General features: G+C 40.8%; 4 protein-coding genes across 10 annotated transcripts in view; 2 read left to right on the forward strand and 2 right to left on the reverse strand.

Moving 5' to 3' along the window:
* Positions 1 to 29,638: 29,638 nt before the first annotated feature.
* Positions 29,639 to 82,941, forward strand: TGM2 (transglutaminase 2). Its single transcript, XM_027867104.1, has 13 exons — positions 29,639 to 29,854; positions 35,679 to 35,858; positions 48,919 to 49,161; positions 51,822 to 51,940; positions 59,160 to 59,288; positions 60,204 to 60,381; positions 63,387 to 63,522; positions 65,464 to 65,567; positions 67,427 to 67,669; positions 70,406 to 70,690; positions 76,898 to 77,058; positions 78,449 to 78,585; positions 79,763 to 82,941. The coding sequence occupies exons 1-13, from the start codon at positions 29,845 to 29,847 to the stop codon at positions 79,908 to 79,910; spliced, it is 2,073 nt and encodes a 690-aa protein (XP_027722905.1). The 5' UTR covers positions 29,639 to 29,844; the 3' UTR covers positions 79,911 to 82,941.
* Positions 82,942 to 100,672: 17,731 nt separating this feature from the next.
* RPRD1B (regulation of nuclear pre-mRNA domain containing 1B) lies at positions 100,673 to 188,521 on the reverse strand. Of its 4 annotated transcripts, none has more exons than XR_003569547.1 (10): positions 188,200 to 188,521; positions 183,925 to 184,054; positions 169,596 to 169,729; positions 152,311 to 152,423; positions 145,535 to 145,661; positions 144,337 to 144,512; positions 121,370 to 121,469; positions 108,735 to 108,807; positions 106,855 to 108,397; positions 100,673 to 103,588 (listed from the first exon to the last, which is right to left on the reverse strand). XR_003569547.1 is itself a non-coding variant. In XM_027867318.1 (10 exons), exons 1-9 carry the CDS (start codon positions 188,348 to 188,350, stop codon positions 108,322 to 108,324), a joined length of 1,080 nt encoding a protein of 359 aa, XP_027723119.1. In that variant the 5' UTR covers positions 188,351 to 188,521; the 3' UTR covers positions 100,673 to 106,941; positions 108,319 to 108,321. The 4 variants fall into 4 exon arrangements, 3 of the variants coding, with proteins under 3 accessions (XP_027723119.1, XP_027723118.1, XP_027723120.1); XM_027867318.1 differs by having other exon boundaries at positions 100,673 to 106,941; positions 108,319 to 108,397; XM_027867317.1 differs by having other exon boundaries at positions 100,673 to 108,397.
* Positions 188,522 to 188,581: 60 nt separating this feature from the next.
* Positions 188,582 to 231,526, forward strand: TTI1 (TELO2 interacting protein 1). Of its 4 annotated transcripts, none has more exons than XM_027867314.1 (8): positions 188,582 to 188,942; positions 199,824 to 202,169; positions 206,080 to 206,286; positions 208,166 to 208,314; positions 209,245 to 209,385; positions 212,598 to 212,802; positions 213,108 to 213,195; positions 230,384 to 231,526. In XM_027867314.1, exons 2-8 carry the CDS (start codon positions 199,862 to 199,864, stop codon positions 230,568 to 230,570), a joined length of 3,285 nt encoding a protein of 1,094 aa, XP_027723115.1. In that variant the 5' UTR covers positions 188,582 to 188,942; positions 199,824 to 199,861; the 3' UTR covers positions 230,571 to 231,526. The 4 variants fall into 4 exon arrangements, with proteins under 4 accessions (XP_027723115.1, XP_027723116.1, XP_027723114.1 ...); XM_027867315.1 differs by lacking the exons at positions 188,582 to 188,942; positions 199,824 to 202,169 and adding exons at positions 189,018 to 189,040; positions 199,259 to 199,351 and having other exon boundaries at positions 230,384 to 231,520; XM_027867313.1 differs by lacking the exon at positions 188,582 to 188,942 and adding an exon at positions 199,263 to 199,351.
* A 31,016-nt stretch (positions 231,527 to 262,542) lies between these two features.
* The window catches only part of VSTM2L (V-set and transmembrane domain containing 2 like), an 83,131-nt gene continuing 57,315 nt past the window's right edge, over positions 262,543 to 288,358 (reverse strand). The window contains exons 3-4 of the mRNA XM_027867208.1: positions 283,499 to 283,549; positions 262,543 to 264,672 (exon numbers count right to left, since the gene is read on the reverse strand). Coding sequence (XP_027723009.1) covers positions 264,355 to 264,672; positions 283,499 to 283,549 — 369 coding nt within the window. The 3' untranslated portion in view covers positions 262,543 to 264,354. The remainder of the gene's footprint in view (positions 264,673 to 283,498; positions 283,550 to 288,358) is intronic.

Genomic DNA, 288,358 nt, shown 5'->3' on the forward strand with positions numbered 1-288,358 from the left:
TCTTCCTTGTGACTGACCACCTGTGGTCCTCTTTGCCCTGAAACTGCAACCCAGAACTGTGTATGGGCAATAGAGTTGCCAATCAGCACCAGCTGTACCCAGTACCAGCAAAAGTCCCCTGAAATCTCTTTCTGACCAGTTGTCTGACTCCCTTTACTGTCTCTGAGCTGAGATCTCCCAAAGCTACTGCTGCTACTATGGCCACTGTTGCCACTACTGTGTGTGTGAACTCAGGACAGACCTTCATCTTGGTGACAGAGAGCTTTCCTCCTGACCTCTTAAGTCTTCCTAGGCTGGAAAAATGTCTCACCTTGACCTTTTCTTGGCTCTGCTGCTCCAAAATTTGATTTGAGGCATTATTTTAAAGTTGTTTGGAGGTAAATGTTAGGAAGGTTCAGCTGGGTGGCTGTCCCTAATCTGACATCTTGGCTCCTTTGACAAATTCATTTTTTTAATAATGGAAGCCAAATAACATTAGGAAGGAAAATTTTCATTCATTTAACAAACTATTGGTTGAATGCTTACTTTTTATAAGGCCTCAATGCTAGACCAATTGCAGACATTTTGAAATTTAATTTGGGGATTGTCTAGGCTCCCCTGCAGTTAGGCAGATAATTGAGAAGTAACTATATTTTGGCCTGTCTCCCCATAAATCCTTTCTAAAGGCGATTGGGTGGAGCAAAGGTATGAGGGAGCCTTTTGTAAAGCAGGCATCATGGATGGAGGGTTAGTCCCAGCCTCATAGGCTCACTAGTTCATGGAAGGATTTTTCTTAGGATTTATAGAATCATAGAGCAGGAAAGAATCTTAGAGATCACCTGATTGAATACTTTTATTTTAGAGAGAAAGAAACTGAGATCCAGAGAAAGGAAGTCACTAGTCCAAGATCTCACAGCTGATAAATAGCAAAGTCAGGTTTTCAAATCCAGGTCTTCTGAGGCTGAATTGAAGTCTGCCATCCCTTCCCAGGTAGAGTTTAGTATGATCCACACTCTTACTATACTCATTACTGCATTATAATTCCCCTTTCATAGGTGGAAAGACTTGAGGCTCAGGGATAAGCACAGACAATCAGCAAAGGACTCTATTTCCTAAATCTAGGCCAGAGATTGTTCCATTCAGCAACCCTTAGCACAGTACTTGATGTAGATACTTAATAAGTGCTTATTGACTGACCCTGCTTCAGACTATAGCCTTAGTGTCATAAGGTTAGACTGATAGGACTGATCCAACAAATTATAGGCTACATTATGCAATCTGAGGGGATATCAGATTCATTCTACTTACCTCAAATTTTAATTCATTCACCATTCATTCATTCATTCATTGCTTTGTTATGGGAATTTTTTATTTTCTTTTATTATTCAAGACTCAGGGTCATTCCTCCTACAAATTTTGGTTAATTAAAAGCCTATCTTCTGTTGATATTAACCTCACCTGACTAAAACCTGACTCATGGAATAATAGTGTTAAGGGAAGGTCTGGGCCATTTCTCCTAGCTGAAGGTTATTGAGCAAAACCTGTCCCATGGGATGTGAAAATGTACTTAAAGCTTTAAATTTTCTTTAGATAAGAAGCCAGAAGAAGAATCTCAGCTGTCCTTGAATCCATGGCAACATGTAAGTCTTCCTCCTCAATGAGCCTATTTGTGAACCCTCTAAGTTTAACTTAATCTATAACCTGACTTAGCTTATCTATAGCTTGTTTGACAAAGTTTGTTTCCTTAGGGGATGTATGAGGTTATGACTCTGTTTAACTAAGTTGTTCAACTTTTATGACATTGAAGAAAGCATAGGGTTATGAATCTGTCTTTTCTTTAATTTTTGTGGCCTAAGAGGAATGTGCAAGATTTTTTCTTTTTTAAAAATTTATTTATTTTTAGTTTTCAACAGTCACTTCCATAAGATTTTGAGTTTTAAATTTTCTCTCCCTCCCTAAAATGGTGTTCAATCTGATATAGGCTGTACATATACATTCCTATTAAACATATTTGCACATTAGTCATGTTGTAAAGAAAAATTTGAATCAATAGGAGGAACCATAAGAAAGAAGAAACAAAACAAAACAGAAGGGAAAAAAAGAGCAAATAGTATGCTCCAATTTGCATTCTAACTCCACAGTTCTTTCTCAGGATGTGGATAGCATTTTCCATCATAAGACTTTTGGAGATGTCTTAGATCCTTGCATTGCTGAGAAGAGCTAAGTCTATCAAAGTTAGTCATTGAACAACATGGTGGTTACTGCATACGACATTCTCTTAGTTCTGCTCACTTCACTCAGCAACAGTCCATGCAAGTCTTTACAGGTTTTTCTGAAGTCTGCCTGTTCATCATTTCTTATAGTACAATAGTATTCCATTACATTCATATACCACAATTTATTCGGCCATTCCCCAATTGATGGGTATCCTCTCAATTTTTAATTCTTTGCCGCCACAAAAAGAGCTTCTATAAATATTTTTGTACATGAAGGTCCTTTTCCCTTTTTTATGATCTCTTTGGGATATAGCCCTAGAAGTAGTATTACTGGGTCAAAGGTTATGCACATTTTTATAGCCCTTTGGGCATAGTTCCAAATTGCTCCCCAAAATGGTTGGCTCAATTCACAACTCCACCAACAATGCATTAATGTTCCAATTTTCCCACATCTTCTCCATCATTTATCATTTTCCTGTTTTGTCATGTTAGCCAATCTGATAGGTGTGATATTGTACCTCAGAGTTGTTTTGATTTGCATTTCTCTAATCAATAGTGATTTAGAGCATTTTTCCATATGACTATAGATAGCTTTAATTTCTTCATCTGAAAACTGCCTGTTCATAACCTTTGACCATTTATCAATTGGGGAATAACTTGTTTTCTTATAAATTTATATATTCTTATAAATCTAAATTATATATTAAATTATATATATAAATCTAAATTATATATTCTTATAAATCTATATATTTTAGAAATGAGGCCCTTATCAGAGATACTAGTTGTAAAAACTCTTTTCCAGTTTTCTGCTTCCCTCCTAATCTTGGATGCATTGGCTTTGTTTGTGCAAAAACTTTTCAATTTAATGTAATCAAAATTATCCATTTTGCATTTCATAATGTTTTCTGACTCTTGTTTAGTCATAAATTCTTCCCTTCTCCATAGATCTGACAGGTAAACTATTCCTTGCTCTCCCAGTTTGCTTATAATTTCACCCTTTATATCTAAATCATGGATCCATTTTGACCTTATCTTGGTATACAGTATAAGATGTTGGTCTCTGCCTAGTTTCTTCCATACTGCTTTCTAGTTTTCCCAGAAGTTTTAACCAAGTAGTGAGTTCTTATCCCAGAAGCTAGAGTCTTTGGGTTTATCAAACAGTAAATTACTATAGTCATTGACTACTGTGTCTTGTGTACCTACCCTATTCTACTGATCCATCACCCTATTTCTTAGCCAGTACCAAGTAGTTTTGATGATTGCTGCTTTATAATACAATTTGAGATCTAGTATGGCTAGGCTACCTTCCCTAGCATTTCTTTTCATTAGTTCCCTTGATATTCTAGACCTTTTGTTCTTCCAAATGAATCTTGTTGTTATTTTTTCTAGCTCTATAAAATAATTTTTTGGTAGTTTGATTGATATTGCACTGAATAAGTAAATTAGCTTAGGTAGAATTGTCATTTTTATTATATTAGCTTGGCCTACCCATGAGCAACTGATGTTTTTCCAATTATTTAGATCTGACTTTATTTGTGTGAAAATTGTTTTGTAATTGTGTTCATAGAGTTCTTGGGTTTGTTTTGGCAGGTAGACTCCTAAATATTTTATAATGTCTACAGTAACTTTAAATGGAATTTTTCTTTCTATCTCTTGCTGTTGGGTTTTGTTGGTAATATATAGAAATGCTGATGATTTATGTGGATTTATTTTATATCCTGCAACTTTGCTAAAGTTGTTTATTATTTCAAGTAGTTTTTTACTTGATTCTCTAGGATTCTCTAAGTATATCATCATATCATCTGCAAGCTTTGTTTCTTCTTTGCTTATTCTGATACCTTCAACTTCTTTTTCTTCTCTTATTGCTAAAGCTAGCATTTCTAGTACCATATTGAACAGCAGTGGTGATAATGGACATCCTTGTTGCACCCCTGATCTTACTGGAAATGTTTCTAGCTTATCCTCATTACATATAATGCTTGCTGAAGGTTTTAGGTAGATGCTACTTATCATTTTAAGGAAGACACCATTTAAGAAATGTACAAGATTGCAATATGTAAAGAAATTATTTCTCTGTCACTCTGACATAATTTTGCCTACAAGAAGCCTTGTTAGAGTCCTAATTGGAATTCAGGTTTTCTATGAAGCCTGAACCCATGCTTGAGCATAATAATAAAACCTAGCCTTTACCTTTATAATTTCTGTTGTGGCAAATATATTTTGGTAAGAATTACCTACCACATGAACTCAGAAATGACATCATCTATAACATCTTCAACAAACATTAATTAAGTACCGCACCTACTGTGTGGGGAGATACAAAAAAGTTAGCTAAGACAGTCTCTTCCCATAATGAGCGTGCAGTTTATTAGAGAGGTAAGATACAAACATTGATAGCTATTATACATAATATTTAATGGCAAGAACACTAGACAGATTCAACACAAAGTGCTATAGTATATTAAGTCTGAAGGGGGGCTTCTTTCCTGACTGGAGAAATCAAAGAAAGCTTCCTGGAAGATACAGGATTTAAATTGGGCTTTGAAAAGTGAATAAGAATTCAGTAAAAGAAAGAGGAGAAAGGAAGACATTCTAGAGGCATAGAGAATGAAAAGTATGAAGACAGAAAAACACCATGTTTAGAGGAAACAAAATAATAAAGTTTGACTAGAGCATAGTATTAGTAAAGAGGAGTAACATGAGATATGACTAGAAAGATAGAATGGCACTAGACTGAAGAACGTCTTCAAAGCAGAAGAGTTTGAACTTTACTTAGAAGTCAATAGAGCTAAATTTTTGAGGAGAGAAGTGACATGACCAGATTTCTTCACAAGATAAGTATGAGAAAATAGGATGGAAGGAAATAAACAGTTGACAATCATAACTGTGAATCTGAATGGGATAGACTCACTCATAAAACATAAGAGGATAGCAGAATGGATTAGAAACCAGAATCTAACAATATGTTGTTTACAAGAAACACATTTGAAACAGAAAGATACACATAGAGGTTTAAAAAAAAAGGCAGGAGTGGCAATCATGACCTCAGACAAAGCAAGAGCAAAAATAGACCTAATTAAAAGAGGTAAATAGGGAAACTACATTTTGCTGAAAGGTACCATAGACAATGAATTAATAGAAATATTGAACTCTTAAAGGAATTCCAAATCCACCAAATTCTTAAAGGAAAATTTAAATGAATTATAGGGTGAAATGGACAGTAAAAATATACTAATGGGGGACCTCAATTTACCCCCTCTCACACCTAGATAAATCTAACCATAAAATAAGCAAGAAAGAAGTTAAGGAGATAGATTTTTTTCAAAAAATTAGACATGATTGATCTCTGGAGAATACTGAATGGGAATAAAAAGGAGCATACCCATGTATGGCACCTTCATAAACATTGACCATGTAATTAGGGCATTAAAAACCCCACAAGCAAATGAAGAAAAGTAGAACTATTAAATATACCTTTTAATGACTACAATTCAATAAAAATATATTCAATATAAGGTCTTTGAGGCACAGATTAAAAGTGAGTTTGGAACTAAATAACCAAATCCTAAAACATGACTGGGTCAAAGAACAAATCATAGAAACAATCAATAATTTCATTAAAGATAATGACAACAATGAGACAACATAACAAAATTCATGGTACAGAGCCAAAGAAGTACTTAGGGGAAAAATTATATCTCTAAATGCTCACACCAATAAAAGAAAGAAAGACCAGATCAACAAACTGGGCATGTAACTAAAAATAAAAACTAAAATACAATAAATTGGAAGCATCCAACTAAATACCAAAATTGAAATCCAGAAAATCAAAGGAATAAAAAACAAAACTGACAGTTAAAAAAAAAAAAACACTGAAACCAATAAATAAAACCAATAAAGGATCTTTAAAAAAAATAAAAAGCAGGGGCAGCTAGGTGGCACAGTGGATAGAGCTTTGGCCTTGGAGTCAGGAGGACCTGAGTTCAAATCTGGCCTCCGACACTTGACACTTACTAGCTATGTGACCCTGGGCAAGTTACTTAACCCTGATTGCCTCACCAAAAGACAATAAAACCATTTTCTAATTTAATTTTTTAAAAAGAAAGAAAAAAAATCAAATCATCAGTATCAAAAAATGTATAAGTTTGATTCACAACTTATGAAGAAGAAATAAAAGCAGTTATTAGTAGCTATTTTGCCCAACTACATGCTAATAAAATCAATGACCTAAATTAAATTTATTAATATTTATAAAAATATAAACTGCCCAGATTAATGGAACAAGAAATAGAATATTTAGATTGCCATATCTTAGAAAAAGAAATTAATCTAGCCATAAATGAGCTCCATAAGAAAAAAATCCCAGGACCAGAAGGATTTATAAGTGAATTCTACCAAATATTTAAAGAACAATTCATTTCAATACCACATAAGTAAAGATATGTAGATAAAGAATAGGTAAAGGAGTCCTACCAAATTCCACCTATGACATAAATATTGTCTTGATACCTAAACCAAGGAGAATCAAAACAGAAGGAAAAAGCTATAGACCAATTTCCCTAATGAATATTGGTGCAAAAAAAAATACTTGCAAGGAAACTACAGCAATATATCACAAAGATCATACACTATAGCCAGTCTGCATTTACACCAGGAATGCAGAGTTGGTTCAATTGCAGGAAAACTATAAGCATAACTGACCACATCAATTATAAAAACAAACAAACAAACAATAAAAATCACATGATTATTTCAACAGATGCAGGAATAATTTTTTCTAAAATATAATAGCCATTCCTATTTTTAAAAAAACACTAAAAACACAGAAATAAATGAATCTTTCCTGAAAAATAACAAGTAATATCTCTCTAAAACCAAGGGCAGACACTATCTATTATAATTATACATAATTATAATACTGTCTAACTATATAGTTATATTTCTAGTTATACATAGGTACTATAATTATAATACTATCTAAATTAACTTACTTATTCAGTGCCATACCAAACAAACTACCAAAGAATTACTTTGTAGAGCTAAAAAAAAAAAAAAGTAATAACAAAATTCATCTGGAAGGAAAAAAGGTCAAGAATAACAAGGGAATCAAAGGGGGAAAAATTGGAAGGAAGAAGGCCTAGCAATACCAAATCTCAAATTATACTACAAAACTGTAATCATAAAAACAATTTGGTACTGGGTAAGAAATAGAGAAGCTGATCACTGGAACAAATACACAACATACAGAGGCAAATGAATATAGTAACTTTGTTTGATAAACCCAAAGATCCTAGCTGTTGGGACAAGAACTCACTATTCAACAAAAACTGTTGGGAAAACTGGAAAATAGTCTGGCAGAAACTAGGCACAGACCAACATCTCACACCATATAACAAGATACGATCAAAATAGATACATGATTTGACATACCTCTGACAGAAATAGGGAATTCAAAGAAAGATTCAAAGGGGAAAAGATAATGAGTCAGGTTTTGGACATGTTGAGTTTGAGGTTCCAGTGGTATATCTAGGTAGAGATGGCCTGTTGATGTTTGGAGTTGGGGGGCAAGACATTCAGAAAAGAAGACAGGACCAGGGATATGGATCTGTGAGTTATCTATATGGAAGTGGTGACTACAGCTGAGAAAATAAAAGGGAATTGATAAAGGAGAAAATGGAGAGGAAGAGAAGGGAAGGGAAAAGGAAGAGGAAAGAAAGGGGAAGGTAGGAGAGGGAGGAAAAAGGTGAAGAGGAGAGGGAGGAGTGTAAGGAATGGGGAGTGCCCATATTAAGGGAAGAGAACCAGAAGCCAGTGAAGAAAACAGAGAAGGAAGAGTAAGAGAAATATGAAGAGCACTAGGAAAGTAGTTCTGAAGCCAAGGGAAAATTGAGTTTCCAGTAAGTGGGCATGGTCAACAGCATCAAATCTGTATAGAGGTCAAGAAAAATCATGACTAGGGAAAAAAGAAGCCATTAGATTTGGCAACTAGAAAGTAACCTTTTTATTCCACAAACATTTATAAAAATCTGCTATGCACAAGGTGCTATGCTAGTCAAAGGGGATATAGCAGTCCCAGCTCTTAAGAAGTTTGTGTCATACTGGGGAGCATGTAACACGTACAAAGACAAGTAAATGCAAGTATACACAAAGACACTCAGAATAATTTCAGGGAAGGTGAAACAATTGGGCAGATCAGAAAAGGACTCAGTAGAACCACGGAGGAGACACCAGATTGCAAGAGTGGGCAGTAGGGAAATCAAAGTCTTTGGTTTAAATACTAATTTTTGTAAAAATTGTTGGACGTGAAGGGGAAGAAAGATAAGGTCACTAACTGAATGGGATGAAAGGGCCAGGGAAGAGCTTTTATGGATTTGAGGAAACAAACGTGTTTGCACATGGATGGGAAGGAGACCATCTAGTGGAAAGGAAGAGATAGGAGGTACGTAGAAAAGAGATGACTGCTGGAGCAAGATACTGGAGGAGGCAACTGGGGATGAGATCAAGGATGTAGGACTGGAGCAGAGAAGAATGGGGATAATACAGAGAAATGTTGAGCGCATGAGGAAGCTCAAGTCAAAGGGCTTCAATCTTCTCAGTAACACATTCATCTAAGTCATCTGTCATAAGTGTGGAGGATGTTAGTGCAGTAAGAGGTTTGAGGGGAGAGGGAAAAGTTTTAGAAAATCTGATATGGGGAATGGGATAAGGAGTCAAATGTAGAACTTCAGAAAGGGAGTATTGAGCTGAGAGTATTCATAAAATATTTATCTTGTATGAATTCAGTTAAAAACTTTATGACTTTCTCCAGTGATCATCAGGGGCCCTAGAAGAGGAATTGAAAAATTATATTGTGGAGGTTACTCAGGGTGAAGATATGCAAGCCAAGAATGGCAGAAGGTCATGGGTATAAAAGATTCTAGGATAACTAATCAGACAGTAAAGTGTCTAGCCATCCATTAACTTATTCAATTGATCAAGTCATCAGTAAGCATTTATTGACTATGATCAGGATCTTGGAGATGAGATGGTACAATTTCAAAAGATGGTAAGGACTAAAATGTGATCATGTCAGGATGTGGCTAAAATGGAGTGAAGAGGGAGGTTGGTGGGGCTGAGGAAACTGAGAAATTGTATAGTTGTTGAACCTTTAACATGAATATTGATGTCCCTATGAATGATGGCAGAGGATTGGGTGAAAAGGAAGATTGTGAGCCAAATGCTATTGTCATTTTAAAGTTGGGAGAATGAAAGGCACAAAGGAGTTCAGAAGAGAGATCATGGCCAGCAGCTGTCTCTCATTCCACCACTAGAGTCCCTTCCCATTGAGTCTTGAAGCCATTCTTCGAGGGTACCCTATTAAAATGCAGCTACCCTTGGGAGAGGTCACTGACCAACCAGAAAACTCCTTAGTTAGCAGCTAACATCTTAATTCTCAATTAACACCTGGGTAGGGATTAACAGATAGTCAAGAATGGACAAATGCTGGGTGGGAATGATGGAGCAAGAACAGTTCTGGAAAAAGGAGCCACAGTAAGAAAATAGTTTATCAATTGTAAAATTGCATCACTCATGCCTATAAATGGTGGAAACAGGAGGCTCCAGAAGATAGAATTGTGGGGCAGCTAAGTGGCACAGTGGATAGAGCTCCAGCCTTGGGGTCAGGAGGACCTGAATTCAAATTTGACCTCAGACACTTGACACTTCCTAGCTATGTGACCCTGGGCAAGTCACTTAACCCTGATTGCCTCACCAAAAAAAAAAAAAAAAAAAGAAAGAAAAGAAAGAAATGCAACACAGAAGATAGAATTGGTTATTGGGCAATTTAGTCAAATGTCAGAAAAGTCAGTGGGAAGGTAGACCTTTGTCTATCTACTTGTATTAAGGACAGATTGTTAAATATGTATTTGTGTGTTTTCCTCTGCTGAAAGTATCACAGATAAAATGACAAAAGTAGGTTTCCGTCTCCTTCATTTCAATCTGTAAGTGGGATGGGAAGCCCCAAACATTGGCAAATCACAAAGTCCTGCCTACTAGCCAAACAGGAAGGAAAGAGGGAAGGGAAAGGATAGCCTGATACCATGGGCTAGCAGACATCAGAGAAAAGAACCAACAAGGACTGGGGACAATAGATTCCTGATTGGTAGGAACAGGGAGGGATAGTGGGCCCAGTCATTAGACAGCACTGCAATGGGAGTGATGGGCCAGGACAGCTACCAAGGTGTGCTTAGGATATCAGGGCCGTTTTTAGTCTTCACCTGTCCTTGCCTGGGTGTTTGAATCCCTCCCCCTTTGAGACCCCTAAGTCTCCGGCCTGTCTACTGGCCTGTAGGATTAATGAAGGCTGGTAGCTGGCAGACAGGTCCATCTGGTCCCCTGCTGGAGTGGAGCTCTTATGAGACTGAGGATTTATGACCAAGCCAGAGTCTACCCTCTCCATCCCAGTCTCCCATAAGGAGAGTAATGGATGGTCTGTCTGCGAGCAGACAAAATGGAGGGGGGGGGGGTTGCAGTGGAAAGTGTGGGGAGAACACCAGGGGTGCTGAGCTTAGTTTGTTCATCTCCTCCAGTGCCCAAGGAAAGCTATACTCTCTACAGAGCTGGTTGCTCTCTGATACCCAAGGAGGAGCTAGGGTAATAGACTACAGGCAGAAAAGTTGTGGTTTTTTTTAATTGGCTGTGGTTTTTCTCTTGCACCTCTCTAAAGAAGACTGGGTGAAAACCAGCAAGCCAGCCTTCAGGCACCACCAGCTTAGGATTTAGAGCCAGAATGAACCTTTGAATCCCACTAGTCCAAGCCCCCTCTTTTTACACAGGAGGGAAGAGACCTTCTCAGAGAAAAGAGAACACATAACAAGTGACACAATCCAGAAGCAAACCCGGTTTTCTTGGCTTCACATACTCCATTCTCTCCACCACCCCACCCTGCTTCTCAGCTCACCATTAATGGAGACAGAATCATGCAGTGGCTCAGGAGATCTGCATTTTTAGTAAAAAAAAAAAAATCAACAAGCCTTTCTTAAGTGCCCTCTATATACCAGGCACTGTTAAATGCTTGGGATATAAAAATAAAAATTAAAATCCTTACCCTCAAAAAATAATATGACATAATATCATAATATGATATAACATAACATAATATAATATTCTATATTTGTATCATTAAGTATAAACAGTTCTCGTTTTACATAAGTGGACCTTTCTGCAAACCTCTGCCTAAAGCAATTTTTATTTAATGTGAACTGCCCAGGAATGGATGTGGAGAAGGGAAGAAGAGAGACAGGGAAGGGGCCTCTTTGTGTGAAGGGAGGGGATGGGCACACAGTTCAAGGACACTGGGGGGCCAGAGACAGAGAAGCGAAAGCAGGAGGCAAAATACTCCAGCCTGGGGCCAGCCACATTGGCCCCTGATTGGAAGGAGAGGAAGAAAGGGGAGCGGGGGCAGCACAGACTCCTGGTACCCAAGAGCTCTGAAGTCAGACATGGGCTGGACAAGCAAGTGGGTGGGTGGAGCAGGCCAAAAGTCCCCTCTCCAGGTTCTGGAGGTCTCGAGCCACGTCCACATCCAGCAGTGGCTGTCTTTACACATCGGTTCTTCTGCTTTCAAGTGGAGGGATTTTTTTTTTTTTAATTTAGGGGGTTTTTGCTTGTTTGTTTGTTTTTGGTGGGAAAGTGGGAGGTTGCAGAGCCCATAGAGGCAGAAGTGGAGAGAGAGCCCAGTAAAGTTAACAGGTGTTTTTTTTTTAAATGCAGATTTCTTTCAGAATTCTTTGCTTAATCAATTTTGTGTACTTCTACATAAAGCAAGGAGGGTCTATATTTGCTAGTGTGCACTTATGAGTCTTTAATTTCTTCTGTGATGATGGAAATAAATGGTTGTCCCATTTTTTTATGAAGCTATTTTTCTAGGTATCTGGCTCTTTCTTCAGGACTCATATTTAGAGTTTCTTCCAAGAACTTTTTTAGTGTTGATCCAGATTCAAAATTCATTTTGTATTTGTTGTTAGTGATGGAGTGCATAGTCAAATTGTTTCATAGGCATTACTGATGACTTGCTTCATGAAATAATATGCTGATTCTGTGACATCTTGTCTTTTGGTTTTACTTCTTCTTCCTCTTTTATTCTGAATACTCCCTTCTGCTCTGTAATTGGATGTGGCACCATGCTAAGGAGTTCAGGAAATAAATAGCTATCCTAAAACAAAATGGGGAAAAAAACTTCAATTGATGTCATGTAGTCCTGCCTATACCAAGTGATCTTGGACCAGTCATTTCCCTTTTCTGAACCTCAACTTCCTCATCTACAAATGAAGATGTTGATAAACTTTGATGATCAAAGGTAATAAAAAAATGTTGCAAGTCACATAGGAATAGATGGACAACAGACAGCTCAGCTGCCTTCAGACCTGGATCCCACTAGATCATGACTGGTAAATGAAAAGGACAGGATGGTGGGGAGAGTTCAAAGCTCTGTTGTTTGGGGCAGAAATGGAAACGGAATATAAGACCGTACATTCTGCTCTTTAGTGAGTCGATACTCAAATTAGGTTAAGCAACAGAGGGTCCAAATGATGAATGAGTGAATGAATTCTCCTTTTACAAAAGAGTAAACTAATGCCCAGAAGAAAGAAATTACTTACATTGAGTTTATACATTGGGTGGCAGATCTCTTGGCTGCAATGAGGGGAATGGATATTGACTATAGTAAGGCTGGTACTCTTCCCACTATACTGTGTGAATGAAAAAGACAGGAAGATCTTTCCTGGTGTTTCCATCTTTCTTGATATGTCACATACATCAAATTACCATCTCTGTGACTTCTCAGACCAAAAGTCCCTTCCCTCATCACCATTTCCCTAATAGATATTGAGGCAGCTAGGTGGTTAAACGGATAGACCATCAGGCTTAGAATCAGGAAGACTCAAACTGAAATCTGGCCTCAGACACTAGGTGTGCGACTGGTCACTTAACTTCTGTTTGCCTCAGTTTTCTCATCTGTAAAATGAGGACAATAATAGAATTTACTTCCCAGGGTTATTTAGAGGACCAAATGAGATGATAATCATGAAACACTTAGCATAATGCCTGGTAAGAGCTATATAAATGTTGGCTATTTATTATTAAATATAAGCTCCTTGAGGACAGGGACTGTCTCTCTTTTTATATTTGTATCCTCAGTGATTAGAATAGTGTTTTATACATAGTAGGCACTTTTTCGTTCATTCATTTCCTGTTCTGGTTCAGATGGAAACTATCAAAGGCCAGGGCTCAGCACTGTTTCACAAGGGTCTGTTTCACGATCACAGGATCTCAGAGCTAGATCGAGACCTATGGGGACGTATCCAGGCTCCCACTGAAAGTCTTTGGTGAAGGGGAAACTACTGTCTCCCAAGGCAGCCTGTTCCTTTTATACACAGCTCTGATTTGTTCCTGACATCAAACTAAAATCTGCTTTAGCAAGTACCACTCACTGTTCTTAATTCTGTTCTCTGGGGTCAAGTTGGCCAGCCCAAGCCCTCTTGTGCATGATGGCTCTTCAAGGTCTTAAAGACAGTGATCATGTGTACCCTCAGTCTATAAATGGATTGGGGTCCACTAGTTCCCTCATCAGGGCCAGATGCAAGCAGGCATCAAGAGTAGAGCTTGTGTGCTACCCTCAGCTCCTCTCTCTGCAGTTCCCCTCCTCCCAGTAGCATCTCCTGCTCTGGCCTTCTCCAGATGCCCAATGACCTCATGCGGCTTCCTTGGGACATACGAGTCTCTGGATGGGCTATTGCTCTAACCAAATGCAGCCTTTCTGTTGTGGGGGAAAATTTTAGAAAATCATCCAAATCTCTTTCCTAACCCCATCACTTACCGTAATGACAACAACAATAATACCCATACCTTGGCAAGGCACAGAGACTGCCTTGGGAGGATGGCTGTTCGTGATCTGCTTCCCACCTATTATCCCACTGGATCTGCCTAACAGTTCTGGGAAGGAGGCTCCCCATTTTACAGGTAGGTACACTAAGGATCCTAGAGGAAAAGATCAGACAGTTAATAAATAGCCAAGATGGAACTCAAACCCAATTGTTCTGCACATACCCAAGAGAGGAGAAATAATTTGCTAAGAAAGAGTCTGGTCTATACTGCACAAAACCACCTTGGATAGAGACAGGACATCAAACCTGACTGTTCTCAGGCCACTGTGCAGGTGTGGTGGGCAGATAGGGCCATAATAACAACCCTGGGGACCAGGATCTTGAGGGCAGATGGCAAGAACTGAGAGCCAGAGCAATGACAGCACATATTAAGCACCTTTGGTATATAGATTTTTTTATGTTTGGAGCTTAGAAAGGGTTTAGATTAAGGAGAATTCCAGTCCCCAGACCTTGCCTTTTATTAGTCCTGTGAACTGTGTGGACTATGCAGGTTTCCCAGAAGCAAGATTTCTATTGACCTTCAATTCTTTCCCCTTCTGGTGGGCCAGGCTAGTACTATGAAACAGAGTACAGGACCTTGGGAAGGGAAGGGTTCTCCAAAGGAAGATTAGCCTGGATTTCCCTTCCAGGGGGCAGAGAGTCGTGTCATGGGATTCAACCAAGTTCATTGATTTACAGCTGGAAAGGACCTTTGAGGTTATCACATTCAACCCTTTCATTTCACAGTTGAGGAAACTGAAGCCCAGAGAAGTTATGGGACTTACCCGGAATCACTTGGCTAAGTGAGTATCTGAGGTGGGATTTGAACCCAGGTCTGAAGACTACAATATATATGTCCATGCAAAGAACCCATGAACCTGAGTACTTACCTCTTGTGGGAGGCCTCAACCCTACCCTGGTTCCAGGGTACATAGAAAGATAGAGCTAGAGAGAGCAAGAAAGTTGTATTGGCTGTTTATGTATTCAAGTATGAGTCCTTTGTGTTTATACCATATTTTGTCAGGTGGAAATCTAGGTGTAAAACCTAGGTGTCAGGCACTGTTGAGGGTCTCAGGAGCTACACTGAAAAGGAGAACCTTGGGAAAGGGGCCACAAGTGGTCTTTGACATGACTTCTTCCCCCTTACTCAGCCCGTCTTCAGCCCCTTCATGGTATAGGGTCACAGAGAAGGTAGGGTGATACAATGGAAAGCCCAATGGGCTTGGAATCAGTAATCCTGATTTCCAGTCCCAACTCTGCTACTGAACCTTGGGAAAATCTCTTCCTCTCTCTGAGCCTCATTTTCCTCCTATGTAAATAAAGAGGGTTTGACTAGACAGTCTTTAAAGTTCAGCACTAATGCTCAATGTTCTAAAGACCCATTCAGCTGAGAGGGCCCCTGTCTTGACGGAATTGGCAGATAGGAGGAGAACTTGGAGACATCAATCCTAAAAATAAAAAAATTAAATCACATTTACTACGAAGATGTAGGAGAGAAGTTATAAAGATGTAAGATGAGAAGTTACAGAACATGTCCCCTTTGGCATGGCCAATGGACAGGGTCACTCTCTTGCTTGTAGGATCCAGTATGTTGCCAGAAGAAGGGTGGGGTCAATCCACTGCTGGGCTAGACCTCATGGTTGTGTTGGTGGATTTGGCTAGCCATGGGCTCAAGCTCATAGATCTCTGGCAGCTCATCATTACAACCTTTCAAAGTTCACAAGGTCATAACCACTCTCAAAGTTCCTTTAGCTAAGGCAAGAAAACATAGGCACAACATAGAAGCAACAGTAGGGTGTTGATGCCACAGAGTAACAGCCACACAGGTTAGGAGAGGCTTATTTTGGTGGATTCCTTTTGAATACAACCCAATTCCAACTGAGAAGCCAAATAAAAGTCCCTTTCTTCATTCACCATATGGTTACCAGAACAGAATCAGTTACCAAATGAGACATCAATATTTTATGATGTATGAATGGGGTTCTTTCAAGTGCTGAGGAAGGTCAGTGATAGGCATTTTCTGGAGAAGGAGAACTTAACCTCAAACCAAAACACACCCATCTACTCTGGCCTATTTATAAGACTAGAACCAAAACCAGGATCGTAGGACCATAGACTTAGAACTGAAAGGGACCTTTGAAGTCATTTAGACCAATCTCTTCATTTTATAGATGAGGAAAATGATGTCCAGAGAGGTTAAGTCATTTGCCCAAGGTCATATAGGCAGTAAATAGCCAAAAAAAAAAAAAAAAAAAAAAAAGACAACCCACCATAGAGGAGGGTGGTTGTTGAGTTCACTATTTCCTCATACTTTCAATGTTCCCTGGAAGAGAGAGCAAACTCATAAGCAGGGGGTAGTGTATACTTGGACTTTGGGAGCAGATTAGAATATTGATCAAGAAAACTGGGCGAGGTCAAGGACAAGGTACCTAATGGACAGATCAAATAAGAAACAAGCCACTCCCCTTCTCCTTGGCTCAGTTTCCCTACCTATTAAATGCAAATGATAATTCCTGCTCAATCTTCTTCACACGGCTATTATGAAGATCATGAAAATAATGTGTTACGGTTGCTTTGGAAATATTTATGTATTTATATTTTATGTATGAGGAATTATTATAATTATTATAAGTGAAAGATCACTTAGAAATTTTTGGCTCTGACCCTAGCTTACTATTTGACTTGAGCCTCAGTTTTCCTATCAATAAAATGGGCATAATAACCCTTGCCTTTCCCATCTCTCAGGGTTATGATAAGGAAAGTGCCTTATAAACTTTAAAGTATTATAGAAATGACACATAATTATCCTTCTCCTCTTCTTCCTCCCCACCTAGTCCAATTTCCTTATTCCATGACTTCCTTCAGATACAGCCTTGGCCAGATTTTTTTTCTCTATAAAGTCCAACAGCGAGTTGATATACCTCTTTTGAAGAAAGAATGTCTAAAATTAAATTTATCATTTCCTTTCCTGAAACCAGCTCATCTTCATGACTTCCCTATTTCTATCAATGGGGCTTTGTAGTCATAAAATATGCTCTTAAATGTAGATTAATGCTGGGGAGCTTTGACTCCTTTCTCTTCCTCTTTCTCATGCTACACATCAAAGTTGGGTCAATTCTATCTATATGTTACTTGAACTCATGTCCTCTGATCCCATAGCAGCTCCCTCACAAAGGTCCTTATCACCTCTCCCTTAACTCTGGTAATAAGCAGCCTCCTTGCTGGTCTCTCTGACTCCAGGAGTTCATCTAGCCAAGTCATCTTGCATATGCTGCCCCAGTCATCTTCCTGGAGCCAAACTTGGATCACTTGTAGCATTTCACGGCATCTAGGTGATCCTGGAGTCAGGAAGACTTGAGTTCAAATACAGCTTAAGATACTTCTTTGAAGTCATTTAACCTCTGCCTGCCTCAGTTTCCTCAAATGTAAAACGATAATAATCATAATAGCACCTACTTCACAGGGTTGTTGGGAGGTTCAAATGAGATGTTTGTAAAGTACTTAGCATAGAGCCTGGCACCCAATGGGTACTTAATAAATACTTATTTCCTTCCTCCTTGTAGTACACTGAAAAAAGTGCTGATTTTGGAATCAAAGGAATTTCGGGTTTTGGGGGGTTAGTATCTTCATAACCGTGTTTCAGCATAATTGGCTCCCTTTGTAATTCCACTTATTTTATTCTATGCATTTAAAAACATGATTCTGAGAAGAGGTCCATAGGCTTCACCAGACTTCCAAAGGGGCCTGTGACACAAAAAAGGGTTGAGAACTCCTGATTTACAAAGAAAGAAAAAAAGGATGCAAATAAACACAAATAGTTTTAGCAGCTTTTGTGTGGTAGCAAAGAACTGGAACCTGAAGGATTATCAATAGGGGGATAGCTGAACAAATTATGGTAAATGAATGTGGAACGCTATTGTACTGTAAGAACTGATGAAGGGAATGGTTTCAGAGAAATTTGGGATGAACTTATGTAGAATGAAGTGTGAAAAACCAGGAGAACAATTTATATAATAGGAATAGCATCGTAAAGACTCTGATCAATGCAATGACTAATCACAATGCCAGAGGACCATGATAAAATGTCTACCCACCTCCTGACAGACAAGTGATGGACTCAAGGTACATATTGAGACATTTTGGGGAGACATGACCAATGAATGAATTAGTTTTGCTTGACTATGACTATTTGTTACAAGGGATGACATGTTTTTTTTTCTTTTTCTCTGTCCAACAGAGGAAGGCAAAAGGGAGGAAAAAACAGATTTTTGTTCATTGAAAAAATTTAAATTTTAAATAAAAAGAAAATATATGAAAAAACTTCTGCTCTAGTCCAAATCCCTCATTTTACAAATTAGGAAACTGAGGCTTATGTTAAGGAGTTGCCCAAGGTCACACAGCTAGAAAGAGCTAGGATTCAAACCCAGGTTTCCTGACTCAAAGGCCAGTGCTCTCTTCAGAGGCACTTCCCACTGCACTGTTCTGACTTTCAGTTTCTATAATCTAACAGAGGAAATAAGACATGTATGCAAATAACTATAGCACAAGAAAGAATGTAAGGTGTGCATAGGAGAATAAATCATTCTGAGAGTTAAGAGAAAGAATACTTTATTCTGGCTGGGGGAAATTGGGAAGGCTTAATGGAAAAGGTGGTTCTCAAACTGTGCTTTGAAGAACTGAGAGGATTTTCACCAGTGGTTATAGAGTATTCCAAGCAGAAATATTGACATAAGCAAAAGCAAGGGGATAGAAAAGTGGAGAAGGACTTAAGAAGAGAGTAAGGAATTCAGTGTAGCCCAAGTATAGGTGGTGTGAAGGGCCACAAGGTTGAAAACAGACAGCAGAAGTAGTGTGTGGAGAGCCTCAAAAGCCAGGCTAAGGAATTGTGTGTGTCTCTACTCTAGGTTGCTAAAACAGACTGGTAAGTCCTAATATGTGTAGAACATGGCACAGAACTGAGGGGTTCATCTACTCCTGGTCTTCAGTCCACAAAAGGGCAGCCTTGGCTCTTGAAAGATGGCAGGTGAAAGATGAAAGTGAGAAGAACCAGGTTGGATGGAATGGAAATACTGCCCACTCCCAAGCCATCCTCCTCAAAATACCTGCCTAAGCAATACCTCACTGGAACCTCTTGATTTGTCAGGAAGGGAGGCAAGACAGGAAGCTCTATACACATTTTACAGATGAGGAAATGGGGCCCATGACATCTGGGGCTGTGTTCCATTCTAGCTGACATTGACAAACTGGTATACATTCACCTTAAGTTCTTAGAAATTGCACAAGACAGTTCGCTTCATGTCTGCTTCAGGTCCTATTACCCAAGTCTTTGACTCAGTCCCAAACATACAAGTATTGACTCTTCTGTGGAATTTAGCAAAATTCTTTGTAAATAGTGTGTTTTCTTAATTTTGCCAGCTCTGAACTGCAGTCTGGGGATAAGGATGCAGAGATAATGGGGAATGGGAAGAATTAGGGAAGTGAAATGAAATGAAAATTAAAGCCATTATTAGTATCAGAATCTTCCTTGAACCTAACACTTTCCAAGGTTAAGAACATCATTGCAGTGATGTGTTTCTCTCTCTGCCCTTCTTCAGCCCTAGGCCCCCTACCATGGGGGCACTAAGGGATAATAATGAATTAGCAAGTGTTTATTAAGCACCTACTAAATGCCACGAACTGTTAGGCACTGGGAATCCAAAGACAAAAATGAAATGGACCCCACCCTCCAAGAGCTAATATTCCATATGAAGAGACAACATGTGCACCTATTTTGCTGTTAGTCATTTCAGTTGTGTTCAACTCTTTGTGACTCCATTTGGGGTTTTCTTGGCACAGATACTGAAGTGGTTTACCATTTCCTTCTCCAGCTCATTTTACAGATGAGGAAACTGAGGCAACAGGGTTAAGTGACTTGCCCAGGGTCACACAGCTAGTATATGGGGTAAAATTTGAATTAGGGTCTTCCTGACTATAGGCTCAGTGTTCTATCCACCGTACCACCTGGCTGCCCATGTACATCTATAAATATAAATATATGCAAAATAACACAATATAATTTTGGGGGAAGGAAAAACCTAGAGACTGGAACAGAAAAGATATCACATAGGTGGTGGTATTTGAGCTAAGCTTTGAAGAAAACTGGGGATTCTGAAGTGAGATAATAAGCATGTGAGTCAGACTGTGCAAAGACAAGAAGGGAGCTGAGATTGTGTATGTATGTGTGTGTCTGTGTGTATGTATGTGTGTGTCTGTGTATATTTATGTGTGTGTCTGTGTGTCTGTGTGTATGTACTGTGTGAATATGTATTTGTATGTATGTTGTATGTATGTGTGTGCATGTGTGCACGTGTGCATGTGTGTGTGTGTGAGTAAAATCAAGAAGGCCAATTTGGCTAGCTTAAAGGTCAGTAAGGTATAATAAAACCGGAAAGGTAAATTGGATAAAGCTTTTTTCCTTTCCATCATCTAATTTGATCCTCACAACTGTCCCTATAAGGGAATCAGGACATTTATCTCCATTTGACAGAGAAGGAAATTGAGGCTCAAAGAAGGAAGTGAATTGTCTAGATCAAAGGGTATGTACAGGTGAGTAACTTTGAGGACATAACTCCAAGTTGCTTTCCCAAACTAGACCAATTCATAGCTCTACCAAGAGTGCATTAGTATACTTGTTTTCCTCCAGCCCTTCTAACATTTGTCATTTTTTTTGTCAGTTTTGCTAAGCTGATAGGTGTGAAATGGAACCTCAGAGTTGTTTTAATTTGCATTTCTCTAATTAATAGTGATTTGGAACATTGTTTCATATGGCAGTTGATAGCTTGGATTTCTTCCTCTGAAAACTGCCTATCCATATCCTTGAACCATTTATTAGTTGGGGAATGGCTCTTATTCTTGAATTGAATATTTGAATCAGTTCCTTATATATCTGGTGTTCTTTTCACTATGCAACACTTCCTCATGTTTGGACTACTGACTTTTTTTATGAAAAAAGTGTTTTAAAGTATGATAGACATATGAGCTATTATAATAATTGTTAATTATTATATATAAAAAAATATAATTATTTTACATGGAATATATTATTATTATTCTAATTTTCATTATAATTTCAATTTGATTATTATAAGTCACATTCTAGAATTATTTCAAGCTTACCAAGCTTTACTTTCCTCACATCAAGCCAGGGAGGTAGGCAGTGTATCAGAATCACATCATCTCAGTGTTGGGGGAGACCTTAGAGGTCAAGCTATCACTAGATCTGAACAGGAATCCCTTCTTACAGCATGCCTGATAATGGTGCTGGATCCAGCCTCTGCTTGAAGACTTCAAGTGATGAGGAACTCACTACCTTATGAGGCATCCTCTAGCTCCCCTTCTCCCAGTGTCTTTCACCTCAGCAGCCACCTACCTTGCCCACCCACTAGTTCCAACTCTGGTTTAATCCATCGACAAGTCTTGTCAATTCTACCTTCACAATATTTCTCATATACATCCCCTTCTCTCCACTCACACAGCTGCGACCCTGGTGCAGACTCTTATTATCTCATGTGTATACTACTGCAGTCAACTGCTGGATGGTCTCCCTGCCTCATCTCTCCCCACTCTAATTCATCTTCCACTCAACTGCCAAAGAAGTTTCCTTAAAATGCTGAAATGATGATGTCACAGCTCCTCTATCCTCCTCCCCCCAACTCAATAAACTCCAGTGGCTCCCTATTACCTCCAAGACCAAATATTAAATCCTTTGTTTGGCATTCAAAGCCCCTTACAACTTGGCCCCATCCTACCTTTTCAGTCTTCTTACACTTTTCTCCCTTCTATGTATTCTATGATCTGGCTATACTGGCTTCCTTGTTGTTTCTCACACACTCCGTTTCCCATATCCTTGGCTTTTCATTGGTTGTCCTCCATGCCTGGAATGCCTTCCTTCCACACTTTTGGCTCCTGGTTTCACTGGCTTTTGTCAAGACTCATGTCAAGACCACCTTTCTGCTGAAGGAAGCTTTTCCTGGTCTCCCCTTTCTCTGCCCCCTCCCACACTGCTACCGTCCTGTCTATGGAACCTTCTATATAATTATTTGCACATTGTCTCACCCATTAGAATGGGAGCTACTTGAGGGAATTGACTGTGTTTTTATATTTCTTCATATCCCCAGGCCTTAGCGGAGTGCCTGGCACATAGAAAATGTTCGATAAATGCTTGATGACTGAGTGTTGAGAGGCAGCTAGGTGATACAGTGGATACAGAGCTGGACCTAGAGTCAGGAAGATCTGAGCTCAAATCTAGCGTCAAGTACTTATTAGCTGTGTGACCTTGGCAAGTTATTTAACCTCTGCCTGCCTCAGTTTCCTCATCAGCATCTACTTCTAGGGACTGTTGCAAGGACCGAGTGAGATAATATTTGTAGAGAGCTTTGCAAATGTTAAAGTGCTGTATACTAGTTATTATTAATTTTAAAAAAGCACTAGATTTGAAGTCAGAGGATCTGGGTTTTAATCCCTGCACTGCTACTTAGGATCTATGTGACCATTGGCAAATCTTTTTCTGTCTGCGAACCTCAATTTATTCATCTGTAGCTGGACTCAATGATCTTTAAGGTTTTGTGTTGCTATGGTTTTTCAGTCGTGTCTGACTCTTCGTGACCCCATTTGGGGTTTTCTTGGCAAAGATACTAGAGTAGTTTGCCATTTCATTCTCCAGCTCATTTTACAGATGATGATACTAAGGTAAACAGGGTGAAGTGACTTGCTCAGGGTCACACAGCTAGTAAGTGTCTGAGGCCAGATTTGGACTCAGGAACATAAGTCTTCTGAACTCCAGGTCCTACGCTCTATTCACTGTGCTACCTACCTGTACTTTAAGGTTCTCCTAAATCTATGATCCCATGGCCCCTTTTCAGCATAATAGCTTTTTAAATATATGAAGATGGTAATTATTATAACCTTATTTCACAGATGAGAAAACTGAGTAAGTTCCAGGGAGATACGACTTCCTCATTGTTACACAGACAGTAACTGTTGGAGCCAAGAATAAAACCCAATTTTCCTGACATCAAATCTGGTTCCCTTTCCACTACTCAGTGAGTCAGTGGGTAGAGCAAGGATTCCCACCTGGGTTGTGTCTGGGTCCATGTACTACTTGCTCAAAATCACATAAGAAAGCAGCGGCAAAACCCAAAGGAAAATCCAAATCTCCTGTCTTCCAGGTCCGTGATTTGCTCCACCCCTACTCCTACCCCCTCAACAAACAGGTGGCTTGAGGATGGAAGAGGGAGGCCTGAACAATCAGGGAACGCAGCTGAATACACTTGTTTCGGACAAACACTAACGGTCTACAGTTTTATGAGCCCTCTCTATTCTGAGCCCATAGACGCTGTGGCTACTTTATGAGAAGTTCAGAATGTGCCAGGGGAGGGATGTGGTTTGGCTCTCTCCCTCTGGAGGTAAATCCATTGGCCAGGATCCATATTCATACACGTGGGGTTCACCCGAGACGGATCTCCCATTATGTCATATCCGGGATCTGGAGTTTATTTGTGTCAAAATCTGGAACTTTTTTCTTAATGAATTTCAGAGACGCAGGCCAGAATTTCCCCAGGGGATGAGTGGCTTTGTGATATACCCGCACAGAGACCTTCACTAATATCAAGAAAAGAAAATGAAAGTTTCCAAAGCTCTTGCCCAAGGAAGGAGAACTGAGCCTTGACAAAGGTCCTTTTCCTTGCTTCCTGTGTGACCTTAGGCAAATCACTTAACCTCTCTGGACCTCAGTTCCCCAATCTGTAAAGTGAGTAGGATAGGTTAGATGTCTACAATCTCTTCCAGCTCTGAATCCTATGATCCTACAAATAGATCTTGTCAAAACGTGTCCTAATTTTTAATTGGGAAAATATGGTTCCTATAGGCAGCTAGATAGTACACTGGATAGAACACTGGGCTTGGAATTTGAAAGACTCATCTTCATGAGTTCAAATCTGGCCTCAGACACTTACTAGTTGTGTGCCCTGGGCAAATTAGTTAACCTCATTTGCCTCAGTTTCCTCATCTGTAAAATGAGTTGGAGAAGGAAATGACAACCCACTCTGGTATCTTTGCCAAGAAAACCCCAAACGAGACCATAAAGAGCTGGACGCAACTGAAACAACTAAACAAATGGTGCCTATAGTTGCTTGCCTTTCCCTCTCCCCTGCCTAAAGTCTCAGGAGTAGTAAGTCACTGAGGAAGGACTGATAAGATATGCCCCAGTTGGGCATGGTGTAGATCTGGACCTGAGGCAGTCCTCCAAGTACCCACAGCTCCCAGCAGAGCTAGTCCCTGGCAAAATCAGTCGCTCTGGGTTTGAGTCTCAGCTCTGTAATCCATTAGCTATGAGATCTTGCAAGTAATGACCTTTCTGGGTCTCAGTTTCCTCATATGTAAAATGAAGGGGTTGGATTATTAAGGATCCTTCCATCTCTAATTTTCTACGTTCTATGCTCTAATGTTCATATCCCTTTCAGCCCAAACATTCTATGTTCTAATGTTCCTTCTGGTTCTGATATTCTAAGGGCCCTTCTAGCTCTGACATTCTATGTTCCAAGGACCCTTCTAGTTCTGTTGTCTCATTTTTGTTCTGAGGCATTGCAGTTCTACTATCTGATTAAGTTATAAACATAAAAAAAGGCATCATCTCACATCTCAATCAGTGTTACCTGGAATGGGAGAATGATTAGAATGGGGTCTTCCTCCCCATTCTAATCATTCTCCCATTCCAGGTAACTCTCTACTCTGTGTCATATCTTTTTATTCCTGTCTTAGTATTAATTGAAAACTAAGCAATCTGAGTTCAGATCCACAACTCTGACACTCACTAACTATGTAGCCCTGGTAGTCACTTTACCTTCATGAGCCTCAGTTTCCTCTTCTATAGAAATATGAATGAATGAATGAATGAATGAATGAAAAGGCAAAGAAGAAACATAAGGGATCAACATAATTATTATGTCAGTTGATATCTAAGGTGATAGCTGAGAAATAGTGTTAGGTGATAGCTGAGAAAATTACCATGATTACCTAAGTTGTTGGCCTGAAATGCCAACATGTCAGGCATGACAACCCTCCCTTTCCCAGCTCTCCCTCATATATATTTTATTATGGGACTCTATCTTGAGGTCACAAGATGTAGCGCTGGAAAGAACCTCGGGGATCATCTACCCTAACCCCCTCATTCTACAAGTAAGGAAACAGGAGTCCAGGTATTTCGTCCAAGGTCATATAAGTAGTGCGTAGTGAAGCCTAGATTACCGCTATACCACACTGCTTCTTACTCTCATCCTAGTCAAAAAAAAACTCTTCCAAAATGGAAGCAATGCATGGTGGAGTAACAGGTAACAACAGTCAACAGGCTGTTGTTTGGAAGCAAAAGGAGGCAACCACTCTAACCCCTTATGCTGATCTTCTACCCCATCAAATATCATACCAAACCACTGGACCCTAGAGATATTAATTTACTCCCTCAAGTCACCCCAAAGATGGAGCCTTCTTACATAGGTTACAGACCAATGTGCAGTATTCATGGATATTAAACTACGTAAGTCCTGAGTACCTACTATGCCCTACCCCATGCTAAGCCATACAAGGACCAAAACCCCATACAAAGGCTGCTGCTCCAAAATTATTTAGCCCCATTTCCCCTGCCTCTTGTGTTGCTGGGAGCTAGTTGGCCCAGCATCCTGAAGACCTAATGCCATAATGAGAAGAACACTAAGTTTGGGGTCAGAGGACCTAGGTTCAAATTCCAGCTCTGCTACCCACTCCCCATGTGACCTTGACCAAATTCCTTACCTTTTATGGGCCTCACTTTCCTCATCTATAAAATGAGAAGTCAGACTAAATCAGGGCTCTTCACTTTTTTCTGTATCACAGATTCTTGTGGCAGTCTGGCAAAACCTATTAACCCCTTTTCAGAATGATGTTTTTTAAATGAGCAAAATAAAGCACGCAGGTTTAAAAAAGAAACCAATTATATAGAAAACTAGTTCACAGAACCCAGGATAAATATCACTTGATTAAATGATCTCTGAAGTCCATTCTGTGATCCTTCTTTCTTTCAGCTGGGCCTTTGGGAGAAGGATTAGCCCTAACTACATTTTTACATTTGGGTAGGAGGCATTAGGGTACATTGGAAAGAGTTCTGGTTCTGGAGTCAGAACACCTGGGTTCCTGATCCAGTCTCTGATACTTAGAGCCTGTATGACCTTTTGCCTCAGTTTCCTCCTCTGTAAAATGAAGGGGTTGGACTCAGGGGTAGGGAACCTGTGGCCTCAAGGCCACATGGTGGCCTTCTAGGTCCTTGGTGTGGCCTTTTGACTGAGTCCAACTTTTACAGAACAAAACCTTTTACTTTTTTTTTTTTTTTGCTTTTTTTGGTGAGGCAATTGGAGTTAAGTGACTTGTCCAGGGTCACACACCTAGTAAGTGTCAAGTGTCTGAGGTCAGATTTGAACTCAGGTCCTCCTAACTCCAAGGCCAGAGCTTTATCTACCATGCCCCAGCAAAACCTTTTATTAAGGGGATTTGTTCTGTGAAGTCTGGATTCAGTCAAACAGTCACACTTGGGACCTAGACGGCCACATGTGGCCTCAAGGCTGAAGGTCCCCACCCCACCCCACCGTGCCCCAGAAACAGTCTCTGACGTCCTTTTCAGCTCTAGATCCAAAATCTGGTGACCTTGGTACCGATACTTCACCACTACCCCCAACTTTCACCCAGTTCCCTCTGAACTCTTCCCTTTACCCCATCACACCCTATTCTGATCAAACTCATCGTTCTCAGTGCATGTTTCCCCTGCCCAGGGTCTGTGTTCCAGCAGCCTGTTCTCTGATTTAGAGTGGGGGATGGTGAAGGAGAGGCAATGAAGGACTCTGACTCCTGGTAGAAGAATTGCTATTATCAAGCCAAGGTGGCTGCCTTTTACTACAATTCCAAATAAAATGTGATGAGATTATGAAAGGTTTCAAAGCGATATGCAAGGTCAGAGGATGGAAAACTCCTCTCCAAAGATTCTAATTACAGGGGAAATGGGCTGGGGTGGGGAGATGATTCTGATGACCTGAGTGAATTCTTTCCTTTTTGCAGAGAGAGCTTCTCCAGAATCTTGGGTAAATGCTTTCAGTTTTCCCTTCTGAGCTATTACCACTGATGATGAGGTGAAATAAAAATAAAATTCATTCATTTAGAAAATATTTACTAAGCACTTGTTGTACGCATGACCCTGAGTTAGACAAAGAGGAAGACGCCAAGATGAAACCAGACACAGTCCTTGGTCTCAAAGAACTCAGGGGAGTCCAGAAGGAAGAATGAGACATGAGTACAAGTAGCAATAATACAAATTAGATAATAAGCATCTTCTACTGATGTACTTCTCTGAAGCGTCAATGAAAGGTGGAGGTGATGCTGCACTTTGCAAAGCTATTACAGGAAAATGAAAGTTCTCAGAGCTCCTACCAAGCTGCAAAGGCATGAAGTATGGACCTTCCATAAACTGTATCTGTCACTGGTATGCAGGTGTAGTTAAGTGCTGAAAAACTCATCACCAAGTTGTTTGCAGGGTGATCAATACTTCTGGACATGGAAGGTACCATCTATTAAGTGGCAGAAGGATTATAGTCTATATTAGTGGAGGAAATAGCCACATGGATAAAGTGCTAGAAAAGCCTCCAGGAAGAAGAGATTCCTTCCAGTTTGAGGTAGTGGAGAATATCAGGGAAAGCTCCTTAGAGGAAGTGGTACATGTTCATTGTGCGGAGGACGCAATGATGAATCAGAAGCAATCCCAGCCCTCATGAATTTATGGATTCATGAGAACTGGGGTGGAGGAAATGGGACATGGATATACAGAAGCATAGATTTAGTGCTGGAAGTGACCCTAGAGATCATGTAGACTAACCCCTTCCTTTTACAGATAAAAGAAACTGAGGCCCAGAGAGTAATTGCCCAATGTAATTAATGTCAGAGCCAAGATTGCAGCCCGAGTCCTCTGACTCTAAATCCAGAGTTGTTTTTTTTTTCCCACTGCACTAAAATACAAATTATGGTCCTTTACTGCTCTAAATCTCATGACCCCAAAATAGTCCCATAATAAAATAATACAAATTAAAATAGGTTACGTGTTAAGTGAGACATATGAGCAAAGAGCTTTGAAAGTTCTGAGTCAAGAGAAATTCATATGGGGGATGAGGAAGGGGCACTGAATTTGGAAGAGAACCTGAGTTTGAATCCTAGATATGCTACTTACTAGCTCTATGACCTTGAGCATACTGAGCCTCAGTTTCTTTCTCTGTAAAACAAAAGGGTCCCTATTATTAAAGGCAGCTGGGGCTCTGTGGGCTGACTTCACAATGTGCTTGTAGCTGGCCCTGGAGGGTATGCTGCAACTTGGCAGAGTGCTCAACTTATTCCTTGAGAAAGCATTTTTGCAAGCTTTCAACCATTATCAAAATGTCAGCTACCATTATTTCCACTACACCCTGAGGATTCTCCAATTTTCATTCCTCCTTACAGAACCTGTGAGAAAGTTATGTTATGCCCATTTTACAGATGGGAGAACTGAAGTGCAGAACAGGGACATGTCACAGTCAGTTGGTGACAGTGCCAGGCTGATCCAAGGTCTCCTAATTCCTAGTCCAGCAGCTTCTCCACTCACTCTACGGCCCCAAGTGAGCTGCATGGACCTGGGCTCACCCACCATCCCTGTGACTTCAAATACATTCAGTCATAGGAGTAGGTAAGACCAGCAATCCACATGTTTTTAGAGTCCGAAAAGAAGAACTGACTTGTCGCTAAATCAGCTGACTTCATGGAATAGCTCAAAGCCTCGAGCTAGGGGCATAGTCACATTATGGGGGCTCTATTTCTAAACGCAGGGAGGCGCAATGTTCATGTATTGATGACCTGCCCACAGCATTCTACCTTGAGAGCTTCCTGACAAGGGGTTAAATGAAGTCAGAGCCCCAGCTCTTTGAGAGGGAGGAAGTGGAGTCCTCCGGAGAGGTCAAGCATACTTTCCTTATTCCCTCCCTCCAGGTTTCACCCTTTCCCTAATCCGTTAGCCCCCATCCCCAAGCTGTAGGGGCGATCCAGAGCGAGCACCCTATGGAGAGCACCCACGCTTTGTATGAGTGTTTGGCCATTCCACTGAATCATAAGTTCACAGCTAAAAGGAATTTTAGAAGCCATCTAGTTCAACCCCTTCATTCTACAGATTGGGAAACAGACTTAGAGAGATATAGTCATTTGCCTAAGGTTGAACAGCGAACGGGATTCAAATTCAAGTCTATAGGCTCCAAATCTCAGGCTTTTGCCTTTACAGTATGCTGCAGGAAACTAGGGAGGGGACGAAGGCGGGGGTCGGTCTGTGACCATCTCGGGTCTGACTGGGGAAGTAACGGGAGTAAGAACGCCCGGAAAGGGGCCCTCGGCCTCCACTTGGCCTTGGTGAAGTGGGTGTGGTTTCTGCTCTGTCCCACTCCCTCTCCGACTTGGGCTTTTACCCAGGCAGCCTTACGTCCCACCTCAGGCGGATGTTGGGGGAGGGAAGGTTGGTCTCCCGCCAGCCCACCGTGGGTATAAATGTGCTGTACGGGACAGCTCAAACAGCCGCTGGCTTCTTCTGACCGCTGCTGCTAGTGCCGCCCGTGGGTGCATCTTGAAGCGCGTGTTAGCTCTGTCCCAGACGAATCCCTAAGGAGCTCCGAAGAACCAAGAATATGACCAAAGGTGAGCGTCCTTGGGTGCCAACCGGTTGTCCCTGCATACACGAGAAGGTGGGAGCCCCAGGGGAGCTGGACAGTTCCCGTTCTCCCAACAGCCCCTGATCATCTCGCCTCTGCCCCCCTCCAGGACAGTAGCAAAGACTCAGGAAGCTGGAGACCTAGGCATTGTGCGGAAAACCAGACGGGTAGTGGGTGGCGGTGTGTGGGCTCAAAGTTTTAAACTCTTCCTCTTCCTCTTTGCAAAGAAAAAAAAAATCTTAGTCTGTAACTTAGCTCTAAATCCTTTCTAGTCCAGCTCGTTCATTTTCCTGCGGAGGATGGAAAGGGTACGATCACACCTATTGTAAATGTCAGAGCAAAGATTCCGAGGGGGTACTCCAGCCCCAAACTAGTACTCTCAGGGTTGGGAGGATCAAACGGTAATAAGGTATAAAGCATTTTGTGAACTTTCAAGATTATAGAAATGTCAGCCACTATTATTTCCACTACACTCTGAGGATTCCCTCGTTCCCATTCCTCCCAAAAACTTGTGAGGAAGTTATGTTATGCCCCTTTTACAGATGGGGAAACCGAGGTGCAAATAAGGGACACGACTTGCCCAAAGTCACAGTCAGTTGGTGATAGAGCCAGGATGATTCAAGGTCTCCTAATTCCTAGTCCAGTACCATCTCCATTCACCCTGTGGTCCCAAGCAACCAGATTACAAGAATACAACAGTACTAACAGAATTGGGGGAAAGCCCTACTCAGTGTCAGCAGGTCAGGGTTCTGACCCTGGCTTTGCTACCAATTAGCTGGGTAACCCCCAGGTAAATCCGATCCCCCTTCTATGGGCTTCAGTTTCCCAGTTAGTAAAACGGGAAAACTAATATCTGCCCTGCTGCCTCCCAGGGCTGCTCTGAAGCTAAATGAAGGAACAGAAGCACAGGGTACTACTAGCTTTTGACCTGAGAAGTCATTTAGAATCCCCCCCCATTTTATAGATGAGGAAAATGAGGCCCTGACCCTGGGAGGTTAGGTGAGCTGCCCAGGGTCACACAGGTAGTAAGAATGGCAGAAGTGGGATGTAAAGGCACTGTACTGGCGGAAACAGTATCTTCTCACCACCTCCTGTGTGTCCTGCCCCATTCTAACTAGTTCTCTAGGGTTCAAACAAGATCTCTCATGTACCCTGCAGTGGAAAGAGCACTGCATTTGTGGTAAGAAGGACTGGATTCAAATCCTACTTCTTCCACCTGTGTGACCCTGGGCAAATCACTTCTCTTAACTTGGATCTCAGTTTCATCATCCATAAAATTAGGGACATTGGCCTAGCTGCTCTTTAAGGCCTCTTCCAGTTTTAAACACTGCGAAATAATCATCTGAGGTCTAGTGATGTCCTAGAGCGATTTCAGCCATTCCCTGTGCCCAAGAGACAGCATCCTCTTACATCACTCCTGGCCCTAATTTATTGCCAATCCGGGGTTAAATTAGCCCTCCCAGAGCATCTGTCATCCGCTCCAGGACTGCAGATGATCATGGGGTGAGAAGTAGGAACCCAAGACTTCCCCTGGGCTTCAGCTCCTTCCTGTTAGTGACCAGGCAGAGCTGAACAGGCAAAGGGGAATTCCCAGCAGCACCAAGTCCTTCAGAGATAAGGATGGGGCTGAAGAGTATGCCCCCTCTACGGAGGGCTTTGGGAGAAAGAAATGCTGATGTAATCAAATGGCATGTAAACATGGGATCATAGATTTAGAACTCAAAGGGGTTTGAGAGAACATTTATTCCAACCCCCTTATTATACAGATGAGGAAACCAAGGCTCAGAGAAGTACTTCAGGCCAGAAAGAACAATATCAACCCATGAATAAATAATATGCATTTCTGCAGTGACTTTTATTCCCCAAGGGTTTTTGCATTATATATCAACTAATCACTAAACATTTACTACACACCAACTATGTGCCAAACACTGTACTAAGAGCTGGGGACAGATAAAGAGGCAAAACAATCCCTGCTCTAAAGGATCTTACAATCTAATGGGGGAGAGTATCATTCTATCCCTACAAGAACCCTATGAATGACACAGAGCCTCCATTATACAGATGAGGAAACTGAGGACCAAAGAGGGAAAGTGGCTTATCCAAAGTCACACAGCTGGGACTAGCACCTAAGGCTCCTGACTCCCAGTCAAGTACTCTATCTAGCCTCCACCACATTGCTTTGTGGTCCAGAGGAAAGATCACTGGGTTTAGAATCAGGTGGTCTGAGTTCAATCTTACTTCTGCTATTTTCAGCATATGAGCTTTTGGCCAAGTCCCTTAATTTCTCTGGGTTTCCTCAGATGCAAATTGAGGGGTTGTATTAGGTGATCTCTAAGGTCCCTTCCAACTCTAAACCAACAAACATCTCCAGACACAGAGAAATATGTATGTTAATCAGAAGCAGCTAGTTGCAGAGTGGATTGAGCACTGGGTCTAGAACCAGGAAGACCAGAGTTCAAATCCAGGCTCAGACACTTATACTAGCAATGTAACCTTGGCCAAGTAATTTAACCTATTTGTCTTAGTTTCCTCAACTGCAAAATGGACATAATAATAAGACCTATTTCTCAGAATTGCTATGAGGATCAAAATGAGATATTTGTAAAAAATCTCTTCACACAGTGCCTGGTATATAGTAAGTGATACATAAATGTTTATTCTCTCCTCTTAATAATGTTAACATAATAGCTAATACAACTAACTATTGAACATAGGTTAATAATTGTTAGACTGTGAGCTTCTTGAGAGTAGAGACTTCATTTGCCTTTCTTTATATTCTTGATCCTTAACACAGTGCCCAGCATATAGTAGGAGCTTAATAAATCCCTGCCAACTTGTTATTATAGTAGGAAGAACACTGGAATGGAAGCCAGGAGACCTGAATTTGAATCCTACCTCTGATAATTTGCTGGCTGAATTACCTTAGACTCAGAGTCTCAGTTTCCCCATCTGGTAGAGTAATTACATTTGCCCCACTTGTCTCACAGGGTCATTGTGGGAAAAGCATTTTGTATATAGGAAAGCTCCATATAACTGTGAGGAGCACTAATGATCCTAAGATCACAGATTTAGAATTGGAAGGCCATAGGGGGTCATATGGACCAACTTTTTCATTTTACATGTAAGGAACCTAAGACCAAGAGACATAGTGACTTGCCCAAAGTCACACAGCTGTTAACCAGCAGATCCAGGATTCAAACTCAGACCCTCTGGCTCCAAATTCAGGTGCTCTTTTTAGTACTGATGTGGACTTAGCTAGAAGCTTCTTCTTAAGCACAATACCTACATTACTTCATTCCTTATCATATTTTTGCATGAGCATTGTTTTTGTACAGGAAATAAGACCCAGAGAGGTTAAGAAACTGTCCCCGCCTCCACCTGAATAGCATAAACCAGCAGTGGAGTTAAGATTAGAACAGAACTCCCTTGGCTGCTGGTTGAACACTTTCTATTGCACCGTTCAACCTCAAAGGTTTTTGTCAGTCAACGACAGCCCTCCAGATTCAGGATCTCTCTCCCCACCCAAAGAAGACAAGTGGCCCCATTATCTGCTTCCCAGCCAAAGCAGCGATAAGTCTTTCATCAGGAGGGCCAAAAATAGCCCCTGATGGGAGCCACAGCCCCCAAACACCCTCACAGCTTTTTCCAGGGAGAGAAACCTAGCTGGGTGTGGTTTGGACTGTTCAGCTCAGCTACTACAAACCCCACTTCTCTGGTCCTCCCTAGACCCTCTCATGACCAGGTTGCAATTAATTGCCCACACAGATGTGGTCTCCTCAGACTGAAATCTGGGAACAGGGAATGACCTCCTTGGTTAGGAAAAGCTGGATCCTTACAGAGGACCGGCTAAATCTTCTCTTATCCCTGGCTCTTTGCCCTAGCCACAAAGTTTCTTATGTATACAGTATTCATAACAATGAGGGCTCAGAACTCTTCAGTACTTTTTTGTTTACTTAAACACTCTCTCCACAAAACTCCTAGGAGGTACCAGAGAGTGAAAAGTTAAGCAAACTTCCACATCTAGTAAGGAGCTTGGAATAGTGAGAAGAGGGGCAGCTAAGTGATATGGTGGATAGAAATCTGGGCCTGGAATGAATAACACCTCAGTTCAAATCTGGCCTCAGACACTTCTCAACTGTGTGACCCTGAGTAAGCCACTTAACCCTATTTGCCTCAGGGGATAATAATAGCTGGAGAAGGAAATCTCCTTGGTAGTGTGTCTGCCATTTGTAACCAAATGGGGTTACAAAGAGTCAGATGGAACTGAAACAACTCAACAACAACAAAAAAAAGCTTCCTAACATTAGAAATGTAATTGGCCTGTCTTGGGAAATAGTGAGTTTCCTATCATTGAAGGTCTTCAAATGTACAGTCCTTCGGTGAGGATATTACAGAGGGCATTCTGAGTCAAAGAATTAGGTTGAACTCAGTGGCCTCTGATTTTTTTTCCTCAGAGACTGAAATTTTGTGATTCTGTAACTTCTTCATAGCATTCACAGCTCGCACTACCTAATTAAAGACTTAGTTATGACTCCACTTGTACTACTTGCCGATTGCTTCCTCTGAGTCTTGCCCTCCTAGCTATATTGTGAGCACCACATGGAGGCAGCAGTGCTAGATAGCTAGGCCTGGAGTCAGGAAAACCTGAGTTCAAATCTAGCCTCAAATGCTATATGACCCTTTCGCCTCTGTATGCCTCAGTTTCTTCAACTGTAAGGTGGAGAATCCTGACTGCCTCACTGGGTTGTTGTAAGAATTAAATGAGATATTTGTAAAGCACCTAGCACAATGTTGGACATGTATTAGATGTTTAATAAATGCTTATTCCCCTCCCACTTCCTCATGGCCATGGGACTTATCTGCTACTTTCTCTGTAGCAATTCCTAGTACGGGGTCCACACCTCAGACAGTTCTTAGTAGTGACTGAAGATTATCATACATCCCACAAAATATATAGTATTTTAAGGTTTACAAAGAATTTCCTTTCCACAAAGTCCTGTGAGACAAGTAGAGCAAACACCGTTTGACAGATAGGGGAAACCGAAGCCCCTAGAGGCCACTGGTTAGTTGATTGGTAATAATAGAGCCTATATGTATAGGTTAAGCAGTGCCCCAATTCCCATTCCTCTTCATTCCTAATTTAATCCTCACAACACACCCCCAAGACGTCTACTCGGTAAATGTCATTTATCTCTACTTTACTCTCCTAAAGAAACTTAGGTTCAGAAAGGAAGGAACATGACTTTCCTACCATTATCTAGCAAGGTGGTGGTTGAAGATAAAACTCAAGCTGAGAGAGACAGAGACAGAGACAGAGACACAGAGAGAGGTCAGAAGGGAGACAGAGGTACAGTATGGAAAGAGTACTGCATCTTGAGACTGGAGACCTAGGATCAAAGCCTTGTGACCCTAAGCAAGTCACTTAACCTCTGCCTCAGTCTCCTCATCTATAAAATGGGAATAATAATAGCACCTACCTCTATGGGTTGTTGGGAGATTTGAATGACATTTTTTAAAAGAGCTTAGCACAGTGCCTAGCACACGGTAAGTGCTATATAAATGTTGTTATTGTTGTTACTTCAGTATCTCTTAGAGTATTCATTTGCCCATTTGAGAAAAATGGAAATCATCTTCCTTTTGCTACTCACTTGCCAGGACTGTGGTGAGGAAGGTGCTTTGTGAACCTTATAGCACTAGAGAAATTCGAACTGCTACGACTTTGGCTCTTAGCCTAGAGTTCATCCAACTGCCCTGCTCCTGGTCCCCAAATGCACTGCTCACTTCTTGCCCTTTTGTTGTTTCTGTAGAACTTGTAGTAGAAAAAAGTGACCAGGAGTATGAGAAGAATGGCAAAAATCACTGGACTTCTAGCATGTGCCAGGACCGACTGGTGGTCAGAAGGGGCCAGCTATTCAACATCTCCATATATTTCCAAGGCAGGGGCTTTGAGGCATCTGTGGACAAAATCTACTTCATCGTAGAGACAGGTAAGTTCCACCCACTTAATTTTCTCTTCCTCTGGCCACCTTGGACAACAAGGCTCATCTTACCCCCATGTAGCTCACAGCTGGTCCTGCCCAGAGATGGAGACGTGAATAGCATGGGTATTTGTTGGCTGGATCTTGTTGGGTAATGTCCACTTCTCACCCTTCAGCTGAGGACCATCAGCCTCAGACGCTCTCCTCATGTACTTGGCCTTTTGTGTTGTGGGGAGTCATTCTTGCCCTTCCTCTGCTCTTCCCTCTAACAATGCATGCCCTACCTTATCAGTTAATGATGGTGGTCCCTTATCTCCAGATGTAGGTGGAACACTTCCTGTCTGCTGTTTTCTACATCAGAAAAATGTTCCCAACACCAAGCTCTGCCCTACCTGCTCCTTCCCCCAAATTCCTCTTTGGCAGCAAGTTAATCTGTCACAAAATAAGCATGGAGCCAAGGGGAAAAGGAAATGATAGAACAGCGCATCTGAAACCAAACAAAAGATTAAGTCTCCTGAAAAAGGGTAGAAGGAAAAGAGTTTGTCTCTATGTGGTTTAGTTTCTAGTTCAGTAGTAGGTTTCCTAGTTTTGGTTTCTACCTGGTGTCATGAGTTACTTTCCCATTCCAAGCCTTATTTTTTCCATATGCAAAATAAGTGAATTGGTTAGACCAACTGTTCCCTAAAGTCCCTTCCAACTCTGAAATCCTATGTTCTAATGTTCCCTGCAGTTATCACATTCTATGTTCTGATGTTCCTTGCAGCTCTCACATCCCAGAATGAAAATAAGTAGGGTGTGAGTCAAGGTGGATGAAATAGAGACCCAGACAAAGCGCTCTTAAAAAAATTTGGGAAAGACAGAAAGGATCAGGGAGTGCTGCACCTGAGCTGGACCTTAAAGGGAGAGGATTTTGCTAAGTGGAGATAAGGAGGGAATGCATTCCAGGCGCAGGGAGCCTATACATAGTAGAAGCACAGTAAAGACTGATTCCTAGATCCAACTGAGGATGCTGAGGCCCATTCTATCTTTGGCAGCATGAAAGGAGGATGGAGAATGTGTGTGTGTGGGAGCGAGGATAGAATGTTCTCAGGCTACTGGAATATGGCGTTTGGACATCTTTAGAAAGAACCTTTTGTAGGAGTTAGCAGTTTACAGTATTCCACAGCCTTGTGCTTGGAGAGTTAAGGCTGCCATTTCAAGGATAGAAGGCTGTGCAGTAACTGAAAGAGTCAGGCTTAATGAGGGAGGTGAAGACCCTAAGTTCCTTCTTTAAGAACCAAGGCCCTACTCAATGATGTGGGCCAGACCACATCACAATTGTCCTGGAAACCTCCTTTCCCTCATATTCTTCAAGGTGAACTACCAGTTAAACATATACTAATAGACACTAGAACAGAGAACATAGACTAGTAGAACTAGAAGCATTCCCTGATCCTTTCTGTCCTTCCCAGATTTTCTTAAGAGCGCTGTGGACTGTCTTCAGTGCCAGGCTTAGGAGTTTGTATTTTACCTTACGGAGCCCCTGAAGGTTTTAAGCAGAAGAGTAATGGGGATTTTTTTCAGAGGGCTTTCATATTGTCGTTGACCTGACAACAGTCCTGTGAAGAAAATAGGCTACATGTTTTACAGATGAGGAAACTGGGGTACAGAGAGGCTGTAAGACTTGTCAAAGGTCCCACAGTGAGTTAGTAACAAAGGTCCCCTGACTTTTTACTAAATCCCTATGTTCTTTCCTAGGCAGGCAACAATGAGGCCTAAGTCCTAAGACACTCTGCTGAGTGGCCAAGCATCCATTAAAATCAACAAACATTACTCTGTATAAGGCAATGATTGGCTTTCTGGCATCAGCCCCAGCCAAGCCCAGCTGGCCTGGAGATGCCACCTCACCCTGACCAGAGGTGATGCAGGCCAATCCTTTGTTCTTTAAGTCCCTTAAAACCATTGATTTGGGCCAGAGGGCCAGGACTAGGGCTTTCTCTCACTGGAGCCACCATCCTGCCCCTTTCCCTTCCTTCTTCCCAGGCTATTTCTTGACCTCTCCTTTTCCATCCCTCTCCCAGTATATCCCAAAGATTGTACTAGACTATGGAGAGAACTCTGTGGTTAGGGCTAGTTCCTTTCATCCCACCTCATAGCCCTGATAAGCCAACCCAGGAGTGGCTGATCAGTGTCCACATCATCTGGTAACCCTAGAGACTCACCCAGCCTCTCAAATATACCCCAGAAGCTTCTGATCCTATCAACTTTCCTACTTCTCTTTCATCAGTTGTCTCCCTCCCTCCCAATCCCAACTATTCAAAACTGAAGCAATCTTATGACATCAGGTGCCACCCTCCTCTTCAAAGGGTTGGGGACAAGTAATGAGAAGAACATCATGAAGATATTATAGTTACACACACACAAACACCCCAGAGGGCTCACAGATCACCCATGTTGCCCCAAGGTCATATTGCTAGGCTCATTGGTTATTTGGGTCTAACCCCAAAATCTTCCCTCTACCTATAAATCCAAGAAACAATCAATTTGAGGACATTGGCAAAGTGAAGCTTATCCTGAGAAAGATAATCAGCACAGATGCACTTGGTAAGAATGGGACATTGGCATACAAACTTTCATTTAAGGAACTGGGGATGTTTAGCCCAGAAAACAAACATGTTTTCTAGAGGACCTGTTTATTGTCTTAATATATTTGAAGGCCTTTTCATGCCTGGCACAAGAGGGTAGAACTAAAAGCAACAAATGGAAGTTTCAAAGACATTGATTTAGGATTAAATATAAAGGAAAATAGCCTAAAAATTAGAACTTTCAAAAAGTGAAATGGGCTATTTTAGAAGGTAATAAGCTCCCCATCACAGAAGGTTTTACTACAGTGGTTGGATAACTGGCCATTTATTAAGATCATTATAGAAGCAATTTTTACTCAGATAAGAGTTGGACTAGATATCCTCTGGAGTTCCTTCCAGCTTAGATCTGCCTTTGTGAATTCTGAATACAGGAAGAGAGAAGTATTCTGTGTATGTTCCCTCGGCCAGGCCTATGAATCTTGCTCCCGTGACTTATCAAAGACAAGAAAGCTAACCCCAAGTTCACGCAGATGTCCCGAGTCTCTCAGTTCTCATCCCAGTCAAGCCCTTTAACCTCTCTCACCCTCACTGACTCATTTTTCAAAGGATTTCTCACTTGTTTTTTCTCATGCTGATGATTAGAGCAAAGTTCCTCTCTGCTGGACAGCTTCTAAAATTTGTAAGGCCTCTTACTGTCCTGCCACCCAACAATCAAAGAACAGCAAGGTATATCCCACCCATCAGCCACTGGACAAAGGTACACAGATAAGACTATGATAGGAGAAGAAAGCTTATTTTGTATGTGGTTATGAAAGTGAACTGGGGTTTCTGGAAAGACAAACATCCTTCTGGTCCAAGATTCTATTCCTTTAACTACTTCTTTATCCAAGGCCACACAAAGCAAACAGTTGTGCTAGATTGCTTTTGTGAGCAAAAGGGAGCCCAGCTCTGAAGGGAAGTAAGTTGACAGAGCTCCATAGAGGCTGAATGTTTCTGAATTTCCAGATGTAGGTGAGACTATGAGAAACAGAATATAGAATGTCAGAGCTAGGAGAGACCTTAGAACATGGACTGTTGGAGATGCACATGACCTTAGAATATAGAACATAGAATGCTGGGATCTTACGATATAGGCTTCTTGAGATGGAAGTACTTTAGAACATAGAACATGGATTATTAGAGCTAGGAGGGACTTTAGATCAATGAGTATTAGAATTGGAAGGATCCTTGGAAATTATCCCCTTATTTTACACATGCCCAACCCTCTTGTTTTAGCGACATAGTAATTGAAGTCCAGAATTGGGGGAAGGGATAATGACTTTGTCGTACACAGTACTTTACATTTTTTGAAAAAGTACTTCCCTACCTTTGATCACATGTGGTCATCACAAAATTTTTGTGAGGGAGGCAGGGCAGAGATTCTATTCTCCATCTGACAGACAAGGAAACTGAAGCCCTAAGAGGTGACATCACAGGATATCATAGGCATATCATAGGATTTGAAGCTAGAATTGACCTTAAACAGTATCTCAATCAACCCATTCATTGTGCATTTGGGAAAACTGAGGGTCAGATGAAGGGAAATGACTTAACCAAGGTCATGTAGTGGGTTGGTAATTGAGCTAGGGACTGGGACACAGGTATCCTGATTGTTGGTCTTTTTCCATGGCACTGCTCAGGAATGTGTAGATGCTCTCACACATCTATGTCAGCCTTTCTGGATGTCAACTGGGCAGGACAAACTAGATCCCAGCAAGCTGCTTTTCTAGGTCATTCTAAAAAAGAGGAATAATTTGAACTTTGGCACTCAATTCAATTAAACATTTATTTGAGGTTCCTAGGTTTGGACTTTAGATTCAGCTTTGCTACTATCTAACCTGGGGCAAATAATTTCTCCTCTGCGGCCCTCCATTCTTTCCTCTATAAAATATAGGGCCAGACTAGACTCTTAGGGCCTTCCAAGCTCTTTACATTCTAAGATTTCACACAACAGAAATATACACAGTGACAAATAGAGTTGTTAGACAGTGGGACTGACTAGGTAGGGCGAGGCATGGGAAGAAGTGAAGTCAGCCTGAGTTGGTGACAAGACCTCCTCAGTCTAATAGAATTGAACCGGGTTTCAGGCACAAACAGTTTCTTCCCATCTCTTGGATGGGCTCTCCTCCTTCCCATCCCCCTCCCATGTTGTTGGTCTAGGACAGAAGCCAATGCTTCCCTTCTCCCCCACCCCCTGCATCCTGCCTACTCCCATTCCACCAAGGGTATTTTAGAACTGAACCTACACTCCTGCCCTGGAACATAAAACAGAGTATGTCAACATAGCTTGGGACCTCTCTGTGGGCAGTTCATTTTCATCCCACACCACCCCTCTGCACTCAGCTCTTTGGAAAGGGAAGAATTCTAAACTGTTCATCCTAAGATTAAAGAGAGGGCAAAGTGAATTTTTCCTATTTCTACCCCTAAGGGTTTCTTAGACCCTGAATATCATACAGCCTAGTGACAACCATAGAACTTAGTGATGGAAGGCACTGCCGACCTGAGACCAGGAAAAAATAAAAAAAAAATGAAAGGGAGAATTTGGAGACATGGGGAATTATGGGTATGGAACAACACCTATACTGTCAAATTCAGGCTGGCCCCTCTGGGAATGGGAGGGGGCAGAGAGCTGTATTTGGAAATAAAGACAATATAAAAACTCAAGATAATCAATAAAAGCAAATGTTTGTGATAGAGCTGGGCCTGGAACCTCTATTCACCATCACTGCATAGAGCTCTCTTTCCTCTGCCACAATGTCCCCATTATGTTAGCATTTTGAGTAGTGTACTACCAAAGATGGTGCATGGGCCTTCCTGCTATCTCTCACATCGCTCTCCATAGATCACCAACGAGTATGTCTCCTGATAGGGATGTCCTTTGACACCAATATACTGTCCTTGCCCAAGTGCCCAAGGAAGTAGGTCTGAGTCATGGACAAGGGACAAGAATAGGCAGAAGCAGTAACAGAGAAGGCTTAATTGTTTGGTTGAAGTGAGGCTTATTTTTATTTATTTATTTTAGTTATTATTTTATATATTTGTATTTTAGTTATTTTAACCCTTCCAAGGCTTAACTTTCCCTCCTGAGGAAGGCTCCCCCAGCTAAAATGATGAGCACTTTTTATTTAAAGGAACTTTGCCATACTAGGCACCCTGTGACCATTCTCCCTAGCCCCGCCCAAGTGGCCCCATACCAAAAATAAACATGAACTAACAGGAGTGATGTAGGCTTTCTCTGTGTCTTGTCTGGATGCCAGGGGCCTGAGAGGAAGCAGTTGGCAAGAGTTTTATAGAAAGGCCTTTAAATGTACACTTAGGGAGGCACCAAGCTATATTTTCCCTCCTGCATACTTCTCCCCAGGGCTGACCCCATTTAGACCCAATATAGGAGAACAGAGTCCCATTCATGAGAACTATACATGTAAGACACAGCACAGTAGGGGGCCACTGGGCCAGGAGTGAAGATACCTATTCCAGCCCCTCAAATAATTTACTGCAACCTAAGGCAAATCCCTTCTTTTCTCAGGCCCTCAGTTTCCTTATCTATAGAATGAGACGTTTGACCTAGCCCTAGATGATCTTTAAGGGTCCCTTCCATCTCTAATAAAAAAAATATCTCTTGCTATCTTCATTAAGATTTCAAAATCATTTTTCTCACAACTCTGTAAGTTGGTGGTACAGGTAGCTTTATGCCCATTTTATAGAAGAGGAAACTGAGGCTCAGAAAAGTGAAGCAAGAAACCCTTAGGAGTCAAAATAGGAAAACTCCACTTTACCCTCTCTTTAATCTTATGAGGAACAGTTCTGAATTCTTCTGTTTTCAAAGAACTGAGTATAGAGGGTGGGATGAAAATGAATCTCCCACAGAAGGGTCCCAAGCAGTTGACATACTCTGCTCTCTGTCCCACAGCAGGATTGTTTGTTGTCAAGTTTACCCATGCTCTCTATACCATGCATATTCATCATTTTTACACTGAAGAAATATTCCGTTTCATTCCTGCGCTATGATTTGTTTGACTGTTCCCCAATCAATAAGCACCTGCTCTAGCAGGACTCTGTACTTCTGGTACAATCAATAGCACAATGGGCATCCTCCTGAAGGCCACTAGCCTTGGGTCAGAAACTTCTCAAAGACGAGGACTATCCTTCATCATTTTCCCATATCCTTCCCAGGACTGGGCATGTAGTTCTCAAGTGTATGTTGAACTCTGTCTCTGACTAGGTATCTGTCTTGAGCCATCTTCTCTTTTCTCTCTATCTTGTTTCACTTGGTGATCTCCTCAGCTCCCATGGGTCCTCTCCTTCTATCTTATTTCACTTGGTGATCTCTTCAGCTCCCATGGATCCTCTCCTTCTATCCTAGTTCACTTGGTGATCTCCTTAGCTCCCATGGATCTTCTCCTTCTATCCTATTTCACTTGGTGATCTCTTCAGCTCCCATGGATCTTCTCCTTCTATCCTATTTCACTTGGTGATCTCCTCAGCTCCCAAGGATTAAGTTTCGTCTCTATGTCAATCACTTTCAGATCTACTTATCCAGCCCTAACTTCTCTGCTTGACCTCCAGGCTCACATCTCCAACAGCCTTTCAGACATTCCCAAATGGATATCTGATAGACATCTCAAACTTAACATGTCCAAAACTGAACTCATTATCTTTCCTCCTAAACCCTCCATCCTTCCAAATTTCCTTATTACTGTGGAGGGTACCCATCTTCCACTCCTCATTCTCTTACCACCACCCACACCCCACTCTAGTCCATCCTCCATTCAACTGCCAAAGTGATCTTCCTGATCTGACCATGTCAAACCCCTAGTCAGTAACCTCTAGTGGCTCCAGGATCAACTCCACAATCAAGTATAAAATCCTCTGTTTGTTATCCAAAGCCTTTCATAACCTAGGACTCTTGCCCCCTGCCCCTCCCCAAATCACCCTTCCATTCTTCTTTTACCTTATACTCTCCATATAGTCTTGGATTCAGTCTCACTGGGTTCCTTGCTGTTCCTCAAACAAGATACTCCATCTCTGAACTCCATGTGTTTTCTCCGGCTTAGAATGTTTTCCTTCCTCATCTTGACCTCCTGGCTTCCCTCAAGTCCCAGCTATAGAAGTCTTTTCCAATTCCCCCTTAATTCTAATGTTTTCCCTCTATATATAGCTTGTTTGTAAATAGTTATTCGCATGTTGTCACCTTCACTAGACTGTCAACTCCTGGAGACTAGGGGCAGTCTTTTGTCTCTTTTTATATCTCCAGTGATTAGCTTAGTGGCTGGCATATAGTAGGTGCTTAATGAATGCTTATTGACTGACTGCCTCAAACTCACTTGAGGAAGGCACTTTCCACCTCTGGACTTGAGTATCCTCAACTAAACAAGGATATTAGACTAGATCAATGGTTCTCAAAGTAGGGATCCCCCTGGGGAGACCTCAAGACATTTTCATAACAATACCAAGACATTTTAATTTCTAATGAAGTAAATATCTGTAAATATAACCCATATAAACAAATGATCTTCAGGTAGAGCCCCAAGGGTGTTGCAAGTTTCAAATAAGATAATGGATGTAAAACATTTTTCTAGTCTTAAAGCACTATATAAAAGCCAGTCATCATCATCATCATCATCCCATAGTCACTAGGCCTCTAAGTCTACTGATGACATCATTCCCTGAGCCTTCTACCACACTCTTGGTGAACTGAAGCAATGTTTATAATGCAATACTGGAGTGTGTTGGTAAATGTTTAACAATCAGGCTCTCCTGGAGGGGAAATGTGTATACACACACTTTTTAAGTTTAATCTGCATTATTAACACTTGCTTAAGTCTAGACAATCAACAAAGTAATCAATTTCTGAAGTGTAAATGACCACACTGAAAATTTAAGGATTGGCTATCTATAAGGAGCACACCCCTTTGGGGTCCTCATTCATTTTTAGAAGTGAAAAGGGGTCCTGAGACCAACAAGTTTAAGAACCGTCTGGACCAGACAATCTCAGAAGTCTCTTCTTGCCCTGACAGTCTATTTAAGGACCCTTACAGCTCTGATGTTCAGTGGTCTTCCCTCTGGGGTGTTGAAGGTTTTGCAGACTTCTAAAAGCCCCTGTTTTTAAATGCTGCCACCAGTGGGAGGGGTAGCACCTTCAGCTCTTATCCCCTGACGCCTTCACTACAAAATAACAATGATAACTGGCATTTATCTAAAGCATTGAGGTTTACATAGAACTTTATATCCATTATCTCATTTGATCTTCCCAGAAACCCTCTAAGGTAGGTAGGACAAGTATTTGCAAACCCCAAAGCTTTATAGGAAATGTGAATTCATATTAGCTGAAGTTAAATTCATCTGCAGAGTAAGAGTGAATGGCTGAGTTCAGGGCCTTGCCTGGATTTGGCTAGAAAGGGAGAAGGAGGAGGAGGGAGCTTAGTGGGCAAGGGGAGGAGACCTCCACCTGGCAGGAGACAAACTTGAAGTCATAAGGATGGAGATGGGAAGTGAGGAGGAAAGAGGGAAAGGGAAGAGGAGGCAAAAAGTTGCAAAGGGGCATGAGAGAAAGAGTAGGAAGCACTCCTTTGGAAGATGGGCAGGAAGGCAAAGGACAGATTTATTAGGGAAAATCAGAGTCACCTGGAGGTCAATCTCAGCTTGACTTTGTGTGATGCTGCTCAGGGTTATTGGGGATGGAGAAGGTTCAGCCTCTCCCTTTTCCATGTAACCAGGGCCATGACCAGTGGTGGAGTTTGGAAAGGAGCCAGTTATGAGGTTTGCTAGAAACAAAGCAAGGATATGCGGAGGTGACACACAGATGACAGGATTCGAGACAAACAAGGGCCTAGAACAAGAAGAGAAGAGGGATCCCAGAGCCCAATAAGGAGACTTGTCCAAAGCATAGGTTTTTGGTAAGGAGCAGGTAAGGACCACACTTTGTTCAGACAGTCCAGAATTTTCACAATTATAATTCCCCTTCCCATAATGCTTTAAGGCAGCAGTTGTCAAACTTTTTTGGTTTTAGGACCCTTTTATACTCAGCTAGGTGGCACAAGGGATAGAGCACTGGGTCTGGAGCGAGGAAGATTTGAGTTCAAATACGGATGACCTCAGACACTTACTAGCTGTGTAACCCTAGGCAAGTCATTTAACCACTGTCTGCCTCAGTTTCCTCATCTGTAAAATGGGAATCATAATAGCACCTACCTCACAGAGTTCTTGTGAGGATCAAATGAGATAATAATTGTATAGCATTTAGCACAGTTGTATCCGACTCTTCATGACATTTGGGGTTTTTTTGGCAAAGATACTGGAGTGCTTTGCCATTTTCTTCTCCAGCTCATTTTACAGATGAGGAAACTGAGACAAAGAGAGTTAAGTGACTTGGCCAGGGTCACACAACTAGTCAGCATCTGAGGCTAGATTGAAATCAGGAAGATGAGTCTTCCTGACTCCAGGCCCAGCATTCCAATTACTGTACAACCCAGCTGCCCCACAACAACACCACTTAGCACAGTACCTGGCACACAGTAAGCACTATATAAACATTAGCTATTATTATTATTATGTTACACTTTAAAATAATTGAGGAACTTCTAAAGAGTTTTTGTTTATGTGGCTATAGCTATTGATATTTATCACTTTAGAGATTGAAAACATCTTAGTATTATTATGAAATAGTTTTGACCTCACGGACACTCTGAAAGGGTCTCAGAGACCCCCATGACTCCCTGGACCACAGTTTTGAAAACTGCTGTTTTAAAATTTACAAAAGTTTACAAAAAAAGTGATTTCCTCACAACAATCCTGTAAGGTAGGAAATAATCAATCAATTAATCAGTATTTATTAAGCACCTACTATGTGCCAGGCATTATGCTGAGCACTGGGGATAAAGCAAAAAACAGTCCTGACCTCAAGGAGCTTACAATTTAAGGAGAGAAATAATTTGCAAACAAACACATACAAAGCTTGCTATCTACAGGATAAATAGGAAATAATTAACAGAGTGAAGGCACTGGATTTGAGAGATGTTGAGGAAAGCTTCTTGTAGAAGGTGGGATTTTGGTTTGAACTTAAAGGAAGATAGGGAGGTCAATATTCAGGGTAGAGGAGGGAGATCATTCCATCCGTGGGGGACTGCCAGAAAGGATGCCTAGAGCCAAGAGATGGAGTGTCTTGTTCATGGAACAACCAGGAGTAATAATAACATCTGACATTTACATAGCACTATCTATATCTATGTCTATATCTAATCTATATATTTATAACTATTTATATCTATAGCTAATCTATAGCTATTTATATCTATGTCTAGTCTATATCTATGGGCAGCTAGGTGGTGCAGTGGATAGAGAGCCAACCCTAAAGTCAAGAAAACTCATCTGCATGAGTTCAAATCTGGCCCCAGACACTTATTAGCCATGTGACCCTGGGCAAGTCACTTAATTCTGTTTGTCTCAGTTCCTCATCTGAAAAATGAGCTGGAGAAGAAAATGGCAAAGCACTCCAGTATCTTTGCCACGAAAACCCCAAATGGGGTCACAAAGAGTCAGACACGACTGAAATGATTCAACCACAAAAACAATAATCTATATCTAATCTATATATTCATCTATCTCTATATTATCTCACTTGAACCCTATGAAAGAAACCTTTTTTGAGGGGAAAGTGGTCTGTGTCTGTGATTTCATCAGTATGAGAGGAATCTCCTGGTGTTTGCATTTTCTTCCCAGATAGAGATTTACTACTTGTCTGTAGCTTACACTACAGGCTTAGAAAGTTTCCTAAGTTTGTCTTGAAGAGTTTCTTGGAGCACTGAGGGTGACTTTTCCAAGGTCGCACAGTTAATTTGTGTCAGAGGCAGAGAACAGGAATTCAATTCTTCCTGATTCCCAAGGCTAACGTTCTGTCCCTTTCATCATACTTCCTCTCTTTCGAGTAATATAGAAGATGTTAGGATCCTTGTGTTAAAGATGAGGAAACTGAAACTCAGGCAAAGTGACTTGTTCCTGTTTACCAGCGTGTAATTGTCAGAGCCAGGACTTGAACCTGGTTCTTCTGACTCCATAACCAGTGATGTTTCCATTAAAAATAATAATGATAATAATGACAAAATTTATATAGCCCTGACTGTGTGCCAGGCACTGTGCTAAATGACTTACAATCATTATTTTATTTAATCCTCACTACTCTGTAGACTGTCAGAGATCAGAGGGAAGAACTTCAGCCACCTAATCAAATCTTCTCATTTTACAGACAGGGAAACTGGGGCCCAGAGAAAGGGAATGATTTGCCTAGGAACACATAGCCAATTAGCGGAATAGCTAGAACTGGACCTTCAATCTCTCAATCCTCAGTTCAGGGCTCTTTGCTTAAAAAAAAAAAAGAAAGAGAGAAAGAGAAAGAAAAAGAAAGAAGAGAAAGAAAAGAAAGAAAAAGAAAAGAAAGTATTGTAGTTTTTTTGGGGTTTTTTTTTTTTTTGCATAACTGCCACTTCCTCTTTGCAGCTTTGCCCTTCTTAATCATTTATTCAATCTTGTTGTGGGCCAGGGTTGGCTTGAGGTAATCCCTACAGTCTCCTACAAAGAAGTTAGGAAGCCACTCTGGGGCAGTTTGAATTAACTTTGTCTCTGGTGGGTTGATCTGAGACCCCCAGAAGGAGTGCCTTTTGGACAGGAGGTCCAAAAGACACCAGCAGAGAACTCTTAAGCCCCCAAGAACTTTGTTACTAATGAGTTTTTCCCTTCTTTCTTGTGGTTTTTAACTTGTAGTAAATTGCTTCATAAGAACCTTGGAAACTGTTTTTAATTGAGGGTACTTGAATATCTTTTTACCAAAAGGATTGATTATTTGAACTCTCAGACTCTGCGTAACCCTTTGTACTAGACATGTGACCATGGCTGGACAAGTCTAGAGCTCTTTTCAGCTCTTTGCTGGAGTGCATATATGAGAGTGGGGCTATCTTAACCGGGAGTCCATAAACTCACTTCCCAATGGAATTCTCCCTTATAACCAAGAGAAGCAGCTAAGCAAAACAAATGGACCATCTGCCATGTCTGACAGTGTATGTAGTATTCTGTATCCATAGCCCACTACCTCTCTGTTGAAAGGAGGAAAGTAGGTTTCATCCTCAGTCATCTAGAATTAAGCCTATTCCTCATCTTGATCTGAATTCTGATGTCTTTAATGTTCTTTTCCTTCCCATTAGCACAGTCATCGTGCCTTTTAGTCTCTTGGTTCTGTTTTCTTTCTTCTTCTATTCTCTATTCTATTCTTCATTTTTTAGTTCACATAAGCCTTTTCCACCATTCCATGCAGGGACTCGTATCAAGCCACAGTTATTCCTGATCCCCTGGGGAGAACAGGTAAGGGGGTACCCCCGGCTGGTGACCATATAGCCTCGATTCAGGGGATCTGTGGAGGATGAAGGAGTAAGCATGTTCAGGGAGCAGTCACTCACCAGAGGCTTTTGGCTTTGCAGGACCCTATCCCAGTGAAGCTGCAGGCACCAAGGCCAAATTCGCCCTCTCTGACAGTATCCAAGAGGGGGACTGGGCAGCTTCTGTAGTTGGCCAAGAAGGAAATAAGCTACAACTGACGATCTCCTCCCCACCCCATGCTCCCATTGGCTTCTACAAACTCTCCATGGAGGTCATCACAGGATCCCATGGTAATAACTTCCCCATCACCAGCTTTGTACTCATCTTCAATCCCTGGTGCCAAGGTAAGAATGCAGTAATAATAGTAGTAGAGAAATAACTACTCACATTTCTGTAGCGCTTTCAGGATTACAAAGCATTTTGCTCACAATAACTTGATGAAGTAGGTAATACAAGTCTTATTATTATCCCCATTTTATAGATGAAGAAACTGAGGCTCATTTGTTCCTACAAATATGATCGAGTGATCGGGGTAGGATTCAAACCCAGGTCTCCTTACTCCAAATCCAATACTTTTTCCAAAACACCAGAGTGTTTCTCAGGATGGGACCACTAGGGCAAAGGCACCTCTCTCTGCATCTTGGGATTGGGGGAGAGGTGGGGAGAGGCCTGCTTAAGATCTGTTGACAGGTTCCATAGTCAGATATTACTAATAATAGATGCCTTCTGAGAATTCACTGCTTTATTTGTCCCTAAGCACTTTCTCATCTATTTTCTTATAGGTCCTGCACACAAAGCCCTGGGAGATTAGTAGATATAAGGGTTATTATTAACATTTTATAGATTGTGAAATTGAAGCCCAGAGAAGGGAAAAGGTCAGTCATTGAGTTTCAGAGCTGGGACCCAGATATGTTGACTCCTAGGCCAGGGTTCTCTTCTTCTCAATGGGGAAGATGTGCAGTCAAAAATTAAATCCTAAAACTTTGATTCAAACTCTGAAAATAGTACTCTTTAGCTGGATACTCCCATGCTTCCTTTGCTGTACCCCTCAGTCCCAGAGATGATCTTAAACAGAGTGCCTATGCTGATGGCAGAGGTCTTAGAAAAGCTAGGAGGATACTGTGGTGAGTAATAATAACAAAAATAATAACATCAATAGCTAGTATTTTTAAAATGTGCATACCCTTTGACCCAACAATACCACTTCTAGAGTTGTATCCCAAAGACATCATAAAAATGGGGAGAAGGACCCACATGTACAAAAAGATTTATAGCAGCTCTTTTTGTGGTGGCCAAGAATTAGAAATTGAGGGAATCTCCATCAGTCGGGGAATGGTTGAACAAGTTATGGTATATGAATGTAATGGAATACTATTGTGCTATAGGAAATGATGAGCAGGCAGACTTCAGAAAAATCTGGAAAGACTTGTATGGTTTGATGCTGAGTGAAGTGAGCAGAACCAGGAGAATGTTGTAAACAGTAACAGCTACATTGTGTGATAACTGACTTTGATAGACTTAGGTCTTCTCAGCAATACAAGGATCTAAGACATCTCCAAAAGACTAAAGATGAAAATGCTATCCACATCCAGAAAAAGAACCATGGAATCTCAATGCAGATCGAAGAATACTATTTGCTCTTTTTTTTCCTTCTGTTTTGTTTTGTTTCTTCTTTCTCCTATTTCCTCCCATTGGTTCTAATTCTTCTTCACAACATGACTAATGTGAAAATACATTTAATAGGAATGTGCATGTAGAGCCTATATCAGATTGCATGCCATCTTGGGGAGGGAGAAGAAGAAGGAAGGAGAGAAAATTTAAAACTCAAAAGCTTATGGAAGTGAATGTTGAAAACTAAAAAAAAAATTAAATTAAAAAAAACTAGTATTTATATGGAATCTACTATGAGTCAGACACAGTACCAAATGCTTTACAAATATTATTTCATTGAGCCTCCTCACAACAACTGTGGAAGGAAGGTGCTATTATCCCCATTTTATAGTTGAGGAAACTGAGGCAAATAAAAGTTAAATGACTTGCCCAAGGTCACACAGCTAATAAGTATTTGAGGCTGGATTTGAACCCAGATTTTCCTGTGGGCCAAAGCTCTATCCATTTTGCCACTTAGGTGCCTCCACTAGACCTTGTTGCCCATGGGAAGTAGATTGTAACCACACTACTCTATGCTTAGAAATTACAGAATATTAGAGCAAGAAGAAACCTTAGTGATATCCAACCCCTTCATTTTACAGATGAAGACGAGAGAATTAAAGTGACTTTCCCAAGGTCACACAGCTAGTATCACACCTTCTACCCCCTTCTCATCTGTTCAATTGAAGCCAGAGCACCTAGCTTTTTGCTCCTCCCTGGATGAGCCTAACTATTCTCTAGCATCACAGGATACTCTTGTCTTCCTGAGTCAGGGGAAAGGGAAATGTTTTCCTCTCAGCAGCCCTATGAAATTAGTATGATTGTTCCTATTTTACAGAGGAAGAAACTGAGGCCCAGAGCAGTTAATTAAATTGCTCAGAATAACACAGCTTTTAAATGACAGGGCTAACATTAGAACTCAGGTCCAGCACAATTTTTTACTATCCCACACAATCTCCCTCTACAGTGCCTCCAGCTGTCGTGTGTTATATCTGTATGAATTTTTTATTTGTTTTACTTTTTTTGGTTGTTGTTTTTTTTTTTGCTTGTTTTTTGTTTATTTGATTTCATTGTGTGGAAGGGACTCTCCTAGGTACCTTATCTATAAGTATAGGTGTAAGGAGCACTGAGAGGATCAGTGACTTGCCCAAGGTGAAACTGCCAGTACCTATCAGAAGGCAGAACTTCCTAACTCCAAGATTGTGTGATTATTATTATCATGCTCACTTTTCTGATACAACAGTGATACATGTTAGACACCAGCCACCATGACCAATGTCAGGCACTGTACGAGGAGTCAGAGTTAAATTATGCAAGTCTTAGGCCAAGTGTAACTGTTTGCTTTCCTCTTCAGCGGATTCAGTCTATATGGACAAAGATGACTACCGGAAGGAATATGTCCTGAATCAGTATGGCACCATCTTTCAGGGGTCCTGTGCATACGTTAACATGATCCCATGGAACTTTGGACAGGTGGGTGTCTCCCTGCCCTGCGCCCCACCCTCATCCAGTTTCCAGGAATCAGATGGTGCCCTGGCTGCCCATTGCCTACTTCAATCAATCAAGTCACTATCAAGAACCAAAAGGATGCTCACCCTCAATCAGCTGTGTTGTGGAGGAGGCAAATATGGCTGAGGCATGAGCCCTACCCTCTGGAAGCCTTCAGTCTAACTGGGGAAAGCAAACTCACATCCATGAAATAACCTAAAGATGGTCAAGCTCCACATTATGTGTTCTCAGCCCTGAAGGCAATAGAAGATGAGGCCAGGAGAAGGCCAGTGTAAGCTGAAATCGTCAGAAAGCATTCTAAAGGAAGTAGATCTTGAAATCTCTCAAGAAGAATGGGAAAAAGTAGAGAAAAGAAGGGTAAAAGGGGAGACCTGTGCCTGCCAGGTATTTCCATAAAATCTATGGTACTTTCAGGTCTCTCAATTACTCTCCCCATAAACAGCTCTGTACAGTAGGTAGTAAAGATATTATTTTCTCCCTTTCACCCATAACATAACTGAGCCTCAGAGAGATAAGCCTTTCTTACCCCAAACAGCAGGCTTTGGGAGGGCAAGAAGCTACAACAGACTTGCCCCAAATCCAACAGCTAGTAAATGTTAAAAGCAGGATTTGAAACCAGGCCTACTGCCTCCAGGTCTCTTTCCAAGACACCATTCAAAGATTTATGATTTCATCAATGTGGCTGTTCCCTCACAACCCTTTTCAGAAACATTTTAATGGGTTGCCATTGCCCCAAATCCTCATCCACTGGTAATTAGCCTTCTGGGCATGAGCCTTGCCACATTTTGCTAGACTGGTTTCCAGGTATAAGGCACAGAATACATAACTAAACCCAGACAGAAAGCCTTTTTGGCATAGTAGGGCCTATCATGGTTTGTGTCCTGCTAACATAGCCTTTGAGAACTGAGGGCCGCTGCCATGCCAAGAGGTCCTTAGTGAAGGACTTTGTACATAGTGAGTAGTTAATAAATGGTAAATGAATGAAATGTATACATTCCAGGCTGGATTGGATGGCCTCTGAAGTCTTCCAGGTTTAGAATGCTATAATTCAATAGATAGGAAAGGCAATTGTTAATCCCCACTTTTCAGATGAGGAAACTGAGGCCTGGAAAGGGAAAAGCAAGCTACCCAGGGACACTCAGGAGTGCCCAGCTATGAGTTGTTCTCCTAGTGGAAGGGATAGGCTTGCATGGAGACATCCACATTTCTCACAGAATAGCTCTAAAAACAGTTAGCAAGTGAGTGGATGAGCCTATTATGAGGCCATTGGGTATTTTCTTGGTATCAACCTGGATTTTTTTTTAAAGCCTTTTCAGAGGCAGAGTGGATTGGGGTGGGGGTGGGTCACAGCAATGCCTGTGACTAATCCTGTTTCCTAGAAATATCAGACAAGACTCAGAAAGCCCATCTCTTGGTCCCCCACTTCTCTAGAGTCAAGGGTTCATCAACTTTTTAATAATAGCTCACAGTTAATAAAAGCTCACATAGTGCTTTCTTCACAAGCCTGACAATATAGTAGGTAGTGCCAAAGTATTAATATCATTACAGAGTAGTAAAATGAGACTTAAAGAGAAGTGGTTGGTCTAAGGCTAATCATCCAATTGGCAGAGTTAATACCCAAACCCAGGCCCCCTGATATTAGCTCCAGTCATCTTTCCTCTACTTATCTAAGGACCTATGTTCCTCTACAGTTTTTGCCCTTTCATAGCTAAAAATCTCATTTCATTCGCTGGCCCTGAGAAGTCAGCAGAGCTCTTATTTTTAATCTCTGTTTTGAAGACGAGAAACATGAGGTCCAGAGAGGGGAGGAGTCTCCCAAGGTTACAGAGAGAGTGAAAGCAGAGCCAGGACTCTAAACCAAATCTCCTGACTCCAGTCAACAGCTGAAATATATTCTCCCTTATGTGGTGCTAAAACGAATGAAGGAACAGGGCTTTTAAGGAATTGCAGAAATCGTTTGTCTTAGTGAAGGCTGTGTGACCTTATATGAGTTATTTAACCCCTCTGGGCCTCAAGAAACCCTTGGGATCTGGGCAGTCAAGGGCTATAAACAAGCAAGCCACTTCTACAAAAAGGCAAGAGAGAGCTCATAAAACTGAGTGCTAAGGGTGGGATGAAGAGGAGGAGCTCTATAATCTTAACTGAACCATCCTGCCAGGGAGTTAGGGGTGGCTCCCAGTCAGATAAAATACAGCAGAATCCTTTAGACTTGGCAGGCAGGCAGGAAGGATGCTGTTAGACTGGGAGAAAGGAAAGATAATAGCAACATGCTGTTCTGCCATGCTGGCCTCCTCCTTGCAGTTAGAATGTTACTGACCCACTCTGGGTAACATGTGAGCTGGAAATTTTGTTTGGGCTTGGTTTTTAGTAGTGGAGATAGTCTCCACTGAGGCATCTCAACAACGTTTATTCAGTCTCCTTCCACCCCAATCTATGCTGTAGCCCAAAAACACAGCTATGGCTGAGGAAGAGCTCATGAAGGGTAGGAGAGGGCAGGACTCTGTTTGGGACCAGGGTCAGGGCCCAGTGTATGTCTAGGGCCAAAGTTCAATCTGTAGTTGGCATCAGAGCTCAATCCATGGCCAGGGTCATGGGCTGATGGTGTTAGGGAAATAACATAGCTATTAATAATTCCTCATATTCATGACACAGTTTTTGAAATGCTGCTTTCTTTTACTTCTTTGACAACAGACTCTACTTGCAAGAGTCTCTTTCCTGGGGTTGCCTGAACCTCATTCCGAAGGTATCAGGAGCTTCTTAAGCCAAAGCCTTCCACTGAAGAGTCCAGGAAAGGTCCCTTAAACTACCTTCAATGCAGCACAGTTGGGTCAAAGGACTTCTTTTATTAGATTGTTGAGACCCACATATCAGGGCAACAAATAGCGTCAAATAAAATAAACAAATGCAGTAAAGCAAGACCCCCAGGTCTCAGGCCGTCAGTATTGGCAGATATCTCAGAATCCTTGGCTACCCTCTCCATGGTTCTTCCCTTTTTTCTCTTTTGTCCCTGTTCTTGACTTTCCTTCACAGAGCCAGCCCTCTATCCACACACTAATGGCTTGTTTCCCAGCCACCATACTTCCCTTTTCATCAAAACCACAGAATTTTGTTGAGTTTTGATACCCTAAAATCCTCTTAGCTACCCTTAAAATCCTCTTAGCTCTCCCAGTTTCTACAGTGCAGAAGGGGGACGAGAGGTAAATGGAGTCATAACCCAGGTACAACAAACTATTAATGTCCAGGTTATAAAGGAAGACAGAGAAAAAAATCAACTTCCTTCTGGGCTTCCCCTGTACTTGATCCTTTGTTCCATCTAGTTGTATGGGGGGGGGGGGGGGAGGAAAGGGAGGAAGAAGGCTGAGTAAGGATTATTGTTACCCAGTTAGAGATAAGGAAAACAAAGCCTAGCCAGTGAAACTCCAGGGCCTGAGGCCAGGGGCTGGTTGGCTGGAGGTTGAGTTGGGACTAGAAGCCCAGATCTCCTAATTCCCAGGTCATGGCTTTGTCCAGTGCCCCAGTGTGTCAACAAAAAGCAACCAACTGGAGGAAAAAAGCCATTAACTTCCTCCTACCTGCAACAGTTCTCTCATTCATTCATTTATAAGGACATTTATCAAGAACCAAGGACATGTAGAGACCTGTGCTCAGTGTGAAAGGGAAGACACAATGTTTCAAGAACACAGTCATTGCCTTTGGGAAACAGTCTGGTATGGGGATATGAAATACAGAGAAGTGTAATATATATTTCATAAGTACATAACAGTGATACAAAGCAATGTAGATTTTTTGTCACAAATTATTGGGGGTTTTTCTGTTTGTTTTTTAAGATGAGAAGGGGCACAGCAAGGGATGTCTATTGTCTTTGTGTCCCCAATAGTACTATGTGATCTCTAATCCTGGCTCTGCCCCTCCTAGAGCCTGATGCATGGTCTGAGAATTATCAGAAACTCGAGGGCTTAAAGGCCTGAACTAGCTGAACTGGGGAAAGTCATTTGTACTCCCAGAGAAGCTGAGGGACAGGGTAGACTGTTAGACCTGGAAGGGATTTTATGAGATAGAACACAGAATGTTGGTTGGAAGAGTCTTTTAAACACAGAACTTAGACTGTGAGAGCTGGAAGGGGCATGAGGACCACAGAACATAGAACAGAGGGCTGGAGGGGACCTGTTTTTGTTATGATTTCATTGGTTTGTGGGAGCTCCCGGTACAGAAACTCCCTGAGGTTGTTCAGATCACAAATATTGTGCATCTTATGGTCTTAGAGAATTGCTAGAAGGGGCAAAGTGATTTGCCAAGGATATCACAGATGTTCTGACTCTTAAATCCAGGTCTTCCTGATTCCAAGGTTACCCAATATACCTTTTATCCTAGTAGGCTCCTAATTAAGAATGCTTATTGAACTGGACTGAATTATTGGAGCCTCACCTGGAGTCTCAGAGATAGGATGTAGCAAGTCCTGGGCTGATGGAGAAATTACTGAGCCATCGGTGGCAGGATCTAGCCTCCATAAACAATGGAGGAGACCAGGAATGGGTGGACTGACATCAATCCCAGCCCTAGGGCTCAGGGCATGCTTTGGGCTTCCCTTCCTCTTCTCCTCCTGGGTGATGATCATGCTGGAGCATCTTAAGAATCCTAACTGGGACCACAGCAAAAATAACAGTTCCCCTCAAAGCTTTAAGGTTTCCAAAGTGCTTTTGTCACCCCAGCCTGTGAGGTGGGGAGTGCAAGTCACTTATTAGCCCCAGGATCAGAGCCTCTCCTAAGTTAGCTCTGAAGACAGAATGGTATTCTGGAAAGAGCCCTGTACTGGGCAGTCACAAGGCCTAGGTTCTTTTCTTAGCTTTACCACTTAGACACCTTGAGCAAGTTCTCTGTCCTCTTTGGGCCTTCATTTCCCTCTCAAAAACGTTTGGGGTTGCACTGGATGACCCATGTGCCCCCTTCATCTCCCCCAAGGTTCTTTGCAATTCTAAATCCCACTGTACTATGAACCCCCGAGCCTCAATTTCCCTAACTGTAAAATGAAGGGGTGAGACCTTTAGATTCCTTCTAGCTCGGACATCCTAGGATTCCTTTGTCATTCTCAGGCATTGTAGGTGTCGACGCTGGCCAGTGGTGGCAGCTCTTTCACAACAAAGAAGGCCCATTGGCTGGTGAGGGACTGCAGTCAAGGGGGAGGAGACAGCAGCCCCAGAGTGGTCCTTTCATTGGCTTCCTTTTGGGGGAGGAAAAAAGAGGGGAAGCAGCTTGAATCATCTGTGGCCACTGTTCAGAGAACCCCCAGGTAGCCTGTGGGTATTAATATTCATAGGGTGGCAGCAGGAGGTTTATAAATATTTATAAGTTGGTTCTGCTTCCGCTCATTAGATTAAGCCATAAAAAATTGCTATAAATCACCATGAAGAAGTTGAGGCCTGAGAGAAGCCAGAGGAGGAGAACTGGAGTAGATAAATACCAAAGGATTAGAAGCTTCAGCTGATTTCTCTCTGACTTTAACCAGATAGGGAAATTTGTTGTTCAGTTGTTTTCAGTTGTGTCCGACTCTTTGTGACCCCATTTGGGGTTTTCTTGGCAAAGATACTGGAGTGGTTTGCCATTTCCTTCAGTTCATTTTACAGATGAAGAAACTGAGGCAAATGAGGTTAAGTGATTTGGCCAGGGTCACACAGCTAGTAAGTATCTGAAGCCAGATTTGAACTCAGGAAGATGAGCCTTCCTGACTCTAGGCCCAGTGCTTTATCCAGTACTAGGAGTGAGGAAACTTTGTTTCTAGTCCCAGATCTGTCACTCTCTTGCTATATAATCTTCCCCTTTCTGAGCCTGTATCCTTATTTCTTGAATTAAAAAAATGGAATAGAGGTTTCTAAGGTTCCTACATCCTTTGATTCCATGATCTAGTCCAACTCTTCCCATCTGTAACCTCCACAAAGGCAGGAACATGTGTCTTCTGTCAGCATGGATCACAGTTGCTCTGAGCCAAGTGGGTAGTTATTTGTTGACTCATCTCCAGATTTAATCAGTGAGAAAGTTGAGTCCCAGAGAAATAAACTAACCTGTCCAAGTTCACTAAGCAAGTTAAGAGTTTATCCATTCCATGAACATTTGGACACCACTTGAGTAGCATTATTCGCTAAACATTGAGGAGTGAAGGTAGACAAGACACAAAAAGACTTTGCAGAATTTAGTTTTGTTATACTGACAGAGTTTATGCATATGGGATATTTGGAAAGCAATACCAGCCAGTATAAAATTGAGACAACATATACACATGGAAATTGGGATTGTAAAAAAAAAAAAGTGAGAGATGTCTTTCAGGTACAACTAAGTCCTGATTAGTGTGACTAATGAATCCTCTGAAGTGGTCACATGTATTTGGATTCACACTATTCGAAGTTATAATTATGTAAAATATAGTAATTGACGGCAGCTCAATGGAGACATAGAGTACAAATTTGAATAATGCAGCCACTTCAGGAGATCCGTTATTCACATTAATTGGGACCTAGGTGTATGAGAAGGGCCCTTGTGGGGAAGACTGGTTCTTCACCTGAAACAGCAGAAAGAGGAGCAATTGTTAGAAAGTGTAAAGAGGCAGATTTTGGCTCAGTATAAGTAAAAACTTCCAAACAATTTAGAGCTATTCCAAAGTGGAATGTGCTGCTTTGGGAGGTAGTGAGCTCTGTCACCAGAGGTTTTCCAATAGACTGAGAAACAGCTTGCCAGGAACATCATAGAGAGAATTACTGCTTCGTGTATGGGCTGAACTAGATGCCCTCTGTGGCATCTGCCCTTTCCAACTGCAAGAGTCTATGATTCTATGCACTAAGTGGTATGGTACATCAGCTATGTGCTATGGGAGTTCACATGATTAGGCCAAGTGATCCAGGAAAATTTGTCTGGACAGGTGAAATCTTGAAGTATAGAATTTGGGTCAGCAGAGGGGAAGCATGAGGAAGCATGGAGAAAATCAGGAACAATATTGTGAAGCTGGAACTCTGTGTGTGTGTGTGTGTGTGTGTGTGTGTGTGTGTGTGTGTGTAGATAGGGTTAAGCATGGCATGAATGGGGGACCACAAGGGATTAAGGTATTCACACCCCTTGTGGGCAGAGCTAAACAGTGAATTTCCCTTTTCCCTAAGACATTACCACTGATCTCTCATTTTCTCTCTCTCTGGCACAGTTTGAAGATGGGGTCATAGACATCTGCATTAAACTCCTGGACACGAACCCCAAATTCATTAAGGATCCCAGTCGCGACTGCTCCCGGCGCAGCAGCCCAATCTACGTTAGTCGGGTCATCAGTGCCATGGTAAGGAGGAAAGATATCCCAAATAGTCCCCTCATCTATTCCCCTTCCCAGGCCAAGGCCAGAGATGGGGCATCCTCAAGCACCATCCATATATCTCAGTTATTCATTTTTCAGACACTTACCCAAATCACACACAGAGCTCTGTACCTGTTTATGTTATAGATGAGACAGAGGTCCCAGGAGTGTTTGCTGTGCCTTTAGTGCTTTAGAGGATACTTCTGGATGGAATTAGGTGGAATCATTGTCCATTTCCTCATTGTCCCTCCCAAACTGTGAGCCCCTTCTCACAATATTATTTTGCTCTTGCTCCTGTGCAACTCATTCTTCTTGCACTTAAAATTGTCAGTTACCAGGTTCAGTTTTCATTGTGAGACTTGTAATAATTGGCCACCATCCAGGCAGCACAGGACTGTAAGAGGAACCAGAAATGGAAGCGATCAAGAGGGTCGGTATTCTAATTCTGTGTGACTTTGGGCAGGTCCCTTCTTCTCTCTGGGCCTCAGTTTCCTACTCTGTAAAATGAAGGGGATGATCAAGATGGCCTCTCTGGTCATGATATTTTATAATCTAAGGTCCCTTCTAGCACTGACATTTTTAGAGTGCTTTAAAGTTTGCAAAATGCTTTACATACATTATGTCATCTGATCTTCCTCTATGAGGTAGGTGGCATTATTAATCCCATTTACAGATGAGGGAACTGAGACTCAGAGAAGTAATAAAGCTAATAATTATGAGGCAGGCTACTAGCCCAACTATCCTGGATTCCAAGGCCAGCATTCTATTTGCTGGGCCATGCTGTTTCTAAGCTCTGTACTAAGCTCTCTAGAATTCATTCCGAGATTAGGTGGTTGAGAGACGGCAAGTCTAGCTGGTGTGTTCTCTTTTCTGGGTCCTTGACAACTGGTGCTGTTTCAGGTCAATTGTAATGATGACAATGGAATCTTACTTGGGCGCTGGGATAACAACTACAAGGATGGAGTCAGCCCCATGGCCTGGATAGGGAGCGTGGACATCCTGAAGAAATGGAAGGAGAGTGGGTGTTGTGCAGTTAAATATGGCCAGTGCTGGGTTTTTGCTGCTGTGGCTTGCACAGGTGAGCTCCGAGGTGTTGCCATATATAGTGGTCTTCCATAGCATAAGGAGGGTGGGGAAGGCACTAATTCTGGATTCAAAGAACCCTTCCTAGTCTAAAAGTTGACTTTTACTACTCTTCAACTACAGAGAACTGTCTAGATATAATATAAAACAATGATACAATTAAAAAATAATTTTATTAAGTGCCTACAATACGTAGAGTGCCATACTGGGCAGTGGGGAAGACATAAATTTCAATAATAGGCCCAATCTTCATGGAACTTCTAGTCTAATAGGGTAATAAGGTGAATATATAAATAACTATAATTCATTCAACAAACATTCATTAAGCACCTACTGTATACAGAGCACTGTGCTGGTACTGGAGAAGATGCAAAGGTTAAATAAGACATGATTCCTGACCTTATGGCACTTATAGTATAGTTGGAAGGTAGACCAATATAAAAACTATAATATACAACTTTATATAATATGTGTCTTAGAAGTACAGAAAGAACTTACTAGTTAAGTGAGGCCTTTGAGGAAGGTCATTATCAATGGTGGAGAGCAAGAAAGGAAGTCAGGGAAATTTCCTGGAGGAGGTAGCTTTTACACCAGACTTTAAAAAATGACAGAAAAAGTTTAGTCCAAGCATAGAGGATGGTGTGAGTCAAAGGTATGAGAACGCTATTTGTATTCAAGAGATAGTGAATTGACCAGTTTGGCAGAACTATTTATTGTGTGCAAGAAAGTTATACACAATTAGGTTGGGATGTCAGAAAAGAACCAGTTTATTGAAGGGCTTTGAATGCCAAGCAAAGGAGTATGGACATAGGCTATATCCATGAGGCAGGGTGGAGATCAATGTTGCGGGAAATAGTTCCCATTGAATTCTGATCACCCTTACATTTCAGGAACCTTTCTAGCAGGACTTAATCATTCCTCCCCCTTCCATGTTATATATAATATAATGGATCTGAAGCCAAGGCTACCTTGGTTCATGTTTCACATCTGACATTTCCTGGATATAGCAAGCACTTATCTGAACCTTAGTCTCTTCATCTGAAAAATGGGAATAACAATTCTTGCCTCACAAGATTCTTGTAAAAGAAACCACCTTGTAAAACCTAAATCACTGCAGAAAAGTGAGCCTTTATCATCCACATATTCTTTTTTTTTTTTTTGGCTAGGCAATGGGGTTAAGTGACTTGCCCAGGGTCACACACAGCTAGTAAGGGTCAATGTCTGAAGTCAGATTTGAACTCAGATCCTCCTGACTCCAGGACAAGTGCTCTATCCTGCGCAACCTAGCTGTCCCTATCATTCATATTCTTGTTGGTTCATCTTCATGGATGATATTAGTACATATGAGTAGAACAGGAGCTCTGGGGCTGGATTCCAAAGGTAGTAGCTCTCACCGGGTTAATGCTTATGCACAGTACATTCTTTATTCTCCAACCTTCTGTCTAGACAGATGTTCTGGTTACTACATTGCCTCTGTATCTGAGCAGAAACCTTAGAGCCCCATAAAAAAAATCTGTCATGCCTAGGAAGTGGTTATTTTCAACATTTTTTTTTTAACCTTTAAAGCTGTCCATTCACTCCACACAATCAATCCTAGTGGCTTCCTTGTGCTAATTATGTCCTTGTTGTTATTTCCTGTTAGCTTGTTTGTACACATTTGTTTGCTGGCTATCTCCCCCATTAGATTGTGAGCTTCTCAAGGGTGAAGTCTGTCTTTTACCTTCCTTTGGATCCCCATCCATTTAGCACGGTACCTGGCATATAACAAGAGCTTAATAAATGCTTATCAAGGGGTAGCTAGATGACGCAGAGGATAGAACACTGGCTCCTGGATTCAGGAAGACCTGAGTTGAAATCCGGCCTCAGACACTTGACCCTTACTAGCTATGTGACCCTGGGCAAGTCACTTAACCCCATTGCCTAGCCCCCACCCCAAAATCTTTAAAACAGATAAATATTACCAATTAACTGACTAGTCACCCATGTTGCAGCATCTTTGCATGAATTTCCTTCCTCTTCTCCTAACATTTCTCAATATTCTCTCCTCTCCTGTATCCCATACTTCCTTAGAGAATGCAGCCTCAGTTAGAAGGAATAGTCCCAGATCTCCTAGCTAAGACTAGCTAAGAAGCAATACTAACATGTACTCTGGTTCTAGTGCTCAGCACAGTGCCTGGTGCTTAATAAATGTTTATTGATTGATTGATTGGTTCTGGCCCTGCCTCCTCATGGAGTCTGAGATAGGACTGGATGGAGTGTCAGAAGTCCTGAATTAGGTGAAATGGCGGAAAGTTTTGTTTTGCTTTAAGGAGAACTTGAAGGCTTTCAAGAATGTTAGATCTTGGTTTGTTTGTTTGTTTTTTTTTTTTGTGAGGCAATCAGGGTTAAGTGACTTGTCCAGGGTCACACAGCTAGTAAGTGTTATGTGTCTGAGACCACATTTGAACTCAGGTCCTCCTGACTCCAAGGCCAGAGCTCTATCTACTGTGCCACCTAGCTGCCCCAAGAATATTAGATCTTGAAGGGACTTTACAATATAGAACACAAAATGTCCGCTGGAAGAGTTCGACCCCAGAACCTAGACTGTTAGAGCAGGAGGGACCTGAGAATAGTAGAACATGGAATCATAGAGGGGGATGGGACCTTAGCATATAAAGCATAGGACATCAAAACTAGATGCATCTGAACGTAAAACACAGGATGTCAGAGCTGAAAAGAACCCTGGGACAGAGAATAACACAGCTAGAAATAGACCTTAGAAGTCATTCAGCTCAGTCACCTTGTTGTTACCCTATTGCAGGTAGAGTTTCATTCGTTGTATTTGTATCTCCATTGAGTAGCACAGTGCCTGACACATAGTAGGCACTTTGTACTTATTGAATGGTTGTTTGATTACAGATGATGAAACAAACTGAGAGGGGAAATAATTTGCCCAAGCTCCCATTTTGAATTAGCAGAATGAACCCTTCTGTACTCATCTGTTTCTGGCTTTTCCTTCAGTGATGCGGTGCCTAGGAATACCAAGCAGGGTCATAACCAATTACAACTCAGCCCATGATTTAAACGCTAACCTGGTCATTGACTTGTACAGAGACGAGAAAGGCGAGTTGTTAAAGAACATGAGTGAAATGATATGGTGAGTCCGGGTCGGCACGGGAGGGTTGGAATGGATAAGGGTGAGGGTTTCCTCTGCACTAAGAAGATGGAAATCACCCCTTGGTTATTGGGGATAGGGAGCAACAACGATAAGCTAGAAGTCTTAGAGTCACAGTGTCAGAACTAGAAGGGCCCGTGTGTTCCCAGATTAGTGCTCTTTGGAGGCGGACAACTTCCCTTTTCTAGGGTCTGGGGCTGAGCAAGGAACTGCCTCGAGGTTGTACTTTGAGAGAATGCCCAGAAGGTATCCCACCCATGCCTTACATTCCACCATTAGCATTTTATTCCTTTAGATTGAGTCTTTTCCTCTGCAGGTTCCTATTTCAAAATGCAAATTATACAAGAATGGGAAGAGCTTTAAGTACCTAATTAAATAGAGTGAATTTGTTTACCAGATTGCAGGAGAAAGGATAGCGAGAAATATGAGAGTAGAAAGAACACTGAATTTAGAGTCAGAGCACGTGGTTTGGAACACAAGCTCTCCTATAATACTAGCTACATGACCTTGGGCAAGTCACCTAACACTTCCCAGCCTGTTTCTTCCTTTGTAAAATGAGGGTGTCAGAATAAACTATCTTAGATCCCTTTTAGCTCTAAATTCTATGGTACTCAGCCCTAAATAATTGGAAAAGGTTAATTGAGGATTGAAAAAGAACTAACTTGTGGATAACCGATACCAACCTGCCCAGGGTCAATTTTGTAAACCAACTCTGATCATCCTTCAGCCCCCGTATCTCAGTTCTATCTAGACTCTTGACTCCACCATTCATTCATTCACTCGTTTGCCACCCTCCCTCAAGGGGACATTCACGTAAAATTTTATCTTCAGCTGCAGGGAAGGGTTTCAGGACTTCATGCACACTCTCTATTATTTCCACTTATGACCAGTGGCACACTTTGGGAACTGTCTCCTTAGGGTTAGGGGTTTATTCTGGGGGCCTAGATTGCCATTAACTGTTCTCTATAAGGAAACCTTTCAACCTGGGCCTTGATAACACTAGACCTACGGGGCAATTGGATTGTAGTGTGCTTCATCTCTATAAGTCCTTCCTTCTACCAATACAGATCACAACCCCTCTGTGCCAGAGTACTGGATTTGGATTCAGAGGACCTGGGTTCAAATTCTGGCTCTGTCTTCCTAGCTGTCTGACAACGAACAAATAATTTCACTTCTCTGGACTTCAGTGTTTTTCATCTATAAAATGAGGGTGTTGGACTAGGTGATCTCTAAAGTACCTTTCAGGGCTAATTCTTTGATTCTATAAGCCTCGTCATCATGAAATTCTGTGGCAAGAAAAATGCCATCCCTTGATGGACAGTTTTGTATTGACAAATGTCTCTTCTCTTAGCTAGGGGAGTCCTCAGGGGATAGACACATAGATAGTTCCGTGTGCTCTGGGTCCATCGTCAAAGCATTCTCAGCTCAATACAACCTGCCAGAGATTGCACTGTGCTACTTTAGACTTTGAGGACTCAGGGTTACTTCTTTTCCACAGTGAGGCAGAGAAGAGATACTTTCATATAGTGAATTACTTGCTGTCATATAGGGAATTATTTTACTTGGCCCCTAACGGAAGAACTAGAACCAACGGGTAGAAGTTGTAAGGAAGCATATTTTGGTACAATGTAAGAAAAAGCTTCCTAACAATTAGCTCATTCTACTTTTGGATGGGAGACAGTGAGTTCCTCAGCACTAGAGGCATGCAAATGGAGGTTGGATGACTCAACTGGGAGATCAGTTGTTGGAAATATTATAGAAGGACTCTCTCTTGGGGGGGCAGGGAGGAGGTTTAGAGGGGTTGGATTAGATGACTTTCGAGATTCCTTCCAACTCAGATTGTGTGATTCTGTAAGCCCCCAGATGTTAGTAACTTTCCCTGGGGTTTGGTCAACTTTCTCTCTCTCTCTCTGTTTTTTAAAGGAATTACCACTGTTGGGTTGAAGCCTGGATGACCCGTCCTGATCTAAAGCCAGGGTTCAATGGTTGGCAAGCTATTGATCCAACTCCCCAGGAAAAAAGTGAAGGTAGGTAGGTCAGATCTCTTGAATAGGCCTCTATGTCTCTTCCCACTGAAAAAATTACAGATTCCTCTTGCAAAAGATACAACAGAATGTAATGGAACAGAGCCCTAGATTTGGAGTCAGGGAATCACTAGCTAGGTGACCATGAGCAAATCACCCAACCTCTCTCTGGACCTCAGTTTCTTCATCTGTGAAATGAGGAAATTGGATTAGATAATCCCTTAGATCCCTTCTGGTTCTAAATACTATGATCCTATGGCCCATTCCCATCATTGGTTCTATGTCAGGCCCAAGCAGATGATGTTAGGGCCTACAAATGTTGGAATCTCCCCTAGGGCACTCCATCTTTTGGTGCTTGGCAATTCTCAAATGTTGCCCCAGTGTGGTGCATTGGGAAAAGCCCTGGGTTTGGATTCAAAGGACCTGGATTCTGATCCCAGCCCTGCCACCTGTGTGGCCTTGGGAAAGTCCTTTCAGCTTACTGGTCCTCCAACTCTTTGTCTATAAAATTAGCTTGGACTATACAAAGATACCTTTGGGATTTAAATCTATGATTCTCTGATCCATCTCATCAGCCAATCATGGACCCTGAAGGATTGGGAGCCTTTCATATCACCTATGCCAAGTATGCCTCCCCTAAAGTCACTGAGCTGAGGACAGGTTCACTGCAGGTCTAGATTAGGTCCAGAAAAAACTAGTACCAGAAGTGACATTGGGTTGTTAAAAGAGAACTAGATTTAGAGTAAGATGATCTGGGATCAAAATCCTGGCTCTATTACTTACTAGCTATCTGGCCCTGGGAAAATTATGTCATCTCTTTTGAACTTTATTTTCTCATCTGTGACATGTTTGTTGGGTGTGGCAGTGGATTAGATCAGTGGTGTCAAAATTCAAACAGAAACAGATCCCTGTGGGTAGCATCTTGACTTAGAAAACCACAAACTAACATTGTCTGTGATGTGGTGTATTTTATTTATTTTTAAATGTTTTACAATTACATTTTAATGTGACTTGGGTACCACTCAGAAGTTTTGTGGGCTGCATACAGGTGCAGTTAGATAATCTCTAAATTCCCTATCAGCTCTAAATTTTATGATCATGTTACCCTAGGGGGTAAAAGATGACCTCCCTATGCACTGGTTATATCTGAGCCAGTGTGCCTCTAGGCAGACAGTTCTATTCTGAGGGTCTGGTCCAAAGTGTGAGAGTCTCTATTCATCCCAAATCAGAAAAGAAGTCATGTGGAGAATCAGACAGTTTGTTAGAAATATAAGGTACCTTAAGAATCATCTAGTCGCAAGGCAGCTAGGTGGTGCAGTGGATAGAGCACTGGCCCTGTAGTTGGGAGGAACTGAGTTCAAATTTGACCTCAGACAAAATACTTGACACTTATTAGCTGTGTGACCCTAGGTAAGTCACTTAATCCCAATTACCTAAAAAAAAAAGTAATGAAGAATCATCTAGTCTAATATGCTAATTTTACAAATAGGGAAACTGAAGTTCAGAGAAAGGAAGTGACCTGCCCAGGGGCATAGAGTAAGCTTATGACAGAACTGGATCTAGAACTTGGTTCTCTTAATTAGCAGTTCTTTGCTCCTTCCAAAAGACCTACTGACTCCCTTGATAACAGATTGTATTTTCCCCCTTCTCAGACTGAACAATTAATTTGGGGTAAATGTCAAGAGATTTATATTTGAGTAGGAATCAAAGCATTAAGCTTTAAGTATGAAACTCTAATGGGGGCACTTTAGGCATGAGCAAGTTGGCTCAGAAGGGAAAGGCATTGTGATTCTATTATGAAAAACCAGTCCCACTTTGTAGGAACCTCTTCTTTAGCACTCATGGTTTTTCTAATTCTTTAGGGATATACTGTTGTGGCCCAGCTTCAGTCAAAGCCATCAAGAATGGTGACGTGAATACCAAGTATGATGCTCCCTTCGTCTTTGCCGAAATCAATGCAGATGTGGTGGAATGGATCAAGAAAAATAATGGGAATACTGAAAGGCTTCGTACCAAAACTACAACAATAGGCATGATGATCAGTACAAAGGCTATAGGCAAGGATGAGAGAGAAGACATCACTCACCAGTACAAGTACCCAGAAGGTAAGACATTGGGGGATGGTATTTACCTTTAGGAATCAGAGAGTTAGGCTCCATGATCCTTTAGGTCCCTTCTAGCTCTGAGAATCTGTAAGTCTAAGAGTATGAGTCCAAGATACTGAAGTTCTATGATCTAAAATTCTATGATTCTAATAATTTCACTTCTCTGATCTGTTCTTTGGCTCAAACTTTTTTTTAAAAAAAAAAGTATATAAATAATTATAAAAAATTACCAGCTCTTGCCTGGGTGGTGTTGTTGTTTCAGCCGTGCCCAATTCTTCATGCCTCTATTTTGGGTTTTCTTGGCAAAAGATATTAGAGTAGTTTGCCATTTGCTTCTCCAGCTCATTTTACAGATAAGGAAACTGAGGAAAATAAGGTTAAGTGACTTGCCCAGGGTCACACAGCTAGTAAGTGTCTGAAGTCGTATTTGAACTCAGGTCTCCCTGACTCTAAGCTAGGTATTCTATTCACTGCACTACCTAGCTGCCCTCAGTAGCCTGGGTAATACTCTTTTTTTTTTCTTGGTGAAAGAGTCTTGGTGTTTGGTTTGTTTGTTTTTCATTTGTTCATTTGTTCAAAACGAACATTTTAGACCTCTTCCAGTCTGTCCTCATCAGTCAGTCAGGATAAATATAAGGCAATCAACAGGAAGAAGGCACTAGTTAGCATTGAGAGGAACAGGAAAAGGGTTTCTACGAAAGGTAGAATTTTAGCTGGGAATTGATAGAAGTCAGGCAAGGCAAGAGAAGGAGGTAAGGAGTGGAGGATTGGAAGGAGAATTCCAGGCATGGTGAACACCTAGTCAGAATGACCAGAATTAGGAGATGAAATGTCTTGTTTAAGAAATAGCAAAGAGACCAGTATCACTAGGTCATGCAGTATGCTGAGGGAGTGGGGGTGAGGAGGTATGGAATAAGGTATGAGAAGACTGGAAAGGTAGGAGGGGACCAAGTTTTGAAGGGCTCTGAATGCCAAACAAAGGATTTTATATTTGATGCTAGAGGTGATAGTTACAGAAGTTTACTGAAGGTGGCAGGGATTGGGAGGGGTGGTGGTGGTGGTGGCAGTAACATGGTCAGACCTGTGCTCCAGGAAGATTAGCTTGACAGTCAAGCCGAGAATAGACTGGAGTGGGGAGAGACTTGGGGCAGGCAGAACAACCAGCAGGCTTTTGCAATTGTCCAGGTGTGAGGGGATAAGGACCTGCACTTGGCAGTCCCAGAGGAGAAAAGGAGTTGTAAACATGTAATGAAGGTAAAACTGATAGGACTTGACAACAGATTAAATATGGAGGGTGAGAGTGAGGAGTTGGGAATAACTAGTTTTGAATCCAGGGGACTAGGAAAATGATGGTGCCCTCAACAGTAATAGGATGTTTGAAATTGGTGAGAGTTTAGGAGAAAAGATAATAAGTTTAGTTTTAGACAGTTAGACAGCTTGAGATGTGAGTCTGGAGGTTAAGAGAGAGATTAGGGTTGGAAAAGTAGGTCTGAGAAACATCAGCATAGAGATGATCTTTAATTCATAAGAGCTGATATCATCAAGTGAAACAGTATAGAGGGAGAAGGGAAAAAGGGCCCAGGACAGAGTCCTGGTAGATACTCACCTCTACTGAGCAAGGCCTCATTGAAGATCCAGCAAAGGAGAATGAGAAGGAGCAGTCAGGCAGAGAGAAGGAGAACCAGGATAGAGCAGTGTCATGGAAACCTAGAAAGTACAGAGGACAAGAGGGTGATTGCAGAGAAGTAAGGAGGATGAAAATGGGGGGAAAAAAAGACTTAGATTCAGCATCAGTTGAATGATGAGGTTGGAAGCTAGACTTTAAAGAGTTAAAAAGAATGAGAAAAGAAGTGGAGATATCAATGGATTCTATACAGCCTTCTCAAGGAGTTTAGCTTCCAAAGAGAGGAGAGATATACAGGAACAAAAGCTAGCAGGATGGTAGGCAGTAGGGAGGCAGCAGTAGACATCCCCTCATTTTATATAGAGAGAAACTGAGATCATGAAAGAGCAAATGACTTGGTCAGACAACGTTAATGACAGAGTTGGGAGTAGACTCCAGGTCTCCTGATACGAAAAAATTAGTGCTCCTTCCCCAGACTTGGAATTGCGAGAGGCCCAGATATGAATTCCACTCACATTACTTACTAAGCGACCCCAGGCAAGGAGATAATACTTCCTTCACAGTGTAGTTGTGAGGTTCAAAGGAGACAATGTCTATAATGTACTTTGTAAACCTTAAAATGTTCTGTAAATATCTGCAAATATTTATAATGCTCTGTAGAATCAACTGCTAGGATTCCATGATTTAAGATCCTATCTTTCTGAGATTCTGAAGTCTGTGATCAAAGGGCTTTGAGACAGTCTTTTCATCTGTGAGAAGAATAACACTAGGCAGGTAATGTGGCATTTTTGGAGAGAGTCTTGGTGTTGGACTCAGGAAATTCAAATCCTGCCTCAGATACTTGCTAGCTAGCTGTGTGACCCTGGGCAAGCCACTTACCTCTCTGAGCCTATTTTCTCCTCTGTTAACATGGGGATAATAATAGCAACCACCTCTCATAGTGGTCTTGTGAAGGTCAAAGAAGATTTTTATGGCAAGGCTTTTGCAAACCTTAAGGTGCTATATCAATGTTAATTATCATTATTATTGTTGCTTACATGCACTCATGCACACACACACTCACACACATCCCATGGTGTTGCTGCTCACTGAAACATTCTTTCCTACCTCAGGATCCAAGGAGGAACGGGACACATTTAAAAGAGCGAATCACCTGAACAAGCTGTCTTCTAGAGATGAGCCCCCAATGGACAATTGTCTGAAGATTAAGATCAAAGCATCCCCAGACATGAACAAGGGTAGCGATTTTGATGTCTTTGGTGTGATCAACAACATTTCATCAGAGGAGCGAACCTGTCAGCTACTGATGGCTGCCCGGACAGTCAGCTACAATGGCAGGCTTGGGCCTGAGTGTTGCAAGAAAGAGCTGCTCTCTGTGACCATAGAACCCTTGTCTGGTAAGGTCACAAGCATATTGTTACTTTGTGAGTCCTCATTAAGTATCACTGCGCTCCGGGGCAGCTAGGTGGCCCAGCCCTGGAGTCAGTAGGACCTGAGTTCAAATCCAGCCTCAGACACATAATACTTCCTAGTTGTGTGACTCAGGGCAAGTCACTTAACCCCAATTGCCTCACTTAAAAAAAAAAAAGTATCACTGTGCTCAGCACGGAGAATAGGGAAACAGGGTCATGAGATCAGAGGATGAAAACTAGAAAGAGACCTAAAGAATTATCTATTTCAACCTCCTCATTTACAAATGATGAAAGTGAGGGGCAAAGAAGTTAAATGTTTTCTCCTAGGTCACAAAGGAAGTAAGGAGCAAAGCCTGCATTCAAATCCAGGCCTTCTCTTTAGTCTGTAAGTCTAACACAGTCAGGCTTTATCTTCCAGAATATTTGCCCCACACCACCAATTTGACCACCAAGCTACAAGTCCCAGCACTGAGACACCTGGCCCTAGGCAGCTCAGGAAAGTGAAGTCCTCCAGAACTGGCATCAACAGGGAAAAAACATAGAGGGACAGGAGTGACTCCTGAAAGGCATCTGCCTTCCTACCTTCCTTCCAATGGTCACACAAAGACCATTTCTTTTCCTTTTTTTCCCCTCTCAGCTAGGATTGGACCCTCTTCTTCTGCTGCCAACTTAAAGTGGTGGTGATGCCACCTTCACCAGAGAAAGAAAGGGAGTGGGCATTTATCCTTCATTACCTAATTCTTGGTGGTCTATGGAAGCCACGAGGCCTGAGATTGAGTCTCTTACTGGTCTTACTTATTAGCTGTGTGACCACAGACAAAGCATTTACCCTCCCTGAACATCAATTTCCACATAGGTAGAATGGAAATTATAATCCTAGCACTATGGGGCAGCCAGGTGGTGCAGTAGATAGAGCACAAGGCCCTGGAGTCAGGAGGACCTGAGTTCAAATTCGGCCCCAGACACTTGACACTTACTAGCCATGTAACCCCAGGCAAGTCACTTAATCCCTAATGGTCTCCCCCCAAAACAAAACAAAAAATTCTAGCACTACCCACCCCACAGGGTTGTCAGGAGGATCAATTAAGCAATCAACAAGCATTTTTAAGCATTTACTGTGTGCCAGGTCCTATGCTAAGTGATGGAGATATAAGACAAAAATGAATCAGTCTGTTCCCTCAAGGGACATATATGCTAGAGGGAATGATGGCTAATCTTACATAGTTCCTGATGAGGCAGTTATCTTGTTGACCTTGAAATGGAGGCCTGGAGAGATGAAGTGACATGTCCAGGGGGTCAGAATGTCAGAACTAGACATGAAACTTTTTGTAGTAGCAGAGATCTGGCAACAAAGTGAATGCCCATCCATTGAAGAATGGCCAAACAAATGGCAGTTCATTGATGAAATGGAATAGTATTGTGCTGTGAAGAAGTAGTGAATATGGTGAATACAGAGAAACATTGGAAAACTTATATGAACAGATACAAAATGAATGAAGCAGAGCTGAGAAAACAATATGTACAATGACTAAAACAACATAAATAGAAAAAACAATAACCACAAAACAAGGGAAAATGAAGGTTGCAAAATTACAGAGAGCAACCTTGGTCCCAAAAAGAGCCTGAGAAGATGCCTTTCCTCTCATCCCTTTGAAGAGGTGGTAAGGGTATTCATGGGCATGATACATTGCATACAATATGAGATTTTTTTCCTATATGTTGATCAATTTTGTTGAATGTTTTCTCTTCTTCTTTTCAAAAAAAAAAACACCTTAGTTTGATAAGGGATGGCTCTCTGGGAGGGATGATAGGGAAGGATACAAGGGAAAACTTAGGTGGTGTAAAAATAAAAGATATCAATAAAATTATTTTTAAGAAAGATTTAGAGCTGGAAGGTACCTTCAAATGTAAAATATCAGATGTGGAAGGGCCCTTAGAAAAGAGCATCAGAGAATATCAGTTCCAGTAAGGTCCTTTGAACATGGAATGTGAAGACCTGAAAAAGGTTTAGAGACCACCTTGTCCAAGTACCTCATTTTACAGAGAAAACAAACTGAGTAGGTTCAAAGAAGGGAAGTGGCATGTCTAAGGTCACAAGACAGACTAGCAGTAGACCCAAGAAGTGGCCAACCTGCATCTATTGGCCTAATTATGCCTCTAAATCTTTACCTTTATGGCTAGTAAGCCAGAAGAGAATCTTGTTTATGAATTCATGGAGTAGGAGAAAGAACTGGGAGTCAGGAGACTAGCCAGCTACTCCTGGCTTTGTCAGATTCAGTTTAGATTGTTTTGTGGTTGGTGGGGTTTTCTCTCACCCTGCCCTTTTCTATTGTTTTGTCATTGTATATATTGTTTTCTTGGTTCTGTTTACTTCAATTTTCATCAGTTAGTGTTGTAAAAATGTCCATGCTTTTCTAAATTCTTCATATTCTTCATTTCTAACAGCACCACAATATTCCATAACAGTCAGGTACCACAATTCATTTAGCTACCCACCCTCTCCCTCCCACCCCCATTTGATGTACATCTACTTTGTTTCCAGTTGTTTGCTACCACAAAAAGTTCCATTATAAATATGTTGGTGTATATGGAGCCTTTCTTTTTGTCAATGACTTTCCTGGGGTATGTGCTTACTAGTGAAATCTCTGGGTCAAAGGGTAAGGACATTTTAAACATTTTATTTATATAATTCCAAATTGCTTTCCAGAATGTCTGCATTGATTCACAGCTCTACCAACAATGGGTAGTTGCCTTTTTAAAACCTGTTCGACATTGACTATTCCAAACTCTTGTCATCTTTGCCAATTTGCTAAGAATGATGTGAAACCTCCTGGTTGTTTTGATTTGCACTTCTCTTGTTATTAGTGATTTGGAGCGTCCTTTCATATGGCCCTTAACTGTTTGCAATTCTTCTTTTGAGATCTATTTGTCCATATCCTTTGGACCATTTCTCTATTTTGGACATAGAAGTGGCTTTAAATGCCACATAGAGGAGTCTGAATTTGTTTCTAGAGGCAATGGGGAGCCACAAAAGTTTGAGCAGAGAAGTGACATGGTTAGACCTGGGCTTTAGGAATATGACTCTGACAGTCATGTGGAGCATGAATTGGAAGGAGGAGAGAAAGACTTGAGAAGTCTGTGTTCAGCTTTCTTGTATCTAAGTCCATCTAGGTTTTCCATCAATAATCTCAGGCAGGCTTGTAAGGTTCCAAAGGGAGGGCAGTGGGAGAGAGACCTCTCTCCAAAATTGCCTGATATAGAGGGAATTAAATTTATAGCCCATTAAATTAGCAGGTCAAAGTTTCCTCCAAACCTATTCTTCTTCCCACTGCTATTTAATCACCATTTGTCTCCCAGATAGGATCTGCTTACTCTTTACCTATGTTTATCTCTGCCCTTCATTAAGCCTGTCAAAGAGAAATTCTTTTGTAAGTATTCGCAAGTCCTTGTAAATGTGTTCCTGACAGATTGAATTCCATTGTGGATGAAAATACAGGAAGAAGGGTAGGCAGAGAAAGAGATATACACCTTTCCCTCCATTAATAATAGCATTTATATTTATATTTAATAATAGCATTTGTAGGGTGCTTTGGGAAGCTAGGTGGCACAGTGGATAGAATGCCAGTCCTAGAGTTAGGAAGACTCACCTTTCTGAGTTCAAATCTGGCCTCAGACATTTACTATCTCTGTGATCCTGGGCAAATCACTTAACCCTGTTTGTCTCAGTTTCCTCATCTGCAAAATAAGCACGAGAAGGAAATAGCAAACCACCCCAGTACCTTTGCCAAGAAATCCCCAAATGGGATCATGACAAATCAGACATGACTGAAAAATAACTGAACAACAAAATAGAGAGCTTTAAGGTTTGGAAAGCATTCTACATATATGATCTCTTTTGATCCTTGCAACCACCCTAGAGGATAGGTGCTATTATTGTACCCATTTTACAGATGAAGAAACTAAGGCTGAAAGCGATTAAGTGATTTGCCTAGGGTTATATAGCCAGTGTCTAAGGAAGGATTTGAATTTAGGTCTTCCTATCTCCAAGTCTAGTGTTCCCTTCCAATATGCCACTTAGGTAGGGGTAGTCATAGTAATGATAATGATAATAACAATAACTAAAGAGTCACTATTGAGTAGTGGCTAGAAAGCAGGCCTCACAATCAGAAAGACCCAGGTTCAACTCCTGCCTCAGACACACACTGTCTGCCAGACCCTAGGTAGGTAACTTCAGTACACCTAAGTAACTCTTTAAAACTGTAATTTGCATAACAGTTGCTGATCTGAATTGGTAGACTTCTCTCAAGGAAGACCCTTACAGCAAAGAAATCACCAGACTCCTGTCCATATCTGTTGTTTATCTAGTTTTAGAGGAAGCTGGTAGTACAGTGGATAGAGCACTGAGCCTGCAGTCAGGAAGACCTGAGTTCAAATTCTGCCTCAGATACTTCCTAGCTGTGTGATACTGGGCAAGCCACTTAACCTTATTTGCCTTAATTTCCTCAACCATACAAGGAAGATAATAATATCACCTGCCTTGTAGGGTTGTTGTGAGAAGAAAATGAGCTAAGATTTATAAAAGGCCCTTAGCTTGGTGCCTGGCACATAAGAGGTACTAGATAAACGTGTATTCCTTTTTCCTTGCCCTTTAACAACAAGCATCCTCCAACGAAGGTGGCAGCTTAGTGTAGTGTAAAGCACCCTGGATTTGTAATCAGAGGACCCAGGTTTGAATTGTGGCCTTGATGTATGTTACCCAAATGGCCTTGGACAAGTTTCATCAATCTTAGATTTAGAACTGGAAGGGTCTTTAGAGACCACCAAGTCCAACCTCCTCATTTAGAGATGAGAGAACCAAAACCAGGGAAACTAAGAAATTTGCCCAGGGTTATCCAGCTAGAATATGTCTGAGGTAGGATTTGAACCTAGGTCTTCCTGACTCTAAGTTTAGTCCCTTAACCATTCCTACCTGATTCATCCTTTCCAACTCTAAATTTCCATGGGCGATTATCACATTTGATCCTCACAACAAGCCTTTGGGGATGGGTAGTACAAGGGTCATCATCCCCATTTCACAGATGTGAAAGCTCAGAGAGGAGAAGGAGCTTGAGAATCTACTCTGATCACACTTTACATGTGAAAAAAGCTAAGACCTCCATGAAAGTGGAAGAAGGGAGGGGCATTCTGCAGGTCATGTAGGAAGCATGTTCCCAGCGCTTGAACATGGGCCTTCCAGCCCCCCATCCAAGGTTCCTTCCCCTCCCCAGGTTGCCTCTCTCAGCAGGCCCCCCATCCCAGTGAGAATTCACCCAGCACCTAGATGTGATTCTGACCAAGAAGGAATCTGAGGCCGATACAGTCCTGGACCCTTGCCAGGATGCACTGCTTACAGTTGTTATTCTTTTGATGACAAGATCTAGGGCACTTCCATGAGCTGGGAGGACAGGAAGCCAAGCCCAGAAAAGTTTAATGTTTTCAGGTCAACCACAGGAGCAAATTATTCTCCCCTATATGTCCTGAGGCACAACATTTTCTAGCTCCTGTAGAGGTTAGCTCTACTCTTGCCTATATCCTGTCCCCCTAACACTAATATGGCCTCTCTCATTCTCTTGGCCCCCCTGACTTCATCACCTCGAGCCAAGGCTGCTGTATACTCCACTTTATTTTCCATCTTTCCCTAATACTAATCATAGGGTCATGTATGGTAGGTATTTAGTAAGTGCTCATTGTTGTTCTTTCTTTTAATGAGAAGTGATCAGAGCTGGGCAGAAAGGTAACTCTGGCATCATGTCAATGTAAATGGTAGGGAATGTGAGGATGGTCAGGAAACCTCCTCCTGAAGGTGGGAAGACAGGTTAGGAAGCTGTTTCAGTAGTCCTTTGCAAGAAGTGATTAAAGACTGGCAGTGACCCTGGGAGTTTAGAGAAGGTGAGCAGTTAGTCAAAGATGAAGAGGATCCTGGTCTATAGCTGAAGATGTACAGAAGTTAGACAACAAGGATTAGGCAGACCTCACTTATGGTCTGCCCACTGTTCTCCTAGGAGCGACCCTTGGGAGGAAAGCAGCTGAAGACTGACCATTCTCACCATCCATGTTAATAGGATACATACACACACACACACACACACACACACACACACACACACACACGCTAATGAACTGAAGATGAACTTTTCCTTATTTTTCTTTCAGAGAAGAAAATCCCCCTGAGGATCCTCTATTCACAATATTGTGACCACTTGAATGACAGCAACCTTATCAAGGTGAAGATGCTCCTTCAAATCCAAGAGTCCCACACTGTCATGATAGCTGAGCGAGACATCTACTTGCTGAATCCGGAGATCAAGATCAGGGTAAGGAGAATAAATGGCCCAGCCTGCCCCAGAGGGCAGGCCAGAGGCAAAATGGGGGGAAGCAATGGGAGGCAGATTCCCTCATTGTAGTCCCCAAGGGGCTCCCAGGGACACAGGGAGGGGCAACAGATGGAGCCCAGTTATCTCTTTCCCCCTCCCCATAGAGGCAGAACCAGGGCATAGCTGACAGCATCTCTGTCTCTCTCTCTCTGCCTTAGCTTCTTTGTCTATAAAATGTGTGTTGGCAGCAGCTGGGTGGTGCAGTGGATAGAGGGTTCGGCCTGGAGTCAGGAAGACCATTCAAATTTGGCCTCACACACTTCCTAGATCTGTGATGGTGGGCAAGTCATTCAACCTTTGTCTTTCTCAGTTTCCTCGTCTGTAAAATGGAAATAATAATAGCACCAATAAACCTTGGGTTTATTGTAAAGGTAAAGTGAGATATTTATAAAGTACTTTACAACCTGTAAAGTACACTGGATCTAGTTATTATTATTAAATGATCTGGATGTTCCCTTCCTGGTCTGATATTCTATGTTTTAATGTTTCTTCTAGTCCTGACATTCTATTTTCTGTGTTCTAAGCTTCCTTCCAGTTTTGACATTCTATAATTCTCTGATTACTTGCTTTTAATGGTAAGCTTAGAAGCTCTTCTACAATAAAATCATGTAACTGAGCTGGGCAGTAGGACAACATGCTTTTGGAATGTGTCTCCAGTGTGGAATAATGGAAAGCTCATAGCTCAGTTTACCTATCTGTAAAATGGGGATAATAATACTTGCACTACCTAGCTCACAGGGCTATTGTGAGGAAAATACCTTTGTAAAGCTTAGGGTACTTTAGAAATGTGAGTAATTATTAGTGGGAATGCATCCCATTGACCAGCTACCTTCTCTTTGGATCATTTCCCCTTGAGACTAACGGCAGTGGCCAATCAGAGTCATGGCGACTCCTGTGGCCCTGGAACAGAACAAAGTTAACTGGCCCCCACAAAGATCAAACCCATTATATGGGTCCCTTTAAGACTATGCTCTTAACTGAGCCACAGACCCCAATTCTAGGAAAGTTGTATACCTGTAGCAAGAGCCTCTAAGGGCAGAAGTCAGAAGGTGAGTTATAGCCGTAATTAAGAACTTTTACTCTTTACTCATCACTAATGATGATCCTTTCAATGGCCCTATGAATGGAACTAGAGCAGGGATTATTATCCTCACTTTACACACGAGGAAACTGAGACCCAGAGAAATGAAGGGACTTGCCCAAGACCTCACAGTAGAAGTGGGACTAGAATTCAGGTCTCTGGGCCCCCAGGTCAGTGCTTCCCCACCTCTATAGCCCTTCCTCCTTGATCTTTTCCTAAAGGTTCATATCGTTCTTCTGTCTATTGTAGATCCTAGGAGAACACAAGAAGAATCGGAAGCTGGTGGCTGAATTGTCAATTAAAAACCCTCTCCAAGTTCCCATGCTTGGCTGCACCTTTGCTGTGGAGGGAGCTGGGCTGACTAAGGGGCAGAAGATAGTTAAGATGTAAGTGTTTACTTCACACAAGTGGAAAGGGATTTAAGTGCTAGAGGGAGTCCCTTTGTAAGAAGTCACTGACACACTGTAGAGTTGCTAGGAGAGTGACCAGGACAGCAAAGGAACTGGAGACCATGTCAGATCTGTCAAAGGAATTAAGAGTGTGGGTTCAGAAATGAAAGAACTCTTTGAGGTTATGAGATATCATGGGATCATTGGTTTAGACCTGGAAGGAACCTTGGAGGCTATGTGGTCCAACCTTCTACTCCCTCCCTTTACGGGGACCCAGGAGTGGTTAAGTGACTACTTGTCCAAGTCAGACAATAAGTTACAGAGTCAGGATTTGAGCCCAGATTTCCCCTGGAGAAGAGAAGACTTAAAAAGGCTAAGGTGGAACATAATAGCAGTTTTAAGTACCTGGAGGATGGTCAGTCAACTCAATTAACTAGCATTTATTAAACACCAACTCTGTTACAGGCAATGTGCTAAGCAAGACGGGTACAAAGAGAAGCAAAAAAACAAAAACAAAGCAAACAAAAACTCAGTTTCTGCTCTCAAATAACTCACAGTCTATGTGTATATGTGAGCATATACCTATACCACATCCATATGTAGGCATCCATATAGCATACAAATACATGTAACCACTTATTCTCTATGTATACACATAGATATAGCCACACATATACAGGACTGTAATCTGAGCCCTGTCTTAGGAGTCAGGAGACTGACTGGGTTCAAGTTTCAGCTCTGCCACTCACGGGACCTTGGGCAAGTTACTCCCTCTCTTTTGGTCTCAGGTTCCACCCTATAAAATTAAGGGGGTGAACCATATGACCTCTGAGGCCCCTTCTAGCTCTAAGAAGCTTTAGGATTCTATCCATGTACAAACTTGTAATCATGTCATGCACAAACACAGGAACATGTATACCTTAGGAGTGAGGGGTGAAATAGGACCAGATGATGCCTAAGGAACCTTCTAGTTTTTACAGACTATGACTCTCTAGCAGCCCAAAAAGTGGTGGTTCATTTCAAGTCAGCTAAACAAGCTTGGACCAAACTATGTCTATCCTTCCCATCCCAACACCCATTCCCAGCCTATCTGCATTGCCCTGAGACATCTGTCAAGGGGTCATGAGAGCATCTCAGGACCAGGTCTCCACCATCTCTCTATTTCTTTTTCCAGCCCTGAGCCAGTGGACGCTGGAAACACTGTCACAGTCCGAGTGGACCTGATGCCCCGGTGGCCCGGACTGCACAAGCTGGTGGTGAACTTCGAAAGTGACAAGATGAAGGCAGTGAAGGGCTCCTGGAATGTGGTTGTTGGAGAATAATTCAACTGAGAAGCCGCTCAACGGCCCTAGAGGGATGGGGAGCAAACCCCACTCTCCCCATGCCCATCCCAACCCACACAACTGAGCCTAATCACACCCTGTAAGACAACTCCCAAGACGTACCCCATAAAAACAAGGAAATTCAATCAAGAGTCTTTCCCTTCCCCCTAATGTCCCAGGCCCCATGGAGGTTCTCTTCATCAGAAACACTCTAGGTCCACAGGATCAAAGATGGTCAACAGCCATCTTTGGCAGTCATGGGTTGTCTGGGTTGCATCTCTCTGGCCTATTACCCTTCCTAAAATCCAGAGCCCCCTGAAAAGGGAGGGTTTTTAATGTTCCCTCAGTCATAGGGAGGGTCCTTTTCCCATGATGCACCAGTACCATGACCATGACAGGGCAGTTCTGACAGTGGCTGGCGACTGTCAGAGATGTAATGCCCTGTGCCTGGCCTTTAACTATTTTTCTGCAGACAGAACACTCTCCTGCCCCAATCAGGGGTCCCCTTCTTGTACCATCGGGCCATGGGTCTGGACCAGGATGGTCAATTTCAACCTATACCTTCCCTCCTATCTCCAAAGCTAGCCCCACCCAGAGATATAGGATACAGTGGGAGGTTTAGACAAGCAAAAAGATGGCTCCTAGAGTGAGGAGGATCAGGGAGCTTGATACTGGGGACTGGTAGATGAATCTGCATCATATTCAAGAAATAAGTAGGATGTAGTGGAAAGAACACTGGGCTGGGAAGTAAGGAGGCAAAGCTGCTGTCTTGAAGAATCTGTAGGGCTGTTACATTGAAGGTGATTTTTTTCTGATTGGCTCCAGCAAGCAGAACTGGGAGAAATTGATAGAAATTACAGGGAGGTCGATTTCGGCTCAAAGAAAGACCTCTTTAAAAATCAGAGCTGATCCACAAAGGAATGGAACTGCCTTAAGAGGTAATGAGGACCTTTGCTCCTAGATCTCCAAGAACAGACAGACCACTTGTCAGGGATGTTACAGGTGGACTGCTGCACTGGAAAGGGAGCTGGACTAGAACTGAGGTTCCTTCCAATTTAGGATTTCTATGATTTTAACCCAATCTCTGCTAAGATGTTTCCTATCTCTGGGTCTCAGTTATCTCCTCTGTTAAAGGAAGTGATTGGATTGGATAGCATGGTCTCTTTACCTTGCCCTTCCCACCAAGCTCTGGGACTCTGAGCAGGAAGCTAGGACTAGTGCCTACAGTCCTGTCCTCCAGAGAGCCGGGTTATTCACCCCATGTCAGAGACTGGAGGCTGGGAGCCCATGGGAGCACATGTGCATTGTTCTCAAAGGCATTAGGCTACCTGCTTGTTATGTTCCCAAGAACTATCAGGTGACTGTAATATTCAATTTGCCCTCATGCTTCTCCTCTCTCCACCTTTGTCATTATGTCTTCAGGTCAGCCTGACTTTGCCACATCTTCCTCCTACCATTCTCAGTACCTGCACTGGACCTTCTAGGGGCAAAGCTAAGATTCTTAGGACCCAGCCTTCTGTACTAGCTTGTACTGATGCTAACCCCAGGCCCTCCTCATTGCACAGCCTCTCAGCACAGATCTGGAGACTTATAGTGAAGCAGGGAGGAGAGGTCTTCAAAGCTATAGCTTCCAGCAGAACTTGTACATCTTTGATCAAGGTCTAGCAAGCTTGAGGATGCTGAAGATAGAATTCTTGTTCAGGTAGGGGTGGAACTACAAAGATCTGAAGATTCCTTGTAACACTGATTTAGGGTTTCTGTGATGGGATCTGCCCAAGCTTGTGTGCCATTGACATAGCTTTAAAAAAATGTAAGGTCATCTTCATGAGAAGCATGCCAGAAAAAAGGGACCAATAGGGTGAGGAGTCTTGAAACCACCTAAATATATGAATATAAGTTGAAGGAGTTATGGATTTTTAGCCTAGTGAAAACAGATGACAGTTGCCTTCAAATCCTTGAAGGGCTATCACAAGAAAGATTAGACTTCTACTTAGTTTCAAAGGGCAGAACTATAAACAATAAAAAGAAGTTACAAAGAAGCAGATTTTTATATGAATGAAAAAAAATCAGAGCTGTACAAAACAGAAATGGACTGCCTTAGAAGTACTGGAGTTCTTCAGTAATCAACTAATCAATGAGCATCTATTAAGCACCTACTCTGTGCCAGGAGCTGTCCTAGGTTTTGGAGATACAAATAAAAAAATGAGACAGTCCCTGCCCTCAAAGAGCTTACATTCTACTGATGGAAGACCACTCGGGGTTGCCATGGAGAGGTGTCCTGCTTCAGTTTTGAGCTGTATCAGACAACCTCTTGACAACCTGTCTAGTAAGTGAAATTGGATTAGAAAATTTCTGTCCTAGATTTGAAAATTCCCGAGTTTAGGGGAAATACCTGAAAGATAAAGAAATATTCCTTGCTTCTCTACCATCTTCCAGCTTCCAGTTAGCTTCAGGATATCAAGCCTCAGAAAGGTAAAATCTGTTGGGAGAACACAAAATATGTATAGGCTTCTGGACAGAGATCCTCATGTAGAGGAATAATTCCTGGACTGGAAGTCAGAGAACCTGGATTCTAGTCCTGGTTCTACCAAAAACAGTTATGCTAGGCAGTTTATTTCCCTGACTTTGGTTAACAGGTCTGTAAAATGAGAACATAAGATTGCGGTGAACATCCTATAAGATACTGGCTATGAATTCACTGTAAAACACTGTATCACTATGAAATGGTGTCCATCTGGAAAATAGGAGATAAAAAGTTTTGGAAGCTTTGTTCATACTTGCTACTACTACTGCTAGGGAAATATTCTGGGTTTTTTTTTTTCAAACAAGATTTTAAAATGTGAGCAAAAAATGGTGTTTGATTCTGTCCATAGGTTATATAAAGCTTTTTCTAGCAGAGCAGGCAGGAGGGCTTGCTTTTGAGCCATTTGTGCCCAACCCCATATATCGGCACTTGCCAGCTATTTGGGTATGCCTGTGTAATGCATATGCTGAAGTAACCAAAATAAAGACTTTATTTTTCACCTTGGAACATCAGCTCCTGGTTTGTTTTGGAAAGTCTTTCAATTTCCTCTTTCATGTAGGGTTCCAGCATTGCCTAGTGGTTTGGTGGGCTGAGGCAGGAGATGTAGTTGTTGGCCACATAACTTAACCCCCTCTGTGTGCCCTGCCCCAGTGCTACAGTCTAATGGGACAAAAGGAAAGTGACTGATGAAGAGGTATCACCACGGGGTAGAAGGAGTCCTGAACTGGGAACCAGGAGACAAAGGTTCCAGCTCTAGCTCACTAACACATTGTATGACCTTGGTCAAATCACTTTTAGTCATAGGATTTAGAACTACAAGACACCTTAGACATTAGGTCCAACACTCTGATTTACAGAATTGGAAACAAAAACCCAGAGAGTTTTAATTGACTTTCCCAGTGTCATACAGGTGGTAAGCTTCTCTCTGGGCCATCTATAAAATGAAGGGGTTGGATTGGATGATCTCAGAGGCTCTTCCAATTCCGAAATTTTATATTCTGGGCTCCCTTCCAGCTTTCACATTCCATGTTCTAAGGTCCCACCCGGCTTTGACATTATATGTTCAGAGAGTCCATCCATGTTTGCCTCAGTTTACTTATCTGTAAAATGGAGATAATAATAGCATCTTCTCAGGGTAACTGTGGGGAGCAAATGAGATAATAATTGTAAAGTGCTTAGCACTGTGTGTCAAATATAGTAAGCACTATGTGTTTATTATTCTATGTCCTATGTCCTATTATTCTATGTCTAAGGGCCCTTCTAGCTGACATGCTATGGTTCTATGAGGAGTGGAATGAAACTGAAGTTCTTTGCCCAAAAGATCAGACACTATTCCCCTTCCCAGCCAGTTACAGACTAATTGTTATCACTGTAAGTTTCTACAGGCTTGGGGAGGGTTAGTTGGCATCCCAGGGCACCCCAAGCTATCAGCCAATGCACCCTAAGTGTGGTCTTAGCAGCATGCACGAATAAGCCCTTGTTCTTTTATCCTAATTGCAGCCTCTCTTTCAGGACAGTTCCTGTAGGTGGCACCTTCTCTGTGAGCTGCATATGAGGAGCTAATATAAAATCCCAGGGGCAGTGGCTGATGCCTAACATTCTACCATTAGTCATTCGGTCCTTTTGGCTCAGCTTTCAGAACACCAATTCTCTCTGGGAAAAGGCCATAGCCAAGTCAGTCTAGAGAATCATAAATTCATAAAGCTGGAAATTACTCCAGACACCATCTCATTCACTGCTCTCATACAGAAAAGAAAACTGAGGCTCAGAGAAGTATAAGGTCACTTGGGACTTGAACCTAAATCTCTTGACTGAAGGGACTCAGCAGAATTCAGTTTCCACTGCACTTCACTGTCTCATACATTGAAGTACATGAGAATTGATGCCTCTGGGGCAGGAAAAAGACAGATTTTATAAAAGCCAATGTCACTCAGAGTCCAGGAGCCCCTGTTCTCATAAGGGACTCCTGCTTTGGACTTACAAGGATCTGAGTGAATTCCTAGCGGAGCCTAAATCCTAAAAGAGGAGATCCAGGCTTTTTCTCTCTCAGGCAGCTTATTATATACCTATACTGTAGTGCCAAGTAAAAGCTCAGGTATGGCTATGGTATGGGAGACTCTAATGTCCTCTTCAGGAAAAGTTATTCAATGTAAAAAGTAGTAGATACCAAGTTTAGGACAACCGTATATTTTCTCTACCATAAAAGAAATGCTTAAAACAAAAGACTCCTAAGTATGCATTAACACATTTAAAATAAACTACAATTCATCACCACTATTAAAGACACTCAAGAACCTTGTGGGAGTGCTATGTAGATTTCATTTTTCCCTCAGTCTATACTGTCTGGACAGCAACTCAAGGTTCAGGTCTTCTGGATAGCTAAGGTATGGATCATTTTCATGGTTGTGATCACCTTTTCCTATGAGAACAGTATAATTGCTCAAAACATCTCCCACCAGGCAACCAGCTCCTAATTCAGGGACTCCAGAGCTCTCAAATTCCTGAGGTAGCTACCAAGGCTGGAAACATCCATCTGTCAGGCTTGTTGTTCAGTTTTATGTATTCAGAGAAAGAAACACAAAGTAGAAGAAGCATCTGGGGACTTGAAGTCTAGGATCTGGCTCACCTAAACAAGTGAATGTTCTCAGTGAAATTTTCTTGCAATCCCCATAGCTGTTGCTGGGGAAGGGGAAAGAAGATAAATCCTCCCTCTCCCTTTGCTGGAAATCCAAGGGAGAGTGGGCAGAGTCCCAAGAGACATGCCCAAAAGAGAAGAAAACAAAAATGAAGACTATCCTCTCCTTTTAAAGCCTTCCCTACTAAGAGGGTGGCTCTTCTTGGCTCAGTCACCAGTCAGTTTCGACATCCTTCCTGTTATGGGGATGAAGGAACCAATCGGGAGCCTTTGGTTGCACATGTGTTTAGCAAAAGCCTGGAGCACATGTCCCTCTGGAAGGGGCCCGGCTTCATGGGAATCCAAAACCCTGCTACACTCTCCCCTCAATTAAATATTTGCTGTCCCCAGCAAATCAACTGGGGTGCTTCGGGTACATCTATCCATATCCCTAATTCATGAAAGTCCTCTGGGAATCTGAGGAGGCTCAAACAACCTTTCAAGTATATTCCCTAATCCCTTACGCTAAAGAGTCCAGCCCACTCAGCACAGTTCTTCAACAATCTCAAAATTAATAGTTTGGGTGGTTGTTTTTGTTTCGTGAGGACCCAGATTTACCATAGCTGGCATGTCCACAAATAGGCTACCACCAACCTAGTATTTATAAGGGTCTTATCCTGACTCAAATCAACTAGGAAAAACAAAACTTAAAATTTGAATTAAACCCAAAAAAGCAGAAAAAAAAGGAAAAAGAAAGAAAAAAACAAACTTCCTCTCTTGGAGGGAAAGTCTAATACTAAATGAGCTCCTAGAACACATGAGGCTCTTACAAAAGGGACTCATGGCCTGAAGTCGACTGATTTTCTCACCTTTAGGTGAGGAATCAAATTGTCCTGGGTGAAAATTCCTCCACTGATCCTTCCTGAACATGGGGCAACCCAAACGAAGTCCAGACAAAATATCTCCTGGGGACCATAAAACACATAGATGACCCCAAACTTCTTTGGCGGATACCTGCAAAACCACAGGGAATCAAATAAAGTGGTCCAACCCAATGTTACCATAAGATAAGTAGGTTAACTCAAAAAATTAAATTCAAACGAGTCCTGAATATATGTGAGGCTCCCCAAATGAGATTAAATTGAGGTTGAATCAACCCCTCATATTCAGGATGAGTCCCAAGCTGTCACTCATGGTCACTCATGGAGGAGTTCTCCTCCACTCACAAAGGGACTCTAGTTTATGTTTCCATGACAATATTCATGAGAATATTAAGCCAGAGGTTACATCAACAATATGCATATTATATTCCCCACAGAAGGATGCTTAACTATCTGCACTGCAAACCCTGGAGCCCCAGAATATTAAAAGCTTTTCCCTTCACTGAAACAGAATAGTAAATTTCTCCATTTTATAATAAATTATGTTTATTCTACATTGAGTTTGACCTTAAACCATGTTGGCTCACTTCCCATTCACTGACTCATACCTGGAGGACTAGGATGTGAACATACACATGTGCATAAACATGCACGTGCACACAGACATACACAACATACACATTTAGTCTCACACACAACACACACACACACACACTTAGCACTCCTCAGACAGACATATTGCCACAAGAAGATACACTGAGTACTTTCTTCTTGATAACCTTCCCCCACACATACACACTTCTATTCATATTCTTAAAGAAGTGTGAATGTGTATACATAGGTATGTACCTATACTGATAATCATATATATGATATATAAATGCACATATATATATATAAATGTATATGTATATATAAACGCATATATTTGTATGGAATTTATCACAGGTATTCATCTTGGGTAAAAGGATATTGGATGCTGGAGACAGGTGGGCAGGGGCTCAAGACAAACCCCTGCTTTTTTCACCATTTTGCCAGGAACCTGTCTCTCACTAGAGCTCTAAGCAAGCTCAGGACTCCATCTTTGATCGTGGCCTAGAATTCCTTCCTCTTTCATTGACTGGCACTTTTTCTTCCTGTATTACCTCTCTCACTGACTGTCTTCCCCTGAAGTGTGCACCTTAACCCCTGCACACCCCTGAGTGTACAATTTAACAATCTCTCTCTACTAGTAATCCTCATCCCTCCCCTCTGCCTCAGCAAGTCTTTGCCTATCTCTGCTTTGGGCAGGGATGGGGATGAGATGAGCTCTCTCAGATCAACACCATAGCTAGGATCATAGGATTTAAAGCTGAAAAGAACCACAAAAATTACCTAGCCCAATCTCCTCATTTTGTCAATGGGGAAACAAACTCAGGAAGGTGGAGTGAATTGCTTAAGATCAAGCAGGTGAGTCAGTGATAAAGGCAGTATTCCAACCCAGTGACTTCAGATCCAATGTTCTTTCCATGATGCCTTGCATCTGTATCAGTGTCATCTGATCTTATAATGATCCCAAAGGTCCCTTCCAGGTCTGACATAATTTTTCTTAATAATTTGATGAAAACATCATGTCAATTCCATAAAAAAATCAATTCAAAGTACTAGTGAAAAGCAACATTCAGGTAATTAATAATTCCTATCAGAAACCAATATGGAGCCCTTATCAGATTATCTTTAAACTGTCAGTAGTTTCCAGACCACATTTAGGGAACAACTGTTCTAAGACACATTCTACCATTTCTATTCCTTCCATCCATCTATCATTTCACTTTATGTGCTTAGAAGCACAGAATGTCAAAGACCAGCTAGATCAACACTCTCATTTTCTGGAGGAGGAACCTGAAGCCCAGAGAGAGTAAAGGACTTGTCCAAAGTTACGCAGTAAGTATTGACTATCTGGGAAGAGTAGAAAAGCTGGAACTAGAACCAGTCTTACTTTACATCTAGCCCAGTGCTATTTCTACTACAATATGAGGTTCATAAAAAGGTAGACCTTGTAGTTTAAGAATGCTGAGATAAAATCACAGAACTTCTAATTCAACTACTATTTATTATCTGCTGCTGTCTACGCAAGGTCCTACACTGAGACTGAAGATATAAAAATAGGTACAACACAGGCCTGTCTTTAAGGAAATCAAGTATCTAAAGCAAGGAAGGATAATTACACAAATAACTTCAACACATGGGAAAATGAGATAAGTGCAAAGTAGAAAGCCAGACAAAATGTCTGGCCAAACAAGTTTAAGAGAGAACCCTTTGAAGGGTGACTGGGGTAGATTAAGGAAAGTCTTCAAGGATGAGGGGGCATCTGAGTTGACCCTTAAAGAGATTTCAAACAACAGAGGAAGTGACAGAATATATTATATATTAATGTATATTATAATATAGGTATGGGAACAGTATGAAGAGAGATCAATAGAGGAAAGGGATGGACAGTTTTTCAGTTTGTCTGGAGGACAGAAAGGGGGAAGAAGGGTAGTTTGAAATAGCTTGATAGGTTGATTGAAGCTAGATTTTAGAGGATCTTGAATGACAGAGTGGAGCTACCAAAAGTTTTTCTCCCCTGTAGAGTGGTCATGATCACAGTGGCATATTAAAGATTGGTGGTTTGGAGGATGGATTAGAACAAGGATAGATTAGACAGGCATTCTTAAGCTGGAGTGCATAAACTTTATAAACATTTTGATAACTTTATTTCAATATAATTGGCTCCCTTGTAATCCTGTATATTTTATTTTATGCATTTAAAAATATAATTCTGAGAAAGGGTCCATAGGCTTACTTTTTTCTGTCTTTTTATAAAAAAGTTCAATACAAGTACAATTCAAATTTTTAATGTGTTGATTTCATTTTATTTTCTGTTCTGAATTAACTCCTTTCCTCCTCCCCCACTGAGAAAGCAAGAAAAACAAATTCCATTATAAATCTGACTAGAGTCGTACAAAATAAATTCCTATATTAGTCTAGAGAGAGAGAGAAAGAGAACGAACATATATTTTAACTTGTGCTCTGGGTCTATCAGTTCTCTACCTGTAGGTGAAGAGCATGCTTCATCATGCATGAATCCTTTGGAATTGTAATGTGTCACTGTGTTGAACAAAATTTCTCTTAAGTTCATTATCTTTAAAATATTGCTGTTATTGTGTTAATTGTTCTCCTGGTTCTTCTCATTTCACTTTGAATAAATTCATAAAAGTCTTCCCAGGTTTCTCTGAAACCTTCACCATATCTTACAGCACAATAGTATTCCATCACATTTATATGATACAATTTGTTCAGTCATTTCTCAATTAATGGGCTTCTCCCCGATTTCCAATTCTTTGCTACCACAAGAAGAGCTGCTATATTGTTGTACTTAGGGTCCTTTTCCATTTTCTTTGATTTCTTTGGGATACAGACCTAGTAGCAGTATTGCTGAATCAAAGAGAATGCACAGTTTAATAGCTTTTGGGGCATAGTTCTAAATTGCCTTCCAGAATGGAGTAGTTCATAGGGCTACCAATAGCACATTAGTAAACCTGTTTTCCCACATTCCTTCCAGGATTTATCATTTTGCTTTTTTTTTTTTTTTTTGGTCATTTTATCCAATATGATGGATGTAAGGTGGTACCTCAGAGTTGTTTTAATTTGCATTTCTCTAATTAGTAGTGATTTAGGACATTTTTTTTTCATATGGCTATTGATAGTTTTGATTTCTTCCTCTAGAAATTACCTATTCATATCCTATGACTGTTTATCAATTGAGGAATAGTTCCTTTTCTTGTAAATTTGATTCAATTTCAAATGATAATTTTAACAGAGATATTTGCTGTGAAGATTTTTCCCCCCAGTGTCTTATTTTTCCTCTAATTTTGGCTGTATTGATTTTGTTTGTACAAAAACTTTAAATGTTACATAATCAAAATTATTATCCATTTTACCTTGTGTGAACCTCTCTATCTCTCATTTGGTCATGAACTCTTCTACTATCCATAAATGTCACAAGTAATTTCTTCCCTGCTCCACTAATTTGCTTATGATGTTACCCTTTATGTCCAAATCATGCACCCATTTTGAGCTTATCTTGGATACAGTGTGAGATATTGGTCTATACCTAGTTTCTACCAGACTGCTTTCCAGTTTTCCTACAAGTTTCACTAGACTACCAAAGGGGTCCATGATGTAAAACAAGTTAGGAATCCCTGAACTAGACTCAGGATGATTAGTTGTGAAACTTTGACAAGAGTGTGGAGGAGAATGGATGATAACTTGAATTAAGATAGTAGCAATGGGAGTGGAGACGAGGAAGATACAAGAGATATTGTAGACATAGAAATGAAAGAACTTGGCAGCTAACTAAATATATGTGGTGTGAAAAGGAGCAAAGAATTGAAAGCAATTCCAAGGCTAAAAGTTAGGGAGGTTAGTGGTACTATTAACATTAAACACAGAATGGAAATGCCATTAAATAAAGGAATCAAGTTTTGAAGGGAAAAATATTAAGTTCTGTTTTAGAACTGGGTTCTAATATTGGGTTTGAAATGTCAATAGAGCATGAAGGTCTAGTAGGCCAGATACAGGATTGGAGTTCTAGGGAGAAATCAGGGTTGGTGATATTGACTTTGGAGTCACCTAAATAGGGGTGGTAATAAATGGAATCATGAGTTGGGGAGAAGAGAATAGGATAGAACACCTATTTTTAAGGGATGGGAAGATAAGGAGACAATGAAAGAGACAGAGAAGGAATATTCAAAAGGATAAGATGAGAATTACAACAATATAGTGGCATTAAAGCCAAAGGAAGAGAGAGAATCAAGGAGTAGTCAAGAGCTACAGAAAGGTCAAGCAGGTTAAAGACACACATACACACAATTGTATTATTTTTTAAAGGTCATGAGTGAACTTGGAAAGAGCTCTTTCAGTAGTGTGGTGTGGACAGACACCAGATTGAAAAAAGGTTTAAAGGGTAATGGAGAAAGATAACAACTAGTGTAGAAAAGAGAAGCCATGGGATGACAGGTTTACAAAGTAACAGATCCAGGGAAAAGCTTTTTAGGATAGGGTATACCTGAGCATGCTTATAGACTGGGGAGTGAAGCCAGGAGAGAGAGGCTGAATATGAATGTGAGAGGTACTTGATCAGGCAAGGTCTCAGAGAAAAAAGGGAATAGAATCAAGAGGTAATTATAAGTTGTCAACAAATGTTTAAATGCCTACTATGTTCTAGGTACAATGCTAAGCCCTGGGGATACAAAAAAGAGGGAGGGGCAAAAAACAGTCCCTGCTTTCAAGGAGATCATAATAGGGGAGAAAACATATAAACTACTATCTTACAAGCTAGAATAATCAACAGATTGGGAAAGGTTTCTTACAGAAGTTGGGATTTTAGCTGAGACTTGAAAGAAACCAAGAAAGTCGGGAAGAAGACATGAGGAGGGAGAGCATTTCAGACATGGGGGAAGAGTCAATGAAAATGCTGGAGTTGGGAGATGGAGTGTCTTGTCTAGGGAAGAGCAAAGAAGCCGGTGTCATTGTATCACAGAATACATGGAGGGGTGTAAGATACAAGGAGACTGCAAAGGTAGGAGGGAATTATGTCATGAAAGGCCTTAAAAGCCAGGAAGAGAATATATTTGATTATGGAGGTTAACAGGGAGCCAATGGAATTTATTGAGTATCATAATAAATTCTGTTTTCGACATGTTGAGTTTAAGATGTCTATACAACATCCAATCTGAGATGTCTAATAGGCAGTTGGAGATGTGAGACTGGAGGTCAGCAGAAAAGTTAGGGCTGGATAAATAGATCTGAGAATTATCTACATAAAGAGAACAATTGAATCCTGGAGAGCTAATGGCAGCCAGGTGGCCCAGTGGATAGAGTGCTGTGCCTGGATTCAGGAAGACCTAAGTTCAAATCTGGCCTCAGATACTTACAAGCTGTGTGACCCTGAGCAAATCATTTAACCTCTGTTGGCCTTAATCCACTGGAGAAGGAAATGGCAAGCCACTCCAGTATCCTTGCCAATAAAACCCCATGGACAGTATTGGCATGATACAGTCCATAGGGTCACAAAGACTCAGACAAAACTGAACAACTACAACAAGGCGTTCTTTTTGGGGAGTTTGGGATAAAAACATATTTTCCTTGATTGTTCCAGGGGAGAGGAAAGAAGTTATTAAAAGAGCAATCATAGATAATACTAAGCAAACAGGTTTATCAAAGCAAGCAGTAAAGCTATAACTGATGAAGTTATGTAGACTAGATGAAAGAACACACAAGAGTCAAGGGGCTCTGTAACTCAGCAGAGCAAAGAAATCAGTATGAAAATTATTATATCCAGGAAGTTTGCTCTTAGCAGTATCTGAGACTGCAAGCACTGAGCATCAAGGGATGTGCTGGAGTGCTGGATTTCCCCACATGCTTGCTCTCCTCTCCCATTCAAAGTCACTCCCTAAATGTACCCAAGGGTCATGGGCTGAGAGGTCTCTCAACCAATCAGGAGTCACCTATCTGTCCCAACATGTGCAGTGTTACATGGCTATCTTTCATGGAACCAACTAAGTTCACCTGGGTGAGGGGTGTTCATTAACAAGGAGAACCTACTACTCTGAAACTAGAGGGAAGTAAGTAGTAAGGAATGTGAAAACATTGAAAAGATAAAAAGAATAGCTAAGGGGAAAAGAGGGAGCCTATATGCAGTGGCAGGCATGGTGCAGTGGGAAGAACACTGGCTCCAGTGTTAGAAGTGGGTTTGAATCCCTAATCCACCATAATACCTGTGTGACCTTGGGCAAGCTGCTCAACCAGATGACCTCTGAAGTCCCTCTCAGCTTTAAACCTATAATCTTATGATGACCCCAATCCTCTCAATCAAACAGCAGTTGAGAAGTGGGGGGAGGGGGTGGGCAGGAGGCAGTGAGGGAGAGAGGAAAGAGAACATTTGGAACAGATGCTAGTAGTGTGATAGGAACAAATGAGATGAGTAGGATTTCCCTATAACAATGTGTACCAATTTGATGTTAGATAAGGAGTGTGTTTGTAGTGGATCCAGAGTATAAATTTATGATTTCCTCCAGTAGCCTGGGATAGGAACAGAGGAGGGAAGTAGGAGGGGCTAGGGTTAGCTACACAGAAACAATGGAAGGTCAAGGATCTCAAAATAGAAAGGGATCTTAGGAATCATTTAGAGAAATCATTCATAAGATGCTAAAATCTTTTTTATTCCAAATTTAATGATCAAAAGATGAGAAAACATTTTCACATACAAAGGAGGACATAGAAGAGGATTATATGTGAAATTGCAAATCTCTATTTACAACTTGCTTTAAAAAAAGCATATATTAAATTCAACATGTTATTTCAAAGCTGTCTAACTTGCTTCAATCTGAACTTCCTTCTGTGCATTCAAAAATGCTTTGATGACAGGCTTTTCTTTTTTGGGGGGAGGGCAACACTATTGATATCTCCCCTTTCTTCACCCCCCAATAGAAAATAAAAACACTATCCTTGTAGCAAATAAGCACAGCAAAAGAAAATAAATCCACACCTTGCCATGTCCCAAAATGTGTTTCATTCTACACCTTGATTCCATCATCCCTCTTTCAGGAAGAGGGTACTATGTTTCATCACTGGCCCTCTGGAGTCACGGTTGGTCATTGCATTGACCAATGGACACAGCAGTATGTGCAACTCATTTCTGTGGGGGTGTAAACAAGGATTTCCCCAGCTCTGAAGGGGTCTCAATCTCAACAAGGACTTCCCCAGCTCTGGGCAAGAAGGAAAGGCATAGGTTAGGAATAAACCTTGGTCCAGCATTACTGAGTCTAATTCTCAGGGCAACTAAACATCCATACCCTCTTGGCCCAAGAAGGTCATAACCCCTTTTCCCTTTACCAACTGAGTCTGATACAAATCAAATCATTCAAGAAATGTGCCACAGAATCACAGGCTGTCTGAGTCAGATCATCCAGTTTAACTCCTTCAAATTAGAGAATCCCAGACAGTGGTAGTGTGTCGTAAGGTCACAATGTCAGTAGTGGAGTTGGGAATAAAACCCATGTCTCTTGCCTCTAAGTCTATGGTTTTCCACTATACCTCTCTCACCATTCATTCATTCAGCAACTACTTTTTATTTTTAAAACCCATCTACCATATGTAGAGAACTCTGTGCTCAGCACTTCAATAGATGCAAACTTTAGATAAGACAAGGTCCCTGCCCACATGGAGCTTATTGTCTACTGGGGGAATGATGCATGAATACTGATAACATGTCTATACTTCCGAAATTTCTCTAGTTTGTACGATTCTTCCTTAAAATGAAATTGTGTTCTACTGATGAGTTCTACTCATTTTATTTACTGTATTTGGAAGCATCTTTCCAAATGAATGATTTTTTCAGTAAATCAGAAGCCAGACTGAGAAAAATAAAGGAAGTTCGTTCACAAAACTTATACATTCAAAAGAGATTTACTGAAGGATATTCTTTCTAGCCAACAGAAACCTCAGGCAGGCTGGAAACAGAGTTGTCAATCTCTAAGTCTTTATCAGACCAACAGATTTTTATACAAAGGTGCGTGGTCAGTAGCAGCTCCAAAGACAGCTTTCAAGCTTCCCTTTTTTGGACAGGAAATGTCTTGTTTCTGACATGTTAGTTTCCCTTGCTTCCTAGGGGTTCTTGGGCAGTGACTGGTAGAGGAATAAAGTGTTATGTTACCTCTGTTTCCACAACTACACTTTGGGATCTTTGAGGATTATAATTGGTTGAAGGGTCAAAGGAGAAGGGAGCGGAGAGGGAACCTGACTTATCCCTATGGCTTAGGTCCCTAGGGCTTATTCTCATAGAGATAGTCGTCTGCTCTTCATGGCGTTGGATGGACGCTGGAAACATTTCAAGAGTGAGGAGCTCATCACTTCCAGAGGCAGCCATTAATTCAAACAGGTCCCATGGCAAAATAAAGAACAAAAGTGCCATTAAATGTTTGTGGTCTGCATTTCTGATTTAATTCCACTCTTCTGTGCCACTTTCTATATTCTAAAGTATTTTATAGGTGTAAAGTGGGTAATAATTAACCGATCAGTCAATAAGCATTTATAAAGCACCTACTGTTCCAGGCTTTTTGTTCAGTACTTCATATATTGAGGTGTCTTGCATTTATGTGATAGACATAATTGCCTGGGATTAGACTAGTCCCTAACACATCATATTATATAAATGTATTAGAAAGGTATTAAGTGTGGTTTCAGAAGTAGGGGAAGGTCATTACCCACCACAGGCATCAGGGACGGCATCAGTCAGTCAGTCAAGCATTTATCAAGCATTTACTATGTGTCAGGCATTGTACAGGGGATACAAAGGCAAAAAAAGAAAAAAATGACCAATATCTTCAAAAGGCTTATATTCAAATGCAAACAATTATGTACACAGCAGACAGATACAGAGTATATGGAAGGTAATCTCAGAGCAAAGGTACTTGAGGGCAGGGGGAGGGTGGCAGAAGAAAATGGAGGAGTAGGGGAGGCTTCTTGCAGAATGTGAGATTTGAGTTGTATCTTTTTGGTTGCTTGAGGTTTTGGGGGTTTTTTCTTGAGGCAATTAGGGTTAAGTGACTTGCCCAGGGTCACAAAGCTAGTAAGCATCTGAAGCAGGATTTGAACTCAGGTCATCCTGACTCCAGGGACAATGCTCTATCCACTGCACCACCTAGCTGCCCCTCAGCTGTATTGTAAAAGGAGGCAACCATTTTGGGCCTAGAGGAAAGCCAGTGAAAAGGCATGGGAGTCTGGAGATAGATCAACAACGTATGTGTTAATGGACCAAAGAGGATGAGAAGGGGAATAAAGAAGACTGAAAGGGTTGGAAGGGGATGGATTATGAAAGCTTTAAATGCCAGAGGGTTTTTTATATTTGATCCTGGAAATGATAAGGTCTCACTGGAATTAAGCAGGTGGGTAACAGCATCAGACCTGAATTTTAGGAAAATCATTTCAGCAGCTGAGGGGAGGATGGATTAGATTGAGGAGAGAAACAGCAGGGAGATCAACCCAGCAGCCTACTGCAAAAGTCGAGGTGTAAAGTGAAAAGGATATGGCATTTGGGTCAACAAGCATTTCAGGTACTTATTATGTGCCAGGCCCCAAGCTAAATAAGCACTAGGGATACAAATACAAGCAAAAAGGCAGTCCCTGCCTTCAGAGAACTCACATTCTAATAGGGAAAGACAACACATAAAAGGAAGCTAAAAAGGAAAGGGGCATATGATGGTGGAGTCCAGAGAATGAAGAATGGCTGGTCTTTGTGGGCCCTTTCTCAAAATGGAGGTTCTGGAACACATCAATGGAAGGGATAGAGGGAAAGTGAGTAGAGATTTAAAAAGACAGAGAGGAATTTGATTAGTGAAATTCAACATCCATCTCATCTTTACCAAATGTCCAGCCCTGAGCTCCACTATGACTTGGGGGAATGCAAAGATGAATAAGGCACGTCTAGTTGGAGAAACAAGTTACATTCATGAAACAACAGTGAATATGTTTAATTATGCAACAGGTCAAAGAGACGGAAGATCAGTGTAGGCAGAAAGCTTAAGATCTCAGAGGTAAAAGGGACCTCAGAGGTCCAAAAGATATTCTAAAGAAGGAATCTGCTCCACTGAATCTCTAACAGGGGATCCTTCGCTTGAAGACCTCTAGGGGTGGGGAATTCACCATCTTCTGAGGCATCTCATTCCAACTTTTGGTCAGTTTCAATTATAAGGAAGTTTCCCCCTCCTTATATCAAGCTGAAATCTGCCTCTCTAATTGATATGGTACAAAGAGCAGAATTACAGTCAAAAGATTCATGTTAAAACAAAATTTCAGCTTTGTCACTTTGTACCCACGGGACCTTTGCTAAATCATACGACCTTTTAGGGGCCTCATCTTTCTCCTCTGCAAAATGATGAAGTTGGAGCTGGACTCTTATGTTCCAGTTCTGGTTGTACATTGCAGTTCTAAATCTTTCTGCTCCTTTGGGACAAGAAGAAAAAAAAAGAATCTAATCTCTTTCCCCCATGACAAGTATTCAAATATTTGGAGATAGTGACCATACTTCCCCCTTTTTCTTCTCCAGGATAAACTATGATTCCCTCAACTGGTGCTTGTGTAGCCTGATTTCTACTTCCAGGGAAAGATCAAAGAACTAGCAGTGTACTAAATGCTGAGGATACAAATACCAAGGACTCAAGGAGCTTACATTTTAATTAGAGGAGACAAGGATATGAGACTTCTGCCACTTATTACCTGTGTGACTGACTTCTCTGGTTCTCAGTTACTTACTGATAAACCGAGGGATTTGGATTGGATTTTTTCCAACTTATTGCTTCCTGAGGTCTCTTCTAGCTCTAATTCTATGATCCAATAGAGACATTCTATATTATTTTGAACCATACTTGTGGTTTTATTGGCATTGGTACTTCCAATAAGGAAACCATCTACCAATGGAGATTATCACCCTTTCTCCAACTTTTAGAATTGTCAGGGGTATTGAAGAGTTAGGTGACTTGCCCAGGGTGACAGTCATTTTGTGTTAGAGGCAGGGCTTCAACTCAGGTCTTCCTGACTGCCATCAGCTCTAACCATTGTACCACACTACCTCTCAATAATCAAAGTCACACCTAAAATAGAGCACCTAAAAACAATTACCTTAGTACAGCTAGAAGCTGGATCTTTCAAAATGACTTTACTAGTACTACAAGTGGGTAAAATAAGAGATAGAGCTCAAAATTGTTGAGTTACAGATGCTGTGAATCTACCTCATTCTAAAATCTCATGGGACCATAGATTTAAAGTCAGAAGATACTTTAAGTGGTTGCTTAATCCAAACCTAATCACGTACAGATGGGTAAACTGAAGCCCATAGAGGAAAACTGATTTACCCAAAGTCACACTACTAGTGAGTAGCAGACTCAATTTCAGAATCCAGGTTCTATAATTATAAATGTAGTGCTCTTTCTTTGAAATTACACTGGGTAGAGTTTACAATTTTGCAGATGGCAAGTCCTGCTCTCAGGAAACAACTCTAGCTTGACCTGGTCCAATAGTCTAGTCCTCCCTCCCAGTTTCTGTTACTGGGCCTTGGCAATTGGGAACATGAGATGTTAATGTCAACATTACACGAGGTGAGTTGTTAATGATGAGGAATTGAAATAATGGGATGTGATTATCCAAAGCAAGACTGAAATGTTTTCTCTGCCTTTTAGAAACATGACATCAAATACAATGTGCATGGAAAATGTAGATGGGGCTTAAAAACTTCTAGGGAAGAACGGGTGGATGGAAAAATGTAACACATTTCATTGAGTTCAGGAAAACAAGACTGAGACCAGAAAGCTTCCAGCCAGCAGAATCGTAACTAGAAAATGTGGCATGTAAGGAAAGCAGTAATAAGCATATATTCCAAGCATGAGGTGAGGAAAGACCCCATGATACCTAGGACATCAGCCCTATGAAGGGAGAAATTCTCAGAGGCTCTAAGAGGCTCCAAGAAAAGCCTCGGCCACCACGTCCTAGTTACCTCTCCCATCCAGTTATATAAACTGTCAAGTTAGAGTCTCAGACTGATGAGAAACTTAGGGTTACAAAAAATATCTTTTCCTAAATGGGCAGTTGACAAGGACACATGGGACAAGTTGTGAGGGTCTTGCCCCCTGAACCTTTGGATTCATTAAGTAGTGGGGAACTTATGTCATGTTGGATACTAGAGGCTAAGAGAAACTAAATATTTGGAGAGGGTGCTAGAGAGTACAGGCTGGCCTACCATGCGAATGTTCTACCTTCCATAAGAAACTAATCTAGCTACTTCAATGTACACGTATCTCTCCTTCCTTTGAAGACAGATGCAGCATGGGAGGAAAAAGAATTCTACGCTGGGATCAAAGGAACCTGGGTTTCTGATAGCTGTGGAACCTTGGCTCACACAGTCATGTCCCTCCTCCAGACTTGTTTCTTTCTCTATAAAATGAAGGCATTTTTACACATTAGATTTCAAGTCAGGGGACCTAGACTGGTATACAGGCCCTCTCCCTTACCAAATGGTGAGCTTAGGCAAAATGAACCCAAATCTTAGGTTCCTTATTTGTTAAATGAGAAGAGGAATATATGTACCACCGATCTCACAAGGTTGTTTTGGAGATCAGGTGAGATGAGAAATCGTAAATTATTACGTAAACCATAAAGTGTTAAAAAGATAAGAACTTAAAAAAATAAGCCATGTGTCAGGGACCCTTTCTGACACAAAAGGCCTAGATCTACTTTGGGAACTTCTCATTGTTCCTTCATAAATACAAACTAGGAATGTCAATGACAAAATGAATGAAAAAGCATTTACTAAATGCTTACTCTGTTCTAGACACTGAGCTAAGTTCTTGGGATAAAACTACAAGTGAGACAAATGTGTATGGGACTGACGGCCAAGGAAAGGAGTATGTAGGGAGTCACAGTAACAATAAACTGATCCAGAGAGCAGCCAAATGATAAGACTTTTCCAGGAATAACAGTAGTAATAATTTCATTACTGAGGCCAGAGCAAGAAGTAGATTTGCAGAGCTGATGGTCTGGTTGGGCTAGTTACATTCGTATTCATTCACTCACCAATCTAGGGAGGTTGGCCCGAGTGGATTAACTCCCTCAGAGACAGGGAGAAGAGGGAGGTTGGTTTTTGGCAGTCTGGTCCGTAGGTATTGTTCCAGGTGATAACAATTAAAGCAAAAGCAGGAATAATGGCAAGAGAGTTAGAGAGGATGGCTATGTGGGATAGCATGATCTGACAGTGGCATTGCATAGCTGGCACTCCTCCCAAGAGTAACTATAAGCTCCCCTTATAAGCACTCGGGATCAAAAAGCTCAAGATATTGAACACATTTATTTATAAATTAAAGAACACAGAAAGGATTCTCTTCCAAGTCCATATTGAGGTGAAATACTTACCCCTTCAAGCAGGTTACTCCCCCACCAAAAGTCTTTTATTTTTATTTTAAAATAATTTTTTAAAAATTTCATATCACCTTTATTTCTAAATATACCCCTTTCCCTTCCCTTGTAACAATGAAAAGAAAAGCACTTCAATAAAATCTATACATCAAATCTGAGTGTATACAATATTCCACACCCATTGTCCCCCACATCTGCAAAGATGGCAGAAAGGTGCATTTCCTGAACTTTTCTTGGTCATAACCACACAACATTATTTCCTTTTTCTTCCCTTTTCATTGTTCTAACCATTGTGTATGTTTTCCAAGTTCTGCTTCCTTCTCTCTGCTGCAGTCCACAGGGGTTCCCATGCTAGAGGGAACATAGAGTAGTGAAGAGAGTACTGCACTTGGAATTAGAAAGATCTGGGTTCAAATCCTCTGACAATTACCAGCAGTATGACCCTGGGCAAATTACTTAACCTCTCTTGGCTTCAGTTCCTCATCTAGAAAATGAAGGGGGCAGGTCTAAATGATGCCTAAGGTTCTTTCCAGCCTCAAATGAATGAGCCTGTGAGCTCTTCACAGTCATTTCTTGAAACAGAGTGATATTTCCACTACATTCATGGACCACAGTTTGTTCAGCCATTCTCTGATCAGTGGGCACTTACAATTTCCCATTCTTTGAGACCACAAAAAGTGCTGTCATCAATATTCTGGTGCAGATGGTGCTTTCCTTTTTGTATTTAATCTTCCTGGGATAAATACTTAGTATGGTACCTCTAGATCAAATGGTGTGGATATCTTATCAGTTTTTTTTTTTTTTAAAGTATGATTCCAATTGCTTTCCAGAACAACTGGACCAAAATCACAGCTCCACCAAGAGTGTGTTAATGTAGAGTGTTTCCAGAGCTTCTCCAAAATTACACATTTCTAGCTTTTGTCATCTTTGCCAATTTGCTGGGGTTGGGAAAATCTCAGTTATTTTTATTTGCATTTCTCGTTAGTGATTTGGAGAAATCTTTCATTTCGTTATTAAGAGTACGCAATTCTAAGAACTGTTTACTCATATCCTTTAAGCACTTATTCATCCTGGGGAATGACTCACAATCATATAATTGTATGAATTGTCATAGTATCACAGGTTTAGAGCTACAAGAGATCTTGGAGGACATTCAGTCCAACCCCCTCATTTTACTAATGAGGAAATTGAGGCACCAAAAGGTTAAAAATGTTTGATGCAGATTTTAACCCACTTTTGACAGCTTCCCTTCTTATTTTAGCTATATTTTGTTTGTTCAAGGGTTTTTCAATTTCATATAAACCTGATGTCATTTTCTTTTCCTTTTTTACCGAGTAATCTTTCATATTTAGATCATATTCATTTTAAGCTTATTATGGCACATGGTAGAAATCTAAAATTAATTTCTCTCAACTTGCTTTCTTGTTTCCCTAGCAAGGAGTCCTTTCTAAAGTGATTTATATTCTTGCAATATCAAACACAGGGTTACTGAATTTGACTCCTTTTTATTCTTTCTTGTCTTTAGTACTATCTTGGGTGGTGTTGGAGAGGGAGAAGGGGAGAGGGTTTGCGTCTTCCTGTGGGTGCTTCCCTCTAAAGGTTCTTTGGACCAAGTTGCTCTTTCCTCTGCAGCTCTATTCAGGCATCACTGGTTACATTGGTCAGGCCTGTGCGAGCCCCTCATAGGCAGAGCTCATTGTCTCTGCTCCACTTCCTCTGGCTTAGCTTCAGAGTTATGCTGGTCACCTGTGCTTTACATCTGCTACCTCTCCTGCTTTCTCACTCCAAGACTTCTTGGGGTGTTATGCAAATCTGCCTCCCACCTCTTTAAACTATTCAAATGAGTTTGTCTTCAATCCCCATCGAGAGTTACAGGGAGACTATACCATTGGCTTCCCCCTCATTCATTAGGAGGTTGTCACTTTTTACTCATATTAACTAAACTTCCCCTCAATATACCACAGAACCTGGAAGAATATGCTCACTCTCTTCCAGATACCTCTTCCTTCTCTATCATCCTTCAGGGTAATTGGGTTATTCAAATTACCTTTGGGCTGCTTTGTGAAAAAAACTCTAAAAGGAAGGCTGTGAAAGGGAAGAGTCAGCAGCTCCCACCTTGGATACTACAAGGACAGATCTGTAATTCTTACTATATAATCATTACTATTATTATTATAAATAAAGAGGGGAGTATGTATCATAGGTACATGTATGAATTCATAAAAGCATAGATCTCTCATGTTTTTCTTTTCTGGCAACAAGTCTTCCTTTCTTTTCTACACCCACTCCTTTGGGCTTGAGTCTACATCTATCCTGAGACCAGTTCCTACACAGGATAGACAGGAACACTTTGGGTCGTTGGGAGAAAAAAGGTCAAAATGGGCTCCCAAGCAGTGTCAGAAAAGGGACCATATTCTCCAGAATCTGAGTGAATCATGAAGTTCAGACTTCCACCCCTTTCAAATATTATCTTGATTCAAGATTCTACTCAAGTACCACTTCCTTCATGAAGTTGTCCTTTGTTCCTCAAAAAAGAAAAAAGAAGCAATCCTCTTCTTCCTCTAATTTTCCTAAAATAATATGACCAGATCTACCTTGTCTGACAGTCTATCTTAATTTATACTGATTTAAATGTATGATCTATCCTACCTATTAAGCTATAAACTCTCTGAGGTTGGAAACTGCCATTTTTCATTCCATCTTTGTGTCCTCGCAGTCAAAGTCCAAGACCCTGAAAAAACTAAATGTTTAATTTGTTTGTTGAACTGAATTTTCAGACTCTGGGCTCATTCTTGACCCATATATCAGAAATGGAGTCAGAAGTCCTGTGTGAATCCTATTCCTGCTACTTACTACCTATATGACCATAGGTATCACCTTCTCTCTCTGGGCTTTAACTTCTGCAGTAGGAATAGGAATAAATTCTAGCCCCAAGTTCAAACTATCATACCCAGGAGAATGGATGTGACAACCAAAAAGCAGAAGGAAGGCCCAAAGTCTCTGACAGCCTAGAAACATAGACCAACATTTACAGGACCTTTAAAAAGCACCTAGGTCAGTATCTTTATTTTAGATGAAGTGAGGCCCAGAGAGGAAAAAGGCCTAAAGATCCCAGAATTCTGGAGCTGAGAGATCTTAGAAACAGTCTAATCCAGGCGTGGGGAACCTGTGGCCTCAAGGCCGCAGAGGATTTGTTCTATGAAGCTTGGATTCAGTCAAAGGGCCACACTTGAGGACCTAGAGGGCCACGTTTGGCCTGAGGCCCCAGGTTCCCCACCCCTAGTCTAATCCCTTTACTCTCCTTATCTTACCAAGTGGGATATGAGGCCTAGGATAGGAAGGTGACTCTTTTGAGGTCACATAATGAGTGGTAGAACTGGGACTAGAAACCAAGTCTTTTGATTCTCAGGCCAGGAGTTCTTTTTGCCCAACCACGCTATTTCTTAAGGCTACTCTGCTCTTTCCAGAATGTACCTCTTCAGAGGCCAGAGAAACCTGTCCATCCCAGGAGAAGGGGCTGGGGAATGCTGATAATGAATCCGTCAATCCACAGGACTGCTTGTTTGGATCATGTTCTTTGCTGACAGGAGGTGAAGGAGGATTGAAGCAGCTGAGGGAAGCCATCCAAATTGTTGGCACTCCAGTGATGAGGCTCCAGATAACTCTGTAATAACTTGTCCATCAATCAGGAAGAATTAGCTTTAGTAAGTGGTGGGCTAACCCAACCCATAGGCCCATTGCTCTTGCTTACTGTTCTTCACAGGTGGTTAACCCTTGGTCAGCTGGCCTGGATGGGATCTAAGTGGTGCTGAGCTATGGGAAAGGGGTCTGACACTGCTGAGATTCACATCTACATCAGTACATGGGACATGACTCATCTTGGCACTCTCTGGCAGGTACATGACATCAAAAATAGAATTATTTAAATAGAGACATTCACTGGGATACAGGAGGGCTCTCTGTAGTCTTTGGCAGGTTTTAAACTTTTAACAACTTTATATTTGTAGAGCGCTTTATGGTTTCCAAAGTGCTTTCACATTTATTAATAATAATAGCAGCTGACATCTATATAGTGCTGTTAGGTTTACAAACAAACAAAACAACATTTATAAAGCATCCACTTTCTAAAAGATACTGTGCTAGACAAAGATAAAAGTAGCACAGTCCTTACCATCAAGGACCTTACATTCTACAAAGCATTTTACATACTTACTCTCCTTTATCTCACACCTTAATCATGTGATGATAATAATGATAATAGCAGCTCACTTTTCTATAGCACTCTACAGTTCACAAAGTGCTTTTGTTACCACTAGCTTGTGAGGTGGCCAATGCAAGTATTCTTCCACAGTTATCAGAGGATTTCAGATCCGGAAGGAACGTCAGAAATTAATTAGTTCCCAAACCCTCATTTTACAGAGGAGGAAACAGAGGCCCAGAGTGATGAGGTGACTTGCCCAAGGCCACCCAATCAATAATAGAGCCAGAAAGTCAAGCTAAGGTCCCCCACCTTCAAACACAGTCTTCTCTATATGATACTGAGGCTCAAAGAAGTAACCTGCTCAGTCCCACAGCTCATAAACAGCTGAGCTAGCACTCAAATCAAGGACTTCCTGATTCCAAATCCAGAACTTTTTCTATTGTACCAGGCTTACTTCCCATCCAATTTGTATAACGTAATTGTTAAGGCAGGGCAAGTTTTACTATCCTCATTTTACAGATGACAAATCCCAGGCCCAAAAAAATGAAGTGACTTGCCTAAGATAACATGACTATTAAGTGTAAAAGATAAAGCCACTGAGACTTGAACTCAAGTCTTCTGACTTTCAGTCCTATACATTTTCCAATACGTGGCTATTTTAAGGAGTAAAGAAGAAGTCTTCTGGCATCGAAAGGCAAACTGAAATGTTCTTCCTCCAAATGATATGGACTCACCAAGAGGCAGACTTTGCCCTTCCATTTGTAATAACATCTGAAATAACACACACATCTATCCCCTCTTTGTCCTAAACCACCTACTTCAAAAGTTCTTGGTAGAAAAGTTTCCATCATTCTGACAAGCAGACATTTAAGTTAAAAAGCGTTGAAGGACATTCTGAAGACTGGATATAGTTTTCCAAAGATTACTCAGTTATCATTTCTTTCTTACAAAAAAGGCCACAAAGAATTGTTATTGCCATTTGAGAGTTGGAAAAGTTAACCCACCTGTCCTGTATCATTGTTACTCCAACTACAAAGGGAGGGCAAGTGATCTGATGAAGCAATAGCTGCAACAACGCCACCAACTTCTCAAAGTTGCCTATAGGTAGCTTAGAAAAGCAAAGATAACAGTAGGTGTTGGGGCTGGTGTTTTATTAATGTGGGCCTTACACTGTGATTGTAAAGCTGAGTATGTTGATAGGGGAAAGAGCAAGTGAGCCAAGTAAGATCCAACTCTAATAGCAGCATGGCTGCAAGAGGTCAGGTTATCTGGGTGGCTTTCCCTATGTGTTTATATTTATGTTTCTCTGTTTTGTGTGTTCTTCTGTTGAAAACTCATGCATTGGGCTATACTATAAGCTACTGGAGAGCTTAGGCACAGTGTTCATGCACTGGGCTATAGCTACTGGAGAGCTTAGGCACAGTGCATACAAAGGCCCTGGCAGCAATGATGTTATGTTACAAAGTTAATAAGAGCTGCATTCATGGCAACACCCAAGTCTGTCCCTGTTCTCGCAGGTGCACCTATGTCCGAGGTCATGGAATCTTAATATATTTAGTGAGTAGAGCTATTAAAGAGACTGACATCTACCAGCTTCTGAAAGCACACTACTTTATAGGCATATCTTACCCCTACTTACAGTACTAAATGCTATTAATTGCATTCCTGAAAAAAAAATGCTCTATTAAGTTGACTGGTTTTCCCCTAAAGAGAATGACATCATTAGAAGCAGTGAGGTGCAACAGAAAGAGCCCTGGATATCAAAGAACAAGACCTGGTGCCCACTAAGTCACATACTTGCTATTCAGCTTGGACAAACTAATCCACCTTTGAGCCTCAATCCCTAGAGCAGGAAATAAGGTTAGGGACTGGGGGGTCAGTGGCTGCTGGCTGAGTTCCCTCCTCTTAGGAATCTTTATATTATATAAAGGGAGAACAAAACACTGAGCCTCAGTTTTCTCACCTGTAAAGTAGGGGTAATAATCTCTGTACTACTTTCCTCACAGATCTTTTGTAAGGATCTAATGAGGAAATGGATGTAAAGTGCTTTGTAACTATAACAGGCTATATCAGTGTGAGCTACTAGAGTCCAAAAGACAATTTTACTCTTGACATTTAATTTTTAATATAAATAACCACAAACACCATACTTAATCAACTTTAAGTATTATACCCGCATGGTATATAAAGCTTTCTAAAGCATATATTAAAACCGATGAAACCAAGCAGAGTAAACAATACATAAAATTGTATTTAATATTATACAATATCATAATATATTTTATGCCACTTTCCCTCGCTGAGCCTCAAGTTTCCTCATCTGTAAAGTGGGCATTGTGATCCTTAGACTACCTACCTCACAGGATTGTGGTGCATCAAGAGCTTTGTAAACCTTAAAGTGCTAAAGACCTACGAACTATCTTTGTCCTAGAGATGAGACTAGGGCCAGGCAAGGGGAAACATCATCTAGGATGTGACATAGGGAGGGGCACAAGGAGTGGCACTTTTTAACATATCTTTACAAATGTAGGTGTTTAATGCCAGAAAATCCATTTTCTAGGTTACTCAGGGATTGGCTTTATGGTAAGGTCAATCACTTGCCTTACTGTGAAAGTTTAAAAGCTTCCAAAGAATAGTCACACCCAGGGGATAGTGGGGGAGAGAGTAGCATCATTTTTGAAGCCTGCCTTGGGCTTGCAAATTTCTCATCCCAGCTCTGACATCCTTATCTTTCTTACCTTGTGTGAATTATACCTGATCCGTAGAGTAAGAAGTGATTATCTTCCTTCTTCATAATTTCTGCCTGACTTTTTACAGCAACAAACCTGAAGGAGAAGGAGCACCCTCATCAGACTCAGAATTCAGAAGGGCTTCCTTGAGGAGGATTTTCACAGGCATCTCTGAGGATGGGAAGGCTTAGGGCCACTTGACAGATTTCTGAGGAACTGAGCATGGATGCATTTTGCAAGTTTTCCCTGTGCAAAGCACAGTCAGTAAGCAGCAGAGATCAAACTGTTGGTTAATCTGCTGCCTTCCAAACAGAAGATCTTTTCAGACTTGGGAAACTGCCACCTCTTCAACATTAGCAAGTTTCCTCTTCCACCCTGATATTAGGTGCACCATGCTTACATTTGCTTTTAAAATGAGGCCACCGCTCTTGATTTTCACTGAATATTCCACTTTCTGATTCCCCCCCAACAGCAGCTGCATCAGTGTCAAAAAGCCTCCAAGCTTTAGCTTGAATGATGGCCAGACACAAAAGTCACAGCAATGAGCTCGATCCTGGGACTAGAATCCAGGTCTCCTCACTTCAAGTCTAGTGTATTTTTAACGATCCATCACTGACACATTTCTAATTGTCCACCACTAGCTAGCTGTGTGATCTTGGGGAAAGTCACTCTCTCCGAACCTCAGATTCCTTGTTTGTGAAAGCTGGGATGGCACTAGAAGAACAGATGTCCTCAGAAGTGTTCTAAAAATAAGATCTGTCCAACAATGGAACGGGCTATCTTGGTAAGAGCTTCCCCAACACTGAAGGTGTTCAAATGAAGGAGGAATGACCCTGTGTCACAGATATCATAGAAATTTGGACTGGATAACCTCTAAATATGAGATTCTATGACTCAGCACTTTTTGGGAGAGGGGAAATGGGCTGTTGATGAGGTTTGGCAATGGAGTTCAGTGACTGAAGGCTGAGTTCCCCAATCTGATGAGAATCCTGACCCTGCAAAAGGGAAGAGTAGGAGCATGAGCTAATAATACCAGTTCAAGATGACCTGGCAGATCATGTCCACCCTGTGGGGCCTTCTGTTATACAGTAAGCATGCTCTATCTTTCTACAGTGTTAGGCTAGGGTAGGAGGGAATGGGGAAGGTACCTGGAATATTTTGTAGGATTTAGAGCTTGAAGGGACCTGAGAGATAATCCAGTCAGGCCCCCTTCATTTAATAGATGAGGAAACTTGAGGCCCAGGGAGGAAAAGTGACTTGTTTAAGGTCACTTGGCTAGTCAGTAGTCTTCAAAATCCAATGTTCTTTGATTCGGTACAAGAACTATCTTAATGTGTGCCAAAACAAGGGATATAGTCACATTTCTTTTTTCTAACTGCTTAATAAACTTCACCAACCCTGTTCTCAAAGCTCTCTCTGTTCCGGCATGGAGAGATAAGAAACAAACTACTGGGAATAGATTCACAGACTTACAGGTCATTCGGAATAATATCCAGATGTCTCTGGGTTCTTAGCCACTAGAGTGGCCCTGCTCTGGACAGGCCCTTTGAAGCTGAAAAGGGAAATACCAAAATGAGATTGTGGAACTGGTCGATGGGCCCCTGAGGTCTGGCAGTCCTTGGGAATGTTCATTTTCCCCAAAAGGCCCGGACCCTCTCCCCGACAGCGATCATCATCACAAGGGCTTCACAGACTATGCCAGAGAGATAGGAAAGGTTTACAGTGCACCTCCTGGGAGCCAGGGGATCTGCTTATCCAGGGTCTTCCTAAAGCCCTCACTTCAGGAAGGGTTTGACTGTAGCATTCTTCACTTTTAAACATTAATAATTTTGTTTCTATCAGACCTATCTTTGAGTACATTTCAAAGGCTGATTGAACTTCCTCCTCACAGTTGAAAGGGCTCCAGCTCCCCTCGCCAGCTGGTCTTCTTTAAGGTAGCCAATTTTTCATCTGTTTCAGGATCTGAAACAAGAACATATTGGGCATTATTGGGTAAAGCAGGTAACCTAAGTTTTCACAGAATCTTAGGGTTGGAAGGACCCTAAGAGGGCCAACCTATACTTGAACAGGAAACCCTCTACATCCTTGGCAAGGGGTCATCCAACTTCTGCTTGGATACCTCCAGGGAAGAGGATGTCACTATCTTCACTATATTCCAAAACAACCCATTTTACTTTTTAGACATCTAATTGCTTAATTCAATTAAATTCATCAAGCATTTATTAAGCACCTTCTTACTATATGCCGTGAACTATGGCAGGCCCTGGGACTAGCGTAAAAAAAAACAAAACCATTCCCTGCCCTCAATGAGCTTACATTCTACTGGGGAGAAACACGTGTAGTGAGAAGCAAATATAAAAGGCATACAAAATAAATATAAGGTATACCAAAAGCCTTGGTGTAGTTTTAAACTATTAAAGCCTAAAACTCTCTGGAGGTTTTTGAGACACCCTGTATAATAATTTCTGACAACTGAGGGAAATTGGGAAAAGCCTCTTGTAGAAGGCAGCACTTGAGTTAAGCTTTGAGAGGAGCCAAGGGCCCCTTCTGGACACTAACTTTAGATCTACTTTTGTGAAATTTCCATTCACTGCTCGTAATTCCTCCCTCTGGGGTCAATTCCTTTTCCACCTTTTTTATGCTTGAATATATTGTCATATCCACCCCACCTCCATCCCCAAATAGCCTCATCTCTAGACAAAACATCTCAGTTGCTTCAAATGATTCCTGTATGTCACAGTCTCCAGTCTGCTTGCTATCCTAGTTGCTCTCCCCTAAGTGTCTTTATGTCCTTCCTAAAATTCAGCACCCACAAGTATTCCAGATATGGTCTGAACCAAAGATAATGGGACTATATTATCTCCTGTTTCAGATACTCTCTCCATTAACCCCAAGACAGTTTGGTTTTTTCCTTATTTCTTTTTTTCTTCCTGTCTCACCAGACTGGCTTACATTGAGCTTGTGCTCCACTAAACTCCTCAGCTCTTTTTCAGGTGAACTTGTCTAACCACATCACCCTCATCCTGTACTTGGACATTTGATATCTAATTAGAGTATCTTCAAAAGCCACTTGCTGGTGCTTTTTATTGTTCCAATACCCCCAGCAATTAAAAGTTAAATGTACAAAATGGCTAGATGAAGCCTCTGTAAGAGAGACAGCACCAAGTAGTACAGAGCACCCTGAAGAAAGGTCAATAGACTGAAGCTCTGGTCCTTCTTCCACCATTTTATTTGCTGTAGAATATTGGGCAAGCTCATCACCTTTCTGAGTCTCTGAGTTTCTTCACCTGTAAGATCATAGGAGTCAGATGGAAAGGAATGGAGAAGGGAAATAACAATCATATTAGATGATATCTATATAGCACTTTAAGGTTTTGTCTCACTTGATCCTTGCCAAAAACCCCAAGAAGTAGTTATTAAAGGCATTACTATCCCCATTTCAAAGACAAGAAAACTGAAAGAATAAATGATCTGCTTATGGTCACATATTGAGTGTCAGAGGTGAGATTAGTTCTTAGTTCTCTCCTGATTGAAGCACTCTTTCCATTACAACATACTGCTCTCTAGTCTAATACTCTCAGTTACAAATAAGAAAATTGAGGCCCCAAAAGGGGAAGACTTGCCCAAGATCATGTAGGGTAGTAAGTAGCAGATCCAGGATTCGAAGTCAGGTTCTCTGTTTCCAAGTCCAGTGTTCTTTCTAAAACAGCATCTAATAAAATGGGGATACCAACACTCTAACAGAGAACCATACATACCACTAATTAGCCCACTAAATCAAACCTATCCAGGAATCCAAATAAATAGCAGTGGTGATTCTATGCTCTGTATTTAAGAGCAATCAGCAAATGAGAAAACATGCTCATAGCAAAGATTCAGTTTAAAAAATTAATGTTGAAAGGGAGCCTAAACTTAGTTCAAATTTACTCCACTCTATTACACCTTATTCAGAAGGATGCCCCAAAGGCCTTGCAAGATCATCACCCTCTAGAGGAAGATCTACTTCTGGTCAGTCCATTTTACTTTCTAAGGCAGGAAAGTAGATTCAAGTATTTTAGACTTTCAACAGAAAGGAAAAACAAAGGGTTTTATGGCTAATCCTCAGTTAACTAGAATAGCCCAACAATATATAATTATGTATGCCCGATATGTTCCAATAAAAAACAATTTGTATAACACTTTACTTTGTTAAAAACCATTTTTACCTCATATGCTCAGCTGATCCTTAAAAAGAAAATTTTATGAAGAGGCAGAGCAAGAATTTTTCTCCTTATTTGACAGGGGTCTAAAGACAGGAAATGAATTATTCCAGGTCACACAGCAAATTAGGAATACAGCCAGGACCTGAAACCACATTTTCTATTTCTCAGTCCAGGGCTCTTTCCATTAGTACCACAGAGACCAAAAGCTAACTTACACAAGAGAACAAAGAGGAGTCTAACTCAAACTCAGTTGTCAAATTATAGAACCTTCAACTATTATGTTTTCTCTTTGGGCCTTTTTAAACACCAAAAGGTTAAAGGTAAGGGCTGGAACTGGGATTTCACTGGCATGGACCAAAGAAACTCCTTCTACCAGTGTAATTAGAGGGTTAAGTAACTTACCCAGCCAGAGTCACACAGTCAAGAATACGTGAGAGGAGGGGCTTGAAACCCCATCTTCCTGGCTCCAGGTTTAGCTTTTTAATATAAGACATCACAATGCCTTTTCTTTCAGCAACAAAAATGAGAAAAATACTTCCTTGCAAACAAACGGGCACTCACTGACTGCTTTGCATTTTTTCTCTCAATTAATATTTACTTTATTTCAGTCCCAATACCTTCCAGCAAGAACTTTTTCTGAAAGAAATATATTTTGCACATCTAAATACCTGTGCATTGGACAATATTCTATAAAATATGAAATGAGGAGCAGAAAGATCATAAACCTGAGCTAGAAGAAACCTTAAAGCAGGGGTTCTTAACCTAGAGTTCATCAACTTGATTTTTATTATCTCATTATAATTGATTTCTTTTGTAATCTTATTTTATGATTAAAAAATTAAGGGGTCCATAGGCTTCAGACTGCCCAAAATGTCCAGAACATAAAAAATGGTTTCCGAATCCCTGCTGTGGAGGTTAATCTAACCTCCCTCCAATGCAGTAAGCCCCTCTATAGCATCAGGCTTAAAGAACGCTATACAGCTGCTGCTTGACTATCTTCCAGTGACAATGAGTTGTAAGGAAAGTACTTTCTAAACATTAAAGTGCTAAAGAAACAGGAGCCATCAATTTTAATAAAGAAGCACACTAAACTAAATAGCTAAATAATCAGAAAATCTGGGTTCAAATCCAGGCTCTGCCATGTACTTACTGTGTGGTTATAGCTAAGTCACTTCATTTCTAAGAGCAGCCATTTCCTTATCTGTAAAATGGGGATATTTGTACTAACCTACATCATGGGGGTGTATTTTGAGGAAACAGATCTTGTGATTTTTAAAGCACTAGATCAAGACCAATGAATTCCAGGGATATTAAAGTTCTAGTCCAACTCCTTCATCTTACAGATGGAAAAACCATAGCCCAGAGGTCAAATGATATAGCTAATTAGTGGCAGAGTTTGTGACAGACCCATGTTTTCTGACGTGTTCTACTGCATAACTGCCTTATATATAAATGTTAATTTTATTAGTATACTTAACCAAGATCTACCTGCCTGCTTGCAAACTAGCTAGTTATTCCCTCTGGGGCCAAGCAGAACATGCTTAATTCCTCTTTACCCTAATAGTCTTTCAGATATTTGAAGATAGCAATCATGCCTCGGCCTACTCAGCACTCACCACATCTTCTCAACTTCAGGCTAAACCACCCTATCATCTTTAGTGCAACTTCTACTAGGTAACTTGAAGGGTACTACTGGTTGACTTAGCTCAAGGCTAAATGGATAAGAAGGCCTCAAGGAGGTTATCTGTTCTTAAATGCCTTTCCAAGCATTTCATTCAAGCATTTTCAAGCCAATTTCATTCTTTGCCGGTCTTGACCCATCATCTTGGGCTTTCTGGAATAATACCATCAAAGAGATGAGCTTTGGTCAACCATGAGCCCCAGGGAAACCAACCTGAAAAGGCCTATAATCTACTTTATTTCTTAAAAGATTATTTTCTAGAACACTTACTGATGCAGTTATAGTTTAGTAATGTTAGCTAAGGAAAGTTTTGTCAAGCCAATCAACTAGATAAGCAAGACTACAGGATGTATGTATGTAAGGTATAGAAAATTCAATATAATTATCTTCCTTACTAAAACTGGTACCCTAGGAGCTTTATCTGGCAACAAAGTTTTCCTGTTTCTCATTACTATGAAATAACCCTTCACATATGTATAGTTTTATATTTATTAAAGCACTTTTAGATCACAAATGCCTGGGCCTACTCATGTCATGAGAAGAACAATGAATCTTTGCTCATGAAAGCTGGGATTGGGTGCTACTTTTACGTTTTCTAAATGTGGCCTGTCAACCTCTCTAAGCTTTGGCAACTCCATCTGTAAAATGGGAATAATATTTTTTTCAACCTACCTCACAGAGTTGTTTCAAGGAACCTCACAATCTGTGAGAAATCTGTTAGTTTTATTCTAAAGAAATCCCCAGTATTATTCTCATAGGAGTTAGCTAGAAGGGAATTCAATCATCATCTGGTCTAGCTCCTTATTTTGGGGATGAGAAAACTAAAACTCTGAGGGGACAAGTGACCTGTCCCAGATTACATCACCTCTTTATAAAATGAGGGGCTTAGATAAGGTGATTACTTTCTTCCTGGTTCTCAATTCTAAAGTCTTTGACTTTAGGGCACTAAAGTTATGACTAAATGGGTACTCCTATTATATGTGAGCACTGGATTTGGAATGCAGCCCTGGGGTCAAAGCCCAGCATTGCTTACTATTTGTGAACAAATTGCTTAGCCTTACTTGGCTTCAGTTTCCTTATCTTTAAAATGAAGAGACTGGACTAGATAGTCTCTAAGACGATCAATGATTGTGAGACAGGCAGTGGTTGTTATTCTCATTGTATAGAAAAAGAAACATAAGCTCAGAGGTTAAGCAACTTTTATATGACTCTCAGTCATACATCTGAATTTTTCTTCTGCCTCTAATCCTTTCTACCAGGCTGTCTTCTTAAACATGAAACTGAAAAAATTCTATTTGTTTTTAAATAGTCTTTAGCTTCAACTAGACTGATTTGCCTTTATTCAAGCCAAATCAGTTAAGGTTTTACGACACAGGCATCCTTTACTTTAAGTAACTAGTGCTAGCAATGAAGGAACCTTGGAAATCAAAGAAACCATCTAATCAAACCCCATTATTTTATAGTTTAGAAAAGAAACTGAGGCCAAGAGATATGAAGTGGCCTGGATCACCTGGGTCACAGAGTGAGTGACTAGAGTCAGAACTCAAACCCAAGTCTTCTGATATCATACTCAGGGCCCTTTCTATGACTGATTCTCATTACAAAACAAATTTGTTCTCTGTGGAATCAGAGAATTAAACGAATTAGAGTTCTTGTCCTAGTGATGCCATTTATCATGGGACTTTGGGTCACTGTAAAACGGGAGGATTGAATAAAGTAATCTCCAAAATCCCTTCCAGTTCTAAAATTATAGTGGATCAGACCTATTCTGACACTTAGGGCCAAAAACCTTGCTAAGTCCTGATAAAAAAGTATCTCTGTAGTTCAAAGCCTCACTTTACAGCATCTCCCTCCCCTTTATCCCCAATTAAAACTGTGATTTCACTGGTATCAGAAATCTTGGTAAGGAACTTCCTCCACCAATGTGGATGCCTGGCAATTTGTAAATTTATAATCTTGGTGAACTGCTTGAGGCACTGAGTGAGGTTAAGTGACTTATCTAGGGGCACATATACAGTATTTATCAGAACTAGACCCTGAAACCAGGTTTTTCTGACCCTGACGGCTAGCTCTATTTACCATGCCACACTGCAAGACGAAGGTCACAAGTGTCTTAGTTTAAGGTTTGGACAGACATCATATATTCTCACTTTTAATGAGTTTTTCTTTCTTTGGGCTACATAAGGCTTGTCTTTATCTTCACCTGGCTCAATACCTAAAGTTCTTGAATATTTGTAGATTCATGCATACATAGTAAAAGGGAAAAGAGTTACTCAGATTTTACAAATGAGGTTTTACAAATTCCCATTTCATAAAAATAACTAAAATCTTGCATCTCTTGGAGCACCTGGTAAATAACTGTATGTGGGTTTTTGTTTCTTTTTTAACATATCTATGTATTGTTGTATGTATGTTTGTATGTATTAGGAAGGATCCCAAGTGAGGTTACGTTCATAGACTTTTAGAGTAGAAAACGAACTCAGAAGGCCTACATCCAATCCTTACCTGAGAAGGAATCCTTTCTACATCATTCCTGACAAATAGTCAACCAGTCTCTACTTACAGCTCTCTAATGTTGGGAAACTCATTACCTTTTGAGGTAGCCCATTCCACTTTGGGATAGCTTTATTAGGAAGTTATTCTTTATGGAACAGAAATCTTCTTCTCTTTAACTTCCACCTGATGCTCCTAGCTCTATTCTCTGGGGTCAAGTAGTACAAGATTAATCCCTCTTCGACTTCTCAAATGACCTGATGCAGTGCAAGTATACTATGATTTAATCCCATGTACAAAAAATTAGGTAATGTGAACCAGCCCCTTCGTTATACAGATGAAGAAACTGGGTAAGTCATTTGGCAGAAATGGAACTAGATCTCAAGTCTCCTCTCAGCTATAATTATTTGAGAACTAGTGGAGGAATGCCGTTACCCTTTTTTCTGCTTCTATAGCAAGGCACTGAACAAAGACCCTCAGAAACAAAATACTAGAGTAATAACCTCACACATGGATGGAGACCTAAAACAGCTTGTATCATGAATAAAAGTAATTAGGGATCATTACAGAATGAAACTGAGTTTGGAGATCACAAGTATGTCTGAATTTCAGGTCTTAATATTTCACAGCTGAGACTCATGTGAAAGGCCAGGTAATTCTTTCTTAAGTCAGAACCTATGACTAAGGAATACGATGAGACAAACTAACATTCAGCTTTTGGAAAGCAATTCAAGAATCCACTAAACTATCAGCAAAATGTAGTCCTCCCAAAATAAATTTTTAGGGTTTTTTTTTTTCCCTAAGAAACCAAAAATAGAGCAGTGGATGAAAAACTAATAAAGCAATCGTTCTAAGGAAATTTTTGTGTGTGTAAATTTTAGTGTTTAAACAGATCATTATTACATCTATAATATCAACATATAAATGGGTATAATTAAGCATCTAAGGGCAACAGTTTCAATACAACTATCACACTCTGGATATTAACTTAAATAGATCAATAAAAACAATTTCCCATGAGCAGACCATTCTGCTGATATTTTTAGGATTAGGTTCAGAGCTGTAAAGGGTCTTGGAGATCATTTAGTCCAATCTTCTCATTTTACAGATGAAGAAAATAAGGCCCAGAGAAGTGAACTGACTTGCCTAAGGTCACTCACCTTGTGAGTGGGACTGCTAAGATTCAAACCCAGGTTGCTCTAATCTCAAACCAGCATCCCTTCCACTACACCACAGTTAGTAGCAACTCTCTCAGGAAGAAAAAAAAAAAAAACAACCCTCTTAACATACTGCTAATTTCAGTGTTTGCTAAACCATGAGTGAAAAGATATTTTTAATGCCACAAGGTTACATGAAGTCTAAAGAATGAAATGAATTGGTTTTTTAGGCTCAACATAAAGCTGTATGCTTCTCCCCAAACGTTATGATTTCAGGAGGTCAGTTGTAATCAGTGGTATGAAAATAATGGATTTTTAATTTAACCTGAACCTTAGAGTGGAAGAATGATTTCTAAGTGAAGAATCCCACAGAGGTGGTAGTGGTGGTGAGAAATGAGTTGAGTCTAATGAATCACCCTAAGAAAGAACAAGATAGAGAACAGAAACTTGGGCTCAAGGGTTCCAATAAACCACATATGTATTGCTAGTGACCAAAGAAAGAAGTATCTGGTTGTTCCCCCCCTCCCCCCTACTTAGAACTTACCTTTTCTGCAGATTAATTTTCTCCAGGCAAATCTATATTCTACATGGAGTCAAGGAACCATAGTGTTTAATATATAACCTCTTATTTCATATTCCTTTTGAGGGATTTCACACATATATACACACATACACACACTCTTACAATGGCAAAGTTTCCAAGACCATAATCCTACACTCCTCAGAATCAATGCAAGACTTCATAAGCTAATGAATCATAAAATGTCAGAGCTGAAATGGACCTCAAAGAATTTCTAGTCCAAGCCCCTCAATGTACAGATGGGAAAACTGAGATCCAGAGAAGGGTAGTGATTTAACTGAACATTGTGCAGCAAGACAGTGGCTTATACTACTATGCAAAGAAAAACACAAATCCATCATAAATTCATATATTTACAGCTGGAAGGGATCTTAGAGACATCTACTCACTCCAACCCCCTCATTTTAAAGATGAGGAAACTAATGTCCTAAAGGGGTCCTTGCTTTCCAAGATCGTAAATAAGTTAGTGGCAGAGCTAGGATTTCAACCTTAGTTTCCTAGTCTGCACCACACTTGGCTGCTTCTACATTTTAACAGATCCACAGACTCTTACATGGTTCCATTTTAAGGAATGAAGATTTTAGAAACTTTTGTAGCTTCAAATGCTAACTGAGCTATCAAAATAATAAATTCATCATCTACAGGCAGTGACAAAGTGAACAGTACATGAACTTTGGGACCATGCTTAGCTTAAGGCTTGTAGGAAACATGTCTCAACTAAGATATTCATGTAACAGTCATATCTTGTAGTCATCGATCTGTTGGCAATAAAATCTCTGCTTTCCATTTCTAGATTAAACTCTGAGTCACTTAGTCACGTGGAGTTATATTTCACTATCCACAGAAACTACCTAACCCTTGATAACTTCACACCAACATACCTGGTAGGATGAAGTATAATAAACACAGAATATACAGCCTGAAGCACATTCATTTCCCTTAGCAGAAAGGCTGAGGCAATCCTAACAAAGGCCCTTCCAAAGCAATCTAGCTATTTCGAATCCACATTTTTCTGCTAAGGTTTACAAAGTCATATCTAGTGATGCCAACCAAATAGGACATCATTAAAGGTAAAAGCCAAAGTCAGAGTGCAAAAAGAAAACAAGAAAATATTTTTGTTGGGGGGTGGGAGATGGGGAAACAACCCTAGGGCTTGCAAATTATTTTGCATTCTACTTCTTATACCTGTACAAAGAAGTGTTCTCTACATGAGAAATCCTGAATAACCCCTAGGAGACCTATTGTGGGAACAAGAGCTGGAATCAGGGTTTTAATGGGCCTCAGGCTTGCTTCCAGGTACTGGGGGGGTGGGGCGGGAGATGGAGGAAGTCATTCCACTTCTCTCTGTTAGTTTCTACTTTTTCACAATGAGGCTAAACTATGGAAGTGCCTCTCTTGGGTATTGTGTGGACTGACTAATCAAGGATAATTAAGCCCTTGGAAAATAACAAAAAACACTATCTGAGTGCTAAGCATTTATGAGCCACTAACAGCTATAAAAGCTCTTCAGAGACAGGATTCAGTATAGGCAGTCTCTATGGGTGATTACTAATCACATTCCTTAAAAACAAAAGCCAAACTCCTCTGTGGGAGGTAGGGCAGTGGAAAAAAGGCAACACATGGTCATTCAACAACACCCTCTTTATTCAAAAATATATATCTATGAGAGACATTTCAGAATATACTGCTACCACAAAAGGCAGCCTATACTTCTAAATAAAGTCCTAAATTAATATACAAATTTAAGCTTTAAAAATATTCTTTAAAAAAAAAAAAAGACAACCTGGGAAAAATCTGACCTCAAGAAGATTTCTTCAAGGTCCATAGAATCCCTTTGGGGGAAAAAATCCACCAAAAAAAAAAAGAACAAAACAACAACAACAACAACAAACAAAACCAAACAAATAAAAAAAAAACCACCACACACACATACACACACAGAAGACTTCATTTAAATTAATGAAACAAATGAATAACATGAGGGGGGCAGGGTGGGAGGAGGGTAAGCAGGGAAAGGGAAAGAAAAATGAGAAAAAATGGAAAGTATTTCAATTAAAAAATAAACTTCCAACTTTCTCACAGAAAGTCTGCCCAAAGTAACAGTCTGGCTATCTCAACACTCATTTGTTCACATAATTGATAAAGGTCTTGGGTGTTTATCTTTTCCTGTAATAATCATATAGTCAGTTGCTGGTAAAATAAAATCTGGCCATGGGCAAAAAATCCATTGTGCTCTCAATTTTTAGCTGATCTAGCTGATCAGGGCAGAAACTAGGCCTCTTTGGGGTTGCTTTGTGGCTGGTGGAGATTCTTTTTGGCAAAAGCACAGAACACATTCAAGATGTGTTTGCTTAAAAGCAAATATCCATGTGGGGCAATCTGATATTGTTTTGCTATGACACTGCATGATGAGGACAATATACAGTGTCAATAGCAGAGGAATCTAACTTGTAGCATTTCTGTTAAGGTCAATTGCCCCCATAGCTACAGGGAGAGAAATTTAGAGTTGCAAGTTTAACAAAAAGGAAAAGACTAAATGACAGTCTGATAGGAAGCACCAATAAGCAAGCACATGGTTGCTATTCAAAATTTTAAAGTTAAAAGAATACAGATTGACAAGTTATACAGTTCAATCACATGCCTTATATGCTTTTACTGCTCTAAAAGTCATGGGAAGCTGGAAGTTTCATCCAATGAAAATGTCCCATGAGTTAGACACACGGGACATAGAAAAAGCTTTCCATTATTAAATCAACAGAGTGTCTTAAGTTGTGTTTCTCAAACAGCATCTTAAAGCTACAATGAGGCAGAGGTTTCCTACGACTTATCCCTCTTTTGTAATAATACTTAAGTGTCAGTATTACAATTCCTATTACATTATTAGGACAAATTGTTTTCTGCCACTTCTAATGGCTTGTTTTGGTTTTTAAAAAGTCTGCAGACTGGAATGCTTTACAATTTGCCAGCAGGACTACTTGTGACTAAAAGCAATACAAAAATTGCATCTAAACACATCAGACAGTTATAGCTATTGGCTGGCATGATAATGGAATTAAAACTTGAGTTTAAAAAAAAACCTCACATTTTCCCCTCAAGATCAGCTATTCAGTCACATCTGATGCAAAGTTTAGCATATTTTTCTTGTGTATATATTCAGATACACACAGATACACACACATATAGGCATGGATCAATAGATTCACAAACATGCAAAAAGAGAGGGGTGTGTGTGTGTGTGTGTGTGTGTGTGTGTGTGTGTGTGTGTGTACACAGTACATGAAAAAGACTTCAAATTTAGACACTGAAATGTGTGCCCTTTGATTAAGCTAATTACCTATACAGTGGACAACCCTTCATCTCAGACAGAACATTTCCACCTCAAAAAAAAAAAGGTAATGTACTAAAGCTATAACACATCCCAGGGCCCACATTCTCAGTATACTTTGTCTTGTGAAGTCAGCTAGTCTTTATCTTTGGAACATCACTGGTGCATTCCCCCATACTGACAGGTTAAAAAAAATGAGTGTGAAATAGATTTCCAGGAACCTGTTACATCAATGTGATACAAAGGCAAAGTGCAGATAAATGCAATCAATAAAAATGGAATATGTAGGGGGTGGGGTTGAAACTGACAACTTTAACTCATGCTTATGTAACTTGTGATTCTTATTAGTCTGCTGCAATAGCATTCTTCTGAATTGGGTATGGATTTCATTACTATTTTCAGTCTCTAATTCATTTGCAATAAGATGTGCCTAACATTTGCATATACATACTCATAGGTGTAAGAAAAAAAACTATAGATCTGATAAACTGCTCAGACCCCAGGCTGCTCTGCAGATCCCTAGTTTTTCCTTCAGGATGAGATGATGCCCTGATAAAGCTACTCTTTAAATTTGTGAAACCCTCAGCTAACTTGGATAAAACCAATTCAGAAACAAAAGGCTGCTTTCCTAAGAAAATGATGTAGTGATGAATTTAAATTCTTTTTAAAAAGCCTTCCAGATGTGTACATGATTTTCATGACTTCTTGGGGCAAACAAGAGCTAAGAACTGAAAAACAATTTGAGCATGAAAATGTGAGAAAAAAAGTTTTTCTTTCAAAATGTGTCTATATAGTTTATAATCAAATTTGGCCTCCATGCCCACTCCTGCTTAATGCACACTCTCACTCCTCCCCTCAACATGAGAAACTGTACAAGCAGTAAGAGTGCACAGAGCTCTTGGGAGTCTATAGTTCCTTCCTAAATAGAGGGAGTGGTCTAGGAGGAAAATAACCAATCACTGGAAGACAATTTCCAGTCCCTGCTAGAGTCCTCTTCTGCTGGCACAAATGGGAATCTGAGAGCAGGCCATGTGTCCTAGTCAGTTGAAAACAGGTCACCAGCAGAGGGCAGGGGGGCCAAGCCACCTGTAACATTAGGAAGCAGCGACAGGTCTGGAAGGCTCTGTATGTGTGACTTCAGCTCCTTGCGCACTTGGGTTACCCGAGCAAGCTTCTGCTTATACTCCTAAGGAAACAAAAAGGATTAATCCTGTTAATACAGACACTAAAACTGATTGCTTGATAATTCACTCAACCATTCACTCCCATATACATGTATACTTGTTCTACCACCCTCAAGCCCCACCCCGTCTCAATTGTCCATCTACTCTCAAGAGTCAAGTACAGATAAATCTTAATGTTCAAACACACATAAAACCAAACTGCAGAACCATGATCAATTCTACCACCTTAGTCCCTACCCTCAGAATATCATGTCTGCATTATTACCAGAGTTCCCCTGGTGGGCTTCTGTTCTAGCTTTTCCTTCTCTTTAATCTATCCTGAATAGGATTAGAAAACTAGTCTTCAGTATTTCTTTCATTCTGTCTTTCTTAGGCTCAACAACGTATAACAGCTTGCCAAATAGAAGCTCATATTCCTCTGCCTAGATTTCAAGGGCCTACACAGTACAGTTTTAACTTTCTAATCCAATTACATTACTTACTCCTCTTTAGCATCCACTCTCTGCTCCTGTCAGGCTGTTCTCCCATCTTCCATCTCTCCCTGCCAGGTTATACTATTTCCCTCTTTGTGTCTTTGCTGAGGCTAATTAAGACTTACCTGCTCCAGAAAGATTCTCCAATTACTTGAATTCCTAAGGATCTTTTCCTTTCTTGAATTCTACTATACTTGTATACTGAACCACTCAGTATTTGATTATATGCTATTATTTGCTGCTAATTGTTCATATGTGTTAGTCTTCTTTGTCCAACCAAATAAGTTTCTTGAGGGACAGGACCTTTCACTCGTACCCCCAAGAGCACCATGCACAGCACTGGGCATATCAGGGGACCAAATTTATTGACTGTTTGAGTGACCAAAGACCAGAGCAATGGGACGTGCTGTGATTACTAGACCCCCCAGCTGGGGACTCATAATATATGCCTACTCATTCTTAGATTCTTCTCCCCAAGGTAACTATAAATAGGAAAGGGAAGGGATGGGAAAAGAAAAGAGATGAATAAGGAAAGGATCTGAGGAGTGGGATGGAGGTGGAGTCAATATGATACAATAGGAGTACCACAAGACTAGGGAGTCAGGGAACCTGAGTCCTCAATTTCAAATATTTAGAAGACTCTTATGTAGAACAAGAGATTAGAAATAGACTTGTTTTGCCTTGATCCAAAAGGTACATCTAAGTAGGAAAAAACAGGGGATGAGGGAGTAGATGATGCACACAGATTTAGGCTCAACAGAAAAGAGCTTCCTAAGAATAGGAGCTATTCATAAGTGAAATGAGCATCTTCAACAGGTAAGGGAGGTACCACCACCTAAAGTATTAGAATGGAGACTGAACAATCAGTTGTGTATCTTCCATCTACCACATAAACCAGTAAATTAAATCTCCTGCTCCCAGATCCCCTAGCCACAGCTGGTCTTTTGGTAAAATCTTAACCCTCCTTTTAATAATTTATTTTAACCACCAAAATACTGGTCAAAGCTACTTCTCTGCATTTATCTCAACTCAAATGCCTTTTGCTCTCTGCAATGCAGCACAGTGGAAAGAGTGAGATTTGGAGTCAGAAAGTCTGGATTCAAATTCCGGTCACACCACTTAGTACTTGGATACCCTTACACAAGTCACTCAACCTCTCTAGGCCTCAATTTCCTCATCTGTAAAATGCAAGAGCTGGATTAGTTGCTGTCTAAGGTCCTTCCAGATATAAATATATGACCCTACGAAGGAGCAAAATAACAGGACCAAAGGGAGAAAAGTTAATGTATTGTACAGAATACTGGGGCTGGAGGAAATCTTATAGATCATTTGTCACAGAATCACAAAAATCTGACTTGGAAGAAACCTAAAAATCTTTTAGTCTAACTCATACCTGAACTCAAATGTCCTTTTACAACATTCCCTGAGAAGTAGCCATCTGGTCTCTCTGCTTGAAGACATGGTACAGAAACAGGGACCCTACTACCTCAAGTGAGGCAGCCCATTACACTTTTGGACAGATTAGCCTGACCCATTTATTTTTAAATACAGGGAAAATGAGACCAGGGCAACCTAAATGACCAATCCAATGTCACATAACTAGTTCAAACTAGGTAAATCCTCCCAAATAAGACCATTTCTTAGACTTGATGAATTCTTCACCTTCCCTTCCAACATGGTTGAATGTTTATTAGTTTCAAGGTTCATATAAGCTTACTAGATGGGCCCAAACAGGAAAGGAAAACAACAGTCACTGTGAACTATACTATTAAAAATCTGCATGAGTTTAGAAAAACTATCTGTGGGTGTCATAGTTTAAAAAAACAACAAAACTGACCTTTAAGAATAATTAGGTTTACATTTTAATAGTCAGATGCAAATACAGATTTCTTTTTAAAAAATATGCATATATCTGTGATAGAACTTAAATGAGTGGAGAAATATGAACAAATGCATTTGGGAGAACAGATGATGTCAAACTGATATTATGATGACATACATAATCCCCTCCAAATAAATTCAGGAGTAGTTTGCTATAGGACTTCTACAAGGTAACTGACCTCACATACAAGAATGTACATATTTAGTAGATCTATGTTTCTTCTTATATATTTATCTATATAAAGCTATTAAAAAATCACTGAACTACTAAGGGCAAAATAATGACAAAACTAATCATGTATATAGAACTTGTGAATTTACAAAATACTGTACCATTCATTATTCTCAACAGCCCTTAAGAAAAACGGCAATTATGATTTCTGTTTTAAAGGGGAGGAAACAAAGCTCAGGAAGTTTATATGAACTTGACCAACGTCAAATGGTATTAATGGGTAAAAGAAAGGCTAGAAGCTAGGTATCTGACTTGTAATTCAGTTCTCCTTCTACGATACCACACTGCCCAATGTACATAACTGAAAATGCAACCCAAATATAATTCTAGTTCTTGGCTCTCCCTCTGAAGTCCCTGTTCTGATTCTCAGTCAAGCCATAGGAAGGTCTTCCCTGGTTGCCCTGATAGAATCACTTTCTACACAGTTTAAAAAAAGGCAGAAGATGACTGAAGAGAAATGGAGACCAATTAAAGCACAAAATGTTGGAAGGGAACCATAAACCTTTTTCTTCAGGCCCCCACTTTGCACACTCTGTCATCAGACCTGCTATGGTACACCAAGCTTCCTCAGTGACCAAAAGGAGCAATGAAACAGATAAGAGTTGTATCAGTAGTTGCTGCTGCTACCTTTCAGCGTGGCTCCAGAGGAGCCATGATAAACTGCCTTGGTAATTCTATAGGCAAGATATTTTTCAAATGCAGGAGAGTACAGACTATCATCTAATTTTCTGATAATGTTTAGGATTTATATTCTTAGTATTGCTTTGAAACTTCATCTCAAAAACTCCCTTAAACTACAAGAAAAGATGTGACTCTCCACCTACCACCCTTCTGCTCTCTGCTGATCTGGCATACTCCGCATGTGAATACTGACTCTTCAACCGACATAGCACATACTTATTTAGGGGAATAGTGCTTACGCACACTTTGCCTTTTTAGGTTAAAACAATAAGCTAGACTGGACACGTTGTACATGGGCTTCTGTATAAGAAACCTAGAAAAGAACAAGGTCTGGCATTACAATGATCCTTTCTAAATGATTTTCATTTTCAAATGAAAAAAATTTAAACTACTTTTTCAAGAGACTTGTGGAAAGAAAGAATAATCACGATTCACACACTGCAAAACTCATTTTATTTCTCTCAGGAAAACATCTGCACAAACAAAATATTAGGGAAAAAAACATTTAAAGGCAAGGGTTAAGTTAAAAGACACACTATCCACAGTTAAGCCTCCTCTCTTCTTTCATCTCATCAGCTGTGCTGTAGCATATATGGCATATAAAAGTCACCCACTACTCCAAAACCCCTAATTAAGAGTCAGAAAAAAGTATTATGCACAAAACAGATCATAGGAAGACTTTGCTTTAAAGGTAGCCTGCAAAAGTTTGTTTGTAAAACAAATCACTCTATTGCTAAGTATCTCCAAAGAAAAAATGCTTCCTTCAGGTCATTTAGTCCAACTTCTTCCTGAACAGGAATCTGCTCTATATCACACCACCGTCCCCAAAGTATGTTCCTCAAACACCCATTCTATGACTGTGCCACCAGACTAGCTAATTTATGACAATCTAGGACACCCTAAGCCCAGAGATCACAGCCTAACTTTCAAAACCTGTTTGGACATAAAATAAGAATGCCACTTTTCAAAATTTCATGCCAAAATGAAAAACCATCACTGACCTGCGTCTTTCTCTACCAGCCAGCTCCTTTCTCCCACATGACTTAGTGGCAGCTGCGACATTTCAAAATGATACATTCTGGGGTGTCACAGCAGAGCTGGAGCTGCTGAGCAAGACGCTGGGGAAGATACAAGGAAAAGAAAGTGTTCTCTCTAGTTCCTATGTTTGTTGTTTCTCTGCTCCATTACTAAGAATCATAATAAATTAAATTACATAGGGTATTTCACAAAAATCAAAATAATGAAATGTTCGACATCTGGCTAAATAAGGCATTAGAAACAAGCCAACTGTTCTATCAGAAGAATAAAACCAGAAGAGACATCATGATCTGATCATGATCTGAGACCAGGCCAACAAAGCGCCTTAGTAGGGCTTTCCTAACAATGAAGTAACTATGCTAATAAGACAAGCCTAGGGATTTTGAATTAAAGATCTTACTTTCAAAGTACTAGTGCAATCTTAAGATTGGACCAATGTGTCTTAGCAGAAAAAAAAAACAAACAAAAAACAGAAAAGGATGACAAAGGTCCAAGAAATATGTACATTTCAAAGTAAGTTTACGAAAAAGTTAATTTTGTGACTTCTGCACAAAGTTGAAGTAATGCAAATGCAACTCTAATTCCAAAAAATGACATAAAGCATAAAGTTGTCACAGATGGTTCTGTAAAATAGTCTTTAAAGATATTTATACAAAAAGCATGGGATATCTAAAAAGTACTAATATTGTTGCAATGTCTCATCTTATATAGTGCCAAGCAAATTAAGGTGTTTTATTTCAATAAGAAAACCAGTGATTTTTTAAAAAGTTCTAATAGTAAAATGTATGTTCCTTATACATTACATTGAATGATTGATTTTAAGATCTGTGTCCATCATATCAATTTTGGGTTGATCTGGTTCTTCATATCAATCATGGGTTTATCAGAGTGATGCTCTGAATTATAACACATTTTTACAATTCTTTCTGCTTTGGATCAAAATGATAAAAACAGGCAGTATTTGTGAGAAAGAAAAAGGGAAGCAGAAAAACAAAAACTGAACCATAAGTAAACAATTCCCTTACAAAACAATTCTGACACCCATCATGCTAGAGTAAAATTAAGTGCTAGAAAGTCTGTACCACTAACAATTAAAAAAAGAGAGGGATGAATAAATATCACTTGAAAAAACAGAAGTTATTAAATATCTTGGAAATAACCTACCAAAATATTCAAATTAAGTTAATACTCTATCAATTAAAATATCAATGGGATACTTTAAAGAATTAGAATTAGAGAAAACTAAAAAATTCATACAGAAGAACAAAAAGTCAAGAATATCAAGGTAGATAATGAAATAAAGTAGAAAGGAAGGGGGATATGACTGTGTATGTGTGTGCATGTGCATGTGTGTATGTGCGTGTGTGTATAACATACCTACATATACACTGTAAAACAGTAATTACCCAGTCTCTATACCTGTGCCACATGGTTCCCCATATCTGGAATATACTCCATCCTCACCTCTGGCCTCTTAGAATCCTTGGCTTCTTTCAAGGATACAGCCTCCTATAAGGAGCCTTTCTTCATTAGTTAATAATCCCTCTCTTGAAACTGTCTTGCATTTATTCATCTGTGTGCATGTTTCATCCCACTCAACTACCAAAACGTAAGCTTCTTTAGGGAAGGAACTGTTTTGATTTTTGTGTTTTTGTGTGTTTTGTATTCCTGTTTCTATTAAAGTGCACAGGCACATGGTAGGAATACCAAAAATTTTTGTGAAATCAAAAGTGAATTATCCAAATTTTGGCACTCTATAAAAACAGAGGTGGCATTTGGTAGAATAGTTTAGATATGCAGGATTTAGAACCAAATATATAAGCAGTCTAGTGTTTGGTGAACCCAATAACACAAAATGTTGAGAAAGGAATTCATTTTGCAACAAACTAGATAAATGGAACAAGCAGTTGGTGCAAAATGGAATTAGACCAACTTCTTATATTGTATGCTAAATGAATCAACAGTTCAAATATAAAAGTCATATTTTTAAAAAGACAATGAAAGTTACAAAAGAAAAACTCTTAATCAGGTGGTGATACAGAGGCAATTATAAAAGATCGTGTTTATGATTTCCATTATTTAAAAAAAAAGTTTCCACACAAATAAAAGCAATGTATCCAGAAAAAGAAAAAAAGGACTAGGGAAAAATTGTTGTATCAAATTATATAAAATATTAGTAATAATAATAACACTTATATAGTACTTTAAGTAAAGCACTTCTTAGAAATTAACTTATTTGACTGTCACAACAATCCTGTGAAAGGTGAAGTGACTTGTATTATAACTAGTACATGTCTGAGACAGGATTTTGAACCCATGCCTTCTTAATTCCAAGCTCATTATTCTATCCATTACACTCTTCCCTAACTATCACTCTCTCCACATAGGCTGTTTCAGACTCTCTGTTCTCCTACATCATCCCTTTCACTCTCCCCCTCAGCAGAGAACCTTGCATCTTTCTTTACTGAGGAAATAAAGACGATTTGTTGTGAACTTTCTTTCTCCCTCTACTCTACACCTCAAAATTCTCGATTTCATCACACATTCAGGCCTCCTTTACAGCAGTTTCTGATAATTTCTGTCCTTTTCCTCAACAAAGTCAACCCCTCTACTTATACCCATAACCCCTTCCCCTATCTCCTCCAGAAAACTGACCTTGCAAATATTCCTTCTCCCCTAATCTTCAATGTCACAAAACACTCTCTAAAGAAATGAAAAAATGGGGGGGCGGAGCCAAGATGGCAGAGTAAAAGCAGTGACTTGCTTGAGTTCTCCCCCAAACCTCTCCAAATACCTATAAAAAAAATGGCTCTAAACAAATTCTAAAGCAGCAGAACCCACAAAAAGACAGAGTGAAACAAATTTCCAGCCCAAGACAACGTGGATGGTTGATCGTAAAGGTGTATCACACTGGGCTGGGAGAGGAACGCAGGATGGCATGGGCGTGCAGGCCACATCGAACCTAGAGCAGGCCTCAGAGGATTGAACCTCGGGCAGCTGTGGCGGTTTCCAGACTTCTCAACCCATGAACGCCAAAGACAACTTGGAAGGTCAGTAGGAAAAGTCTGTTTCTGTCATGAGAGAGAAGCTCAGGGTCCCAGCCCTATTCCCTGAGCTTGGCCCCGAGGCACGGCTGCCTCCTGAGCTTCTGGCCCACAGACTGAGGGGGAATCGGGTGGCTGATCAGAGGGGAATTGCAGGGTTCTCTCTGCTAGTGCAGGATTCTTTTGCTTTGCCCGTGCCTGGATCTGGGTCACAGTTCTGGGTGGTGGTCCTGGTGCGAGGAGGAGTGCTGGTGTGGTAGAGCTTGTAGTGGCTGTGGAGAGGAAATCCTCCTCACAGTTACAAGACAGAAGGAGTGCTTGTGGTCACTCATAGAGCAGAGCATAGGGACAAGAAAGGAGTAAACACCTCGCCCTTGATCATAACACCTTGGAAGAACTGAAAATTTACAGGTCCCTAGAATATCTCTGAAAACAGCTGCACAAAACCCCTGAAGCTTGGGGACAGTACATTCTCCACACTGGAAACAGACCCCTACCTTAACAAAGAGTTTATAACTCAAGTAATTGGCTGGGATCATGAGCAAGCAGCACAAAAAGAATCAGACTATATTACGTTACTTTGGTGACAAAGAAGATCAAAACATACAACCAGAAGAAGACAACGAAGCCAAAGCTCCTACATCCAAAGCCTCCAAGAAAAATATGAATTGGTCCCAGGCCATGGAAGAGCTCAAAAAGGATTTTGAGAAGCAAGTAAGAGAAGCAGAGGAAAAACTGAGAGTGATGCTAAAGGAGACCCAAAAAAATACTGAAGAAAATAACACCTTAAAAAATAGCCTAACCCAAATGACAAAAGATGTCCAAAAAGCCAACAAGGAGAAGAATGCCCTAAAAAGCAAAATTGGCCAAATGGAAAAGGAAGTCCAAAAACTTACTGAAGAAGCTATTTCCTTAAAAATTAGAATGGAGCAATTGGAAGTTAGTGACTATTTGAGAAATCAAGGCACTGTAAAACTAATCCAAAAAAAGAAAAAATAGAAGAAAACGTGAAATATCTTATTGGAAAAACAACTGACCTGGAAAATAGATCCAGGAGAGAGAATTTAAAAATTATTGGACTGTCTGAAAGCCATGATCAAAAAAAGAGACTAGACGTCATCTTTCAAGAAATTATCAAGGAAAACTGCCCTGATATTTTAGAACCAGAGGGCAAAATAGAAATTGAAAGAATCCACCGATCACCTCCTGAAAGAGACCACCAAAGGAAAACTCCTAGGAATATTGTAGCCAAATTCCAGAATTCCCAGGTCAAGGAGAAAATATTGCAGGCAGCCAGAAAGAAACAATTCAAGTATTGGGGAAACACAATCAGGATAACACAAGATTTAGCAGCTTCTACATTAAGGGACCAGAGGGCTTGGAGTATGATATTCCAGAGGGCAAAGGAGTTAGGATTACAACCAAGAATCACCTACCCAGCAAAACTGAGTATAATTCTTCAGGGTAAAAAATGAATATAAAATTTGACTTTAAAATACAAGACTCAAGTGAAACATGGAAGAGGTAAACAGGAAAGAGAAATCATAAGAGACTTATTAAGATTGAACTGTTTACATTCTTGCATGGAAAGATATTTGTAACTCATGAGTCTTTTGTCAGTATTAGGGTAGTGGGAGGGAAAAAATTGTATGTATGTATGTATAGATAGATAGATAGATAGAGATAGATAGATAGATAGAGGGCACAGGGTGAGTTGAAGAAGAAGGGATCAAATTAAGGGGTGAAAGAGGATTATACTGGGAGAAGGAGAAAGGGATAAATTATCTCACAAGAAACAGACAAGAAAAGGCTTTTCCAGTGGAGAGGAAACGGGGGAAGGTGACAGGGAATGAGTGAATCTTATTCTCACAGGATTTGGCTTAAGGAAGGAATAACATACACAATGGGGTATGGAAATCTATCTTACTCTACAGGAAAATAAGGGGGAAGGGGACAAGAGAGCAGGGGGTTGACTGATAGTGGGGAGGGCAGATTAGGGGAGGGGATGATCAGAAGCAAACACTTCTGAGGAGGGAGAGGGTCAAAAGAGAGACAGAATAAATGGGTGGTAGGATAGGATGAAGGGAAATATACTTAGTTTTTCACAACATGACTACTATGGAAGTGTTGTACATGACTACACATCTATAACCTGTATTGAGATGCTTGCCTTTTCAATGAGGGTGGGTGGGGAAGGAGGAAGGGAGAAAATTTGTAACCCAAAGTTTTAAAAACACATGTTAAAAATTTTTTTTAAAAATTTTTTTAAATGAAAAAATGACTTAATTGAAGAGATACTCATTTTGATAGTTGAGGCATATCAATATGATAAAAAATTAATTTGCAGATTTAGTTGCATATAAATCAAATTACCAGTAAAAATAACAATTCATTTAGGAGGTCTAAAATCTTAAAAGATATCATGGAAGAAAATAGAAATGAAGAGAGAATAACAATATGAATGTAACAGAATATTACTAGCCATAAAAAAGACATATATGAAGAGTTCAGAAAAACATGGGAAGACACATGAATTAATGATACACTATACACAACTGATTTCAATAATATAAACAGAAAAGAACAAAAAGAAACTGAATACTATGTAACTATATAACTAGGCTTAGCTTTAGAGAAAATGCAGCTTCCACTGCAGAGTTGGGGGACTACAGCTACAGAATGTTGCATATGTTGTAAGATGTGGGGTCAATGCAGTGGTTCGTTTTACTAAACTTTCTTACTCCTCCATTAATCTTGTTATAAAGGAAACGGTGAAGGGAGAAAAGGGAAGGGAGGGTATAAAAAGGAAAGGGAATATTCAGAAATAAATGTGATGTAAAAAACAATTTTAAAACATCCTCTATCTCCTTGATCTTTATCCTCCTTATTTCCCGTGATCCTTGCCTGCTATCCACCAACAAACCCAAGTCCCTGAACATCACCATCACCCCATCTTCTTCTAAAACTAAACTCCTGAACATGGCATAGTGGATAGAGTACTGGACTTGAAGTGAGTTAAAATCTTGTCTCGGACAGTATCTGTGTAAACCTGGGCAAGTCACTTAACAACTTTAGCCTCAGTTAACTCATCTGGTAAGATGGGGATGATACTACACCTATTTCTCAGTGATACTGTGAAAACTAAATAAGATAATATATATATTTTGTACATCTTAAAAACCTATATAAATGCTAGTATTGATGATGATGATGAAAGTTCTCTTCACTTATTCCACTTCCTTTCCTCTTTCATTTCTTAATTCCTTGAAATCTGGCTCCTAACATTTTCATTTAACTGAAACTGACACCCCAAGATCAGTTAGTCAGTCAAAGCACCTTCTAAGCATCAGGCACTGTGCTAATAAGCTCTGGAGATTGAAAAAAAAAAATGGTAAAAGCCAGTCCCTGCTCTCAATAAGTTCACAGTCTAAAGGGGGAAACAACATGCAAACAACTATGTACAAACAGGATATATATAGAATAAGGTAGAGAAAATCAACAGAGGGAAGACACTAGAAGGTTTCCAATGATCCTATACTTCGTAAACCCAAAGGCCTTTTTCTCAGTTATCATTCTTCTCGCCCTGTCTGCTGCATCTGATGGTCTTAACCACCTTCTCTCTCCTTTGATAATTTTATAACTTAATTCTCTTACCTGTCTGGTTGCTCCTTCTCAATCTTCTTTGCTGCATCATCTTCCAAGCCCCATCTCTCTACCTGTGAGTACATCACAAGACTCCACCCTGGGTCCTCTTTTCTTTCTATAGTCTCTCTTGATGATCTCATCAGCTCCCAGTGGTTCATTTATCTCTATCCCCAGATGACTCCCTAGTCTTTCTCCTGAGCTCTGGTTTCACATCACCAACTACCCTTCAAATGATATTCCACAGATATCTCAAAACTTAGTAAGTTCAAAACATGATTCATTACCTTTTCTCCTAAATCCATACCTTTTCCTAACTTCTCCATTCTGACAACAGCACTGTCTTCCTTCTATTCACTCAGGTTTGCAATACTTCTTTGACTCCCATTATCCAATTTGTTGCCAAACCTCTGACTCCATAACCTCTCTCTCATATGTTCCCTTCTCTCCACTCACATGATCACCAATCTAATTCAGGCCTTTATCAACCTCTTGACTGAAGTACAGCAAAAGGTTCTTTACCGTTCCCTGCCTTTGTTCTCTCCTTTCTCCAACCCACCTTTCAGAGACTGTCACCAAAGTAATATTCCTAAAATACAGGACTGACCATGCCACTCCTCTGGCTCAAAAAGCTCCTTACTGCCTCTAGGAACAAATACAAACTCCTCTGTTTGGCATTTAAAACTCTTCACACTCAAAGTAGCAAGGTGGAATGTAATGGATAAGGCACTGCATTGGGGATTTAGGAAGACCTGAGTACGAATGCTGCTATAGACAATTACTACCTCTGTGACCTTGGGGTAAGTAATTTAACCTCTCTGTGCTTCAGTTTCCCTTTCTGTAAAACAAGGAGGGGTTTGACTGAATGGCTTCTAAGGTTCCCCTCTAGCCCTAAGTCCGACCTTTCTAGTCTTATTACATGTACTCTATGTTCCAGCCAAAATGGGTTAACTTGCTGTTATTGACATGGCAATCCCTTTCCTGTCCTCGTACCTTTTCATTGGCTCTTATACCTAGACTATACTCCCTGTTCATCTTTTCTCCAACATAGTCCCTAGCTTCCTTCAAATTCTGGTTCAAGAACATGAGGCTTTTCTGGATACACCTACCTGGACACACCCTGGAAAAAAAATTCCTTATTTACTTACATGTGTATATACTGTTTTATCCTAATAGAATATAAACTCCTTAAAGGAGTTTTCTTTGTATTCCTAGCACCTAGCACAGTACCTCTGCACATAGAAGATTCCAGTAAATGCTTGCTAATTATGCAACCCCACAAACATCAGATAAAAACCTAACATCTAAAATCTATAAGGAATTGACAGACATTCATAAGGATAAAATCCATTTTCCAATGGGTTATGTAGTCAAAGGCTATGAAGACGCAATTCTTAAAAGAAGAAACATAAACTGGCAACAATCACTTGAAAAATGTTCAAAATCACTTATTTTAAGATAAACGCAAATTAAAACAACTCTGAGATATCACCTGAACTCCAAACTGGCAAAGATGGTACAAGACGTCAAAATTTAATATTGGCAGGGATCAAAGAAAACAGACATCTAATTCGATTCAAGTGGAGCTATGAAACAATAAAAAATTATACTACAAAAGTAACAAGAAATACTCATGTTCTCCCCCCCCCCACCTTTTAGGTTTATATTTTGGAAGATTGGCAACAAGAAGACCAGGTCCATAGAAAATTCACAGAAGTACTATTTTTAATGGTAAAAACTCAAAACTATGTCCTATAATGGGAGAAGGGCTAAATAAATTGTGACATACGAATATAAAAGAATACATTCCAACATATATCATAATAGATGATGACAAATATGAAGGGAAATGGGAGAAGAGAAGGGAATAAACATTTATAGAGAGAGCCTACTATGTATGTGCCAGGCACTACGCTAAGCACTTTACATCATTTCATTTCAATCTTAAAACAACCCTAGGTGATAGGTGCTATTTTTATCCATATTTTACAGTTTGTTTTTTTGTTTTGTTTCGTTTTGTTTCGTTTTGTTTTAGGCAATTGGGGTTAAGTGACTTGCCCAAGGTCACACAGCCAGCAAGTGTCAAGTGTTTGGTCTGAGGCCGGATTTGAACTCAGGTCCTCCTGACTTCAGGGCTGGCGCTCTATCCACTGTGCCACCTAGCTGCCCCCCACATTTTACAGTTAAGAAAACTGAGGTAAATACAAATTTAGTGATTTGCCCAGGGTCACACAGCTAATAAGTGTCTGAGGCTGTATTTGAACTTGACTCCAGGCCCAGCACTCTATCCACTATACTATCTAGCTGCCTCTAAAAATATAAAGTCAAAAAAGAAACAAGAGAAGAGTATATCAAATGATAGAGAACCAAAAGAACAATATACATGTGAAAACAGATAAGACTGTTATGAAACTTACTGTAGATATAATGGACAATGCTGGTGCTACATTGCAAAAGCTAATGCACATGATCTTTATTTCCTTTATCAGTCAGTAAGTGATGAGTACAGCTGCATTCATAATGCAATACATACAATAAACACAATCACTCATAATGCTTAAATCTTTTGGGGGTTTTGTGGAGCCTTGGGGGATTTTATTTTGTTTACATTCTGATTTTCTTCTGATTGGCTCTGTCTGAAAGTTTATTTTAGTTTGTTGATGTTTTCTTGATTTTGCTATTCTTTGGTTCTTTTTCATATTTTGCATGCTTGAATTTGTTACTGGAAATTAAACAAAATTTATTAATTTATTAAACAAAAATTATCAAGAAAGAAAAAAAGTTTTTAATACTAAGAAATGTAAGCTAATCCCTTAATGATTTTGAAATATATCTCCATGTGAGCAAGAATTTAATAAGCATTTATAAGATCCTAGTACGTGCCAAGCATTATAGTAACCCATAACCACAAACATCAGTGAAATCACCTCTGATCTTAAGAAGCTTATATAAGTAAATAAGAGTAAAGACATCCAAAAATATTCATGTATAAAGAAAACTCCTCTACCACATCTCATAAAACTAGACCTCCAGCCTTTACTTGAAGATCTCTAGGAATGAGAAGCTTACTACCTAAAGATATACCCTAGTACACTGCTGAACAGCTCTAGATGGCATTAGGTAGTTTCTTCATTATACTAAAGGAAATAATACTTCCCTAATTTCTACATTTTGGTCTTAAATTTTTTCTCTGAAGTTACCAAGCTTTAAGTTAAATTACACTAAAACTCAGGTATGCTAACTCCCACGTGTATGTTCTTTCTATAATCAATTCCCTTCCCCCAAGTAAAGAGGCACAAACCATAGAAAGTAAGTAAATATTAAAAATCGAAACTAACTAAAACTAACCCTAACTAAACCAAAACTAAACTAACCAAAACTAAAAACCAAACTAACTCTAATCACTACCACCCATTATAAGGCTGAGATAACATCTAGTAGGATCCTATCGGCAACCCAACTGCCTCTAATGAAATATTTGTCGAGTATTTAGCACAGTGCCTGGCACATCATGGACACTTAATAAATGCTTATGGCCTGCTTTATAGATATTTGTTTGCACGTTTGTCTCCTTCATTAGACTGTAAGCTCCTTGAGGAGAGGGACTGTCTTTTGCCTCTTTTGTATCCCCAGCACTTAGCACTGTGCCTGGCACATAGTAGGCACTTAAAGAATGTTTATTGATTTAATTATTCCTTCCCCAAATAGTATGATGGTGTTGCAGTTTATTGGGATCAAAGAGCTACATGGCTAATGTTGCTAAGATATTTTCAAAAAAGGAAAAAGTTACACCATACAACCCTCTTCTTTCTCCACCCTCAAAATACTCACACAATCTCAACTAGCTTGTAGAGAGAAAACTGCACATAAAGTGAAATGTGGTTAGCAAAGCATTTGCATGAAAAAAAAATCACTGCATTTCAGAGTGATTCTCAGCATATGCCTACCAGGAGAGACAATATGCACAAAATGAAAGCATAAAGAAAACCATTTCTGTGATGCAAAGGAAGCCACAAAGAAGAGGAATCAGGTTACATGTAAACATTCTTCTTAAAAGCCTACAACATACATCTAAGATGGCTCTGTTCTTTGAAATTTTCAAGAATTCTTCTAAAAACTGATGCATCCACAAAGATTTAGCTATTCTTTTACTCAGAATAGTATAACATCCAGAATGAGAACAAAGACGGAAGAAGCACCTAACTTTGAATGGTCAATACTTATGCTACGACAAGATGCTACAGTTTAGTCAAAACACTTCTGCGTACAGTATAGTATCATAACAAATGCACAGCATATAGTATAGTATCAATATATCTATGAATTCATTTCCAAGGTGTCAATTCCCCTCAATACCAACCAATAAACTTCAAAGCCTCTACCCTAGTCCTGTAATCTAATTTAAACACTTACATTTTGAGCTCTGACCTCAAAGGAGGCAAAACAATACAGCAGCACCTAAGTGAGCTTTTATCTCCAAGAAAAGAAACTCTATTCCTTCAAAGCAATATTAATCTAAGAAAAAACTATATACACTCATGGGAGGAGGGGTGATTTCCTGAATATAGGAATTTCTAGTGTATATGTAAATCAGTCCTACCAATTCAGATCTGCAACTTACCTATAACACAGTCTTGGCAAGATGCCTAACGATAGTAAGAAATTAAATGATTTACCTATGATCACAGCGCCACCATGCATCAGAGGCAGAACTTGAACCCAGATCTTCCTAAATAGCTTCCCACAACTAAAAATTTACAAGTACTCAAATTCATATATAACCTATTAAACCAAGCATTCAGGTTTCTGTAAAGTAAATTCTATTCGGAAAGTCTTGCTTAAGTCAGTACTACGATATTTTTGCTGTTGTTGTTTAGTCATTTTAGTTGTATCTAACCCTTCATGACTCCATTTGGGTTTTTCTTGGCACAGATATTGAAGTGGCGTGCCATTTCCTTTTCCAGCTCATTTTACAGATGAGGAAATTTAGGCAAACAGGATTAAGTCACTTGCCCAGGGACACAGATAGTATCTGAGGCTGGATTTGAAATCAGATCTTCCTGATTCCAGACTGGGCACTCTATCCACTGTACCACCTAGCCACCTTAATGATATTATTATATTTGCTATTCTCCAAAACCATTCACGTAACAAGATAGTTTAAAACCTAGAAAACGAGCCTATTTGTCTAATTCAAATTGTTCTTCACTATTTACCCATTTGTAAAACAAGTCCTATCTAGAAAATATAATGTATACTTAACACATTTGCTCAATGAATTCCTAGATGGCTTAAGGTGACTTATAAAAATGACAGAGACTCTTTATAAGACTTGATATTTAAAGAGGCATGCTGTGGGGAAACTACAGCTCTTTCTTGTGTCACAAGGATGTTAATGACCATGGTTAAATATTTTAGTAGGCAAACTACTGTTTTGTCTTAACATGTAAATATATTTATGAATAATGATCAACTGATGTTATATACACATTGAAAAAGCTGTTACAAAAAACAGCTAAGAGAAGTTAGGCTATAACTGGAACAATTTTGAACTATACCTGTGGTTAGAGTTCAGCATCATAGTCTGAAAGAACTGTCGGGTTTGCCACTTTTATCTAATGAAAATTATCACAGAGTTTGCCTTGAAATATCATAGTCATTAAAGCTGTATTAAAATATAGCATCTTTCTTTAAGTAGAAAGCTTAAAAAAATTTTCTTAAAGGTATGGAGAAATCCCTGACTATAGCTCCCTCCTCTCACCCCCCAGCATTATTCTGGTTTTTTTTTTTTTTTTTGGCTAGGCAATAAGGTTAAGTGACTTGCCCAGGGTCACACAGCTAGTAAGTGTCAAGTGTCTGAGGCCACATTTGAACTCAGGTCCTCCTGACTCCAGGGCCAGGACTCTATCCACTGCTGTCCCAAATGTTTTTGGTTTTTTTGTTTTTTGCTTTTTGATGAGGCAATTGGAGTTAAGTGATTTGCCCAAGGTCACACAGCTAGTAAGTGTCAAGTGTCTGAGGCCAGATTTGAACCCAGGTCCTCCTGACTCCAAGGCCGGAGTTTTATCCACTGCACCACCTAGCTTCCCCCCCACCCCCCCAGCATTATTCTAATTATGAGTCTGGCCTTACTGACTTGCAAGACACCTTAATATGGTAATAGTAGCATGCTCAGTTGTCAGATGAACATCAAAGATAAGATTTCCTAATCAAGTCATTTCTACAAAGCACTTAAATCACAGAGATTCTAAGTGTCAACAGCTCAAAAGAATGGGAGAAATTCAAATAGCAGGACAACATGCTTCTGAATCTGTTGCAAGTTTTGAATTTTCCACAAATTCCCACATTATTTCAAAAGAATAAGTTTCCATAACGGAAATGTAAGGGCCCCCTGCATTATTCCATTAAAAAAGGATTGCAGATTTAGAGAATAAAAAATAACTTTAAAAAAATGGTTCCATCTCAGAACAAAGATGACAAAGCTGAGTATTTAATGAATAGCTAAAGGTTTCAAGAAATACATTTTTCTTATCATGAGGCTGTAGAAACAGACTGAACTAAAAGTGAGGATGATCTGGTTCAACACTGTATTTTTACTAATTTGTAATTCAGGCATCTCTCTATTGTGCACACCACAGCATAAATTCTTTATTTCTAAAAAGAGAATTCAGGTACAGGATTTTGTATAGGATCATAATGAAATGGAAGAATGTATTTTTGTTTATCCTCAAGCCATATCAAGCAATCTTTATTAATATGTTCCAAAGGTCCCCAGGTATGGAAGTGTGTCTTAGAAGAAAGAGTGCCAGAGTAGGAATAAAAAAATCTCGGTTCTAATCCCAGTTTAGGGCAGTTAGGTGGCACAGTAGATAAGAGTGCAGGGCCTGGAATCAGGAAAACTCATCTTCCTGAGTTCAAATCTGGCCTCAGATACTTACTAGCTGTGTGACCCTGGGCGAGTCACTAAACTCTGTTTGCCTCAGTTTCCTCATCTATAAAATGGGCTGGAGAAGGAAATAGCAAACCACTCCAATATCTTTGCAAAGAAAATCCCAAATGGGGTCACAAAGAGTTGTACATAACTGAAACAACTAGACAACAACAATCTCAGCTTCACCAGTGACCCACATTTTACTAAGTCTCAGCTAACCTATATCTCAGCTTCCTTGCCTATAAATGACTTGACTAGCTTATCATGCTACTGTTGTTTTGGAGATCAAATGAGAAAATGTAAGTTAAATATCTGAAGTGTATGAGGTCACATATGAATGTAAGGTAGTATTACTGTTATGCACCTTTTTTCTTTCTTCACTTCCCCTCTAAATTCTTTACTTCAATCTTGCTGTTTTCTTCCCCTTTTTGCCTTTTCTGCTTATGCACCCACTGGCTTAGCCCTACTGACTGTATTCAGTCTGAAGGTTGCTTCCTCTTGTTAAGGGGATAGTCTACTCCCAAATTAACAAAAAAGAACTCTATACTCTCACCTACTCCAAGTACAGTTATTCTAATGAAAGCTTCTAGCCATCTGTACCCTGCAGAGAAGCAGAAAAGGCTGCCAAAAACAACAGAATGCTATCAGTCTAGTTTAGTGTCCCTCATCTGTGGCCAAAGAATTTCTCAAGTTATTATAACAAAACTAAAAACAGAAAGTCACACAAAAAGCTAGATTCTAAGTCATTTTCCCTTTCCCTGCTGTGTTTTCTGAATCAAAAGGCTATGCCCCTGGATAGTCATTACAGTCATGGGGAGTGCCACACTGGGGAAAAATGGGAACAGCTTCAAGTTTCAATGAAGCAATTTCTCACCTCCCAACAGCACAAGAGAACACAGTTAAGTTTCACACCAAAGAGAATAGAAAAGTCAGTCTGTTGGCATGTTTCCACCCTTAACCAATATACTCTTCTAAATGAGCTATAGTTTTTTTACAAGATTCTTTAAACTAAGTGATTTCAGCTTTAGATACTATTCTGCACACAATGATATCTACCTACTTTTCTCTTCTTCTGTTAAAATGCAACGTACTAATCAGAGAAGTAGGAGAACCTTAATTCTAGTCCTAGCTCTGCCACGAACTCATTGTATGATCTTGGGAATAAGTTATTCTTCTGTAGACTTTAGTTTCTTCTTCTGTTTAAAAAAAAAAGGAATTGAGAGAGATGATTTTCAAACATTTATGATCCTTAGCCTAGATTGTATTACTTAGTCTTCTACATAAAACTACAGTCCAAGTAATTTGTCTAAGCTCACTCTATGACAAGTAAAATCATTTAATCTTTAGCTTCATCCTGAATTGCCTTAATCAGGCTACAAGTTCCATAAGAACAGGAATCTATTTTTTCTACAATCTCTAAATTCTTGCTCTTCACAGAAGTATCTCCAACCAGTAGCTCTAATTACTAATAAACTCAGAGAATGTTATAGCCTGAAAGAGACCTGAAAAATTATCTAGTCTCTCCCTTATTTTACAAATGGGAAAACTGAGGACCTAACAGAGGAAGTGATTTGCCCAAAGCCACGTAGCAAGATAGTAGCAGAGATGGGACTGAATAATGTCCTTTGCTTCCCTACAGGGCACAGATGGTTAAAGGAGAACACATGTCTGGGATTTCAAAAAAAGAAAGTACACTTTGACTGAAGCTTTGCAAAAGGAACGTTCTTTGCCCATGGGTTTTATACTTCGGTTAGGGAAATATGGTCACTATTTTTATAGCACACAATGCTTTGAATCCTATAGTCACTCAAAAATAGTTTAATATATATAACATATATAATTGTTTAATACATATAAAATAGATATAACACATCTATAACTGCTGATTTCCATTTGTTACACCCTTCTATTATAGTGGGCATAAATATTGAACATACTACTTCATGGATACTAATTTCTGGTTGTTTTTTCCTTATAGTTAATCATGACAATTCTTTACCTAAATAAGATAAAGTTTGTTGTCCTAATTTTCATTTTTATATGGCTATTCATAGAAACTTAGTTATGACTATAAAGTAAATATTCAATCACCTGAAGTAAATATAGTTTGAGCATTTGCCAGAGAGCCAATAAGTGAATACTAAATGAACTAATTAAATAAAAACTTCATTGTTTATAGATGATAGAATTTTTTTTTCTTTCCCCTAGACATGGATTGATCATATCTAGATTCAACTAGTTTTATCTGCTCCATACTTACATAAAGGAGTCTATATTTTTCATCCTTTAACCTTAAAAAAGAAACTAGTGTCTACCTCTATCCCACGCCCTTCAAATTCTGCATATGGTAAAGCAGAGGAATCATACTCAGTACAAATGACTCAGATTAAAATGGAAATGGAAACTATTTTAGCAAAATAAATAAAAATAAAACATAGATAATGTTAATTTGTGATTTTCTGAGTCAACAGCACAGATACTCACCAGGAGGCAAAAGGAGTATTATTCAGAATTAAATATGTAACCTTAAATTGTTGTTCATATAGTAACAAAAATTCAAATTCTTCTTTGGTACTTTGGGAAAGAACAGATAATCTCCTCAGAGGGAAAATGATTTTTTCCCCATATAATAAAAGTATGAAAATATACATTTCAATCAGCATTTTGATTCAAAATTTCCAAAGTATAGATCTGGCCACAGAGCCACAATAAGTCATCTCTGATCTAGGTATGCTCCTCCAGGGCAACAAGGAAAGCTGTTAGGTTTTGCTCAGCTAGCTTCTGACAGTAACAAAGATTAGATAATACAAACTAGTCAGGGGAAAGTACTCAGTGTGAGAATTTTTCTTTCCCTACTTAATGGCAAAGAGGGTTTTTTTTTCTCTGGAGGAAAGAAATGTCCTAAGAATGGGAGAACCTGACACATACCTTATAATCCTAACAATCTCCATAAAAATGTAACAGACTCTTAAGACCTAAGGTGGAACTAAAATCTCAGATTGTAGAGATGAAATTGCTTGACAAGGATAAAACTAATTAAAAGCTACCCTTTTCACACTTTTTAATATACCTAATAATTTCTGTTTGTACAATAACAAACCTAGAAAAATATTTAATATTAAGTGGCTGCTAGAGGATATTTGAGGCGGAGGTGTGGGGAGTGGAGTGGGGAGAGAGAATCAAGATCCCTGGGGCTGACAGCTTGTGGATTTTTAAACAAAATCCTTCTGCATTCTTCATTTGTTCAATTTCATCCTAATCCCAAAGTTAGTACTGGAATAGGACCAAATATGATAGTATTTATCAAGCCACTGCTCTACAGAAAATGGAATGATCACCTAAAAAATTTAAGTGGGTACCAAGGTGGAAAGGGAAAACATAACAAAGAGTTAACCTGCTCTACCAACCCAATCTCTTCTCAAAGATGCTGTCCTCTATGATAGCTTGCCACGTTCCACCCAACAACAGCTGCTCATGATAATCAACGTCTGACAGTTCAGAGAAAGCCCTTAATGTGTCGCCAAGGGGCAGTTCAACAGATGGCATAGTGACTTACAACCAGAATCATTAATTACATTCCCTTATTAGTCCCGGGGCACAGTGCTGAAAATGCTTCCTCAGTGAAAGACGACCATTTCAGATAAATGACTGTCTGGTATTGCCTGTGCAACTCCCTCTAGGACTTCTGGTCATTGCTGATTTCTAGTCAAAATGATGCTATTTTTACAGTCGTTTCCCATCTTCCAGGTTCAAGCTGGCTATGAACATGAAGTTCTTACCACCACTATTCATAATTACTCCCATCATCACTGCAGGTAAGGATAATGTACAACATGCACATTATTTGTTTTCTACTGCACAGTCAGATGACAGTGTTGAAACACAAACTCACTTAATCGTAATCATCTCACCTCTGAAAGCCTGAAGACTTAATTTCTTTCCCCTCTATGCCAAGGAATTTATGTTTTCTGAGTTGAGGCAGAGGGAAGTTTCCTCTGCTCTCTTTATATCATTTTCAATTTGGGCTACATTTATAAAATATAAAGTTTAAGACAAATTCATGGGCATGATTAAAAAAAAAAACCCAAAACCTGCTTTCCTATGGCCAGTACTCTCCAATAGCCACAGGGGATAGTACCTTTTCATAGACTATAAGCTCCCTGAGAACAAGGAAGAGTGTTTTAATTATCTTTAGAACTCTGCTACCATCTAACCCAGTACAGTGGTACTTAAATATTTGTTGTGTGAATACCTTCTTATAATCAAGTGCACTGCTGGAGCAAAGGTAACAATAGGTATTTGTGTAGGAGGCTACCCAAGGACAAGTGCTCCCAGTCCTTTTCTATAAAAAGATTACATATGATGTGGCATTTGCTAAGTGTCAGAGGGGAACAATCCTTATTTTCTCTCCTTGTTGATGAAAACCTACCAGGGATATAAGAATAAGGGTTAAACTTCATAGAATGACAACTATGAAATTTCTGAACTAACAGCACACAGGGCATTGAAAGTACACTGCTTATTGGTTTTAGCTTGTATAACACTCAGAACTTTGGAAATGACTAAAGAAACTTGTGGGCACTCTCCAACTTCTGTCTGATAACATTCTTCTATTTCAGTGCCATCTCTGAGGCCTGTATCTCAGGCAACAAATATTTTACCTGAGTTCAAACTGGTATGTTAAAGGTTAGGCTCTAAAACACCAAGAGTGGGAGTTAATGAAATTTCTTTCCCGAAATCTAAGGCCTGTTCTTTCCTGGCTGTAAAGAAATATGACCAATACTTACAAGAAGGTCCAAACAACTCTGATACCTAACAGAATTTTCTCTTCTCACATTTTTTTTTTTTTTAAATAAAAAGGGTTGTTTCAAGGATTATACCCACTGAGTGGTGTGAGCTACAGGGAGAGGAATTGAGGGATTCTGGCTCACTTTGGATAGTACTTACTTCTAGTTTTTTCTCCTTCTCTGTCAAAACATCTTTCTGGTTCTGGGTATACTCCACCAACATGCGTGCCAGCTGGCGCCGGTCTTCCAGTTCTGCTGCCAGTCGCCCATTATATTCTGCTAGTAACAAACATGCTTCATCCACTGTCTTTGAAAGACGTTCAGCTGCCTCTTTGTCTAAGCACAAATGTGACCAAAAAAAAAAAATTGAGACAACTCACAAATCACATGGGCATGGCTGAGGTGATTGGGCAAGGGAGGTGTGAAAGGGCAGGTGGAATGGAGAAAGGGACAGTCAAAGGACTTCTCCCCAATGTACAGAGTCTTTTTTTTTCAAACACAAGAATAGACCTGGACTTAGAGGGAAACAATGAAACAGTTATAATTTGGAAGTCCACCATCATCTAGATAAAACTATTTCTGAACTACCTAAGGTGAAAGAGCTCTGTAGAGGGAATTTGACAAAAGGATACCTAAATGCTCTACTTTATCAAAGCACTATGGGAATGCTAACATCCAAACAAAATAGGCAATGACTTTGGTTTTAAAAGCTAAGCTAAAAAGAATTATTCCTTTTCTTAATACATTCAACATATTTCCATTTATGTTACCTTATTTTTCCTTCTTTAAATAATGTCAGTTATTTACTATTGGGGTTGGGGGGGCAGACTTTTCATTTTGCTGATGTAGGAAACTTTTGGTGAGGAAATTTCCTCTATTAAGGCAGATCAGCAACTGTTTTGCAGTTTTTAGTCTTAGAGAGAGGTCTGGGGACCTCAGATGCCCAGGGTCACAAACAGTTTGTGTCCGAGGCAGGACTTGAATTCAGATTTTCTTAAGTTGAGGATGGCTTTCTAATCACTATACCACACTGTCTCTCATTAGAACTACATATATGCAAGGAAGCAGTATTATTAAAAGCCAAAAGGAGTCATGACATACTCTACATTTCAATAGATGATTTTTAGGATGCCTGAAGGTAGTATTTTTTGTAGGAATTCAACCTACATTTGGTAAAATCCAAACAGAAATTCAGATTTCATTACATGAGCTCCAATTATATGCCTTTGACAACAAACAAGTATGCCCTCTGTCCAATATAGCACAAAAGCTTAAACCTTCAGCAATAAGTAGATCTCATAATTCAGTGTATAGCAGATATTTTCCCCCCTCTTTTACCTTGGACCCAAAGGTCTCACCTGTAATTTTCTCTAGAAGTGAAACATCTTGGACTTCTTGTGGTAGTGAAGCAATTTTCTGCCTCACAGTGGCATCACCTGATGCAGCATTTTCCAAATCTTGCAGGGCTTTGATCAGTTCCTCGGTCTACCAGACAGAAAGCCAATGAAAGTCATTAATACACAGAGAATTTCATCTTTCTTAGAAATCTGTTTAAGTTAAACGAGGTGGAGATAATTTTTAAAAACAGGTACTCCAGGTAAGTTTATAGATTCTGTCCTGAGAATTCACACTACTCATTCTATTTTCCCATTTACCAACAGTATAGTGTAAGGGAATATATAAAATTAATTTCTGAAATTTAATAATGGTAAGACAAAGATGAAATTCTACACTATACCTTAAAGATCACATTCCAAATATATCCATGGCAAAAAGAACCTTAGATAATATTTTCTGTTTTGTTGCATACAGTGCCTAGAACTATACTAAGATTACAATATTTTAAAATAAGTTTTTGACAGCTTTTCTGTTTTTACATTATCTAAATTTTTCCCTATAACCCTCCTCTTACTCTAAAACTGTCTCAATTTTTTTTTTAAGAAAAGAGACAAAGAGGGAAAAAAAAGGAAAATTGATTAATACATTTAAAAAAAAAATATGATGTTATATACCATGTTCCATACCCATGGAATACCTCTGCAAGAGTAGAAAGGGGTACCTTCTTATATCTTTTCTTTGGGGATATGCTTATTTTTTGTAACTTTGCAACCTTCATTTTTTTTCTTCATAGTCATCATTTCTTACAGCAATATAATATGCCATTAAATTCATGTACCACAAATTGTTTCACCATTCCCAAGTGATGGGGAATTATTTCCAGTTCTTTGCAGCCACAAAAAGGCGCATAATATTTGTTGAGGAGATGCACAACAAATGTTCATTGAATAAAAAAAATGCATAGTGTATGTTTCAAATTATTTCATGAGTCTGCCCAAAAAAAACCAGGAATTTCCATTTTCTAGGAAGGTCACTAATGAGTCACCATTTTTAAGGTTAAAAAGAAAAGTACACCAAGCTCATTAGTAGCAAAGAATTAAGGCCCCACATATATCAATTCCATACCATTCAAAAGTATTTGTTAAAGTACTATGTGTACAGGGGTCCTGGGGATGCAAAGAAAAAAAAACTAAACAATCCCTGATCTTAAGTAACTTACATTCTATTGCAGGTAGGAAACAGGTGAGGGTGTACAGATAGAAATAAGTTTATAGAAATTAAGTACAAAATAATTTCAGGATAAAGGGAGCATAACAGCAAGGTATGTGTCTGTGTGTGTGTGTGTGTGTGTGTGTAGATTCAGAGCCAAGACTTTTGTCAAAGGTAGTTTCAATTGTGCCTTGAAGGTCACTAGAGATGACAAAAAAGGAAAGCATTCCAGGCGTGGGGAATAGCCTGTGCAAACACACTGTGGTAGAAAATGAAATATCATGGAAGAGCGTCCTAGGAACAACAACTAGGCCAGTTTGGCTGCAACATAGAATGTATGAGGGGGAGTAATATAAAATTAGTTGAAAAGACAAAATGCAACCACATTGTGAAAGGTTTTTTAAAATAAAAAACCAAGGGATCACAGCGAGCCCATAAGGCTTCCTGAGCAGCAAAGTGATGTGGTCAGCCCTGTGCTTTAAGAATATCAATTGGGTAGCTATGTAGAGAATAAACTAAAGAAGATGGAAGAGATTCAAGGCAGAGAGACAGATTAAGAGCCTAGGGTAATAATCTAAGTGTAATAATAAGGAACTGAATAAGAGAAGTAGCTGTGTAAGTAAAGGGAAGGGATAAAATGTGAGAGAAGGGGCAGTCAACAAACCTTGGCAACTGCCTGGACGTGGGGAGGAGAATGGGGGTAGAGAGTGGGGAAGAGTATGTGTGTATAAGAGTCAAAGAGTTGAAGGTGACTCTAAAGTTTCAAATCTGTATGAGAATACTTTCATAAAGTACAAGTCCAAAAAAAAAAAAAGAGAGAGAGAAAATTGGAAAGAAAAATATAAAATGTTTTGATAGATTCACCAATTATAATAATTTCAGAGAACAGTTGACTTTTTAGCTATTAACCAAATGCAAAATGGATAATTCTCTAATTCTTTATAATTTACAAACATAAAATGTGTATCTGGTGTGATCATTTAACCACTCACCCCCCAACACACTTAAGAAATAGACAAGCACCAGAGAGAGGCATTTATAAAATAAACAGGCATATACAACTCTACTAAAGTCTTCCTCTAATGTTTCATCACTGCTAGGTCCTACGGAGGTTGAGCAGCATCAATCTAGGTACAGCATTAGACTAACATGCCTGTTGTTAGTCTAGAACCAGCCTAATTTGAAAGATCATTATCAGAAGGTTGGTCATTAAATGATGAACTTTTGGGCCATAGTAATGAATCTAATGCAGCAGGAACACCATGTGTGCACACACATTGGAGGTATGGGAAACAAAGTTTGAAATCTATATTAGTGGAGGGAATTCACAATGATAAAGTTAAGGACATCTGAACTAATACATAGTTTCATCAACAAAATTTACTAAAGACCTAAAGTGTGCAAGATACCATATTGACATAGGGATATAAAAGTTCCTAACGCATGTATATAAATGAGATAAAACTTTTTAGCTACTAATTCCTGAAGAACCACATACAAATTTAAAAAAAAAAATCAAATCTTAACCACTGCTCTAAATAAAGCATAAAAAAAAAAGCCAATGTAGTTGTTTGCCAAGAAAATAATGCAAGAGAGGTTCAGCAGGAGCTACCCACTTTAATCTTTATTTTTACTGGTTATTAGCACCACCTTGTGGTCATATTTTCAACTGGGGGGGCTGTCATTTTTTTAAAAAATCTTTGTGGATATCTTTTGTTTTTACATTGCTTACATTTCTCACTCCATCCTAGTTTTCTCTCTTCCCAAAGAGCCATCCTTATAATAGGAATTTTTAAAGAGAAAAAAATTCATCAACACCAATCAATACCCTAAAAAAAAATCTGACTATATTCAATGTTCCATACCTCTGCAGAGGAGCAGGTAGAGAGAGCTATCTTCCCACATCTCTTTGTGGCCAAGCTTCTACACAGTTTGGCAAAATTCATTTGCTTTTTATGGATTTTTTCAAAAATCTTAACAGTTGGGGCAGCAAGGTGGCGCAGTGGATAGAGCACCAGCCCTGAAGTCAGGAGGACCTGAGTCAAATCCAGCCTCAGATCAAACACTTGACACTTACTAGCTGTGTGACCCTGGGCAAGTCACTTAACCCCAGTTGCCTAAAAATTAAAAAAAAAAATCTGAACAGTTTTCCTTAATATCCTCTCCCCTACCTGAGAGTACTTCCGATCCCGTAAGTGTTTTTTAAAGAGGAAAAAAAAAGGAAGAAAAATCAGCACATATGTTTAACATATTTTAAAAGTCCAAAAACATGTTCAATAGGCAACACCCAAGGATCCCCCACCTCCAAGACAGGGTGAGTTGGGAGTGTACTCTCATATCTTTTTTTTCTGAGTCACACTTGATCGTTAGATATTGAAAAATTAGCAACAATAGTTAAATTGGAACCCACCCCCTCCAAAATAGAAATGATAAATAAAATAAAAGCTAGCGTTTTGGAAAGACTAATAAAATTGATAGACTTTCAGCTAACATGACTAAAAAAAGGAAAGAAAATCAATAAAATATCAAATGAACAAGATTAAATCATAACAAAAAAGCATAATCAGAACCCCTTATGCATTGTCACATGCTAATAAAACTTAGAACATAAAAGAAATAAAAGAATACTTCAGAAATATAAGATACCCAAAGTGACAGACCAGAAAGAGATCATAAATAACTCAACCCTAAAAACATTCCTGTTCCTTACAGATTCACAAGAGAATTCTATAATATTTTAAAAGAATAATTACTTTTGTTGTTTAGTCATTTTTCAGTTGTGTCTCAGTCTTCATGACCCCACTGGGGTTTTCTTGGCAAAGATACTAGTATAGTTTGTCATTTTTCCTTCTTCAGATCATTTTACAGATGAGAAAACTGATGCAAACAGGGTTAAGTGACTTGTCCAGGGACACACAGCTAGTAAGTGCCTGGGCCTGGATTTTAATTCAGGAAGATGAATCTTCCTGACTCTAGGCCCAGCATTCTATCTACTGTATCAGTTAAGCTGTCTGCAATAATTAATTCCCATACTATACAAATCTCAAAAACTGAGAAAGTAAGCTCCCTACTAGAATCTTTTTATGACACATATTATAGTCCTAACACCTAAACAAGGCAAGGATAAAACACAGAAGGAAAACTGTAGGCCAATGTCATTAATAAATATTAATTTTTAAAACTTCAATAAAATTCTAAGACTACAGTGAATTATCCAAAAAATCATTCATGAAGGTGCTGGGTTTATACCAGAGATGCAAGGATGGTTCAACATTAAGAAAATAGAAAAACAATCAATAGTTAATCATATTAAACGTCAAAATGTCCAAAATCACAAGATTACCTCAATACATGCAGGGAAAAACTCTCACAAAGTACAATATTAATTTATGCTTAAAAAATCAACAACAAAATACAGGCATAGAAGGACCTTTTTTAATATGATAAAAAAAATCCATTTAATTTGCATGACCTCAGATGTATGATGGGTATTATTATTTCTTGCTTTCTCAATGGGTGGGGGTAGGGGTAGGGAGAGAATTTGGAACTAAAAATAAAAATCAAAAAATAAAATAAAACCAGAAGCAAGTATCACATGAATATGAGATATACTGAACCTTTTCCAATAAATAAGAGAGTAAAGCAAAGATGCCCTTTCTACCCACTGTTACTTTATATAGTTCTTGAAATGTTAGCAATAGCAGTAAGACAAGAGAAAGAAATTAAAGGCATAAAGATAAGTAAAGAAGAGATAAAAACTATCATTTGCTGATATGATGGCAAACTTGAAAAACCCTAAGTGAATTAGCAAAGATACTAATCAAGACAATAGCTTCAGCAAAGCTGCAGACTGGAAAATAAACCCTCAAAATAAAATCATTTCTATATTAACAACAAAATCCAAGGAGAATAAGAGAAAGGGAAATCCTATTCCAAATAACTGCAAAATGCATAAGATACCATGGAATACTGAAACACACAAAAGACTTGTAGAGATTCAATCATTACAAAGTGCTCCTTAAAGAAATAAAGAACTAAAATGGCTGGAGGCTGGGTTCATGGCTGGGCAGTGCTAGTATTATAAAAACGACAATACTATGAAAATTTGTACTTTCAATGTTATATCAATCAAATTACCAAGGGGATCCTTTACAAAATTTGATAAAATAAAACAAAATTCATCTAGAAAAATAATAGATCTATAACATCAAGAGAAATGATGAAAAGAGGTCAGAAGGTACCATCATCAAAACCATCTGGTACTGATTAAAAAATAGAGGTAGATCAATGGAACAACTAGACCAAGGAGAATCAGAAACAATGTAACTCACTGGCTATTGCTGCCTCAGTAAATTTCTGAAGTTTGGAGTTTAGATCTTCAGGCACTGGAAAGAAGGGGGGAGGGTCACATTCTTTTGCAAGCCCATAGTTCCAGCAGGCTATTGCAGTCTTGCTGCTGGAAGAATGGTGAGTGGTAGGGAGAGGGGATATTGCATAAGCTAAGTTAGGCATTAGTTCATGGAATTTTTTACTTTTTTTGTGTTCATTAATGTCCTATACCATGGAGGCAGATGAAATCATTTTTATTTCTGGTGCTTAATTTGTTTCAGAAAAGCTGATTGTTTTAAGAATTAGAAGAAAAAAGTCTACTCCTCTATCTTGTTGGTCAAAGGACCTGGAAGTCCATAATATTTTCAACTGTTTTGTGGTAACTGTTCTTTCCATTTACACTGTTGTAATCTTTGTATTTATTGTTTTCCTGTCTCTGTTACTTCACTTTACATCAGTTCATATAAGTCTTTCCTCATTTCTCTGTATTCATCATATTGGTTGTTTCTTCCAGTATGGTAATATTTCTTACATTCATGTACCATTATTTGTTTAACCACATCCCATTTGATAGGCACCTACTTTGTTTCCAGTTCTTTGCTAGGACAAAAATGCCATTATAAATATTCTGGTACATATGGAACCTCTCTTTTTATCAATGACCTCCTTGGGGTATATGCCTAACAATGAAATCTCTGAGTCAAAGTGGCATTTTAGTCACTTTATTTGCCTAATTTCAATTTGCTTTCCAGAACAGTTATACAGAGTCGCAACTCCACCAACATGCATTGATTTGCCTGTCTTTGCATAACTTTTCCAATACTATTCAAACACAACACTATACAACTAGATGTCTTTTGTCATTTTTGACAGTTTTCTGGGTGTGAGGTGAAACCTCAGGGTTACTCTAATTTGAATTTCTCTTACCATTAGTGATTTGGAACATTTCTTTCATACAATTCTTTTGAGAATTGTTTTGTTTACATTCTTTGACCACTCATCTACTGGGAAAAGGTTTTTGATTTTGGATTATTGTCCATATATCTTGGATATCAAACCCTCAGAGATACTTGATACAAGTTTTTTTCCCCATATAATTGTCTCCCTTCTTATCTTAGATGCATTAACTTTGTTGTGCAAAAGCTTTCAATTCATGTAATCAAGTTTATCTCTTTTAACTGTTATAATTGCTTCTACTGGTTAAGAATTTCCCTAAGGGGCAAACCTTAAGTAGTTTACCCCCATTCATTAGACATACCAAGAGAGGGCCTGCAGTAGGATCTTGGGGAGAGTAACTTCCAGGGTAATCATCATCTTCATCTTCTTGTATCTGCTGAAAGGTTCGCTTGAGAGATTTCTTCTCTTCTGTGGCTATGTGACAAAAACAAACAACAAACCAAAAAAAAGCATACTAAGTCACATAGTCTTAAATACTATGCATTATTTCTTATATGCAAACTCAGGGCAAAAATCTTTACAAATTCTGAAAAAGGCGTTTAACACTTTTACAAATAATGCGATGGATTTTAGCAGTACACAGCATTAAGCGTGACCAAAGGTGGTGTTGGTCTATGTCAGTTTAGACTAACATGAAGAAACATGTGCAATAGTGAAAAAGCAGAAGTTGTCTATTTAATTCTAAAGCTTCACCATTTTAAAAGAAATCTGATTGAAAAGTGAAATAAAAAACATCAAGCAATGTGACCCTGACTGCAAATCCTGGCTCTGCCACTTAAGTACTTTATCTCATTGGACCTCAGTTTCCTCATGTAAAATGAAGACCTTGGTCTGGATTATTTCTAAGGCCCTCCTAATTCTAAATCAATGACCTTATAATCTAATTTAAACAATCCAATAGAAATGATATTTCAGAGAGACCATTACTCTTTACACATAAAAAAGTTTTAATTGCTGTGGCTTTAAAAAAATCACCAAAGACAACACATAAAAATGCACAATCACCAAGTTAAGACTTTTTCAAATACATACATTCTTACTACGTCTTTAAAAGTAAGTCCAATTTCACTTTAAAATAAAAAAAGTTACTGAGAAATGCAAATGAAACTAAAAGGTTCAGAAATGAAGTAAACTGCCCGAGAGCCACTGAAACTAAACCTTTTTTGTTGACAATTAAAAATTTTAATTTTTCCACATGCTCTAGGTTTTTAAGAGATGTACCAATAACTTTTGAAATAATTATTTTCACATTATGTTGGACAGAAAAGCCAGAACTATTATAAAGAAACAAATACACTGTGATGCAAATTCACAGAATGAAGATACTATTTAAATTTTTTCTATGATCCTAAAGATGTGCTACTTGAAGGGTAATAATCTAAAATCTGAGAAGATAAAAGATCCAAAAAGCCATGGAAAACGAATCCACTAGAAACTATATTCTTTTTCTTTGGCACAGCAGAAAAAGAACTGAGTTTGACTGAATAAGGAGATCTGAGTTAAATGCTGCTCACTCGCTGTGTGGCCTCAGGAAAGTCACAGAATCTTTTATCTCTAGATTTCAATTTCCATATGTGTAGAATAAATACACGTGTACTCCCTACCATACAGCTTTATGATTGGTAAAGTGCTTTGTAGAACTTAAAAGTGCTACAGAAATATGAGTAGCTATTATTAACGACTACAGCATAGAACGGCTAAGGGTAGGTTGGAGACAAGAGGACCATTGTGAATGATCACATATGTACATCTGCGCAACAAAGATTCTTCTTCCACATGAGCACGCTGAATATGTCATAAACATAAACTATCAAAAAGAAACCTACAGGACTCCTTATTTGAAAGGCTCTCCATATAAGTACATAACAAGTACAAAAATAAATTTGTCCACAACTGTTACCTTAGAGGCAGTGTGGTACAGTAGAAAGATAAGTTGACTATGAAGTCAGGGGACTCAGGTTCAAAATCTCCAATGCTTATTACTTAGGAAGTCACCCTCAGAGGTATCAGTTTTTTCATTTGTAAAATGAGAAGGCTTTCAAGCTTTACACCTTTAAACTTACGCTAGTGGGAACAACAAGAAAGATGCAAAAAAGGACAAAGCTATTAGTCCTGACAAAACAATAAGTATATCAACCCATTTATCCCCTTCTTCACCATCACTACAGCACTTCATTTGGACAAACCTCATACCAATTACAGCTATCATATTCTTGGACTACATGATTCTTCTATCTCAGACATTGACTGTTCCTTATATGAGGTCTGAAAGCTAATTTTAAAAACATTTAAACTTATACTTATCTCTATCTGTACCTACACAATAATTTGAAACATCTTTAAACTGAAACAATTGGGTATATTATAAAGTAAATCATTTGTGGTAAGTTAAGTGTAGAAACTTAACTGTGGTATAAAAGTAGCCACATTTTAAAAAAAAGTTTAGAAATTGCTGCAATTTTTAAAAGTCTAATAATACAATGACCATACTCTATACTTATTTCCTCCAATGCTTCACGCAGCACAGTGATCTGGGCTACATTAGAATCAAGGCCAGCAGAGTGCCAGCTCTGCCAAATCCTACCAAGATGAGAAAGCTTCAAGTATAGGTCTAAAAGCTATCTGACCAACTAAGTTCTCAATATCAGAAATATTACCAAATGATTAAGGTTTTTTTTTGGAAGGGGTTGTAATCTATACCAGTGGTAGAAGGACTCACACCAATGAAATCAAGAATCTTTTGAAGTATTGAAGAAATGTGTACCATGTATCACTGCTTTTGCAAAACACTTAGAAATAAACATTCTCATATGATTCAACAAACCTGTAAGACACCACAAGGTATTATTATTCACATTTTACAAATGAAGAAGATGGAAACTTAAGATCTATTAAGTGACTTGTCCCTGGTCACATAGCTTATAGACACAGTGGCCAGGATTAGGAAGATCTTCAAAATGCCAGCTCTACAGACAAATCAAATCATAGCTTCAAATCTTTCTCTAGGGTTAATAATTTGACCCACAGGATGCCAAATTTGTAGATGATGTTCATCAGCCAGGACACCAGGAAGCCAGAAAGAGAAGGGGTATGCATAGTCAAAGTAGATTATAATCATAATCATAAGCCTCCCACCTGTCTACCTTTCTTTCCTCTATGTATTGTATCAGAGACTGGCTCTAGCTCTAGACTATGGACATCCCATACTTCTGTAAACAAAAGCCCAGTTTCTTTTTGATTAGGTGCCAGAGGGCATTAAGGATCTCTGTGTAGCAACATAAACCACAAATCCTAGGACTAATGCAATCTTTCTTAATATAGAGAAAGTCTGTTATTCCATCAGTTTGCGCTCTACTTCTCATATCTCACCCAACAAATATAAGACATACTCAAAAGAATAATAATCTAGCTTTGGACATCAAAGTTGCAGCAAAGTTGCTAGAGCCAAAATTACTGTGGCAAACAGTGAACTGAAGTTATTAGCACAGCCTGTTTGTTCCAACAGTGACAGCTATTTCCAAATTCAGGTAAAAAAGTCAAGACCTGCCTCATTCAATATAAATCTTTCCATCAAGACTAGATATAGTAACATTATTATTGTTTTGTAGAACACATCTGCAGATGGACCTCACTTTACACCATAAATGTATGTCCAAAGAGTTGAGTATACATACCAAAGTTTTGCAATGGAATATCTCACAAGTACTAAAGTACAAGTACCTAGGAGAACTCTGCACAGAATCCCTTTATAGAATGAATAATATTTTGTAAGGCAGCTCATTAAGTCTAACTTGCAAAGCAGGTGGTGATCTGCATTGGTTGAGGGAAGTCTTCTGATTGGGAGTTTTTTATACCAATTAAATCATAAATCTGTAATCCCTCCCCCTCAAAAAGTCTGCTTTTCTGATAGGCAAATAACCAGCCTATGATAACAGAAAGCACCTTGGACCAGAAGGCAAAAACATTTATGTTGTAGTTCTGGCTATATGGTAAGTAACCATTTCTTCAATTTCATATTTCCCTTATCTATAAAAAGAGACGGGTGGAGGGGACTGGATTAGCTCTTCAAGGTCTTTTCCAGCTCTAAAATTATGACTGTCATCCACCTTGTCCCAGCAATTTTATTTTCACTTACAACTTTTCTTAAAGTGGGGGCATACCCTTATTTGTAATAAGGTTAAAATATCAAAGGAGGCAAAAGACATACATTCCTAATCAATCTGAACTACGCATATCTGTTAACTACATAAATCTCAGCTACTTGGTTCCAACACCCAGTGTCTATCAACAGTGGAAACAATGTTATACCATGAATTTCTTTAAACCACAAGACGGCAATAATATCGGCTCCAGAGCACCTTATTGAAATGTTATAATAATTCACATTTATAAAATACTTTGATGTTTATAGATTTCTTGCATCATGACAACCCCAAGAAGCAAGTAGTACAAATATTATCCCCATTTTACAGATGAGGAAACTGAGGCTTAGGAGGTAAAATGACTTACCCAATGACACCAAGCTATTAAGTGTGTGAGGTGGGATTCAAACATCGGTCTCTTGGTTGTAGGTCCAGTACTCTTTCCACTGAACATTTTACAATCTAGCCAAACTGGTCTTCTGGCTGTTCCTCTAATGTGCTTGTATCCCCCACCTTTGTATTGGCTGTCCTGCACACCTAGAATGCTTTGGCTTTTCACTCCTGCCTCATGAAATAAATCCCTCACTTCCTTTCAGGCTCAAGTGTCGCTTTTGCATGAAGTCTCTCCTATATAGACATGTTTCCTTTTGCAGAATGTAAGCTCCTTTGGAGGAAGGAATTTTTAAATTTTTGTCTTTGTATCTTTGGCACTTAGCACAGTTCCTGGTATATGGTCGATGTTAAATAAATGTTTCCTGACCAACTGACACACCACTCTTTCTCAAAAAAAGATTAGATTTAATCAGAATTTAAGAATTGAAAGGGAACACAAAAGCCACCTAGTTCAACTCATAATTGACCAAGAAGCCTTTCCACAACTGTGTGCTAAAATAGTCATACAGCTTATATATTTGAAGAGTCAGTAAAGTACATTGAAAAGAATAACAGATTTAGAATCAAAGGGTATGAGTTTAAATCTGTCTTTGTCACTGAATACATGTCACCTCTGTCAAGGCACTGAACCTTTCTAGGTCTCAGATCTTTCACCTATTAAAAAAAAAGGGGTGGGGGCAGACCAGATGGCTTCTCAGGTTATTTCCTGCTTTAAAATCTATGATGCCACGAACGAAGAAGAACCCACTCTTGTCAGAGGCAGCCCGTTCTTCTTTCAGACAATTCTAATGGTTGGGAAGATTTCTCCTATGTTAAGCTGAAATCCCCTTTTCTGCTCCAAGTTTTGCTCTTTGGGGTCAAAGAGAATAAGTCTATAAACTCTCCTGTACAAGGACAGACTCAAATATTTGTTCTCATGTCCGCCCAAGGTGTCTTTTCTTAAAGCTAAACATCCCCAATTCCTTTAACTGATACTTTCCTGACAACACTGTGAAGCAAGAATGCAGCTATTAATATTTCCTTTTACACCGGAAGTAACTGAGGCTCAGAGGGGGAAATGACTTGATCATGTTCAATCAGCTGATAAATGCCAAAGCAAAAATTCAAACCCAGGACCCTGAAATTGTAGGGCAACCAAAGGAAGGCAACCAGGATAATGAGGGGAACCAGAAATAACATGCAAAGATAGGCTGACATTTAGAATGGATAAGAATAGGACCATGTCATGAATACTCTAACAGCTGTCTTCAAGTATTTGAAGGACTGTCATGTGGAATAGGAATTCAGAAACAGAAACAAAGTTGCAAGAAAGGGAAGATTTAGGGCGGTATAAAAGGAAAAACTTCCTAACAAGTGGAAAAGTCCAAACATGGAATGGGCTGCCTCAGAAAGTAGTGGATTCCTCATCACTGAAAGGCTGCAAATGAAGGTTAGATGAGTACTTGTTGAGGATGCTGCAACAGATTCCTGTGCAGACTGGATCCCTTCAACTACGAAACTGCGCCATTTTCTATAAGGTTAAGTGACTTGTCTGAAGTCACATAACTAGTGTCAGAGAAGAGATCTGAATCTAGAATTTAACTTTTTACAAGAAAAATACTAATTCAAAATTATAAATAAGTCCTGAAAACCAATAAGCAGAAAACTATGACCTGTAAACCACGAGAATATTTAACATAACACAAAGTACCTGCTTTATCCGGTGCCGTTTCCTTAATCTCTCAAATCTAAGGCTATCAGGTGGGGGAAAGAAGGAGAGGGAAGAAAGACTCTAGTTTAAAATTTTGCATATTTTCTTTCACTCCCTCCAAAACCCTGAAGCCCAACTCCTACCCACACTACCAATTCAGGAAAACTAATGCTGAGAAAGAAGCAGATAGGGAAGTGATTTTCCCCTGTCTCCATGTTTGATGAATCCTGTTTCCCACCACCCTGGATAAAAACCAGGCTGTCAAGATTTTTTTTTTAATAAAGCAATCAGGGTTAAGTGACTTGCCCAGGGTCATACAGCTAGTAAGCATCAAATGTCTGAGGCAGAATTTGAACTCAGGTCTTCCTGACTCCAGGGCCAGTGGTCTATCCACTGTGTCACCTAGATGCCCCTAGGTTGTCAACATTTAAAGTATGTATCAAGTTGACATCCTTAAGGAAGCAATGTGTCAAGAGAAAATTTGTCAGAATTCTGACAAACAGAACTCCAAGTGGAATACAGTTTAGAAACAACATTTGTAAATTTAGAAAAGAAGTCGTAGCCACTAGGTTGTCATCTTCAATGTTAAAAAAGAAAAGACATTACATTTTTCTTATGCCTAATACAACTAACATACAAAATCAATAAATACCAAGTCCCCATCATTTGAATAGCATTTTTGAAAAAGGAACAGGATCAAAGTCCTTTCTACAGCTAAAAAAAAGTTCACTCAAACAAAGAGGGACACTGCCTGTATTGCTATTTTGGTCCAGTCTCAAAACACAAAAAGAAACACAATACTGCCCTTTCAAGTCTAACATGGTTGCAAATAAGATCATAGGATTTAGAGCTAAAAGGGAGATTATCAAGTCCAGCCCCCTTATTTTTTACATTAAAAAAAAAAAACCCAAGAGCCAGAAAGGTTAAGTGACCTGCCCAAGCAGCAAATCTGGGACCCAAATTCAGCATTCTTTTCACTATACCCACTATCACTTAGAGTCACAAATTTCCTCTACATCATCCTTTTCAAAAATGCTTAAGGATACCACCACTATTTAACACTAAAGTCTTTCTCCAAAATCTAATCACGGCATGGCAGTGAGCCTGAATTCTTAAAGAAATCAAAGTAGGGCAAGCTCTGGGAATTCTTGCCAAGAAGAGAAAGGCTTCAAACTGTTAAGCAAAATAACTTCATTTACTGCAAAAGGGGTGAGCGCTTTAGGAAGAAACAAGGAAACCTTCAATTCCACAGGATAAACACTAACATCTTTAAAACTCACAGAATGTTATAGTTAAAAAAAAGACTTCAGAAATCATCCTGCACAATTCCTTCATTTTATAGATAGGGAGGCTGAAGTCTAAAGAGGGAGAGTGGCTTACCTTAAGTTAAACAACTAGTTGGTGGAAGAGATGGTAATAAAACCCAGGTCTCCTAACTCTTATCCTAGCACTATTCCCAACATCCTGAAAATGTAGTAAAATAGTAATTAGATATTACAAAGGAGGGTTTCAATGGGAAATGAGAGACTTTCAAATGGGAAATGACAGAGAAATAAAAAAAATAAAAGACTCGAATAAAACTTTAAAAAGCAGCTATTACGCAGGACATGATAGCATATCCTCATAATCCTTAAAATCTCTGCTACTAGAGAGGCTGAGGCTGATCACTTGAGCTTGGGAATTCGAGGCTAAATAAGCACTATCTTGTACTAAGTCTGGCACCAAAATGATGACTCTCCCTCCCAAAGGGGGTACCTAAGAAGGGGTGAACTGGCCCAAATTAGAAAAACAGAGCTGGTTAAGTTTCTGTGCCAATGAGTACTGAGATTGGCCCATGAGTGGCTTCTGCACTCCAGCCTGGGCTAGAAAGGGAATTCTAGTCTTTAAAAAAAAAATAGTAGATATTATTATATAAGGACTCTGAAGTACTGCTAAAGTATGGAAATAATGATGGGACCACTTGTGTTAGGGATGGAGTAAAACCAGGGAGAAGTGTTGTGCTAATAAATGAACTAGCTCTTCAGAAAGAAAAGAAAAAAATACCCACTGACACACTTTTAAGTGTGCTACATTACTGACACTTTAAGTCTAAATAATCAACAAACAATAAATTAAGTTTTGATTCATAACATTTGCTGATTTCCAAGGTAAATAAATGCCCACACTGAAAACTTGATCTGAACCAACCTGAGCTGGCTCCAGCACACCCTGACAAGTGAAGAGGGTTCAGCTGCTAATATACTCCCGTTTTCAGGAAATTTTTTTAGTAATAAAAGGGAGTCTGTCTATTGGCTACTTTCTGCTGTTGACTAACTTCCTAGGGAACCTATTATCCATCTTCTCCCTGTTTCTATTAAGCTGGGTCTTTTATAGCCTAGCCCAAGGGTGTGGAACCTGCGGCACTGAGGCCACATGTGGCCCTCTAGGTCCTCAAGTGCAGCCCTCTGACTGAATCCAAACTTCATTTGTTCTGTGAAACTACTCTGGTGTTCTGTTCTTCATGGAGAAAGCAATACTTGAGGTGGGTCATGAAGGACAAGCACTGAAGAAGAAGCAAGATATTTGAATAGATAGGAAAGGAAATGGTATTCTATATAGAAAAAAACAGTCTGAAGAATGGCCCTGGGAAAGAAACTGAGTTGACTTTGTGATTGGAGTACAGGGTTAAAACTAAAAAGCTGATTTTCATAAGTTAGAGCTTCCATTCTATGAAATGTGAAGGAAGGGAGAGAGAAAGGGAACTTACTACTACTAAGCACCTACTACGTACCAGGCACTGTGCTAAGTTTACAAACATCATCAGGTTTGATATAAAAATCCTGTGTGGTAGGTGCTATTAATACATCCAAATTTAGAGTTGGACAAACGGAGGCAGACAAATGTCAAGTGACTTGCCCAGGGTCACAAGGCTAGAAAGTATCTGAGGTTAAATTTGAACTCAGGTTTTCCTGACTCTAGGCCTTGTGTACTGGATCCACTCTATCACCTCACTGACTTTAGGCTATATATGGATACAAACTATATCAATAACATTTTATGGGTGTAGGTTTCGTCTCTTCAGCTGGACTATGTTGTTGAGGGCAAGGATCTCTTGATACCAGATTTTATCCTGATCTATTACTTGGGAACCTGGTTGAAAATATACATTAACTGCTTTATTTCCAAACTTGTCACTACCAACAAACCATTGAACAAATGGAGTCAAGAAAACTACTAATGTTTTTTTCCTTTATTTTGTTTTTTGTTATAGAGGATGGCTTGGGGTGGGGGACATATATTTAGAAATGACAGTGATGTAGAAAGAAAACAAAAATATTTGTTACAATGAGTATAGAGGAACTCAGAAAAAACGAACCAGTAACTCAATTGGGGGGAAAAAAACAGAAAAGTTTAACAAGGACTTGATTTCTTAATTTCTGAATCATGGCTTAAAAACACGCCAGTACCTGGATCTTGGCCAGGAATGGCGTATAGCCAGCAGGGGCTAGTGAAAATATATATGCTGAGAGTCTTGAAAATCTAATCAAAAAGGCTTTAAAATGAAAAGAAAGGAGGAGTGATTAAAAATGCCTACGTATATTAAAGCTAGACACATTGAAAGTAGTTAAAATATAGGAAGAATAACAACAAAGATGCCCAGAAATTCAGAGGAAAGAAAATCCAAAAAGGAATCAGCAATAAAACCCATGGTTTAACATGTCAATATGCAAATGCATAAAGTACAGGTAACAGTGAAGGTAGAAAACTAGACTTCATAAATATCACTACTGAGATTTGCTAAGAAAGGACCCATAGCTGAAATATGGTTCTGGAAGGGTAAACACTGTTCAAAAAGGGGAAGAGATTTAGTATATAGTAATAAGATACACTTATGTCAGGAAATCTAGGAAGCATTGAGGAGAAGCATAGAGAACATAGAGAACATAGAAAACATAGAGAAAAATAGAGAACATTTAGGTAAAAATCAAAAGAGGAAGAAACAGAGTATTAGAGCACGCAACAGACTACCTGGACAGAAAGATGGAATAGATGAGGTGTTTGGAAAACCTATCACAAGCCTGGCATGGAGGTATGATACAATAGCAATGGAGAACTTCAATTATCTAAATATCAGTTGGAGCTCTTTCTATGCCAAACCAGAGCAACTAGCATTTCCTTGCTTGCTTTAATAATAATTTCATTCTTTAAAAGGCACAAAAACCATCAAAGGGAACTTTTGGAGCTGGTTCTCAATGGCAAAGAGAAGCTGACTACAAGGGTATAATGATGGGAATCTCTGGTAGGAAGTGGCCACTCCATCTTCGAATTTGTGACAGGAAAGGAAAGACATACACAGAATATGACACGTACACTAATTTCAGGAGAATTAATTTTCAAAGGTTTTAAGCAAAAGAATACATAGGTTCTCATGAGATTCTACAGAGGAAAAGTTAGCCCAGGAGAGATGGGAAACTCTCAAGAACAAAATTTCTTAAGATAGAGAAACAACTTCTATGAGGAAGAAAAAGATAAGTTGTCTAAAGAAACCAATGTGTTTCAAAGGAAACTCATTGACCAACTTTGATTTTAAAGAGATGTATAAATGACTGAAACAAGGAAGGGTAACCCAGTATGAATATAAAAGCAAGGCATAGTCTTGAAAAAGCAGTGTCAATAACGCCAAAACTCAGAAAGAGAGGCTGGTAAGGAAAACTAAGTGACAACAAATTTCTTTGCCAGTTTGGTTTTTTTGTTTGTTTTAAAAGCTACACTGAGAAAAAGAGGAGAATCAAAATAGGACAAGACTACTGCTTGTGGTGGGTGGGATGAATACAGGAAGCAGTGCTGCTCAACTCTCATTCTGCTTCTCTGTCAAGAATGAACTTTAGACTACAGGGTACAAAATAAAAATGGATAAAAGAGAGTTGGAACCCAATATAAGCAGGGAGATGCTAACCCTGATAAGTTCAAATCACCAGACCTAGACAAACTAAATTCCAAAGTAATGAAAGAACAGAGCTACTGCTGTCAGTGATCTTTGAAAAACAATACAGAACAGGAGAGAGGAAAGGCTAATATTTAATTTCCAAAACATTTTTTTAAAAAGCAGAGGTTACAAGTTATAAGGCACTGAGTTCGACTTCAATTACGGGCAAAATCCTAAAATATACTAAAAAAATAGTTAGTGAACATCTGAAAAAGGAAGCAGTGATCACAAAGAGCCAGCATAGATTAATCAAGAGCTGGTCATGGCAGACTAATTTCATTTCCTTTTTCAATAAAATTTCTCTCACTCATTTTGAAACCCTTTGCATCTGGTTTCCAACGTATTCATTCAATGCAACTAATCTTTCCAAAGTTACCAGCGGTCTCTTAATTGCCAGATCTAATGGTGTTTTCTCAATCCTCATCCTCCTGGACCTCTATGAAGCCTCTGACACTATCATCCCAAGTCAACAAGCATTTACTCAGCACCTACTGGGCTAAGTGTTGGGGATACAAAGAAAGACAAAAATACAATTCCAACTCTCATGGAGCTCAGTCTAATGAGAGAAACAACATGCAAACAACTATAAAAGGAGAGATATAGAAAGGATAAATAGGAGATAATCACTAGCATTAAGGGGAACAGTAAAAAACTACTTGTAGAAGGGGGGATCTTAGGTGGGATTTGAAGAAAGCCAGGAATTGGGAGATGAAGAGGAAGAGAATTTCAGACATGGAAGAAAGCTAGTGAAAATGCCTAGAGTAGGAAAATGGAATGTCATATTCAGAAAACTGAAAGGAGACCAGTATCACTGGATCACAAAGTATGTGGAAAGAAGCAAGGTAAAAGAAGACTGGAAAGGGTTAAAAGGCAGATGATTTTATAATAGATCCTAGAGGTAACAAGGAGCCACTGGAGTTTATGCCAGGGAGTAACATGGTCAGATGTTTAAAAGGAGGCAGGACTTAGCAACTAATTGGATACAGAGGAGTGAGAGAAAGTAAGAATCAAAGGAGTAACAACCCCTATTGTGATTCCTCCTAGACACTCCCTGCTCAGTAGGTTTTTGTGAAATTGTTCGCTCCTGGTCTCCTTTGATAGACCTTCTTGTAGTCAAGCCCACTAATTATGGGTGGGTGTCCCCTAAGACTCTGTCCCAGATCCTATTCTATTTTTCCTATATATAAGAGCTCAGTGATCTTAGGAGCTTCAACTATCTATGCAAATGCTTTCCAGAACAATTTACCTAGCTCAAATGTTTCCTTTGAATTCCAATCCTGCATCATTAACTACCTTTTGGACATCTCAAATTGGATGTACCATAGGCAACTTAAACTCAACATCTCAAACTCAACAGAACTCATTATCTTTCCCCAGAAGTCCTCCTCTCTTTTTCAACTTAACTATCACGGTTGAAGGCACCACTATCCTCCTAGTCACCCAGGTGTTAATCTTGGGACTCATCACTAGTACTCACTCCACATATCCAATCTGTTATCCAAGCTTTTCCCCAAAGTAAAGATCGGATCATGTCACCCCCTCCCTACTCAATATACTCCAGTACTTTTCTATTACCTCCATGGATCTTCCATTTGGCATTTAAATCTCTTCATAACCTGGCCCCTTCTTGCCTTTCTAATCTTCTTATTTAACTTTATTCCCCTCTATAATCTAGCTATAGCGGCCTATTTACTGTTCCTCACACAATATTCCATCAGTGCATATGCAGTGGCTGTCTACCCCATAACTAGAACGCTCTTTGCCCTCTTTACTTCACCTGGCTTCCTTCAAAATTCAGCTTAAATCCTATTTTCTGAAGGAAATCCTTCCTGGTCCTTTCCTTTCTGAGACTGCTTCTTAAATAAATGAATGGATGAATTGAGCTCCTTGAGGGCAAGGACTATGTTTTTGCTTTTCACTTTATCTCCAGCACTTAGTACAGAGTCAGGCACCTAAGAAGCACTTAATGCTTGATGACTAACCAACCAGACTGGTAATTCAAACACTACAGATATGCTTTACCTAGATTTTAGTTAAGCATTTGACAAAATTTCTCATGCTCCTCTCACGGACAAGACAGAAAAGTGCAGGCTAGAGAGTAGTAGTTAGGTATTTTTGGAAATGGTTGAATAGTTGGACCCACAAAAGAATCATTAATTAGTGACATTAAATGATATGGAATTAAAACAGCCATGTCTTGATTAGTGCAAAGAATAAGTCCCATTAACAGGTCGCATTATTAGAATATGCACTATTATAAGTTATAATTATATGTAAAATATGGTGATTTGGTTCTAGTCCAATGGAAATATGAAATGAAATTTTTAAAAGTAAGTTTTTATCTGTTCATTAACATAATATAACAAAGGATAAAAAATGTGTTTCTGATTCAAGTTTATCACAGAGAAGTTACAGAAAGCAAAATTTTAAAGAATGACTGAGTATCATACCTAAAGATGAGCCTACACTGATGATATGACAAAAAGCATCATTATTGTTATTTAAAATATTTTGTCAGTATAGACTGAACCATCATTTTCATAATATGTTGGTAGATGCAAAGAGTTTTATACACATCTTGGTAAATTTGCATGTTCACATTTTCACACAATGAAGCAGGGCCTTCTCTAAAATCAGTAATGCTTCAAATGCAATACTGTTGTCCTTACAATATTTTTCACCATCTGGGCTAAAATAATTTGAAAACCAGTCTTTGAAAATACCTTTAGTCACCCATGCCTTAGTATTCAAACACTCAAGAACTAGAAGTGATAGATGGCTGTTACCTTTTAGAGCACAAGGATTTTGAGACTGATAAACACTCGTTTTAACTTAAAGTCTTCTTCCTACATTACCTCTCAATAAAAATATCAGGTGATGCTTGGACACTTTAAGTCCAGGTCAAGCTTTTTCTTTCTTAGAATTGTAAGTTCTTTATGCCCAAAGGTCTATAAAACTGTGCATACCCTTTGACCCAGCAATATCACTACTAGATCTGTATCCCAAAGAGACCAAAAAAAGGAAAAAGGATCCACATGTACAAAAATATTTAAAGCAGTTCTTTTTGTTGTGGCCAAGAAATGGAAATTGAGGGGATGCCTATCAATTGGGGTATATAGTATGTGAATGTAAGGAATACTATTGTTCCTTAAGAAATGATGAGCAGACAGATTTCAGAAAAACTTGGAAAGACTTCGGCTGAGTGAAGTGAGCATAACCAGGAGAACATTGTACATAGTAATAGACACACTGTGTGATGACTAACTTTGATAGACTTAGCTCTTCTCAGCAATGCAATGACCTAAGACAATTCCAAAAGACTTGTCATGGAAAATGCTATCCAGATTCAGAGAAAGAACTATGGATTCTGAATGCAGATCGAAGCATACTATTTTCACTTTTTTTGTTTTTTTGCTTCTTGTATTTTTTCCCTTTTGTTCTGATTCTTTTTTCACAACATGACTAAGGTGGAAATATGTTTAATTGTACATGTATAACCTGTATCAGATTGCTTGCTGTCTTGGGAAGAGGGGAGGTAAGAAAGGGAGGGAGAAAAATTTGGAACTCAAAATCTTAGAAAAATGAATGCTAGGGAAAAAAATGAATCCTGAAAACTATCTTTATGTGTAATTGTAAAAAATCAAAGTGTTATTAAAGTGCAAAAAAAACCCATAGATAAATATATTGTTTTGTTGTTGTTGTTCTTGAAGCCACTCTTTCCAGAATAAGCCTATTTCATTCACTTTAAAATTTTGTAGATTATCATGCACTTTCTTCAATTATTTTCTTCAAAACACCAGGATATTTTAGCTACTCTATTTTCATTTGCACTAGCCACCTCTTTGGTAAACTTAACATTATGCAGTTGAACTTGATTTTTAGAGCAATCAAACCAAAACTTGCAATAAAACGTTGCTGACTATCCCCTTCATTTCTCTTTCCTTCTACTGCCTTAAAACTTGAAGCTTTTATCTGAATGGCTGCTCTACTAAAAGAAATGAGTTTTTTATTGCAATCCTCAATCAATAAAACAAAAAGATGCTGTATTTCTAACACTTTTTCCCTATATAGTTGTATGCAAATCACCAAAAACTGATGCAACTTTATCTTTTTATTTTATTTAAATGTTTTAGAATATTCCATTCCACAGATTCAGGCATTCCAACATCTTGTCCTATTTTAAAGTTACTATAATCACATTCATACTATTCAGTTACAACAAAACTTGTTGTAATGTAGTAACAAGCCTCTTTATTTATTTATTTTGCACTGGCTGTATTTCCAACTGAAGTGTCCTTCCTTTTGTCCATTCTGTTAAAGGTTCTTTTTAAAAAAAATGTAATAGAACGCTTGGTAATATGGTACGCATCACATCCACACAGAAGAATAATCAAACACAGAATGACTATGCAGCAGCATGTTAAAACCCTTACTTTGCTCTCATGCAGCACATTAAATGAATTTTGGCTGGCATTAATATGACCTGGTATTTTATAATTAACACTAAGTCAAATTTCACATTATTTAAGCCTGCATTAATTGAGACTTAGCTATGGTTCAATGTCAACCTGGAAGAAAGTCTCTTTTGGAGTACCCCAGGGATCTGTGTTTAGCCTTGTGTTATTTAACATTGTTATCAACAACATAGTTAGAGGTATAGTGGGTCTGCTTATCAAATTTTGATTCAAAGCTATGAGGGATAGCTAACATACTAGACAATAGTGAAGATCCAAAAAGATTTTAACAGTCTATATATATATGCTACGCCTCGTAAGACAAAATTTAATAGGGATAAATGTAAAGTCTTACATTTGAGTTCAATAAGTCAATTTTACAAATATAAGATGAGGAAGCATGGCTAGCCAACAATTTAAAAATGGATCCAGTGGCGACTTACTCAATACAAGTCAACAGTGTGACATGGTAACCAAAAACACTATTATTCAAGGCTGCATTCAGAAGTGGAACAGAGTTTAAGACTAGGAAGACAAAAGTCCAATCATATTCTGCCTTGCTGGATCCTCTTCACTCTACACACCACTTTTTAGTGACCTCATTAGTTTCTACGGATCCGACTGTTTTTTCTATAAAGATGTACATACCCAAACCTAATCTTTTTCCTGAAAGCCCATCCCATACCACCAGTTATCTACAAGGCATTCTACCCTTCCTCCAAACTTCTCTATTTCTGTTAAAGGTATCACCAATCTTTGTCACACAAGAGAGAGCTTACATAGTACAAGTTGGTAACCTTGAAGTTATCCTCAAGTCTTCCCTCTCCTCTATCCTCCTTATCTGATCAGTTATTAAATCTTGTCAATTCTACCTCCACAACACTTCTCTTATCCTTCCAATTCTCTCCTCATGAACAGCTAAGAAATCTAGTCCAAACTCTCACTGTTTCATGCTCTGACTACTGCAAAAGTCTCCTAAAAGTTCTTCCCATTTTCTATTTGCCCTCTACACATCTACTGCAACAAACTTCCTAAAGTACAGGTGTGACTAGGTGACTCTTGACTCAAGAATCATCAATGGCTCCCTATTACCTCTAGGATACTATACAAACTCTTCAGCTTGGCACCAAATGCCCTCTATAATCTAGATCCAAACTAACTGTCCAGAAAGTTCACATTATTCCTCTGTACTCTACATTCCAGCCTACTTGCTGTTTCCTTCACTTGGCATTCCATCTCCCATTTGGTCCCTTTGCAGAGGTTATCACTCATTTCTGGAATATACTTCCTGCTCACCTGAAATTTTTAGAATCCATTGCTTCCTTGAAGGCTCAGCTCAAGTGTCATCTCTTACAGAAGAAGCCTTTTCTGATCAACTAGCAAGGGGCTGTTAGTACTCTCTCTCACATTAAATTATCTTGTACTTTCCTTTCTGTGTAAAGTTGTATTCTCCGGTTAAACAGAAGATCCCTGAAAGCAAGAATTATTTTCTTTTTTGTTTTTGTTTCTGGTTTTTTTTTTTTTTTGGTTTATTTCCACCAGGACTAGCACAGTGCCTGTGATTTCCCTGCTACAGGGAAGTCCCAATGATGAAACACCAATCAATGCACATCAGCAACTCACCTCTAACTTAAGAGTCGTAGAGAGTTGCTTCAGTTCATTACTAGCTACATGACCACTGGCAAGTCATTTAAACTCTGAAAATCTAAGTTTTTTCATCTTTCAAAATAGAGATCATACTTATACCACCTACCTTAAATGGCTGTTGGAAGTCATGCTTTGAGAACCTTAAAGGGCTATATAAATAAGATATTATAATTACCAATTATTGTTTCTCTGACAAATCCTTTAATGACTAACTATTCATAGAAACCCCCACTGTACTTTTTCCACCTTCCATTTTTAACACAGGTAAAGTCCAGCAAGAAAACATATTTCTACCTTTAGGTGGAGGGCTGTTGGAGTCTTCCATAGATAACTTCAGCTGTTGAATGAACTCACCACCATAAACACTTCTTTCTTGCCAGATGTTCAGCAATCTTTCTAAAGGCTTTTTACAGCCTTCATCTGCCTCTCTATCCAGAAAAGGTAAAGAGAAAACATCAAAATATTACTTTTCATTTTAAATCAAATTAAGCTCATTTAGAAAAACCTTAAAACCAAAAGAATAAGATACATATTATCATAATACCCCAGCAACCAAATCCAGGAAAGATTATCATTTATTGAAAGGAATGTACAACAAAAAGGAATTCAAAAGTTATCCAATGGAAAGGGCTATGTTTTCTTTCTTTTTCTCTCTTTAGGAAATAAATGTAAACAAAGCAATTAGACCTCTATCTCCTAGGACAGGTAAGAACTCAGGATTATATAAGAGATATCACAACTTCAGGTGCTTAATTGCTGACTATTTTCTAACAAAATATTGCCCACGAAAATCATTTGTGTTTTCAAGCATTCTAATGAAAACTCAGCTTGGAAATCTTTAGGATTAATTTTAAAAGGAAACAATAAATACATTTAAAAGTTAGGAAATTCAACAAAACTCATCATTCAATAAAAGCTACGAATGCAAAACACACACACACACACACACACACACACACACACACACACACACGTAATATGCCTCTTATCCCAGGCCAATCTTCCTCAACTGTTTTTGAAGGAATCTCCCAAACATTTAAAGAAGTAAAAATGTATTTTTAAAAATTTTCAAACTTTTCTGAAATGTTCTAATCAGGACCCAAGTTTGTTTTTCTTGTTCAAGGAACCTAGGAAGATTTAAAGCACATAGCAAAAAAGAGTCCTTTGTAATTGCACATCGAAAGAGAGGATTTGGGACTTCTTTCCTTAACCTTCTCAAAGAGAGTACTTTCCAGTAAAATGCCTTACTAACAAGTATGATACATCTATTCTCCTCCATCCCAAAAAATGTTAGGTAAGGGTAAGGGATCTTTGTTCTTTCCCTTCAAAATGATTACGCTGCAAAGATCATAGGATCATAGGTTTAGAGCTGGAAAGGGCCTAAGAAGCGAAGTTCAATCTCTTCATTTTGCAGATGAGGAAATAATCTGACTGAAAAATGCTGTCCCCTCTCTGCCCTCATGTGAATTCCGCAGTTGCCTAAGAGGCAGTCTAAATGATATTTCAAATCAATTCAATGAATTTTGAAGGAACAGTTATCTATGAATTGACACATAACAACTAGTACCTACTGATTTTATTTTTTTCACCTATCGATTTTAAATAAGTATGAAACAGCTAAATATATGTCAAATCTCTTTCATACTAGAATTCAGTCCTGATTAATGTTATGGTGCTTATGCCCAGTAATGTGTTAAGCTGTGTTCACAACTACAAAAACCAAAACTGCCACTATAGCAAAAGAATTAAGGAGATAGGGACATGATTCCAGATTAGGAGACCAGAAAATAAAATTTCTTAACACAACACACTATTACCTGTCTCCTCCCCCATTAATTCACTCATTTCACAAGCATTTATTAAGTACATACTATGTGCTAGGGACTGTGCTAGATCCAGGCATGCAAAGACAGAAAATGAAAGTTTCTGCCTTCAAGGACCTTACTTTCTATTGGGAGAAAAAAAATGAAGACAGTTAAGTCAATACCACGCAGAACGAATTTGGAAGTGGAAACAGAGTTAAGTTTTGTTTCAGATTCGTTAAGTTTCAGATGCTCTCCGTGTCGCTGGTAATGTAGGACTAGAACTCAAAGAAAGAGGTGAGGCCCAGCTAAGTAGGTATGAGACTCATTTAAATAAAGATCCACAGAAAGAGAAGAGAGTCTAAGACAGGGCCCTGACAAATACTCACTTATACTGTTCAGGATTTGGCTAATGATCCTAAAAAAGGAGATGAGAAGTGGCCAAAAAGGTAGAACAACCAGGAGAGAACACTATTATAAATCAAGTGTCCAGGAAGGGATTGAGGAGAGGAGTTGTCGACAGTGTCAAATTCTCCAGTGGTCAAGTAGGATGATCCAGATCTTGGATTTAATGGGTGTTAGGAACTCCTAGTATGGAAATTCTCTTCACCAATGCAGATGGACAACCCATCTATATTAACATCTCATGGGCCACTGAGAGGCTTGTCCATGGTCACAGAATGCTTATGCCAGATTTTTTTGTTTTTCAGTTGTTTTTCAGTCTGACTATTCATGATCCCATTTGGGTTTGTTTGCTTGTTTTTTGCAAAGATACTGAAGTGGTTTGCCATCTCCTTATCCAGCTCATCTTACAGATGAGAAAACTGAGGCAAACAGGGTTAAGTGACTTGTCTAGGGCTACACAGCTAGTGTCTGAGGCTGGATTTGAACTCTGGTTTTCCTGTCTCCAGGCCTGGTGCTACCTAGTTGCCTTTACGCCAGAAGCAAGACTTAAAACCAGGTCTCCGTGATTCCGAGACCAGTCCTCTTTCCAGTATGTCATGATGCATCTAATTATTAGCTTACACTAATTGAGGCAGCTAAGTGGCACAGTAGATAGAGCTGGGCCTAGAGTCTCGGAAGAACTGAGTTCAAATCTGGCTTAGGACACTTACTATGGTGTGACCCTGGGTAAGTCACTTTAACCTCTGTCTGCCTTAGTGTCCTCAACTGCAAAATGAGGATAATAATAGCATCTACCTCATAGGGTTATTTTAAAGGTCAAATGAGATAACATTTGTAAAACACTCAGCACGGTGCCTGGCATATAGGAGGCACTAAATGCTTGTTTCCTGCTTTCTTCCTCTTTCTCTTTATCCTAAATAATTTTCTTTCACATTCTTTCCATCTTCTTACACTCACAGGCACCTGGGCTTCCTCTGGAAGCCACTGTATCCCCAGTCACCCTATACAGTCCTAGGTGCTCCTTCTCTTATTCCCTGTAAGAACTCCCTACATTTCCTGTAATATATTTATCCCTACTACATTGTGAGAAGAGGAGAATTAAGTATATTTACTTATTCTTCACTGCTTACTCCAAGACTGTTTCACTGCCATGAGTACTCAGTAACTCTCTTTTCTTTCTAGATTCCCATCACCCTACAGTTATCCCTTCCACATTGCTAGGGCTGGGGGGGGGGGGGGGTAAGGATGAAGCACTCCCACGATCTGGAAAATCCACATAAAATTTATTGCCCTTCCCCTTCATACCAGGGAAGAAGTGTGAATTATTATGGTATAAAAAGATAAAATGTTGATATTATATAATACTACACATATATTTTATGCATTTCTGAGTTTCTAAATTTTTTTTTGTGTTTGCTGGCCTTGCATATTGTCTGCAGCTTCCGTAAAACTCTCAAAGAATTCCCATTTAATTTCTTATGCTGACTCAAAATATATCAGAACTGCAATGGGCACATGGAAAGGACAACTATATATCATTTTATCCTATTTCTTAGTACTTATAGGATAATTCTCTTTCAATTCCCAATTCATTTTCCCCTCCAAATTTATCCCTGCAATCAAAGAGGACTTCAATACAGATAATATATAGAGACAATAAACATCAGTATCTCCTCAACACCTGATTTCCCTATTCTTCAATTTCAGCTCCTATGTCCTATAATCTTTACTCCACCTCAGCCATCCATAAAGATGCCCATCCCATAGATCCCATCATCAAACATTATTTCTTACATGATGCTGAATTCTGAAATTCCTCTCTTCAGTGACAATCTCTTATCTTCCCTTCTCTCCCTTTGCCAAACTCCTCCTAGAATAGTCTTAATTTTCATTACAATCTTCTGCCTCTCAACCCATACTCCTCCTCTCAGTTTAGCACCCTTGCTCTGGCCTCTCTCTCTACTCCTCTCCCTCAGTCAGGACACTATTGCTGATTAGTTCAACCACTTATTATTCTCTGTCTCTGAATTCCTTGATAACTTGTTTTGCATCACTCATGCCTTGCCAAAGGCCAGCTCTGAGTTATTCACATCATTCCCTGCTTCACTCCTATTCAAGTGTTGGTCCACTACATAATACATTACCTAATCTTGACTTAGCCTTTATGGTTGTTCAGTTATTTCAGTCCTGCCTGACTCTTCATGACCACATTTGGAGTTTTCTTGGCAAAGATACTGGAGTGGTTTGCCATTCCCTTCTACAGCTAATTCTACAGATGTGAAAACTAAAGTAAACAGGGTTAAGGAACTTCCCTGGGGTCACACAGCCAATAAGTGTCTGAGACCAGATTTGAACTCACCAAGGTGAGTCTCCCTGACTATAAGCCCAGCCCTCTATCCATAATGACACCTAGCTACCATTGGCCTTTATTGCTATATGGTAATTTTTGAGGTTTCTCTTGATTATCACACTCCCCAAAGTGGCTGTTCTAAATTTTCTTTAGTTTCTTCAAGGCCTCAATGCCTCCTTCATCCTGATTTCTTCCTCTTAGCATGATGTTTACAACTTCTACCTTACTGATAAAACAAAGGTAATCTGCAATGAACTCATTTCTTTTTCCCCTGCTTTACACCTCAAAATCCCTGATGCTATCTTTTGTTCTCCTTTCTAAAGAAGCATGCTTCTTCATCTTGGCAAAACCAATGTCTCTACTTGTACCTTTGATCCCATACCTTCTATCTTCTTTGGGAATTTACCCCCCTAATCAGTCCACTTCTAATTCTCATTTTCCCAATATTGGTGTCATCCACAACTCTTCCTTCTCATTCACCATCCATATATTCCACATAGCCTCCAAAGTGACTTTCCCAAAGTGAAGGCCTACCGTATCACTCTCTTACTCAAACAATTCCAATTTTGTGTGTGTGTGTGTGTGTGTGTGTGTGTGTGTGTGTGTGTGTGTATCATCCTATCACTGAATATAAACTCCAATGTTTGGCATTCAAAGCTCTTCCTAACCCAACTTACCTTTCTATTCTTAGTACACATTACTTCCTTATTTCCCCTCACTCATCACATGGTTAACATAGGACATGGCACACAGGAGGCACTAAATAAATGCTTGTTCCCCTCCTTCTCTTTTTCTTCAATGTAGATCCCTTTCTTTCTTTTGATCTTACACTCACAGACACCTGGACTTCCTCTGGCAGTCACAGTACTCCCAGCCACCCCCTCCAGTACTATGTGCTTCAGCAACACGTCTTTTTATTGATCCTCATACACAATACCTGCTGTCACACCTATGCCTAGAATGTATTTGCTCCTCCACTTCTGCCTCTCAGAATTCTTTATCTCCTTGAAGACTCAAGGGCCACTTTCAGTGAGGCCTTTCCTGATTCCTACCCCATCCAGCAGCTGCTGCCTTCCTTCCCTCCCAAATTACTTTGTATGTAACTATTCGGTAAAATACCAACAGCTGTACATTGTGTCTCCCAGAAGAATAAAAGTTCTGCGAGAGCAGGGATGTTTTTGCTTTTACTTTGTGTCTCTAGAACATAGTAGATACTCAGCGTTTGTTTTTATCTGAAGTTTCTTCTTTGACTTCTTTCAGGGGCCTTTCTCTGCTCTTTTCAAGAAAGGATGTCTAGATAATCTCCTTTAGCCTTAAGAAACAAAAAAACAACAAAAACCATTCATATAACCCTACCATCCCCTCAAATTATCATTCTATGTATCTTCTTTCACAGGCAAGCTTCTTTACAAAAAAAAAAAAAAGCATCTATACATGTTGCCTCCAGTTTTTCACTTTCCACTCCTCAATTCCTTGCACATGGCTTCCGACCCCACCATTAGACTGGGATTGCTCTCTCTAGGGTTACCAGTGATCTTTTAATTGCTAAAGACTTTTCTCAGTCCTCATCCTCATCAGCCTCTCGGAAGTTTTTGACACTGCTAATTACTTGCCTCCTAGATACTCTCCTCCCTTCACCCTATGACAATGCTTTCTCCTGATTTTCCTCCTGTGTCTGGCCATATTCCTCTCCTGTTCCAAATTCTTCAGTGGCTCCCTGATGCCTCTTGGATTAAATACAAATTCCCTAATCCAACATTTAAAGTTCTCTATAAGGGCAGCTAGGTGGCGCAGTAGATAGAGCACTGGCCCTGAAGTCAGGAGGACCTGAGTTCAAATCTGCCCTCAGACCAAACACTTGACACTTACTAGCTGCGTGACCCTGGGCAGGTCGCTTAACCCCAACTGCCTTATTGGAAAAAAAAGTTCTCTATAATTTAGCTCTACCCTATATTTCCAAATTTATTTCATATGACTCCCCCTTTACACATTTTATAGCCTAACCAAACTAATCTATTCCCCGTTACTTAAATCTGGCATTTCATCTTCTGTCTCTGCAATGCACTTCTTCCCCTTTGCCTCTTTCAGAATCCCTGTTGTAGTTGTTCATTTGTTTCAATCGTGTGAAACAAACAGAGTTAAGTGACTTGCTCGTGGTCACACAGCTACTAAGTATCTGATGCCAATTGTGTCACTGAGGTGAGGGATATAAGATGAGATCTTAAGTTGACGGTAGGGTCTAGTAAAGTTTTTTTTTAAGGATTGAGGAGATGCATATTTGAAAGTAGAAGACAAGGAACTAATAGATGGGGAGAGGTTAAAGGTTTGAGAGAGGAGACAGCTGAGGATGCAATCTCCTGGAGAAGATAGAAGAGGAGGGGATTAAATGCATATGTAGAGTATATAAGATACAAGAGATAGCCTTCTGAATCTGTAATGGGCCCAGCATATCTCCTGGGAGCTTTGTGGGTTTATTACTTTCTTGTGATTTACCTTCTCCCAAAGCAAACTACAGAGTACAAAATTATTTTAAATGGAAGCTTCCAGTGAATTAGTCTTGTGCAGAGGTGGGGGAACCTATGGCCTCAAGGCTACATATAGCTCTCTAGGTCCTCAAGTGTGGCCCTTTGACTGAATCCAAATTTCACTGAACAAATCCCCTTAATAAAAGGATTTGTTCTGTAAAACTTGGACTCAGTCAAAAGGCTGCACCCAAGAACCTAGAAGACTACATGTGGTCTCAAGGCCACAGGTTTCCCACCCCCGGTCTTGTGTTTTATCTAGGTCTGTGACTTTGTCAGTATATGGAACTCCTGTAGAATTCCAATCTAGCTTCCAACATACCCTGGGCTTAACAACCGTCTGCCTCAGCTTCCTCAATTATAAAATGGGGATGAAAAAAGCACCTACTTCACAGGGTTGTTGTGAGGATCAAATTAGATATTTGTAAAGTACAGTTCCTGAAACACAGTAAGTGTTTAATAAATGCTTGTTCCCTTCTCTTTCCTTTGTCAGTAAATTCCTAGAAAAAGTGTCCACGTTTGTTTCTCCACTTCCTCTTCACAACCCCGTGCAGTTTGGCTTCTGACCACATTACTTCACCAGAACTATTCTCTCCAAAGTTACCAACAATCTTTTAATGGCCAACCTAATGGTCTTCTTTCAGTGCTCATCCTTTTTGATCTTTCTGCTGAATTTGAGACTGTTAACTACCTCTTCTGAATATTCTTTCTTGTGTGTGTTTTCATGTCACATACCTTCTTTTAGTTCTTTCTCTCTCCTATCTGTCTGACCACCCAATTTCCCTAAATGTGGATGTTCCCAAGATTCCATTCTGAAACTTCTACCTTTCTCTATCTATACTTTTTTGGTAGCCATGTCAACTTCCAAAGATTTCATTATTGTCTCTATGCAGATGACTCACAGTTCTGTATGTACAGCTCCAATCTTTCCATTGAGCTTCAATACTGTGTAACTAATATCCTATAGCTATTTCAAACTCTAGAGGTTCAAAACTGAACTCATTATTTTTTACCCCAAACTCTGTCCTCTCCCATACTTCTCTATTTCTATCAAAAGTACCATTACCACCATCCTTGTAGTCTTTTGCCTTTAGGCTATCGCTAGCCCAGCACTTCGCACAGTGCCTCAAATACAGGAGGCACTTAATGCTTACTGATTGATTGAGCTGCCAAATCTTGCTATTTCTACCCCCACAACAACTTTCATATCCAACCCATTCTCTCTAATCACACCTTTACCACCTTAGTTCAAGCCCTCATCTACCCCAATATTACTTCAATAGTCTCCTAATTGGTATCCTGGCCACAAACCTCTCCCCATTCCAATCCATCCTTGATAATAGAGCTGCCAAAGTGATTCTTCTTAAGCACAGATCTGACCATGTTACTCCCCTACCAATAAACCCCACTGACTCCCTATTGCGTCTAGGATACAAATATAAATATCTCTGTTTGGCTTTTAAAGCCTTTTTCAACCTAGCTCCAACCTATCTTTCCAATCTCACTCTCCTCCCACACTCTGAGATCCAGCCAAACTGACCTCCTCTGTTCTTCATATCTAACATTCCATCTCACATTTTTATGTCTTTGCACTAGCCATTTACCATGCCTAGAATATGCTGCCTCATCACGTATGCCTCATAAGAGTCTCTGTCTTCCTTCAAGATGCAGCTCAAGTATCAATTACACAAACTGCAAGTCTCCTTCCTCCCAAAATATATTTATATGTTTATATTATATATTTATATTATATCATGATATTATAATTATATAACATAATATGTTTATATTATATATTTTTATATTTATGTTATATATTTACATTTAACTACTTTCTTTTTATTCTTTTTATTTATTCTGTAGTTGCATACAAAACTTGTATGTACTCGTTTCCCGCATTACAACCCAAGCTTCTTTTGAATAGAGATTGTTTCACTTTTTGTATCTGTATCCCCAGTGCCTAATACAATGTCTGGAACACAGAGGTATTTAATAAATGCTTATTGGTTGACTGTGAGGAGGTGCCTGATATTCGAAATACTAGTTCAAAGGTACTACAAGATTTTAAGTAATTCATAGGAAGATAGGATCTTAAAGATAGGATGGACCTTAAAGATTTCTCTAGTTCATTCTCTTTTTACAAGAGAGGAAGCTCAGGCCCCAAATGGAGAAATGACTTGTATAGTCACTCCTCAAATTAGTAGTAAACCTGGCACAGAAACCCAGGTCCTCCTAATTCCTAGTCCAATGCTCTTTCTACTACAGGATACTCTTGTCAGTTGTGCTTACTATGTTCTAACTTATGATGGTACTTTAAGACTACAAAAAACCACAGAGTTTTAGTTAAACTCTTAGCTGACTAGAGAATGTAATGGACCAAAATGGTCCACTTCTGCCAAGGCAGCTTACTTCCCTATGACTCTACAACGTTCAACTTCTTAAATGACTAAAAAAAATACTCTGCCTCAGATATTATATACTTGGATCATATTGTTGAATTTTCAGTCATAAATTTCAGAGTTATGGGAAAAGCGTTCAAAAAATTTATTTGCTGGTAAAGATCCTTAAAAGGTTGGCCTTAGAATATACTGAAGAGAAGTGACTTTGAACAGCAGTAACTTACTTTGCAAACTGAACTAATTAATTCTAACATTTTTTTAAAATTTCAAAATTTTTAAAAGTAGTGAAACACTTCTTTACCACTCTCTGAATAAAAATGTGACATCTGCATTATCCAAAATTTTATGTTTCTACTGTTGATCTGGCCAATATACTCTAATCCTTTTTTTGGTTGTTTTTTGTTGTTGTTGTTGCTGTTGTTGTTTTAATACAAAGCACACATTCATTTTAAAAAGTTAGATGGTATTTTTAAAACATCTGAAAACTCCACAATTTTGTAAAATTTTGTAAAAATATCCAAAATGTTTTTTTGTTCTTGCTATTCACTCAGCCTTGTAATTTCATTGGTGTAGGAAAATTTTGGAGTAGAAAATAACACTACCAATAAAACAATTCATCTACAGTTAAAATCTTAGACTTGCCTGGATCACTGAGAAGTGAAGTGATTTGTCCAAGGTTACACAGCTAGTATGTGCCAGAATCTGATCTTAAAGCCAGGTCTTCCTGATTCCCAGACTCAATCCCAGGCTGTCTCTCAGTCATCCTATTTGCAATCCAAATTGACAACTAGATAATGAAGTAGATAGGGTGCTGGTCATGGAGTCAGGAAGACTTGAATTCAATTCTGACTCCAGACATTTAGTAGCTACATAGCCCTGGGCAAGTCACTTAACCTTTCTGCCTCAGTTCCTTCAACGATAAAATGAGGACATAACAACAGTTACCTCCCAGGGCTGTTGTGAGGATCATATGAGATATTTGGAAAAGCGCCTGGCACATAATAGATGGTATATAAATGCTTTTTTCCTTCCCTTCCTCTTTAAGCTTGTTGTTTTAGTAAATTAAAAACAACTAAGAATATGCTGGGTTTTTAAAATAGTAATTGTCCTCATACAGCACAACAAAAAAATGAAAATCATTTATGTATGCTATGATTTCATAATTGTTTCAGTTATGGTTTCAATAAATAGTCAAAATCCCCTATAAAGCATTCTAACATAGATATAAAAAATGTAAAAATGTGAATGTGAAAAATATATTAAAAGTTAATTGCCGCTGTTGAAAATTGAGAACGTGAACTTGAAGTCTTTCCCAGACATGTCAGTCCAGTTGTCTCTCCTTTGAACTCCTTAAGTACTTATTGTCCAGACCACTTAGTACATGCTACCCAGTATTCTTTTTGTGGGCAAGTGGTAAAGTGGACAAGAGATACAGGGAAAGAGTACTAGACTTTGAATAACAACCTATATATCTATTAAGCACCTATTGTATACCAGTGAATATGTAGACACTGGTGATAAAAAAGTGAAATAGCTGTTCACCCAATGAGCTCAAATTCTACAAGGGGAGAACAACATGCTCATAGATAATACAGGAGATACACAAAAAAACACAGTGAATGAGGGCAAGGGTAGGCACTAAAAATTGAGGGAATCAGAAAAAGTCTCTTACGGGAAGTAGCACTTGAACTGAATCTTAAAGAATAGCTGGGCTAGAGTCCTATCTTTGTAAACTCGGATAAGCCACTTCCCATCTGGGTCTCAGTTTCCTCATCTGTAAAATGAGGGAAATGGACTAAATGTTCTTCCACCTCCGACATTCTATTATTCTATTTATCTTTTTACATATATAGTTTGTTCTCCATCTTCTTCTTCATACTCTCCACCTCCCACCCCCTGCAACTACATGAATACAGGAACCATTCTTTATGCCTCTTTGTATTCCTAGAACCTTGCATATTCAATAAATATTTACACAGCAGAATTACAAGGAAACTTGGATATTATCCAGTTAAATTTCTCACTTTACAGATAAGGGAACTAAGTAATGATAAATGCTGATAAAAATAAAAGCTATATCTTACTCTAAATGCAAAATAACATGTACAACAGGTACGTAAAAACTAATGAGGTACTTTGTATAGAACAAATATGTCTTTCAGTCTTTCACATACGGGGACTTAACTACAATTTTAAACAAGGCCACTCCATAGATCACTAACTCTGATTCTGGTTTGGTGATTGTCATTGCTGGTATTTTTTAAAAATGATAATCAAATATAGAAAATCAACTGAATTAAAAGGATCAATTCTCTTTGTTCAGCATAAAGCCATCACTATAAAACCATAAAAAGAGAACAGGTATGGCTACTCATACATTTGAAGAGGTCCAAGTCTTCTGACGAGTGGTCCTTTTAATCACAATCTAAACTTGATTACAGACACGTCCAAATCAACTATTAAGTTACAAAAAAAGCCATGTGGCTTCAAATTTTTAATAACACTAGAAAGAGAACTGAAGAGGGAAACTGATAAGAGCACTGAATACAAAGGTAGCCTTTGAAAAAAGGCAGACAGAAAGGGGGAATAAGAAATACTGATAGGATTCACCTTTCCAAAAAGCTCCTGGACAGTTTTAATCCAGTACTCATGGCCTTTCTGATGACTGTAAAATTATTTTTTGATATATTCCAAGTCACTTTCCTAACCTTCCCCTCCTTGTCCATTGTTAGTGCTCTTCCCCTCCTCAAATTATCTTGCAGCCATTTATCTGTTTATGTGTTACATTTGCCCCCTTGAAGAATGTAAGGCTGGTTACTTTTTTTTTAATTTTTTTTTTTTATTTTTAGGCAACTGGGGTAAAGTGACTTGCCCAGGATCACACAGCTAGTAAGTGTCAAGTGTTTGGTCTGAGGCCAAATTTGAACTCAGGTCCTCCTGCATCCAGGGCCGGTGCTCTATCCATTGCGCCATCTAGCCGCCCCAGGCTGGTTACTTTTTGCCTCTGTATTCCCAACATCTAGCATGGTAGTCAGCCCATAGCAGGTACTAAATGTTTGCATTTCTGAATAGAATTTCTAGTCATAAGAGTTAAGAAGATCAAATTTTAATTCCCAAAATTTCTCTCTAAAAAAAGTTACTTTATTTTCCAATCGTGGTCATCCTGATCAATACTTATAGGTAAATGCTCTAAGGATCACCTCTACCTTCTAAAGTGTATTACGTAGGTTTGAAGATGGGGAACATTCAACTTCTAAAGCAATCTTCCTTATTTTAAGGCCTCCTATACCATTCCAAGTATTATATTCCAGCAATCTGTTCAAGAACGAATTTATATTGGAAAGACCCAGTTTTTAATCATATAAAAGCCAATAACAGCCTCAATTTTTTTAGTGTCATCAGTTTAGAACCTAGCTTTCCTATGGAAAAGAGGAAAAAACATTTTATTTGATAATATACTCAAATATTTTTCTATTTCCTTTTTTGTTTTTTTTAAAAATTGTATCACATTCCTTTTTTTCTGATTTTGTCCTTCTGGCAAAGCAGAGGGGATTTGGGGGTTTTTGTCCTGTTTGGTTTTTCAATGTCAAGTAATGTTTCACCGAAGAATGGCCAGATTTTCTTTTCTCCTGTTTCTCTCTGTGGAAAACAATCTACAGCTGAATGCTTAACTAAAAGACATACATTGACGTTTCCTAAACATGTTCCAAGACACAAGAAAATGTTGATATAAGCAATGTTTCTCCTTCTAAAATCTTAGATTTGATAGTATGCATCAAAATGCTTAAAATACGTGTCAATTTCTCATTATGAAAATTTCCTTCATTCAGTTCCAAATTTCCTGGCTCCCCTTTATTCCAGGTATATTCCACAACTACAGACTAGCATTTATAGATTCAATCAATCAAATTATTTCTAGATCTAAAGTATCCTGTGGTATTTTTATCTCTAGAATCAAATATAAAGTCCTTTGTTGACATTTAAAGCTCTTTACAGCCTAGACCCTTTCTAACCTTTTTCCAGTCTTTTATTTTACTATCTTCCACACACTCTAAGGTCCAGAGACATCAATCTATCTACTGTTCCTACATGATACTCTATCTCCCATTACCTACCTAGAATGCTCTTCCTCAAGCCTGCCTCTTAAGACTCCCAGGCTTTCTTCAAAACAGAGTTCAAAAAACCACTATCTGCAGGAGGTCTGTCTCATTCCCTCACCCAGCTGCTGGAACCTCCTCTCTGTAAGATTACCTTCCATCTATTTTATATGTATCTTATACATAGGCATTTTTAATATATTGTTCCCCATTAGAATACAAGCTTCAAAAGGGTAGGAATTATTTTTCCTTTCTTTGTAACTCCATGCTTGGCAAACTGCCTGGCAAGAACTTAATAAATGCTTGTCAGTTTCTTGTGACAAAATTTTTCTTTATCACATTTAAAATCAGACTGTCATTTATATCACTACATGGAACATGCTATGGTGCTCTTCAGCAAAAACAAATAGGAAAGGTTTAGCAGGACACTAGATACAATACCGATTTTGCAGATTAGTAATTATTGTTTTTGCTGTTATGAAAACAAGTACTATCTTTAGTTGAAAGAAAAACAGACACAACACTTTGTTTCCTGGAAACAGAACAAGCATGCAAAAATGGAGACATAACATTTCTTTTTATTAGGGCACCATCACCCAAAACTCCTCTTAATATAAAGGTTGATATAAGTCAAAGGACTATTACTTCGAGTTCCGATCTTTAAGAGACTGTAAGTTTGTTGACTGACTCTAAGAAAAGTTAAACTAAATATGCTATTTACCATATTATTGACCACAAGCGAAAGACAACTCAATAAAACCCAAGTAAAATATGACTCAGAAAATTATTAGGATAAGTTGACACATAATTTGGGAAAAGAAAGAGTATCCTTAGTAAGAGTATCCCTTAAGTAACATAGTTGAATTCTCATAATGTGCCAAAACGTTTACATAGTTGTGAGAGCTCTTAAGGATTTAGCTTGACGGAAAACCATTAATTTGGCCTCTATAGCTATAAATATCCTGAGAAAAATATTTAATTTTCAAGTGGTAGAAGGTTTAACACAAAGTAATAAAAGAACTACAGAAGAAAAAAGCAGACAACATACCTGGCAACATGGGAAAAAGCATCCACGAGAACAGATTCAAATTCCCTAGTGAATTCAGGCCCCTTCCTCTTACTGTTTTGGATGACATCATTTGCTAAGTATAAAAACGTAAGCTTTCTATTTGATTTGGCTGAAAGAAGAAAAGAAAATACTTTAACTTACATTCTAACTGTGGTATTTCTCATCTCATGGTCAGCTTCTTACCAAAGTCTACTTACTACATAACAGAATACAAACATATCTTTGTTAGAGGTCAAGGACTGTGCATTTAACAAACTTCATAGAATATAGCAACAAATGCACTTAAGACCTTAATATTTTTTACCAAAGTTGGCCTAAAACTAGTATAAAAGGAAATAACTGTCTTAATTTCTTCATGAAATAAGTCTCTCTGTCAAATGCACAAAGTACTATCTTAAGAAAAGGTCTGAAAGGTTAAGAATTCAAAATCCAATAGCATATGACAAAACAAAACTTTTAATTGACACTAAATCCAATATCGATTTTAATTGAATATACGTAAATATACTGCCAGGATGAACATTTCTAACTGTTGTTGTTAATTACTATATGTTCCTGGAATAAAGAAACCAAATCAAAACCTGTTCTTATTTCAAAATCACTTTTTATTATCCATGAACTAGTTAAATTTTTTTCCTAAACATTTTTAGTCACCAGTCCAAGATAGCTAATTCTGTAATCCAACAGAAAAACCTCTAAAAGATGTATTCTTTATTTCAAATACAAAAATATATTAATGCTATGTTACTAGATTATTACTTAAAATTTACACACATGAAGTCAGGAAAATAAAAATTACGTCTCCCACAAAACCCATTATTCTTTTTTTTAATACATAGTACATGCAGTATTTCCTATTACTCTATATGGTATCATATATTAAACCATAAAAACTTCATGCAGTATGTCTGAGTTACAGTTACTTTGGGGAACATTACTGAATTTCCTGGCTTCCATGCACATAACTTCTCGACCATAAAGTTGCATCACCGGTTTTTGGTGAAGATTTTCTTTTAAAAGGAATAAATAAAAGTGTAATCAGATATCTGAACACTAAGTTTTCTTCAATGCCAATGTACTTGAACTCAAACGTATTATACTTCAACCTTTACGCACCTTACAAACTAGTCTTTGCTCCATTTTTCTTCCCCTTTTGAAAAGCACATAGCATGCATCACTCAGCAGTTATAAGATAGTTTCAAATGTAGCTATTGAGAATAACTGAAGTTTAAATTTGGGGTTTTAAAAAAACACAATACATTAACTATTTCCCCCAAATGTTCATATAAATATGTCTGCTCTCAATTCCAATAAACATCTAGTAACAAGTCAGATCAACAAATAAGAAATTTAATTATCTAAAGGTACTTTAACAGTTTTAATAATTGGTCAGAAACAAAAGTGGATTCAATAATTACTCCTGTATCCCATTCTGTGACAAAGGTATAAATACCATAGAAGGTATTTCTTTTCATACACCCATTTTGGAAAGCTGGAGAAATCCATAAATACCAAGTCTGTATTGATATTAATCAACAATGAATCTTAAAATAAAATAACAATAGCCAATTCTCCTTAAATAAAGGTTTATATATTTCACATGCCTTATGTTCAAAAACCCAGAATCCAAATGACAAAAAAACAATTTGGACACTGTAGAATAGCACCATGGCAAAGTGGAAAGGGTGTTGTATTTGAAGTAAGATCTGGGTTCAAATCTCAGCTCTGCTACTTACTGCCTTTGCCATCTTGGACAAGTCATTTAACTTCTCTGGGCCTCCTTTGCAAAATTAGGATGTTGTGAGCAAGAGAACATTAAGTTCCCTTCAAGTTCTAACCTATGACTCTATGAATCAAAATTTTTCCAGCACCTGAAATTATGATTTCCATAAGAGAACTAAGAATAAGAAATCAAATATTTTCACTGCCAACAATGACAATTATTTTCATCATCCTTCCAGCCAAACTATTATGATGTGCTTTAGGATGAAATGCTCTTCCCTTACTCAGGCAACATTCCATGCCCCTAGCAAGAAGTCATGTGTATAAAAGAAAAGTCATTTCAGAGGAAAATCTAGACCTCAGGAATTACTGGAACAATAATTTTTTTTAAAGCCTCAGATACATGAACAACATACTACAAAGCTTTCAACTGTTGTGACATTAAAAATTAAGGCTCTCTTCAAAAGGCAAAAATCGATCATTTAAGCTGTCTTCCCCTTCCCTTCCTCTCTCTTCCACCCTTCAACTCCACTCTCCCAATCAGTTCATTTGGTTGTTGGACAGAGACAAAAAACTTGTTGACTTTCTTTTGAGGTCCTGAGAACAGCCTTAAAGTTACCTACTTTATAGGCAATATATTTACTTTTTAAAGAAGTTGTTTCTTCAAGAACATTTTAAACAAACTACAGTATAGAAATGACTCCATAAACTGAAGAAAAAAAATAAGGGTGAAAGAGGAAAAATAGGAGTATGCACTAGGTAAACAGAAAAATTTCTGGCAATGAAAAACGATAATTTTGGTCAAGTAATTTTAAGTACTTCAGAGGTATTTCTTCCCCCGGTTTTTTTTGTTTGTTCATTTGTTTTACTTTTTGGTGAGGCAGTCAGGGTTACATGACTTGCCCAACGTCACACAGCTAGTAAGTGTCAAGTGTCTGAGGTCATATTTGAACTCAAGTCCTCCTGACTCCAAAGCAGGAGCTCTGTCCCGTGCCACCTAGCTGCCCCCCAGAGGTATACTGAATTTGGAGATCTCTGAAATACACACTTCTAGATGATAAAGGGTAGAGAAGAACACCAAGAAGGAGCATCAAAACCTATCACAGAACCCCTACTGATGGTTCAAGTTTTGAGGAAGGCACAGTACCTTACATGAAGTAGCAGCTTTAAAATTTTGCTGATGTGAACTAGCTCAACTACAACCAAAAAAAGTCTCTGGCACCAAAGACTTAACTTTAGCTACTTCCAGGTGTACCTCAATGAGAACACATGACTGCAGGCTCCTTCATCAACTCAACAAAAAGATGCTGGATATTAAAAGAGTTAAGAAAGAAGTAAAAGGGCAGATAGATCAGAATGAGATTCCTCTGGGAGTGGGAACTCAGAGGTCTGCCCAAGGGAAAAACATGCAGGAAGAGGTATACGGGGCTAAGTAGAGGGAGGATACTTGAAGGCAAAAAGGGTATGGAAGAAGTTGTGGGGAGGAGTGCCTGTGTGAAGGGTTGGGGACTCAGGTGGGGAGGGGTGTGTGAATGACAGAGACAGCGGTGGAGAATTGGAGGGACATTCAGTGGAGAAGGGTTGGAAGCTAAAAACTCATGAGGGGTGTGCATGGAGAGCTGGAAGCTTGTCAGAAAAGTCCTGGAAGTTGGGATGGAGAAGCAGAGACAGTGGAGGCCTGCAGAGAGATGGGTAGGGGTATTGATGGTTTGGGGGGCTGGTCAGACAGACAAGGAGGGGTTCATGAAGGATTGGTAGCTATTCAGATAAAGGCAGTGTAAATCATGTGAGGAAGGAGGACAGACAGGTGGTGGAGAGCTGGGGGCCTGACACAAACACAAAGAAAGGGATGAATGGAGGATTGGGGAGCTGGAGAGACAGTAGAAAGGCATTCCTGGAGGGTTAGGAGAACTTAGCACAGTACCTTGGCACAGAAAATGTGTTCAATACATGCTTACTGACTGTCCAGACAGGGTGTGTGGGGCTGAGGGACAAAGTAGTGGAGGGCTGAGCTCCTCTCGCGTAAGAACGATCTTTTGCCTCTCTTGGAATCCCCAGCGCTAGGACAGCGACAAGCACAGACCTGCAGCTTAGTAAATGTTCGGCTGACAAGTCAGACAGAGGTAGAGGAAGTCAGGGGGCCTGACAGAAGCACATGGAGAGGGACACATGGGGGAACAGGGAACTGGATAGACCGGGGGGGGGGGGGGGGGCGCTGAAAGGTCGCTCCCCCTTAACACAGTGCCTGACACATAGCAGGCGTTTAAAAAATTTGTGCTTCCAGCTCCGACGGAGGTAGGGGGAGGCAGTGGACAGGGAAGAAGCGCATGGAGAGGGATGCACTGAGGCCTGGGGAGCTGGGCTCCTGGAGGGCTGGGGGGTGGGGTTAGCCCAGTGCCTTATACATAATAGGCGCTTAATAAATGGGTTCGGCCCGAGGTAGGGGAGGCAGAGAGCGGGACGCACGGGGCACTGGGGAGCTCGCAGACAGCCGGGGAGGCGAGGGCCGGGGAGCCCCGGCGGGATACGCACCTTTGCGGAGCTCGCGGTGCCACACCGAGACGATGGGCCCCGCATGCTTGCGGTGGTGGATCAGCCACAGAGACAATGTCTGGACGCTCTGCTGGGAGTTACTCAGCTCGGAGAGTTTCTTCTCCAGAGCGGACTCCGAGAAAGAGGACATGGTGGCGGGCGGGAGGGAGGGAGGACTGGCGGGCTTCCGGGCGGGGAGGAGCGGGAGGCGGCAGCCGATGGACACGAGGCCCGGGGCGAGGTCCAGTACGAGACCGAGCAGCAGAAGGACTTGCCAGGCCAGGCCGAGAGCCTGAGGGGCCAAGGCCGGAGGGGCGGCCGAGTCTCCTCGGTAACAGCCGCCTCCGCCGCCGCCGCCGCCGCCACAAGATGGCCACCTGACCTCTCACCCCGCCGCGAGAGAGGGCAAAGGGCAAGGGCCGGAGCGGAAGCAGGAGGGAAGCGGGGCGGAGGCAGGAGGATGGCCGCTGAGCTTTACCTTCGGTAGACTTTCATTTACCCTCCCAGAAGGCAGCCCAAAAGAGGAGGTAGACAAGGAGGGGGTAGGGGGTAGGTTAGGCCAGGCCCCGCTACGGAGTTCCCGGAAGGGGCGGGTACCGCTCTTCCGGCGCGCGAGCTCACTGAGTCTAAGTTGGTCCCTTTTTCCCCCGCGTCCCGGGACCTTTCTCGTTCCTCGGCGCGCCGGCGCACACGTCACTTCCGGGAAGGCGCGCGAGTGGTGGGAAAGACTAGAAGAGAACCAGGTAAGGGCAAGTGTGCGGATTGCAGGGAAGAAGTTTCTCCCTTAAAGGAAAAGGAGGGCACAGTGAACTGGAGAAACCGAGGTTAGAAGGCGTGTAAGGTGAGGTCTAGGATAGAGATGTTGATTCTCCTGCCCGGCCTTCTGCTCTGGGAGTCCCGAGACTTGGATGCCAGCACCCAACTCTTGCACTTGTAGGGACCCAGCGGTGGTCTTGGAGCCTCAGCTCCCTCGTGTCAAGGGCTGCGAATGTGATGTGTTCCCTGATCACTCACTAGCCTGAGGGAAGGCAGTCCTTTTTTATTGGGTTATTTCTCTACATAGAGTGTGAACCTGGCTATTGACTTAGATCGGACTACTGGTTTGGCTCCCCTGCCCCTGGGGCTACTTCTCTGTTTAAGTAGCTAAGGATGCTACTCTAGGGACAAGAAAAGACCAATCGGTAAACATTTATTAAGTGCCTACTGTGTGCCCAGTCCTGTACTAATTACTGAGGATACGAAAGGAGGCAAAAGACGAAAGCTTCCTGCCCACAAGGAGTTTATATCTTAAAAGAGCTACAACTCACTAGTAAAATATTTAAAATGGGAAATAATACTTGCACCGTGCTTCTGTAAGGAAAGTAAATCTTAGTAATAATAATTTTGCAAGTAGATTTGCAGAGCCCTTTACAAGTATCTTATTTGATCGTCACCACACCTCTGGGAGGTAGGTGCTGTTATTATCATTCCCATATTCAGGTAAGGAAACCAGAGGCTGAGGAAGAATTTGAGGTTAAGTGACTTGCCCAGGATCACACAGCTAGTAAGTTCTGGGGCTGGATTTGAACTCAAGTCTTCCCACCTCCAAGTCCAGAACTCTAACAGCTGTGCCCCTAAACTGCCCCAGAATCCGTAATTGAAATGTATTATCCTTCTTCTTGTACCTTCTCTGCCACCCCAAATAATCTTCCAGTAATACGCCTTTCACTATCATCATAACTGACAATTATATAGCAATTCATAGTTTACAAAACGCTTTACTCATAGCAGCTTCATTTTTTTGTTTAATCCTCTAAACATCCCTGTGAGGAAGGTGATGCAGGTATGATTTCCCCCAATTTACAGATAGGGAAACTGAGGCCCAGAAAAAGAACGTAACTTACCCAGAGCCACGCAACTAAAAAGATAAAGAGCCCAGGAGTCTGTTTGTTTTACTCTAAATACAACCTTCTTTCCCAGGCAGCACACTTGTTTGCATCCCACCCCACCCCACTCAGCACTAACCACTTCCCTTCCCTCTATCAGCCAAGCTGGTCTCCCTACATAGACCACAGTCATTCCCATTTCTGCACCTTTGTTCATTTGGTAACACTCCCACAGCACTACATGTCTAGAGAGTGTTTGTTGAGACAGAGTATTATACAAGTAAAAAGAACACTGGATTAAGACCCAGAGGATTGTAGTTTTAAATCCCAGCTTTACCACATATATTGTTTGTTTAGTGTTTTTTCAGTTGAGTCCTACTCATTTGGGGTTTTCTTGGCAAGGATCCTGGAGTGGTTTGCCATTTTCTTCTCCACCATATTTTACAGATGAAGGAACTGAGGCAAACAGGGTTCAGTGACTTGCCTAGGGTCACACAGCTAGTGAGTGTCTGAGGCCAGATTTGAACTTGGTAAGGTGAGTCTTCCTGACTCCAGGCCCAGCATGCTATCCACTCTGCCATCTACCTGCTCTGCCGCTTATATTAACCTTTTCATTTAATCTTTTTGGTTCTCTTTTTTCTCATCTATAAAATTAAGAAGTTGGATCTGAATTATTTCTAAGGACCTTTCTAGCCCTAAATCCTGTGATCTTTGAATATCTAATTCCCCTCCTAACTATCCAGACTTTGGGGTCCATCTCAAACCTTTCCTTTTCCATGAAGCTTTCTCCTGTGGCTCTTACTTGGAGTGACATGTGTCTTCTAGCTCCAACATCCCACCAGAATGCTTTAATTTAGTTTTCAGATCAAACTTATCTAATCTATTTCTCAATACCTTTTCTCCTTTTAAATATATGACACTATTTTGTTATATAGATGAAAGAGCAGTCATTTGTGCTCCTCCCCTGGCACGGAGAGAATGCTCACAAATTAGTAATATCTTTCGTGCCAAAGACTTTTGTGAGCCATTTCAGTTCAACAAACCTATATCAGTGTTTATGTTTTACATGGCCTTGTTTCTTGTACATAATTTGGGCCATGAATGTGTCTATGTTCAATTTAAGTCTGTCCAGAGATCATCAGTAATGATCTTAATAGCCAAATCTAGTGGCCTTTTCTCAGTTCCCATCCTTCTTAAGCTGTCTGCCACTTTTGACACTATCAATCACCCTCTTCTCTTGGATACTTTCTCCTCTCTAGGTTTTCTCTCCTGGTCTTCCTACCTGCCTTACCTCTCTTTTTTTACCTAATTTATTGATTGTTCATAGAGGTTATGCCACCTAATTCTTAGTGTCTTCCAATACTGTTCTGGAGCCTCTTCTCACAATATACTATGCCACTTGGTGATCTCATCAGATCTCATTAGTTCAGTTATCTTCTCTGTGTACATGATTCTTAAGTCCAGATCCTTTTCTTTGTATCCCCAATTCTTAGCACATAGGGAGCACATGAATGCTGGTAGATTGACTAAAATCAACAAGCATTCACTAGCTGTTATTATATACAAGGTAAAGGGGATAAAAAGATACAAATGAAAGAGCAATTGACCTCAAGGATTGGGGGATGGAATTATAACATATACAGGTGTAAATATAAGGTAATTCGAGGAGAGAATGAGAAAGAAAAAGAGCATGCCAGCATCAGAGAAGGCCTTAAGTAGGTAGTAGCACTGAAATAAAGTTAAAACTCTGTGAAGCAGAAATGGGGAGATGGTGTGTTCAGTGGTGGACATCTTATGTCAGTATATTAAGCCAGAATTGGGAATGTCAAGTTCAGTTTGGCTGGGTGTGAAGGAGGGTAGTATGAATAAGACTGCAAGGATACATTGCAACCAGGCCAATGAATTTGTACTTTGTCCTGAGAGCAGGATAGCTAGACATGAGCCAACTGTACTTTATAAGATTGTGTTGATAGATTTGTGAAAGATGAATTGAAGTGAGAGGAGACTGAAATGGGGGGAGATACCAATTACTGTAATAATCTAGGTCACCATGTAATGATGGCCTAAAGTAGGGTACAGGTCAAGTGATTGGAGAGAGAATGGGGTGGAAGCAAGAGATATTATGAAGATATACTCAATAAGACTTTGCAACTGAATGGATGTAGAAGGTGAGAGAGGATGACTCTACAATATATAACTAGATGGAAATGCCCTCAATAGAAATGGGAAAGTTTGGAAGAGAGGAAAGTTTAGTGGACAAAAATAATGAGTTCTGTTTTGGACATGTTGCATTTAAAATGGGACATTCAGTTAGAGATATCCAGTTAGCTATGGAATACTGAAATTCAGGAAGAAGATTAGAATTGGCTATATAGATTTGGGGGCTATCTTCAAAAAGATGGTAGCTCAACCCATAGTAGCTAATAAGATCACTAAGGAAGAAAATATTGAGAGAATAGAATTGGGTCCAGGACAAGAGTCCTTGAAGGAATGTCCATGCTTAGGGGGAGGGAGAAGGATGAAGGGTACTAAAAAGTAGTCAGGGCAGGAGGAGAAGCTGGAAAAAGCAGTGTACTGGAAGCCAAGAGAGAAGAGAATATTCAAAAGGAGAGGATATTCAGCAGTGTCAGAAGCTACAGAGAGATCAAGGAGGATGAACACTGACAAAAGCACATTGGATTTAAAACTTGAGATCATTGACAACCTTAGGAAGAGCAGTTTCATTTGAACGGGTGGGTTGGAAGTCCAATTCAAGTGGTTGGGGAGCAGGGAATAAGAAAGTAGAGGCAATGAGAATAGTCAGCTACTTCTAGGAACTTGGCAGTGAAAGGAAGGAGAAATGATAGCTTGAGGGGATGGATGGTAGGGTCAGATGAACGTTTTTTGATCTCTGGGCAGACCTTGGCAGGGTAAGATTACAAAAACAAAAGAGCAAGAATTTCCAGGGTGGTGAACAGTTAAGGGGTTGGTCAAGACAGTCAGTCAGTCAGTCCACAAGCATAATTTATTAAGCATCCACTATGTGCCATGTACTGTTATAAGCAAAGAAAGTGAGACAAGAGCAGGTGTAATTGATTGGAAGAACCAATGAGTTGTGGAGGGACTAACAGTCATGTTGTGGATGAAAAATAAGTTGGGGGGGAAGGGGAGGAGTAGATAGTGATATTGAGAAATGAAGGGGAAAAAACATCAATGTATCATTAAAAAACTAAACAGGTAAACAGAAGAGAACAGAAGGAAGTCCAGAAGTAGACACAGACAAGCAGGGCAGTACTGAGACTACCATGCTCAATTTAAAATGTACCCCCAAAAAGCTATATAGAGGAGAGTCATAATTTCATATGCAGTACTTTTTTTGGTTCTTTGTATAAGGAAATATTCGTGTTTGTTGGTGTTTTTCTCAAGTTTCATGATAATAAAAAGGAAACATCTTTTTGTATTATTTTATTTTTGGTGAGGCAGTAGGGGTTAAGTGACTTGCCCAGGGTCACACAGCTAGTATCAAATGTCTGAGGTCAAATTTGAACTCAGGTCCTCCTGACTCCAGGGTTGGTGCTCTGTCCACCGTGCCGCCTAGCTGCCCCTTAGGAGACATCTTTTTAAAAGAGTAGGTTAGAAGGAGTGAAGCACAGGGAGAGATAAAGTATGGAGATTAAGATCAGAAAAGAATTTGAGATCATGGAGGTGGCAGTTCTGGGTAATACTGAGATCTAAGACATGGATTCCTGAGCAAAGTATTAGGTCATAGGAATTGAGAAGGTTAATGAATTGAGAGGCTAGGGTATCTCAGGGGACCAACATCAGTGTGTATATAAAGTCCTCAGCAATGAGGGCTGAGGAATGTAGGGTCAAGAGGAAGATGGTGAGGTAGGTACTGAGATCTCTGGGAAAGACACAATATTTAACATAAGCAAAACCTTATGCCCAGTGTTGGAATGACAAAAGTGAAAGAGTCACAATCTCTGCCCGCAAGTTTACAAATGACTAGTAGGGGTGGTAATTATAATAATGATGATAAGGATAATACTTGGGCAGTTCAACAAACATTTACTAAATGCCAGCTAAAAATAGGCACTGGGTTGAGATGGGGAGGAGGGGAAAGTTCCTGCCTCCAATGAACTTCCATTCCTTTGGGAGGAAATACCCAACATATACATAAATAAGTATAACACTAGGAAAATTGCAGAGTCAGAGAACAGTAACAACTGTAGAAAGGCATCCCAGAGGTGTTGAGTCTTGAAAAAGGGCACTTCTTCACTGAGAATTATTCTCACTTCTTCACTGAGAAATACACTGAGAAAAATTCACAAAGAGGGCCTTCCAAGCCTGAGGGATGGCTTGGCATGAATGCATCGGGGTGGGCGTTGGGCACTGAGTTTGGGAAACAGCTGGTAGCCTTACTTCACTGCAGCTGGAAAGGGAGGTGGAGGCTAGGTTGTATGGAGCCATAAATTCTAGGGTATAGCTTTAACCTGTTGCCGTGAGAGGCATAGTGTGATAGCAGGCAGAATGCCACAATGCTGAGGAGAGGGCCAGAGTGCTATAAAACTATAGAATTGGGCCTAATATCTGTGTCATTGGTCTGGATGCATAGGTTACACCTCTTCCCAAATCTGGTCTCTGAAACCTGAGTGCAGAAAGGGTTTGTCTTGTGAATTTGGGGGTGACCTATGGGACAGGTTGAATTCTGATTTTTTGAAATGAGATAAACATGGTATTTCCAGGTTTAAGTGCCCCCTTCCCTTGGTTGAGGGAAAGAAAAGATTGACAGTCAAGTGACTGGTAACATTATGGGCAGTACATTAAGGAATAGTATTAATAATAACCTCCATTTCTGTAGCACTTTAAATTTTACAAAATGCTTTCCTCACAACATCCTTATAAAGTTGGTTATGCAAATATTATTTCCATTTTATTGTTGAGAAAACAAGATCACTGAGTGCTTAAATGATATGTCCAAGATCACATAGCTTATAGGAGACAGCATGGTGTAATGGATAGGGCACCAACTTGGATTCAGGAAGACTTGGGATCAAATCCTGACCCACACATTTATAAGTTGTGAGCAATTCACCCTGAGCCATTCACTTAACCTTTCTGTGTCTCAGTTCTCTCATCTTTAAAGAGCTCTAAACTCAGTGCCTTCTGAGGTCCCTTTCAGCTCTAAATCTATGATTCTAAGTGTTGAAGCACAGGTCTTAATCCAAGATGAGTACTCTTTCCAGTACACCAAAACCTACTAGGGGGATTCCTGAGGGGAAACAAGTTCAATCCAATGGATCTTTGGAATAAATCCTAAATTTGCCCTGGAGGTGCTCTGGAAAGGAAGATGCCATTTTTATAGTAGCTGTTGTATATTTTTAATAGAATGGAAGTTCCTTGAGGGCTAGGTTGAGAGAAACTGGATACTTCCTCCCAGAGGGAATGTGGCAGAGTCAAGTTAGGCTTGGAAAATTGCAGCTCAACAGAATACTTTAGAAGTTAAGTACTAGTCTGAGTATAGGGAGTTTTCTTTTTATGGTTCCTTCTAATTAATTACCTTGCCCTGGTGTATTATTTTGTAATTTGCATATTCTCTTTGCCATGATTAGTAACCCCAAGAAAACATACTCTTATGCTCTAGAGTGTGTAGAAACTTAGTAGAAGGGGGAAAAAGAAGCAAGTGCTAGAAACCAGCACCAAGATACAGAGGTGATGATAGGAGGAAGAGTGGAACAGATAATCAGGTTTAGCTGTGGCAGAATTTTGAATTCCAGGGTTGGGGAAGATTGGGGCTCACAGCCTAATGTCAAGAGTTTGTTTGAAGGTTAAGACCAAGGCTTCTTCAACTTTTTTGTGTTATGGATCGTTTCAGTAGTCTGGCAAAACCTAAGGAGTTTTTAAGGGCATAAAAATAAAATGCATAAGGTTACAGTGAAAACCAAATTAAATAAAGATGTAATTTTTTCCTATCTGAGTTCACAGACCCCCTGAAATATATCTGAATCCCAGTCCAAAAACTGGCTATTCAGCCTGATTGAGAAGATAGTGAAAGATGAAGCCTCTACCTCCTGAATTGATTCTAAATGGAAGTGCAAGTACCCTGGAACGGATTCAGTGAGGCTTACGTCCCAGAGCAATATTCTTTATGCCCTGTGAAAACACTATTAGTGGTAGTAAATAGTGGTAAAGATAAGATATCGTGGAAACATCAGGAAAAGAACAACAAAATGAGAAAGGTGAAGAAAGCAGCAATTATAAAAAACAATGACATCTTTTTGAAATGAAAAAAAGTATTTTAAAAACCTTTCACAATATATATCTTCAGTACAATAATTTTATGTAGGCATTTTTGAGTGTGTGTTTTTGTTTTCCTTTTCAAGGGGACCTCATTTATATGATATGGCCTTTATTTGGACCAAAGTGGTACTATCTTGTTATCGGTACCATATCTTGAATCATTTTGTTACATAAAGTCATGTTAATTGTTTTTTATACTAGACCTTATCTCGGTCCCCCCCATTAGATAGCCTCTTCTAAATGGAGCTTGTGTAAAATAGTATCTCTTAAATAATTAATCAAGCCTTGCCTAGCCCTATTTTATAGATGGGGACTTAGGGTTTATTGTTGAAACACAGTCTTCTGAATCTCCTTAGTGATAGGGAAAAAAACCACTTTTTATGGATGAATTTGACTTACGGCAGTAGCCAAAACTAACTTGAACCTGTGTATGGCAAATGACTGTTCCTTTGCTTAGAGCAGCCGATGTCAAACTCAAATAAAAGTAGATTCTAGTGGGCTGCATGTTGACCTAGAAACACAAATTAACATTATGTTGTATTGTATTTTTATTTATTTTGTTAAACATTTCCCAATTACATTTTAATCGGGTTCAGCTTCACTTGGAGTATTACAGGCCCATGCAGCCCTGTGGGCCATTAGCTTGACACCTCGATGTCTTACCTTCCCTTCTTCTGCTTAATTCTTATCTGTCCTTTAAAGTCCAGTTCACATGTCACCTCTCCAGAAAGCTTTCCATGATCTGCCTGGGAACCTTCATTCTTGAACCTCACATCCCCTCACATGGTTTTATAACTCTCTAAAGTACTTAACACATGATGTTGTGTATCATGTGTATTATTATGTATTATTATATCTGTGTTGTTGTCTTACTCAGCAGTAGGTTCCTTGCCCCTAAAACAGTGCTGTTTTCACAGTAGTCACTTAAAAAATGCCTGTGTATTGTTTTTTGTTCAATTGAATTATTCCATTTTTGGTCAAAACAAAGGTGTGATTCTAGTCACTGTAAAGACTGCTTTTCTTCTATTTGTGAAAGGTACTTCCGAAAGAGAAGGTCCAGAAGTGTTTTGAGCAATGGCAACAACATTGGAATATGTGTATATCCTCCCCAAGTTGACAGCTTTGGAGGCAGCATCTCTCGCATCCATTTATCTCCTCCTTTCTACTTACACTGACAGTGTTGACCACTCCTCTCTTCTTGAATTCTTTTCCTCCCTGGATTTTCTTCACACAACTCTCTCCTGATCCTGTTAGTACGTGTTTGACCATTCCTTCTCAGTCTATTTTTTTGGATCATCCTTAATATCCTATTCAGGCTGTACCTGGATATATCTCAGAGCTCTGTTCTTTGCCCCCTTTTTCTACACTCTCAGTGATCTCTTAAGTTCCAATTAGTTCAGTTGTCATCTCTTTGAGATGTCTCTCAGATCTATATATTCAGCCCTCACATCTCCTCAGTAGCAGTCCCACCTTGCCAACTGCATGCTAGATATCTCTATCAGGATATTCCACAAGCATATGAAACTCATGTCCAAAATCCACCTTTCTTCCTAATTTCCTTATCCCTCTACCACCATCCTTCCAGTCATCCAATTTCAGAACCCTGAAGTCATCCTCAGGGGTCAGATTTGTATATAGGATGGATTGGAGGGGAATTGAAGGAGGGGCTCTGAGTAGGGAGATATAGACATAGTCTAGGTGATAAGAAACTGAACTACTGTGGTGCCTACATGAGTGGAGAAAAAAAAAATTGATGAAAGATATGTGAAGGCAAAAATAGGACATGGCAACTGCATGAATATAAGGATTGAAGGGAGAGGGAAGATTCCCCCACTCCTGGAATGCATTTCTTCTCTGATACCTCCCAAAATTCCTAGCTCCCTTCAAGGCTCAACTCAAGTGTTGCACCAGGCATACTTTTACTGATTCCCCGCAGTGGTTAGTGCTCCCCCTCAAAAAAATTGCTTTGTAGTTAATTTGCATATATTTTTTATCAACTTCTCTATGTACATGTTCAAGCTCCTTGAGGTTAAGAACTATTTTTGTCTTTGCATCTCTAGTGCCTAGCGCAGGGTTCGACACACAGCAGATGCTTAATAAATGCTTGTTGAGTTGAACTGAACTTGGGCCCATATTACACCTTATCTACAATATCGTAACAACCTCTAACTGCTTTTTCTGCTTTTAGCCTTTCCTCTCTAATCCATCCCTCCCAATACTAACAAAGTAATCTTCCTATGACACACATCCATTCACATCACTCTCTTACTCAAAAATTTTCTATGGCTTCTTATTGCCTACAGAATCAATCTATCAATGAACAGATATTTATTAAACACCTAATATGTGCTAGACATTGAGAATACAAACACAAAAAGCAAACAAACTCTTGGGAGTTCTAGAAATAGTATAAATACAACAAATACACAAAGCAAATACAAGATAGTTTCTGGAATTGAGAGTAGGAGATAGCTGAAAGGGTCTCACACAGGAGGTCAAGCTGTCCTTAGCTTAGCATTCAGGGTCCTTTTGATCTGGTTCCATCCTGCCTTTCTATCCTTATTTCATACACCTCTCCGTCATGCATTGTATATTCCCACCCAAATGGACTACTAGTTTTTCCCTGACCTAATCCTAGCCTCTCCCAACTCTGTGCATTTGCACAAGCATGCCTGTGTATGTCACTCTATGCCTGAAATTATCCATGTCTCCGGTTGAAAGTCCTGTGTCTCCTTGAAGGCTCAGTCCAGGTACTACTTCTCCTGATTCTTCTCCCTTCCTTTCCCATTTCTGCCATCTTAAAGTGATTTCAACCTCCTTATGTTTCTTCTAGCAGTTTGTCTTGATCTCTTCCTTGTACTTATTTTTGTTTTGCCTTTTGTAGAGCTTATGTGTGTTTTTATTCCCCCTTCCAGGACACCCACATTGGATTGTAAGCTTCTTGAAGCCAAGGATTATGTTGTGTGTCATCTTCATATCCCCAGTGTGGCTTACAGGGCTTACATATAGTGAGTACTTAGCAGTTGTTTGTTGAATTAAATTGGACATTGAACCCTTGTTTGAATCTAAGGGATGTTGGGGAGGGTGGCATTGGGGAGGCAAGATGACTGTCTTCAAGTATCAGAAGGGCTGTCATGTGGAAGACACATTGGGTTTGCTCTGCTTAGCCATAGGGAGCAAGTCCTTCACAATGAGACCTGTCCATAAATAGAACCACTAGCTCAGGGGGTAAGGTGTTCCCAGTCACTGGAGGTCTTCAGTGGAAACTGGATTTCTTGTCAGGAATATTTTAGACATATTCATGCTTGGGGTTGGGGTTGGCCTAGATGACTTTTGAGGAGATCCCATCCAACTCTGTAGTTCTTTAAATTCCAGTATATACTTAAAAATCAGTTTCATCACTTCATAGTTACACCTCCTCTAACCTTTTAAACAAGGAGATTTAGATTTGTTTCACTGAGAAGAGTTTCCTTGTTTTAGACTACAGGAAGTTTTCTCAAGAAGAGGACTTCTGAACAATGGCGGTTTTTGATTCTCCCCAGGAAGCATTTGGCATTTTACGCCCAGTTTGTATTCAGCTCACAAAGACACAGACAGTGGAGAATGTGGAACGCCTTCAGTCAAAACTGCATGTTGTGAGTGATTCTGCTCTTCAAGACCTTCAAGAATACGTCCTCTTTCCCTTGAGATTTGCCCTCAAGACTCCAGGCACCAAAAGAGAGAGCCTGGTCCAGAGTATAGTAGAATGTATCACATTTGTCCTTTCTACAACATGTATAAAGAAACAGGACCTCCTTCAAGAACTTTTTTCAGAACTCTGCCTTTGCCTGTCTTCTCCCAATTCCCAACAATCAGCACCTGTTTCAGAAGAATTAAAATTGGCTGTGGTCCAGGGACTCCATACGTTAATGCATTCAGCCTATGGGGATATAATCCTCAGCTTGTATCAACCTTGCACTCTTCCCCACTTAGGATTTGCTATATCTTTATTGTTAACTCTAGCAGAACAGGAGAAATCAAAGCAAATTAAAACTTCTGCCTTAAAGTGTTTACAAGTTCTTCTCCTACAGTGTGACTGCCAGGACCATCCTAAGTTGTTAGATGACATTGAGACAAAACAACTTGGAGATTTGTTAGCTTCTTTTTTGCCTGGGATCTCAACTGCATTGACCAGGATTATCACAGGAGACTTTAAACAAGGTCATGTGATCATTATATCTGCCTTAAAAGTCTTTTATAAGACAGTTGGCTTCATTATGGCTGATGAACAATTAGCAAGAATTCCAAAAGATAAAGAGAAACCTTCTGTTGAACACAGGATAGCAGAACTTATGGTCCATAGAGATGCAAATTGGGTTAAAAATACTGGAGATAAGTTGGCGGCCCTTATTGAAAAAATAGTTGAATTTGTTTCAGTTCACCCACACTGGAAGGCAAGGATGGAACTGATAGAACTTGTCCAGGATCTTCTTATGAAGTGTAGACAATCCTTGTTGAAATCTGTTGGCCACCTTTTGAAGGTTTTGGTGGGTTTGGTAAATGATGAGAATCCTGATGTCCAATGCAGATGCAATAATGTTCTCAAGAATTTCGCAGATCAGAGGATAGTTGTTGAGAGCAGGGCACTCACTGACATTCTGTCAGAAAATCTTCACTCTCTTGCTACAGCCCTTCCCCGCCTGATGAGTTCACAGGATGACCAAGGCAAATATTCTACTCTTCTCTTGTTACTTGGTTACCTGAAACTCTTGGGCCCCAAAGTTAACTTTGTTCTCCATTCTGTGGCCCACCTTCATCGCCTGTCCAAAGCACTCATACAAGTGCTGGAACTAGATGTGACTGATGTAAAAATTGTCGAAGAGCGACGCTGGGGCCCTGATGGATTGGCTGAATCTTCCAGTTCATTGTCAGAGCCACCCTTATTCAAGAGCAAAAGCCAGAGGAAATACTTTCGGTTTTTCACAGATGAGCGAATTTTCCTGCTATTGAGGGAGATATGTCGGATGCTTGGTTATTATGGGGATCTCTATCTGCTTGTGGATCACTTTACAGAGCTGTACAATGAGTCTGTCATTTACAGAAAGCAAGCTGCCATGATCCTTAATGAACTAATTGCAGGAGCAGCTGGGATAGAGGTGGAGGTTCTTCATGAAACTAATAGCAGAGCAAGTGCGGAAGAACTGAAGGAGATCATAACATCCATTCTTGAGGAATACATAAGCCAGAAAAACTGGTATTTGGTCACTTCTAACGAAGCTGAGGGAAACAGAGAGGAGTTAACTATGAAGCATTCAGACCTTCAGACCATCACATCTGGTGTTCACACCTGCCATCTTGTACCACTTCCATCATCTTCAGAGCTTAGTCCCATTGTCTGTTCTATGAATAGCAACATCTGGCAAATATGCATCCAGTTAGAAGGGATTGGCTGCTTTGCACATGCCCTAGGAATAGAATTTCGTTTGCTTTTAATGTCAGCTCTCTACCCAGTGCTTGAAAAAGCTGGAGACAAAACTCTACTTATTAGTCAGGTGGCTACCGGCACCATGGTTGACATTTGTCATGCCTGTGCCTACGACTCTCCCCGGGACCTGATCAATCATAATGCTGACTATTTAGTCAATGAGATATCCTTAAATCTGCATCAGATGTCATTGTCCTCTCATACCCCAATAGTCTTGGAAATTATGTTCCAGAACTCAGATGCTGGCTTGCTTCCTTTGGTGGAAGACGTGATTCAAGATGTACTGTTCAGCCTGGACCAGTTTCACGATGAGAGAGCTGCTTCATTCCTCAGTGTTCTACGTACAGTGTTGGCAGCCTTAGGTAGAGTGGAAACCTTTTCTGGTACTTAATTTGGGGAACTAGCCGTATACCTATATGATAGCCTAACCACATTTTACCAGGCTTTTACTATTTGTAGTTATAATTTAAGGGACATAATTTGAATAGAAATATATCAAAATCTGTAAAATAATAGACAATGTTAAGTCATATTTATGTTGTGTTATTTTGAATTTCAAATGATCAAATGAATTAACATGTGCAAAATGTTCTTTGCAAACCTTAAAAGTGCTATATAAATACTAACTATTTTATTTAATGATAATGGAAAATTGTCAGTGCTAATGGTATAATAGGAATAACATGGATAATTGAATACTGTATCACAGATAATTCAGAAATCTCATTTTAACCATTAGAAACAAAGACTTGAAAGTGTTAGAACCACAAGGGACTTGTGAGTCCTATTCCTGGGAATAAGTGTTGGGCAGTGGTGACAAGGCAAGCTTCATCTTAGGTCCTAGATTTGAAGTTGAAAGAAACCTTAGGAAGCATCCAATCCAAACGTCTCATTTTACAAATAAAGAAACTGAGGCCCAGAGAAGTTCAGTGATTTGGCAAAAGACCCACAGTTTACTCAGCAACAGAGCTAGAGTTTGAACCAAAGCCCTGCCTCGGTACAGTGCTAGTTCCGTCTACACCATCCCAGAAAGGTACATCGGATACAAGCTTAAAGAGCATCATCTGGGACCATAGGCCATCCACAGCTAGCTGCTTGAGCAATGTGAATGATTCATTCCAGATCCTCTGTTTCTTCTCACTTTCAGTAGACAGATAAGATCAGCAAAAAAACTGGTCTCACATACAGACACACACACAGAACCTTGGTGAGAACAAACTAGCCCGGCAGTCCCCAGGGAAGACTCTTAATCTCTCACCCTCAGTAATAAGAAATAATGTTCCTGGGGACTGTACGCTCATATGCTATTAGAGATGGAAAGGATTGTAGAAGCTCTCTAGTCCAGTCCTTTCTGTTTGCAGAGAAGGAAACCAGGCCCACAGAAGGGAAGTGATGTTGGTGGTGTTCAGTCGTGTCCCACTCTTCAGGACCCCATTTGGGGTTTTCTTGGCAGAGATCCTGGAGTGATTTGCCATTTCCTTCTCCAGCTCATTTTACAGATAAGGAAACTAAAGGCAAACAGGGTTAAGTGACTTGCCCAGGGTCGCACAGCTAGTAAGTATCTGAGGCCAGATTTGAACTCAGGAAGATGAGTCTTCCTGACTCAGGCCCAGCGCTCTATCCACTGTGCCACCTAGCTGCCCTGAAGTGACTTGGCCATAGTTAAATAACTGGTTGGTGACAGAGCTGCTATCCAAGCCCTGGTCTCTAGAACACTTTCTGCTACACCACTATTCCTCCCCCAGGCCGCAGCCTTGCATGTGATTGCACCACAAAAAAAAAATTGTCTCAGCTCCTTTGCTTTAATGACACTAAGGTCAGAAACCAGACCCAGGGACAGTTAAGTGGTACAGTAAATAGAGCTCCGGCTTTAGAGTCAGGAGGGCCTGAGTTCAAATCCAGCCTCTGACACTTGAAGCTTACTAGCTGTGTGACCCTGGGCAAGTAACTTAACCCCCGATTGCCTCAAACAAAAAAAAAAAAGAAACCAGACCCAAATCAGATTTTTAGCCCTTTGTTAGGCCAGCCTATCTTAATAGACTAGACTGACTGTTTCAAAGGAGAGAGGCCACCCCCTAATGAAGGCAGACTATGACTTTTTGCCATTCACATTAGCAGCAGCTTCCTCACTGCATGAACAATGTCACTCTATGCCTGAAACCTATCCTTTTGATTCTCTGTCATGCGTCTGAGTGTCTGTTGCCATGTTGTCTATTCCAGTTATGTGTCTCTGACAGACCCTTAGAGATAATGTACTCCAGCCCTCTCATTTTACTGAGGCTCAATGATGGTAAGTGACTTTTCCCAAATCTCAGTTTCTTGATGGCCGAACAGGAATTAGACCCTTGGTTTTAAACTCTGAGTCTTTGGTTATACTTCTGAAAGTCTTTTTTCTTTCTCCTAGTAAAAGCCCTGAGGTTTTATAACCAAAGTAAGAAATATTAGGAGTAGAAGTTAAGATTGATGCTGAAACAACCTAGGAAAAGCAAATATGTTGGGGTGGGGAGGGGGAGCAACATGATCCCAAGCAAAAGTTCTTAAGCATCTCAGACCACAGCTGTTTTGAATTAAGATGTATAGGGGCAGCTAGGTGGCACAGTGGATAGAGCACCGGCCTTGGAGTTAGGAGGACCTGAGTTCAAATCCGGCCTCAGACACATAACACTTACTAGCTGTGTGACCCTGGGCAAGTCACTTAACCCCAATTGCCTCACAAAAAAAAAAAAAAAAGAATTAAGAGGTATAATGAGGTTCTACTGATAAAGTCTGTCAAGATCATTAAATCAGCAGGTTAGGCCTAATACGTTTTAAGGTTGTTTCAACTTCAACAAAAATGTATTAAGTATCTACTGTATGCAGGCAATTGTGCACAGAGGTGGCATGGTATAGTGGAAACAGCAGTATTTGGGGTCAGAGAACCAGGTTTTGAGTCCCTGTTATGCCTCTAGGTAGCTGTGTAACATTTCTGGGCTTCAGTTTCCTCCACTGGGCATAATAATACTGTGCGTCACAGAGCTGTTGTGAATCAGCTTAAGTGAGATTATGTGCAAACAAGGCACTATTGTCAGACCTTGAAGTGCTATATAATGTCATCCATTTTTACAAAGACTAAATGCAGTACTGTCCCAGCCCTCATAGAGTTCCCAGTCTACTAGGGAGGTGGTCCATATGCACAAACACAAAGAGAAAATAGCAATCATTCTCATAGAGAGGACCTCATAAAACATCGATAGAGTATTTAAAAAAGATTGTAGATGGTACCAGTTCTTTCAACAGAGATATCCCTGAGTGAAGAAGGGCAATTTATTAAGCTGCTCTATTTTGATAGAGATATCTCTTTAAGAGTATGTAACACCCTGTGTTTTCTCCAAGAAGCCTTTTAATTATTGAATAAGTAGTTTGCCTGAATGTACTTAGCAACTGGAAGGGAGTTAATACAGATGACCAGTTCTCTTGCTAGATAGACATACTAATGTAAACAAGCAAAGTATATTCTCATTAAGAAGTTAGTCTTTTGTGAGTTTGGTTAGAATGAACTAGTGCTTCATTATTGTGCCCTGTCTGGCCTCCTCGTATGTGCATATGTTTAGGGTCAGGGATAGTTAGAATTATTGTTGTGCCTGGTCTAACCCCGAGCCCAGTGTATCCTCCCTTCCTCCTTATTAAAAACGGAGACAGGTAGGCCTCAAAGATTAGGACCATAGAATTTTAGAGTTGGAATGGACCTCAGAAGTCATCTACTTCAGTGCCCTGTTTCCAAACGAAGAAACTGAAGCCTCAGTTTTTAATACCTCACTGAGGTTTTCTCCTTGATGTATCAATAAAAATGGAGAGTACACAGTAATAATAAATCAAGTTTTTACAGGTTAAGTGAATGTCAAAGCCTGTCTTAGCTCTAGATGCCATGATTGGAAAGACCAATCAAAAAAGTACTAAAAGGGGGAAAGTCTGAGATAGAAAAGTATATAACCAGTTCAATTCAATTCAAGCATTTATTAAGCACTGTGTGCCATGCAATGTGCTAGTTACTGGAGATAGACAAAAACAAAATAGCTTCATCCCTTAAGGAATTTATATTCTACTGAAATGTCAGCTATCTGGAAGAAAAAAAAGCATTCGATAAAAACAAATCCTTGAGTATTTGTCTGTCTCTAGAATCTATCCTGCCCACTACCTCTTCAGTAATAAAGCAAGGGCCTGGGTATGTCACTTATGTACCATCTTTTTTGGTCGATGTTTCTGCTAAATATCATGATAATACTTTCTCTCTAGCCCGTTGGTTCCCAGAGGCCAAAGATGACAAACAGCTCCAGGAGCAGAATTTCAGGAAGGAGAAATATGATTTACACCAAGGCTCAGCAACTCTTGGAAAGGGATTTGCATTTACCACCCCTGCTGAAGAAATAGAACAGTTTTTGTTGGACTACCTCAGAAATAAGGATGTTGCAGATGGAAATGTCTCTGATGCTGATAACGAAGGTAATTTTTTAAAAAGAGACCTCCTGTTAGTGTTCCAAAACATAAAGAGAAGGAATCCAGGGTAACTTGATGCTAGCCTATTGTTTTTACTGTTGTCCACTTCTGCCTTGCATGTTCCCCTCCCCCTGACCTCAGTCCAGATCTTCAGACACTGAAGGATTAATAAATTAGAAGAACTTCTTCAAGTTTAAAATGCCAAAAAATAATGAGCTTGCTGTTCTCAGCATCATTTAAAATCGAACTGAGTCTCAAATTAGTTTGTTCTGTGGGAACTGGGCAAGATATGTTCTGTGAGAACTGGAACTCTGGGGTGAATCGAATCCAAGCTAACTACAAAAAATTCTTTCTGAATAGCAGGAAAGCATTGCAAATAGTATTTGGGACCCAAATAGTGATTTATTCGGAGTTCAGTCATGGTTTCCTCCAAAAGCAAAGCTTCCTTATTGGAAAGCTATTAGGTTATTTCTTCTCAGATTTGTTACTTGAGCTAGCCTCCGTCCTCCTTAGCCTTTTCCTGAATACCTCCCACCCCCACTGGCAACATTTTCAGGGGGAAAGATGGCTTGATATCCGCTAGTCAGATTTGCCCTACCTTGCTGAAATAGCTACCTTTTTAGACAATCCATTGTTATGAATCAATTGATGTGGATCAATTGAAATGAAAAGATGTTGGGTAGGAACAGGCCATATAAATAAAACCTTCCAGGAAGAAAAACCAAGAGCCCTCCATCAAGCTGTTTTGATAGGTGAATTTAAACAGCAAATCCTTCTTGGGAAAAACTTGCCATCCTCTCAGTTCTCATTTGTCACACACATTGGCATTCATTGTACAAAGGGTTGATTGTGTGCCTCCAACCAGAGGGAGCATTTGTTTGTTTATACCACATACCTGTGTAGTATTTAAAGTACCTTTCTGTTAGAAATCTAAATTGTGTATGGACACATTTGCTGTCTCTGGTATAGTAGGCAGAGTCCCAGATTAGGAGTCAGACCCAGCTTCTTGTGTAGGCTCTGTTGTCACTAGCTGTGGACTTAGGGCAAGTCACTTAAATTCTCTGAGGTTCTGTTTTCTCATCTGTCAGATAGGAATGATATCTCTACTACCTGCTTCACATTACTGTTTCGAAGCTTATTTTGAAGTCAGAGGACCTGGATTCAAATCTTAGCTCTGCTATGTACTACCTAGGGTACCTTGAGCAAATTGCTGAACCTCTGAGGAAACCGTCATTTTCCTGATCTGTAAAATCAGAGGATTAGACTAGATGATTTCTAAAGTGTCTTCTGCTCTACATCCTAAATCCTAGATCAAATAAAACCATATATTCAAAACACTTTAGCATTTTAAAGGGTTTCATAGAATGTAAACTATGCAACTATAGGGGGCTAAACTTGGAGTCAGGAAAATTTCAGTTCAGATTCTGTCTCTGACATTTATTCTGTGCGCTGCTATGGAAAAATCACTCAATCTTTCAATATTTCGATTTCTTCATCTATAAAATGGAATTCAAAGTTTTCTGAGCCTCAAATGAAATAATGTATATAAAGCACTTTGCACATTCTAAAGCACTGTATAAATGTCAGATATCATCACCATCATCATCATCATCATCATTCAGTTTCTGGTCTCCAGTTTGTCATGGCAGTGACAAGGGACATGTGTGGGCACTGTTGGACTTACCTGTTTCAACAGAGGAAACATGCACAGAAATGTTAAAGGCAGATTTTAATCAGTTTTGAACTTCACTATTTAAGGAATGGTCATTAGGGGCTAGGAGTGGGGAAAAGACTACTCACTACCTTGAGTTTGGTTTCAGAGAGCTCCTCCCCTAGTTGTTGATACAAGTCTCTCCACAGCTGCCAATTGTGCCCTGTTTTCCAGAGGAGCAGCCACTGCCTCCTGAGACAGAGATGAATGATGTCTGTCCAGATGTGGAAGCCTCCCTGCCAGTGCAGACCCAGATAGCCAAGGATGTGATGGAGAGGTGCATTCACTTGCTGTCTGATAAAGATCTGAAGACACGCCTGAAGGTCAGTGTGCCTTGTCTACTCTGTATTTATAGACTGCAGGATGTAAAGAGGGCTGGCCTTGTCGAGAATGACTGTTCTGATAAGAGAGCAGCCTCCCTTATCTTCAGGTCCATGTGTGGTGGCCAAGAGAAGGCCCTGGAGGGATTTATCTGTGAGATGATGGTATTATGTCTGTCCATGCCAGCTCAATTACCAGAAGAGAGCTGATCCCCTCTGAATCAAGAAGCAACAAAGTTGTATGAAGTTCAAAGAATCCATAGGAGAAAGTGAGAAGGGTAGAAAGTGATAGACTTCAGAAAACATTTATTTTTCTGAACTTTATTTTTAGTGCAAGATACAAGCTTTAGTTCTGCTAGTATTCTTAAGTTTTTAAAAGTGGTCATTCTTTCTTGCCTGCCAACAGTCAATTGCTTATCTCTGTTTTCCTTTTCCTTCTTATGAGAGAGTCCAATAGTTACTGTGTTCTCTCTCCCACCCACCCCCCACCCCCAGTCCCCATACTCAACTTCCTTCACAGAGAGGGTTTAAAATGAGCGTGCTTACAATAACTGTACCTTTTTCCCCCTTGCCGTTGTACCCATCATTCTGTCATCTCTCTCAGTCTCCCTTTGCCAGTGCACAGCAACTCCCTGTGCAACAGATAGAATGACAGAACTGACTAGATATGAATAAAAACATGTCTTTGGTGGCCATTGGCCACAACACTAAATTTATCTTAAATCTGGACTTTGGGCTGAAAAGTAGCACAATGTGCTCTCTCATGCACTGAAAAAAGAAGAATCTAAGGTCCCACTGCCACCGTGACCACTTTCTCACACCTCCACCTCACCCCAGCCTCTCATAATCATTAAGATTGAGTTTTGTTGTCCATCAGTCTCCATGTTCAGACCCTTCACTAATCATTAATTCATTCTCATCTTGTTTACTCAGGTTCTGGATGTGTTAGAACTGTGTGTGACTGTTCTTCAGTCCCATGAGAACCAGCTACTTCCCATGGTGCATCGGGCCTGGCTGCCACTTGTGCACCGACTTACTAATGATGACCCACTGGCTGTTCTCAGAGCCTTTAAGGTACGGCATTGACCTCCTCCCCCACACTAGCTTTGAGGCCTTATTGAGTGAGGGAAAGTTGGTTAAGCCTCTGGTATCTAGAGCAGCATGGTCTGCTGCACTAGTGTCAAAATCAAAACAAAACAAGGGCCACCAAACCATACATAAGGATCCCTGCGGGCTGCATGTTGACTTAGAAAACCACATATTAACATTGTCAGTGTTCTGTTGTATTTTTTTATTTTGTTGAACATTTCCCAATTACATTTCATCTGATTCAGACCATACTGAGGCATGTTGCGGGCCACATGCAGTCTGAGGACCTTGAGTTTGACATCTGGTCCAACGGAAAGATCATCATCCTGGAAGGGAAGAGGCCTTCTCTACCATTCACTCACTATGTGAATGAAGCAAATCACTTAACCTGCCGAGGCTTCTGTTTCCTCAGTTGTCAAGTTAGGATAATACTTTCTGACCTCACTGTCTCACAGGGTGATTGTTGGAACAAATGAGATATGTATGAAAGTACCTATAAAAGTTAAATATGTATAATATAATAAAAATGACAATTCTACCTAAACTAATTTACTTATTCAGTGCCATACCAATCAAACTACCAAAAAATTATTATATAAAGCTAGAAAAAATAATATATAGAGAAGTATAAGGTGATATTATTATTTCTTTTATGAACTTTCTGGATTTCTTTGCTCTTTGTTGAAGCAGGAGGAAGGAAGGCAATGGACATTTATTAAGTGCCTACTATCCTCCAGGCACTGTACTAAGGACTTTATAATTATTGTCTTCCTTGATCCTAAAAATAACCCTGAGAGGTTGGTACTGTTATTATCATTGTTTTATAGTTGAGGAAACTGAGGCAGACAGATGTTAAGTGACTTGCCCAGGATCACACAACTAGTAAGTGGCCAAGGTCATGTGTGAACTCCAGGCCCAGCACTCTATCTACTGCGCCAGCTCTGCCTAGCAGAAGCATTTTCACATTGTTTTTATGTGTCTGCAGCATCTACTTACTAAGCCAAAATATAAATGTAAATCTTTTTTTTTAATTACTATTATTCTGAAAGCCAGAACTTCAGAATGAAATATATACAGTATTGCTTAGTGGTTCTTATTCATAGATGATTTTTCCTTTATGAAAAGGAAATTTTTTTTCCATATTTTCTTAATTCCATAATTCCTTTCCATATTTTCAAGAGCGATTGGGAAAAGGAGGATAGGATAGAAAAGGGGATAGGCTAGGGAGTAGAGGTCTGGATCTATGATTTCACTAGTTTGGTGAACACCTCGAGGAGAAAACTCCTTCATCAGAGTAAGTTGGCACCTTCTCTTCAATAGTATTAGAGATCTGCTCAGAACACTGTGAGGTTACATGACTTACCCAGGGTCACAGAGCCAGTATGCATCCGTGGTGAGATGCTTCTTGGCTGCAAGGCCAATACTCTAACCATTACCCTGCACTGCCTCTCCGGAAAACAGAGAAACTTGTGACTTTGTGTTCCATATCTGATACTGCTCCATCCTCCTTCCCCCAAATGTGTTAATGACATTGATAGACCTGTGACATTTCATGCTTCCCTGTTAAGGTACTTCAAGTGTGTGCCTAGATCCATCCCAAGTAACCGTTCTGCGTCCTTATTATCAGTCAGGAGAGCTTAAAGAAAATTTATTATATCCTTTGTTTTCAATCTTTCACTAAAGCAATGCATGTGTGTATGTTCTGCTAGAGAGGTTAAAAGGAGGCATGCAAAGAAACTGCATGTTGTGAAGGGGAGAGTAATAATAATGATTTAAGCTCATGTTGGTGCAACATGCTGGGCTTCCTGCCCAGTAGTCCTGTGAGACAGGGAGTGCAGAAATTTTCCTCTCCATTTGATGGATGAAGGAACTGAGGCACAAAGGAAAAGTGATTTGCCCAAGGTCACAACTTGTTCACGTAAAGTAAGGCTCAAACCCAAGCGTTCTGAGTCCAAGTCCCCTTCTCTCTCTCTCTCTCTCTCTCTCTCTCTCTCTCTCTCTCTCTCTCTCTCTCTCCCTCTCTCCCTCTCTCCTCTCTTCTCTTCTGTCTGTTTCTCTTCCTCTCTCCCTCCCCCCTTTCTCCCTTCCTCCCTCTCTGTCTCCCTCCTCCCCCCCCATACCTGGAGTCCCTTTATTTGAAGAGAATGAACAGTAGATAGAGCATTAGAAAAGCTGACTGACCAGCTTTTGCTCTGCTCTTGATATAGCTAATTAATTTTGGGCAAATGACCCACCTCACTGTACCTCAGTGTTTTAATCCTTATTTCTAGAAGTAGAGAAATAGCTGTCCTGTCCCCCTCTCTTGCCAAGGGATATTATTGAGAACCAATAAATTTGAATTGCTTCAAGGTTTATTTTATTCTTTTTTTTTTTTCTTTTTTTTTTTGGTGAGGCAGTTGGGGTTAAGTGATTTGCCTAGGGTCACACAGCTAGTAAGTGTTATGTGTCTGAAGCCAGATTTGAATTCGGGTCCTCCTGACTCCAAGGCCGGAGCTCTATTCACTGCGCCACCTAGCTGCCCCTGGTATCTTTTATTCTTAATGGGGCAGTGAGTGGTATGTTGGAATGAGCTGTGGACCTGATATCAGGAGAGAATCTGGGTCCAATCCCAACTTTTCCTAATTACTACCTGGGGGACAATGTGAGGCAGTGCAGCAGAGTGGATAGAGAGCTGGCTTCAGAGTGCTGATCTGAGTTCAGGATTTGCCTCTGACACTTATTGGCAGTGTGACCCAAACCAAGTCACTTAACCTCTCAGTAACTCAAGCAGTTCTCTAAGACTGTAATTTGAAGAATGGTTTTTGATCTACAGTGGTAGAAGGATTTTCCTTATTGGAAATTCCCCATACCGATGGAGTCACAAATTCAGACCAAAGTTATTAGCCAAAAGAAATAAGTACTATGGAAATCAAGGAGTTAATCAACTAGCTCTTTGAATTATTCTCTCTGTAACATATATTTACAGATATAAACAGCCACACCCTGGGAGCAGAGCCCCCCAAACTCATAACTATTAGAAGTACAGAACATGAGCCAGAAGTTAACATTAATTCTATTTCATGAGGCAAAGAGATAGATCAAATTGAATTACTAAGTATCCTTTGGTTATCTTCTTAGGAAACATTTCTGAACAATGTCGAACATATACTTCAGTAAACGCTAAAGTTTGGACGGGACTTGGGGGTCTTTTTTTATAGGTGTTATGCACCTTGGGGAACAAATGTGGTGATTTCCTTCGGAATCGGTTTTGCAAAGACATCTTGCCGAAGCTGGCTGTCTCCTTGGCCACCCAGGCTCCTGTCAGTGCCAGGGCTGGACCTGTCTACTCCCATACACTCGCCTTCAAATTGCAGCTGGCTGTGTTGCAGGGTCTGGGTTCACTTTGCAAGAAACTGGACCTTGGTATGTACCTACCCAATTAACCAGTCCACTCATAAAACAAAATTGACACCACCTCAACCCTATCCTAGCACTCTCACTTACATCCCGCCCTGCTCTGCGTAGCTCATCTTATCTCTTTGCCATCTCCCTTCATTTGACTAACCTTCAGTTGCTTGCTTTGGCCTCATTTTGTAATTACTCTGGGGAAAGAGGAAGGAATAGAGGGCATCTTTTCTCACTGTTCCTATTGCATCAGACAGCACTTGGTTACTACTTGTCCTGAATGAATCCTGAAGGCCAATGCCTGCTTTGTTTTCTCTCGGCAGGTGGGGGTGACCTGAATAAAGTGGCAGATGCCTGCTTGATTTACCTGAGTGCTAAACAGCCCATGAAATTACAAGAGGCTGCCAGGAGGTAACACCACTCCAACATATGCCTACACATACATATCTTTCTGTTTGTGGTAAATTATTGATGTCTCAGTAATGACAAACAGGGTTAAAAATAATTTCTCCCTTCTCTCCCTTCTTGCGAAGTTACGGTATATTTGTTTAACTCTGCTATTTGTAGGGCTGAGGTTTTTATCTAGTGACATTTCTCTCTGTAAAGAACTTTTGCAAAGGAGTCAAGATATTAGAGCTGAAAGGGACATTGTAAACCATTTAGTCCAGCCTCTCCATTTTACAGTTGAGGAAACTGAGGCTGAGAGACTTACCTAAGGCAACTCAGTCAGGAAATGGTAAAGTCAGGGTTCAAATCCTGGTTTTCTGAGTCCAAGTCCAATACTAAGATACTCTGCCTACTCAGTCCAATAACAGTGACGGTTCTGAGAAGCCAGAAAAGAAAAGCAGTGATATAGTAGAAAAAATACTGTACTAGAAGTTAAAAGACCTGGATTCTATTGTCTTTGCCAGTAACTAGATGAGGCCTAGACAAGTCACTCCTGGGCTTCATTGGCCTTCTCTGTAAAATAAATCAACAAGCATTTGTTAAGCACCTACTGTGTGTCAGGCACTGTGCTAAGTGCTAGGGATACAGATACAAAGAAACAATCCCAACGGTCTGAGATTTTTTTTTAAATTTAGTTTTCAATATTCACTTTTATAAGATTTTGAGTTCCAAATTTTCCCCCCTGCCCCCTCCCCAATCTGATATAGGCTATACTTGTACAGTCAAATTAAACATATTTCCACATTAGTCATGTTGTAAAAGAAGAATCAGAACCAAAGGGAAAACCATGAAAAAGAGAAAATAGTATGCCTCGGTCTGCATTCAGACTCCATAGTTCTTTCTCTGTAGATAGCATTTTCCATCATGGGTCCTTTGGAATTGTCTTAGATCCTTGTATTGCTGAGAAGAACTAAGTCTACCAAAGTCAGTCATTACACAATGGGGCTGTTACTATGTGCAGTGTTCTTCTGGTTCTGCTCACTTCACTCAGCATCAGTTCATGTAAGTTTTTCCAGGTTTTTCTGAAATCTGCCTGCTCATTATTTATAGAACAATAGTATTCCATTATATTCATATACCACAACTTGTTCATCCATTCCCCAGTTGATGGGCATCCTTTCAATCTTCAATTCTTTGCCACCACGAAAAGAACTGCTATAAATATCTTTGTACATGTAGGTCCTTTTGCCTCTTTTATGATCTCTGTAGGATGCAGACCTAGTAGTGTTATTGCTAGCTCAAAGGGTATGCACAGTTTTATAGCTCTTTGGACATAGTTCCAAATTGCTCTCCAGAATGGTCAGATCAGTTCACAATTCCACTAACAATGCATCACTGTTCCAATTTTCTCACATCTTCTCCAACATTTATAATTTTCTTTTTTTGTCATAATGGCCAATCTGATAGATGTGATGTGGTACCTCAGAGTTGTTTTAATTTGCATTTCTCTAATCAGTAGTAATTTAGAGCATTTTTTCATATGACTATAGATAGCTTTAATTTCTTCATCTGAAAACTGCCTGTTCATATCCTTTGACCATTTATCAATTGGGGAATGATTTGTAGTCTTATAAATTTGACTCAATTCTCTATATATTTTAGAAATGAAACCTTTATCAGAGGCATTGGCTATAAAAATTGTTTCCCAGCTTTCTGCTTCCCTTCTAATCTTGGTTGCGTTGGTTTTGTGCAAAAAGAAAAACTTTTTAATTTAATGTAATCAGAATTATCCATTTCGCATTTCATAATATTCTCTATCTCTTGTTTGGTCATAAGTTCTTTCCTTTTCCGTAGATCTGACAGGTAAATTCTTCCTTGCTGAGAGCTCACATTCTAACAGAAGTGCTAAGCTAGATCAGTTCTGAAGTCCCTTCCAGTGTTTCCATTCACTGAACCAGAGAATCTCAGAATTGGGAGGGAGAGGCTTTGGAGGTTATCTACTTTAGATGCTGCCTAAACCATAAATTTGTCTGTGATTCCAATTTCCATGAATTTGAGTCATGCTCATTGGAGGTATTTTTCTATCCTGACTCTTGGCTTAGGAGGAAGAAATGCCTTGTTATTCTAGTATTCAGTTTTTTTCATAAGGTAAAAGTATGGTCAGAACAATTATCTGAACTCACAGCCTACCTGAAATGCCCACTTTTACAGGTTGGTTTGTTTGTTTGTTTATTTGTTTTCAAAGCCAGTGGCAGCCTTCTTCCCAGAGCTGCCTTCAGTTGTCAGGCTGCTAGGGTCTTGGGAAATCCAAGTCTGCCTGGCCTCTGCCTCAGTGGAGCATGTCTGACCCTGCATTTCCACATCAGCCTGACGCAAAGAGCACAGTTCAAAGTGCTGTGAAAAACAGTGAAGAAAGCTCTCTTAACTGCTGCTTCTTGGGCAGTATACGTAGTAGCAAAGGCAAGAGCCAGCCAGGTACCCAGAGGGACCAGGAGCCAGGTTCTGATTGGGGGGGTAATAGGGTACCAGCTGGAAGAAGTAGCTTTTGTAATTGATGTTTTCTACTTGGTGATTTTTCTCTCCTGTTTTCCCAGATTTTTTTCCCCCATCCCTTTTCCTGTCATATCCCCTAGGCCTCGAATCAATCTTGGCTTCCCAAGAATGGGAGCTCTCTAAAAAACTCACATTTCTTCAGACATCCTCCCTTGGTAGGGATCCCCCTAAGAATGAAAGGAAGCCTCCCATAGATAGAGACCCTGAAGCTAATTGTGCTCTAATTTGAAGCACAAATGAAGATCTTAATGAATGGCTCCTAGTATGGTATTTTGCCTACTTTTTACATGTAAGAGTCATTGCTTCACCCACCCCCAAAATTCTTCCCCACCAACCCCCAGCACACACATTTAGACCCATCAGATAAGTTGATTTTTACATTTTGTTATTTCATTTCCAATTTCCTTTTTTGACACTGGAAAGCAATTAAACTCTGACTTGAGTTTCCTACATTCTTGAGTTAGTATTCAAGGCATGTTGAAAACAAGAATGAAACAAGTGTAAAAATGTATTTCAACTGCTTGACTTAGGACTGGCAAGACCTTGCAGGGACTGAGCAGAGACCAGGGTCTGAGCCTTGATTCTGCTGCTTAGAGCTTCATGACCTTCCACAAGTGATTTAATCTCCCTGAACCTCAGTTTCCTCATTTGTAAAATGTAGATTACAATCCTGCCATGCCTCCCTCCTGAGAGAGCATTGTAAAAATGTCATCTGGTGGTATTGTTCTGGTCTTTGTTTCATCAGCAAGGATTCCATTTAGAGTTGAGTTAAATGAGCCTGCTTTTGAGATACTGGGAGGCAGTTGGGAGCGCAAGGTTGATTGATTTTCATTCAACTTTCTGATGATGTGAAGTAATTTTGAATTCAGAAAAATTGCATTGTTGTGCTCTTTCAGAAGCTGGGACCACCATGTTGATTTGGAAATTAATGAGTCACCTGACTTAGGAAAAGGGCCTGAGACAGTCAGGAACAGCCTTTGGCAAGGTGCTTGTTATGTCTTCACCTGTGTTGTGTAAATGGCAGATGAACAAAAATGACCAATCACGGCATATACCCTGCTGTTTAATATTGTCCTGGAATGTTAGGACACTCAGCATTCTAGATGCCATGTGCTCCCTAATTCTGTTAGATTTAAACTCAGCAAGCATTTAGTAAAACCTTGCACTGTGTTCAAGATACTGTTCTGGGTACTGGAGATGCAAAGATGACACCTTCCCTGCCTTTTAGGAGCTTACTTAGAGGCTCGTGGGGGAGCAGAGGTATAGGAGAAACCGGTACACATAGAGGAAAATGTGATAGGAGCAAAGAAAAGTCCATATGAAAGCCTGTGAATGAGGACATCTTAGTCAGGGCTGGTCAGAAAGGGCTTTGTGAAGAAAGTGACCCCTCAGTTGGGTCTTTAAGGAAGTAAAGGATTTCAACAGGCAGAAGTTAGGAAGCATGCTTTCCAGGAATGGAGGGTGTCTTTTGTGACTGCCTGGAATTGGGAGATAACACGATGTGAAGGAGAAAGCTAATCTCATTTGGTTTGAACATAGAGTGGGTAAAGGGGAGTAATAGGAAATAAGGCTGGAAAGGTAGAATCAGATTGTGGATGGGCTGAAGAATTTGCATTTTTTCCTCCGTACCAGGGGACTATAGCCCAGGGGGCCAGATATAGCTCCCTGGCTGCCTATTTCCATAGGCCTAGGGCCCTCAAGCTACGAATATATTTAAAATTTATAAATAAAGTGGCCTATAGTTTTCTGATCCCTGCTCTCAGCAGTAGAGAGTCACTAAAGTCAAGGGAAGTCTTCAAGGCCTAGCCAGACTGTAGTCACGTCCTCTGATGTTTTTCTTTTCTAGTGTTTTGCTTTTAGAACTCTAAAGAATGGCCAGGCCACTGTTTGCTTTTTTTTTTTTTAATTTGTTGTATTAAACATAACCTCCATGGCAATCTTTTACATCCAAGCTGTAAACTCAGGAAATGGAAATTGATCAGGGCTTAGTTGATACAAGTGAAACTGTAAATGATAAGAATGAGGCTGCCATTCCAGTTTAGTGCTGAATGTGCTGGGTGAGGATTAGATATAAATCTTGGTGCTGGGAGGAGGGGGTGGTTATCTGGTAATGGAAGAAGGAATGAATTATAATGCCTAGTTTCGCCACCAGGTGTCTCTGTTAACTGGAGAGAAAAGACGATTGAAGCTCATAAAAGTTTATCTAGCTAAATCATTTCAACTATAAGCAAATAAGAGAATGACTTGGAGGGGTGGGGAAGAAGGGCTTGGCATGCTATGGGTCCATAAATAAGCTGGGATCCCCAGGGTAAGCATTAGATTGAAAATAACAGGTCATAGCATCCAAACCCACTGCCAAAGATTATAGAGCCAAACTTATCTGATTTGAATCCCATGTGGCTTTCCAAGCCTTTGAGACATCTCCCAGCATTCAGTGTACCTCCACAGTTCTTTGCCTTTCTGGCAGACAAGCTTTTCCTACAGGGTACATGAGAGGTAGAGGGTGAGAAGAATTGGGCAGAAAAAAAGCAAGCCCTAAATTTCCTTTAATTCCAAACTGTACCTTTAGGTCAATATGCAAATGAGGACAGGGAAGCGAACTGGGTTAAAATAACACTTTTTAAAATGAGCTATTAGCATGCTTCAAAACTATAGCCCCCAACCTTTTCTCATTATGACCATAAATTAGATATCAGTGAAGCATTTCAACCCTAAAATGGGAAATAAAAGAAGTAGTATCTGTTTGTGCAAAAGAAATTCAAATGTAACAATGATTAGCACAAATACAGAAATAGCCCTTTAATCTGTAGTACTTGAGTGCCAGGTATCCCAGCCCCTTTGTTTTCTGCCCCCAAAAACAGTTCCTCGGAGGCAAGGAGGCAGCAAGCAAAGATGATGGGAGCAGCCCCTCCTGTGGGGCTGAGGAAGATGAGCCGCTGTGACTGAGGCTCAGGTGCCACCACCACTCTGTCAATTTAACTGTGGCTGCAGGAAAAGCTGGTCCTCCCTGGCCCACCAGGAAAGCCTTTCTGATTCCTGCCCTTTTCTGTGTTGTTCTGGGGCAGTCAGGTGCAAACCTTTTTCCCTTCTGCAGGCTCTTCACAACCCCAGTGTGAGTCACAATCTGAGGTGAAGAACCAGTGCTTTAAAAGATGTGTCCGAGGAACCCAGAGCAGGAGCTTAGAATGGCTGCAGATTATATCAATCCCAGATGAGCCCTCTCTTAGCCTCTTTAAAAAAGTCCTCCTTAACTTGTGGTCACATAGCGTAGGGATTTATTTGCTTATCTGTGATTCTTGTTGTGAGCTTCCTTTCATCTACTGTAATCTGAACAGTAGGTTTCAACCCCATAGCGCATCAGTGTCTCTTCCATTGATATTACCACTCTTCCTATTGTGTCAGGAGCCTGTACCTAGGTTCTGGGGTATGCTGACTTTTCTCCTGATCTTCTTTCGTCTAGCAGTAGGACATCAAAGTAATATCATAATCCATCAAACACCAGGCAGGTGCCTTCAGACACCTAAAGACCACACATCTAGCACAGCTGCCTCCCTTAAAGAGTGTTCATTTTATACCTGTAGTCACAACTTTTCCCTGTTATACATACACACAGAGTTCTGTTATGTCCAAAGACAGTAGGAGTCATGGAGGGAGTTAATCATTTAATTGAGCTTGAATAATTAAGCAGTTCACGCTTTCAATATGGAAACCAGCATGGCAGGGTTGGTCAGTTTTACTGTACTTGTAATTTGTACCCATTTTCTACCTGGGATTATAGCCCACATGGAAATGGGAACTTCCTTTCCTCTCCCCCAATTCTCCCACATTAGCCCCTTTGACATTTGATTAATAGTTGATAACTCCAAACCTAAAGGGTTAGTTTTCCTTTTATCCATCATTCACTCCACGTTACTCTTTTGCTTTTTTCAAGGCTAATTGTTCTGAAAATATAGTGAGATCGGAACTGTTCACTGTGGCAGATTTGGGCATGATCTCAGCATCAAAGATAAGAGACATCTGCTGTGTTGATGATGACTAAAAATAAAAAGTGGGTAACCAGGTTTCTAAAAACAATGGTGACAGGCTTCCCAGATCTGTTGCTACCAGTCCTTTCACTAGCATTCTCTGCTGTCATGTGATTGATGACCTGTCAGGATTGAATGTTTCATTAGCCAATTTGGTTTGTGTTGGGGAGAGGGGACCAGCAGGGGAGGGAAGGAGGAAGGAAGGAAGGAAGGGTGATGGTAGAGGTGGTGGTAGATTGAGCCTAGTGGCTCTGCTGACTGTACGAAGTGAGGTTCCAGTTATCCATCAAAAGCTCTGGCGTGCCACAGGGTAGCAATTTAATCACTTTTGCGGGGTCTGTGGTTTGTCTCTGTTGAAAACCTTGGAGGTTGAAATGAATTTGATGATCCCAGCTTAGTGTAGTACCCAGTATGCAATAGTGGAAGCTGTAGTCTTTGGAGCAGCAGAAGAAGGGAAATAGATTTTTCTCATCTCATATATTTTTTAAACAAGTAAGCATAGATACAAAAGTAATTGGTAGTATATTTGAAGGATGAATCTTTGCTTCATCTCATCATCCTCTGTTTTCACCATTTTTAGAAACCAAGAAAAAAATGTCCTCATGCAGGGGAAGATAGCTCAATTGAATAGTGAGTGAGGACAGGCTTTAAATACTGGTTAACCAATGAAGCGTAGCTTATTAAAGTAAATTACCGAGTATAGAAACTGAGTATATAGCACACCACTGCTTGCTGCGTAGGACACACTGACACCTCAAGCATCCATTTGTTTGGAAGGAAACACATTGCCTCATTTGTACCTTCTGTGCATGCAGAGGAATGGTAAAAGAGCTGAGCAAAGAAAAGGAGGATTGTGAGGTGGTTCCTTTGGAATGTGAGTGACAAGGAGGCTAAAATAACTTTCATGTCTGTGCCTGGTTTACATAAAATAAAGCCCTCTGGGCAACTCTTGGGATTGTTTAGGTTAAATACAGCAGCTTGTGCCTTTACCCTGTGGCCACTGGGGTGAGTGAAAGTGGGTGGGTAGCTTTATTGGACTTAGATCTGTAAGGTTCCTTCCAGCACTGCAAATTCTGCCAATCTATGAAATTTACTCTGTGACCTTGGACCCTTCCTCTCTCTGGGCCTTAGTTTCCTCTATAAAATGAGGAGGTTGGACTGCTGACTAGATGATCTCAAAGATCCCTTCCAGCTGTCACAGTCTTACGATTTTAATACCATAATGACATACATTTAGCTGTTGGTGTCACCTAGACAACTCAGAAGAGCATTTTACGATTCCAGAAAGAGACAGGGTGTGTTGAATCTCTGAAGCAAATAACTAATATAAAGAGAGAGTAGCCTGTCACCCCAAAAGACTAGAAGCCAAGCATTTCAGTGACTGTTGATATAGCTTTGCCAAGCCACAATTGCCTGACATTTTTCTAGAGCCCTCTTTGAGCAGATGTTGTCTAGACAGAGGACTTGAAACTCATGGGAATTTTTCTCTTACTCATTCATGAGGCAATTAGCTTCTCATTGGGTTTGCCTCACCAAGACACGAGGAGCCCAGGTACCCACAGATAAAAGAAACACCCTTCTTTGTTCACTTCAAAAGCATGGGAAGGAGACCTGGTCTTTTGGGGAGCATCAGGGTTGATTATAAAGGAATCAGTTGCTCCAGTTGCTTTGACCATGGGAGTTTATTGGGCTCTTACTGATGCCCTTCAATTGCCAGGCCAGGCTGAAGGGTGCTGAAATGGCCGCCTGCGTGAAGTGAAATTCAATAAAACCGCATTTTAAGTGAAAAATCAGTATAAACACCAGGATTCTTTGCCATGGAAACAGAGGTTGCTTAGAAACTGCCTAACAGCGAGTTCTAAATTTTTTAAAGTCAAGTTATCATTTAAGCTACATGGCCCTACAGGTTATTGAGAGATAATCACTCGCCTCAGGACATGACGCAGCACAAGACACAGCTGAGTGCTTCCTGATACTCCAGGGACCAGATCATCTTGATAACTGTGTTCCCTCAAGCCACCGATTTGGGCTTGGGGGGGGAGGAGGAAAAATTTTGTTTAGGAGTTAAATAGTATATATATATTTCTGAAAATGTTTCTTTTTGTGCTAGAAAAAAAGGTGGGACTGGCCATTTGGAATGTTCAACAAACCGTTTCTGCTCTGTTTCTAAAGATGTATTTGGAACATTTTCCAGGCTGTTAACCTGATTACTTCAAAGCAGGTTTTTCTTCTTTGTCTTCTGGCTTACAGTTATGTAGAATGGTCTTCTCTTTACCCAGAATACACCAACAGACATTTGGTAATGAAGCAGGCCTCAGCAGAGCATTATGGCATCTCATCACCGGGAATCAGCTCTTCCTGGTTAAAGTTGGAGAGGGTGAGGAGGAGCAATAAGACTATGAGAGAACAACCCAAATAGACAGGGAGCCAGCTGTCCCTGCCCTACCCCTGATCTTGCCCCATCTGGGGCTCTTCATTCACTTACTTTTGTACCTCCTTTATTCAGGCTTTTCTACCTGTACCTCGGAGGAGTAAGTGGCTGTTTATTGGCCCGCTCTAGCTTTTTGATACTACCATCAGGCCACCTACCCTTTGTGGGGACAACCTCTTTCTTTTCCTTAATGTACTTGAGACAAAGGCTCAGAGAGTACAGCAGATAGGGAGAGGAATAAAGGGGGGGAGGTTTCTGGCCAAAGAGATCAAATAAAACATAGCTCTATGAAAAGGAGAACTTTAGCTTTGGAAGCTGGTCTCCTTTTTCCCTAGGGACATTCTTTCACAAAAACTGACTCCTTTGGTTTGGAGCCAGTGATAACCAACTATAATATGGCTCCTGTAGGTACCGTATTATTCTGCATATAGACTGTACACCAAAAAGTGACATCACTTTTAAAGCAAAAGGTATTTGTAGCTGGACACTGAAAAATTAATTATGAGCTGAACTCTGAATTTATACAACCTAGCTTTTGGTGGGGGAAAATGTAGCCCATATCCTTAACATTACAGTCAGTGCAGAGAGTATACAAGTTGTTCCTTGTACAATAGCTATTAAAGCTGAAGGCTGCCCTAAGACTTTTGGGACCACCTCTATATGTTTTTACATAGACATTGTTTTACAATCAGGGATTCCAGGTTGTCACAGTGAACAAGGTCCATCCCATCTCTTTTGCCTTTCAGGCTTGTGGAGATAGAGGGAGGTATAAAATGTTCTTTGTCCTCCCTTTACCTCCATGTACCTGAAAAGCAAAAGAGATGACATGCGATGGAGTCCATACGTATGTGTGTACATGTATATGTATGTATGTATGTATGTGTGTGTATGTATGGGCTCCATGACTTGTGTGTGTGTGTATACACACACACAGATATATAGCTTCTATTTCCATGCAGGTACATTTATACACACACATACATACATACATACATACATACATACATACATACATACATACATACATATATATGCATATATATGTATATATGTGTGTATATATACACACACACACATATACACACACACACATACATGTATGTACATATGTGTGTATGTGCTTATTACTAATAGATAAAATTATGTATCCATTGATCATACATTGGTACTCTAGTCAAGTCAACACAGTGGAAATTGCAAGTAAAACCAAAGACAAATATTTGCCTCCTTCTGTGGAGTTAAAAGTTTTTGTGGAAGACTGTTACCAATGTTGGGTGGTGGTAATAATCATTCTTTACTTCTTTGTTTTTCTTTTTTTTTTTTTTTAAAGCAAAAAAAAAGACAGTTTTATATTTGACAGAGGCATTGTAGCCTATGGATAGGGAACTGGCCTTGAAGTTGGGGAGACCTAGGATCCAGTCCTGCTTCTGACACATACATTGCTTTTTGTGACAGTGGGCGAGTCAGGTAGTCTCTTGGTGTTCTAGGCAGCTCCCTGAGACTCCCAAGTTACAGAGATGGTGCCATCCTGCATTGGTAGAAGGAGTTTCCTTGTGTGGGTGATCCCTAAACCAGTGAAATCATGGGCCAGATCCCTATCCCTTTACTTGCATTATCGCATGATACAATACAACAGACTTTGATTGTAAGTTCCTGCTGTGTGTAAAGCACTGTACTCCTGGCCGCCTTCTGAAGCAGACAGGACAGGGGTTATTACTTCTGAAAGAGGAGAGGAGGAACTCTGGTGCAGCCAAGGCCACCCGGCCAGTGACCAGAGTGAAATTAGAATCTTTCCTTGTCTGGAAAACCTTCATACTGCCACTCATTGTGAAAGACTATATATTAAAAAGTCATTTTATCTAGCACTTGGCGATTGTCTTGCCCTTGTTCCACAGGCCACAGTTAGCTTTACTGACCCTTTTATTCTGCCTGTGTTCACCTTCAACTTGAGGTGCAGGGAGTTTTACAGGGCAGCACGTGTGGATGTGTGTCTACCTTTGCTTTTCCATTCCGCTATCCACCAGCCATTTCGAAAGCAGCTACAGGATACAGAATACTATTCAAGATGCTGAGGGAGAACAAAGGCTAAATAAGACACATCCCTTGTCTTTGGGGAGCTTGAAGGCTCAGAGGAGAATATAACCCTCAGACGGATAATCAAAGGTAAACGCACCAGTGAGGTGGAGATCAAAGCCATGCGTGAGGTCAGAGAGGAAGATTGTTACCATCCTAGTTGGGGAACATCACCCCACCAAGCGTGGTAGAAGGGACTCAAGAAACAATGAGGAACTAGAAATGGGAAACCTGAACTAGCAGTTCCACCTTCACAAGATACCTACTTGTCTCTTCCTCTCTGCTCACAGGGCTACCACCCTAATTCAGTCCCTACTCATTTCTCCCTCGTACGGTTGTAACAGCCTCCTAGTCATCCTCCTGACTTCTAGACTCCTTCCTATCTAATCCATCCTCCACGGCTGTGGGCACAGTGCACAAGTCCAAACATGCTATTCTCCTCCTCAAGTGCCTTCAGTGGCTCCCTGTATTACCTGTGTGCTAGAATTACAAACTCCTCAATGTGGTATTTAAAGGCCTTCACAGTCTGACTCTGACTTAATTTTTCAAGCTTATTGCTCATTACTCCCCTTTACACATGCTGTGCTTCAGATAAACCAGCCTCCTTGTTTTTCTTTGAGCTCAAAGTGTCATCTCCCACCTTACTTAAACCTCTTGGAATCCCAAGTTGCCCATTTTAGTCACCTATTGACAGATGAGCTATTCAGAATGAGATACGTTTTGAGACATGGCCAGAACGGGAATTTGTTTTGCTTGACTATGTATAGTTGTTACAAGGGTTTTGTTTGGGTTTTTGATGGGGGAGGGGAAGAAGAAAAAAGATTTTTCTTAATCTAAAAAATAGGATGAAAGAGCAGGTTATTTGGGGGGGTTGTTTTCGGGTTTTGGGTTTTTGTTATTTTGAGGGGGATCCCCAGCTTCAAGACTCAGTTCAGTACTCCTTTTGGAAAGCTTTTCTTGGTCCCTGTGGAGGGGGAGGCAGTGCTCTCTCCCTCCTTACACCATCATCTGTCTATGTACATACTTTATCCCCCGTCCTCAAAGGCAGGGACTATTTTTTGTTTTGTCTTTGTATCCCTAGCACCTTGTTTTGCACATAGTCGAAGCTTAATAAATGCTTGTTGGATTGGATTAGATTTGATCAGCTTCATGCAGGAAAAAGCTTTGACTAAACTGGGACCAGGACCAGTTTGGCTTTCATCCGGTGCAAGCACAAGTCGCTGTTGGCCAAATAAAAATGTTCATTGCAGCTGGGAGTACTCTGTGCTCCAGCCTGAGAAATTGTGCCGCTTCTTTAAGGAAACAGAATCAGATGAAACCATTTGCATTCTCAGAGTCTTTGGCACTAGGGAAAACAGTCAAGCGCATCACGTGTAAATAGAAATCTGTTTCCCATTTTGGGTGCGTGTTTCCTCATTTCCCTTGCCACTCTAATTATCAAAGATATTTTTGTTTTTAAACAAAAATTGTCTCCCACGCGGGCTGCCTTCTTTCTGCGATGAAGTGGAAACGATGAATTAGAATATCCTAATCACTTCTCCAGCAACCACTGCCAAGGTTATAAACATGGGATTATCCCAAGCAAAGAAAGCTTAAATCGTTTAAGCACAAAACAGGCCAAGACATCCTCAAAGCAGCCTCATCTCTTTCCATTGCTTCATTGGCATATGTATGTTACAGAATGACCAAGCTGGATGAGGTCTTAAAGTGAAGAGCATCAGAACTGGGGAGGACCTTGGAATCGAGATTGTCAGAGCTGGAGGGGACATAGAACACAAAATGCCAGAGCTGAGAATGACCTTAGAATACAGACTGAGTTGGAAAGGACATTAGAGACCAAGTCTTAACACCCCTTCCCCTTTTGCTCCCCATTTTACAGAGAAAGAGACTGACAGTGAGGAAAGTGAAGTAATTTGCTCCAAACCATGTAGTATGTCTTCATAGAACTAACATCAGAACCCCACCCTCCTGGTGCCCAAGTGCTTTTTACGCTGCCTTCATATTGGGAAAAGATCACCCACTGGCTTCATTCAGTAGACATTTCATTGCTCCTTGCTGCTGACATTTCAGAGTCTCTAGTCTGACTTTCAAGGCCATTCCTGATCCAGCCCCACCCCACCTTCTTCATCCCCTTCTTGCAGTCCTTTCCATGTGGCCTGTGTTTTACCCAGACTGGATCAGTTGTCATCATCTGTACCATTTTGTCTTTGCTTAGTTTTTCTGTTCTTAGAATGCCCCCCTCTTCCCTCATTGCCCATTGGTGCCTGCTGAAATTGTTCTTGGTCTTTAATGTTCATTAGAAAGAAGTACGAACAATGGTGTGAGCCCCCCAGAAGCTCCCTCTTTGTGGAAGAAAATGGTGAACGTACTTGATACATTAAAAAATGTTGCAAGACACTATGGCTTGGTACAGACTATAAATGTTGTAGCATTCAGAGAAGGGAGGCAGCATATGTGAGGTGGGTTTAGTCAGGGAAGGCTTCATAGAACAGATGGTTCTTAAACTGGGCTTTGAAGAAAATGCAGGATTTAAAGAAGGTGGAGGAAAGGCTGGCCTTGAGGATTAACTTTTTAGGCAGTTGCCCACATGATATGATCTGAAGTCTTCTGAGAAGGCTTTCTCCCTTCTGTTCCCCAAATATCTCCCATCTGATGTGGAAACAACGCGAGATATATAATTAGAAGGCCTGTGTTAGCACCCTGAGTCTGCTACTTCACTAGCAAGTAATTTGGGCAAGTCATTTCTCTTTCTGGCCCTCAATTTCTCCTCTGTAAATTTTTAAAAACAAGATTTGAGTCATCTCAGAATAATGGAGTAAAGGGAGTTGTTCAGTCATGTTTTAGTCGTGTCCAACTCTTCGTGACCCCATTTGGGGTTTTCTTGGCAAAGATACTGGAGTGTTTTGCCTCTTCGCCCTCTCATTTTACAGGTGAAGAACTGAGGCAAATGACTTGCCTAGGGTCACACAGTTAGTGTCTGAGGCCAGATTTGAACTGAGGAAGATGAGTCTTCCTGACCCCAAGCCCGGTACTCACCCACTACATCTACTAAAAAAGCATCTAGTATACCTACTGGTTACCTCAGAAAAGTGCAAGGCCTCACCTGAGGTTACACAGTTAATGGCAAAGCCAGGATTCAAATCTCAGGTTTCTGAGTCTTTTCACTTGTGGTCCCTGTTTTAAGAAAGCCTAGGATGTGACCATCTGAAGTGACAAAACAGTTAAATTCAGAGAGAGGTTATTTGCATTGCAAAAGGATCCACTGCAGGGTTTCTTTAAATAGCAAGCTCTGCCATTTAAAAAAAAATTTTTTTTTTAAACAATGCACAGAACTTTTCAGGAATAGATCTTTTGTGTAGAGCAAGGCATACCTATATTAGAATAGCATATCAAACCCCATTATAACATGGCATGGTATTATAGTTAATAGCCCCTTGCCTGATATAAAATTTGATCTAATATTCAATCCAGCAAGAATGCACTAGCTCCAGGGAGATATAATTAGTCTTTGTCCCCAAGAAGCATAGAACCTAGTAGGGGAGGCCACAAACCCAGATAACTATAATAAACTATTAGATACCTGCCCCAGAGTGGTACAAAACAGACTGCTATCAATCAATCAGTGTTATATGGCTCCAGAGGGACATTGTTTACTCATCTTAGAGATCAGGGAAGACTTTATGGAGGAAGTGGCATTTTTCTTTTTGGATAAGGAGCAATGAGATAAAAGCCTCCATTGTGTATATTCTTCCTGGATATCCCATAGGTGAGACTTCCACTTAATACCTAGTTTATCTAAATGAAAATGCTGTTAATGTTCATCCATGATAAGGAAACCTTTAGCTAGAAGATTGCTTGTCTCTTTCCTAACAAGTTGATTAAACAGGCAGGGTTGAGCCCTCCAGGCCTTGGGGGCTGAGAGGGTATGGAAAAGGAGTAGAGAACAGTGAACAACCTGAGAGGGAGAGAAAGTGAGCAGGAGCCCTGGAGAACAGGAGAGTAAAAAGATAGTCTGAAAATGAGTGGCTAAGAGAGGTTTGCAAGAGATGGGCTGGTGATCACTATTAAATCTGGGGCTTACAGGCCCAGGAGAATGAAGCACTTGGGTCAGGCCAATCCTGGAGATCCAAACAAAAGGGACTTGCTTCCCTAACAGCTAGGGGAGCTAAGACTAGTGGTGAGGGGTGGGGTGGAGAAACAAAGCATAGTTAAGGAGAAGGCAGAGTTCTTGGGAGGTCCAGCAAAGTGGGCCTAGGACAGGGGTGGGGAACCCACGGCCTCGAGGCCACAGGTTCCCCGCCCCTGGAGGAAATTCAGGACTGAGCCTAGTTGACTGAACAAAGAGTCACATCTCTAAGAATCCTTGATCTATCAGATCTTAGTCATCCATGCCTTCTCTTGTGCAGTTCTTGTCCATGTCTTTGGAGAAGACCTCCATAAAGGACCTACCCACTACACTGGAGACTTTCTCTGATCCTTTTAATATTTCGTAGATATTAAAGCAGCATTTAAGCTGTCATTTGGTAAGCTGTCATTTGGTTATTCCTCATTCATAATACATGACTGCCCCACCTCCTTTGCCTGTTGGACATTTCTTTGATGATCGCTTTTATGCCCTTTCTCATACACACATCAACACTGGTAACTTATTTACATTTGCCATATATCTTTCCATTACCCTTTGGGTGACCTGCAAGTTTGTTTTTTCTGAGATCATGTAGCCCTATAGTTCCACTTGCAAAAGACTGGTGTTGAAAGAAGGGCTTTTGCAGCAGGGAGCAACTTAGGATCATTAAAAAGACTATACAGTTTCCCAAATGCAATCTGGTTCACTCTCTGTCTCTTATTCGGTTCTGGGCCCAGCTTATTGACCATCTGCTGTGCCTGTCCAAAATGTGTGTACAAGTGTGCTGGTTTAGTGGGCTACACATACAACTGTATGTTGTAATCTGGCACATTGACAAATAATGTAAGTCAGAAAATTCTTAGCTGCATAGAGGTGACAAACAGAAAAGTTCACAAAGGAAGGGATAATTTCTTGTCGGGGAAATTGAGGAAGGCCTTGTGGAGGAGAAGGCAGTTGAGCCAAGTGTTGAAAGATTTTGACCTAGAGCTGGTGGGAAGAATTTGTTCCAAGCTTGGGGGATGGTAGGTGCTATTCACAAAGGTATATGAGTGCAAGATGTGATCAGTAAATATCAAGTCATCCATTTTAGCTAGATGTAGAAGCAAGCAGCATGAAATAAGGGAGAGAGGAGAGAGGAAACAAGGGCATTGACCCAGAGTCTGAAGCCCAGGAAGGAACCCCAAGACACAATGTAGTTCAGAAATGTCAGTGACAGAAGCAGGCATTTGTCTTATCAAAGTGACCTTGGTGTCTTGTCCCATGCCAGACTGAGGAGATCCTCGGCTGCCATGTCTCCAACCAGCTGACTGCATTGCAACAATAGTCCCAATAATCCCATGCAAGAAGCCCTTTATGACCTTGAGAAGGATTTTGGGGATGCCGTGGGTCTGGTGTTCTAAAGAAGTGGTTCTTCAGCCAGGAAGGGGCCACCTTGTACATTCTAGACAAATAGACACCTGAGAAGAAAGATTTACTAAATGGACTTCAGTGAGCTGAAAGAGTTAATGCCATTTCAGCCTTCTCTCTGATAGAATCAGATGTATTGTGTTACACTACATTATTTTTAATCTTTTATTGTCGCTGACTGGGCCTATTCTTAAGGGTTCCCTGTTCAGCTGCCTTTTCTTTGCCTATAATAAAGTGTGTGCCTTGTCATTTTTCTTCTTCTTGAAATCTGCTTTACACCCTAGGACTAGACCAATTATTTGCCAGGAGCTTGTTTGATGTCAATATTGTTCTGCTTAGACTAATGACTTTTTTTCCTCTTTGCCAATAGACATGAAACTGTTTAGCTGAATCTCCATTGGGCTTAGGAACCATCTTAATGGCCCTGCTTAATGAACTTCAGTGTATTTGTTATGCTGTCAGAAGCAATTTGACATTGTTATCAGAGTCCTTTTGAGTAGCCCAGTAAATACTCTCTTGGGCAAAAATCAAACGTCCCTTCCTCCCTTTCCCCTTCATTCTTCCCTCCCGCTCACTTCATTGTGTCTCTCTCCACAGCGTGTTCCTCCACTTGATGAAGGTAGATCCGGACACGACATGGTTCATTCTGAATGAACTTCACTGCCCTCTTCTGTACGAGCCCCCACACCCCAGCCTCCACCCAGTGAGCCTGAGTGGGATGGCCAAGCCACGGACAGAGTACACTGACAATGTGCTCCTCTTGCTAGCTGAGCTGCAGGGTTGAGGGTCTCCTTTGGGAGGCCAAGCATCCCTGCTCCGCAGGATGACACATTTGTGCCAGCTGCTGACTGACTTTCCCTAGGGCCCCTAGGGGCGTGAAGGGATACCTGTTCTTCTGAAGCTAGCAGGCATTAGAGCCATCTCTTCTGCCCCTGAACCGTTGGGCCCTGAGACTGGCAGCCCAGAGGCAGCCTTCAGAGAGAACATGAAGGGGGAGATGAGACAGGCCATCGATTTATAAATTGATCGATCACACAACTGCTTAGAAATTGGATTGAAGCAAAATAGCTGACTTGTTATTTATATTTTACACCTTGTGTTTTCAAATGACATTGTCAGGCAACTCTTAACAATTTAACTCTTTGATATACCTTAGTCATTGAGCTGAGCCACATTCCAAGAGCACATTGCAGGCCAGGCTGCCCCACTTCAAATGTTGGTTTGTTTTTTTAAATATCTGACAAGGACAAAATGACCTGCTTTCTCCCGTCTGCGTTTTTGTGTTCTTGAATGCTTTGTTCAAGTATTAAATCCATGAAAATGACAGAGTATACTGACTTTCCATTACATATATGTGAAAAGCATTATCCCTTCTTTCCACCTAAATAATGACATCGAATCTGTTGGTTTTGTTTTTCAGCACTTTAGATATATAATAAAGATGTTGTAATCATTCACACTTTGAAGCCTGCTTTTTAACCAAGTAACTTTAAAAAAAACACAGTAGGAAGACATTTAGGTAGTTTCAGGAGTGCTAGAAATAATGTTTTTTCACCTTGTTAAGTGGGTTAAAGAAGACAACATGGTCTGCCACCATGGAAGGTGGTACAGAGGAAAAAATAATCCCCTAACAGTGAAGAACATAGAAAAGTTAGGAGTGTTTGGTATTGGAATGTTTTAAAATATTTTATTGCTGCCTCTTAAAAAAAAAAAACAACCACCCACCACCACATTCATTTCCCAACATACCACCAGCAGCAACAGTCATAGCCCTGTGTTCTAGCCCCCTTCTGACCCAGCATTCCAGGCTCCTGCCCTAAGATTGGCAAGCATTCAAGTCTGGAGCCAGACGCACCACATATTGCCCAGCCATCTTCATGTCTTGTCAGTACACGTGCCCCCTTCTTCTCACTGCTCCTATTTCTGACCCTGGCTCAGAAGACAGTAATCAAGTTAGTACTACTATACATTCCCTCTCTGGCCAGTACTCCCCTGATAGTTGTCTTCCCATGTTATAATGTAAACTTCAGGGCAAAGACTGTTTTCATTGCCTGTATTTGCATCTCCAGTGCTTAATACACTGTTTGGCACAAGCAAGTGCTTAATAAATGTTTTTTCATTCATTGAGCCCTCCCTTAAAACAAAGAAAAGTTGTTAAGTAAAACTGACAAAGCAGCCATGTCTGACAGCATATGTAACGTCCTGCCCCCGTAGTCCTCCACCTCTCCTGAGAAAAGGGAGGTCTCCTTCATCTGTTCTCTAAATTAGCATCCACCATTGCAATTAAAATGAGTTCAGCTGCCTTGTGTTTTATTTACATTATTGTCCTTGTGTATCTTTCTTCTTGTCCTGCTTTCCTCTACCATGCGGCTTCTTCTTGTGCTGTTACGCTGATTTGATGTGTGGGATGTGGGAGGATGATGCAGGTTGTGTTGGCAGTGCTTCTCAGATGCACTCACAGACCCCCCACAGCATGTTATCCCACCCCTCTCTGATGCTGATTCTTCTCTATTAATTCCTCCTCTGATCCACTTACTCCCGTGCCAGAGTAAAACCAGGGAAATTTCTTTTGCTATGTTCTAGCTTCTCTTCTTTGAACCTTGACCCTCAAAATTATAAACTTAGAAAAACTGTCAATGGATAAGTAATTTATTAGCAGTATCTGGTAACATAAGAACATAGATAAGCATTCAGACAAAGTAGAGATGTCTATAATGAGGCTAAGCTTAGCTCTTTCCTATCCCTAGCTTGTCTAAGGGATACTGCTGAAAAAAAGGAATTAAGATTTAAATTCTGGGTGCAGATTTTCCCAGAACTGTAGTGTGGGGAAAATAGGGAAGAGTGGAGCTGTTGACTTCATGTCACAACTGCTGAATCAGCCTGGCCTTGGGCTCCAGTCTTCCTGCCATGAACTTCCCTTCCCTCTGACTCCTGTCCCTCTGCCTCCTCTGTCTCGCACCCTAAGAATTGTGTTATCCCAAGAAGGTCCTCCAAAGTCTGTAATCCTGGAGAGGTCTTCTAGGGTTTCTGCAATAGCATCTTGGCCACCCATGACAGCATATCCAGAGGTCCATAATCTCTACCAAAGTGGGATCTAGCTTACCTGTCTGTCCCCAAAGTGCCATAATAGGAAAAGCATTGGACTGAGCAAGTATAGATCTAGTTCTTATCCCAGCTCTGCCCCTCAGGGTGTGACTTTGGTCAAATCACTTCTCTCAGGGCCTCCATTGGTTAAATGAAATCTTCCAAAAGGCTTCTAGCTCTAAAATGCTGTGTTATGTTTCTTGGAGCCTAAGCTCAGGTTCTGTCCCAGCTCTGCTACTCACTAGCTATATGACTTTGGGCAAATTGGAGCTCCTAGGACCTAGACATTCTTTAAGGTGGGTTCTAGCTCTAACATTATGTGTTGACTGGGGAAGTGGGAGGTGGGGTAGAGAAGAGAAAGGTTGGCATTCCTCTCTTTTTTCCTTTGCCAGAGGTTCAAATTTGTTTTCATTCCCAGAATACCTGGGTGTGGGAAGGGAGTCAGATAGTTATAGTTCCTAGGAAGCAAGGAAAACCAACAGAGATTAAACATTCAGTCTGGGTAAACTCCCAGATGAATAAACTGTCCCACAAGCCTCATGGAGAACTAGTTGGCCATATAATTAATACTGAAAAACAGTCCTGATCTTAAAGAGTTAAAATAGTCTGAGTTACTTTGTGATCCCCTGGAGCAAATTGTTGCAGTTGATTTTTTTTAATCTAATCAGAATGCTTCTCTGATTATTATTTTCATGCAGGTTTAATTTTGAACCTGTCCAGTTAACTCATCAGTTCTTGTAAATTGAGGCTTCACAAATCCATCATTCCCTTTGGTGCAAATTTGAAGTATTCCTATGATACAAGTTACAGCAATACATTAAAATGAACCAGAAGACCTATCCATTCAGTTGTAATCTAGGTACTTACATATGCAGAGCCATGTTCTCTGCATCAGGGTGGGAGTAAGGGGCAGAGATGCACACAAGGGAGGTTCATCATGCCTTTATGATGACTGTAATCTCAATTCACCAAATACTTGCTTAGAATCCCCCATGTGTAAGGCACTGTGCCAAGCCCCATTAAAAAAAAAAAAACTTTTTAAAGTTACATATGACACAGAGGACTTATAGTCTAATGGATGGAGGGAGTTGAGAAAAGATCATTTTGACCTGGGAGAATCAGAGAATAATAACAATAAAAATAATGACTAGCAATTACATAGAGATTTAAGGTTTAAAAGGGCTTAACATAAGCTATTTTAGAGCTCACAATAATCCTGTGAGATAGGTGCTCTTATTATCCCCATTTCATAGATGAAGAAACTGAGGCTGAGTGACTTGACCAGGGTCATATATCTGGTAAGGGTCTAAGGCACAATTCAGAGGTGGGTCTTTCTGATTGCAGGCCTGGTGCTCTATTCAGTCCACCACCCAGATGCCTCAAGGAAGGCTTTATGAAGGAAGTGATGCCTCAGGTTGTAAAACAGGGGTTACAAGGCGTACACATGTGAAAGAATTCTAGAACAGAACCATCCAGCATATGATTAAGTGTCCAAATGAATGGGGATGGCTAATAAGCGCTATAAGTCAAAATAGGTAGAGATCAATACATGCCTGAGTTTTCAGGGAAGACTTCCTAGAGCTGAACACTGAAGGACCAGAAGGATTGGGGCAAAAGTGTGAAGGTGGGAATGAGTGTGGCACGTGTGCATGTGTTTGTGTGTGTGTGTATGTGTGTGTGTGAGAAGGGTCAAGGAGCAGGTCAAGCTGAAGCATAAGGGTCATGTGGCAGTACTATGGGAGGTAAGGGTGGAGACTTAAAATGCGGCCAGATGGTAGGGACCTTGCATGTCAAGTTTAAGAGGGTGGTGGATCTGCTCCTGCCATCTGGGAGCCACTGGAATTTGTTGAACATAGGAATACCATCATGGGAGTGATGTTTGAGAACCCATCTAGTACAGTAGGAACTGGAGGGCCAAGAATATGGGCAAACTGGAGAGTGTGCAGAAGAGAACCACCAAGATGGTGAGAAGAGTCATAATGCAGTCAGTGAAAGGGATTTGGAATGTTCAACCAGGTGAACATTTGGAATCCTTGGGATTCTTTATTTTATTGAAGACACAGTAGATGTGATAGTGTCTTCAAGTATCTGGAGAACTGCTTTGTGGAAGAGAAATTTGATTTGTTCTGCTTGACCACATAAGACAGATCTAAGATGATGATAATGCAGTAAATAGAATTTCTATAGCACTTGAGGGTTTGCAAAGCACTTTACAAACATCATTTTATCCTCACGACAATGCTGGGAGGTAGGCGCTATTATCCCTACTTTACAGATGAGGAAACTGAAGCAGAAAGAAGTTAAGTGACTTGTCCAAGGTCATACAGCTATAAGTGTCTGAAGCTGGATTTGAACTCATCTTTGTGAACCCACGTCTAGAGTCCTATCCACTGCACCACCTAGCTACCTAAGAGCAATAGGTAGAAACTAGAATCAAGTATAATCAGATTTCAGCTTGATGATAAGGAAAAACTTCTTAACACCTAGAACTGTCCAGAGGTGGGATGAGCTGCCTTGGGAGGCTGGGGGTTCCTTGACATTAGAGGTCTTTGTTATTGGAGGGTGGGGTATGTCATAGAGGGCATTCATATTTTCAGATACAGGTCGAACTAGGTGACCTCCAGGGCTCTGTGGTTCCAACATCCTTTGCGAAGGAAGACCACCAGTGAAATTATTTCCCAAAGACCCAAGACTAGTAAAAACCTACTTTTTGCCATGCTAAACTTGTCGGGTGCAATACACTTCATGGCCAACTCATGGTATATACTTCATGAGGCATCAAAATGTGCCCTTTGAAGTTAGAAGTAGAAAAATGGCCTGTCCCCCACACCTGGAATGCTCTCCCTCCTCCCTGTCACCTCTGAGAATCCCAAGCTCCCTTCAAGATTCAACTAAAGAGCCACCTCTTACATAAGGCCTGTTCTGATCCCCCCACCAGCCCACCCCCAAAATAACTTTGCATACATTTTATATTGACTTAGCTGTATACACACACTGTTTCTCCCCCAGGACAATGTAAGTTTTTTGAGGGCAAGGATTTATTTTGTTTATCTTCGTATCCCTAGCAGCTAGTAGAGGTACTTGCACATAGTAGGTGCTTAGTGCAGATCAGTGCAGACCTCACATAGCTAGAATAAGTGGCAGAGCCTGGTGCTTGTTCAGGGAGTGAAAAAAAAAAAAGAATATGGCTCATTTCTATTATCTTATTTTTCTTTTTTTTACAAACTGCTTTCTTTACAATACTGAGGCAGGTGGTATGGATATTATTATCCCAGTCTTACAGATAAAGAGACTGAGGTTCAGAGAAATTAAGTAGCTTGCCCAAGATCACATACAGATAGTGACAATCAGGGCTCATCTTCAAACCCAGGTCTCTCGTGACTCCAAGTCCATCGTCCCTTCCATTACATCAAGCTAAAGGTACTGATCATTCTTTCTTTGGATTTTTGCTGAGAGCTGAGCAGCTTTAAGACCAATGCCCACAATTCCTGCTGAGGTCCTCGCCTATGCCAAACAATGCAGGGTCCATTCTCGCGTGCCATGTGTCCCTTATGTCCTCTGTGCTGGGCTTGATTGGAAGCAAAGTGCCAGCATTGCTTTCCCTCAGGAGGGAGGAATAAAGGCCAAATTTCAGTTAATAATTCTGAACGATGGTGGAATCAGTCAAAGGGCTGATTGCTTTATAAATGACTTCTTTCTCTCCCCCTCCCCTCAACGCCCCCATTCCCTCACCCCCACCGCAGAAGTTTGGAGAGTGTGGAGGCACAGTGACTTTTCAAATTACACCTGAAAAGCTGCTTGATTTCCCACAGGAATCATCTCGTAGATTAGGAGCTGTTCTACCTTTTCCGACAGTTTTACCTAGAGTACAAAGCAGACTTGTAGAGAGAACAGTGTCTTGCTTCCATCAAGGCTTTCAGCATAAACCATTTATGAAAAAAAAAATGCCTCCTGCTACCATAATAGCATCATGTCTATAGCTTGCTGATTCTTCAGCAGGAGAGGGGTCAAAGAGTCACTGATGGACTCTGTCCTTTCATGAGCTTCAGGGGAGATAGTCTCTCCCCCTCCATTTCTGTCCCCCCCATATAATTTGCTTTCTTTGTGTCCAACAGCTGATGGGCCTCAACCCGCTTTTTTCAATCTAAAATCTCATATGTTCCAATTTCCTCCCCTGTGTGCAGGTCCTGAATCCCGGCTCTGCTACCTATTACATGTGTGACCTTGAGCAAGTTATTTCCTCTCTCTGGGCCTCAGTTTCTTCACCTGTAAAATGGGGGGGGGGGTTGTACTATGTGACCTCTGACATCCTTCCTAGCTCTAAAAATCCTACAATCTTTGGTCTCTGAAGCACTTCTGAAGGCTCTTGTAGAAGGAAAAGAGAGAGAAGGATTGTAGGAAATACACATTTGCTTCTTGGGAGAGCAGTGGGCTGACTTCAGCAGCTCCTTTGCTTCCTAGGTCATTTTCTGCGCCTTGAGCCCTGATCTCTCTCTTGCTCCTGGCACTCAGTAAGGAGCCTGGCATGATGAAAAAAGCCCTGGACTGGTCATCAGGAGACGTGTCAAGAAGACCTATGTCCAAAACCTGCCTCAGACACGAGGTATGTCACCCTGGACAGGTCCTTAACCTCTCTGGTCTTCAGTTTCCTCATCTGTAAACTTAAGGGGTTGGACTGGATGACTGCTAAGGTCCCTTCCAGCTCTCAAACTAACCATCTGTGATCTTAGTCCTATCTCCTCACTGGGTGACCCTGGGCAAGTCACTCCTCTCTGGACCTCAGTTCACAGGATCCTAGGTTTTAGGGCCAGAAGGGACCTCAGCTGGAAGCAGAGGCCCAGAGAGGGGCAGTGATTGTTCAAGGTCATGCAGATAATAAGTGACAGAGGCCAGGATCCTCCAACTGCAGGTCAGTCAGGCAGTCAACATTTAGTAAGCACCTCCTATGTGCCAGGCACTGTGCTAAGGGGGTACAAATACCAGAGAGAGGGAGGGAGGGATTTCCTGCCCTCAAGCTGAAGAGTATGCGGTGAGGGAGGGGGAAGGGACCCAGCATGATGAAGTCTAACCCAAAGGAGTGCAGCCAGGTGGGAAATGAAGAAATAGCTGGGCCCTCATTAAAAGGAGGTTTTTGGAGTTCTTTACTCAGCCCTCCAATCAGTGGGGCAGTCCTGAGTGTACTGATGAAGTGGGAATACCAAGGCTGATGTAATCTCACAAGGTGATGAAGTTCCTGGAGGCATGATGCAGTCCAAAGAAGTGCAGCCAGATAGGAAATGAAGTGATGTCTGACCTGAGAACCCTTTTTATGTAAATAGAGCCCTAAACATCTTTCCTAGGCACCACACTGCCTCGGTTTCCTCCTCTGTTCAGTGAGGAGGTGGGTGTGGGGGAGGAGGCTAGATGGTTGTAAGGTCCCTGATGAGTCAAAGATCCTGTGACAGGCCCAACAGCAGAGAATTCCAAGAAAGCGCTCTCACATCCTCCTGTAGGCCAGTAAGGCATCCAGCAGCAGACCTCTGATTATACATTACACACTCCTGGGTCACTTAGCCAAGGTCAGTCGAGATGATGCCAAAAGCCAGTGAACAGGAAACGGCAGGTGATCCACTGGAGGAAAACAGAAGCAGGGAGAGCAGGCATTGCAGACAGCATGGTGGCAGTACTTGGCAGAAACCACTGGGGACTAGATCCTCAGCCCTTTCAATATAGGGAAGTGTGGAAATCAAAGGAAGCCTTCTGGTGACCTTTGTCTTCCTGCCAGAGGTAGCTGCCAACTCTGTGTGTGGGCGATGCAAAATGATCTCCTACTGGAGGAACAGAGAGGGCTTAAGGAAGCCTGTCTATATTCTGACTTATTAGGGAGGAGAAAGACTTCCCCTAATAGGGAAAGCTCCATGAAGCCTCCCCTGATCCCTGCAGATAGTAAGAACCTTAGATCTCACAAAGCACACAATCTGCTTCGTCTCTAATACATGCACTCATCATGTGATACCTTGTATTACAGTTCTTCTGTTGGCTTCTTAGCTCTCCTTTTAGATTATAAGTTTCATGAGGGCAGGGACTGTGACTTACCTAAAATTTGTATCTTCGGGGCAGCTATGTGGTGCAGTGGATAGTGCTCTGGCCTTGGAGTCAGGAGGACATGAGTTCAAATCCAGCCTCAGACACTTACTAGCTGTGTGACCCTGGGCAAGTCACTTAACCCCAACTGCCTCACCAAAAAACAAAAAAAAATTGTATCTTCCCCAAGCCTATCAGTGTCCTGCATACAATACTTGCTTAAAAATTGCAGGGGGATTTGGTTATTGTTCAGTTGTTTCAGTCATGTCTGACTCTTTATAACCCCACTTAGGGTTTTCTTGGCAAAGATACTGGAGTAGTTTGGCATTTCCTTCTCCAGCTCATTTTACAGATGAGGAAACTGAGGCAAACAGGGTAAAGTGACTTGCCTCACAGTCACACAGCTAGTAAGGTGTCTGAGGCCAGATTTGAAATGAGGAAGATGAGTCTTTCCAACATCAGGCCCTGCCCTCTATCCATGGCCCAGCAGATAGAACACTGGGCTTGGAATCAGGAACAGAAAAGAAAAGAAATTCTGAACCACTGAAACTACTAAGCAGATATAAGATCCTTCCCATGTATGGTAAATTTGGACCTTCTGAGATAGAAGCAGCATGCTGAGCTCCACTGAACAGACAAGAATGGCATTCCCGGGTGCCTGTAGGTGCCAGGAAACCTGTTACGGACAAGGGAAGATGCTATTATGGTCAGTGGCTCCTTGCCACCAGAGGCCTTTCTTGATCTCATTGGCTGCTAATGCCCCTGACCCAAATGATTGTTTATTTCAAATACATTTTATATTAACTTATAAGTGTATATATATATATATATATATATATATATATATATTATCATTTCTGGTAAAATATAAGTCACAGGAATGGGTTTTTTGGTATTTCTATCTCCAACACCTAGCATTATGCTGGGCTCATAGTATTACTCACTTAATATTTGTCAATTGAGAGCACTTGATTATAAAGTCTTTCACCCAACTGTCACCCATGGCTTCACTGGGCCATTGCCACTCATCTTGACTTTTGTCTTGCCACTGGACTCTGATGACTCTGGAGGAGACAGTGAGACTAAGGACTTTGTGCAACTCTGCCTCACTTAAATCCAATTCACTCACAAGTTAACACATCACTCTGGCAATGTCATTGGTCCTCTTCAAGAAGGAAGGACAAACAACACCATCTATGGCTCCAAGAAGGTGCAAACTGCCCAGCTGCCACATGCCAGTAAAATCTAATCAGCCGATGGGCTAAACCACGTTGAAGGCGACCGAGATGATTTAACCTGTCGATTGAACCCGTCGATGAGTCAGGGGATGTTTACCCCAAGCGTGTGAAGACTTCCTCCTGGTGGAATGGGTGGATGAGAACAATTTGTCCCAACAGATACGTAGGTGACTGAAGCAGGTGCTGTGGAACCTGGTCAGACGTCCAAGACACCAAGGCCATCCATTGCATCCCAGGCCATCACCAGTCATCCTGACTCTTGTCACTGGGCTTCGGTGACTCTGGAAAGACAGTGAAGCTGATGACTTTGGGCAATTCTGCCTCACTCAAATCCAATTCACAAGAAGGTCAAGACATTGCTCCATGATGTCATCGGTCCTCTTCGAAAGTGAAGGATCAACAACAACTTTACTGAGAAGATTGAGGCTATTCTTTGGGAACCCCCTCTCTTCGTCTCAGAACTCCTTGACATCACAGAATCAAAGATTTAAGGCTGGAAGAGACCTCAGAGGCCATCTAGTCTAATCTCATTTTACAGATGATAAAATTAGGGCTCATTTACCTGTTACAGCTACTCCTTATGGATCAGAGACAGGATTTGAACCCAAGTCTTCCTGACTTCCAAGTCCAGCATTTTATCTATTATGCCACATTGCCTTTCTCACACTCGAATCCTTTTCCCCAGTCTCTGATAACAAGTTTGTCCTCCTTGTCAAGTCTTACATCCCCTCTGCTTATGCCCCTGATTTCATCCTCTCTCATCTTATTTGGTAGGTTGCCCCCTCAATCATCCCTTCTTTCTTTCTAATCTTCAACCTCTACCTATATTCTGTTTTTTTCGCTACTCCTTTCAAACATGTCCAAATCTTTCTCGTTCTTAAAAAATCTGCACTAGAGTTTACCAACCCCTCAAGCTATTATCCTAAATCTCTCCTCCCTTCCTCAAATTCCTCAAGTCCCTAAATGGGGAAAATATCTATACTTGCCTCCACATATTCTGTCACTCAATCCTCAGCATGTTGTATTCTGACTTTCCACCTCATCACTCAACTGAAACCATCTTTTCCAAAATTAATAATGATCTTTTTAAAAAATAATGTATTATTTCCACCCCCAGCTGCATGTAAAAACAATTTTTAACATTCATTGTTTTTTTTTAAGTTTTGAGTTCCAAATTCTATCCCTCTCTCCCTCCGCTCACCCCTCCCTGAGACAGTAAGCAATGTGATATAGGTTACACATGTGCAATCATGTAAAATGTTTCTATTATTGTCATTTTGTGCAAGAGGAAAAAGAGAGATAAAGGCAGAAAGAAAGACAAAGAAAGAGAAAGAAAGAAGGAAGGAAGAAGGGAAAAATAGTATGTTTCAGTCTGTATTCAGACAACAGTTCTTTTTCTGGAGGTGGATAGCATTTTTCTTCAGGAGTCCTGTTGAATTTGGATTTTTGTATTGCTGAGAATAGCTAAGTCATTCACAATTCTTCATCATGCTGTTACTGTGTACAGTAACTGTGTACTGGTTCTGCTCACTTTACTTTGTATCAGTTCATGTAAGTCTTTTCAGGTTTTTCTGGAATCATCCTGCTCATCGTTTCTTGCAGCACAGTAATATTCCCTCATAATCATATGCCACAGATTATTTAGCCATTCCCCAATCGATGGGTATCTTAGCCACCACAAAAAAGCCGCTATAAATACTTTTGAACAAATACGTCCTTTTCCCTTTTTTTTTTTTTTTGGATCTCTTTAGGATACAGACCTAGTAGTGGTATTGCTGGATCAAACGGTATGCACAGTTTTATAACCCTTTGGGCATACTTCCAAATCGCTCTCCAGAATGGTTGGATCAGTTCACAACTCCACCAAGGGTGCAGCTAATGATGTCTTAATTGCCAAATCTGATGGTCTTCTTTCAGTCCTCATCCTTCATGACCTTTCTGCTACATTTGACACTATTGACCGCCCTTTCCTCCTGGATACTCTCTCCTGTTTACCTCCTACCTTTCTGACTACTTCTCAGTATTCATCATTGACTCATCATCTGGATGAGGTCCCCTTAATTGCCATTGTTCCTGAGTCTCTGTCCTGAATTCTCTTCTCTTCTCTTCCTACATTCTATCTCTTGGTGACCTCATCAACTCCCATGGGTTTAATTAACTATCATCTCTGTGTAGATAGATGACTCAGATCTTTATATCCAGTTCTGCTCTCACCCCTGGGCTTCAGTCCCACATTACCAACTACCTAGTGGAAATTTTCCAACTGTGTGTCTTATCCTAAACTCAACATGTCTAATACAAAACTTGTTATCTTCCCCCTCCCAAACGTGTTGTCATTGTTCAGTCACATCTGACTTTTCATGACCACATTTGGGGTTTTCTTGGCAAAGCTACTGGAATAATTTGCCCCTTTTCCAGCTCATTTTACAGATGAGAAAAGTGAGTCAAACAGGGTTAAGTGACTTGCCCAGGGTCATGCAGTGAGTAAGTGTCTGAGGCTGGATTTGAACTCAGATCTTCCCGACTTTAGGCTCAGTGCTCTACCTACTGTATCACCTAGCTGCCCCAAACCTACACTTCTCACCAACTCCCCTATATCCTTTAAAGGTGCTATACTTTTCCCAGTATCTCAGGTTTGTAATCTTGGACTCCTCAGCCTTCCTCTCCCCACATATTCATTTAATTACCAAATTCTGCTGTTTCTACCTCCATGACATCTCTTGCACCAGACTCCTCTCCACTCACACATCTATCACGTGAGTCCCAGGCCTTCATTACCTCTCCCCAAGATGACTGCAGCAGCCCCCAAAGTGGTCTCCCTACCTCATCTCTCCTCATTTAGTCTCTTCCACATGACTGCCAAAGTGATTTTCCTCAAGTGCAGATCTGACCAGGTCACTCTCCTCTGCAATAACTCCACTGGCTCCCTATTGCCTCTGGGATTCAATGTACATTCCTTCCTTGTTTAGCTTTTAGAGCCCTTCCTCATCTGACCTCAGCCTATATTCCTAACCTCATTGTGCACTTCTTCCCTTCCTGCACCCTGCAATCCAGCCAAATTGACCTTGCCTTCCTCACACCTGACACTCCATCTCCTGCCTTTGGATTGGCCATCCTCCATGCCTGCAATAGAGTTCCTTTTCCCCTGCACCTCCCTCTCCTGCTTCCATATATAGCTCAAGCACCACCTTCTCCATGAAGCCTTTACTGCAACTGCTAGTCCCTTTTCTTTTAAGCTAGTTATCCCTTCCACATCTCAACTTTCCCTGTTGTGGTTTCAACATATTGAGGGTCGGCATAAGAAATTAAATGAGAATTTGGGGGGAGTTTTGCAGAAGGCGTAGACAAGACACAAAGGCCGCAGATGACACAGAAAAAGTTTAGAAACTCAGAAATGCATAAAATATATGTATAGTATTGCATGATGTCAACATATTTTGTCTTTTAATACCATCATAATTCAGACCTTCTCTGATACAAAAGGAGGGCCAAAAAATTTTACATGGATTTTACAGATCATGGGGATGCCATGCCCCTAACCCTCACAATATGGAAGGAATAACTATATTTTGTATTTATTTGAGCTATTCTCTTTACTTTATTCTGTATATACTTATATATGTACTTGCTTTCTCCCCTATTAGAATGTAATCTCCTGGAGAGTAGGAATTGTTTCATTCATTGTATTGTATCCCTTGCACCTAGCACGGAGCCCAGCACATAGCAGACACTTAATAAATCCTTTTTTTTTTTTTGTGAGACAATTGGGATTAAGTGACTTGCCCAGGGTCACACAGCTAGTGAGTGTCACATATCTGAGGCTGGATTTGAACTCAGGTCCTCTTGACTCCTGAGCCAGTGCTCTATCCACTGTGCCATCTAGCTGCCCCTTAATAAATTCTTATTGATCAATTAACTGACAGGTAAAGTAGATGTGGCCAGCCAGGATGGAGTGCTATCTGTCTTGGGATAGATTTAGAATGTGGTGCAAAGAGTGCCAAGACTGATCAAACTCACAGACTGCTACCTACTTCCACTTCTTCATGTTTAGATAATACCTCCATCTGTAGGAACTGCGTCCTGGGACTACATGGAGACACAACCAACCTCTGGTCAAATACAACAATCAGTGTTGGTACTGTCAAAGGTAAAGGACAGCCCTCCTTAGGATAAGATTTAGATAATCTTATCATAGGATAAGATTTAGAACTGGAAGGAACCATCTAGTCTAACCTTAGAGGAGTGGGGGAGGGGGAGCAAATGATGATCTCTAAGGTTCCTCCCATCTGTAACATTCTATGATCCTATGACTTGTGAAGGTCAGCGCACTTATTGAAATATACCTGGAGAATACTGCCCCTTTGGTCTCTCACTGTTGCTGACCCTCACTTATCTCTGAGGGCTGGCTCAAGTCCCTGAACTTTACTGGTCACTGAGTCCACTGAGTCCAAAGCTCTACTGAAACAGCTGGGTGGGACAGTAGATAAAACATTGGGCCTGGAGTCAGGAAGACCTGAGTTCAAATGTGACCTCAGATACTTATTAGCTGTGTGACCCTGGGTAACCACTGTCTGCCTCAGTTTCCTCAACTGCAAAATAGGGATCATTATAGCACCTAGCTTACAGAGTTGTTTTATCAAGTGAGATAATACTTGTAAAATGCTTAGCACAGCACCTGACACATAGTAGGTGTTTAATAAATACTTATCCCCTCTTCCCCCCCTCCACTTGCTTCCCCCTTCTGCTGCTGAAGAAACTGATGCTAGGTCAAAGGGGCCATCACATTCTTCAAGGCTAGAACCATTAGAGATCTGATCCTTGGCCAGCTGGGAGAGCCAGAGAAATCCTTCACATGAGCTCCTAATATTTCCTGTGCAGGAGCTTCTGGCTACATTCCTCTGGAAATTCCCACAAGACTTATGATCTATAGTTTGGGATATGTGACCAGCCATATCCAAATCAGAGCCCTGGGTCTGGAGTCAGAAAACCTGGGTTCAAAACCCAACTCTGATCTTTGCTATCTCTGAGACTTCAGGCATCTCCATCTCCCCTGGCCTCAGTTGCCTCATCTGTCAAAGAAGGGTGTTAGACTAGATGAATAGTCTCTACAATCCTTTCTGGCTGTAAGCCTCATGATCCCAGGATTGACTCTTCTTAATGCACCATCTACCTCTAGGTCCCAGTTGAGGGTTTGGGGACCCCTCAGACACAGAGCTGTTAAGCTGCCTACTCAGAAATGATACTTCTGAGGGGTGGAGGGCTGTGATTTGAGGGTGCCCAAAGTGAATGATTCCCATCTGGAGTGCACAGCTTATGACTGACAGGGCAAAAGCCTTGCCATCCCAGGCTTTCCAAAGCAGAACCCCTTCTTGCAGTCCCACTGTTCACATGACCTGTCATTCAGCCGAAGTGGTTTTCACAGAACAGCCTTGTTCCTACCAGGCAGCATTTGGCGAAGAAAAGAGTGAGCAAAATCCGCCCCCTCGTTCCCACTCGAGCCTGTGTGCTGCCTGATCTGGCTGTAACAGCTTGTAACCATGTCACATCTCAGCCAAGCTTTAAGCTTCAGCCAGAGAGGATGCTACAGTATAAACACAGGACTCCTTCCCAGCCTGAGTGTCTCAGCTCCAAACAGGCACCAAAACTCAGCCCTGCTTGCTCTCAGAAGGAAGAAGGACCTCATAAGAATCAGATGTAAAACATCTTACCTTTGAGGAGAGAGTCACCTCCTCTCATCTGCAACTCGCCTCCCAAAAAATCCATTATCTGATTCAATTCAACAAACACTTAAATATATGCAAGGCCCTGTACTTAGCATTGATGAAAGATGAAAAATAATGCTCTCCCTGGGAGGTGCCTTATAATCTAATTGGGGGGTGGAGGTGAGAATGAGTTATGGATACACATAACTAATGCAAAGTAAAATATTAGCACACAGAAAAGGTCAGTAGAGAGGAAGGAAAGATTCAAGAAGAAAGGGTTCACTTGTAGCTTGGAACTTGCAGGAAGACTTCCTGGAGGAGGCTACATCTAAGTTAGATCTCAGAAGAAAGGAGGCATTTGGACAGCAGAGTTTGAGGAGAGTGAACCTAGTGGCTGGGGCTCAGGACTTGGAGTTAGGAGGACCTGAGGACCTGCCTCAGATACATACTAGTTATGTGATCCTGGTCAAATCCCAACCTCTGTGGACTCATGGTGTGCAAAAAAGAGGGAGGAGGAAGTAGATTGATTGGTCTCTGAGGTCCCTTCTAGATCTAAATCTTTGATCCTACAATCCAGGTGTAGGGAAGGGTATGAACAAAGGGAAATGCAGAGAGAGAGGAAAAGACAGTTAGTTTGGGGGGGGGTGTTATGCAGTTTGGCTGAATCTTAGAGTATGAGAAAGGGTCTAGTGGAAAATCAAGCTGATAAAGTGGATTGAAAACTGACCATACACTTCCCGACGAAGCCTGCCAGAATACTGAAATTGGATTCAGAATACCAAGGTTCAAATCCTGATTATGCTACTTAATGTATGGGTGACCTATGGCTAGAAGTCAGTCTGTCAATATACATTTATCAAGCACCTGCCATGTGCCAGGCATTGTGCTAAGCAGAGAGGATACAAAGAAAAGTTTTTTTTTTTAAAAAGTGCTCATTGTTTATGCCAGCTCCCTACTCAGGGACTCAGGTGCCCAGTTCTCACTATTTACAACCTGGCTAAACATAGTGACAAAATAAAGAAAGCAGGTAATAGAACAATGTACCCAACAGTTACTAGAATGTAAATAAAGATAACACTGAAAGGCAACAAAACTCAGGTCAAATACATGGACAAAGTTGGTATCAAGCTATTAAAGCATACTTCCTTTCTGTAAATAATGGATAAACTGAAAAAAGCATGTGCTATCAGTCATAATCACTATTAAGTGGTATTGTGCAATCAGTGTTGGGGGGGCGTTCTTCAGCTGTTTTTTTTGGGGGGGGAAGTATTTGTGGTGTCAAAAACTATCAATACTAATAAAGAATAAATATGCAGATTGCTTTAAAAAAAGTGCTTGTTTTCTAGGAGCTCACAGTCTAATGGGAGAAGACAAACAGGTGGGAGGGAGGAAGGTCCCAGCAAGGGGGCATGATGGAGAAGTTCAGAGGGTTGCAGATGGGTGGGAAATGAACAGAGAGGTCCTTAAATGGAGGTGCTAGGAGGAGAGGTCTCTGCATTCCGGTCAGAGGGAAGAAGGAGCCCCTGGGGCGGATGGCACTGAAGGAGTGTGAGTTCTGTTTCAGATGTGATCAGGCAGGATGAAGAGAGTTCTGGGGCATGATAGAAAAGTCTAAGAGTTGAGGGAGCCGGAGGGGGGAGGTTGGGGAGAAGAACAATTCCGAGGAAGGAGAAAGTAGTGAGATGTAAGAAAAGAAATATCGGATTTGGGTATCCGAGGACCTACCCATTAATCCTGGTTCTGCTACTCACCAGGGTCACCATACCTAAGTCACTCCTCTGTGGGTCTGTTTCCTCATCTGAATGTAAGACCAGTAGGTTGGACCAGAGGGTTCTCTTGTCCACTACAACTCATGAAAGTGTTTACCAAAGCATGGAGGGGCTGTCACCTTCATGAGTCGAGGGAACATCACTGAAGATAAAAATAATGGACTGGGGGGGAGGATGGGGAGGGAAGAAGTACAGGGTATCCCCAAAGTCTTAGTGCAGTTTTAGAAGGCTGTTATCCGAGGTCCCTTCTAGCTGTAACACTTCTGGGATTCCTTGTATTTGAGAGAGTTGCAGTAATAGATTTGACACTGACAGGGTGAGTTGGGGAGCATAGATGTAAGAGAAGTGGAAGAAAACACAAGCATTGTCCTAAAGGAATTTATTTTGTTCAGTCATGTCTGACACTTTGTGACCCCATTTGGGTTTTCTGGGCAAAGATACTGGAGTGATTTGTCATTTATTTCTCCAGCTCATTTTACAGATGAGGAAACTGAGTCAAATAGGATTAAGTGACTTGCCCAGGGTCCTATAGATAGTAAGTGTCTGAGGTCAGATTTGAACTCAGGAAGATAAGTTTTCCTGACTCCAGGCCCTGCACTCTATCCACTGCGCCACCTAGCTGCCCCTATAGGAACTTACAGCAACACATAAGAAACAAAGAGGAAATACCATTTGTGGTATAGTGAAGGGCTAGTTTGTGTAGTATACAATGACTACTGTAGAAAAGGGAGTTATCAGGGCTCAGAATAGTCAGGGAAGGGTTCTCAGAGGTGGAATGGAGGCTGGCCTAGAAAGATGAATAGGATTTGGATAGGTGAGGAGAAGAGCCCATGAATTCCAGTCAGGGAAAATGGCAGACAGACTAGAGAGGCAGAAGGGAAGTGTAGTCTAATGGGAAGAGCCCTCACTGGTTCTGGAGTCAAAGGGCCTGGGTTCAGTTCCTATCACTGATGTGACTTAATATTTTGATCTCAGTTTCTCATCTGTAAAATGAGGGGATTGTGAGCTCCAATGAGATAATAGTTGTCAAGTGCTTAGCACAATGCCTGGCACATAGTAAGTGCTACATATATGCTAGCTATTACTACTATTAGGGCCACTAGATGGTGCAGTGGATAGAGTGCTGGGCCTGGAGTCAGGAACACATCTTCATCAGTTCAAATTTCGCTAGCTGTGTGACCCTGGGCAAATCACTTCACCATGTTTGCCTCAGTTTCCTCATCTGTATGAGCTGGAGAAGGAAATGGCGAACCACTCCAGTATCTCTGCCAAGAATTGAAGTCACAAAGAGTTGGACACGACTGAAAAACGACTGAACAGCAACAAAACAAATCACTTCTGGCTCTAAATCTTTGATCCCATAAAGAATTTCTTGAGCTGAAAGGGACCTAAGAACAAAGCATTTGGAAGGGATATTAAAAACTATTTATTCCAACCCTCTCATTTTGTAGAAGAGGAAACTGAAGCTCGGGTCAACCACTGATTTCCCACCCCCATCCTGCTCCCCACCCCATTTCCCTGTATCAGGGATGGAATTGTGGGGAAAATTTTCTGGACTTATGCTTTAACTAGGCTACATGGGCACATGTGTCCATTGACATCAACCTCACTAGGACTGATCCCTGAGGCAGCAGAATCTGCCCCCAGCCTGTCCTGTGTCCTGGCTGGGCCTGGGCCTCATCTCTGCAGGGCTCCTGTAGATGGAGCTCCAAACACAGAATTGTGCATGGGGGAAGGAGGGGCTGCCCAGCTCTCATCCCACCAGGATTCCATGCAGATACAGCACTCTTAATTGTCTAACAAAACCCGCCTCAGGCTCTGGGGGGCAGGACCCCAATGGAGCAGAAAGGGCAAGTGGGTGACAATCTCAGGGGAAAGGAATAAGGCTCAAATTTTACTTGTGTGTGGGAGGGGCATGGAGAGGATTCAAGGCTGCTGATTTCTGGTTTTCTAATTGCTGTCTGATGAGCATGTGTGTTAATGAGACCAGGGATGCTTGAGGCTTGTATCAAATTAGCCATGGCCTAACAGGGAAGAACAGTTAGCAAATCCATGAATGAACTCCTTTCGCCAATCTATCATTATTATTCGTAGTAGAAGTAGGAGCAGGGGCAATAATTAAAATGTATGTTTATAGCCAGAGAAGTCTTTCCTAGCAGCAGCTCTTGGGAGGTAGATAGGTTCATGAACAGGATATCTATAAAGTCTTAGCTTAAAGCTACACTAACACTTTGCTTGTTGTTCAGTTGTTTCCAACTCATCCTGACCCCATTTTGGGATTTTCTTGGCAAAGATACTGGAGGGGTTTGCCATTTTCTTCTCCAGCTCATTTTACAGATGAGGAAACTGAGACAAACAGGGTTAAGTGACTTGCCCAGGGTCACACAGCTACTAAGTATCTGAGGTCGTATTTGAACTGAGGTCCTCCTGACTCCAGGCCTAGTGCTCTATCCAGTGCGCCACCTAGGATACCCTGTATTAGCCTCTTGGAACCCTTAGCATCTTTCAAAACTAAACTCAAGTGTTACCTGCTTTAAAAGGCCTTTTTAAAATTTCTCCCACTTGTTAGTACCCCCTAATAATCTTGTAATTATTTCGCATAAATGCCATATTTACTTATCTGTGAACATGCTAATGGGCAAAAGTAATCCTCCCTCCCAGCCCCCAGTGGAAAGTAAGCTATTTGAAGACAAGGATAGTCACTTTTATACTTGTATCCTGAGTGCCTAGCACATAGTGGGTGCTTAATAAATGTTTCTTAACTAGTTTTTATTCTCACTTTACAGGAGACGAAACTGAGTCCTAGAAAGAGAAGAGTTACCCTAGGTCCTATAGGCAGTAAGGAGCAGAACCAAGATTGAGATCATAGCCTCATAGACTTAGGGTTGGAAAGGACCTTATAAATCATCTATTCCTACCCCATCATTTTATAGGTGAGGAAACTGAGGCCCAGAGATGTTAAATGGTTTGCCCATGATCACACAGGGAGTGAATGACCGATCCAGAATTTGAACCCAGGTCCCCTGACTCATGCTTTTCCCTTCACCATGTATTCCACCAGAAGACAATATGAGTACTACTGAGACCATGGAGAATAACAAACAGCTCACATTTCTTTAGGCAAATGCAGTTTATAAAGAGCTTTATGCAAAATAACTCCATGAGGTTGGCAGTGTATATATTGTCTCCAGCTTGAAGATGATGAAATGGAATCTCTTGAGTTTCCCTTTCTTGAAATGAATCATAATAATGATTCCATTGGTTCATCAGTTGCCCATGAATGAATGCTCCCGTGGTATCTTCAATGTCAAGATGACTGGAGTGGGGGCCCCAGCACATAGAGTGGATCCCCTGTGGCAAACTTTGGGGAAGACACAAATGAGAACAATATAGGAAGAGAAGCCAGAACAGGTTGTAATTTTCTTCCCTGCAGAGAATATCCAGATCAGTGAGATCACAGATCTTGGGGTTATTGGACTAGAGTAATACCATATGTTGGCCTGGTACAGTGGGCACAGGGCATGGCAACCTACCTCTGTATTAGCAGCCTAGGCCAGATGCTCTGTTGGGAGCTCCTTCTGCTAGCCAGCTTTCTTATAAGGCCAAAGAGCAAGAATGGCTATTGCTAAATAAGCTATATCTTCAGATTCAGTCCATTATAGTTTGCCCCCAAATCAGAACTAAAGGACTTTTTTATCAGAAGAACCAGCACTCCCCAAATGGGTGCCATCAGGACACAGACACTGGCAGAAGATACACATAATTACTCACAGTACTTGGTTTGCCCTTCTCTGATGCACTTATGATTTATTATTTTATATAATAATAAGACCTTGTATGTATAGGTCCTCTTTTAAGGATTACAAAATGCTTCTAGTTACTTCTTGTGTGCCTTGTTTCCTCATCTATAAAATGAGAGAGTTGTACAAGATGATTTCTAAGGTCCCTTCCATCTCTAAGTCCAGGGTATTATTGTCCTAGTTTCATCACAACAGCCTATGAGGTAAGGAGTATAAGTTTGATTGGCCCCTTTTATAGAAAAAGAAACTGGGAGGGGGAATAAGTAACTGGCCCAGGTTCAGACAGCTAGTTAAGGGTCAGGGCCTGTATTAAAGGCCAGATATCCTGATTCCCAGTCCAATGAACTTTCCGCTATTACTACTCTCTCTCTATATTTGGTTTCTCCCTTCCTAGACCATGAGCCCCTCAAGGACAGACTTTGTGTCTCCCTCAGCACCTAGCACAGGACTCTTTACACAGTAAGGGCTTAATAAATGTTTCTTGAACTTGTCTTCAAAACCTAGCTTCGTATCTTGCCCTTCCAAGCTTCACATACTCTTTGATCCAATAAAATTGACTTTCTCCCTGTTCCTCACACACAACACTCCATTTCCCATCTCTGTAATTCTACATAGGCTACAATACACTCTATCCTCACTCCTACCTCGTAGAATCCTTGGGGTCCTTCAGCCCTCAACTCAAATACCCTATCTTTTGTGAGACAAAGTCACTCACCTCCTGGTGTCACTCTCAACTCTTCACTCTCTCTCTCACCCCCCATATCCAAGCTGTTGCCAAGACCTCTCCATTTTGCGTTCATAAAGTCTCATATGCATCCCCTTCTCTCCTGATGTTCCCACCACCCTGGTGCAGGCCCTCATCATGGGACACTACCATAGTCTGTTTGTTGGTCTCTTGGTCACAAGTCTTTCCTCACTCCAGTCCACTGCACTCAGCCCTCAGATGGATCTTCCTAAAGCACAACTCTGACCATGTTAAGCCTGCCCCCTACTCAATAAACTCCAGTGGCTCCTTATCCACTTTTGAGATAAAATCCTCTATTTGGCATTTGAAGCGCTTCATAACCTGTCTCTCCTTCCCCCCCCCACCTTCCAATCTTCTTACACCTTATACCACACCTACCACCACATACCTTTGATCCAGTCTCATTTTATTATTTTTATTTTTATTATTATTTAATTTATTATTTATTTTATTATTTTTATTTTATTTATTATTTATTTATTATTTTATTGTTTGGCTCCTTGAACCAGACACTCCATCTCTTAACTCCAAGTGTTTTCTCTGGCTGTCCCCCATGCCTGGAATACTCTCCCTCCTCATCTCTGCCTCCTGGCTTCTCTGGCTTCCTTCAAGCTCCAACTAAAATTCTACCTTGTACAGGATGCTTTTCCCAATCCCTCTTCATTTTAGTGCCTTCCCTCTGCTAATTACTTCCATTTATCCCGGAATATAGGTTGTTTGTACACAGCTGTTTCCATGTTGCGTGTCCCATTAGATTGTGAGCTCCTGAAGGGCAGGGACTGTCTTTTGCTGTCTTTGTATCTTTATCACTTAGCATCACTGTGCTTGGCCTGTAGTAGGTGCTTAATAAATGTTTACTGAGTGACTGACTTTGCAGCTAGTGCCTCCTTTCTGCCAAATTACCTCTGCCAAATTATCAAATTACTCATATGTGTACTTGTCTTCCCCCAAATGAATGCAAACTCCCTGATAGCAGGGACTGTTTCATTTTGTCTTTGTGTCCCTATTGTTCAGCACAGGTCCTGGCACACAGTAGGTCCTCAATAAATGCTTATTGATTGCGTGTACAATTGAAAACACTATTTTAAAAGACTGGCGGCATTTCTCCCACAAAACACAAGTACGACAGAAAAGACAGAGAGCACATTCCATCCCTTCCCATTGCCAACATCTTTTTTTAATGACAACGAAGCAAAAACAGAAGCTAATGACTTTTCTGAGCCTGCCTATTGTGAACTTGGCATTTGGCTCCAGCTTTGCTGCAGGTCCAGGTGAGCATCTGTCATCTGGGATCCCAGGCACGGTTTCATTCGAGCCATTCAATTCAATTCAATTCAGCAAACCTTTATTAAGCAGGCACTGGGGATCCAAAGATGAAATCAGACCCAAGCCTTGCCCTCTAGAATTTCAAGTCAGGTGGGGAAGTGTTGATTCACAGCCCAGCTCTCGCAGTTCCAGAGACCCACTCTCAGCAGCCGCTGCTCTAGCGGGAAAAAAAAGAGACCTTTGTTTCCCAAAGTCCCTAAAAAATCAGAACCAGTCTCACTCAAGGACCAAATTCAGAGTCAGGAAACTTGAAACTGGCCCAGCTTCTTGCTACCTTAATAACCCTGGACAAGTCCATCACTCTAACCTCTCAGGGCCTCAGTCTCCTCCCCTGTAAAATGAAGCGGTTGGACATGGATGATCTACAAGATCCTGGTCTCCGGCTCCCCATCCAGGGCCACCCTTCCCTTCTTGGAGTCCTGCTTGGGTAGGCAGCAGACTTTCTCATTAACAGACCCCAATTCCCTCAGGCTAAGGCCCAGATCCAGGTGCACCCAAGCAGACCAAGATCCATGCGTATTCTGGACTTTACCCAATCATCACATCCCCAGGTGGTCCCCTGCTTCCTTGAGCTCAGGAAGTAGGCCTTCTTTCTCTGTCCCTCTTTGTTTTTCCCTTCTCCATCCCAGACCATCCCCCCCAGCCCCACTTGCTTCCTAGGGTCATAGCTCTAAAATTGGAAGGGACCTCAGAAGCCATCTGGTCTAACTCTTCCTTCCCTCATTTTTCAAGTGAGGAGACTAAGGCCCAGAGAAAGGAAGTGACTTCCCCAAGGTCACCCAGATAGTAGATGATAGAGCTGATATGCAAACCCAGGTTTGCACATCACCACTGGTCTCTATTACAGTCTCGCTGCCTGGCTACATAAAATGTCCCGATTTCTGTGTCCCTGGTGAAGTCCCTTGTTCAGTTTTCTCGACTGAATTCATTTGATTTGTCTTTTCTATTCTCAGCTCCAGATTCTGTCTCTCTTCTCCAGAAGCAGGCCAGCTTATTGGCACAAGGACGATTCAATAAATGCTAATTAAGCATCTCTCATAGAGAATCTGGGGGTGACAGAAACAGCCCCTGTCCTCAAGAAGCTTACATTCCTCTGAGAGTGTACAACTTGGAAAACCTAAGGGAAAACCAAGTTAGTACAAAGTAATTTCAAGAGGGACAGTGTGCAGATAGCTGGGGGGATCAGGAAAGGTTTTGGGGAAGAGGAGGCAATAATAATAGTCTTGAGCATTTACGTAGCATTTCACAAGTATTTTTTCATTGTCTCCTCACAACAACCCTGGGAGGTAGCTGCTATCTGAGGGCATCTTTCTTTGTATCTCCAGCACCTAGTCCAGGGCCTGGCACATAGGAAGGGTTTAATAAATGCTTGTTGACTGAATGGTTGAGTGAGTGTGTCCAGCTAGACCACAGTCCACTGAATTTGCATAGTCCTGATGTGCCCAGTTTCTTTAGTCCTTCTTAAATACTAGGTAGAACCTTTCTCCCTTTCTCTGTCTCCCAAATTGCCATGTGAATGGCAGCCATGAGTGTCAAGCTCCCAGATAGCCTGGCTCAGATGCAGCCTACAAGATGTGATGCCCTCGCCTAGACCACAGGATTTAAAGCTTAAAGGAACTTTCAAGACTATCTAGTCCAGCCCCTTCATTTTACAGGTGAGAAAACTGGGTGAAGAGAGTGGAAGTTGACTTGTCCAAGGTCACACGTGTAATAAGTAACAGATCTGGAATTAGAATCCAGGTCCTATGACTCCCAGATCCCATGCTTTTGCCACTGCCAGTGTCTACTGCCACTGTCCCTTCCTAATGTCCTCTCCTTGGGCTCATCCAGAGGGGAGTCCCTCCTGCCCCACCAGCATCATGTGCCCCTCCACTGATCACATCATTAACTCCCTAGTCTGGGGAGGCAATATCTCCGCAGCTGCACAACAATCCATCAAACTGCCAGCTGAGCATGAACGAGCTCATGCCCTTGATAGAGAAGTCTGACTTTGCTGGTTCCTTTGGTGGAGGCTGGGCTGAAGTGTGGGGGTGGCTCACACGGGCAGGGAGCATTGATGGGGAAGCACACAATGAGCCCCAGCTGGCAGAGGAAAGCAACCCACTCAGCCTCTACTGACCCCCAAATTAGTGCTGGGCTGTATTGCTTTTCTCCAGCAAAATGAATTTCAGAGTCTTCCTCAGGGAATACATGAATTTTCCAAATTGAATTGAATCACATAATCTCAGAGCTAGAAAGGACCTCACACTTCATCTACTCCCCAATTTCAGCAGGAATTCCCTCTACAAAATCTTTGAAGACTGCTCACCCAGCCTCTGCTTGTAGATACCCAATGATGGGGAACTCACTACCCATTCCTGCTCTTTCCATTTTGGAACAGTTCTAATTAATACTTTTTCTTACATATTATTACATTATATATTTATTACATTTAATGAAATATATTAAACATGCATTATTCATGTGCTATTAATACATTTAGTCCAAAGAGCTTCAGGTATTTAGCCCAAGACCCTGCACACAGTAAACCCTTCATAACTGTTTGTTGATTTTGTTCATCTCTGTTTGGGGGGAGTGGTAAGTGAATAAATGAATGAAAAGCCATTTTTGAAGTACTTACTGTGTGCTAGGCTCTGTGCTAAGCACTGGGAATGCAAGTACAGAGCCTTAAGGAGCTTGCATTCTAAAAGGATAAAATGATACATATAGGGGAGTGATAGATGGGGAAGGGGAGTTGGTCCAGGAAGTCACTGGGATGGCAAGTGGAGCCAAGTGGTTGCTATGTCCTTCCCAGGAGTATGTACTAGTGTTGATTTGATTACTATTCCTAGAGCTAGAAGTAGAAAGGGAGACGAGGAGTTGGGAGAAAGGTATACATGGGATGATATCACATGAAGATGGTGGGAGAGCAACATTCTAGGTCTAAGTATAGACTAGAGATTGAGAATTCTCTCCAATTAGGAACCCAGGGCAGGATGGGTAAATGGCAGTCACAGTCAACTCCTAATTAGTTGTGTTGATGATTAGGGCCTCAGTTTCCTAATCTGTATAATGAGAGGAGCTGGGATGGCTTCTGAGGTCCCTTCCTGGGACTATGGTCTATGATCCCAAGGGAATGCACATAATAGCTCAGGGATATAGATTGTCATAGTAGACTTGGAATTAGGAAGACTATGTTATGAGGTCCTATCTGGTTATGACATTTAGTGTTCTAAAGTGCTTAGAGTTTTGACATTCCATAATCTTAAAATTTTAGTCTCAGCCCAATTCTTGAAATCTATGGCCCAAAGGCCAAGGAAAATAATTACACCTTGCACCTTTCTAGTACCTCATAGTTTTCAAAGAGCTTTTATTCATATTTATCATATTTTTCATTCATATTTCTAACTTACATTTTCATTTATATTTATCATGTTTTTTTTTCTGTGATTAATGGAGGACATTTAGAATCACTGGGTCATCTATTTTGAGTGGGAGGGGACCTCAGAGGTCATATTGGTCAAGCCTCTCATTTTACAGAAGAGGATACCAAGAGTCAGAGAAGCTAAGTAATTTTTCCCAGCATCACCCAGATAATAAATGCAGAGCCAGGATTCAAACCAAGGTCTTCTGTCTTCAAATTCAGTATCAGGAGATACAGGTTTGAAATAACTGTCTTTTAAAGAAAGAGGCGAGAGCCCTTTCCACATAAACAATCATGAACATAATGATTCAGTTCAGTTTTGTAAAAGTTCAGTTCAGTTTTGTAAAAGGACAAAATAAATTGAGAATTACCTTTAAAACACACATGCACACACAGAGTGAACCAGGAGGACCCTTAGAGATTCCCCTAGTCCAAAGTCCTCATTTGACAGAGGAGGAAACTGGAGGGTTTTGCCCACTGTTATGGGCAAGATGCAGAGCAAGGATTTGAATTCAGGTCTTGAATGGTACAATGATTATTCCATTTTCACACACACACACACACACACACACCACAAAATCCAGTGATCTTTCTACAGCAACAATAATAGCATTTCATAGTGCCTACTATGTGCCATATGCTTTACGAATATCATGTCTTTAATCCTCACAACAAGCCTAGAAGGTAAGTGTCATTATTAACCCCCATTTCACATCTAAGGAAACTTGTGCAGACAGAGATTAAGTGATGCCCAAGGTCCCACAAAGGCGTAAGGCCAGATTCGAACCAGCTCATACTGTCTCCAGGCCCAGTGCCCTAGCCACTGCACCACCTCACTGTCTCAGTACAATTTCCTCTAGGGCCAGCATTCTATAATTAAAGCAAAAAACTCCAATATCCTTCGCCACTGAAGTTTTAGGGCTAAGCCATTCAAGAGTGTTGTATGTGAAGTCAGAGTGCTCGGGTTTAAATCTCGTCCCTATTTCTTATTACCTGTGTCACCTTGGGTTAGTCACTTTTTCCTTCTAAGCTAAGCCTTAGTTCCAACCCTCTATAAAATGAAGGGTCTGGTCTCGGCAACCTCAGAGATTCTTGGAGACTCTGAATTCTATGGTCCTCCTCCTGGCTTGAGGGTCAGCTTTACTGGGATAGGATGTGTCAGTTTCATCAGGCTAAGATGTGTATTAAGGTCAGAAACCACAGCCCCCATCAAACTGGAGGCAGATTAGTTTCTAGATTTGACCTCTCCAAGAATCAATACTTAATCAGAACAGAAAACCCTAATCACTCGCTCCACTTCCTTCTTCCTACACACCTTAGCTTTGGGCTCAGGAAGCCTTTTGTCCATCCAGATCCAGAATGTTTTCAAGGAAAGCTCATGCAAGGATGGATTACTAATTAACCAAATCTTCACCCCTGCATCGCTTTGATAACGCAAAAAAGCAAAAGAGGCCTGAGGATGACAGAAGATTAAAAACTAAGGCTGCTTAACAAAATTATTTGTCATGAGGCTGGTGGAAAATCAACACAATAACCACCATAACCAGAAAGGCGCTAGACTTTCAGAATGATTCCCGGTGCCTTTGTTGATTAAATTGGAAGTTCCATGTAGAGGTTACAGTGAAAAGAGCCCCGATTTTAACCTTCCACCCTTTAAACTCTTTCATATACCAGACAGGGGTAAGGGTGCTCCAAGCAAGATCCAATGTTTCTAAAGACTCAAAGGCCACAGAGCATTTCAAAATGAAACCCAAACTTCCCATCTGTCTTAGCAGGAGGCTAGAGATTCTCAGTGGTATAAATGAGAAGGGCATGTTGTTCAGTTGTGGCAGGTGATGTAAAAGGCCTGGAGGATGAAGTGCAGTGATGAATTCATGAAACAGTAAGTGGGAAAGTTTGGCTGGAACACCAAGTGTATGCAGGAGAGAGGTGTACAGAAAGCTTGGAAAGATAGGCTGGGGCCAAATTATGAAGGGCTTCAAGTACCAAACTAATGAGTTTATATTTTATCCTAGTGGTGATAGGGAGCCTCAGAAGCTCCTTGAGCTGAGAAGTGCCATAGTCAGACCAGTGCTTTAGGAATATCAATTTGGTGGCTGTATGGAGGATTGGACAAGTGAGGAACTGGAAAATGAGAGTCAGATTAGGAAGGGTGCCAACACTGACCATCCTGTCAGATGCAATCCCTCTATCATTGGTTTTGTTTTATTGTTTCTCTTTGCAATAAGGGATGGCTGGAGGAGGTTATTGGGCAGCCATTGGGGGCATAAAAAAAAGTGTCACTAAAGCATTTAAAATAACTAGTTTGCAGATGAATAACCTAGGCCTTGAAGGATGGATAGGGAAGATTGCAATAGGCTGAGGAGGAGGAGGAGGGCAAAGGAAAGAAAGAAACAAGTATTTAGTAAAGCACTTGCTATGTGCCAGGCACTGTGCTAAGTACATTACAAATACTATCTCATTTGATCCTCACAACAACCCTGGGGGGTAGATGCTATTATTATCTCCATTTTACATCTGTGGAAACTGAGGTTAAATGACTTGCCCAGAGTCACACTCTAGTGCCTTGTCTTGGGGTCACATCTGAACTCAGGTCTTTCTGACTTAAGTCCAGAGCCCTATCCACTAACTGCCTCTAAAACAAAGGTACAGAGGTAGAAATACCCAAGATTTGGATTGGCTATTTCTAGGAAGAGAGAGGAATAGGGGAAAGAAGAGAAGAGAAGGGATAGGTCACTTAGTAGTGTGACCTTCCTTCTTCTGGACCTCAGATTTTTCATCAGTAAATTGAGGTTAGATGACAAGCTAACAACTCTTACTAGGATCCAACAGAGTCTGGACATGGGGTGGGACAAAGTATTCTGGACTTGGTGTGAAGAGACCTGGGAGACACTTACTAGCTGGGTGATTTGGGGCAAGCAATTATCTCTGTGCCTCAGTTTCTTCCACTGTGAAATGGGAATAATAATTCTTGTATGAAAAAAATAATCCTTGCATGACCTGCCTACCCAGGCAACTGTAAGGAAAGCGTTTTATAAACATTCACATCAATTCACTAAGCAATTTTAAGTGCTCATTATGTGGCCAAGAGCTCTGCCAGGCACTGGGGATAACAAAGCCCCAGTGGTCATTTGACTTCAAAAAACTTACATTCTACTGTAGTAGAGGCACATGAATTGCCACTGCTCTTATGTCTGGAACCTGAGCAGCAGCACCCTGGATCATAGGCCCTGGCTCAACACAGTGTCTCTCCCATAGTCCCAGGGCTCACAAGAGATGAGAAGCAAGCAGAAGGCAAGGCACTGGCCAGGGAATGGTGCTGTGGTACAGATCAGTGGTGTCAAACTCTAATAGAAATAGGGCCACTAATCTGAACATAAGGGTCCCTTCAGGCTACATATTGACAGTTTTAAAATGTAATGTTATCTATGTTTTATTGTATTTTTATTTATTTTGTTAAATATTTCCCGATTACATTTTCATCTGGTTCTCATTGCACTTGGGAGTGTTGTGGGCCCACAGAGGGGGTGTTTGATATCTCTGGCTTAGTAGATTTGGAGTAAGAGACTTTAATGTGAATAACACCTCTGCCACTTAATAGCTGTGTGACTGAGGAGAAGTCATTTCTCATTTCTGGGTCTCATTTTTCTCCTTTATCAAATGAGATGGTGGGATGAGGTGATCTTTAAGGTTCCTTCTGGTCTAAAATTCAATGATTCTATCTATACACCCTTTGAATCTCCTATTCTCTAATCTGAACACATCCAGTTCATCTCACCCCTGCCAGTTAGATGAGAGCCAGTAAAGAAGCCAGAAAGGACATCAGCTTTAAAGTGGGTAATAGAAGAGTTGGGTTTGGTTAATCACAGAGCCTTCTTCTTGCATAAGAGACAGTCGTGTTAGGGTCATCCAGAAGCAAGACTGGTTAACCTTGGAACCAACCCCCTCCCTACCATGGCTAGATTGAGGACAGTTTAGTGTTGGGTCCCTGGGCTCTGTAAATTGGAAATTTAAGACCCTGGGTTTGTTATATTTTCCTTTCTTTCCCATAGTTCCTGATAAAGTCCTTTTTTTTTTTGGAAAACCCAACCTCTGTTTCAGTTGAGCTAGGAGACCAAAGGGGATACCACTCCAAGGCCAGGAGGGCTAGCAGACTCAAAATCCCTTACAGTCCTGGCCCAGGCTGGTAGCCTCCATCCTTCATTTCCCAGCAGTTGGATACATAGGCTCATGAGAAGAGAAACTATAAGGTTTATAGGAACCTTAGAAATTATCTAGTTCAACCCCTTCCTTTTCCCTTTTTTTCCAGGTGAGAAAACTAAATTCCAGAAGGGAGAGAGATGATTTGCCCAAGGTCACAAAGGGAAAAAGCAGCAGAGTCAGGATTCAAACCCAAGTGCTTTGACTCCAAATCTAAGGAAATATGAGTGGGGTTAGGGTTCATCGGAGTGTCCTGCTACTTCCTCCCTCTAGAGCTTGCTTTTCAGAAGCCTTGTTGTTAGGTCCATGAGAGGGACCCTCAGAGGTGATCTAGTCCAACCCTTATCACAGGGACTCTTCTGTGAAGCATCCCGAAAAGTGGTCCTTCAGCCTCCACTGAAAGTTTCTCATGAGCTGCCTCCATTCTCTTAGCTATCTCTCAGCTCAAGTGTCCCATGAAGCCTCCAGTCACCAAGCCATCAATTAACACCTGATACCCAAACTATTATGACACTTCCCCAACTGATTTCCTGTATCTTCCTCAATCTACCCTGTACAGGTCCAATAGATAGTTGGACAATTCTTATCACATTTCTCCCTTGCTCAAGACCCTAAGGAATAGAGGTTCTAGACCTGAATGAGCCCCCTAGACATCATCTAGTCCAAGCCCTATATTTCACAGATGAGAAAACTGTGGCCCATGGAGTAAAGTGACTTGTTTAAGATCACATGATTATCAGAGCCAGGTCCTAGGACCCCAAATCCAGTGACTCCTCACTGCTTGCAGAATAAAGGTCCATGGTCCTCTGTGACCTGGCCCCAACTTACTTTTCCAACCTCATGTCCCACTTGTTCCCAACACTAATGATCCACTCTCTATCTCCCGTCCAAAGTCTAGCTCGTACTACACATCACAAAAGAATGATTTATCTAATAGGGCTTCAAGTTAGTACAATTCATTTTAGATAACAGAAAAGTAGTTATCTGTGAATGATGGGGCAAAGTTCTTGTCTTATCTAAATTTTCTATTTTCTGCACAATTAAGCACAGTGCTCTGTGTACAGTAGGTGTTAAATAAGTGTTTGTAGTGTAATCTACTGTACTGTCCCTTTAAAAAATTGAGTTCTTTCTCCTTATCCAGACTCTTGAGTTCCCAAAGCAGAGAGACTGTTCCTTCTCTGGTCAACTCCAAAGCCTAGTAGGCCTTAAAGAGAACTTGTTGAATGAGTGAATGAAGTCAAGTTTAACTCCCAGTGGCAGGGTAGAAAATGAGGAGTATTCCCTATCTGTTTCACTTTTGGCTTTGCATTCTCAGCACTTGGCACTTAGTGGGTGATTTAAAATGCTTGCCAATTGATTGAATGAATGAATGATTGACTCCTGTCACAGAAAGACACTCAACCAGAAGTTCATTTAAATAGCTTTATTCACTTCAGCAAGGCTGATAATCACAGATTGGATAATCACGTGGATATGAAGAGGGCCCAGCAGTTGCTAAGCCCCCAATGTTATAACCTGTGGTCACATCCTTCTGTATTGATGCAAAAGACTTGTGAGGGGTCTCTACCCAAGGAACCTTTGCCCTCTCCCTTCTCACTATGCTCCCTCTTCAGTCAGGCAGTAGCCAGAGCAGAACCCTGTGTGTGTGTGTGTGTGTGTGTGTGTGTGTGTGTGTGTGTGTGCGTGTGTGTGAGAGAGAGAGAGTGTGTTTATATGGGGGGAGTTGGGGTGGAGGGTTTGGCCCATTAGAAATATTTACAAATCCTTGTGGGGCAGGGGGTAAAAAGGGCAGGGGGTAAAAAGGACAAGATGATGCAAGTGTGGGTATGAGAAAGGGATGGGGCCTTGGGCAGAGTTGTCACTGGGCCCCAGAGGATCCCCTCAGAGAGGTGGACTCAGCTGCATTGGATCAGAACAGGCCCTGGAGTTTGTGAGGTTGACAGGAAGGGGAAGGGGGGCCTTCTGGGAGAAACCTCAGGTTGAAGTGAAGTGAGGTTGGGAAGGTGGGGCCCCTGCTGGTGCAAAACTTTGCATGGAGGGGAGAGGAAGGTGGCAAAGGAAGGAGGGTCCAGAAATGAGCCCTGAAAAATAAAGGGGCTCCTGGGTTTGATTCTAGGTTATTCCAACAACAAGAAAAGGAATAATAGCTTACTTGGAAGGCTTAGGATGAAAGGAACCACAGAAATACAAACTATAAAGATATAAAGACTGTTCACAGCCCTTTCCCACCCACCTCAGTCCTAGGCCCATCCAGGCACCAGGGATCTTCCTTGCTGGAGCCAGGTTTTCAGAGGGGTCTGCAATTCTTACAGGAGCCAGGGGTTCCCAGTTTAGGGTCCCTTCAAACCGGTTCTGTCCATACTGAAGAGGGAGGCTTCTCATAATAACCTCTCCTCTCCTGCTGCCCCCTCTCCCCTGACCTCCCTACACACACATACACATCAAAGGAAAGAACATTCATCTGGGCTATTTGCTATTTACAATATACAAGTGTGGGTAGTGGGACTAGCTGCTTGTTTAATATGGCCAGATCCTGGCACAGCAATGAAACTGGATGATAAGGGGAGTAGAGTGTGCCCAGGGCAATGATCAAAGCAAGAGCGAGCTAGATCTTTGGGCCTGGGCCCAACAAGAAAACCAAAACACAGGACTTCACCAAAGCTGGCAATGTGATAGGGCATTGCATGGACCCCTAGGTGTGGAGAGATTAGACCTTGTGGCATAGGAATAGCCTACCCCCACCCTACCCCCAATTTCTGATGGCCATGGCTTCAGAATCCCTATAATGTCTTTTTCTTGCCAGCCTCCAAAGCCCCAGTCCCACACCACCCACTCACCCCTCTCCACTCCTAGAAGAACCTGAAAAAGCAATGGCCATAGGAGAATAGGTTTTAGAGCAGGAAGGGACCTTGGATCATTTAATCCAACTGCCTCATTTTACAGAGGAGGAAACTGGCTGAAGGAAGGGTACAGGGGCTCACATGCTGAGCATGGGGAGAGCAACAAGGGCCACTGCTGGGGGACACACAAGGGCCCAGTTGGGCCAACAACAATTCAGTGGTGTCTGGATCCAGGGTACTCCTCTGGCCCAGACCCTGCTCCTCATGCACTCTGTACAGTGGAGGGAGGAGGGAAGGGAAGAAAGAAAGGCAGAGGGGCTGGGGAAGGAGTGACCCTCCCACTCTCACTGAGCCACCAGGGTAGGGTGGGTGGGTGAGGGGAATGAAGGTGTGTCAGTCTACAGAGCACAGGCAGCATCTACTGACCGCTTCTTCAGCTCCTTGCCTGGCTTGGGAGGTGGTGGGGGTGGGGCAGGAGCTGCAGGCTGCCCCCCCAACAGTGGGGTATCCTGCAAGTGGAGGGAGGGGCCATGACCATGGTGATGAAGGATGGAGTTCTCGCCAGGGTCCACCCGAAGGTAGGCTTTGACCTTGTGGTGCCGGGCCTTGCCATCACTGAAATCAATCACTCGACACTCGTAGGTCCCCTCATCTGTGGGCTTCACCCGGGATAGGCGGAGCTTGTGAGAGATGTTGCTGCCAACCACCTTGACCACCTAAAGAAAGAGGAGAGAAGGGCGATGGGAGACACAGAGTGACAGGCTAGAGAAGTACTAGATATGGGTCAGAACCAGTGCATCAGGTATCAGTCCAATGAGACCTGAATCCAGAAGAGAAGGAGTTTCTTTCTTACCCTCCATTCTCAATGAATGTTTCCACAAAATCCATACACACATCCCAAGATCAAGGCCTGGGACTAAAATAGATTTAAAATCCAGTGGGATTTACTTCTTTCTCTCCTCAGAGCTCTTATTGTCTACACTACTCATATGATACTAAGCATATTCATATGAAATGAGAGACACAAAATTATCAGATTATCAGAACTGTAAAACAACATAGAACAAAAAATGACAAAGCTGGGAAGGCCCTAGGAATATAGACTGTCTGAGCTGAAAGGATCCTAAGTACAGAAGACGACAAAGTTGGGATGGTCCTTTGAACATAGAGTTGGGATGTTGGATCTGGTAGGATCTTTACAACACGGAACATAGAATATAAGATTTGGAAAGACCCGTAGAACTTATAACACAAAATGACACCCTTGTAAGGGACCTTCAGGACCACCTCTACCCCTCATTTTACAGAGAAAACAGAGCCCCAGGGAGGGGAAAGAGAATTGCTTAATGTATAATGAATGGGTGGCAGAGGAGAGGATAGTTTTCTAGGTCCCAGACCAGTGTTCTCTCTACTTTATCATACTATGAAGAAGGTGCTGCCCAAATATTTGTTGACTGATTGACGATAACAGGCATGTGGTGGCTGTGAGGTACCCTCAGGCTGCAGACTCCCCCCTAGGAGCCTCTGGGGACAAGACTGGGCCAAATTTTTCCACTGTCAGTAAGCTCAGACAGAGCTATTTTCCACTAGGAAACACTGGCCTCTGGGAACTGTCCACAGTGCTGAGGTCTATCCAGCATCCTGGGAGCTGTCCGGAGTTCTGGAAGCCATCCACATTTGAAGCTGATACAGAAGAGCAGAGTTTGTACCACATGAGAAAAGGACCCTGGTACCTTCCCCCTGTTGAATCAAATTGTATATGAACTCCCAGTAAAACATCAAGTCTGTTTAAACACATGGTTTCTTGAACCTACCTGACCTCACACCATGTTTTCCTGTTTGCTCCTTGGATCCCATCATTTCCATGCTCCTGACCTATTCTTCTGGACTCCAGACCTGTCTCCTCCCTTTGTTTCCTATTTTCTTGAACTATCCTGAAAGCTGCCATGATAACTCAATACTTTCCCCCTTGAAGAATCCTCCTATTTCTGGTCCCCTGTGAATTGAGATGTTACCACTGTGAACTGTCCTATTCAGATCAGGTCAGCCTGCTGCTACCGTAGCCTCATGCCATAATTTGGCCAGTCTCATGTAGTCCTGAGTGACCATTTAAGTTGTGACTATGAAGAGACCCAAAAGCAGGGCCAGGAAATGCACACTTCCAGTCTGAGTATCAGCTACCTTTGATCTCACTTTAGAAAATATGTTGGGATTCCTCTTTCAGACTCAAAAGCCTAAACTGCTATACAAATACTGGGGATTATTAGTATTGAATAATTGTTGAAATACAAACAATTTGTAAACCTTCAAGTGTGATATAAGTGGAATTTTCTGTGTGTGTGTATGTGTGTGTGTGTGTGTGTGTGTGTGTGTGTGTGTGTGTGTGTGTGTGTAAAGACACCATGGTGTATTGAAAAAAGCATTGGATTTGGACTTGGAAAATCTGTTTAAATCCCAGTTCTGACAGTAGTCATGTGATCACGGACAAGACAGTTCACCACTTTAAGTCACATTTTCCCCACATATAGAATGGAGATAATAATCCTTATACTAACAACCTCACAATGTTGTATCTTGCAAAGCTAGACAAATGGGAAATATTTTATGTCATCTGTTGTCTCACTGTAGCCTGGTAACAATGGCTGTAGGGTCATAAAGCCTATACTAGCGAACTGCAACCTCTAGCAGATCCTTCCAAGCTGGGAAAGCTTCCGTGTGGACCTAATGTTTGGCCTACCTGTGTGCCTTGTTATCTGAAGGGTAACTGAGCCAATTGTGGCAAAGCTTAGTACTAGAAGGCTGGTCACTGGATAATGAATTATTGTGATTGAAGCAACTTATTGCCTTCTAGTATGTATTTAGAATGATAAGAGTTTAGAGGTTGTCTAGTCCAGCCCCCTCATTCTACAGATGAGGAAACTGAGGCTGAAGTTAACTGAGGAAACTGAGAGAAGTTAAGTGACTTGCCCAAAGTCACAGAGATAGTAAGTGGCAGAGCTGAGATTTGAAGCCAGGTCTTCTAACTCCAGAGTGACTGCTTTTTCCATTTGCATCATGTTAATTCATAAACCATAGAAGGGCTATGCTATGCATCAGTGGAGAGAGAGGCCACAACTATGAAATCATGGGTCCTTGAAGTAAGGTGCCTAATAAGTACATCTAATTAACTGGCTAAATCATTGTTGTTAGAAATTTATGATACATTCCACCCTCACTTTCACCTCACAGAATCATTCATTTCCTTCAGAGTTCAATTCATGTCCCTTCTCCTGGGAAAGCTTTCCTTGAAACCCCTGGTTGTTAGCTGTCTCTCCCTCCTCAAATTATCTTTTACTTATTTATATATTCACATGTTTTATCTTCCAGTGTAACATAAGCAACTTGAAGGCAGGGGCCATTTTTAATTTTTGTCTTTGTGTTTCCAGGGCTTTGCATAGATATAGCGGTACATAAAAATGCTTACTGAGTTAAACTGAATAAAGAAGGAAGAGGAGCAGGAGCAGGAGGAAAAAGAATCTTTCAGAGGAACAAGAATATCGAAAGGAGACCTAAGATCCTATATCCAAATATCAATTAGCATTTTATTTTTGATTCCACTATATCTTTATCACCTTTCAATACTAACCTGCTAAATTCCCCATGTTGGCCTACTGCATCCAGTTAGTAGAGAAGAGATCAATGTGGGGTCACCTCGCTACTCTCCAGGCCTTCCAGAGGCTGGATGCTTTCTCTGTGGAGCACTCCATCCCATCTCTTCTTCAGAGAAATGCTGGGTAGGGACACTGGAGTAGATAGAAGGAACTAGCACATCTCCAGGTTTTCCATCATCCCCAAAGCTTGACTAGGAGAAGGACTTGTGAGAACTATTCCACATCTTTATTTCTCCAAAAAATAACCCTAGACTCCTTACTTCCTTATTTTGTAGGATTTAGAACTGGATGGGATATTAGAATCAATCTAATCTACTCATCCCTACAGAAGAGGAAGCAAACCTATTTTTTCTATTAAAACGATGCAGCTTATCCCATTTCCTTATTTCTACAAATGAAATTATGTTGAAGCCAGCTAACTTTGTTTCTTTAACTTCAAACACCCTCTCCCAATAACCTAGGCCTTTCCTTTAATTCCTCTCCTCTCTGAAGAATAAAATCCAGATAAGGAATGCAGAATTTTTCCTGAGGCCCTTCCCTTTCTCCCCTCCCTGCTCTCTGGAAAAGGCCAGATGACTGACCCATTCATCCCTACTTCTCCCTTTCTTCATAGCTGAACGACCTAGTCCCCTCTAAGAAGCATCAGGCTAAGATCGATGCCACAGCTTGCCAGCTAATTAGCTTTCATACCAAATTGATTCTCTCCTGGTATTTATCACCCGATGAAATTTAAGACTTACTCACGGCCCGAGTGGGTGCAGCTTTCAGGTTGGGTCAATAAATCCGATTTATAGCCCACCCTGGGTCCCTGGCTCTGTGCCAGAGGGGAAGGAAAAGATGAGGACCCAGCTGGGAGTGGCTGCTACTGTTCACCCTGTAGTGGACCTGGCTAGCTGGGCTTTCCTATAATTTAGGAGTGGTCCTATTCAGGGCCCTCATGAATAGCACAACCTGGGTTCAAATCTTGTCTCTTTTTACTGGCCATGAGCAAGTCACTCGATAGTTAATATACCTATTTCACAGGGCTTCTGTGAGGCTCAAATGTGATAATATCTATTTGAAATATACTTTGAAAACCTTAACGAGCTATGTAAATGCCAATTTACCATTATCATCATCATCATTACTGCCACACTAAAGACTTGTCTCTGGATCTCTCCCCACTGAGACTGCCCTGCTCCAGGTCTTGTTCCTTGGCGGATAATCTGACATTCAGCCCCTATTGCTGCCTGTGCTTATGGGAGAGGGTTGGAGAGTAAACTTCCAGGTAACATTTTAACATTTAACATTTCCAGGTAAGATGTATTTTAATTTGAGCTTTCTAGAGATGTACTCCCGCAAATATGTATTGTCTTTGAGCTGTGATAGTCCAGTGAAATATGGAAAGGGTGTCAGCTTAGAAGACCTATATTGTTGTCCTGGCTCTGCCACTAACTCTGTGACCTTGGACAATTCATTTCTTTCTGGGTCTCAGTTTTCTCTTCTGTAAAGTGATGAGATTGAATTTGGTGGTCTCCAAAGTCTTTTTCTTCTCTAACATTCTGTATTATTGATGATAAAACTATCATCAGTAATAATAACAAAATAGGGATTTCCAATTTACATGTTAGGACATGCACCATGGATTGTTTCTTTTTTTCCTTTCCCTCTTTCTTTCTTTCTTTCTTTCTGAGACTAGGTCTTTCTATCCTTCTTATGCTGGAAGTACAGTGGCCACTGATGAACCCAATCCCACTACTGATCAGAACTAAAGTTTCAACCTGCTCCAGTTCCATCCTGGGGCCTTTATACCTCCTAAGGCAGCAGCACCATTCCCAGGGCTCAGCATATTGGCATCAGACTTGTTGCAGACACCCAAACTGATGACAATTCACAACTCCCAAGCTCATGTGATCCACCAGACTCAGCCTCTCCAGCAGCAGAGATTATAGTAATGCACTAACATGCCCAGCTATTTTTTTCCTCCCAGCAGAAGGATGACCTACAGATTTGTTGGTCTCTTCCAGAATTCTGTAGTCTCCTTGTAACCAAAGACACACAACTGCATTTGTATATAACTCAATTAAATTCAGCAAACATGTATTAAGTGTCTTACATGTGCTAGGTGTTGTTCTAGGTCTATGGATAAAAAAAAAAAAACATAACAGTCCTTGCTCTCAAGAAACATATATCCTACTGGGAGTAATCAACTTGTACCTAAATAAAGATATTACTAGATAAACTAGTACAAACAGATAGGGGAATGCAAGGAAGGCTTCATGGAAGAAGTAGAACTTGAACTGAGTCCTGAAAGAAGACAAAGATTCTGAGAGGTGGAGACAATGTTGAATTGGAGTATGGCTCTGGCCAATAGAACAGAGCAAAGCTAACCAATCAGTCTACACTGAGATCACATCCTGTGGCCTTACCCTCAAAAATCCCATGTCTTAACCCTTGAGCTACTTGACCATGGGACCAATGCAGGGCAGTGGGTCAGCTTCTTGGGGTCATAAAGAGAAGTGGCCTGGCAGCCATCATCATTCTCCTTCTTCCTCAACTTCCAGCATAGGCTGATGCCATTGTTTTTGGGCCATGTGCCTGGGTCTCTATGAACAGTTGAGTTTCATGTGTATTGGCACAACCCAGAGTAAGTGCACCAGCCAGACTCTGCTTACATAAATGAAAGAACTGAATTTACAATGCAACAGGATGGATCTGCATTAGTTAGAGGTAAGAAATTCCCAGCCACAAGGGGATTATAGACTAGAGCAAGTCCTATTTTTATGGCAGCCAAAGAGTTAATCTGGCTAGAGTATGAGGGGGTTGATGAGGTAAGTGAAGAGGTGTGGTCAAGAACTGGCTGGCATCCAAAGATATCTCCATGGGGATATAACTTTAGGATCCCCTTAGCTTTGGAGAGGATTGATTCAGGAAAAGTTAGCATCCTAGAACAGTTGCCAAGGCTTTGTCCCTTGAAGAAAGGAGAGATGCCTTTGTCTTTGAACTGCCTATGGGCCTTGAAGCTCTTTCCCAGTAAAAGGGATGGGAGGTTTGTGCTAAGGAGAGGTCCAAGAACTGGAATAGCAAAGACAAAAGAAAGCTGACTGGCTTGGGGTTTAGAGCAGACATTCTTAACCTGAGAATTCTGAATTTGTTTTTTTTTATGTTTTGATAATTGCATTTTAATATAATTAGCTTCCTTTGTAATCCTACATATTTTATTTTTAGCATTTAAAAACATTAAGACTTCAGCAGGCTGTCAAACTGGCTTAAGAAACACACAAAAATTAAGAAATCCTACGGTAAAGGAACTTGCATCTGAAAAGCAGTATGATGTAGGTGAAAAATCACACTGGATTTGGGGTCAGAAGACTTGGGTTTGAATCCTGCCTCTGCTAATTACTACTTTTAGGACCTTGGTCACCACTTAATCTTTCTAAGATTCCCCTGTCGATTTCCTCAGATACAAAATGAGACAGTTGGAATGATAATCGTTAAGGTCTCTTCTCTCACTAAAGCCCATGAGGAAGATATTAAATCCTAATACTTCTACTCAATTCCCAAGAAGCAGTCATTTTTATCTACCCACACAACAATCCATGGGACATTAAATATAAATGAATAATAGCAAGATAGCTACTTGTCCTCAAACCATGTCTAGCTGAATCCCATCAAACAAGATGAGAACAAAATAGCAGTGAGGATGGAGATGATGATTAGGCTTGAAGGACCAACTATTTCCTTGGGGTGTGTGCTTAGTCCACCAATACAAATTGCAGCCTCTCTTTCTGTGAGGTGCTTTTGTGAGGTGCCGTGGTCAAAAGCAGGATCTGGTGGCCACCCTTCCAGGTTCTGAGCTTCTCCACACTTAGAAAGGCGTGTTCTTGGCTGATGTACATAGACCATTTCAGGGTCTGTACTCTAAGCCTTTCCAACATGGTAGGACCTGAGACAGCAGGAAATCTACTTCCACAGCCTTGGAAAATCCATGGTTATGGATCCATACTACAATGAGACATCAGATTGGGGTACTAGTAAAAGAATAATAATATTAGCACCTATTTCTATGGTGCCTCACAGTTTGTAAGTCACTGTCCTTACAAGAACCCTGTGAGATGAGGAGTGTGTTTTTATCCCTGTTTTACAGATGAAAAATAATCATTTTTCCTTAGAAGTGAAGTATCATCCCACCAGGAAACAGGGGTAGATGAGAAGACCCCTGGGTGATGCTTCCATCTGAGAATCCCATGTTTCTCTTAGTTGGGAGGCATAGGGTGATGGGTTTCCTCTGAGGCACCAGGACCTGGAATCGGCTGGAGGCCCAGATAATCAGATGAGCTAGATTGGCTTCCTGACCCCTCCATTCCCTCTAAATGAGGGACGGTAGCAGTCTTGCCAAGCTCTTGGGCCTAGTCTCTCACCCGAAGTCCCTGACCTTAGAGGAATCCAAGGAAATGCTTTTTCAGATGCACAGCGGGGAGTGAATTACCTCAACATCTGTTTCCCTCACGGATATTAATTATCCTTCATTTGTCAACCCTACGAGCCACTAATGGAGTAATAATGCTTTGAGCTCAGAGAGGACCTGCTCCTCAGGAGTGCCATGGGCTCTGCATACTGCCCTCCTCCTCCTCCTGATCTCAGTTGTGCTGGAGGAAGAGAATAGATATTTACACTCCCATTTCTTAGAGGGGGAAACAAAAGCCTAGTCAAATTCAACCCGACTTGCCCAAAACTTTGAAATGTTAGTATTGTTAACAATCATTCTGTCACCTTAATTCAACTCCCCCAAGAAAACTTTGGAGAGCACACATACCCCCCAGATCACTTCCACCTCCCTAATGCCCCAACCTTTTCTCCTACCAGCCAGGCAGCCTCCCTATGCTTCAGGAATCCAAAGCATCTTACCATAGACGTCATCTGGTACGGCAGAAAATGGCCTAAACTGGGAGACAAGAATCCTGGCACTGACACTTATTTGCTGGGTGACCTTAGGCAAAGTCCTTTTCCCTCTTTGGGTCTCAGTTTCCTCATTGGCAAAATGGTAAGGTTGTGCAAGGTGTGCCTGTTCTAGCAGGCCAGTATCACCAAAACAACAGGTAGCGTGTTGTATTACATGAGCATGATGGGTAATAACACCTGCAGCACCTACCTCTCAGGGCTGTTTAGAGAGATATGTAAAAAGCTGTGTAAACCTTAAAGTGCTATAGCATATCGGCTACTAAATCCCAGGCACTTTGTGGGGGAGAGGGGGAAGAAGGGGGACTATCTATGGTATTTTGATTACCTGCATCACTGCTTTTGTCCTCTGCTTAGTGAAGATAAGGAAGTGTGGACAAGAGCAATAAGACGGCCTCAGTCTCTGCTCTGGCCAGAGGTTCCCAGATGGTACTGGCTGGTGACCCCTTCCCCATGACAACCTGATTTCTCTGCTTCATGTTTCAGTAGGTTAAAGGTAAAGGGATAAAGGGATGACGAAGTGTTAAGAAGTATTTATTAAGTACCTATCACCACATCTGGCACACTGTAGGCACTGAAAAATGCTTGTTGGTTGATTAACTGAAAGGGATGATGGTAATATTGCATGTATAAGTGGTGCCACTCTTACTGTTTCCCCTTCACCCTGTTGGCTAGGAGTGAAGATTTGGCATGTCACCTTTAAAGGCTCCAACCCCCCTCAATTCCTTCTTGGACTATACTCATTCCAATGGCCAAACCATCATTCCTTCCACTTACATGTTGCTTTATAATTGTCAAAGCACTTTCCCACCTATTCTCCCACATATTCTCTCACATCACATCATGATGATGATGAGGAGGAGGAGGATGATGATAAATAGATTTTCATCGTTGTTGTTCAGTCGTGTCCAGCCCTTCATGACCCTGTTTGAGGTTTTCTTGGCAGAGATACTGGAGTGGTTTGCCATTTCCTTCTCTAGATCATTTTCCAGATGAGGAAAACAAGGCAAACAGGGTGAAGTGACTTGCCCAGGGTCACATGGCTGGTAAGTATCTGAAGCTGGATTTGTACTCATGAAGATGAGTCTTTCTGACTCTAAGCCTGGTACTCTATCCACTGTACCACATAGCTTCCCTCTGATAAATAGATAGATACCGTTAATATAGCACATGAAGGTTCTTGTAAAGCTCTTTTATCCTCATAATACTTTGAGTCAGGTGCTATTATTATCCTCATTTTACAGATGAGGAAACTGAGACAGAAAGATTTAGTGACTTGCCCAGGGTCACATAGCTAGTAAGGGTGTAAATAAGATCTGAACTTGGGTTTCCCTGAGTCCACATCTAACACTCTATTCACTACACCACAGTTGCCCAGGGGTGGTATTATTGTTTCAGATGGGAAAAATGAAGTTAGGAAAGGCTAAAGTGATTTGTCCAAGATCACACATTGAATAAGGGCAAGGCTGGAACCCAGACCTTCTCACATCTTGGCTAGGACTTGTTTCACCCCATCTCCATCATATCTTTGGGCAGTTATAAGGGAACATCCCACCCTTGTGCTCTGACCCAAACTCCCCTCTTCTCCCCCCCCCATATCTCTGGCTTTTTAAAGGGCCCTTCCCCTCCTAGCCTTTGCAAAAGGCTCCCAAAGAACAGTGCTCCTTCCTTATTCTACCCAGCAGGGTCTGTGCCTTTGATGAGGTAATTAGGATTCATTGCCACGGGGCTGGCAGGTTCTCTGTATTTGTTCAACAGGAGAGACAGCCCCCTACATAAATGTGTGCACAGTGAACATGGCACTTATCCTCCAGGCAGATGAAGGGGAGGGGGCAGTGTACAAGTAACAGAGCTGAGAGGAAGTAGATGTGCTGAGGCTAATAATAATGGCTCCTATTTCTAGAGCACTTTAAGGTTGACAGACCACTTTCCTCACAACAGCCTTGTTCTACACTGAGGACATACATGTGGAAGCTTAGTGACTCACCCAGGGTCACACAGCTGGTCAATGACTCAATATTGGGAATGGATTTGAACCCAGTTCTCAGGCTTCTTCACAGAAGATCACAGGATATTTTTGTCTGAAGGCCATCTAAGTTCAACTATTTCATTTTACAAATGATCAAACCAAACCGGCCCAGAGAGGGCCCAAAATCACACAGTTAATGAGTGAGCAAGGAACCAAACCTTTGTTAGATCTCCTGCCTTTGCAGAATGAATGGCATGTCCCCAAATGGAGCTATCTGGGGGTTTTGTTTCCTATTTAATTCATTTTAAAGCTTCTGAAATTTAAAGCAAATTTTGCTTAAGACCCTGCTGACAAACCCTCTGATTCCAAAATGCTTCCCAAAATTGAGCCCTTCCGACAGGAATCTAACTGGTGGCAAATGGAGAAGAGAATGTTAACAAACAAAGGTTTGCCCGTAAATCATAATGAATTCCTCGTGCAGATGCATTGACATGGTTTAGCTGTGCAATTAGGCACCTAATTATGCTGAAAGACACAAAGCCCAATTATGGCATGACCAAGCCTGGGGCTTCTTCCTTCTAAGAGAGACTTTGCCACACATTCCCTTCCTCTGATTTTTGGGGAAACCAGGGCTGTGTTGCTAAACCTTGTCAGAAAAACTGTAAAACATTTGGTGGCTGCCTTAGGGCAAGAGACCCACAGTCTCATCCTTTGGAGCATATGATCCTAAGACTAGAAGGGACCCCTTGAAGTTTTTTAGTTCAACCCCTTCCTTTAGGATGTGTCCATACTAATGCTGACCCACCATTGGGTACTGAGCTCTGGTTGTTATTTCTTCAATGAAAACTCTCCATAGGAAGGGGTCACAGATACAGTGGAGGGGAATGTAGCCAGCAGTCTCTCACAGGGCCTCAGCAGATAGGCCCTGGATAGGTCAGTCAGTGTCTTGACTGGTCCTTGATATTCGATTCAGTGAACCACAAATAATTATTGATCCCTAAGGCCTTTTCCTGTAATCCTAATAGTCTGTGCTGGGCATTGGGGACATAGAGTTACATACATTGGAGGCCCTACTCTCAACAAACCTACAATTGAATGGGTCAGAAAAAGAAGAGTATGCAAATAGCTGATACAATTGAGAATGAGAAAAACATGAAGGAAAGATCCAGAAAAAGTACCATGAGAAATGTAAGGAAAGAAAATCACTTTGGGAGGTATGAATATGTGGGGAGAGGGGGTCAGGGATCAGAAAAGGATTCATAGTATTCACTCCTGAATTTAAACTTGAAGGAAGTGGGGAAATGAGGGAGTAGAATCTATTGCATGCATGAGGACCAATGTAAGTAAAAGCATAGGAAGAGGCAGGCTAGGACCGTGGACTGGAGAGCAGTCCAGGTCACACGGGAGCACAGTATAGTTAAAAGGGATAGCTGTGAGAGAAGGTCAGAAAGGAAGAGTACAGCCAGGCTGGGGAGAACCTTGAAAGTCAGGCAGGAGTTTATATTTTATTCAGTAGGAAATACTGTGCCACTGAAGGTTTGGGTTTTGTAGTTGTTGGTTTAATAGAGAGGAGGCATGATTGTAAGGGCATGATAAGATCTCTTCGGAGACAGCTGGCAATGGGGTACACTGGTAGAAGAAGAGATTATTATCTCAGCATTAAAGATGGAGAAACAGAAGCTTCAAGAAGCAAAGAAACACACCCAAGATTGCATAGTAAATTAGTAGAATCTGAACGCAGGTCTTCTAACCCCTAGTCAAAGGAGCTAGACTCTCCCTTCCAATCCAAGTATGGATATTTCCAGGACTCTATTCCTGTGGCCCCTTCATTTTGTCACCCCTCTCCTCAGAACTTCAGACCTGGAACTAAATCTCATCATTGAAACTGCCCTGGCACATGGTAGATACTCAGCAAGTATTTGTTAGTTTGCTTTTCACCATGCTTTTTAATTATGTGATTAAGAGCAGATCTTCCCAATGGCCCACTTGGACCACATCATTTTCTTACTTAAAAATCCTTTAGTGACTCTCCATTGCCTAAAGGCCAAAGCCCAAACTCCTTAGCCTATTATTGAAACCCCTCTATAATTGTTTCCTGTACATATCCACTGTTTTCCCACCTCCATGCCTCTGTTCATGCTGTTCCCTCTGCCCAGAGTGCACTTCTTGCTTCTACTTCATGCTCAGGACAAATCTCTTCACCTCTCTAGGCCTCAGTTTCCTCATCTGTCAAATGTTTGGGTTGGACTAGATAACTTCTAAGGTGTCTTCTAGCTCTAAGTATATATTCCCATGATCAACCGTTTGGTGTTTCCTCCACCAACATAGACGACAGCCCTCCTACACCTCTGGCAAATGGTTTGAAGAGTTTCTGGAGTGAAAAAAAATCCATCTCCTAGGGACCAGCCTTCAGGTGATGGGCTTGTACTCAGGTAACAGATAGCCCATCCTCAGGACTGTACTCGATCAACCAGCAAGTGTTTATTAGGTGCCTACTCTGTGTCGGGCACTGTGCTGGGCTCTAGGGAAACAATTCCAAAAGGGACCCAAGGTCAGAGTCTGTCCAGCTTCAGAGGACCTGCCAGAAGTTTCCCTGTGCCATCAGAACCTTAAAGAGGCCAGGGCTACCTTCTGGTCATGGCGAGACATCAGAGGAAGGCCTCAGTGGGGCCAGCTTGCATCAGCTTCCTCAGTTTCTGCACACTTAAGGTAAGGATCTCTGCCCAACCTCCTTCAAGGAAGGGGTGTGAGATCTGTGAAGATAACAGTGAGGGAAGTTTTTAAGAATTAGAAAGCTTTACCAGGGTATGCTGGATAGAGTACCAACTCTGGAGTCAGGAAGATCTGAGTTCAAATCCAGCCCCAGACACTTACTAGCTATGTGACCTTGGGCAAGTCACTTAAAGAAACACAATATAATGGAAAGAATCCTGGACTCGGGAGTGAGGGGACCTGGGCTCAAGTCCCAGCTGCCATTTCCTAGCTTCATGATGTTACAGAAATAATTTTTCTCTCTACAGTTTAGGCTCCTCCTCTGTAAAATGGACTAGATTCTCTCGAAGGTTAATTCCAGCACTAATGTTTTACGATTCTACGATTTATAATATTGTTCTGGAAATGTGCAAGAATAATATTCCCAATTATGGATTCTCTCTCTGGAATTTTTGTACCCCGGACAGATAAAAAAGTATGATATGTATGTAAATATACACACATATATTACATGTATATATGTAGTACGAATGCATGTGTGTGTGTGCATATGACAAGCCCTGTATTTGTAGTTAGATGACCTGAGTTTGAGTTCAAGCTGTATTATTGACTGATTAACCTTGGTTAAGTCACAATCTCTCTGGGCCTCATCCCCAGCTATAAAATGATGGGATTGAGTTTGACGATCTCTAAGATAGCTTTGATATTTAGTGATGATGAGCACCATCATCCTCCCATTATTCCCCTATGGCCTCTCATCTCCCAGGGGACCCACCCCCTCCCACAATGGTGGCACAAATGTAGGCAGCCAGGCTCAGGTAGATCAGCCAGGATGCAGAGAACCAGGCTGTGCGGGCAGGGCCTCAGAGTCACAGGCCCCCTTTGTGCATTTTCTTTGACAAATGCAGCAGCCTCTTAATTATTGATGGTGACGCCGGGGAAGTGGGCAGGAGATGTACTGCTGCAACTAGTTTATGGAAGTCATGTAGTCCCAGCTCCGTGGGGCTGCTCCAGCCCCTGCTGAGACCTGGGCTAGAGAGATAGCTGAGTCAGCCAGGACACAGGGCAGAGGCTCCAAGACTTGTCTGCTTTTATTTCCTGTCTCAACTGGAACAGAAATCAAAAGGCTGGTCTGCTGATTTTACCAACCGTTCCTCTAGCACTGTATGAGCTCATTAGGTCCAATTCAAGTCAATGAAGAGTGACTGAAGCCCCCTCTCTCTCCAAGGCCCTATGGTCAGTCCTGAGGGCTCTCAGCTCAGAATTGATGCTTCTCTTATGAGAGGTAGCATGGGACCATAGGACTGAGAGCTGGAAGTGTCCTTAGATACCAATCACCTAGTCAAAGCCCTTCATTTTACAAATGAGGAAATTGAGGCCCACAGAGGAAAAATGATTTACCCAGGGTTACATAGGGAGAAAGTAGCAGAGCCAGACTCAACCCCCAAGTCTGCTGACTCTAAATTCATTACTGTACACAGTAACAATAGCCATGTACATCCAACCTGTTTCCTGTTGTCTTGGGCCCAAACTCCTTTGGGACCCTCCCCAACCTTAACCCTGGGGACTTCTGACTCCAAAGAGCAGAAATCGGGCCTCAGCTCTAACGGGCACCTACACCCACCGCAATTCTGGGATCCATTGTTCTCTGAGGCAGGGGTGCTTTGCCTGGGGAAAGAAGGGCCATGTTCCAAGGGCTCCAAGTGATGAAGACCCTGAATCTGCTGTTTTCAATGTTATGGACAAAACAGATATACCGTGTACAAAAACAACCACTTTTGTGCTTTGGTAGGTGAACATTTGTATGCATTTCTCTGTGTAGACACATGTGTAGATGTATTCTGCTGTGTGGGAGTACAGACACATGCATATGTGCCTATGTACATGTACAAATATGTGTCTGTGTATACACACGTCTACATATGCCCGGGTCTACACAGAGCTGGCAATGTCACCATCTGAGGAGGCTGGGCCTGGGCATGGGTGGAGCAGTTCCACCCTGCTCCCTATGCCCACAACAATTCCTGCTCCTCTCTGTTCTCCAGTTCACGTTGTCCCTCCCTGGCTCAACTGCCCGCCTGAACTAGGGGTGGGGCAGACTGCGCTTAATGTGTCCCAACCCCATCGCACCCTAGAGTTCAGGTCTATAGATGTGTATACATGAGCAGGTGTTGGTCGGTCCAAGAATAGGCCAAACTCTTCACCAATGCTAGCTTGTAGAAAACAAAATTTCAATGTAAGCTACTCAAGGGCAAGCGCTGTTAGTGTTTGCCTTTGAATATCCAGTGCCTAGCACTGAACCTGGCACATAGTAGGTGCTCAATAAATCCTTGTTGGATTGAATTGAACTGATTCCAACCAGTGCTATTTTTCAGTGGATACCTATATGTTTTCCTTTCAAAGATTTCATTTTAGGGATGCAACCTGCACTGAGGACTGCCCACAATTGGACCAATCTGGTGCATGGGCATCTATATCTCTGCATGTGTAAGCTGTCTCAGACTTAAGGATATTTTCATTATAGGATCATAGATGTGGACCTGGAAGGGATTTTAAAGGGGTCATCTAGTCCAAACCACTCATTTGACAGATGAGGAAACTGAGACCCAGAGGGGCTAAACAACTTGCCCAATGTCACACAAGCTGCAAATTTGAACCTGAGTCCTCTGACTCCAAGTCTAGCGTTCTCTTCAACTGTCCCACACTGAGTCCCTTCATTCATGACTGAGCTGTAGGCACAAAAAGGTGGCAAAGGAAGGTGGAGGTGGCACCTGGTCTCTCCAGTTAGAACGTGGAAAACATGACCCTGTAGAAACAATCTTACTTACACACGGGGGCGGGGTGTAGGCAAAAGAACAAAGGACATCAGCTGCATTGCTGCCAAAGTGACCCCCAGCCAGCCTGGGGAACCTAGCCACCATGGGTTATGACACCATTCCTATGGGGAAATTTGTTCTCAATGTTCTGAGTTCCAAACAACCCATTTACACACAAATTTCTAGGGGGAAAAATAGCAATAGCCAGTATTCATATAGCACTTTAAGGTTAGCGAAGTACTTTACAGATAATATCTCATGTGATCCTCACAACAACCCTGGGAGGTACGTGCTATTGTTATCCTCATTTTACAAATGGGGAAACTAAGACAAACTGAGATTAAATGACTCGTCCAGGATCACACAGCTAGTAAGTGTCTGAGGCTGAACTTAGGACTTCCTGATTCTAGGACCAGTACTCTTATCCACCGTACCACCTAGATACCTCTGTATTGTCTAGAACCTGTTATTGAGTTGGGGCCAACCACTCTGAATCTTTACATTACAGGGACGAGGATATGGATTGAACGCATGATTTCATTGATTTAACGGCCTCCTACAGTTTACAGTCTTAGAGAATGGGCCAGAGCACTGATAGATGAAGGACTTTGCCAAGGTTCCTATATTTAGTATGTGTTAGAGGTATGACCTGAACCCAGGTCTTCTTGACTCTAAGGCCAGTTCTCTATCAAGTACATTATGTATATCAAATCAATGAATACAGACTATCAGAGATAGATGGAACCTTAATGATCTAGTCAAAACCCTTCATTGTAGAGGTGGGAGGATTGCTTGCAAGGAAAGGGATAAGACTTGATCCAGAGTCCATTAAAACATTATTATTGGCTTGTCTTTGGGCAAGTAGGTGACACAGTGGATAGAGTGCCAGGCCTAGAGTCAGAAACACCTGAGTTCAAATCTGGCCTCAGGCACTAGCTCTGTGATCCTGGGCAAGTCACTTAACCCTGTTTGCCTCAGTTTCCTCACCTGTAAAATGAGCTGGAGAAGGAAATGGCAAACCAATCCAGGATCTTGGCTAAGAAAATCCCTATTGGAGTCATAAACTGTCTGACACAACTGAACAATAACAACAACAACAAATTAGCTTCTCAAAGAGAATGTAAGTTCCTTGAGGGCAGGGACCATTTCCCTGTCAACTCTGAATCCCCTCTTCTTAACACAGTGCTAGGCACATAGTGCTTAACAAGCATTGCTTGTTGATTGATTAATGAATCGATCAAGAGTTAATAGCAGAGCTGGAACTAGCACTCCCAGCTCGAGGCTTTTTCTATAGCACCCTGCTTTCTCTCCATATATGTGCATTTATCTATTTAATACTGGGTACTTTCCCAGAGACCCCAATCCTGCAGCACAATGCAAAAGAAAAGCTTAAAACAGTGTCAATCTCTAAAGGGGAGCCCTGGATGAAGGGGGACAAAAAGAGGGGTGGGCAAAGGCAGCAGGCAGGAGCAATCAGGGCTAAGCATGCTTATTTTATTTAACTAATTAGAGCCTTCACATTCCCCTCACGCGATGCTAAACAGTCTTGGAATTCTAATCCTCTAAATCAATTAGATTAGTCTCTCCTTGGCCTGAACTCCCTCTTCCTTAAACCCCAAACAGCATCAAAAGAGGGAGCCTCAGTTTTTTACAAAAAGAATGCAGCCACCTGCTTGGGCTTAAGCAATCTGTGCTCAGGCAGCAAATGGGTCATTCAACACCTAAAAGGCACTCCTTGGGGAGGGGGAAAGGAAGGCGCTTGCTGAGCTGAAAACATTTCTGGTTTCCAAACGTTACTTCAAAGAAGGTCAAATGACATTCTGGATGGTTCCAGCATTCTGAAGACAAGAAAGACCAAAGACTGGGCATAAGAGACACTTTGGATTTCTGTGTTGCAAATCCCACAGAGAGACAAAAAGAACATTGCTGCTGGAACCAAAAGGCCCAGTCCCAACCCTTCCTACCTGTGTGATGCTGGGCAAGGCACTTCCCCTCTTGGAGTCTCAATTTCCTCATCTGTAAGATGGGGATGAAGACATTCGCCCTACCAACGTCACAAGACTGTTGTGAGGAAAGCATTTCATAAGCCTTAAATAGTGATGGAAATGGGTTGTTATCATTTATGATGATGATGATGAAGATTATCATTGGTATTACTGCCTCATAAAACTCATCTATTGTCATCCAACTTTTTAGATGCCTGTTTCCTGTACCAAAGTATCCTTTCTCCTCAACTAGGTTCCCAAAGTAGGCAATACCACCCCCTGGGGGTGCTGGCACGATGACGGGGGAAGCAGTAGTGGCCTGGGGTACAATCATGCACTTAATCTGAGACTTCTTTCCTAGTTTGTAAGATTTCCAGGGGGGCGCTGAGTAATTTTTTTGAAGGGGGGGTGGTAGGCCGAATAAGTTTGGGAACCAGTGTAAACTAGAAGGAAGAGACCATGGTCCAAAATTCCTAGAGTTCCAAGCACAGGGATAGACACATAGCAGATAACAAATATTTGTTGAATGAATGCCATTGTGTTCATGGGATCAGCCCTACACTGGGAGTCTGAAGACCTGGAGTCTAGTTCTCTGAAAAGTTACTTCCCCCTCTCTGGGCCTCGGCTTTCTCATATGTAAAATAAAGGCATTAGATTATATTACAGCTTCTAAGGTCCCTTCCAACTCTGACCTTCTATGTGCTACCCTCCTAAGATCTGGAGATCTAGAATCTATGATCCCTTCTGGTTCTGACATTCCATGTTCTAAGGGCCTTCCCAGACTTACCATTCTATATTCTATGATCCCTTCCAGCTCTGACATGCCATGTTCTAAGGGCCCTTCCAACCCTGGCATACTAGATTTGATGATCACTCCCAGCTCTGACATTTTATATTCTATGATCCCTTCCAGCTCTGACATTCCATGTTCTAAGAGCCCTCCTAGGCCTGGCATTCTACATTCTAAGGTCCCTTTCCAGCTCTGATATTCCATGTTCTGAAGCCCTTCATAGTTCTGACAGTCTAGGATTCTATAATGCTGACTCCTTATTCTTTCCTGGCAAAATAATGCTACCCACCACCAACCAGATCACCTGGTCGGCTCAAGAAGCTTTGTGCATAATTGTCATAGAAAAAAAAATAGCAGCGATTCTGCTCCATTAAATTCCTCATTCCCCCAAATAAAAAATGCCGCTGGGAAGCCCAGTGGAAAAACATCAGGCCTCACACAACCTTGGCCCTTCCATGGAGAATGGATTTTCTCCCCCAGCTCCTCCTCCTTCTCCTTCCCCCTATCATTTGTTGTTGTCATTCAACAGGGTTGAAAAATCTCTGGCCTTTAAAAATGACAATGGTCCAATTTTTGCTTCTGCTGCTGCTCGTCCCCCAAGCTCCCTGCTGAGTCAAGGAAAGCAAAGTTTACAGCTGTGTCCAAGGCAAAAGCCCGTGTGCAAAGCAGGATCAGAACTCACACTTATTTTCGTGGCCTCCTTTCCAGCTTCCTCCTGCTGAGATGCCTTCAGCTGAGGAAAGAGAAAGAGAAAACATTAGTTTGCCTGGAAGGTAGGAGAGGGGGATAGGGCGGGGAGAGGGACACCTGTCACATTAACTCACGTATTTCAATTTGCACTATGAGCTTCAGAGAAAAATATTCATTTATTCATTCAATCATCCATTCACTCAGCAAACATTTATTAGGAGCCTACTGTCTGTCTCTAGAGGGCTGCGGTGGGGGCTGAGAAAGCTGTGATAAGATATGGTACTTGCCCTTGTGAAGCTCGAAGTCTAGAAGTGGGGTGGGGGGGACAATGTATTCTAGAGCACTAGACTACATAATAAATAGTGCATGATGAGTGTTTTAGAGAGATGCAGGGGAAAGGGTCAAGTGAGATTTAAGGGGGAATCAGCTTTGTGAAGTGTGTGTGTGTGTGTGTGTGTGTGTGTGTGTGTGTGTGTGTGTGTGCTTCATGGAGGTGGCCCTGAGTTAGGCTTCAAAGGATGGATAGGAAGGATTCAAACAAAAGGTAGCGACAAGAGAGGCCATTTCAGGCATAGGGATCAAAGGAATGAAATGGAGGACACAGAGGCCGTGGGAGGAACAGAGTAGGTGGTAGGAGAAAAGGATGCTGGAAAACATGAATGCCCAGCTGTAGAAACATCATGATGGTCCAGACTGGGGAACCAAAACTCTGAGATACCCCGAAGATAACTTTGGTGCATCCTAAATGTCCTGGATTTCTTCACTTCCCTTTGCCAATATCTGATCGACCTGATAGAGGGTGGATGACATGGTAAGCATGGTAGAGTGTGTGTGTGTGTGTGTGTGTATGTGTGCAAATATATATGTGTACCTCTGTAACTATGGGCAAGTAGTTTTACCTGGATGGACTTGAGCTTCCTTATCTATATAAAGGGGGGTAGAGGGAAGAGAGGGGAGAGGTAAATAATATCGAAGGTCCCTTCCAATTTTAAAATAAATAAAATTTAAAATACACATATGTATATGCACACGAATATATCTGTTTATGTCAGTGTATACTCATACAAATATCTGTAAATGTGCATATTTGCATTCATATGTATGTGAATCAAATGCAGGACAGTATATTAGAAAGGGCACTAGAGAGTGTGAACGCCAGCTTTGACACTCACACGGTGCCACTTTGGGCCCAATTCTCTGAGTCTCCATTCCTCTTCTGTCAAATGAGGAAGTCCAACTAGAGGAAGGGTTCATAACCTGGAGTCCACAAACTTTTTTTTTTTAGGATTTTTTTTAGAATAATTTGATAACTATATTTAACATAATTGGTTTTCTTTTTACTTCTATGTATTTTATTTTATACATCTAAATACTTAATATAAGATGGGATCCATGGGCTTCGCCAGACCTCCAAAGGAGTGCAGGGCACCAAAAAAAAGGTGAGGAACCCTTAGACTAAATGATATTTGAGATCCTTTCCTTCTCTCAATCCTATTTTTGAAAGGGAGGTGGTAGGTCAAGTCAATCAATCAACACTCTCTAAGTCTCTGATTCTTCATCTGCAAAACAGGGGAAATCATCCTTTTAGTGCCTACCTTGGTGTGGCAAAGACAACAGTCTGAAAATGCTAAATGCTGTAGGAATGGATGCTGCTGCCTTTGTTACATGCGTGTGTACCTGCACATCCTTCTGTGAGCTTATAGATTTATCTTCCACGTCAGTTCCCTGCCAGTGGGTGCTTCACTGGGGCATGGAGGTGACCCTGGGTTCTTGGAAGCTCTGCCAGCAGCTGGCAGGTTCCACCCAGTTGGAAAGGCTGAGTATGGCGCCGATGACAGAATGTGCGTGTGTGTGTGTGTGTGTGTGTGTGTGTGTGTGTATGATCACAGAACTAGTCCTTCTGAGTGTGGAGAGGTTTACCACCAGAGGGCTGGACCCCAAAGATGAATATTTTGGGCCATAGTAATTTATGAAACTGTCAACACTAAGGTACAAGTGGTGGTGCCCTGCCGATGGAGGATGACAGGATCATAGATCTAGAGATAAAAGAGTCCTCAGAGTCCATCCAGCCCAAGCCCCTCATATTACAAATTGATAAACTGAGGTCAAGGGAATTCAAATGGCTTGCCCAAGGGAACATGGCCAATCAGCATCACAGCAGGGATTTGAAGCCATGTCCTTTCCAGAGCTAATGTCCTTTCCACCAAACCACATTGCTTCCCCACCCAGATGAGATCATGGCTCTTTCAAGCATAAATATGTGTGTGTGTGTGTGTGTGTGTGCATGCTATACCCAGCTGAGTATAATTGTGCCTATATATGGAGGATAATAGACTCCTGGACCTAAAGCTGCCTCAAGGCCAACTCTCTGGCTTTACAGATGGAAACTGAGGCTCAGGAAGGCTCAGGAACTTCCCCAAGCTCACACAGCTAATAAGTATTAGAGGCCGGATTTGAATCCAAGTCTTCTGACTCCATGGTCATCGTTCTCTCCACTGTGCCCTGCTTCCTGCCCCGGCTCGATGTAATTATGGCTCTTTTGAACATAAGTATATATTTCTGTCTGTGTGTATATTTGTGTGTATCTGTGCACACATCTGAGTAGGAACGTGCCTATATCTAAACACAAAGGTTGGGTTGGGTGGGCAGTGTGTCTCAGACTGGTGGATGAGCTGGTAGATGGCTAGATGGGGGAGGGGGCAGGGGTGGGAAACTCACTCTGACTCTCCCTCAGCCATGGGGACTGGCTCAGCCCAGCAAGCTGCAGGACAGAGCACATACAACAACACTAGCAGGGAATGGGCTTTTGGAGATGTCTAGCTTGAAAGCCACCCCCTCCATGAAGCTTCCCCTGATTCCCCCAGCTGGTGGCAATCCCTCCTGCCTCTGATCCATGGCCATTTATGTTCCTCTTACGAATTTATATTCTAATTTGTATTCCATTATCAGCTTAATGGCACACGTTTCTATAGCACAACCATCCTGGGAGGTAAGTAGTGTAAATCTCATTACCTGGATTTTACAGATGAGGAAACAGGCTCAGAGAGAGGGAAGGCAGTGTAGGAGCCAAAGCTCTGGATTAGAAGTCAGAAGACCTGGGTTTGAATCCTGGCTTTGCTACTTACTACTTGTGGGAAGAGAGACAAATCACTTTTGTGCCTCAGTTTCCTCATCTGTATAAAATTGGGGCCTGGGCTTGGATGATCTCTGAGATCCTCTCTAACACTGAATCTACACTGTATGAGCTTAAGAGGCCTACAACCTTACCTCTCTTCCACCATGAGACTAAAGCCTCCTAAAAAGCAAGGACCATATCTTAGTTATTTTTGTAATTCCTCTAAGGTCTATTGGACTCGGAATGCAAGGGATCCCCTCAGACAAATCACCTGAGCCTCATTCTCTCTGCCTGCAAAACTGGAGTGAGACGGGGTGGGAGAGTAGGGGAGGAGAGGTAGCATCTGTACTGCCTGGCTTACAGAGCCATTGCAAGGATCAAAAGAGATAATTCATGGGAAAGCACTTTGAGAAGCTGAAAGTGCTGTACAAACATAAGGGATTAGTGTTACTAATGATTATTATTATTATAGGATTATGGGATTTGGAGCTGGAAGGGGCCCTGGAGATTGTTTAATCCAGCACCCTTATTTTACAGAGGAGGAAACCGAGACCCCAGAGAAGGGAAGTGACTTGTCCACGGTCACAGAGATAGCAGAGCTGGGATTTGAATTAGAAACCTCAGGCTTAATATTCAGGTCTCCTTCCACAACACCATGCTACTCAGAAATGTAGAGATCCAGGGTTACCTTGGGGAACCCCTCCAATTTTGTCACTCCAGAGTCTCATGGGGGGAGGTTGGCGTTAATACCATTCTTCCCACTAGCATAAGATAAGGCCCAGCCCATGCACAACCATCTCTCCCTGTATGGTCAACTAACATCACAAAAATAAATCTGCATGAAGATACCAAAGCTTCCTGCTTACTGTTGCGGAGGCCTTATTGCTACGTGAGCAGAAATGGAAAAGAAGAGAGAAACCTTGCCTCTGTATCCAACACAGGGGGAGGGAGGCTGAGAGCAAAGAGGGACAGGGTCAAGGGAAGGGGGAAGGAAGAAGATGGAGGAGGGGATAACAGGGAAGATAAGCCCTGGATTACTTAGAGGAACATATGGATAGGGCAACAAATCCTGTTGCTGATGTTATCAAAATTCCCGGTGAGAAGATGTCAGTGTTGGGGATAAGGAGAGTAAAGAAAGAGACCTAGTCAAAAACATTCCCAAATCAATGTCCAATAGGGTAGAGGTGGGCAGGAAGAAGAGAAAAATTGCAGACGCAGACCACAGACTTCTCACAGGCTTGCAGATTTAGAGCTAGAAGGGACCCCAGTGACCATTTATTCGAATGAAGAAGGTTAAACAATTTGCTCAAGGTCACAGAGGTTTTGAACTCAGGTCCTCCAATTCCAAATTCACTCTTTCCACTGTTCCATGCAGGTAACCCCTGGATCTGAATCCTGAGAGCAACATACCAACCTAGCTCTTTCTATCTCACAAATAGCTTGGAGTCCTCCCCCCCACCTTTCCTCAATCAATAGAGTTGATTGGCTTTGGAAGAGTTCAATTCAATTCAATAAATGTTTGTTATGCACCTACTATGTGCTAAGCTTTGGGAATACACAAATTGGCAAAAGATAGTCTCTGCCCTTGAGGAGTTTACAATCTAATGGGGGAGACAATATGCAGACAAATACAAACAAAAAAGCTATATATGGCATAGATGGGAAATAATTACAAGATGGAAAATTGAAAGAGTTGACATGGGGAGGTGCTCCACTCTTGGCCATCAGGAGATCAAT

This window comes from Vombatus ursinus, unplaced genomic scaffold (genome assembly GCF_900497805.2).
Source record: "Vombatus ursinus unplaced genomic scaffold, bare-nosed wombat genome assembly UNPS02014785.1, whole genome shotgun sequence".
NCBI lineage: Eukaryota > Metazoa > Chordata > Mammalia > Diprotodontia > Vombatidae > Vombatus > Vombatus ursinus.

Excerpts from the sequence above, each read along its gene's own strand:
- TGM2 (XM_027867104.1), top strand. Across the intron at positions 63,523-65,463 it reads AACATGAGTGAAATGATATG|GAATTACCACTGTTGGGTTG; the intron begins GTGAGTCCGGGT and ends TGTTTTTTAAAG. Across the intron at positions 78,586-79,762 it reads GGGCAGAAGATAGTTAAGAT|CCCTGAGCCAGTGGACGCTG; the intron begins GTAAGTGTTTAC and ends TTCTTTTTCCAG.
- RPRD1B (XM_027867318.1), bottom strand. The coding sequence starts at position 188,350 with ATGTCCTCTTTCTCGGAGTCCGCTCTGGAGAAGAAACTCTCCGAGCTG. Across the intron at positions 184,055-188,199 it reads GCACCGCGAGCTCCGCAAAG|CCAAATCAAATAGAAAGCTT; the intron begins GTGCGTATCCCG and ends TTCTTCTTTCAG. Across the intron at positions 145,662-152,310 it reads CTACTGCAGGCCCTCTCTTG|ACCGAGGAACTGATCAAAGC; the intron begins GTATGTCTAATG and ends TCTGTCTGGTAG.
- TTI1 (XM_027867314.1), top strand. The coding sequence starts at position 199,862 with ATGGCGGTTTTTGATTCTCCCCAGGAAGCATTTGGCATTTTACGCCCA. Across the intron at positions 202,170-206,079 it reads TACAGTGTTGGCAGCCTTAG|CCCGTTGGTTCCCAGAGGCC; the intron begins GTAGAGTGGAAA and ends CTTTCTCTCTAG. Across the intron at positions 213,196-230,383 it reads TTACAAGAGGCTGCCAGGAG|CGTGTTCCTCCACTTGATGA; the intron begins GTAACACCACTC and ends CTCTCTCCACAG.